Source organism: Plectropomus leopardus, chromosome 2 (assembly GCF_026936395.1).
Source record: "Plectropomus leopardus strain MGB_pleo_1.0 chromosome 2, ASM2693639v1, whole genome shotgun sequence".
Lineage (NCBI taxonomy): Eukaryota > Metazoa > Chordata > Actinopteri > Perciformes > Serranidae > Plectropomus > Plectropomus leopardus.
In genome coordinates this window covers 23,265,987-23,473,827 of record NC_142177.1, presented here as the reverse complement: position 1 = coordinate 23,473,827, position 207,841 = coordinate 23,265,987, and the positions used below count along the sequence as shown (strand labels likewise).

The 207,841-nt window shown below is 39.0% G+C and overlaps 2 protein-coding genes across 5 annotated transcripts; one reads left to right on the top strand and one right to left on the bottom strand.

Annotated features, from left to right (window-relative positions):
- Positions 1-2,156: 2,156 nt before the first annotated feature.
- LOC121957005 (suppressor of tumorigenicity 7 protein-like) lies at positions 2,157-95,565 on the bottom strand. Its single transcript, XM_042505479.2, has 16 exons — positions 95,431-95,565; positions 23,278-23,460; positions 22,774-22,856; positions 21,755-21,911; positions 21,613-21,667; positions 21,352-21,467; positions 21,002-21,080; positions 20,579-20,667; positions 20,046-20,146; positions 19,768-19,882; positions 19,587-19,659; positions 18,558-18,660; positions 9,304-9,454; positions 7,470-7,562; positions 6,340-6,479; positions 2,157-4,834 (listed from the first exon to the last, which is right to left on the bottom strand). Exons 2-16 carry the CDS (start codon positions 23,444-23,446, stop codon positions 4,739-4,741), a joined length of 1,620 nt encoding a protein of 539 aa, XP_042361413.1. The 5' UTR covers positions 23,447-23,460; positions 95,431-95,565; the 3' UTR covers positions 2,157-4,738.
- On the top strand, positions 45,577-191,554 carry tox2 (TOX high mobility group box family member 2). Of its 4 annotated transcripts, none has more exons than XM_088088705.1 (10): positions 45,577-45,673; positions 110,966-111,058; positions 129,984-130,043; positions 152,111-152,398; positions 173,269-173,523; positions 176,157-176,387; positions 182,697-182,777; positions 187,512-187,922; positions 188,012-188,160; positions 189,505-191,554. In XM_088088705.1, exons 2-10 carry the CDS (start codon positions 111,017-111,019, stop codon positions 189,545-189,547), a joined length of 1,560 nt encoding a protein of 519 aa, XP_087944831.1. In that variant the 5' UTR covers positions 45,577-45,673; positions 110,966-111,016; the 3' UTR covers positions 189,548-191,554. The 4 variants fall into 4 exon arrangements, with proteins under 4 accessions (XP_087944831.1, XP_087944825.1, XP_042361384.1 ...); XM_088088699.1 differs by lacking the exon at positions 45,577-45,673 and adding an exon at positions 62,664-62,774; XM_042505450.2 differs by lacking the exon at positions 45,577-45,673 and adding an exon at positions 64,910-65,476.
- Positions 191,555-207,841: the final 16,287 nt, after the last annotated feature.

Genomic DNA, 207,841 nt, shown 5'->3' with positions numbered 1-207,841 from the left:
GCTTTAAGAATATCAAAATTAATTAGGTATTCAAGAGCACTATTGTCTAGATTTTCATAACAGATATCTCTGAGGTTAAAGGAGTAGAGTGAGTTGGAGGTTTCCATGAACTGAGACTCCAGATCTATTCAAAATCTTTTGGATATTTCACATTCAAAAAAGAGATGTGAGATATTTAGTTTAAAACATGGAATCCTACAAACTTAACAAAAGGTAGCTCAAACAATTAATACTGAGCTTTGGCGATGTCTTAAATGCAACCTGATGTAAATAAACCAGAAGATCAGTATTGTAAATCTCATATTTTCTGCCCAAGAGAGTTCATGACATGCTAAGTAGAAAGAGAGGTCACACTTAATACTTGCAACTTAAGCCTGTTGAAGTTGTTTTATTCTGAAATATTTGGAATTTTAGTACTGTATACATATTTCCTGTATGTTCTTGTTGTATTTAAGTAAAGAGACTCCTGAGAAATAAGTATGTATGATCATTACAACCTTGCTAAAACAACAAAGTTTAAGGTGGCCTAAGACTAAGACGAACAAAAACTTATTTTGTGAAACAACTGCATCTTTCCACTGAAGATTTTAAGTGTTTATGTGTTTCTATGGGACATGATTTACCCCCTGCATGGCTTCCCCACACGAGTATATGCCCCACATCATCATTTTAGTACAAGTATTTTATTTTTAATACTTATCTTACTGGCTATAAACTCTTTGTACTGACTATGTATTTGTTGTTGTCGTGTTTACCCTCTATTTTCTGTTTCTTCCTTTCTTGTTAGCCTGACTTTGATGCATTCTGGAGGTCAGCGAACAATTCAAGTTTTAACTTGCAGCACGAAATCGCACTCTGGCAGAGAGCAAACACTTAAGCACCCGTCAACAGTCCTCCTCGACAGCGATTTTCATTACCACTGTTCACTACTTGAGCGTGAGTGTATGGAGTATGATTATGGCACCATTGGTTCACTGGGAACACGCCACATAAAAACATCTGCTGATGGTTTTGGAGTGGTGTAATCATAATGATGGGCATGATGGCTCTTGGCTTTATATAGCCCAGGAGCAGCAGCGGGGTGGCAGAGTGAGGAGTTTGTCCTTGAACTAGATATCAGCTCCTTATCAATGCAGAAGAGATTTCAAAATACGAAGGGAAATTGCATCCACCATACAAAAGCTAAGTAATTCAATGTGTCTCCCACTTTATGTCGAAAATAGTTTGCCTTGGAGATTATCTGTTTATTGATGCCTGTACAAGATGTGAAGTTTTTGATCAGGCAAAAAACCCTGAATGTGGGTACTTGCAACTGAAGTATGCAGTACCTAGTATTCATTCAGAGAATACCAATTTTTATGTCTCTGTGCCAATGATAGCTGTAGCCTGCAGCATTGTGTTTTTAAGGCATCCATCCATTTATCATTTGACAAATGGATGGATGCCTCAAGAATACATTGAGGGAATTTCTTCAAATTTGGCACTAATGTCCACTTGGACTTGGCTATGAACTGTTTGATTTTCGTGGTCAGAGGTCACCATTACCTTTCATATGTCTCATTCTTGTGAACATGATATCTCAAGAACACCATGAGGGAGTTTCTTCAAATTTGCACAAACATTAACTCTGAGCCAAGGATGAACTGAGAATTTGGGTGGTCAAAAATAATGGTCGCTGTGACCTTGCATCTGTGTTATTCTCGCAATATCTATATAAAAAAGATGGAATTTCTTGAAAAATTGGCACAAACATGCACCTGGACTCGAGAATTAAACAGACTAGAATTTGATGGTCAAAGGTCACTGTGATCTCGCAAAAGGTGTTTTTGACAAACTCAAAAATTAATTCACCAATTATGACAAAGTTTTACACAAATGTCTAATAGGATAAAATGACAAAGTCCTGACATTTTATATCTAAAAGGTCAAAGGTCGACTTCACTGTGACATCATAATGGGAGACATTTGTTCAGATACTGACTTGGAGATATTCTGTGCTGCCAGGGAAAGATGTGTGTGAAGCATCAGTGTTTTCGTGGATGGTTAGGGGGGCATACCATCATGGGGTGGTAACTGTAGTTTAAATATTTTTAAAAATATTTTTAAAACAATAAAGCTGAGGACCTCCATGACAAAACAGATATCACAGAAGGAAATTTCACTGAAAGAGAACTTTATTGTGAGTTTTGCTTTCAAACTCATCCAAGGGTAGTTACAGCTTTTCAAACATTCTCCTGTCTTCAGCATGTACTTTTACATTTCAGCTGCACGCTGTAAGAATTTCACATATCAAGTGTCACAAATTTAAATAGACATATTACAGACCAGAATGAGATGTGAAACACAATCTTCGCAGTTTTGAGTAGATAGGGCTTATTAAAAATATAATCCAATTTTGCAACATACTTAAGAAATTAAGTGCCATTACATCATAACTAGCCTACCCTCCTCTACTTTTGCACAAGTATGTTTGTAACTTGGCTGTTGTGCTAATGCTAATTATTGGACAATCAACATTTCAGCTATAAATTACAATTTTTAAAGGCATCTATTTATCAAATTGAATTCATCAAAACTGAACAGAATTACCACTAAACTTGACATCATTATTGTAGGTGCAGTAAATGCTACATTGGAGTGTTTAACTATTGTGATGTACTAAAAGCGAGATTTTTTGCCTATGATGGTGACGACAAGACCCACCCTGTGCTCTACCTTGCTCCATCTCTGATTGGCTTACCCAGACATTTTTATCCTAACCCTAAACTATCCCTCTCTTTTTGCTTAAGTGAGTTCTATCCAGTCGAATTAAGAGTCAGGCAGGTCATGGCTTCGCCATTCTAGAAAAAAATGTGCGACTAAAAGGCACTTTATCATCATATTTTCTAATACACTTGGAGTGAATAGTTGTCATTATAACGTCACTTACAGTCTGTCAACTTTATGTTGATGTAGCCGCCGAAAAAGTAATATCTATCAAGTAACATAACTTGACAAAGTAAACATTTCTGCCTTAAGTGGTTTAAAATGTAATAAACCTGTTAATGTACAAAAAAATTGGGATGAAGTTGGAATATATTCTCATTATCCATGACTAAGAGCTGTAATATGCAAGTGTATTCACTTCAGAAAAAATAATATATTTTTCTGAATTAATTATTTTCTAAGACTTGTAAAAAAAAGTTTTCATAAAGGAAATATGTTGCTCCTGTTTCTCTGAATTAACAAGATAATAATCTCACACAGTCTCATTTATCATTTTCTTGTTAATTCAGAAAAACAGAGCAGATTGTTTTTCTTTTTCTCAAGTGAACACATTACGCGTTTGGAGTGTAACATATTTTAAAGTTGTTGTTTTTTTTAATAAACTTCAATCATTAAATTTAACACAGATAATAGGATTACATATTACATTTACAGACATAATTTAAATTTTGAGCCAGGCACATATGTCAGGTTTTTACATTATCAGTCAGTTTTTGCAATATACTTCACAACAAGGAAATACAGGCCACTCAGTCAAAACAGTTACAGAAGAATCAACACGTCCCACATCTGGCAAAATTAATAGACACAGTCAAAGGTATAAAGAGTGATTTTGTACATACAAAGTAAAAAAAAAATCTTACTTTGTACAATATATCTGCGTGTCTGTTAATTTTGCCCTCTAACTCCAAATGCTTCTCTGAGGGCTCGTCAGTGTATTTAAGTCGGTGTTATCTCATGTATTACAGCTGCAGTTACGTTTCCTGTGCCAGATGATTCTCAGTATGACTACTGCAACATCTGCCTTTTCCATTTTTGTTCCAGTTGACTAACACACTGACTTATCACATTCTGTAGAGCAATCAGCGGATATGAGTGATGCCATGAGAGGCCTAACTGTGACCAGTGATGATCCCATTTACATTTCGATGTTGCGGGGGTGGTGGTTGCCCCAGTGATATAGTGCTGAGGTGTCATGCCATGGTAACAACTGTTGAACTGCAGAGGCGTTGTATACACTGCAGGCACTTCAAGGCTGTAAATCACAGCTCTGTTTTTAGGAGGTCTTATGGACGTTTAAATCTGCCCCAGTGGATGTCTGCAGGGCACTGAGGGTTGACACAGGACACGTTGGTTCTCATCCCAAATACCCGATGGGATCTTTTGATGCACATATATAACTGAGCATGGAAGAGAGAGGAAAAGGATCATGTTTTTAAATATACTGTAAAATATTATTTCTTGTTGTTTCTGTTTCCTGTTGGCAATAAATAGTTAAAACATCTCTCTAGACAGTAGTAAATGGAGCATTAAAAACAGTTTACGTTTTTTGTGTTTTAATTTGCCTCTGAGAAATTCATAGTTTGATTTTTTGCATTAAAAATCTGTAGGATTTGCAGGAAGACTTAAAAACGTCGGTTTGCCCAGCGCTAACACAATGAAAAATGAACGACTCTGTGAAATCGTTGCACTAAATGTGCTCTTGGAAAAACTGTGGCTGCTGGAACAGTGTGGGAGAGCATCTTAAGAGTGGTATTGCCGTGTTGATACAACCTCAGCCAACATAATCAGTAACAATGCAGCAAGTGGACAGTAATGCTGAAGACAGGAGAGCAAACACTTTTTGTCTGAGGGTTTGGAGTGGTATTGGTGTGTGTGTGTGTGTGTGTGTGTGTGTGTGTGTATGTGTATGTGTATGTGTGTGTATGTGTGTCTGTGTGTGTGTGTGTGTGTATGTGTGTGTGTGTTGGGGTCAGATCCGAGTCAGCTGGTGCCAAAAACTGGACGGCATGAAGCTTTCCATCTTGTCTGCAAAGAAACCCAGGGGTGCAAAGAGTGTGCTGAAGAACTGAGAGAGAAAGAGGAAAAAGCAGAATGAGTTTTCAGTTGAATGCCAGTAAAACCTCTTCTGATCCATTCTTGGATAGCGTTTCTGTTAAAGCACAAAATCCACAAAAGTTTACCAAGTCCAGTTTTACTAAAAAAATGCTATGGAAAACAGATATTCAGTCTCAAAGCCTGAGGTAAAAAATTTACAAAAATTCAGATTCAAATGAAGAAACATTTCTATTCTTTTCTATTCGGAAATGAAGAGAAGGGACAAAATCACATCTGAACATTGTTGTCCAGCTCAACCCTGTCATATTGTCAGTAAGTAAAAAGTAAGTAAAATCTCTACAGCTGATATTTCCAACACTCAACAACTTACACCAAAACAATCTAGATTGATAAACATCACTGCAAGCAAGAGGAAATATACTGTATTTTGACTTTGGGGTGAACAGTACATCAGGTATGTGTATAACACAGCCTTTTAAATGCACATCATGTTGGTGAATTAAGTTAGTGAGTAACAGTGAAATGTGCTCTATAATATTTCAGTATGGTTTCTCTCTGAAACTACTTGAGGTGTGCTTGATACACTTGACACTCTAATGTTCCCATAAGTGGACGTATCAGCCTGGCCAGACAAGTGCAAATCAAGTACCTCTCTAATCCAATTTAATATATGAAACATATCCAACTACTATGCTATACATATCTTGTGTCCATAAATAAAGGTAAGGCAGACAGCCACCAACACCACCTCTGATCTGCTTTGCCTGGATCTTCTGTTCAACAGCAACAAATTCAGAGAACTCTGTTTTTCCTCAGAAGGCAGTGAGGACCTCTGTGTTCCTCCCTCACTGGTTTTCACGCACTCCATCTGAACATTACACAAACCAGGCTCGCCGGAGCTGCTGTAAAACTCCTATCTGCACCCTGATCTTTTCCATAACAAAAGGAAGAGCACTAGATGTTCTCTGAGACCTTGTTTTTGCTACATCTATGTAAAGGCAGGCCCTAATAAACAGGGCGACCATAAACAAAGGATTAGCCGAAGGAAGGAGTTTGGCTAAAAGCAGATAGCAACACTTGTAAAATAAATAAACAGTGAAAGGAAGTCATGCACACATTCAAAGTTTCTAAACCTTTAAGGCTGTAAGCTATACTGTTATGTTTGCTGTGGCGTTAAGCTTGAACGATTCAGCTGTGGTCACTGATAGCTTAAATTGGACTACAGCTTGTTTTGGCGGGAATCACAGACTTTACAGGCCTACGACTCCCATGAGCCTCCAGTGTTACTGACAGTGATGGAAGGCAGCAATTACCACAAAGGTTAAAAGGTTTAGGTTACAAACAACATGAATTTAAAAAAAATACCCAATCGGAGATTAAGCGAAGATGTGACCGGTCAGCCAGCTCACACACAAGTTCAACCCGTGTCATGATAAACAGTGGACTATCTGAATAAGCATCTATAAATGTAACAACTTTTGAGATGAAATTGAGATGTGCAGTTGGAGTACTTACTGCTTTGGCAAAGACACCCATGAGCTCAGGGAACTGATGTGTGAGCATGGCCAGCATGGCAGTGAAGGAGCAAAGGCCTGCTGTGAAGAGGATGAAGAAAGGAAGCTCTTTCTTTGGGTACACAGACACCTCGTGGAACGCTGGAGCAAAAACGAGGAAAGTCAGAAAGAAGAGAGAGAGACAAAGGCATTACCGGCGCAGAAACACAACACAGGAAGGCACAGGGTTCCCACATATTTTCATGGACAAAAAATGAAAATTTTTTTTATTTTTTATTTAAAAAATAAAATGAATGTCTTGCCCCTCTTGCCGTTTTTTTAAAAAAACTTATCAGATTAAAAATCCACACAAACATAATATCATCCAGCTGGCAGACATGGAGGGAGAGAAGAAACACAGAGGAGAAAATGAAGAAACGTACATGACGGTAAACATAACATCACACACTGACGCATATTAGAGCTACGACGGCCACAGAAAAAAAGTTGCCGCTGTGTTACATTATGTGGAAGGTTATATTAGTGGTGGGGGGAAAAAGTCCATACAGCACAGAATCATGATGTTTTTGTGTGGCAATATCATATCGACACAAACGCCAAGTATTTAAACTTAAGTTACTCATATTACATATACAAATTAAACTTTTGCTAGCCTTCTATAATAATGATATCAACTTATTTTCAGTCCCCTAGATAGGATTTTCGGCAATAAAAATAGTTGAAGTGAAAAACTTTATCAGAACCTCTTCAGCAGAACCTCTTTCAACTGTGTTTTGTCTAATACAAAACACAGTTGAAAGAGGTTCTGCTTTGGGGACGTAATTTACAGTTAAAAAGGTCATAAATCACAATAAATTGCAAAATATGTGTTATCACAATACTCAACATATTGCAACAAGTTTAAAATTTCAATAGTATTGTATCATGACCTATTTATTGTGATAATGTATCAAGGGGCCTCCCACCTTTAGAATACTGTAACAGTTTCATGACACAGCAAAACTCAGGCATCCAAAAGGCATTTGGAGAAATAAGGGATTAAAATAGCAAGAGGATGATTCATTTCACAATCAAATTAGGAGCAACTAGTACAATAATGGAGTACTTGTCAGCTCTGGGTGCTGTACTTACAGGGCAGCAGTTCCCTGTCTGCTGTTTCTGTGCATCCTGGGTAGGGGTAAAACAGGTGACCCTTCTCCAAAGGGTAGGGAATTATCCGGAAGGCTGTAAAGACAGTCACAGTATGACTTTATAGGAAATAATTTTAAAAAATACAACTACTGGTTTTAAAGAAATACTTCACCCTCCAAATGATTGTTTTAATATTACGTACTCACCTCGTGTTACGTTGAATTTGTGTAGAAGGCGTTTTGTCACACATGCCTCCACTGTGAACGAAGACTCCAAAAACTGAAAAAAATTCTTGCTAAATTGAAGTAATAGGGTCCATTTTTAACAACAGCAAATATTAAAACATCCGGTTACAAACTCATACACAACTTATGCAGTATAATTCTGGTCTAATTTATCCAGTCATATGCTTAGTGTTTCCCAAACAGACAAGCCAGACAAGGCAGATTCCTTTGACAAAAACAGTAATTTTACCTCGCTGAACATGGGAGCTTTTGATCTACCACTGCCTCAATCGATAGTTAGTTTGTGTTATTGTGTAAATTTGGGGTTTTAAAGGTCAGCTTTGATTCAGCAGAGTCGCACAATAACACAAACTTAAGCTATTGAGACCAGCAGCTCCTATTCAGCGAGGTAAAATTACCATTTTTGTCAACATTGTCTGGCTTTGAAAAGAGAAACGAGTTGTGGATTATACTGCACAAGTTGTGTAAAAGTTGATAAACAGATAATTTGATATAGTTTTGCTGTAGGTTCACTTGCGACTTCAATTCGTCAAGAATTTTCTCCATTTTAGATTTTCATTCACTGTGGAGATATGCAAGAAAAATGTATTTTCCTTTACAAATTCAACGTAACGGGGTTAGTAGTGATATAGAAATGAACATTTGGAGAGTGAGGTATTCCTTCAACGATGGTTAGAAGAGACAACTGAAACATTTTTTAGTGAAGCATTAAAAGTGCAAAGTATTATACAGACACTCATGAAATAAAACATTCTTCCTGTGCTTTGTGTGAGCAATGACCTTGTCCGTGCATAATCACAAGTAGCGTAGTTGTGGGTGTGCTGTGCATACATGACCTTTGACAAAACAATTTAAAAATGAAGAGCGGCATACAAGGAAGACACTATGATGGCCCAGTTCTAGTAAAGTTTTGCATAATGGAGAGTCCCAGGGATGACGTTTTTCTGTAGGCTAACCTGGAAGCTAACATCGCCCTGGTTTCCTTGTTAAAAAGCCTATCGGATTTTTCCATTGGATTTCGGGTTATTGCAGAAAATAAGATCTGTGGTAAACAAATGTTAATGTTACTTACAAGTTTTATTCAGTAAATAATCTTCATAACTACCACCACTTTAAGGATTTTTTAAAAGCCTAATCGCAATTTCCAGAAGTAAAAAGCTAATTTTAGGCTAAAATGAACTACATGATGGTAAAGCCGTTTTCGGTGCGGTTGGGTGTGATGACATTCTGCAGTCTCATTTAGCCACTTGTTAGCAGCGGTCTTTTTTAAGACACATAAAAGCTTTAAAGTTTGCGAGTGGGGTATTTACTGACAAATTTTATGTCAGAACAAAACGTGAAAGTCTCTTAAGCTTGTGTTAACCACAGACCTTATTTCAGGTATCTTATCAAAAACCCACTGACTTAGAGACGAGGGAGCTGAAATGCTAATGGATTTACGTGTTTTAGGACTCATTCATGGGCTTCTCTATTGTAACTTCTGAAGTTGTGACTTTCAAAACTGAAATAATAAATAATTTCCATTAAATAAAACAAACTTCATATGCAAAGCAGTGGTATTCAACAAAAGAAGTAATATGGATACATACTGCCCTCCCAGGTGCAGTGTAGTAGGTTTAAGGCTCCCTCTGCCCTCTTCCAGTGCTGCAGGTGGAAGAAAGCATATGCCACTGCCTCGCTGTCACCCCTCTTCAAGATGTGCTCTGGAGGGAGGATCAGGCTCTTCATCTCTAATAAGTACTACAGAGGGGGAGAGATAGAAAATACAAGACTTCTGGTAAGTATACACATAGTACCTTGATGCTTTCTGGCTCCTGAACTGAAAAGAAGACGTGTCAGGTAAAGATGCTCTTTACAAGTGCTGCAAAAAACTGCTTCTTCTTCATTGTCTTTTAAATGCTTGTTTGCAGAGGCCAAACTTTAATTTCAAAGGCGGGAGGCACACAGTACGGACACCATTCTTTAAAAGAGTTATTGTTTTTCAGATACTCATACCCAAGGTAGAAGAAAACACAACCTTTTTCTTCCGTAATTTCCCCTTCATGAAATGGACGGTCGTAACAAAAATATTTTACATGGAAAAATACTGCAAAAATTGAAAAGTGAAGTGAAAATAGTGCTCTGTTATCTGCCTTAAACCTTAACACAATAAGAATATCAAAATATGTATTAATTTTAAAACTAGAGTGATCCAGAGAGGCTTTTAAATACAAAGTCGTCTTAAGGCAGAAATTTCACACGGATAACTTTTTAAAAGAAAATTACTTTTACTTGAGTTAATAAAAGATAGTGTGTTGGCACAGTTCAGGCCATCACACTGATCAAGAAACTTACAAAAACAAAAAACATTGCGCAATAAAGCCAAATATGTAAAATAAGGAGTAAAGTGTATGTTTTCATACATGCATTTTTTAAATGCATTTTTAATAATATTAATCACACCCCTGCTTGTTATTCTTCTTTTATAAAGTCAGCACTCAGCTACAATACGGTCAAATATTTTTTTTAAGGAAATACTTCAATTGCTTCAGACATACCAGTCAGATGCTTAAACAAGTCAAATGCATACGTCATTTCCAGTAAAACTGCAGTAAGCAGATGATAAACTGTTAGTGAGAACTCATAGACAAACACTTGTGGGCTGAGATGAATACCAAGTACTTGCAACTTCCATTTTTTGCACTCTTTGGAGACTTTGGTATAATCCTTCCCCTTCCTAAAGTCTTCCATCACATGAATGCAAAATCCATTCAAAAAGATAGCAAGCAAAAGAGACCCAAATCTTTTTCTCATGCATATGCCAAACCACAACTAAAATACCAGAGAATATCAACAGTCTTATGTGCGACAAGTGGGGAGAAATATACAACTCAAAGGGGATGTTGTGTCATACTTGTTGGATACAAAGTAGGCAACTATTAGCCTAAATTCTGCTGATATATGTTAAATCTTAGAAGAAAGCTTTGCCCCCTTGTGGTCAAAAACCATTTCATGCAGCTTTAATGGTTCCATTCACATCATCTCCGTGTTTCTCAGTCAGCACTTAACTTATTCTATTCTATTGTGCAATTCCCTCTGGCTACCTCCCTGCAGACTGAAAACATATTTTGTTCATGTGAGGTATTTGTTGACAGCCTTATTTTGCAATTGTTCAAGGTGGGAGGGAAAAGCTTTCCAAAGCTCTCTGAGTGTGTGTTATTGTTACAGTACAGTACATTCATTCCATGAATGTGTAACATCCCCCCGCTCACCCCTCCTCTCTCCCCCGGCCGTGTAAGTTTGTCCCAGTGAGTCAGTCGGTTCACTGTGCTGACAAAGACCCACATCCCAGAGTTACAACCTATAGAACAGGTATGCTTTCTGAAATGACAGGGAACAACCATCTGGAAAACAGCACAGGGTATCTAACAGTATCCGACACCTTAATGTAATGCTTTAAAAACCTTTTTCATGATCAATTTACTTAAGACTTTTTTCTTTTTCTTACTCAAGCATTGCACTTAAGTATAATGGTATTCAGTATATATACATATATATGTGCCTGTGCAGAGCTTATAGAAATATAGGGGCATACAAAAATGCCTAAGTACAATCTGTAGTTCCAGCAACAGCTCTGGAGCTCATGAGCTGGGAGAACTGGGAAGATGGAGAGAGGTTAACACAGTTAATTTTCAAAAAAGAGTGTTAATAAAACTGACTTTAAGAAATTTTAAGGTGTTTTAATGACCTGCAGACACCCTATAACAACATGAGCATACTGTGTGCTGTTTTTCTGCAATAATTGTATTTTTAATAAGGGCTCAACTCTATCAATAGACAGCTGATTAGTAGGTGTATTTGACTTTGATGAACTTGCCACTCTACATGCTGTATGTCTGCGGTGCCCAGTGTGGCAGGGGACTGTGTTAAACAAAGCCCATGTGTGGGGCTGGGGCCCCCTGGGCTGGATTCCCAGGCGGCCAGCTTCACAGCGCTCTGGATCTCAGACTGACACTTTGGGAAGGTTACCCCACAGCTAATCCTGTCTAATCCCTTCCATGGTCACAGGCTCAGCCAGCCAGTCAGCCGTCCATCCAACCAGTCAGACCACGCTGCTTCACCCATCTCCCCCTGCCTTACCCTCCCTCTCCACCCTCACCCTCATGATCACAGCCTGCCCTGGCTCTTTGACCTGGCTCATCCCCGTCTCTCTCCAGCCCTTCTTCACGATCCTTCAGCTTGCAAGATATGCGTGTGGGTCCCATGTCCCGGGACTGATTATCTGCCTCACGTAATTGGCATTGTCAGTCATGTCAATGCCATCACTCTGCTTTCTTTACCTAACTGCTGCCATATTCAGTAGGGATGTCCCAATCGGATCGAAAGGATTGGTATTGGGCACGATCACGATTCTTTGGGATAGGTTATTTTGAGCATGCGCCCCGCTTGATCTTTTGTTTACCTCCGCCGTCACATGGAGGTGTCATAAACAGACCGTAAATATTCAGTGTTTAATGTAATGCAGCTACTCCAATAAGTAGAAACTGTTTTTTTTTTGTATGTCAATTTTAAGCTGTTAAACCACTGTAAGTGGAATTGAAATAGTTTTTGTCCATGTTAGTGAACCAGTTTTACTATAATACTGTAAAGAGGCAGAATTGTGACCAACTGTTATATGTTGTGACTGGGAATGTTTAAGTTATGCTATAACAGTACTCTGTAGTGAAGTGTGACTATATAACTAATTTATAGTGTTCAATGCTTTTATTACAATGCTACACTAGGTGTGTTTGAGAGCTATTTTTGAAGACGTGTTTGTTATTTTTTTGTAAAACCAAATGCTGCACTAAATGGATTTGTGATAAGAGCCACATAAAAATGTTTTAAATTATTTTTCTTTGTTATTTATTCAAAATAAAATAAAACATTTAAAAACTTCATTTTTTGAACACTTCGGAACTGTTTGGATGCAGACATTTTTCTTGTATTGCACTGCAGAATTATTAAACTGTCAAGCATATACAATGGTTTGATTTTAATAACTTTAAAGTACACGTATCTCTCCCTGTCTGCAGTATTCAGGTAAATACAAATATCAGAATGGGACTCAATAACGGCATATACTCAATATTTAATGACTCAGATTGGGATGGAGGGCAAAAAAACTTGAAGGTGCAATGTAAGTGAGTGGTTTGTCTGCTGATGTGATTATTTTGTAATGTCGATATATGGAAGTGTGAAGTGATTGTTGATGCAAACCAATTTCCGAACGTGGACATATAAAGTATCTATCTATCTATCTATCTATCTATCTACCTACCTACCTAATATTCATAAAATATTTCTGCCCACCTCACTAATCTGTTGTCTCCTGCTCACTCGCCACCTCCTGATTCTCGTCACCCTCATAGGTGAAGACTCAGTCAAGCACACAACCACCCAACAGGTGTGCACACTTCTCTTTTCACTTAATCACTCCCGAAAGCTGTCGTGTCTTCTTGCCTCTTCTCTTTCCACCGAACATCCTCTGCAGTTGTTACAAGAATCGGCAGCTTAGAGACAACCAGGAGCTGCTTGTTTGACCTTCTCACTTATCCTGTCTGACTTGCTTAAATCAGCTCTCTCTGCTCCAGCCAGAGACATTTGACTGTCCGCCTGCATCCTCCTCACCATTTCAGTCTCCTTTCTTCTGAGCACAAACTTCTCACCATGTTCTACTCCCCCAGCACCAGTGTCCAGGCAGCCAGCCAGTGAGCTCAGAAAGAAACCAACCACTTCTCTGTTGCAGAACACAACTACAGGAACTCATAAAATAACATACATTCATGTTACACTTGACTAGAACCACATGACGAGTAGGGGCTTCATTTGGGGCCTTATCTTAAACTTCAGATATAATCATTCTGACAATCTGAAAGCAAGCCAAATTCCTATTTTGGTTACACTTGGATATTTTATAGTTTTACACATATTTCTACCTTCCCCCTCCTCTCATTCTTCCTCGCTTCTCTGCCCCGAGTTGCCTCTTTGATGAAGGGATTGAGTTTCATGTGTTCTCCTTTTATCCGCGGGCAGTCATAAGCCCAGAGCATAACTCATAAGCTGCCTTCTGATTCTAATCTGCAGCACTTTGCGTCTCACAATGGGACACACAGGCAACAATGACATCAGCCTTGTAGTTGCTCTACAAGGGTCAGACAAACATGCACATGTATAGTGAAGAACATGAAGACAAACAGGTGCTGCAGATTAAGGATTCACACAGTCAGAACACCGCTGCCGGCTACTTCAACCTCTGCTGAGGACAGACGAAGACTAAAGCTGTGTTCAACACTTTTCCCTATCACAGAAATCGTGCACTGTAAAGTGTGTTCGCCCTTTTGTTGTAGTGTTCAAATTCTTAGCGGTTAATTTCATCCACTGGGCTATATAGTGCATTATAAAATACCCACAATGCACAGAAAATTTGAATGTTCATACAATGTACACATTTTACTCCTGTATACCACAATGCAATGCCGTCATGTATTTCCGAAGGAAGAAAATTCCAGCGTAGTGTCCGAAATTTCGTTGAGTTATTCTCTATATAGTTCACTATTTAATACACACTACATAGAGAATAGTGAGTGAGTGAGTGAACGGTTTCGAACACAGCTTACAAAAGCCACCTTGTGGTTGTATGCCTGCGTGAACCAGTTAAGTTTCAGTTACAGTTTCCATCCATGTCCTTGAAAACATGGATGCTTCACACATATCTTCTCTGCCGCCGCACAAAAGATTTACACAATCAACACAGTTGACCAAATTCTAATCAGTTCATTCTTAGGTCAAAGTGGATGTTTGTGCCCAATTTGAAGGATTTCCTTCGAGGTGTTCTTTAATATGTTCCTTTCACAAGCATGAGATGAGACTGCAGAATTTAAAGACATTTCCTGATGGTTTTCTTGAGACGTTGCATTTACAAGAAGGAGAAAAAACGACCACCAAAGCCTAATCAATTCTTAAGAATCAGACAGATAACCGGAAAACATATTGGATTCCGTCACGGCTATCGCTGGCATGAAAGCATAAAATCTCACAGTGTTTTTTCCAAATTGAACCTCCTCTGCCTTGTCTGAATCAAACCTCATCCATCTTAATTCAGAACAAACCCGTGGCTGCTGCTCTGTCTCAATTTACAAACCAAAAAGCCAATTTCAAAGGTAAAGTAAGCAAAGGTCTGCATTTCTGCGCCTTGACAGGCAATCTGGATGAGAATATGTCAACCAGAATGGGGTGAGATGAAAAACTGCCTTCCAAAGTGGAGTAAACTAGCAAAGGTAGATGGGATCGGGTCACCGAGACTGCTTCAGAAAGAACGTGTATGGACCAAAGTGGTGGTAAATGTAAATGTACAACAGATTCAGATAGTGGGAACACTTGATCAGCTGTACAAGCATCCGACAAGCTGTCAGTTTCTTAACCACCGGCTGGTAGAGAGGCTGATTGGAACAGACAGACAGATGGAGAAAAGGGTGGAGGAGGAGGAGGATAAATAAAGAACGACAAGAAGATGAGGAGGAGAGGAAAATACAAGGGAGCAAAGGGGAGGAGGAGGTAAATAGGGGCAAAATGGAGAGCTGGTGAAGGAAAGGCAAAAGGGTCATGTGGGAGGAGGACGGTGTGCAATGAAACAGACTGAAGCATGTGTGTGTGGATGTGGGTTTAGTGTGTGTGTGTAGCTTTATGAGTGGTTTGAATAAGCTCATGTGATGTAGCCTCGTATGATATTCACATATAATCTCCTTGGCATGCTTATAAAACACCCACACACTGAACGGTTGACCTGACAATGCTCCTTCCTTACTCTAATTGTCTGTTGGGTTTTTCTTTTCTTCAACCTTTCTTTTTAGCAACCATTTCTCTTAGGTTTTGGGCCACCATGGCTAAATGCTGTATTGACGATGATGGTTGAGAAATCAGGAAAAACTCACACGGACTCAGTTTTAGGAAAGCTGCTCTACTCTTCTTGCTCCAGGTCAGTGCAACACTGGGATCTGACATGGCTTTAACTTTGATGCATCTCCTGCTGCCTTACATATACATACTGTGTGTATGTATGTGTGTATATTTGTACAAAGGGAACCTATTATGCTTTCCTCTATTTTCTGTCATACACATGATGTTACAGTGTCTGATGTTCATATTAGACATGGCCATGATTCAGAACTTTCTAAGACTGTGTGTCCCACTTTTCTTCTACTTTGGCTACCAGATAACATCAGCTCATAACTAACTTTATATGGTTATCTGGTTCAGGCACACTACTGCAATACTCTACATTACATAGCCTAAACTGCTACATGTAGCTATATGATAACATCAGGAAAAAAAAACATCTAATTTTGTTTGTGGAGGTTTTTAATTTCCCCACAGTTTTGGATGAGATTCCTGCTGGAACATGTCCAGTTATTAACATTAAAAGGTGCCACAGGACTCAGTTAAAGTCAATCCTGTGTATACGATGACAGTGCGGAGACATCAAGATTATTTATTTATTTATTTTAAAGGGACTATGCACAGTTTAAAATGGAAATTTTATTGTTTGATGCACTGTACCAGATTATATTTTAGAGCTAATTCACACCTGCAGTCCCTTGGTAAGTCAGAACAATGACACAGCACAACAAAAGAAGCCCACAGAAGACCAATCACAGCAGACTGGGCTTTTCTGTGAGGGGATTTCAAAAATGTGCTATGCTGGATTTTCCAATAAAAACAATGTACAGACTCATACAGATGTAATCCGTCTCTATCATAACTGAGGACCCACTAGTTGCATGTGGTGCTGTATTTTTCTGCAGAGACTCTATTCTATGTATTTTCTCCTCCTTGTCTGTGTTTGTAAAGTTTAATAGCAGGTATCCAACAGATACAACTCAAAAAAAGCACAAATCTAGTGAGGCAAAACACCAAACAAGAGCAAATCTAGGGTTGGCTTACTCTCACTTTGCTGGTGAGCGTGTTTATAAAATGAACATTATGGGCTTCATTTAATTATGATTTCTTATCCAAAAGGACAAAACATTTCTTAGAAAACCAACTTTAGATATTAAGTAGTATAAAAACACATCACTATTTTTATTATTTTGGACTGAATAGACTAAAAGATTTATCACTAATGAAAGAATATATTGGCTTAAGCGCCTTGTGAAGAGACAAGGTGCTATTTTCCTACAGTATGTAGGAAACTACACGAAATCTACAAAGTCTACACAAGAGTACAGAAGCAGCCTCAAGGGATCTTTTTTGGGGGGTGGGGGGGGCTTTGCAAATCCTACTTAAGGGGGCAACAGGCCAGCCCGTGTCTAAAAAGGTCAGTCACAGGTGCACTCATCATGCCTGTTGATTTTTTTTTACATCCAGCGAGTCAAAAACGTCAGACATATATGCCTGAGTAAGTACTAGATGTCAGTCAAATGTTGAGAGATGAGCCTAATCCTCTGTTAAAGGTGAGTTACAAATTCCACAAAGTTGGCAGTGGTGGCCAACATCAGACTTTGTTTCACTCAAACATGGGATGAGAGGGGATGAGGGAACTCGAGAAGATAAGAAACAGGATGAGGGTATGTGATGAGAGGAGAGAGAACGGCTGCCTCTGGGCACAGCGCAGTTGGAAAGTCATTGAAAATGAGGGCCCTCACTTTAAAATCAAAGGCTGGATTAAAGTGTTGGCTGACACCTCCATCCCTCCCACACACACGCACACACACAGATTCTCTCTCTCTCTCTCAGAGAGAAGGAGTCCATGAGACGAAACAGCACCACACTACAAAGACTAAACTGAGACAAAACTTTACTGCAGCTAGTTGTGTATGACTGTGTGCATGTGTGGAAACTGATGTGTAAGACCAGAGAGATATCCAGGTGTAGTTCCATGTTATCCTTGCTTCAGTTAGAGCTGCTCCCTTGTTTTGCAAAACTATGACAATTCTGTTACGTCTTCACAGTTTTTCTTGGGACTCAAATGCAAAATTCAATCTAAACTACCTGTACAAACACATAACACATGTATGATTCCAAAAAACAGCATTTTCTTGTGTCTCATAATACTAAAAATACTATAATCCTCAAATTCACAGATATAGATACAGAATCGATGATTATATATACAAACCAAGGGTCTACAGCTGACACTTTAGGTGTAATAAAATGAGCTTCTTTATTTAGACCTACAGTGACACCTGCTGGTGAGCCACTATATAGCATGTCTAAAATAAAGACTTGTAAGTTGCACCACCTGTCACTGCTGACAAAACTCACTTATAATTGTCTAACTGATTGTCTGACTGATTGTCTGCTTTCCTGTTTGTTCTGTGGGGGACATTTAAGCATGTTGAACATGTGAGATCTGCACAATCAGACGAAATATAGAAAAAATGTGATAAAAAAAAAACCATCAACCCCAAATGCACTTGCTGAAATGCAATCTCATTCCATCTGTTCCCATCTGATGACAATTTAACTTTTTATTTGGTTCTTTGTTTTTTTTTAAGTTATCTGCATTGATATTCAGATATCTGTTTCACGAGCATCACGACTCTGTGTATATAGTATATCTGCTGGCTAAAGTGGAACCCCGAAAATATTTTCTGTTGCCCCCAGAGGCTAAATCTCCAGAGGAATCACAATAGCAACTGCATGGATGTAAACATACTGTAATGCATAAATTCATTAAGAGCAGCCTGAACAGAAATCTAAATCAAAATACTTGTGGAAAGGGGTCAAGCACAACAGCACATGATCGCATCATAAAGAAACCAATGAATTTTCGTGATCCACAACCATCAGAGTCTTTGTGACATTCATTAGTCAAATGACTGACCTTTGGCACGTGTGGATTGAACTCAACAGCTCTGTGTATGGCCTCCACAGCATTCATCTCTGCTGTGCTTAGCCCTCGCCGTGACGCGGCCTCTGGAGAGAACCTGAGAAAAAAAAGCTCATCTGTCACACTGCTGCTGCTCACAAAGTTAATAAATATATAAAACAGGTTTTAAAGGGACAGTTCTTCCCAAAATTCTAATACACATTTTTCCTCTTACCTGTAGTGTTATTTCTCAATCTTGATTGTTTTGGTGTGAGTTGCTGAATGTTGAGGGTATCAGCTGTAGAGACGTCTGCCTTCTCTCCAGTTTAATGGAACTAGATGGCACTCGGCTTGTGGTGCCAGAATATACATTTGAAAACTCAATGGCAATGTCTCTTTCCAGAAATCATGACCCGGTTAATCAGGACAATCCACAGACCTTGTTGTGAGCGGTTTCATGTAGGAACTATTTTCTTTCTGCCAAATTACACCCACCAACCATATCACTGCGCTTTAGAAAGTGTGCATCTACTGCTAGCTCACCTAGCATCACTGAGCTAACTAATGTTACAGCTTGGCCAAGGAGGACACCTGTAGTGTTTAAATCTTGTGCTGTAATGAACCTCTCGTTCATGAGTAGATGCATACTTCCTTTTGCACAGTAATACAGTTGGCAGGTGTGGTTTGGTAGATATAAAATAGTTCCCACATTAAACTGTTCACAACGAGGTCTGTGGATTATCTTGGTTAGCCCGGCTATGATTTCTGGAAAGAGACATTGCTGTTGAGTTGTTCAAATGTATCATTTTAGCACCACAAGCCGAGTGGCATCTAGCTCCAGTATATTTACAACTCTACGACTGATATCTTCAACACTGGGCCACTCATGCAAAAACAATCTCGACTGATTAACAGTACTGCAGAGTGGAGGTAAAATATGTATTTTTGTTCTGGAGAGAACTGTCCCTTTAAGTGACACTGATGTTGAATGATAGGCAAAGTTCAAAACAGATTAAAAAATAAATGAATGAAAAAGACACATACTTATCTGAAACTGCCCGTGCTTTCAACAGTGCAGATGTGTAGCATATAGTGGCTGATTTTGGCAAGCTGATGTCTACAATGGCAGAAGAAATTAGGGTCATGTGATGTGTAGTATGTCATATAGAACACTTGCTGTCCAAACATATAATGATGGAAGTTATTTATTTGTGTTGAATCTTACCATCATATTTGGCAAGGACTGCTTGGACATCAGCGTATGCCTGAAGCTCTAGAAGTGCCTCCAAGAGGTTTTCGTGTATATTTAACATTCCCAGAAGTGGGAACTCCTTCATTAACTGGAAGGATAGAAAATAGCATACATTAAAAGACCATAGTTTTAAATACAATACACATGTTGCCTCAGTTGAATGAGTCATTTGAAATTCACACTTTACAGTAGCAGCAGTAAGCACTATGAGATGCTATTCTGAACTAGTTTAGTTTTTGATAGAAACTGACATCTCTCATCATTTTCACTGCTTCTTTAATCCGTCCAAGCTTGCGTGCACACATTGCCAGTCTGCGTTTGATGTACACCAGCAAGTTGATATCTTTTCCAGCTGTGGATGGCAAATAGAAAATATGAGACATTTAATAAAAAAACACTTCTATGTCCATATGGATCAAATTGTATTATTATATATGATGCAACTTCATACTACATATTCTGGTCTTGTTTGTAAGAAAAGCAATAATGAACTGATAGAATATTGCACTTGTAATTAGATCCATTATCACAGGTGGGTGTGGACAGGTGATCTTTTCTATTTATGAGAACAATTATCTGTAATTTGAAGTTATTCAGCAATGTAGTTTGACTTGTCTTACTGTTCAGGGTGTGGCAGAGCATTTCACACAACTAAAAGTGGGTGTAGTTACCTCTTAACTAGTTAACTATCTTCCTGCAACCGGGCAGTTTACAGTTGATAAGTACTTAAAGGTAAACTTTTTGGGTTTTTTTTAATGCCAATGTATATAAAATCCACTCTTACCAATACTTAGTGCTTTTTTGAAAAGGCGTTCAGCTTCTGTAATGGTTGTGGCTTCTTCCTCTGCTAGGAGCACATAGGCTGCAGCACATCTGCACACAAATGTGAGACACAAAGGCACAGATTTTCAACAGCCCTTCCTGTATGTACATCTAAATTTCAACGCAATCAAGGCAATAATTTGAATATGAAAGCACCCATAAAGAGTCAATAATAAGATTATTTTAGAAGAAGAAGGTAGATTTATTAGTCATTTTTTAAAATGTATTTATGCTCATTAACTGAAGAAAGTCAATCACAGAAACTTACTTTGGGAACTCCAATTTAAACTGCATTACAACAGTAGATGCAATTTAGAAGATACAGTCTAATGTTTCTTGATACAGTCTTTATGGAGATGTAAAAATGTGTGAAAGTTGGACTCACTCATGGTTCATTTCTATGGCCTGGTAAGCTGCCCTGATCCTGGCTTGAGGATTTCTCTCTCTCCAGGCTTTCTGCATCACTGGAATGAAATGAGGAACACAAGCTTATTATAGATGTGACCTGACAGACATATTTAATTGTGTCTGTGCATGTCAAAGCACCACCACCAAAACAACAACAACAACAACAACAGGAAGATGCTTTGTCTGAACATTTACAAAGAACTAGAAAAATCTCCTATAAGGAAATATGCTGGCAGTCTTTTGCTTGTATGATCATAAAGAAAAAGAAATATCACATCTCTGTTTTGACTAAACTGTGGTTTTAGTTTGCATATGATCATAACTCACCTGCATCTTCTGGTCTTAACTGTGGAGTGTCTCCCGTGAAGAAGGTCTGATGGTCTTGGGCAGAAAGGTTCATATCATAGTATGTTAATGGTTCCTTCCCTGTTACCCAGGTGTACCTGTCATGTAAAATACAAAATACAGCTATAGTTTTATGATCAACAATAAAGCAAATGAAATTAAACTTTTTTTTTTTAAACCAAAGATCAAGTTTTTATCTTTATAAACAGTTTCACATGATGCGCCATGATCCATTTTTCCTACCTGTTGTATTCTGCTCCTCTGAACAGATTCAAAGGATTCCTCCACACCTTACACTCTACAAAAATGAAGATATTGGTGTTAGTGCTAATAATATTGCAAGAAGTACTGCTGTTACAGTGTGTATTATTATATTCATATTTACCTGAAACACTGGGCCTGGGCTCCGCCTCTCCATTCACTGATGCAAACAGACCAGTGGAGCTGCTCTCTACTCCACCCAGAAGAGGACGCAGGTGGCTCACTGACACTTGTTCAATGAATGAGGTCCCATATTTACGAAAATACCACCACTCAAATATCTGTGGCAAGAAAACATATGGTGACAATATGTTACACACCAGTATTAGGTAAGACAGCTATTACTATTTCATATGATGAAATGTCATGTATTTTGGATCAATCACTGCAACAATACTGTAATGGCATCTTGGACACATGTTTGTGTACATGACACAAAGTAAAGAAATCAATCAATCATTACTCAGTTATTCCTTGGTGGCAACTGCTATCATATCAACTGATCAGGGGTTCCTAAACCTTTTCTTGCATCCCTCCCCTCTTTGAAAGCTGCAAAAAATAATTTATCTTGTTCATTTCAAACTTTGCTCAAATTGTCATTAAGCAAGGTGTCTTTTGTGCAAAATCTACAACTTAATAATAATCAGTGAATCGGTTTGAATTTGTTTATCCTTCTTAAAAAAAAAAGGAAGGCACAATTCTTTGATTTCAGCTTCTTAATGTGAATATTTTACTGTTGTGTGTCAATTGTTCAAATGCCTTTGTTGTCGTTGCACAGCTGTAAAAAGATATTAGGTGTCTTCATCTGTACAGTATACAGCATACATAAGTAATACACACACACACACACACACACACACACACACACACACATTCACTCTCTCCTCTCTGATAGTAAACTGAATATGTTTGAGTTGTGGACAAAACACCTGAGGACGTCACCTTGCGCTTTGGTTTTTTGTTTTTTTTTTTACTAGTTAATAGTGTTACTCTTCTAAAATTAGGCTTCCTACTCTTATGTGTCTGATCTTAGATTACTGAATACAAATTCAGAATTGAGGCAGAGGTAACTGCAAGCTGTGTCTCAAATGTAATCTTGCATTTTGCAGTATTCTGCAAGAAATAACTGAGGTGATAACTCACAAGGATGAGTCCAGAGATGAGAGAAGAGGTTCCAGTGAGAGCCACATAGAATTTGGGGGTCAGTGTATTTAAAAACACTGAGGCTGAAGAAGAAGAAGGAGAAGAGAGACAGTCAGTATGGTGCAAACAGATCAGTGAGTAGTTGTTGTCCTGTGTTGTGCCCATGCAATAAAAATCCGAAGCACTAAACCACATGCCTGCAGAAAAACATCGGCAGTGGGTTTAGTAAAGACCAAATGTGGGTTAATGAAGACCAAAGTAGCACAACAATAAACTACATAAGTATGACTGCATGCAATACACGCTGCTGTTCAGTAAATAATATATCTAGGAGCTGGCGATACATACGTAAAAACACGACTTATATCGAACCAGAAAGTAGTCTCCATTTATGCCTGAATGAGTGACACAATGAACTGTCAAACCAACAGCTCCGCTTGCTGTCAGCTAAAGCCAGATACCCGAAAGGCTAACAATAGCTAGCTAGCAGCTGCAGTAATTCACCTGAGGTAAGAGTTTCCTGCAGTTTCAGCGGGCTCCACAGGACGTAAACCATGATCAGCACCATGCCGAACCAAATGAAGCACACATAGGTCCATGACCAAGACAGCCAGGACTTTAATTTCTCTGTAAATCCGAGAGATTGGGGATTACTGCCAGCGGTGTCCTCCATGTTTCTCCGGATGCCTGTAAACAGAGGAGTCACGTGATCACCAAGTAAAATGACTTCTATTTTGAAATCCCTACGAAAATCCATTTCCGGTGACCACAGAAAAAAGATTTGAATGTTTTGTTACATGAGTACTGTTGTTTACTAATTAGTTTAACAAAAATAAATATTATGGACAACAAAAGAATTTTTTTTTTGGAATAAACGTCTGTCTGCTGAGTTTTACACAAATAAAACTTTATATCTAGCTTTTAAAAAATGAATTACTAAGTGACAAAATATGCCAAAGAAATAATAATAGTAATAATAATAATAATAATAATAATAATAATACTATTATTATTATTATTATTATTATTATTATTATTATAAAAACAATAATGTCATTAATTTGATTTTTATTTTAGCAAAATATTAAACACATATAATTATAATGATTTGGCTAAAAAAAATGACGCATCTATTTTTAGAGATTCTGATTTTAAAATATTCATGGCCACAATGGAAAATTTAAAACTTTTAGATTATTTAGATATTTCAGTTGAATGTATCAATAAAGTTTGACGAAAAAACTAAAGAAAAAAACCTTTAAGTATATCTATTTTGTGCTACTTTATACTGGTAATGCACTATAATAAACACTATATATATTATAATAATATTTTACTTTTTCCTCCACTTTATTTACCTTTCACAGGTCACCTGTATAGTTATTAGTTACCGTGAAAATTTGTATTTTAGAAATAAAATTTTAAAACCCCTGAAATTATAGTGGATTTATAAAAAGTAAACGACAATGGGCGTGTTACTTTTAAAATGTAATAGGTTACAGATTACTAATTACCCTGTTAAAAATGTGATAAAAAATTAACTAGTTTAATGGTTTCATCAAAGGAATATAACTAATTACGTTAAATGAAGTTTTGATAATTTTTCTAACAAATGTTTTGAACTGGTCATTAAAGCTAAAGAAATCTGAAAGTTCTGTTTTTCAGAAGTCTGAAAAACATTTTGATTTGTAACTTTAATTGTATACTAAAATCTTTTCCCTCATTTACTGTGATTAATAACAATTATATTCATTTTGTATTTTAATGACATATAAATAGTTACACCCCAACACTGCTCCTAATGCACTCCATAAAAAAAATGTACTTTTTATACTACTTTAATTACAGAATACATACTTATTACTATGAATATTTGTATTTTACACAAAACAAACAAACACACAAATATTTTTATGAATAAAAATACACAATGATGTATGAGCTAAATATGTAATGTGAGCTCCACCTCAATCAGATATACAAATGAAATGCTCCTTACAATCAGAGAAAGGGATATTGTGTATGATGAGCACTTTTACTTTGATACTGTGAATAGGCTATATTTTGCTGGTACTTTTAATTATGCACAACTTTGCTACCAGGGGTTAAATTCTGCTTTACTCAAGTAATGAATAGATTGTTCCTCCCTCCACTTAATATTAGGGCTCCAGCTAAAAATTAACTAGATTTTGAATTATTACTTTGTTTAAGCCAGTGAGCATTTAGCTTGTAAAAATCTTCTTTTTATTTATTTAAAAAAAAAAAAAAAAAAAAGCTATAAATGCCTATCATAGCTGCCCAGAGCCCAAGGTGATGTATTCAAATTGCTTGTTTTGTGCAACCAACACTTCCCTTCACAAGCTAATTTGAGCTTGTGCTACTGTTCATGACCAGCAAGTGGAGCCATTAAGTCATTAGTACGTTCATTTCTGTTGCAATCAACTGACTGCAGGTGGAGACAACATTCAGTTTTGTTTCCTTCCTTATAGTCTCTGGATTCATCAAAATAATTTAGAAATTCATGTATTTACACATACAAGCTCTCTTTAATCATAAGCTTCCGTTTTCATTACCAAACATTTTTTGCTGGCCTTATCTAAGGCTAAGATTTGGGTGTAAATGATGCAGCCTTTTTCTAACTGCCAGTCAATGTAAATTGAGAGAATTCACTATTTCCATGATTTACATATCATAGATACTTTGTCAAAAATAAACAGTTCAGTTTGTCTATTGCTATAAGTTACAAGTATATTTTTGGATGCATAAAACCCGCAGGGCTTTTCACCTTGTGCGATTGACTCACATCCTAACAGTGCAGGGATAAATGTGATTTGTTGGAGTGCATTCTAGTTGGAGGTTACAGCCACTGAATGACAGAGAGCCAGATTTGGTCCTGCTCACACATGCCCTTGGGTGTTTTCTGCCTGATGCTGATGGACAAGCACACGCAGGGTTAAAGGCCTGTCATATAAATCAGGTACAATCACTTTAGAGGTGAAAACATGCACGATGCCACTGACAGGAAGGAAGAGTGGCAGGGGGAAGAAAAGAAGAATAAAAGAGGAAGAACAGAGGTCTGCAGAAGTTATCAGGGGTGTGTGGCATCTCTGAATGTATTTTCTGCTGAAATGATATTTCCAAATGACCTCTGCTCAGTGACTCATTCTTTGATAAAACATACATGTAGCCTCTAAGAATATACCTGGTAAACAGTGTTATCTCCTCTTGCATTTACACTGCAACACATATCGGTTAGATCTCAACAGACGTCAAATAAGATATACTTTGATGAATGCAAGGACATTTGCAGGTCTGTATGCATGCATACAACTCAATTAAAAACACTGTATTAAAATGTTCAGTGCATAGGACAAAAGACTACTGTACACAATATAATGCAAATATAAAACACAAAACTGATATAAAATTGCAAGCATCAGACCTTAGTAAGTGTGACATGACCTGTACACAAATGGTCAGCCAGCGTCCAGTCATGCAGAAGCAATATCTCTCATCATTCTGCAGTCACCTGTATACTTAAGGTTCATTTACAATTTCGTGTCTCGTATCCATCCAGCCATTCTGGACTTCATGTTCTGTTTATGTAGTTTCTTTCTTTTCTCTCCCCAAAGCTTTTAAGAGTCCTCTAATCATACATAATTAATCAAGGTTTTCACTTAAATGCACTGCATTTCTCACTCTCATTATTACTTAAGAGGCTGCTCTTTAAGGCTTGAAAATACCCGGCGTTCTGTTGATCAGATTGTTCACAAAGCCAGCTGTTACAACAAATGAGGATGTATGAGACTAAAAAAAATATTCAAAACATGAATTAATATTTTAGAACATTTCAGGCTAATGAGATGCAGTAATTTTTTTATCACTTTACATAAAAATTCTCATTAAGTCTGCTTGATGTAGGAGAAACATTTTAGTACAACCTGAGCAGAGTTTTAGATGTAAAGCAATTGTAATGAGTGATAAAGCTCTGTATTTGGTGGTCCCTGCTGATGGAAAACTTCAAACTTTATGAAACTGGTTCTCATCTCCCACACTGCTTTCTCTCGGTGAGTTTATATTACTTGTCTCCACGAAGGGACTCTCCCCCTACAAGTCATTTCTCTCAAAACACTTCATTTTCAGAAAATGTGTGTTCTTTTTTTTGCATCAGCAGACCGTGCCGTTTGACCACATCTGAGAGCAATGGTGCCGCAGAAAAATGACTTCCTCCATGACAGGCTCACAGACCATGGAGCAACATTTCAACCCAACTCTCTGTAAATCTGTGAGGACGAGTGGACATGCTCGGCTGCTGTTTCATAACTATAATAATGACTAATTTGCACCACATTATGCTCATGCAGAAAGGATACCCACCATTCAAACAGCACAGAGGAAGATCCATATCATGTGACACTTTGCATGGCTGCATATATTATGCCTGCAAAGTCCGGATTTTGATAGAATGGGATGAAATGTATGTGTAGAATCTTATTAATCCCCTTGAATGTCAGATAAAACCTATAAAACATGAAGCGGAATCATCATCATATCAGAATGAGCACTGCTAACGTAGGATTGGAAACGCAAAACATGGAATAACAGCTTAAGAGTGCAGCAAGCAGCCTCTCATCTGGTGTGTACACTGGCTTTTTTCATCGTATACAACTCCAGCCAACTGTAAGAATAAATGGAAGAGGCAGAGATGAATAATACATATGAATTACCTTCATGCAGCCAGGGTCTTTTTTTCCCTTCCACTCCCCTCTCCTGCAAGAACATCATTTTTAGAAACAATAAAATAAAAGGCAAGGTGCACACATAAAAACTACAGGTATTGTGAGTGCATAACAGTGTGTCGACAGTTGCAGGAGCTTGAAAGGTGTTACAGTACTTTCTGAAAGGTGTTAAATAGTGTCTAACTGCAACCAGCAAGAGTGATAAAAATTTTGTGCTATAAAATGAAGGCTGCAAAGACAGAGCAAATCATGCCTTTTTAATGTTAATTAGGCTGATTGTGTTTATGAGAGGACGTTTGTGACGTCATCGGCAAGTTAAGGCACTGTGTCCCCATTCTTTCTGTTCTCTCCCACTTTTTTTCTTAAAGAAATACTGATCCTCTAAACTCAATGTGCAGTTCTTTTGCTTGTCAGTGTTGCAGAAGCAGATGTGCTGAATGTTAAAATCCATAATCCCAACATAAACAAAAGAATAGCCAAAACAGCAGTAGACAAATTCACAAACATGATACAGATATATGTTGCCATCTTCAAATGAGCTTCGGATTTACCCCGTTACTGCCACTGTGTTATATGTCAAACATTTGCAAACACTCAAATGAAAATACCTGTATTGTTAATTACTGTTGAGTAAGTTAAATGTGTCCTATGTTCTCCTTATTGTGAAAGGGTGTAACATATTTGATGTTATTCCTGCTGCAACCACTCAATTATTCTAAGCAAAAGTCTCTACTATATGCTTAAAAAAGTAACGAGGCAGACTGTAATAAGGCAACGGCTGAGTATTGGTACTCGATACCTTTTCGGTTCATTCACTCACTCATTAGCTGTAAGTGCTTAAACTGTTAAGGGTTATGGGAGTAGGGCTGGAGCCCATCCCAGCTTACACTGGACGAGGGGCGGGATAGACCCTGGACGGGTTGCCAGACTACAGGCTGACACATATGGGGCATTTCTACAAGCAGGCTGGTTCGGTTCAGTTCAGTTCAGTTCAGTATGCATTTCTTTGCCTTTCCATTGCAAAAAGTTGTGAAAAGTAGTATCTTTGAAACCGTCACCCCTCCACTTGGGGTACCTACAGTAGCACACAGATCTGGTACTAAAAAGTGGAGCTAAACACTGCAGCCCATTGATCAGTCAGTAGAGAATCAACATTCTGGGCTGTTTAATCACTGTTCATAATGTGACAAGTTTTTCATACATTAGTAAACTAGAACTATAAAATTAAAGGATGTTTTGTAGCCTCGAGCAGAAATAATTTGATTCACTGGGGTGGCTGCCGGCAACTTTAAAGGTGGACCGTTTTACTGATAATGTTACTCAATGCATGAGATGACATGGCGTGAATCCATAAACACATCTTATATTTCAATATAACTCTGACCACGCCATCTGTTTTTATTGTCTCTCTTGGGTAAGATACACTTTTAGAAATGAATGGATCTTCAAGCATTTGAAAAATCTATATTAATTGCAACAAGATTATGTGAACTGCATATATTCTAATCCTCAATGGGAGAAAAAAAACGTGTTGGAGCTTCGGTCCAGTGTGCTCCAGCAGCACTGAAACCCCTGCTCTTGCCTGACAAAGAGTCGATGCACAAACCCGCTATTTATGAATATCCCATTGAAAAAGACTCTCTCTCAAGCCTGCAGCTGCCTTCTGTGGAAGATAAACGGGGTGCAGACTTCACTTTGTATCACTGGTGAACGAGAAAAAATCAGCAAGCGCTACTTGATGGAGCAGTAAGTTACAACAGCCCCGCCCACATGTAAGAGTACTGTTTGCGGTGGAAATGCTTAACAGATCTGGGGTCTAGGTGTTTGTTTGTAGGTGTTACTTTTGGTTCCAAAGGTACTATATCGAAAGCCTTTGGTGGAAATGCAGCTAAAGAGACAGGCAACTGTTAATGCTCACATTTAATTAGAGCCAGTATAGAGTCACCAGTTAACCAACCTGCATGTCTTTGGACTATGCCGGAGAACCCTGAGAAAACCCACACTGACGCAAGGAGAACAAGGAAACTCTGCACAGAAGAACCATTACTAAGTAAACTAGTACCCAAACCTCGGCTCCAACAATACAATGCATCCGATTGTTTTTGCTGTTGCAATCAAGTCCAAAGCCGCTGTCCTCTGGAAAACAGTCAGTTCAATGCCTACCCAGTAAGCACAAGCTAACACAGCAGCAGTAGCTCACATTCGACACCAACCCATTAAAGAGTCACAGAAAACTTACAATGACACCAATATGGCACGATTCTGTCGTTAAATTTATTAATAACTGCTAGGTAGCGTTAGCCATGTGATGCTAACAGCTGAGCGTACTCTCTCAATTGTCAGTGGCACTGAGCTCACACTCCTGCAGCAGCAGAAAAGCTCATACAGTCTGTGGTGTGGTGAAGTTGAATGCAGTGTATTTGACAGAGTTGGCAGCTCAGTATGCCAAGCCACCAAAATGTTCAAAACGACTATACAACACGCCGCTCCATTCAAATTATGGATGTCGAATGAAGTCCTGTATTGGTATCTTTTAGGGTACTGGTATCGTTATTAGTCAAAAGGTACCCAGCCCTGACTCAACACTTAGAGCTATATACTAATGCTGGCAATGCCACCATGGCAGGTAGGCTAATTAGATGTTTACCATATGAGTTCAGTGTATTAGCATGCTACATTACCATTTTTTTAATAAAAAAAAAATGGAAACAGCATTGAAGGTGGGACCTTGAGGGCCTTGTACGAAATACAAAATATAACTGACGTTAATGGGAAGATCATGACATTTCAGGTATGTGGTCAAATCAAATCAAATCATTGGTCACATTTTTAACTCACGACCACCAGTGTCAGATGATATAAAGGTTGGTAAAAAAAAAAGTCCCTAAAGTTAGTAGCATTAATTCTCTGGAAACCACAAATATACAACACATTTTATAGAAATCCATCCCACAGCTGAGATATTAAAGCCTGAAACAACTGACTGACAGACAGATGTATTGCCATCCTTGGAGCCTCCAGCATGAAAACAGTCATTGCTACAAAATGACTGTTTTGTTGCGATCTTCTACATGACAACGATTGCATCAGATGATGGATACAACAATTCCCTGACTCACAAACCTTCACTTTAAACCATCATCATTTCCTTGAAGGCACCTGAGTCCATTCACATAACCTGATGAGGTTTGACTGAGAGCATGTGAAAGAACACGACACACAGCACTTGGGTCTCTGTGGTTAAAGTCTACCATTGCAGTCAACGGCCCTTAATTGCAGTTACTGCTGTTGAGAATCATGTAACCTTTATGGGATGGTTTCAAAGATGACTCATAGGCAAGCTAATTTTAGAGGGCTTTGTGCTTTACATTGGCCTTGAAGTATACAATTATAAAACGTGAAACAGAGTGACACAGACAAGGAAAGAGACACACTCAGCTGCTGTGCAGTGATAGTCGCATGTTCAGTCAAGATGGAAAAAGGGAGAGAAAACAGCCTTGAATTTAGAGGCAAGTTTTGAATATTTAGATGTGCTTGACATGATTTACACTACTGCATGGTCCCTGACTGCTCAGTGGTTTTACTACATTTTTATGTAGACCTAACACCCATATGTAGAATTTGAAATTTGATGATTTGAATGGTGGGTCTGTGTGGCCTTTACTGACAGTAATTTAAGACAGATGTAAAAAAGACCAACCCCCACCCCAAGTGCATGTGGCAAGTAGAAGAGATGTGAAATGAAACTGCCACAATGCAATCTGAATAACTGACATGAAATAAAGAGATTATTCCCACGGAACAAGATACGTTGATCACAAGCCATCACAAGCTACAGGTTTTTCTGAATTCAGCTCATTTAGCTCATTTATGTATAACTGTGGTGCCCGCCTAGCCATTAGTTTATGTGTTGAGCATTGCTGCTACCGCAGCTCTGTCATGACGGAGCATTTTATTAGCTTCAGGAAACTCTTGAGTTGGTTTACACAAAACAAAAGACTTAAAAAAATGATACAGCTACAGGTCAGATTTTATTTTAATTTCAAGAGACAGCTGATTTAAATTAAGTTTCGGCTGGTTTATTGTTTTATTTATTTTGTGATAAATTTTGTGTGAATGTATTATATTAGCATGTCAAAAAAAGAAATTTAATTATAGGTCTATTTACCTTTCTGTATATGTGAAACAGTTCCATTACTCATTTTCCACACTGGTAGTGGCTGCACTTTCTTGCTCTCTCCTATTGGTAATGTTTACTACAGTCATTCTGCAGAAGGTGCCATGCTTTATTTATCTTTAAAATAAAAAAATGAAATTGTACGCCCTCAATCTTAATTTTATGGTATTGTATCAAAATAGAAACCCCTGTAATGTGACAGCACTACATTATATGTAAGCTCTTTTTACGCATCTTTCGAGCAATTTGAAACAGGATCCAGGAATATAATTTAGAGATAGAACGCATCTCTAAAAAAGAAAAATGTTAAGGCCAAATTAATTTTTAGACTACAGCGAGATTGTTCAGGATATTTAAATTCTATTTCTAACTTATTGTAGAGGCAGGCATCCCAACAGCATTATTTACAAACTGTGAAGACACTAAGAGAACAAACAAACAAAAACCTAAAATAAATAAATAGATCATAATAACAATAAGTAGCACTCAAATTAACTGGCTGCCACTGACCACATTATTTTCAATCAATGTAATATTGTAACTGTATTTGCTGATTTAAAGACATCTGCACCATAAATTCATGCAGAAAAGGCACAAACTGTTAAAAAATTCAAGAATGAAGGACATTAAGGACATTATTCAATGCTCAAAATGTTCTGGCAAAGGACCCTCAAACCCCCAATGTTGAAATAAAACCTTAACCTTTGATTGATATATAAAAACACGACAATTTCTTTTAGTAAGATGGCAATTAATGTGACTTTGTTCGGTAAATGTGATATATATGGGCTGCCATAGACTCCAACTGCAGAACCGCCCCCAGAACCAAAGAAAGAGTGGCAGAAGGACTGAAACTCAGATTATTTTTATACGTTGAGATGGATTCTATACATATACGTGCTCTCAGTTAATCACTGTAGTTAGATTCAAACAACCATCTCTGTCACTCCTGTCAGCACAGCGAACAGTACAAGTGATGGCTGTTGGATACTGACGGAAAACAAAACAACAAATTGAACCACAGCTAGTTCCACCACTGTGTGTCTGACCTTTTACAGCGGAACAAGACACTTTAGTGTCACCTGGAGAAAACACTGCTGATTAACATGGCTAATCCCCTGTCCCTGACGTCACTACAAATCAACTTTACCTTGCTACTGGTATTTGTGGCCGAATACGGAGTCAGATGTCAGAAGCAACCAGATTCAAACTGACAGCATGTGGGAGACAGGTTACCTTTCATATTCGTGTGAGTCCCTTTTTTGCATGAAACTAAAATCTGGGTTAAGTAAAGCTCATGCTCCTCAAGCACAGCGACAACATCTGTCTGAAGCGTCTGCTATTTAATTGCATCTGTTTTTTTCCCCTTTGCTTGGTATGACAAAAATATTCAACAATAAAGATGTACTTTGAAAGCATAAACTATGATGACTTGCAAAGTACAAAGCTTTTTTTTTTTTTTAAATACAATAATCAGTGCTTTAAATGCTGCACTCCTTGTCAAATCAGATGATTGACAACATAGAAGCAAAACACATTTATGCCATTTCTTAAACAAAAAATGTAATTATGTAATTTGGAATACTGACTGAAGAACATTATAAGGACATTCATTTTCATGATTTAACAAAAAGAATCATAAAAAATAAAAAGGGCTCATAACAACTGACTTCCCTAAAGAAAACTATCTGTTCCTATACAATGCATATCAGTGCCCACTGCAACATCAGAATACAGTTAGATGGTTGTAGACTGTCAGGGTGATACCAGTCAACCGTGCAGTAATATGCTCCCTGGACTGACCTCTAGAATGATCTAACTATAATAGACATCACGATTGTCCAGGCAGGGTCTCTAGAACCTCCCATGAAACACATTGTGAGACTGTAACCATGCAGCTTAAAGACTACTAACAACATTGATCAGCCCCATCTGAGCTGCAGAAAGCTGCAGACCATTTAAAAAATACAGACTGCTGAAAAAAGACACATTTTCTTTTGGAGGGAGAAAACTGTATAGATTCTGTCTTTGAAGTGATTTTTTTCTCTTCCGTGCACATTTTGTGTTTCACAGAAGCTGTGCATTTCCAAGTTCCTTGCCATCTGTGTAAATGTGATACCTCTCCTTAGTACAATGAACTGGAAATGGAAGCTGTGTTTCATATAATCCCCAAATCCATCCAACTCTCACATCCTATCATGCAAATTTGGTGCAGTTTGAAGAGAATCCGGTCTCCCAACCATATGCCTGAGCCGTGTAAAAGATACAACAATTTATTATGCATGCATTGCACCAGGCTTATGGTAATAAGGTATTAAATTAGTGCTGGACATTATTGCTCTACTATATCACTTCTGCTCAAAAGATTTTCATATAAGTCATATAAAACAGAAAAAGAAATGAGATTTTAGAACTGATTTGCCAGCAAACGATACCAGTGACTTCTTAGCAAAGAATAACATTTCACCATTCAGATATATTCGGCTAAAAGCTCTGATCTGGACCTGTGTTCAATTATGCCACTGTTGGCTTGTTTATCTTCAGTGGTGGAGAGTAAGCAAGTACACATTTACTCAAGCAGGCTTGCTTAAGAACAATTTTGTGGAACTACTTGAGTATTTTTTATTTTATGTTATTATTATTTTTTTATGTCACCTTTTATTTCTCCAGCTGTGTATGAGCTGCAGTGATCATTGGAATGCATTGATTTGATTGGCTGAGTTGCATCACGTGAGCTAAACCACTGCTATAAATGCTGCTGGTTGAAACAGTAATGCTTTGTCAAAATGTAACATTTCTTAATAATTTTTCAGTTATAAGTCTCAGTCTAGATAGGACAGTGTCTGGGTCTGGACCCAGGAAATGGAGAGGGATGGCAGTTTACAGCGGCAACACATTTTGGACATTTTGCAAACAACAGTAACTGCATCCCCACTTAAACTGGCTAATAGCTCAGCTATAAAGCGCAAACATTACGCCACAGGCTCTGGCCCTGGGTGTTTTCTGAAAGCCTTGAATCTGCAGACTTCACAAGTAGACCAGCAGGTTTATACCCAACATATCATTTTTTTAAACATGTGGTGTAAAACAGATGCAGTTTGGTTACAGGCATTGAAACTACTTGGTAAGGTTTAGGAAAAGATCATGGTTTGGGTTAAAATAAGTACATAGAACTTAAGTCACATACACAAGTTAACCCCTTGAAACCTGCATTTACAAAAGTTTCGTTGCCAATAGCTTGTGAATGGCTTCAGATGCCATTCACAAGCTATTTAACCCTTTGAAACAGGAGCAAATGTTCCAGAAAAAAAATACACATTTATTTTTTAGTTGTTTGTTTTTGCTTTTTACTTTTCTTTTTTTGTGTGCTCATTTTCAGAGATTTTTCTTGTAACTGTTTTTTTTTCTCATTATTTTCTTGATAATTGTTGGGCAATCAATCAACCAATTTCCTAAGGTTTCAAACAGTTAACTTAGCCTACATTATGAATGTGACAAAAGTTAAGTATGTTACGAAAGTTAACTTACGTATGTAAGTTCAAAGAAGTCATCATTGACTTTTGGTTTCACAAAGAACACAAACAGCAGTCTCCAGGGTGAAAATCCTATGTCCCAAAAAATATAAGAGCTGTATGTAACATTCAGAACATATCTATGATTCTGAGCCTGGATTGCCTGCACACAGTTCTCAACATGGAGGTGGCTGAGCCGACAGCTAGTGCCACTATGGGTTGGGACAGTGTGACCAGTGGATTTGTGAGCCACTGGGATACACTCACAGAACATTTATGTGCAATGTAAAACAATGTTTTGATTGCATACTGTGTGTAGTACATGCATAGCAGTAACCTCATGTGGGAACATTTTGCCGTTGTGATACAAGAGAAAAGTGACAAAACCACACACACATTCTGCTGATAAACTTATGATTATAAACCAGCAAATGTTCTCATTACTGAAGCAGCTGCCTTGTTAGATTGTGTTTATGAAATGGAAAGACACAAGTGTGATTTCTTGAAGTTTCATAATTCACCTCTAACTCTCATTTTTTCATTACTTGTTTGGGTGCTTCCCCTGAAACGATGCAAACACGCATGCACGCACAGGCACACACGCATGCATGCATGTACACACGCACGCACGCATGCACACACAGCGATAGAGGGAGAGAGAAAGGATTACAATGGACTTTGCTAACCACCTTGAAAAGAAACAAATGTCTGCAGTCATTTTCTAATAAACTTAATCTGCAACCATGTACAGTGTGTGTGTGTGTGTGTGTGTGTGTGTGTGTGTGTGTGTGTGTGCAGATTACAACAAATTTTATAGGCCAAGGCTTAGCTCAGTGTGAAGCCGCTCCCTGTGTTGTTGTTTTTTATTGCGTGAATGTTCAAACTGTGAGAAAACACCCACACACTCCTCACTGCCCATACTGTACCTGCATGCTTTTTTCACCATCATAAACAGCTGCCCTGAGGCTGTCATTTCCCATGCTACACACACAATGTGTAAACTACTGTAATGCAACGTTGTTATTACCGATGCCATACTGTACCATTATAAATGCTGCCACAGCTAAATCACCATTAGCTGTTGGTGCTGCTGCCGCTGCTATTGTTGTTGATTTTGTTATTGCAAATTTGTAATGCATCGCCTTTGGGCCATAAATCTTGTACGGGATTACTGTGTATAAGTCATTTGTATGGTCTTGACTCATCAATCAGAGCTGGAATGTTTGTGTTACAACTGCCACTTTGTATGATGGATGAAGATGGGTGTTTTCTAACAGTACAGTAACTGTGGGTGAGGATGGAGGCTGCGTGTGTGTGTGTGTGTGTGTGTGTGCGTGCGTGTGTGTGTGTGTGATGGAGCACAATGCAAGCAGTGACACTCATTATTCCATCTGCAGCAGAGAGTGATTGAACACGCCACATATTAACTGTCTTTTCCTCTTAATCCCATTGTGTTCTGTGAGATTAAATTTGAACACTAATAAACGTTTTTTTTTTGTGACTAATTAATGTTTCGCACCTTGCCAAGAATCATTTTCTTCCTCTGCTAATTCTAATTGGTCCAATTAATCATGCAAAAGGTAATTGGCGTAGTTTGATGTGCAGTAAAGCCACTCCGGAGCCCACGGGGGGATTTGGAGAGCTTTTGTTTCTCGATACAAACAGAAAATTAGTCAAGGGTGGTAGGCGCTTGATGCTGAAGCACAGTGCAACACAATACTAATGAGCGTGTTCTATTGTGATGGTCTTTACGGGACTGACAGCCATATTCATACCAAAGGCAGATGTACATTGCAAATGAATGAAGATGACTGGCTTTGGCTGCCGGAGAGATCTGCGCAATGTCCTGGAGATTTACAGTAAGAAAGGCCATTCTCTAACACACAGACACATATTGAGGCAGGAGCTTTTTATCTGGTGTACATAGATTTTCAAAGGTCTCTTGCTGTAGTCTCTGACAGAGCTTGTAGGGATTTCAGGGAGATATTTTTGGATGGATGTTATTAGGAAAAATAATAATTTCTGTGTTGTTTTTTTTGTTATGAAGTCTTGTGATACAGTGTTTGAATCTATATTCAATTGGTTTTACAGGCATATAATTGTAACCTATATTTCTATGGCCAATGTATTAAAACATATTTCAGACTCAACTATAGAAGAGAAACACAAAGACTGTCAGATCAGGTTCCAGTACTTCTGAGCAGGCCAACACAATATTACAACACCTGATGTGAAGACTAAAATATGGCTAAGAGCTGGATGTCTCTTTGATCTACAATTTTTTTAAACACTCGTTGCTATATGACTGAACAAAGTCTGCTGAACAAATATTTGTCTTGTGTTCCTCATTCTCCACCTCCTTCTGTGAAACAGTTTAAGCTTCCTTTAAATCTGTTACACTCAAGACAACATGCAGGTGTAACTTTCATTGAGGAAAAAGCCCCTCTATGAGTAAAAGGTAAAATGTGATCTTCCGCTGAACAATCAAATCATTAAAATTCATGGGGACAGTGATGTAAAAAAAATTATGGTATAAAAAAAGAACTAGAAAAGTTCACTATTTCAAAGTACAGATCTCTGCCTGTAATCTGGCTGCAAAAGTCGCCCGAGCTGATCACAACCTCTCTACACAATTCAGGTTATACCAGCAGACACGCTACAGTGTTGGCCTCTGAATATGCAGTATAATTATAGGAATGAATGTATTTCTGATAAACTAAAACAGCCACAAATCTTTGATCTATGTCAATCCTAACTGGCATACATAGCCATGGCAGCAGAAATGCAGCACGTCAGGTTGAAGTATCCTTACCCCCTTACAGTCAAGATGGCAGCGAAGATGGGGATTTATTAATCTTGTATCATGCCTATCTTTGGTGGATCATAGCATATTCAGGTATGGAATTAATTTCTAGATGCTCCTTTCCCAAATAAAAACAAACTTTTCTATAGATGTCAGTTTATAGACCATGTTGAGGGCCAAAACGTGGCCCTCTACACACTAGGCTCTTTTAAAATGAGTCAATTTCCGGAAAGCTTGTGGCCTCTGCCAGCTGGTTAAGAGAAGTTATAAATCACTGCAACCACGACAGATCCTTGAGCATACAATCATAAATGTGTACACTGCCCAACTGGTTCACAAGTCCACTGTAGTAAAAGAAGGACTAAAATTACCAAGTTATTGATGTTGTTAATGATGTGTTCATATCAGTGTGTCTGCAGACAGAAAATCATCTTATAGTTTTAATTTTTGACAGCTGAAAAACACAAAAGCTGCAAACTGTTCAATTACCCATGTAAATTTCTACTTTACATTCAAGGCTTTAAGAAACTGACTATAGCTTTAGCTTACATATCCCAAACCACCAAGACATTTCAGTGACATTTTACAAACATTGAATCTGAGCAAGTACTATGGAATGAACAAATTAGTAACTTAAATGTAGTAAATTAATGGATAAATAACTCATAAATTACAGTTACTTTAGAACAAGCTGTTGGATATTATATTAATGAACCAATGTCTAAAGTTTACTTCCTAAATATCTGTGAATGTGCATATTAAGCAATTTCTCAGCAAATCTCTGCTGATTAATCTGCATAAGACGTTATTGGCGCAAAGACAATAACCCATTAGTTACAGCTTACTGTGTTTTCTCAGGTAAACTGGTGCAACATACCAATTTGAAATTAGAAACATAATTACATGTACTTCACAATTACCTTACAGTACCACTACTTATTTATGTTTGTCTGAGGTTTTGCTCAAAATGCACAATTAGTCCATAAATGTCCATGACAGAGACTGATGCCCTCTGAAGAAAACCCCGGCTTGCAATTGCCATTTTTTCAGAGCACATTCACAATAATATACACATCGATGTGTAAGATCAGCAAACATAGCCATTTGTAGTCTCTTATATCAGGACCAGAAACATCAGGGACTACTTAGTGATGTTTTAGGTTTTTTCCCCATGTCTCAGCTGTGTGGCTTGTTGCAGTTATGAGAACATCATGAAAGAGTACAGTCAGTCAAAAACAAAATAAAATGGGGGAAATCATAACTTGTACTTTACCCATCTGTGGTTTACAATAAACCTCAGACCTGTAAGAATACTAGAAAAACAAACCACTTTCAAGGTACTTTTTGTCATATGGAAATTCACTTCGAGATGTGTATTTCCAGCGGGGAACTATTTTTTACGATGTAACCATATCTCATAAAAAATAAACAAAAAAGTTATGAAGTATCTCAGTAAGCCGTTACAGATGCCAGGTGGCCTGATTTGTGCCATATGGTAATATGTTTTTTGTTAATTCGAAGGTATCTCTGTGCCAATAAACCTGAATATATATTTATTGATTTAAGATATTGAGAGGTATTTGTCTTTTGATTGAGAGTGAAGAGCCAAATTATCGGCAGAAGTCTCTTCCTCTCCAAAACAATAGACCCTGTGATTTTAACCTGTAAAAACACTGAAAAAACACTTTCACATTAAAAGCTCTGGGTGTCTTTGATGCTGTTCGGCTTGTTGCAGAGGGGCTGATAACGACGGTGGCCGACATGCAAACACAAATGATCCTATCTAGAGCTAGTGTTGGGTTTGTCCATTCTGGACTACCGTAGAAACATGTCAGCGCATCATGGCGATCTCCGTGGGTGAGGACCCACTCCCTATAGAAAAAGCTCATTCTAAGATAACATAAAAATTTTTAAAAATCTTATTTTCAGGTGATTGTACACTAAAGAAAACATACTCACGCCAATATATCCCCCTAAAACCTGCACACTGGACCTTTAAAAGTTTTTGAACAATGTCAGCATCTGAGTGTAATTAATACATGCAAACCAAGCTTCAATCTCAAAAAACTAATTTACAAATTTAAACAAGAACATTTAAGATCAGATTAACAAATATTCAGCACTTTTTTTTTTTTTTGCACAATCTACAGTTCAGCCCCCGCACACTTCCTATCTGCTCTCTTATCTCCTGCACCACAAAAATCTATGCACAGTTAGAGTGTCAGCGAAAATAGTTGGCCCTATAATATCGCTCTACAAGCTGAGGTTGATTATGATAGTGAAATTGGCAGTGGAGCGTGGAATATCCCCCCGGTGATTTTTCAACTCCAACTCATTTCACGGGCCATCTCTGGGTCCCGATCTCTGGGACTAGGTTCACTTGGCTCCGGCCCCTGTGCTACTGATGTCTTGATTGCTGTTTCATAGACTTTTACGTGTCAATGCAGCAGTGCCGAAGGGACCTGTGAGGAGGAAGTGATGCAACCACAAAGACATGTAAGGGCGGCTTGAAAACACTAACACTGTGGTTCACTGACCTCAAAGGAAGGAAAGAGACAAAGAGAGACACACATGCAAAGGAGGGTGAGTTTTATAGGCGGTCAGAGGGTCTGAATGTCAGGTGTTGACAGTTGACAGGAGCATGAATGTCAAACTAGTGTTGAGGATATTTTATGCACAAATGTGGTTTTGCTTCTCATGCATCTGTCCAACCCTTATGCATAACACTGTGCACAAACACACATAGAGTTAAATCAAATGTTAATTATAAAAAGGTAACAAAAAAGTTGTTGATGGCAGGTGAAACAAAATCAGAATCAGAATACTTTATTGATCCCTGGATGGAAATTGTGATACATTTCCGCTGTGCTGATGTAAAATATAGATAATTTTATCAGGAAGAAATCATAACAATGGCAGTAAGAAGTAAGTAAAATGATAACATTACAAAATATGTGCATTATACATGAACTTGAACTTGAAAATTCATGAACTTCATCAATTTTCACCTGTTACATGCATGGTCTCTTCAAAATACACTGCCTTTTTTTTTCTTTTTTCTTTTTTACAGGAAGTGTACTGTTTCAGTTACCCTGTTGAAAATGATGTAAGTTACAGAATCATTTTAAACCTTTGAAACCTGGATCGGCATCACTATTCTGTGCTGCATTTAGACGCCTTTCACAAGTTTTTTGAGAAGTTTTTTTCTTTTTTTTTTTTTTTTTTTACTTTTACTTTTTGTTTCTTTTCTTTGGTTTTTTTGTGTGTTAATTTTCAGGTAATTTTCTTGTACTTTTTACTAATTTGTTGGTAATTTCTGGATTTTTTTTTTTTTAATAATAATTGTTTATTCAACACGTAAACTTTTTATTGACAAGATTTCATATGTAACCCTTTTGTAATCACCAACATTTTGATTATTTATGTTTATTTCCTAGTGCAACAAACACACGTGGTGGACTGACAACTTCTGAATGAGAACGGGTTGGCCGATATGTAAAATCCTTAAAAATATAAAATATGCAAATTATAGTATCAGTATGTAAAGTGCGTGAAAAAATATTTGAAAAATGTACCTTATGGTACATTACAATGTACAAAACTAGAATATTATTTCAAGGTTTGTATATATAAAATATGTGCATGATGGCACAACACTAAATACATAAACATAAACGAGAAGAAGAAATATAAACAACATGTGCATCATTTGTTAAACATACATTCAACAGTGCTGGTAAGAGTGAATTAGATACTGAAGAATACTGCACAGCTGAACAATTGCATTGCTTTGATTATTGCACAAGAAAACCAGGCTGCTTTGTAATCTAGAGTCTAACCTAAACAGTAACAATCTAATTGCTGCTGCCAAAATGTTTGATTTTAAGAAAATTAGATCAGTAGCTAAAAAAAACAGTCTTGGTAAATGGGGCTTTATCTGTAAGTCAAGGCCATTAGCAGCCCTAGACTGAGTTGCCCTGGCCTCTGTAATTAACTCCGCTCAAGCACAGCTAAACATTTTTGACATTTTTCCTAGTCCAGAATTAACTGTCACAGCAGAGGGAGAAAGTAACCATCTTGTCACATTGAGTTTATCTGAGGATTGTGAAACGCTGTCCTCTTCTGCTTCTCTCTCTCTCTGACACACAAACACACACACACACACACACACACACACACACACACACACACACACACACACACACACACACACACACACACACACACACACACACACACTCTCTCTCTCTCTCTCTCTCAACCTGGATCTCATTTCAGTAATGTTTCATGATGAGCGAGATGATGGAAAGTGTGACTAGACCTAATGTTTTGAACGTTCTGGTGGCGCCGTCATCAGGTTACATTACACTGCTAATTGTTAGGCAAAATGCATTCCTCCTCCTTGTATATATGGAGCAGAGGTCTGGCGCTCATCTAGATGAGGTCACATGACACAAATAAAAATCTCTCAGACAAATCCATGTGGGGGAAAATAACTGTAAAACACTGCTCTGTCGTTTTGAGTTTTCTATCACCATTACATAAAATATGCTGTATACTTTATGGTTAAAGTGATGCTTGTGCTGGCATGCTGGCACGTGCACACACGCACGCACGCACACACACACACACACAAACAGTGCACAGATGCTGTGTGGGACAGCAGATTCACCTGATTGGTTTAGCTGAGAAACAGAAAAACGAGTTGGCTGATGTGGATGGAAAGGCCCAAGGTACCGTAAACATGTAGCATGCAGCATGACAACTCCCAAGACATCCAGGAACTGCCCTGTTTCCAGTAAAGAATTATTTCTCTGTCAGCGCAAATGCAGTTAGTGTTTGATGAACGATTTGTCAGGAACAAGGAGTTACCACTGCGTCGTGGTACTTTCAAGGTGGTAGACCACACACTGATAAAGATCAGAAAAATATTCCTGTTTACAGGTTGTATGATGAGCTCAGTAAACATGATAACTAGAATGTCGATCAGTGATGAGAAAAATGAATAAATAATGAAAATAATTTTATATTTGTGAACATATTTTATGTCTGTAAATGAATTAATATGGAATTTTAGAGAAATCAGAGATTTCCCTGTTTAACACACTTGTTCACTAATCATATTCAGCATGTGGGATTTAGGGTACATAATATTTTGTTTTCTTTAGAGTACAATGACCTGAAAATAAGAATTGCCATATTTCTACAGTAGCCCACAATGGAAAAAACACTAGGTTTTGATAGGGTCATTTGCATTTTTGCGTTGGCCACCATAGTTAGCAGCTCCTCCGAGATAAGAAAAAAAACAAACAAAAAAACACTGAAAAATACAGTTTTTTTAAAAAAACTTGAAACTGTTTTATTCTGTGTTTTTACTGCTTTTGGATGCAGTATTTAACATTACATTACATTAGTCTTCATTCAAAATCATTAGTTGAGAAATTATTTCAATTGGTGTCTAAGTTGATTTGAATAATTATTTTAAATTTAACATACAAGAAGACATGTAACAGATATAACACATTAACACTTATTTAACACTACTTAGTATAATTTTTTAATATAAGTCATGTCTCTCTAATTGTATTATTATTATACTGTTTTCAACTTATTTTTGTATTTAATACATCCTGTTTCAATAAAACTGTATGGGAAGTAAGAAAATACATACATAGCAATACATTGTACAGTTACAGATTACAGATTATAGATTGTATTTTACAGTTAACATAATACTGCAAAATAAAACTTCAAATGTTTTACTGCAGAAATAACAAACCTTGTCAACCAAAAGACAAGTAGAGATGGATATTTAAACTGCTTGGTAACAATTACAACTTGTTTGGAGAAGGAATATGAATGCACAGCATTCAAGAATATCAGCAACATATAGTTCACTTAAATCGTAATCACCATTTGTGAGATTTCTGTCATTGTCTCACCTCATAATATGGATCAACACAAAATACAATAAAGATATTTTGGTTGAGTTATGTAGTCCTCCTTTCTGTCAGCACTACAATATACAGTACAAAAAATAATTTGCTGACTAAAATTTCTTGTCATTGATTGTTTAATGAAAGTAGCTAACAAGCCATAAATTCAACAGCAATTTGTATTCAGACATCACAGTTGCATAAGAGGGTTTCCAGACTATTCAAGAGCGTTTTAATGATGGTACAGTTGACCTTAGACATCGCCCACACAAATTACTCATTTGGCACATAATGGACCATTTCAGTTAAGTTTCATTTATTGAGAAGACAAAGTTTTCAATCATTCTATCATCCTGAAATGGTTGCAATGAGTCGTTGGGAGGTTATGAAAGCCACATGATAATGTCTGACAAGCCTAAACGAAATACCACCAAAGAAAAAGTCTCGAGTCAATATGGTGCAAATTCCCCCTCATGAACACACATTAAACCAATCACTGCGCGTTAGCATTTCAGTGGGCCACAGACCATTACCGGGCGCTGTAATTATACCACATATTCCATATATTACTTTGAATGAAAGAAGTCCAATTACAATCCTTTTACTCTGTCTCTCAGTATGCTGGCTGATGCCTCCATAAAAGTCTGTGATTAAATTACTCAGGGGAAAGCACTCACATTTTATATGACAACCCCTGACGCATCGTTCAGCCACGAATTCCCCGACCGGCAGCAAATCTTCCAAGAGGCTCTGACTGCGGACAGGTGACTGAGAGAGACGGAGAGACAAGCCCGTCCAGCTTTACGCCTTTATGCTATTACTCTCTGTCCCTGCTTATTGATATAGAGCTAACTTACCTGCCATACATATTGTATCATCTGACAGGAACATTAGGAGGAACGTCACTGCATTTTTTGACCGCCCTCCTCCTGCTGCGTTCTGTTTTCTCTCTACAAAGCTGTCAAAATGTTAGGAAACACAATGCTTATCATCTTGTAACAGCACTGTGTATAAATGAAGCATGTGCGTGTGAACTCAGGGGCTCTCCAGACAAAATCATAACTAAACTGGGGTTATTCATAACTTTTTTGTCATTGTTTGAAGTAACACAAGCGGCGATACCCACCTCCAACCGGCCCTCTTTCAGTTGAAATACAGTCAAAGGCTTCAAATGAATATACAGTAACTAGCTACTCCCACATGTTCCACTGAGGCTGAAAATTCCCTCATCTGAGAGGAGTGTCTGCTGCACGCTGTAGGTGTTGCTGCACTGATGAACACTGGACACAGTGTGAGAAACGCTGTTCAAGGCACACAAACTGAAAACTTAACATAACACTCAAATGCTACTTTATTCAAGAATTTATCCCCCCCACCCGCCTCCTACCTTCCTGTCCATGTACAGGAGTCATTTTAGACAAACTGTGTGAAAAGTTCAAGAAATTTCCCTTCGTTTTTCACAGCAGAGAAATTCAGAAGTCGTTCAAGTCGCGCTGGAATGTGAAATGTGAGTTCTGGGAAGACCAGACAGACAGACACACACACAGAGGGCCCCCTCTGACAAGGAAGGAAACCTTAACTTGTCAATCACGTCACTCCTCTGTCAATAGCTGTTTAATCCTCTGCTGAAAGCTGGTGGGTGCTGGATCTAGAGGCAGACAGGAGGTTAAAGGTGAAGCGAATGACAACCCCCATCCAACATTTTCCATCGTCGGAGCATATTTGGCTGAGAGGTAAGGATCTCATTGTTTTTTGTGAAAGCAGACAACTGAGTTTCTAATATCAAGGCTGCAGCGCTGCTTGTGACAGTGATACTGATGGAAGTGATACTGAGGGGGAAATGCAAAAATGCTTGTTATCAACTTTTGCAGATGGCATAAAATGTCTCTGCCTGAGAGCAGATTCTTCATGCCTTACTAGCCATCCAAAAAAAAAAAAAAGCATGTTAAAGTGTATAGCTTTATAGTCTGCCTGTCTAATAAAAAGACAGACAGTTGAGTCAATTGCAGTTATATGTGTGGGTATAAACCAATCATAATGAAATGAGCACAGTGAAGACAATGCACTCGTTTTGAACAAAAATACATTTGAGCTTATATAAGCCTCATCATCTCCATGACAACGGCTTTACTGGTAACATGAAGCCGTATTTGTGTATAACCACAGCAACGTCATCCAATTGAATTAAGCTGCACCTGTGCACATTATGGATGGAAATAATAGACTGAAGGCTGTTCCAGTGAGCCTGTTGCTGACTGGATATGGGACTTTTTCGTTTTGTGTTGCATGACACCGAGAGTGTATTTTTTCTCACAGAAGAAAAAAATGATTCATTACTATATAACAGCACAAGATTAATTAGCTGATAAACAAAAGTGATAGCCAGATAACAAATCTTACATTTTTGTTGTATCGTTTCACATTGAGCCGTGAGAAAAATATGTAATTTTACCATTTTAAAAAAAAAAGCCTCTGATCTTCTATCAGTTATCTCGTAAAATCCATTTGTCACATTTGGAACTGCTTTATTATTCTGCTACATGCTAATGATGGCAAAATATTGTGCTTCCCAGTGCACCATTGCAAGACAAACAAAATAAATACACTCTTAAACATGCATGAAAAAATGTTTTAGCACAAACTCCTGGATGTACGATGCAAATGGAAGAAGCCGACAGTCAAATAAATTGCTTCATTGTGAACTTTTTTCCACTTTGTTTACCGCTGGGATATAAACTAAACACCTGATTTGTGGAAAGGGCACCAGTGCTGAGATGCATACAGAGAATATTAGATCAGAACCAATAGTAAGATGTATAAGATGAATAAGATGTGGTAAGGACAGGCTTCTCTCTGGTACACTGGCTGCTCCATCCAATAATTGGAGGATGTTATGCCGGCTCTGTCAATACATTTTCTCGGAGGTCCTGTGCCAATGAATATTTATGATTAATACAGCTATTTGTAATAAATATTTGATGTTACTCTATTTACCAAGCTGGTTGTATAGAACAAGGTTTCAGGAGGTGTTCATGCTATTCACTCAGTCGGGTTTAGTTTAAAATACAGAATATTTGTTCACTTAGCAAACATCAAGTTAGCATTATTTTTTTTCCAAATTAAGTTTTAGACATTAATTTAAAATTTAGTGCATCATTTATTATCAATATGATGGTATATTCATTGTGTCCTGTAATGAGTCATGTCCGTCAACAACTGAGTGTGTCGAGGTATTTGTTGTCTCCATGACTGAGGGCCACTAAGCTTTCTGAGGAAAAACACCTGAATCCTTTGCCCTCACTATGTGTGTATATACACAACAGGTATAGCAGGCTGAACACGCTTCCAGTTAAGGCACAAGACAGCAGTTGACGAGTTAGAGGTAACAAGATACAATTATGACACTGTGAATACAGAATTGGACAACACATTTAAAGTTAGCGATTGCAAATCAGAATAAGATAAACAAGAGTTATAGCCATCAAATCTCCCACAGAGTTCATTATGCTGTTCTACCGTACCCCAGAACAGATAAACCAAACATTGGCTCCAGACAGATTCATTCATTTTTTTAATGTTTTTGTGATGGCCACTGTAGTTCTCCTTAATGATTGGCACACTGAAGAAGTTTTAGTTCTGCAACCTTACTTATAGATGCCACAAAGTCACACACGCTTAACATTTAAAATAGCTGAAATATTTCCAGTTGAAATACTGAAACAGTCGTAGCTGAAGGAGCTGTTGTCTTACAAATACTGAAACAAGCTGATTAAGCAGCTGAAAATAAAAAAGGATTATAAGTTTCAGCAATGTGTAAGCTCCTAAATGAAGTTGAAGTGTGAGCGCCGAGTAGGAAGGAATTGAAATGTCAGTCGAAGTGATAGTGTATAAGTGGTGAAAGGAGCTGAATTGTTATTCGAAGAGTAAGAGATGCAGGTGAGTTTCAGTGATACTGAGGAATTCAACACAGGTGAGGGTTGCCTACTTGCCTACTGTCAGAAAAGGTGCTTAAAATCACTACACTAATAAAGCTATAAACACAATAATATAATTGTGCATCAACATGCTATTCAGTACGCTAAAACAGTGATTTCGTTTTAATGTCGAATGTCCAAAACCAAAATAATGTGAATTTCAGGTTATTTCTGGTAAAACATTACATGATGCTAACACTGGACACTGGGCTAGAATAAGTACCCCATAATGCTCCAGTTTAAGTGGAAATATGTAAGAAGTGTAATATTTAATTTATAGTTTTAAAATGATTTTTAAGTATTTTTTAAATAATAATAAAATACTGATCGAAAATATATTTCCAATAATTATTATTATGATTCTGATTATTATTGTTGTCATTATTATTATTATTTTATTTCTTGGTAAATCTTTCCATGAAGACCACATCTGTAATGCATTATGAGGACATTCATAGTGAATTATAATGCATTCATAATGCTTTATGACTACACTCATAAACACACATAACGCTAACTGATACACTATATCAAACATCATGTATGTGACTTATAACGAATTTTAAGTATCAAGTGTCTGATGGATGCTCTTGACTATTGACCAAAAATATTTAATTTGGTCGTATAATTTATTGCCAATTACAATACATTTTTGTTAATCGACTGATTAGTTCATCAACAAATGGTTTCAACTCTAAAACTACATGTTTAAAGTGTCTGTAAATGTTATTTAAAGAAAAAGTTCAACACACTTGATAACTGTGTTTGTTCAAATACAAGTCAGTGATCTATCAGTAACACACCACAGTACACGGAGCAGGTTTGTTTACATTTTCTAGCAACATGAGGAAAACGGCGTCCACTTATTCACTTGATCGCATCTGTTTTCAATATCACTCCCATGTCCATACGAGTACGTGCCGTAATATACAAAACGACAGACGTGAATTAATGATAATGGTGCAGATGTTTGAAATAATGGAGGTGTGCTGGTAAATGTTGTGATAATAGGTGGGTGACCGAGGCACATGGAATTTAAGATCAAAGAGGAGGACTAAATGCTTTGTAGAAATTTTAATTCATGATCTCAGAGGAGGAGAATGGGATGCATGGAGGTGTGCGGCTGATTCAGTAATAGAGCCAACACGAGATAAAAGCAAAAGCCTGTAATGCACTGTGACACGAGGATCACATCAAGAGAAGAGAAAAGAAATGGTGAAAATGTTCGTCTGATAAAAAAGCCATGTTTTCTGTCAAATATTAATGACTCCATGAAAGGCTTTACTCATAACAGCAGCTATTCTGAATTTATAAGACAGCACAGTTACACAGAATAGTGATAAATAACTTCTTCCAGCTCTCACAACCACACCCCTTTCTCTTTTAATAGATGGGTACACAACACAGGCATCTATGTCTGTCTGTGCCGCTTTCTCACACACACAGTTTCTTAACAGAAAAACTGTGTGTGTGCATGTGCAGTGTTTGTGCAGCACTGACTTATTTTTCACTTTTCCCTTTAACTTCCTGTGAGTCACCAGCAGTGGAGGAAATACTTTACAGCTGTACCTTCATTTTTATGTGAAAACACAGCTTAATGCACACCGAGAACAAAAGCAGGAATCTGGTACAATGTTTTGCCTCACTTGTAAATTCCTGTGCACCTACTTAATTTGCTTTGCCGCTCAATGGTAAAGTGCAGTTATAGAGCTGTTACATAACCTTTGCTTATTTAAGTATGTCATGAGCCCAGAGTGGCTTATGTAACTTTACAAGATGGTATAAATCTGTAGATCCTCTCTTCTTTTTACTTATCTGAAAATCCAAGATACATCTTTTGTTTCGATGGAAATAGCTCGCGGAGAGTCTGTGAGAAAGTAGCCTTGATTATGGTGCATGAGATTAGTTTCTCTAAAGTGGATGGTGTCTCCACAGATGTCTTTTTTTAATACCACAATTAATGTGATGCAGTGCAGTATTAGTTGCAAATGCTGCCTGTCACAAGAGAGACGCAGGGAGAAAAGGAAAGAAGATATTCTTTATTTCAGATCTTCATAAATAATGTTTCACCACACGAGGAATGAAAAGCGCTTTGATGACAGTTAGAGCTTGATGGCTGCTTGTTTGTCATTCACAGAACTACAGGGACAGATTAAATGACTGTAAATTAAATTTTGTTAAAAAAAAAAAATTGAATCCAAAAAACACCACCTTGTCGAGAAGTAAACTATGATGCAGTCAAGATAAACCTGTCACTGTGTATGCTTCTGGATGAGTTGTTGGAATGTTGCCCCGGCGTTACATAACCCCAAAGGCTTTCACTCAGATTCATAGAGCGAAGAGTATGGTGGAGGGGGCTGTTTACCTCTCTGCTCTCCATTGTGATTTATAAACTGAATTAATTCTTGAAAGAGGGACTTCCTCACAGATAGAAAACATTTTTTTTTTTGCCATGACTCCATCTGATGTCAGAGCTCGACTATGGACCTAAAGGCACATCAGTCAGCAACGTCACCCTCTGCCCATTCCTGCTCTGATTCTAGATAGTTTGGTGTTGGTGAGAAGCACCTACAATATGTAAAAATTTAATTAGATAATTACAGGAAGGAAACCACTTACAGGAAGTTGATCATCATAATTAGAAAAGAAAATGATTCAAAGATATAAGAACGAGGAGGTGTGGCTAAGGGCTCACTCATGATCAACGCTAGATATGTATATGGACATGAACAGAACTGTTCATTTGTCGGACGTTTCTGCAAACAACATAATAATGCAAATTAAATGATATGACTACAAGCTATGAGTAAGATAACCATTATAGGAAATGGTTCTTAGTCGGAAAAAGGTGAGGTTTTCCTGTTTTGCACATCCTGTTCGACATTGCACAAAGGTGGTTGAAAGTTAGTCAGATCGCTGGTAAAATACCAAAATTTTGTGTTTTTTGTAATGAAAAACAAATCATTGCTGTAGAATTCAGTAAAGGCAACTGAATGCTAACACATTAGCCACAACAACTTTATGAAGTGATAATATGTCAGAGATGAGTGTTTCTCATGTTCTGGTTGAGTTTTTCTGCCCCCAAGTGACCAAAAAGCAATTAATACAACTTTAAAGGTTTAGTATGTAAGATTTAGTGTCATCTATGAATTTGCATATTGCAACAACTGACACTTCACATGTGTGCTAAGCATGTCGGAGATTTAGTTTGTCCATACTGGGTTACTGCAAAAATATCATAGCTGACTTCTTGGAAGAGGAATCGCTCCTTATGTTGATATAAACAGCTCATTCTGAGGTAACAAGGAAACCACAACAATTATTATTTTTAGGTTATTATACACCGATGAAAATATATTTATGAATATTATATACCATATCTGGTGATAGATGTCCCTAACTTCTATTAATATGACCTTTAAAACCCACCAGATTTTCTTATTATAGTAGAATTAGATCAAATAAGTTTAAAATTCTAAATACTATGTATTTTTTTTACCTCTAAATTCTTAAAAAATAAAAAAAATAAAAAAAACCTTGGATTGTGCGGATAATAGATGATATTTTAATAACAACAACTGTTGTACTCACACTTCACTTTACAATATGAACATACAGTAAAACATCAGCATTATTAATGATAGTGTCCTTTCAAATAGAATATTTTTAATTTAATTTTCACTCATGTCTATTTAGGTTTAAATTTTTAATTTAAAAAAATATATAAATTGTGCAATATATGTGTTTACTTCTGAAGCAGAAAAACTATTTTTTTATGCATTATTATATTCTATATCATATATGTTTGTGGTCAAATTCGCCAGTATGCTGGGTATTCATATGAGGTGAATTCTACAATAACAAGTATGAGCATTAATGTGCCATACAGGAAGTGGGTGTTAGCAGAACTAACACTTGTTGGACTAATGGTAGTTCTTGTACTCAGCCATCATATAAATAAATCATTTTGTGGCATTTAATTGGATCTTTTTGCTTTTTCTTTTTTTTTATACACTTTATATCTCATATTTTTTCCTCCTCATATTTCAGCCTCACTCCTCTGCCCCTCTAGCTGTCAGACCAGGCTACAGTCGGGGACATTTCAAAATCTTTTTGTATCAGCCTTGTTTGGCTCGCTGCCTGCCCCACAGGTCGGCTAGCCACCGGGAAAACTCCAGGCTCTCCAGATGGCCGGTCCGCTTATGAAAGCAAGTTAGCAAGCCCTTTTGAACAGCAGTGCATGCTAAATTTCAAAAGATATTTCAGTTCATTGGTATTCAGTAATATTGGTAAATCAAATCTATATTGTGCAGCATAGAGAGTGATTCTGATGGAGTTTACTTTTAGATTTAGTTAACCATCATAATAAACACCATGAAGTTGGTCTTCTCTTACAACTATCCATCAACTCTCTTCTCCAAATCATTGTAAAATTCCACAGTCAACAAAGTTGTAAGTATGGGCAAGAGATACTGTAAGGCAGGAAGTCACTGAGCTCTTTGCTTCCTGTAGGCTGCCATTTGTTGTGGTGGAAACTATGAAACAATAATAAAGCTAAAGTATGTACCAACTCAGGAGCTGGATCCCCCGCAGCTGGCATTTCTATAACAAATATGTTATAACAGAAAGGCAACAAGGCCTGTCCTGTTTCACATGAATAAAAACACACAGCTTTATTTTTCTCAGATTTAGAAGACACAACTTCGCAGCCCTCCGTATCCCATATAATCCACTGTGGACCAGTCAGTTGTTTAATGGCTTGTTCAGATGATCCCTGTCATATGACTGTGGTGTATTTACAAGGTACTTGGTTTAGCTACATCACATAAAATGGACCAATGAAAATACCACAGCAGGATGTAGATAATGTAAATAAGACATGAACATCGTAGTTCTTAAAAAGCAGCTTGGACACGATGTTTATAACTATATTAAATAGTTTACCTATATTATACAAGTTTTATATTTAAATATTTCTGATGCAGTGTGAATTATGTGATTGCGCAACATCACAATGTGTAATATATAATTCATGAAAATATCACAGTATCAGAATCATGAAACTTTTGAGCAATAAATTATATTTTATATTGTACATTAGTTTTAAAAGGGACCTATTGTGCTTTTCCTCATTTTCTGTCATATATGTAATAGGCTTTTAATCATAATTTTTTGAACTTTGTTTAAAATGTCACTAATAAATCTACCTTCTACCTTCTATTACAGTGATGGACATTATTATTACATGTTACCAAAGTTTAAAACAACAAGGTAAAAGTTCAATACATAAAAATAATCCCCGTGAGCAAAAACCTCAGGTTTCAGACTGTTCTAAATACTCTGATTCTAATGTTTTTCTACTTTGGCTACAAGCTGTGACAGATTTCTTTATATATCCATCTGCTTCAGGCACATTATGGCAAGTGCTTGCATTACATTACATAGCTTACAAAGCCACATGTAGCTACATGCTATCAGCAATATACAGAATGTAAAATTGATTGCCGACGTTATTTTGCCCCGTTTTTTAACAGGATAAAGTGCCACTTTACACTCCCTGACTGCAAGTACACTTCTACATAGATGCTAATGTCATGGAAATATATTATCTTGGTTGCTGATATTGTTAACTCCACTGCAGTCATTTCCTGGGTGGCAATGATGGTGCAAAGATGCCAAGATGCATGAGACATATACACACACAAAAAGCTGATCAATCAAAGCAGACTGTGCTTTTTTGGAAGCAGGACTTAAAGAGACAAGCTATAAACCCAGCATATTGGACAGAGGGTGATTACAGGTGTTCTATTAAGGCAGTACAAGGACAATAAATGAAACAAAGTGTTTTTTAAACATTATGGCGTGTAAATGTTCTAGCGTACACCTATAATGTAAGTACAAACTTGAAAATCTCTTTGATGTTAACAATTTTGGTGCAGGTTTAACCTGACATTCAGGTCTTCTGAAAGATGCAGCCCATAAAGGTGGCTGGCCTCCTTTGAAGCCTTAGTTTTAGCTAAAGATGTGTAGTACCATGTTGTGGTACTTGTTATCATGGGTAGGCCATAATAACACTTCAAATACTTCTCTAAATATTGCACATAAGTAACACTAAAGACATTTCTTACTGATGTCATTAGTGTATTAAAAGGAGGATCAGTAGGATTTTGATGTTAAGTGGATGATGGAAGTCACTTATTATATTCACACCACAGTACAACATTGTCATTAACTGGCAACATCATAGGTTTGTCAATAAAATATTGACATAAAATTGCTGATGAAAGCCAAATGGCATATTATATTTCAAAATGTGATGCAGGTATATGAAGACTTTGTAATTCCTATGGCGAGACTTTGACACAGTGCCAGCGTCTGTACAAACACGCAATTTCTCAAAACCTTTTCTCTCTTTTCAAACATGTAAATGTTTTAATTAACTAATGTGGAACAGATTCTTGTTATGAAAGACTTGTTTTTAAAAGATAGACATTTTTTCATATCAAACTTAATTTAATAGTAATCTCATTTAAAAAAATGAATATTTAACTTAATCTTTTGTCTGCGAAGACACAAATACATATCTCCCTTCGGTATGTCACAGTAAAAAATGCTGAATATGGCACTATAACCAAAGCAATTTTCACTTAAAGACATGGTATTAACATTAAAGTCAAATATTAACAAAGCTGCGAATTACTTGTCCGACTTGTTGTACAGTAATTAATTCTGAGACAACAGCAACTAAATGCACGGGAGGTAATTATTTTTGTTTTTGTTTGGTGAATGCTTTAAGCAACAGGCAGAGTGATTGGCATCTAAATAGTTGTCTCCAGTTTTGGAGGACATTTGAATTATACAACAGAACCTTAATTATAGTGAATACAAATCATTTGCATGGCTGTTATTTAGGAATTCCCCATTTTTTCGTGAACAAATAACCAAAAATTATATTAAATTACAGTATTTTTCGACTCAGGAAGAGAAGCAGATGTTAACTGCTTTAAGAGCTGCAAGATTAATAAGGTTTATAAAAACGGCCAATATGCTGCAGAGCATCACGTCTGAAATTCAAGAGCATCAGAAGGATGCAGAGGAGAGATTGAACCATGTATCTTTTCTTCCCTCTTGCTCGACACTCTTCACATTCAAATGACCTCTGAAGGCGGCGTGGGGATCTGCCTGATAGATATTACAGTATTTTGTCTGTGTCTGCTATGTGCTAGACTTCAGTGGCACCCTCCCCCACCATGTGAGCTGACCTTTCATATTTAGTATAGCATGTTGGGTAAAGGTCACCTCTGTTTTGGCTTCTCTCCACTGGTTTTGTTGTGCCATTGGAAATTGCCCACAGAGTCTTCAATATATAAATATTTCCATGTTGCTCTCGAAAAACATGCAAAGGGCAAGTAATCACAGTGCGTTTTCAGCAAGTGGGTTTTGGGATTCCTAATCACGCCGGGCTGATTAGCTTGCACCTGAGCGCACAAAGCTATAATGTTGTGAGTTTCTCCTCTCATTAATTCCCATTACTTGTATTCAGCCATGATCAGCTTTGTGTTCTTGTGACCTGACGTCTGGGGCATGCAAAGCTTGAAATTAGCGTAAGACCTTATGTATCATGTGTCATGAATTGAAAAATAAAATACTTTGTAATCGGGAAAAGCTTCACCTGTTCAGAGCACTAAATTACCAAGATATAAATATATAAATTTCCCTTCCAGCGGCAGATTTAATGTCACTAGCATGTTTTTTCTTCCTCAGAGTTCACTTTCAATAGAAAGGCAATGGATTTTCTTACATTAGATTTCCCAATCACATAAAGTGCCTGCTGCGGGCTCCCCGTGACAGGTGCAGAAACCTAAACAGCCTCTTTGAAAACTGAATACCTCATTGCTAAAAAACCACGTACATTATTTCATTACAGGGATATCTTAAAGTAGTGGGCAAGACACGTCTCCATTCCTCCATGTTCAGTATATTATTGAAACGATTTCGACCTTCAACATATTTCACTCATCCACCGGAATTTCAGACTTCTGTTTCATCACGCTGTCTTTCATTCTGTCATCATCTCTCTCTGTGGTGGTTCTGTTTTAAGACTTGGGAATGTGAAAGGCTCCAGTTAAGCTTCAAATGGTCCCCCTCCTCTTCTCAATGAGATGGAAACATTAATCAATTAGGTTGGCCCTTAAAGGATCTGAAGGAGATGAAGCTCCCCTCTCTCTGAAAATGAAATGCCACAGACTTTTAAATCCAGTCAAAGGGCATTTTTCCCAATCTTGCTCTCTTCTCTCTCTCCCCCCTCCCTCCTCCCTTTCATTCCCCACTCCCTGTTTCATTCATCTTCCCTCCCATCCCCCTCTCATTTCTCATGTGCAACATAAGTAGAAGGTCGGGGAATGAGAGGATGATGAAGAGGAGGGTTTATTTGGGAGTGAAATGGGAGGATGAGGGGATGATGGGGATGTGAAAACATGAGTTAAAATAATATTTTCCTGAAACACATCTCATGGCTGCAAATGAACATTTTTCTAATTGTTTTGCCTCAATCAAAAATATATTTACCTTGTTTCTCCTAACATCGGTCAAACTTTGGATTATTTTTGTCTCGATGCACCGAAACCAGCTATTGTCCATATACTTGACATGCAAATGGTACCACAAATAATATATAATTTAATAAAATGTCATGCATCTGTATATGAATTGCAAATGTTTTAAGTGGTTGGTTTGTATCTGGTAGAAATGCAACAGCAGCTAATTACTAGTATGGAAAAGGGTCACGCAGAGGGTGGAGCAGACTCCATGAATGGCAGTTGTTTCAATGGCCGATTGTCCAAAGGAACAAGAGACAACATAGTCTCATTATTGAAGGTCAGTGGCTAGAAAAGGTTAGCAAAGGTTCACCATTGAACAGCCCTTTGTGGTGAGCCTGCCACGGCCTCGCTCAGAATTTATTCACACAAGCTTTGATACAAAACTCAACTGGGTAAAGAGAAGTGCAAATTCTGCAAAGCATTCTTTGGCATGTAATTGTTGTTATTCTGGAACTGTCACACATTTTAGTTTATTTGCACATTTTTAATTCAGTTGATGCTACGCCAGGAAATGTTTCTGAGTTGTGCATATTGTCATTTGAAACGTCTGCAGTTTCCTTGTCTGGATATTTTGATGATTTTTCAACCAGATTTGTGTTATAACAGCGTGGGCAGTGTGTTTGTGAATGAACTGTAGTAAACTTCCCTCCATCATACCTACTGCTGTATCTCCATACTCATCTCTTAGCTCAAATTTTTCACTTGCTTTAGGGCTGTTGTTTGAACTACAGATTGTACTTTTTTTCGTATTCTTGCCATCACGGCACAGAGAGTATAAAGGTGGATTGAGAGAGAGACCACACCTCTCGCTCTCTCTCAAACTCACACCTAACTCTGATCAAATGTTAAAACTAGTGCTGATCACAAGATTACTATATTAGGTTACTATATTACCCATTTCTATTCTACTGCTTCCCTGGGAACAATGGCCCGGCTTGTATACAGTGCTGCAGGGATGATGTTTATTTGTAGGCCAACACAGCAATTAGCATCACCCTGGTTCCCTCAACAAAATGCCTATGGGATTTTTCCATTGAATTTTGAATTGTTGCAGAAAATAAGAGGTCTCGCAACCAAAAGTTTATGATGTTTGGTTCAGCAAGATAACGTTCACAATTGAACACCAGTTTTATGATTTTTTAAAAATCTAGACGCCATTGCCTGAAGTAGAAAGCTAACGTTAGACTACAACTGAACTACACCATGGTTCCATGACTTCAGGCATTTTTTGAAGATATTTTTTGGGGCTCTTATTGCCTTTATCAGATAGGACAGACATAGCATAAAAGGGGGAGAGAGACAGGGGACGACATGCAGTAAGGGGCTGAGGCTGGACTTAAACCTGCAGCCACTGTGGTGAGGACACAGCCTCTGGACATGGGGTGCCTGCTCTACCAACTGAGCCATTGGGCATTTCTATGATTAGAGGACATTGGGTGACCTCAGTGGTGGGGTTGGGGGAGTTGTTGGCCGATATGGCTTTAAAATAATACCAGGATATTCTCAGGCTATATCACGATACACAATATATATCTCGATATTATGAAATCTACTCTACTGTAAGCTACTAAAACACAAATTATTAAATGAACAACAGTTACAATAAAGTTGAATAAAATACTGTTATAACATTAAATAAAGTTAAGTATAAAGTTAAATAAAGTACTGTTATATCTAAACAAATCAAAGCAGCGCTTTTATGGTGCTTTTATTTTAAGGGACCCAGCTCGTCTCGAGCCAGAAGCGTCAATGTTTTTGCTGTGGACTTAAAGCTTCCAATCAACAGTTGGATGTTAGCGATAGCAGTAAGTTAAACTTTAACCGCAGTATGAGGATTCATGCACTGTGAGCTAGAAACAACCTATAATACCTCCAGTTCATAGACTGCCAAGTACGAGGCTGTACAGTCATGTTTGGCATGATGACATCTTGTAGTCTCATTTAGCCACTTGTTAGCAGTCACATCTTTTAAGAAATGTTAAAGCTTCAAAATTCGCAAGTGGGGTATTAACTGACACATTTTATGTCGTATAACAAAATGTGAATCTGTCTTTAACTTGTGTTAACAAAAAACTGATTGACTTCGAGATGAGGAAACCGGAGCTACTAAAGTGCAAAGTGATTTCTAGGTTTTTGGACTCATTCCTGCGCACCTCTATTACGTAATCGACTTGCAGAAGCGTTTATTGGTCCACTGCAGTGCTGTGCATTCTGGTAGTTGTAGGTTTTCTACCTCTTGAGTTAAAGCGAATGACACAGTCCTTTTGATCGGTTTTCTCTGGTCATGTAACACCAATATCAAAAGTATTTGCTTCCTTCTACTGTATAGACAGCCCAGTTTTATGAAAAGACCATCTTTGCAGCAGTGAAAGCCCTTGTTAAATTAGTTTTTCATGTACAGTACATTTTTGCTCACCATAGGCAGTTGAGCTCTTTGAGAGAACATACAGAAACATGATCCCATAGGGGAGCAAATAGAGCAAATAAAATTTACTGGGGGTCATTGAGATGGAGCACAAAAAAAAAAAAAAAAAATTCCCAGACAAGAACGGGGTCTTTTGTAAGAATTTGGTCAGTGTGTCTGTGTTAGGCAATATGAAGTCACTTGTGTCTAAAAATCCTGGTTGTTGAATCTGGAGTCATTATACACCTTGTTAACCCAGAATTGTTTTCCCCCAAACCCTGTCATGTCATCATTTCCATTGTTTGTTGTTGTTTCCATGAATTAATTTCCTTGTTTTCTATTTGCGATCATGGTAGTTTTGAACAAAATAATAGCAATCATTTGACGTGCATGGTTTACGAGAAACAGCCAAACTTACTGAGCCGAATGGTTTTTCATTCAACACATTTAGGCTGCTAGAGACGAGCGGAAATGTGAAAGTGAAAAGTTAAGCACCTGAGTACCAGCCTGATTAAGCTTAAATTGACATAAAGTGAAATTCGTTGTACGAGACCAAAGTCAAAGGCAAAGTCATTTATAGAGACATTTACAAAGCATTTTTCTGCCACAAAGTGATCGACAGAACACAAATGACACAAATCAAAGCAAAGGTGAGTCTTTTCAGCATAATCAGTTTCCACTGGTTGTCTTTTTTCCACAAATTTGCTGCTTCTTTGCAATACTGCGAAACCAGTGTGTTTTCTGTGTAAATTCAGGTCATTAATGAGTCATCTCTCCGCTTAATGGACCTATTGAACTATTTCCTGTTTACCATTTACTTTGCTGTTTGCTTTTCTCAGGACGACCTTATATGGAGTTGCTACCAGTGAACAGAGGCAATGCTGTTACAACATTTACATTAGTGCTAAATTAAATCAGAAGGGAAGTTATCAACATTTAGGACTTCCTATATGGATTAAAAGGAGAAGAAAATCTATAAAACATCCATGTGAAAAAAACCTGCTCTGATATTAGTAAAGAAGTCACCTGACCTCTAAAAACTTCTGACAGTAATTTCTGAACCTGAAAGCTTTGACCTGTTTTACAAAGAATACCCATTAATATTTCACGCAAAATGACCAACAACGAAAGTCCTGCTGTGTCTGATGAAACTGCACCTAGACAGCTTCACTTCCCATAACTAGTGGAGAACTGAAGGTCTTATTATAGTGACATAAAATAACACTTGCATAACTCTGCTTATTTGTTACAGATGAGAGAGTAGGCTAATGTGTATTCTCTCGTGTAGAGGAGGACACTTAAGAAATACTGAATTAATGTACAGTAGGACCTCTGAAATACACAGTGTGGTGCATTTTTCCCCCTAGACAGCTCTCTTTGTTCACTTCCTGTGCTTTTAATTAATAATTATTTTAAGTATCTTACCATGCATGCAACAAAGTCAAAGATGTTTTTAAACTGGGTTCTAATGATTCTCATGCTGCCATTCACTTAATCAGAGACATCTAATTCATGACCATAAATGATTTGATCATGATGAATGGATAACCTGTTATCCCGGATTATCCATTCATAATCATATATTTGTTAATAGAGATAAGCATTTACCTCAAAGCGGCACAGAGCCTCAGTAAACCTCACAGAGCAGCTAGCACAGCCGTAGACTCTTGTTTTGTCTTGTTTATCATTATCAGAAGTTTCTATCCTCAATTCATCCATTCTAAAATTAACTTGTGATAGGATTTTGATATTATCAATATTTAGAGTATTTACAGGATGTCTGTTATTTTGACCAATAGTACAGAGCTTCACTTCAAACCTCTGAGAATACAGATGGAGCCTCTGAGGTCACGAATTCAGTCACTGGAGGTGATTAATCATTGTAAATAGCTGACAGTCACATTTTCATGCAAACTGCCTTTAGAATGCTATTCAGAAGCTTTAAACATTACATGTATATCTATAATTAATACATACACTGCAACATATTCGGATTGTTTGACAAAGTTAGAATGTAACATTTTTAAGGGGGTTACAGTCACGATTCAAACTTACATTTTCTGTGATGAAGACTGTTAAATTAGTCACAATCAGTTTTAAGCCCACATAAAAACTACAGCATAGAAGTGGTGCTCTCTTCTTTGTAAAACATGTTGTTTAACTTTTGCTTAAAAAACAACTGAGTCAAATGAAAAGTAGCAAATATCTCAAAGTGTGGTAAAAGCACTTCTAAATTATATACAATGACGTAAAACAAACAAGCAAAAAAAAAAAAAACAAAAAAAACCCAAACTGCTAAAAGCCCATCACACTTTGTCTTGAGCTGACAGGAAGAACTATTTCTTTAGTGTTTTTTTAATCTCTTATCAGTGGTAATCAGTGCACATTGCCATGTGGAAAAAGAATTAACAATTCACTTAAATGCAAGAGGAGAAATCTAAAGGGCAGAGTAGGAAATGTTTCTCTCTTTGTCTTGTGCCACTCTTCGTAAATGTTGTGTTTTAAAGTGAAATTGTACACCAATTTAACCAAAACTGACATTTTTCTCTCTGGAGCCACTTGTTCTTGTTAAGCACAGAACATTACTGAACATTATCGAGTCCCTTTACTTGAGAAACTAAAATTTCCAGGGTCTGAGAGTCACCACATCTAAACGTAATTTTTTTCTACTAAAGAAAAATTAGTTAGCAATTTTCAAAAAGTAACATCACTTAAGCTCAGAAGAAGTTATAAAACCAGTACTGCTGACATCATCTAAGTACCCACGGGGTCGTAACCCTTAATGGAAAATATTGTTTTATATTTTCCTCTCATTTCCTGGTGCTCTTACTAAGGCAGTAAAACGTGTTTGTTCTTGCGCATTGCTCTGAGTGGATGAAGGTATAGGCTAGACGATATAATTTGCATCCCACGATGGAAAGAAGTTGAGCGTTATTGAAGGTTTTCTCCCCGTGTCATATCCCCTTTATTTACATGTTACACCAGTCAGAGTCCCTGTTTTGTTTACCCTTTCACCCTGTGTCATCCTTCTCATGCTCTCTTTTTTTCCCATTTACCAAATTTCTACCATTTCTTTTTCAAAAAAATCAAACATCTTCTCTTCTGTGCGGCATTATTCCCATTCTATCCGGCCAATGCTCTGCAAAAAAAAAAAAAAAAAAAAAACTACATGCATTCCTTTCCCATGAGGCCATGAGTCGGCCTGTGCCAGATCCCCCTGCGCACTGCATCTTCTGCTGTAGCAGTGACGGAAAGTCCGAGCGAACAAGTGACAGTATGAGAGAAAGTGAGAAACGGGCGGAGAAGAATCAGACAGACAGTGACACAGAGCCACAGAATGAGAAGAAATCGGCATCTTTGTGACAGTTAACCTTATGAGCTTGGAGTCAGGACAGCCTGAGCTGGCAGCTGATGGCAGACTGCCACAGCGGGCCCACGGTGCGACCCATCTGTGCTGGGTATTAAAGCAGGCTCACACCCCAGGGCCAGAGACACCATGCCGTGTAATAGCTATGCGGACATAGGCACACTCCTGAGGAGGCCAACAAGTCACCCACTGGGATGACAATGGCAGCTTGGTTAACACACACAGACAAAAAAACTCCCACACATGCACCAAAAAGACGAGAAACACACACGCTGACCGTAACTTACATGTTGCTCTGCGTTGCAAAAACACATTATTAATGACACTTCCCTACACGTATGACTGAGCACATAACACCACTCCACCCTATTCTAAAAAACAGTGTGATACACATTTGGCTGTGAGCGGTGTTATTTTCCCTCTCTGCACCTATTTGAAGCTCCGGCTGGACATTGTTCTGTGTTTACATCCTGTTGTGTCCACCGCTGTGTGAGTATGTTTTGCGTTTGCCCAGCTGTGTGTAAATGTGACTGTGCCTCCGTGTGTGTGTGTGTGTGTGTGTGTGTGTGTGTGTGTGTGTGTGTGTGTGTGTGTGTGTGTGTGTGTGTGTGTGTCTGTAAGGGTCAAAACTGGAGTATGGTAGTAATATATATGATCTCAGCTTCCATGAGAAGTTTATCTATTCAACTGACTGCTGGATAGAAGTGAGGCATAAAAATGAAATAAAGTGGAGAAAAAGTGAATTTCCAAAATAGCTGTAGGCAGCAATTTAGTGGTCTGGAGAAGGTGAAACAGATTTTATAAAAAATAACAGTTTAGCATGAACTTCACGGGTAAAATTATGGTAGTATTATACATCATAAGTTATGTCAAAGTGATGCAAGTCATTTTAATATCTACAAGAAACAGGACATACAAATGTATATGTTTATTAAAATATACTGTTTTTAACCTCTTTTGTATTGCCCTATGATGATCACCAACAGGAAGTCATATTTTACTGACCTTCCTGTTATTCATAAACAAATTTACAATTAATGTATTTGGCCCTTTATTCTCTAAAGTCTACTTATTATTTTAGATATTCTTTAGTTATTCTTTACTCAATTTCAACTGTGCTCCTCCTAATACTCAACATGTCGTTGTGTTAATGGACATCCAACTCCAACGTGAACACAATTTTATTTATATATCACCTTTTCTACAGTTTTACCTGCTAAAACTTAAATTAAGACAGACCCAAAAGAAAAAAAAATCTTGGCCAAATTCAAGAATTCATGGCCAAAATGAAAATACTATATTTTGTTGTCTGGATTATAGAAAGACTCCTGTCATACAATGTTATGTATGGACCCTAGGAAGAGTAGTTGCTACCCTAGAAGTGGCTAACGGGGATCCAAATATAAATAGACAAATAAATAAATAAATAAAAGCTAACAAGGCTGTTGGCAGCTTGAACCCTGATTTTCTACTTTTTTAAGTCAAGTCAAGTCAAGTCAGTTTTATTTATATAGCCCATTATAACAAAACATGGTTTGCCTCAGAGGGCTTTACAGTGTACGACATCCCTCTGCCCTTAGACCCTTTACTCGAGTAGTTTTAGAGTTACAAAAATGTATGCAGTATAAAGACACAAACACTTTTGAAACTAGTGCTAAATGACCAGAGAAAACTAAGAAAAAAGACTGTGGCATTTGCTTTTGCTATGGAGATTGAAAACCTACAACTACCAGAAGGCACTGCACTGCACTGCACCAGACCAATAAACTCTCCTGCTGGGGGGTGATGTAATTTAAACTTGTTTTTCCACAGGAAACAATATGGTGGCTGGCTGATAACAAACATTTTTGAATTACAGTTAAATTGTTAACTAGAATATGTCTCTGAAAACATTTGAGATGGGAAAATGGTTTATAATATTTGATCAGCAATGCTTAGTATTACCATTTGATACACTTTAAGCCTCCATTTCACAATACAGGAAACAGTATGGCGCCAACATCCTATTCAAATATTGCTGTATTACATCCAAACACTGCACTAAAATATGTTTCTGAAGACATTTTAGGTGGGAAATAGGCAATACAGTAAAAAAAAATCTTGGTTTATCAGCGCTGATTAGTCAAACCGTTTGATCTGAGTTTAAGAGACAGAGAGATAGAAGGGGTGAATTTCTCGATCTGCTTCTATGTCAGTGGTCGGAAGTACAATTTGTAGTTTGAGCAACAGCCCTAGAGCCAATGATTTAAGTTGGGAGATAAGCAGGGATATCTGGTGACAGAGGTAAGTGTACCACAGTTTATTAACACAGACTTCTGACATGATTTTGAGACAAAGCTGTCTGAAGTGCTTTCAATGCATTTTGACATATACCGCTACTTGTACTGCAGAAGACAAGTTTGTCAGTACCTATTTGTTGACAGATCTTTAAATCTGACTGATTAGAGTTCAAATCGACTGGAGACAGAGATTTGTAATGCTTTCACTAGCCCAGTTTGAGGGGGGACTCCTTCTCCTCTACACCTCCTCTGTCAATCTTCCCAGCCTGTTCCTCCTCTGACCGGTAGAGGTCGCAGCCTAGCAGCCGCTCTGTGGACAGGGGACGCATGGATGTATCCGAGCGCTCCCACATGACAAAGCTACAGCGCGTCTGGAAACCAGGAACGGAGCACGGGCGTTTTTCGGTGGGAGAAACCGTCGACAAGCTCCATTCTGCATTTTTCCCTGCAGCACGGCTCGGCTCGCTCACTAACAACTTCATTGAGCGTTTTTTATTTTCTTGTGATTCCTGAGCCGGGCAGCTCCGGTCTCTTTCTCCCTCTCTCCAAGTGAACTTTATAGGGATGTTATATGAGAGCATCACCGTGCTGAATGCCCAGATAGTACTTAAGTAAAGTGTAGGACGGGTATAAAGAGTGAACGACTGGACAGACTTCTTCTACTACAACTACTTTTTGCTCGGTTTAATACGCAAGAGAAAAGAGAGGGAGTGTGTGTGTGCAGGAGAGCGAGAGAGAGAGAGACAGAGAGAGAGAGAGAGAAGTCGCACAGGTTTTTTGGAGCTACGCTTTCATGCCGTCAGTCTTGCGGACTCTGAGATGGACGTCAGATTTTATCCAGCTCCCCCTTCAAGCGTGGGTTCATGTACGTTACCGACTGACTCCGGTTTGGACTATTACCACTCCAACAAGGTAACAATTATCTCTACTTTACGGGCTTTACAGTCGGTGCAGCACTCGGTGTGTTGATGCACGCGCGCACAAGTCCATTGCTTACACATGGATATATGATCAAGCGCAATGTGTAGGAAGAGTGCTGCACTATTAGTTCCCTCGGGATGAATTAGATTGCAGTGAGCTACAGTATCACTAAACTTTTTTGTTTTTCTGATGTGCAGATAAACTCTGCAGAAACGCACGCATGACACCTGTTCAGGGCTCGTGCACGCTTGCCTTCCTTTAATTAGAATTTGCTAATGTGCTCATGTGGATAAACTATGGTTACGCTGTACTGTAGCTGTCCTGTGAGCTGAGTTGGAGCGCACCACTCTCTCCAGCGCACTGCTGGCGAATGCTCGCAAATTCAATGTGTCTTTTTCCCTTGTAAACTGAATGCAAAATTTCCCCTGTATAATTTAAAACCATGCCGACCTAACTCCGGAAACACGCTATTTTATCTGCTTCACACAGGTTCCCACATAGGTCAGTGCACAATTAATCCAATAAACAACTATCAAGATTGCGGCTAAATGTGATAGTGACAGCATATTATGGATCGGGGCAATTTGTGATGCTGATAAGGTGCGTGCCTATATAGTTGTGTAGCTTGCATATTAATTTCTCTTGTTTTGTACGATACACGAAGAATGTACAGTCGCATACAGGCTTGGTTAACACATTTGCGCATGCATCTAGTCTCAGCAGTAGGCACACAATAACTTTTTAGGAATAAATTATTCATCAGCAACCTCCGAAGAAGCACCGGATGTTGTTTGAAATCCTAAAGGATAATTTTTTTGATTTAATTATCAGCTTTTGTGTATGCTCAGGCGTTTTTACGCACAGAATCGTATCCAATACGTCTTGAGCGTCATGCTTGTATTGGTAAATTGCAGTGAGAATGGATGCCATAAAATAGTATTGTCATTTGAAGAAAACTACCACAAAATCAGTTTGCATCTTTCCTTTTTTTACATTTATATAGAGTCATGTTATTGATATTTCTGTTGTATGCCATGAGGCCTGCTGTAAAAGAGATCACTTTTCCACTGCTCCACTCTCTCCATGTGGTGCTGACTATCTGCTTTACTGATAAAGGTTTTGCATTTAGACAAATATATAAAACCTGAAACATAGTCCAAGATTACAAGTCACAAGTAACAAGGCTAGTGTTTTTTTTTTCATGTGGTCAGGGAAAAACTTGTGTAAACATTTGGCAGAGCTCGAAGAAGGCATTATACCCGCAGCCATTCAAATAGGTTTGCTTGCCTTTGCAGCTGGAAGGAAGCCAGCAGGCAGTTAACATTTGCTGATGACAAAGTGAAACATTATAGCACAGTACAATATTTGAATTGTTAATCTCCCCTGTCCATACACACAGTCACCTGCATGTATACACGGACGACACACACTCTCACACCCACACTCACTTGCAGGGAGGTTTGAGTTACGATACATGAGACTACAGTCCCTAACCACGAACCTATAGTGCAAACATCAACCCTGTAACTCTAACATTAACTGATCCCAAGGCTGAATTTAAGCATAAACCATACATAAATTAGCCTGCAAATAAAGTGAGGTTTGGTAAAAAGGTTTATGTAATCTTTCTGTCCTTGTCATAATTGTAGCTCACACACCTCAGGCACAGGAGCTGCTGCAGATGTATATTCAAGATCACAATGAGACCCGGCTCTCTGACCAATGCCATGTCTCAGGTCTTGTAGCATTAACACAATGAACTTTACTAGCTATCATGATTCAGCGAGCGTAGAGGTTGCTGGCCCGCTATGAAGCAGGTTTGGGTTTCAAGGACAGAATCATATAACGTCATTACTAAAGTAACAGCTGTGACTAAGATGTAAAGTGACACATTATCTGCACTGCACTGCCACTACTATACATAACTGTTGAATAATGATACAGGAGCATCATGTGACATTTTGGCCGTACTTCATCCTTTATGGCGGTTTCGTTTTAGGAGCGGGATGGAGTTGACCCCCTGTAGTAGCACTATGTAAGCAGGTGTCAACTGGGAAGCTTCCAAAGATGATAAAAATATATATATATTTTTTTTCATATTTAACAGTCATTATGTGGTGAGTTGTAGCTATTGCATGCATGGTTTCAATGTTATTTGTTAGAATATTTTGCAGAAAATTGTAAAGATGATTGTAAGGGACAGATTTGTGCTTTAAGTGGCATTTTGTTTAAGGCTCAAAACTCCCAATCAAGGCCTCCTTGAAACTGTACTTTACCATCATGTAAACTTTAAGCAGCCGGAATATTTATATAGCTTGTGTGAAACTCACCTATCTGACTATGCATTACTATACAGTATTACAAACCAGGAAGTGAGCATAACACTAAGTGGACAGTCCATATTTAAAAGCCCAGCCCTTCCTGTTCTGACAGTGTAAACTCAAACACATCTATTTCTGACAGTGACAAAGCTTTGCGAGAATGACTTTGGGTATGTGTGTGCATATACTTTTCTCTAAGTGTAGCTGCAACCTTAGTGGCAGCTAATGGGTTTCCAAATAAAGAATGTATAGAATACCTGAAGGAGTTAATAAATGAGGAACGTAAAGAATGTGTAAGCTGAAACTGGTTGGAACTGATGGGCCACATTCAGACTGATGATTGATTGATGCCTGCCAGGAATATAGATCACACTGACAGGACACGTCAATACCACAACTCCATGAATGCTCTTGACCTTTGAATTAAGGCAACGGTTTTCCGAAATTACACATGAAACGTCAACAAAATACAGCGTGTAACAATCCTGAATGTGTGAATCAAAAGATTTCTAATGTACTTTATGCTTTGATTTCCCTATTCAAACCAAAATCTGACTCATTGTCAAGACACAAAACGATGAGATTGTGTAAGATTAAATGCCATTGTGTCTCTCCGCATTTCATTGTAAATTCCTTGATAAAACAACCTGTGCATCCACATTTCAGAACAATGCAAAGAAAAACACATGAGAGAAGCATCGATTTGTATTTTTGTGAGTGTGTGTGTGCTATGAACCCCACGGCTCTGTTGCTCTTCTCAACTCCATCCAACTTGCATTGTCCTGCACTTGCACAATCACCGTGAGTCATCTTTACTTTTTTCGCCCAAGATTTCTCCTAATCTTTTTGAAGCCTCTCTGTATCTTTCTCGCTGAGTGGGAGGCTTGTTTGTTCAGCGTACACTCAGCTGTGTATACCAGCGCTGAAGGCCACTTCTTCGCAAATGCCTGTTTTAGCGAGAGACTATTTGTCAAATGCATTATGACTTGTGCATACCCCCAGGCAGAATCACTCCGGTGAAATGAAGTTGGATAGATTACTGTAGCTGTTCCACTTTCTCCTCATCCCTCTTCCCTCTAACAACACGGTGCCCAAGAGAGAGGCTCTCAAGTAATTATACTGTAGTTATTCTCTAGCTTTATAATCCAATGGTTTGCAGATGTTATTCTTTACATAGTTGCAGCCTGTTCCAAGTTACTGTATGTTATTTATACATGCTGAGGCCATTTTCACCGCAGTGCGGAGCAAACACTCTATTGATGCGCAGTTTGTGCAGCACTAGAAGTGATATCTCAATCAAAGCATTACTGTGTTTGACTATATGCGTACATGTACAGTGCATACCTAATTGCTTTTATACCTAGAGGCGAGATGTACGAAACATGTTTAACAAGATAACCCTTCTCATTTATACACTGATCCACGTTTTCCCAGGTGTTAAACTCTGTAATGCCTCATTGTACATAGTTATTTGAGTGCAAGTAACAAGCAGCTGACATTTGTCCACTCAAAGAGCAATGAGGCCAGCTTTTTGCAGAGCACATACTACCCCCTTTTCAAGTGGTCCACTCTATTTCCACCACTATCCAAATCACTGTATTAGTCATGGGATACTTCAAAGTATGGACAGGCGAAAATATTTTCCGTGTTGAATTCTCAGAATGTGTTTTTTTTCTTCCTCTCTTCAAAACATGACCGTAATAGAAACAGGAAAAAAAAGAGTTATTCCAGCAGTACCTCATTCTGTACACAGAAAAAAGTTAATTACATGGAGGCAAGCATTCTTGGGTCGACAGCGTGGACTTGGGGTTTTTCATTGTGCCCATTCATAACATTCTGCTGACTGGCCAGTCCGAGTTGCAATATCCCAACCGTTCTCACTGGGAAAATGTTAACCCATGCGTGGCTCTAATGCACACCAGAGGGGAAAAACGCAGGCTAAAGCAGCTGGAACTAGGAATACTCAAAGTGGCAAGTTTATTATTCTAATGCAGTTCCAGCCAGTCAACTGAGAGCAAATAAAAGATAACAAAAAAAATGAGTCATGGAATGAACATTATTTTTTTTGTATTTTTTGTATTACTTTGTGATGGTTTTTCTTTTTTTTTCTTTTGTTGAACCACTTCCTGGCACTATTCATAATCAAGTCTTTCTGTTTCCCCAGCTCTCCCCCTCTCTGTGTCTAACTTCTTCTCTCATTTACCTTCCCAGCAGCAATGTCAAAAGGTTATGGAGGGAAGCCGGATCGCCTGGGGCTGATTGTGTCTTTGAGTTAATGATAAGTAGCTACAGTGTTATTCTCTGGAGCAGTCGGGCTCAGATTGTGTTCTGTGCGCAGACTATTACAGTAGGAGAAAACGGCGCTATTTAGGACTTTCTTTTTCTGATCACTTGTTTAAAAAACAACAGGAAAATAAAGTACAGTGCGTTGAGTGCATTTTGAATAGAGTCATATCGATAGTTGCATACAGAACTTCACCTTCCTTGTAATCGGTTTATATTTATCTAACTACATTACAACATAGGAGAAAACCTCACCACAGCAATGATACTGTAGTTTTTTTTTTGATTCCTTGTTTTAAAACACAAAATAGGAAAATACAGTGCATTATGTTGAGCGCATTTTTGAATGGAATAAAAAGGATAAATTGTGGATAGTTGCCTTTGGAGCATCACCATGCTTGTATCCTTTTCATATTTATTCACTTACGTTACAGCATGGGAGAAAACCCCACATTGGTTCTACTACATCAGTGATACTGCATTATATTTTTTGATCACTTGTTTTAAAACATAAGCAAGGGAAATACAACACATTATGTGAAGTACATTTTTTATAGAAACATAGATAAATTGCAGATAGTTGCATACAGAACTTCATATTTTTTGTAATATGTTTTTTTCACCTATGTCACAATATAGGAGAACTGTGCACATTGGTGCCCTTCAATCAATGAGCACATTTTAAATGGAATCAGATAGATAAATTGTGGATAGTTGCAGACAGAGCTTCACCTTTCTTATATTGATTTACCTACATGACAACATGGGAGAAAAAACCCTACATTGTTGATACCACATCAATGATACTGTAGTTTCTATTCTGCAGCTACACCTGCATAGGATTTCCTGGGGTATTTGAGGACGGCAATTGACTGTTTAGTGAACAGGCGAGAGGATGCAGCACTGTCCACAACAGGGATTTACCACCGTGGACTTCAGTTTAACCTACAGGATAGTGAAGGTGACAAAGCCTCAACCAGACTCTGCAGCACTCCCGTTGCTCGGCTCTGTACTTTATAATCTAGACCAGACATGACTCAGAGCTACTAGAGGTGTTAAGAGGGTCATAAGTCATGTATGGCTGAAAATAGATAGTATAGTTTATCCTGCCTGGTTAGCTACTTAATCACCTAGGTCCATAGAAACAGGCTATTTATGTCGGTGATTGATTGTATTAACTGCCAAGTATTCAGTCATGACAGTGCATTTTTTAAAAACTCTTCCTGATGTACTTTTGTGATAAACTACAGCTATCCAAATAATTTCTGTGCAGCTATCACATTGCAGTCTATCAGCCAGAGAGTTGGTTTATTACGAGACTCCTTTTGAGGTGAGACTGATAGGAGTAGTTTTCAGGTTCAGTGACATGCGTAGCAAACTGTAACACATTGCGAAACACAGCGACATCACAAGATGTCAGAGTAATTTCAATTTTGACATTGGACGCGAGTCGAAAGTGGCCGCGGCCCGGCTCCTGCACCTCATTAAATCACATTAACCCTAATTATCGTCACTGCCCCTTGAAACCCAAATACTACAGTCAGGCTTGACTCCTGGCTCTTTAGCTGGATGTTGTGTGAGTGTTTCATCCCCTCGGACTTGCGTTAAGGAGTCCAATGTGCCACTTTAAACTGTCTTCACCTCAGAAGGCCACAGTAGCTCCAGCCTAGCCTGTCTGTCTGCCCCCACCACCACCACCCAGTTTCCTGGTGCTGTTTTATATTCAGTTCTTGATTGGTTGGGGGATGGGGTTGTGGAATAGCATTTGAGAGGTTAGCTGGTTTGTGCAGGGAGGGGGGGAAGTAGATTTGGGGTGTGTGTGTGTAAAGAGAGAGAGAGAGAGAGAGAGAGAGAAAGGGCTGTAGATGGAGTTAAAATGGAGAGAGATTTTTAGGGGTGCTTTATTTTTCAGCTCGCCCTTGAGTCTGTAATGTCATTCAACGATGTGGAAACCAAAATGAGCCTTGCCACCAGATGTGTTCCAGTCCAGATAGCGACTTGAAAGACAGACGTTTATTGTTTTAGTGCATTTGGTGTGGTTCAAACCCAAACTGCATGAAATGCTGATTGATGGATTTCACTAATGAATGTGTGTGTGTAAGTGAGAGAGAAGGAGAGAAAGAGAGAGAGACATCTGCTTCATGTGATTTATTTAACCACTTCTGTGCTTTGCTCTACGCTCTGCTCGGGAAACTGAGTGTATTTCACTGTGCTACAGCAGCATTTCAAAGCGGATTCATTTTCTTTCTATCAGGGCACAAATAGGCAATAATACAACCCTTTCAGTAATGTTTCCCTTTGATATCTACAGAACATGGCCTTGATATTTCTACGAAGTATACGCACTTAAAAAATACTATAAAACAGGCTTTAGTAGAGATAAGTATGGTAAACACATCACTACGTTGTTGCATAGGAGGCTCTGTTGTTTTTAAATAACAATAAGTACAGGATACACCTTCTCACTGTAATTGTTCAAAGAAAATGTTAATAAAAAATAAGTTATAAAAAAAAATAACAATAAGTCAATATTAACACTCAAACTGCTGTGACCTTCTATTATGTACACTAACTGTATCTTTTGGTTCACCAGGGGCAACAACCAAACTTGTTGTTGATGCTGACATTTAGCATCATCCACATGCATGTGGTTTAGACTGTGGGTCAGGAAGTGCGCAGGTCGGTCTGTCTTGCAACAGTTTCAGCATCCCTGCTGTGAACCGCGTGTCCTGAATTATTATACACTAACCGTTTTGGTGTTCCTATTGTTTTATGGTTGAGGTGTCTGCACTGCCAGCGCAGATGCAACAAGGACAAAAGATTTTCGGTATGTGTCGAAACGCAGCAATTCCCCGAGCAGGAAGGCTGATCTTCATTAGGATAATTGCTTCATTTCATTCATAAACAAATAGGCCACAAAGTGATTATTTTAGATGCCGGAGATTATGAGTGCAGTTATTGGCCTTGGCAGATTTGTGTAAAGCAGGCTTTGGTACATAAATTAGCGTAATCATTGTATGAGAAAACAATATCAGTGTTTAACATAAGCACAGACGGAGCTCATCATCTCTGACTTTCACACTCACTGCTCTGCAAAGATCTCACAGTTCACCCAACAGTTTGTTTTTTATTTCATCTTGCTAAGAACGATGTGTTACAGCCTATGTTTTTTTTTAATGATTTTTTTTTTCAGTAAAGGTATTACGTTACATGGTATGAGACAGACTGCCATTTAGTCAATTAGCAGGAAATGAAACACTAAGGAGAGGAAGGGGTTAAGGAGAGGGGGGTGAGGGGAGTTTTGGGCATGTTGACAGATCAGAGTGGGGGCGTTTTGACAAATTTACTTTACAGATAAGATCTACCTTGATTTTTATGTTGTTAGGAGAGACAGTGTTTCTATTAACCTTAAAAGGGACCTGTTGTACTTTTCCATATTTTCTCTCATATAAATAATGTTAAAATGTTGGAAATTCATAGGAAACATGGCCAGAGTTTCAAATAATGAGGTTAGCGTGTGTCAAATGAATCCCTGTGAGCAAAAACCTGGCTTCAGACCTATATATTCTGTTTTAGGGCCATGCTAAACTCAGAATTACATGTGTCAAATTGAATTTAGTTGCTCAAAACTCATATTTGACTACTGTTTTTTTTTTTTTTTAATACAGAGTTTGAACATGGTTCTGTAGAACATTAAGGGTGACAGTCAAGTTCACGTAATACAGTAGGCTAAACAAGTAGGCCTAAAGTTAGTCCTCAGAGCTGCGGCGGGCTAACTATAGTAGCAACAGTTTACAAATTTTTATGTGACACTTAAAACCAAACAAAAGCCTAACTGACATACATTCTCATGTATCAGATAAAGTTGATGTGAGCTGTACTGACTAAAAGCAAAGAGCCATCACTCTGTAGCTCTAAAGTTAACTGATTGACATGTAGCCTTCACTGCTACCTGTAGCTACATGCTAACATCAGGGAAACTTGTAATCTTGGTTACCTATATTTATCTTTTCTGGCCAATTTCAGATCATATGTCAGGTTGTTAAAATTTTGGTTTAGCTTTGATTAGGATTTTTTTTTAAGGTGAAAAGCTACCCAGCTGGCCACATTTTTTTTAGAGGTTGACATTTGGCTGCATATAGGTTGTGATGTTGGGTGACCAAAAATTCAATGTTATTTGTTGTAGATGTCGTTTCTATTTTGTTGGTTTCAAGTTGTGAAACCCAATGTTTGCAAACCGTAAACGCCCACACAACATGAAAATTTCATGTTGTCAGCATTTAAAATATTATCAACCAGATTGTTATTGCAAACAAAATTTAACATCCATTCAATATAGGATAACCTATATATAGGACTCAATGTCTGTATGACGTTGTACTGCTCTTGTTATTCCCTGGCTGAAATGACAGTGCAGAGACACTGAGATGCGGAAGACTGGGAAACGCTGACCAATCAGAGCAGACTGGGCTTTTTCCGGAGAGGGGCTTAAAGAGACAGCAGCTAAACCAGAGTGATTTAGACAGAGAGCGAATACAGATGTTCCAGCACAGAGAGTGTGAGGAAAAAAAAGTGTTTTGTCTATCAAAGCATGTAAACATGTTCAAAACTAAAACAAAATATGATCTTGAAAATGAGCATGATAGGTTCCCTTTAAGTAAGACACACATTGAAGTGTAACTTTTTTAGCTTTCATCCCTCCCACTGTTGACTCAGTCCTTGTCGTATAAAGGGTTTGTTGTATTAAATGGTAGACTGACAGCTGATCCAGTCACAGGTTATAAAGTTTTAGATTATATGAGAGGCACCGGGAATTTGCCTGTCAGAGCTGCAACATGGTGTGCGGTTTATTTTGTTGGCATTTCAATCCCCTGGCTCTGCTTCTGATGGGCGTTTCCTCAGAGAAGGTCAGCTAGGATGATCCAACAGATTCTGTAGGATAAATGTATAAAAACACTGATAAACATAGCGTCCGTGCCATCTAAGAATGCAGCTGTCGGGTGTATTAAGAGGGGTTCGCAACATGGGCAAACATGAACAGTTGTCTTAGCTTCCTGAGGCATGTCCTGTGCAAATAGAACTGGAGATGGCTGGTTCAGGCCTACACTCAGAGACCACGGACCGACTGAGTACACTCAGAGACATACACTCTCTCACAGGTAGACACACACACACATGCAGATGTAGGCATGTCCACACTCGCACAGCATAAATAAACACAAGTGCACGTGTGTGAGCACACAGACCACTGCAATCATGATGTTGTGGAGCGACAGCCTGACCTGCTGCTGTGTTGATTACTGTACTTCATAGTATGAATGTTTTAGTATTAACAGTTCAACACATTACATAAACTGTGAGTGTGATCACAGCTGAAGTTCTGGAAAGGTTGATGGTTGATACATGTGTATGAGATTAATAAGACCTAAAAAGGCCTATGTTTTATTTCTTGGATTTTTCTGGTTTTACACATCTAGTTGCTTCCTTTTCTAACTGTCAGGGTACAAGCCCTGCTCTTTCAACACGCTTACAAAAAAAATACATGTGTGAATAACCTCACTGCAGGGTAACTTTATTAATAAGGCCTGAGACATTGTAGACATTGAAAATATACCCTTACTCAAGTAAAAACTTGAAAGTAGTGCCACTTGTGAAATAGAAAGGCCCAATCCTAAAACACTCGTTACACCCACAATTTGGCCCTTACCCCTTTGTTTTGCGTGTTCACGTGTTAGGGTAGGATGTCCCAATTCTTGTTGGAATAAAGGGGTAGTGTGTTGTGTGAGGCCTACATGACCCTCCAAACATAACTTTTTCAGAGGCACGCTCCAAAATGAGCGTTATGAGAAATCATTAGCAAGATGGCTGTGGAAGCAACTAAAGAAAGCTATAAATATTTTTCTTTGTTAATAATATTATCAGCATATTATCTTAGTTTAATGCTGTTCCTATCTATTATTGTCTTTTTCTTTAAGCATAACAAAAGGCATTGCTAGTATGCCAATATCTGGCTAACTAGCTATCTAGTTAGCAAATATCCCAACAACTGCAAAACGATGCCTTTAGCAAGAGACACCACAGCAGACAACTGCATATTTGCAATATCCGGCAACTCATGTTGGGTCTGTTTACGCAAATGTCACCATGTTGTTTCAGGGTCTTGGAGGGTTGTCCCACTTCATAGGGGAAGTTTTCTACCACTACCCCTTGTTACTCTGCTCAAAGATGCAGGGTGGCACTTGAAAACAAAGGGTAGGAGTAAAAACATGACAGTGGATTGGGCCCAAATGTCAATAGATCATGGCTGAGTTACTTCAGGACTGCACAGGAAGTTAGTTAGCTGGTTAGGCCACCGAGGATTGGTCCTCTGCCGAGTGCAGTTTGTCTCTGAGCTGCTCTGAGCCAAGTGTGCGTGTGTGTGAGTGACTCCCCTCCCTATCACTTCAAACCCACAGTCCCCCCAGGCCCCTTTTTTGCCTCAGTCTAGTAAACCACCTCTGGCACTTTTGGGCTTTTGTTCATAATATTTTCACTGTAGCTTTGCTTTAGTTTCCAGGAATTCCATTCGCTGTGTGTTGATAGTCAGTTTTTGCTACGCCAAGATAACAACGTCAAATAAGAGCACTTAATCTTATAGAAGAGCTGCACCCTGTACTTAAATGTAGGTGTAATTGCATATCTCGTCTTCTCTGCCTATCAGTGCTGAACCTGTTTTGGTGTTGCTGTCATTCAGTTTCTATTAACATCAACACAAACACAGAGTAATGCTTCAATAATGTGTAAGCGGGAGCTTGAATAACATTAACATTTTCAAGAATTATGACTTTTATCCTTTTTTTTATTGATTATGGATGTACAGTAGCTGCTTCAGGTCTGTTTTAGGTCTCTGTATGCTGATTGGTATGTGAATTGAAGCTAGCTGAAAGCAAGTGTGTTCACTGTGCAAACACAGCATTGCTGGCACTCCTGGTTTCACTTAATCTTTGACACAAAGGCACTGGCATGTGGCTGGGCTCTCACACAGATTCAGTGACACAGAGAGGGAGAGAGAGAAAGAGAGAGAGGGAGGGAGTAAGTAAATAGTGGGATAATTGCTCAAAAGATTTCACATTTTAAAGCATTTATATTTGTTTATTTTTTCTCTTTTTATTCCCATCTAGACAGGAAGATTACGTTTTTTCTGTAGGCCTTGAACATCACACTCAGTTATTAAGATTTCCTGAAGCAAACATCGTCTGACTGATACCATGCCTGCTACTTTGGCCACCTCAGGATCTCATTCTGGGTTGTAGTATATGCAGAGGTCCACACTACTGCCATTTTTGATGGATGATTTATTTGCCTGCCATCCTATAATTAACCACTGGGTAGATGGGAGGACCTCTCTGAGATTATAGTTTGTCTTCGCAGTAAAAAAAAAAAAAAAAGGCCCGAGACACTTTAAACGATTTGGCAGTAAGCTCTTTTAAAGGATCTTTTGATGTTTTATCAAGCACTGAAACATTAATTGAAAATGTATTCATCATATCTCTGCAGTGATGGAAATGGTGAAGCAGAAACATTTTAAAATGTAAAACATTTATTCCCAAACAGTCATGTTATCTGGAGTTCTTAATTACCGCCTTTCTGTTTGTTTGTACTAAAATGTTACCTCTTGGCACCGAAGACTGTTGTTTGCAAAAGTTTGATATCTTTCAGATGCAGAGGCTTTGCATTCAGATATATATGAATATTTTCACATCAAAAGAATTGTTTCTGTGTGGGTTTTTTTGGACATGGCTCGAGGCTACAAGAATGAATCCAAAATGAAAAGCGGTGACCTCTCATCAGACTTTGACAGGATTCTGCTGACACCAGTCATGGGTAATCACCAGCTTCTTGGCAGGAGGAAGGCGTTAGCTCTTTCTAGATACACACCACCTAATATTCTTTTAATTGACTTCAGAGAAACTGTATCAAGACGTGCTGATGAAGTTACAAATTGGCTAAAGCTGCTCATTCTGAGAGCCAGATCTCCTTGTTCCTTTAGGTTTGGTTTGTTGTACTTTCTACAGCTCCACACAATGACGAGGGTGGAAGAGTGGAAGATTTCAATTACTCCAAGAAAGTCAAGGAGGTTGTTGAAGTTTGAGAAATACAACACGGGCTGGTTGCTATGTGGAGATTGCGCCCATTTGGAATGTAATTAAATTGGTTTGGCTGCTTGCCAGTGAAAAAAATGCATTCCCTTTTTTCTCATCTCAAATGAAAATGTATAGAGTGTTTTGCTGAAAAATACCTGGAGGGAACAGTAGGCTGTTGAATATTTGTAATACAGCTTGCACAGTGCAGTTGAAATGAGTTTTGAGATGAGTTATCCATTGTGGTTTCCCCTTTGACATTTCAAAGGTATGCAGCTTTTGAACCATGGATTTACTGTAATCTATTTTTTTCTATTATTGATGTGTGGTTGAGTTATAAACTGTAAATTGGCTTCTCCACCATTTCACTGACTGTGCCATATCAGAAACCACGAGGCCACTGTGCAGAAACAGGCTTTGTAATAATGTTTATATATAGTCACATGCAACCCCCAGTTGTTGGTTGCAAGCTACATATGAAACTGTACAAGACCGCTGTTTACCATATAGAGTGTGTGAATCTTTCACCAGCTACTCAACAGCACAAAGCAACCAATGCATACAGAGACATGCGACAGACCAGCCGCTCTAATTTGAAAGTAATGATCAACTGAATTATTCGCGGATGCAGATACAGATACACGTGAAAATAAACATTAGAAGGTGAAAGTATCGTTGTGGCTGCCGCAGAAAGGAGAGACAAAGGTATAAATCTGCTGCTGTAAGTCTGCAAATGTTCTTTCATATGCTTGGGAGAATTTAAAGGGACAGTTCACCCCCAAATCAAAATTACGTACTTCTCTTACCTGTAGTGCTATTTATCTATCCACATCATTCTGTGAGTGGCCTCGTGTTGGAGAATTCGGCTGTCTGCCCTCTCTCCAATATAACAGAACTAGGTGACACTCGGCTCGTGGTGCTCAAAGCATTACAAAATGCATTTGAAAAACTAAACAGTAATGTCTCTTTATAGAAATCATGAACCCATTACTCAAGATAATCCACAGACCTTGTTGTGAACAGTTTCATGTAGATAAGTCATACTCAATTTTTTTTTTTCTGTACTTTTAACCTTAATAAACTGCTGGATTGCGTATAAAAAGTATTAAAATAGAGTGTTTACTAAAAAAAAAGTGCTAGGGTGCATCCCCCCATCTCTGGAAAGAGGTCTGGGCTAAGCCATGGTGTCCTCAAATCTTGGAAACACTTTTGCACACACCTGACCTGCGTCGGGCTGTTGCAATTGGATTTGCCTCTTAGCAAAGATGAGTGAGGACAAAAATGTCAAAAGGCTGAAAACATAGAATTTATGTTTTAGAAATACTGATAAATATTAAAAATGTTGTTTAGCTGAGTATCCCTGTTGTAGGGATTATTTTCTTTCAGCTGACTGAAAATTGTATCACTGTGCAGAGGGAAGCATCTCCTCATGCACAAGAGGCTCGTGCTTGTGACAGTGTGAGATGTAAACCTAAATGGCGTCCTCGATTGAGCTATAACATTAGTTAGCTCAGTGTTGCTAGGTGAGTTAGCAGCAGATGCACACTTTGGGCGGTGATACGATTGGCAGCTGTAGTTGGGTAGAAAGAAAATAGTTCCTACATGAACTGTTCAAAACAAGGTCTGTGGATTATTTTGAGAAACCGGGTCATGATTTATGGAATGAGACTATTGGTGTTGAGTTTTTTCATATGTATTTTTTGATGCGTTGAGCATCCATTCATTATATTAAAGAGAAAGCAGACATCTCTACGACTGATACTCAAACTCTCTGCATCTCACACCATAATAATCTAGATAGATAAATAGGACTACGGGTTAGAGGGAAACAAATGAATTTTTGATTTTGGGGTGAGCTGTCCCTTAAAGAAGAGACTAGTCTACAGTTTAGTTTACATTTGACGTTTGTTCTTGGAACGATGAAACTGTTTAAAGCCTGAAACAAAAGTCAGCGTTTTCACAAAGTAATGATCAAAAAATGACTAATAGATGAAAAGATAGTGTTAGGAAAGCGTGTTATCACGCTCTTCCTTTTTGCCTCGTAAGGAGCAACAGTAATTGACATTTGAGGTTGTTTTGGCGCTCACAAAGTACAAAGTGATCTTCCTCTTATTCGAATGACCTCAGAGCGGTATGAACCACAAAAAAGAAAACAAATGCTTTCAGATTTGCGTTAGATTCTTTGGACACTGTACTGTTTGCATTCAAGAAAACCTCAATGGTTTCATTTTGAACATTTTTAAGGCCAAATAATAACAGCAATTTCTGACCAGTCATAACAGTGTGAAAACGCCCCAACAATTGTAATGTTAGAGAAAATGGAGAGAGAGTGAGAGAGAAAGAGGAACCAGCAGATAAATTCTGAACCATAAATGTGAGCTGTGAGAGTGTTGTGTGTTTGTTGTGGTGTATTAAAAAAAATCCAGCTGCCTCTGATCCACTGTTGCCTGATCTGCAAATGGATCGAGCTGCCCAGCCGAGCCGTTCTTACAAAATCAGCCTGGCATGGCGTTATAATAGCTTTTCCTTGTACGTGTCCTGTCAAATCAACTTAGCCTCTTCGGGTGCTATTTTAGTGTTAGTCACACAGTCGATAGAGGAAACTACAAGTCTTGTGTGTCGCCTCTCGTCCCCGGAAAGCACAAGGAAATATACTTGTATGTCCAACGCCTTAATGTTTTCATTACACCCATGACATTTTTCGAAAGTGTACTTTGAAACCAGATCCATGGGGCGAGGGAGAGAGGTGTTGAGATGATGAGCTAATTAGCGAGGTCTAACACTATCCTGCTAATGGCTGTTTGCTGGTTTGCGGCTGCTGCTGCAGCATGTGTGTGTGCATGCTCACGCTTCATGGTTGATTTTTAGTTGGAGGCTTAATCCAAACATGCACATGACAAAGCCTGCTAAGTGAATCAAAAAGCTGTGTATCAGTGGAAACAAGGCTCCTCAGTCTCCTCAATGGAACTGCAAAGATAGAGCGGACGGGCACAGACGCATGCCAATACACCTTCAGGTCATTGATTGTGTGCCATAATGCTTTCATGTGCCTCTCCTGCCTATGTCGAAAGTAAAATCATATCTCAATAAGGCGTAGGATTTTTTCTTATGTTGTCTTCTGTGTGTGTGCCTTGCCAGATACTTTGATGTGAGAAGATGTGAGTGTGTATGTGTGTGAACCCAGACTAAGGGATACGCTGTTAAGCTGTAAAATGATGTAGGTTTCTAACTATTACAGCCCTGTACTTGTGCAAGGAACTAGAAAACAAACATCCGACAGAGAGGAAGAGGAGATGGAGAGATAGAGCTTTATCTGGCAGACAGAGAAAGAGGCCTGATGAGCAAATTCTGCAAACTTACAGGCAAAAAAAATAATTAAAGAATAGATGTATACCACACATTCGCATCGACACATGCACACAAAGCAAAGCAAGAGTCCTCCTTCCATGGCGTGCATGTGCTGACAGAACACCAGCTCTCACTTTCACTTGTGTTCATGCACCTGCTCACACTCACTGTTACTTTCATGACAGCAGAGTGAACGTCGTCCAAAATCAAACATCCGTGTGATCACACAGTAATGATCAACACGTTCCCACAACTTAACGGCAAAGTACGCTCTTTGATCAATACTTGCCAAAAATTTGAGCAGTTAAAGCCATTTATCAAGCAAAAACATTCATTGCCTCTCAAATGCAGGACTTCCTCAGTTTTATATTATTGACAACTCAGTATCTTAATATCTTGATTTTGGACAGTTAGTTGGACAAAACAAGCAATATAAAGTGGTTCGTCAACTTGTGATGAGCATTTCCACTGTTTATCAATCATCAGTAATATTAATCTACAGATTAATCAATTGCAAAAGTCCTAAAAGAGACTAAGGGACTATGTGTTGGGGGACAAGATGCAAACAATCCATCTAGGGATTGATCCACTGGTAGCGATCTGAGATTTTTTTTCTGTTTTGAGTACCTTGTTTTTTAACGTAAGAGGTAAAGAACCCAAAGGTGATAAAGTAGCCTACAGTACAATTATTTTAAAAAATTTCGAAATTAAATTTACAGATCAATGACTGTATTATGATGAACACAGTTACTGTGATATATAATGACATATACTATGATAGGAGATTTTGGACATAACGGCCATCCCCACATCTATTCATCCTGTTCTTAATTCTTTCTCTTCTTTGATGAAATGACATGAAATAAAAGAGTCCTTTCCTTCTAGTCTGGCACTCCATTGACACAATGAGCTTTAGTGCTAAATTTCTAAATTTCGCTTTCTTTTAAAGGTGGGGAACTTTAAATTTTCTAAAAAATGTCGGTCTCCCTCTGGTCTCCTCAGGTAGCTCTGCTCCCCTTTAACGTGGTTAACTTGTGTTAGCACCACTAGCCATGCTGAGACTGCTAATTTTGCTAAAAGAGTTAACAGCAATACCATTTTAGCTAACAATGCTAAAAAAAAATTTAAAAAAAGATTTGCAGCTCAAAACTGGTGACATGGGGGGAGACTGGATTGAGGGAACAATGTTTCCACAGCAATTCTGTTGAGTTGCATGTTGTTACTAGCATCAGCGTTGCCACAAGCTAGCTCCTACCAGACAAAGGTGATGTACAAAGCAGTAACTGAAGAGTAGAAAAATTAACTGATAGACCAACATGTGTCACCTATCAGTTATCTGATCAACTGTTACCTGCTAACTTCTCTAGATAAAATGATCATTGAAGTTTATAGAGGACATCCTTCTGATTTTATGTGTCAGAGGTAGAGTGCCCAGATGGTGCTTTTCTGAAGGCCAACCCGGAAACTAACGTTGCCCTGCTCTATCGTCAAAAAGCCTATGAGATTTTTCCATTGGATTTTGGGTCATTTCAGAAAAAAGCTCTGTGGCAAACAAATGTTTATGATAGTTTTGTTCAGCAGGACAATATCTAAGATAAAATGAAAATCACTTTCAGGATTTTTGAAGCTTAAACACAATCACTAGAAGCAAAAAGCTATTGCTAGGCTAAAATGAACTACATGACAGACGCATCATTACCACTACGAGGCTGCAAAGCCGTGTCCGGTGCGAGGTGGCGTCATGATGTTCTGGTCTCATTTAGCCACTTGTTTAGCCACTTAAAAGCTTCAAAGTTTGTGCATGGGGTACTTACTAACGTATTTTATGTCGTAAAACAAAATGTGAAAGTCTCCTCAGCTTTTGTTAACCACAGACCTTATCTGAGGCTTCTAACCAAAAACCCATTTTAAAAAAGACATTGACTTTGAGATGAGGGAACCGGAGATGCTGAAATGCTAACAAGTTTTCGTGTTTTTGGACTCATTACTGGGATACTCTATTGTGGTCTGGACCACAAAGGTTTCTCATGGAGTGTGAAGCAGCGATGGAAAAAAAATATGCAAAGATGTAGATACGGAGAGGTAATCCATGAATCAGTGCTTGACCTTTCAGCAACACTTCCAGCTTTTCTCACATTACAATAACACTTCAGCTTTTCCCTTTACTTTAAAGACACCGTGCTCTTTCTGCTGCGGGGGTCAGGGCTCGGTATGTCAGTTTCAATCTGTAGTAACTGGTGCAGCTTGGTTGTTCACTATGCATTCTTGACATCCCTTTATGATTAAATTAGATTTTCTGTAGTCATTCAGGCTTTGTTTAGTGTCTTTGGCAACTATTATTGCTAAGCCGCACAAACAAACCCAAGCAACAAAGGAGCACGAGGGGTAAGCAGGTTTCGCGTACGACACTGAGGTGACGGATGAGCTAATTGGGGATTAACAGTTAATAACTGGAAGAGGTGAGATGAGTGCTGAGCCCCTCTCTGTGCTGACGTCTGCTGTAATATTTCTTTTTTTCCTGGTTCTGCTCACCCCTGTTTCTCACCTGCCATGCTGTTATTTCAATCTCCCTGGATTCTCATCCTCTTGGTCTCACTCTGTTGGGTTTCTCTTCTCTCCTTTCTCTAACCCTCTTTTTTATTCGCGCTCTCTCGGGCTGATTCTCATCAGCCTGTATTAGTTGCAAATGCAGAACTAAGTGGCTGTGACAACATTCTCAGATGCTCCAGCTGCCACAGATTTATTGAGTTATTAAAGTAATGTACTGTGATTAAAAATGCTAATTTTCCCTAAATCGTACGCCAGCTTACATCGTGTTTTTTTTTTTTTTTCAGAAGCTGATTTAATTACATGGAAAATGAAACAAGGGCCGATGATTCAATCTTTGCAGCCAATTGCCTCTCCACACAAAAATGAATTACCTCATGATACAGAATTATTGTTTGGGCTACAGAAAGTGAAATGACAGTGGCGCTCTTTTAGATTGCTGCACAAATGCTTACATTTGAACCGTACATATATTAGGTTTGCCTCTATTTAGTTTGCATGTCATCTCAGCAATCTTACCTCAGGCCATAATCTGGAATTGAGGCTTTAAACTGAGCGTTAAAAAATCCTTTAAAATCATTATCTTGCTGCTAAAGTAAGCCACTCAATACATGTTGTGTAGTTCCGGTTTTACATTTAAAGCATGGATTTTAAATAAAGAGAGAGAAAGTTTCCCTTCTCAATATTATTATGAATTGTGTCCTCGTCTATTCTGAATAATTTCCTTTCCCCTGGGGGATTTTTTCACCGTGTATTCCTTGGCTCATTTTGGCCCCTCATTATGCATTCATGTATTCGTTTATATAATGCGAAACACTGCAGCTTCATTGGACAAATCTGAGTCATTTTGGACAGCATTGTGTATGATACATGAATGTTAACTTTGATTTAAAAAAAAACTTCTACTTTAAGCAGGAAGTTTCTCCTGCTGCATTTTGCAGAATATGCAAGCCCCCCTTTTGAACATCACTGGATTGAATCATTGAGCAAAAAAAAATTAATTCTCATTTGAGTAATGAGATAGAACTTTTTTCCCTTGATCACTTGATCTTTGCGGGGCACTGCTGCTGAGCAGCAGATAGCAGCATGCCGCACCGTTATTCCAGCCCCCTTCGAAAATCTCTGCAAGATTACCAGAACAGCTTCAGATATAGTTTGGATCCCTTCCAGATTTCTCAATGTACTGTAACAGATCCTCACCAGTATCAGCACCACTTTACAGCCATACCTCCTCTCAAATAAGGTCCTATAGGTGAACATGTGAAATATCCGTGACCATGTCAGATGTCTTTTTCACCCTCCTCTGGTAAGGATTGACTCATGTGGAGTACAGCGGAGAGTGAGCGTCTCCGGCCTTCCAGATGTCCTAGACATAACAGAGGCTTGTCAGCTCTGTGGCTGGGCTCTAAATGGGTCACTCTCCTTGATATCACACAGCTCCTTCACAATGACCCCACTGTTCTCCTGATATTACAGCACACCAGGTGGCTCACTATGAAAGTCAGACAAATGTGGGCTGCATGTGTTTGTGAGCAGTCGGAAAAACACATGGACATGCACACATGCGGCTGCAGAGTTGTATAAAAACAGTTTTAATACACCGCCAAAATACAGGCCCTGTAAGAGAGCTTATAGAAATAGCTCACAGCTCTGAAAAAAAAAGAAATGGATTTTTCTATCACTACACGATTTCAGATATCTCATGACAAAAACCTTTGATATGGGGAAAATGCATTTTTCATTGATCCGCTTTTCACCTCTTCCAGAGCAGTTTATGCAAGGCTGTATGTAACATAACATGCTATAGGGAGCTCTGCAGAGACGAGTAGGAGGGTAGTAACAAAAAAAAAAAAGAGAGAGAGGGGGCGGGTGGATGGCAGTTCAGTGATTTCTGATTTATGGTTTGATTACAGTCTTTCCATCCTGCTGAAGACTGGCTATATTTGCCTGCATCACGTGAACTTTTTCTCACATGGCCTAGCGGTGCAGCAAGCTCTGTCTCGCTCTGCTCCTCGTCAAAACGAAACATTTTGCACGTACACACGCTGGTAGGATGGCATTCACACACATATGCACAAATACACACTGATTGAGAGATAAAATGGAGAATGGCTCTTTTTAGTCAGCTGAGCAGTCTCCCCTCCAGCAGCCTGGCAACCATTCAATACCATTTACCTCCTACTGGGAAATAATATTGATATTCATAAATGTACCCAGTAAAAGGGAGAAAAGAAAAAGCGATACAATAGACAGTGTGATTCAAGCACAGGTGTCAGCCTCCTTGGGTTCACAATATCGCACTCATCTGAATGAACATCAGCACATTTATTGCTTCAAATATGAATGAGAAGAAGAACTCTATTTATTTAGAATGTCAATGCCACTGTTTTGTAAGAAAAGTAACCATGAAAATTTAGACAATGGAGCTTTTTTTTATTTTCACCTGTAGCTGGCTGGATATTCTCCACTGAGAGCCGCATTCCATTAATAATCTTGGAGTGATCAGACCTTGGCGAGAAAGAAACACTGTAGCAAACCATGCTCCCTTTATGTGCCATTAGTGTTTTTAACCAGCATCGATCCACCTGCATTTAAACCATGTTGGTGTATGAATAGGATGAAAGCTGCAGTGGAAGAGCCAGTCACTGATATCATGTCTCCCAAGGCTTTCATTAAACTGCCATTCATTCATTCTCCTCCTCAGGCCTCCTTAGGCCTCTTACTTTGAATTCTCTAACTGCACTTTCTACATCAGCAACTCGCGGGGCCTTGTGAGTGAAGTGGTACATTCAAGTTCAGCTCGTCACTCAGGCTGGGTATAAAACACGTCAGTGAAGTGGAGAACTAGTTCAGAACTAGTTGAGAACGGGACAGTTCAAGCTGTCAAAATGAGACTTTCCACCCCCGCAAAAAGACATCAAAGACATTTACTGTTAGATTGCGACCTCTTACGGCCTAAGTATGATTAAAGCATCAGAGGAAGTCAGGTGAGTTAGTGTAAAGAGCCAGAAAGTCCCTGGAGGGAGTAGGTTGGGGGAGGGGGGGTTAAACAAATGTGGGACTTTGACCCAGGAGACCACTGTTTGTGTCCCATATGACACCAAAAGTCATCATTTAGTTATTTAGACACACATATGTACAGCACATCACATTACCTATTTAATGTCATGTTAAAATGTTATGTTATGCCTTAAGTTACATAACAAAGGTACTTTTTTTTTTTAACCCAAACCATTCGAAGCTCAACTACACTGGTTAAAATAAGAAACATTCTAGTGGGTTGTATTACCGTGTACGAACAAAGACCTATATGGTTGTGTGGGCTGGAGTACTTGTTGGTCAAAATACAACACTGTAGCACTGAACGGTTGTATTTACTCTAAGAGACCTTATAACAATAAAAAGACTAAGCCCAGCAGTGTTGAAACCAGTAGTCTGTTGGATAGCTATCATTTAATTTGTTTACTTCTTTGGTCAAAATTAGTATTACCAAAAATAGGAAATTTACATTTTTTTCAGCCTGTAATGAACGTGCCTCCTATTTGGTGCTACCAAGAAAGCATGAATTTTGGGTCTGGCTAATGCTGTTATTATATTTTTTTGGGTGCAATACGTTATGCCAACACTAATATCGTTTCTAATGTCAATTACCAAATAACTTAACCAGCTGACGAGCAATATTAGCTGCTTCTTGTTTCTTAATCTGTGATTTGAGTGCTCCCTACTTTACGTCCTTATTCTGTTACTTACTCCATGTCTTTATTTCTTAACATTGGAGTTAACGCACAGAGTGCTAAAGTTACAGGACTTTCCTTTGCTGTGACTGAAAAGTAATTTGAAAGGAACCTAATGCTAGCGAGATTCTGCTCATTTGTACAGGACAAACACAACACTCATGGGCAAATACACAAAGAATGTATTGCCACCGCTGTTAGCCCCATGAATTGTGCATCACCTATAACCACTTTTTGCCCTGCCTGGATGTGATTTACTAAAGATATTGTTCTAAGGGCATAGTGCAAACACACCTATATAATTTTGTAGCTGACTGAAATTTGCCCTTTTTCAGGTTGAATGCAGTTATCCGCAATGCGTATTGCATAAACATGCAAATAGCACAGGAGTATCGAGACCTGATTTCCTTAGCAGCTCAGTACGGGGTGCATTTCACTGTTTGCTGGTGCTTTGAGAACTACACAGATTGTTTTTGTCTTATTTGTGTAAGTTCAATCCTTTTGTGAAATCACTGGGATGCGCTGGAGCTGCTGATAAATGCTGTTGGAATAACAGCTGCTGTTGGTACTAGCTACAGTAACCTATGTCGGAAACGCCCATTTTTGTTTCTCCACTTTTTTTTTCTTTTGTCGAATGGCAAAATGTGTACAATAGCTGCAGTATCATAAGAGTTTGTATTTCAGGTAGAGTGAGGAGAATTCTAATCATTTTCATAGTCGTTTTCAATTATTCCAGATTTTTTTTAAACAGCAGATCAGTTTGAACAAATCATTATCTAGATTTTGTGTCTCTGAGTGCCTGAAAAGTAGGTATTTGGCTACGACAATAATCACCACAATTTACAATAAATAATGCCAACTTGCACTGCTGAGTTGTCAGAAATTGCTTCCTCTAATAGAAAGAGAAAAATAGGGAGAAAGTATAAATCAAATTTTGACATGTTTTAAATTGTTGCAAACAAAACAGATCTGTTCCAGAAATAATGAGCACTATTTGTACTATATATTATTATAATTTGGAGCCTGAAACACCAAACCGCTCATGATTTTGTGGATGAGCCTTCATATGCTGCAGTCAGTTCATTTGGCAGCAAAGCACAGAGCAGACCTGATTGTTTCTGGCAGCACTCAGATAGATCTCAAATTAACACCTAGTGAAAGCTGATGTTAAAAACCTGTGAACACGCACCAAAAAAAAAAAAAAAAAAAAGGTCGACCAGAATGTCGGTTTAGCTCTCACAGCAGCTCCGGCATCGGCGGCCGGTATATTTGAATATGAACAGCCCCGACTGAAAGGTTACGACCCATAAAGAGGGGGGAACGATTTGAGCGAAGAGTGCAGCGGGTAGAAATGTCAGAGTGAGAATGGCAGGAAATATGTTAGTGACAAGGAAAAAGCTGCCCCTGGTATTCTAGAGCCGATGAGTAAAAATAGGGCATTGGGCAAGAAGGCAGGAAACCAGCAGAGCGAGGCCTCTAGTAGGAATTTCTTCTGGGGAGGAGAGATAAGGGACTTAACTCCCTCCTGTCTGGGCCAGACGACTTTAACATGCGACATGTGATCACTGATCACTTATGTAGAGATGGACAGAGGAAGGGGAGATTGAAGAAATGAATAAATGATTTGAGCGCTGAGTGATGTGTGTGTGTGTGTGTGTGTGTGTATGTGTGCGCGCACTGCTGTGTGCTTTCTGATGATCTGTCACTTATTGAGCATTAACAGGACTTTTTAATTAGGTCGAGACTTGTGATGGAAACCAAAGATCGCACACACACACACACACACACACACACACACACACACACACACACACACACACACACACACAAGTGGACTCTCTCACGCAAACACACACATATATACACACACACGCACATGTTGAGGTAATGGCTAAGGAGTGGAAAGTACCTTGTGTGAGAGTCTGAGGTTCCTCAGGTTAAAGAGTGGAAGTTAGACAATAAACAGTGGCCTTATCACACTCCGGGCAGAGCTTCCAACCTGATAGCCCAACATATCACTCTGACTATTAGAAACAAATATGACCTCTACAACTTTCCTCTGCCCACTCACTCCCATGAATAAGCAATTTTGATAAAAAAGGACCCTCAGCGGCAACTTTGTCTCGGTTTTAGACGGCTGTGTGCATGAGCCTCAAGCCTCCTTCTCCCGTCATTTTGCCACATCACACTCATCACGCTGCATTATTCAATTTGCCCATAGTTACGTGACCTCACTGAGACAAGATTTATTGGGATTTTTTTCTGCAAATCAAATTTACAATCCTGCTGGAATGTGAGATCGATGCCCCGGAAGAGGAGAGACAACGAGATGATTATCATATCGTTGATTACAGTACTTTGTACGCGAGGTGTCGGTAGTGGAACTGATAGGGCGCTCACTGACACATCCAGTACACAGTTGACAGGCTGACCACTTCTTATAAACTGTGGGTGGTTCAGGAGTTCCTGGTGCTGATCTCACAAAGTTAGAACGTGCTACACATACTTGACTAAAAATAGTGAACAACTTAACATTTACGCTGACAAAAGAGGTCACTGACATTTATCGATTGTTTCTAAGTATTTTATAACTGTTCTGAGAGTAGAAAAAACATGACTTGGCTCCTGATGATCAACTTTTTATAACTTATTTCCTAAAAAGAAGTTGGCCTCATTCACCCACCATTCTTAGGAAGCACAGTTGTTTTTCTTGTGAGGCCATTATGTTTAACAGCTGTTTCATTGGGAACTTTTGTATATCATGTTGTATTTTAATATGTTGTGATTTTGCACAGCAACAGCAACTTAGTTCTTTTGATTTTTTTTTTTTTAATCTCAATGGGACTAATAAATAAATAAGAAATTCCTTCTTAAAATCAAACAATTCTCACAAGATTCTTTTTTTTTTCTTATTTAGGATTTGTTCTAAGAAAAGAAATCATCAGAAATCAGAAAATAATCTACATACACAAAAACACTTTCATGCAAAGTTCTATAGAATCAAATTCTATAGCTCTATAGGATTTAACAACAATACATTTTATTAACATCAGGAACCCAAACAGGTCTCTCTTTAATGGAGGTTGAAGAAAGAAAAAAGCAATGAGGATCAAACAACCACGACCAAGGATCCAAAAGAGCCTGAACTGAAAACCGGGGCCTAAATACAAACCACGCTGATGTGGGATGAAGTGAAGGTGCAGGAAAAAAGGGCAGAGAAGCTCAGGTGAGGGAAATGAAGGTAATTAGTTAGAGGAACCTGGACACATTAGTCTGTGACAACTAGTGATTGAAAATACTACAAAATATCAGGGGTTCGAGTGGGTAGGTGGGACAAAAAATGACAAAGCAGCGCTCGGAGTAAGTTATTAGCTTACAGAAACACTGTGTAAAATAGTCCACCTTCCACCTTCTCTTCACCTCTCTCTGTCTCTCTCTTATAAACCTATGACACTGTTTTATGTCCTGACAGTTGTGCTACATATAATGCATACAATTTGTGATTTGGGGGTCGGGTCGCTGATTAACAAGTAATTTTAGCATACTATGCATCTTTTTGTGCTATTTTATTTCCATTCCTGGCGCTACTAAATATGACAGCTCGTTTGGCATTCACCTTCTGAAGAAATACTCCGGTGCCCCACCATCTTTAGGCTTTTGGTTGGGCGTTCTTGACTTAATTCCATTCTTGACTTAATTCTGTCAAATTATCTTCTTCTTCTTCAGTTTCTGTATGTGCACTTGGCTCTGTTGTCTCATGCCCTTTTATGGGGATTTGCAGGATGTTTACCTATGCTAAAAATGATGAACTGGCGCCTGATTTAGCTTACGAGGACAGTGGTATTCATCATTATAAAGGTTGTCATTAATGTGACAGAGAACCTTTTTTAAGAACAAATTTAAGACAAATCTCAGAAAGATGTTGGTTAATGAAGCCAAATGTTTGCTATCAGTAGGAAAATTTAAAAGGCATATAAAACTTACGAGCGGTTGATTTCAAATGGTAAGTTTTCAACGAACAAGCCACAGTCAAGCTATGAGCTGCTGCCAGCTGTTAACTGAGCTTGACAGACTTTTTTGCATTGATTGCATTCTGAATAGAAGCTACTGTGAAATAAAAGAGTAACCTCTGAACACTGAAAAAAGTCTCATTTATGAACCAGTTGTGCTACTTTTATTGTAATGAATACTCTGCTTTAAAAAAATGTTGAACGACCCTCAAGAGAAGGCAGCTGGAGATTGGAAATAATACAAAAGTGGGAGGGTAAAGATCAGCGTATATTTTAGGATTTGGGGAATACAGGATTTCTGCAGCACTCTGACAGAATAGTATGAAACGTGCTCTTCGATAATTAGAGTTGAAAGACAGAAGTGCTTCCATTGACAAGGGGGAACGGTGTTACATAAGCGTCCTTATGTGTCCTTGTTGTGTCCAGTTGCTGTCATATTGAGGACACAGCCTTCCCTCCAGCTATACTGCTGTATGAGACAATAACCTAAATACCTGTCGGATTTCTCTAATTTCTCTCTCTCTCTTTCTGTGCTTCTTTATGTCTTTCTCTCTTTGTGATCCCGTTTCATCCTCACATTGTCTCTCTGTCTCTCCCCCATGCAGCCCCCGTTACCCACACTCCCTCATGGTCACTCTCTTAAGTGATTGCTACATTTCATCTCATGGTAAATCGGCCGTCAGCCCGGTGAGCTATCATTATGCAAATGATGGGCAATTCAATTTCAGTTGGTCGGAGGGGGAATTTCTAATTAGGGTGAGGCACAGCACTCAAGATGGAGAGAAAGATGTAAAGGCAGAGCGAGAGGAAGGCAGAGGGGTGCTGGAAAAGGATACCAGAGGTAAAGAGAGAGGAAGGCTGGAGAGAAAGAGAAAGCTGGAAGAGAAGTATCCATCCACGAAATCAACACCTGCATCACAATTATACTCTTCAGTTGGCTGTGAGTCTCCTGCTGCCTCCTGCTCTTCTCATTGTGTTCTTTCCTTGCTTATCCAGTTAATTTTAATGTACTTCTGAGCTTTCTTAGAAAACAATCCAGAGAAAAGGTTTCTCATGCACAAGATTTAGGGTGTTTTTCCACTGTGGAAACCTCTGACAAACACAAAAAAACCATGTAATCACAACATTTTTCATGATACTGCAGTGAGCAAAGTTCTCAATTAGTAAAATGACAGTTTCACATGGGGAGAGCATGGTTACTTAGTGTAAACTATAAATATCTATCTTTGACTCATCTGCTATTTGTGTCATTACACTTGTCTCATAACTTGTGGCAAGTTATACATGCAGAGTATGAAGGGGGGGTTTAGTACTTTGAATCTAACGCTGAATCACTTTGCATTGCCTGATAGGAATTTTCCTTTTGGTGGTCAGACCTTTTTTTCCTTTCGGTGCAGTTAGTCAAATTGAATTGAATTAAATTTCTCAAGTATCAAGTACTCAAGGGCTAATCTACATCCATTTACAAGTCAGGTGTCAGTTGACCATTGAAACTTACAGTTACAAACCATTAATGTATAGCAATATTGTAAAAATACAGTATAATGGAAAGTTAGCTACAATATAACACTTTAAACGTCCCATTGTGTTGTAGAATACTGTGATGAATAAATAAATGGTAATATACTTGTAAATTACAGCAGGATGCTGGCAATTACAATTATCGGAATCCTATACTGTAATTTTACAGAAACATTTGCTACAATGAACATTTGAATTAGGTCTGCAACTACCAATTATTATTATTATTATTATTATTATTATCATTATTATTATTATTATTATTATCATTATTATTATTATTTTATTTAACTGTTAAATAACCAGGAAAAGGGACTCACTGAGATTTAAAATCTATTATTTCAACAGTGCCCTGGCTAAGAGAGGCAGCAGCACAAATAACATGGTTGCACACAGTAAAATTTAACAATCAAACATGACAGTTTAGAAGAACTTATATAAATTGTAAAATATTTTTAAAAAATCTTCAATCATTCAAAACATCTGCAGGCAGATGTGACTTCTTCCAACTCATTTAGAAACACATTAAATGTGTCCAATGAGACAAATGTTCAGCTAAGTTTGCAGCTGATTCCAAACTCAGAAAGCAGCGCACTTTAATATCCTTTTTTTCAGTTCCATGCAGACTTTAGGAACAGCGAACAAGAATAAATCCAGGGAGCAAAGATAATAACTTCCAATACTTCTTTTTTTTTTTTTTTTTTTTAGTATGTAGATCCGTAGGTAAGACGGTAGTGGAGAAAGAACAGCCTTATAAGTAAGAATGTGCCAACGGTTAAGTCGAAGCTGACCGTCCAACCCGAGCATACAGAGAGCAATGGTGAGTAAGGGCTTTGAGATTTGTAATAAATCTCAGTGCTCCATTGTAGACAGTATCCAGCATGTGTGGGCATTGTGAAGATGTATGCATGCATTTGTTATTATTAATTAAAGCCTAGATTATTTTCTTAATAAATTGCTTTTGGGCTGCAACTAACTTTTTATTTTCATTGTTGATTAACCTGTCATTTATTTTCTTAGTGAACCGATTTGTTTTTTTTTGGTCTATAAAATGTCAAAGCAAATGGCGAAAAAGGTTGATCAGTGGTTCCCAAAGTCCAAGGGGACATCCTAATATTTTGTCCACAATCCTAAGATATTCAGTTTATTGTCAAAGAGGAGTAAAGAGAATTAAAATATATACATTTAAAAAGCTGATAATGAGTTTTGACCGTTTTTCTTAAAAAAAAAAAAAGAAAAAAAAACCAGCTAAATTGTCAAATAACAATACATTATTGTTATGATCATAATTTCTTCAAGATACAATATTACTGTGATTTTAAACATTGCAATATGCTGAGAATCGCAGTAACATCTATTGTGATTTATTACCCCTTTCAACTGCAAATTATATCCCAAAGGTAAACTTTATCAGCATCTTTTATCATCCATTAAAATACACCATTTTAATGTGGCAAAATGTATCTTCATTTTTTTCTAGAAAGCTACCAGCAGTTTAATTTGTATTTGCAGTACTAATTATTTGTTTAACAAAAAAAGGGAAAGAAGCAGGTAGCAGGTTTGATGCTTTTTTAAACAAAGTGTGGTGCCAGTCATACATCATCATCAGGTCACAATATAATAATATAATAATAAAAATGTTCTGTCAAACCATAGGCTACAAAACAATGAAGCACACAGCAGATAATGACATAAATATCACCAAAAAACAGCACTGCAAAAACAATCGACCACAGCTCAGTTCAGTTCAGCTCAATATGTGTATTCAGCCAGCAAACAAAGCAATTTTGTGTGCGTGTGTTAGTGAGTGTGTGCGCGTGAACATGTGTCCCACAAGCTCAAAATTTCAGTCCACTCAATCCGTTTTGGGTTTTCCCGACAAGCCAACACAGATCAATCCCAATCCAGTTTCAATCACCAACAGAGAATCCAACTCCGGGTTTTACTCAAACAACAAATCAGGAAATCAACACACAAAGTAGCGTCAGTAAGCGCAGTTCAATGACAGCGGATCATTCACAACTTTAACAGCAGGTACTCACGGCGCCGCTGACCACTCACCCCGTCACTCGGGACTGCAGAGTCGGTTTTAACTCTTGCAACGCTGTAACTCCTAGGGAAACTCTGACAGGGAAATACACATCCACATACACGGGGCTGATCCGGACACCGGTGGATTTCCTCCCACGAGCGGACCAAAACACCGCGGACTTTCTAACGCGCGTTGATGCTGAATGTAAAACTGGCGTCTTTCCTGCACTGACCAGCAGCAGCAGTGACTAAACACCAAGTTTTCCTGCAGGTTGGTTTCACCTGCACGGTTGTGATTGGTTAATTGATAGATTGTGGGTGTTAACATGAATGAACTCGACAGGTGGGATGTAATTCTCGCCCCAAAAATAAAAACGACACATGCTGAACTGCTCTTTATCCTTACCCCAGAGCGAAGGTGGTATTCTCATTTCTTGTTACTGACAGTTAAAAAACTAAACTGAATTTGCAGTGATGTTAAACAGAAAAGAACAGCAAATTTGGCTATGAAAGGATGCTAAAAACGTGTACAATTTTCTATACCATATTTGCTTTCAAATGCATCATTACCAGGGGCGTGTCTAGGGAGTGGCCAGGGGGCACCACTGAAATCTGATAGGCCACCTGATTGGCCATCTGCCTAGTCAATTTTCTTTTAATTGTTTGACCAGTAAACTGAGGGCACGTTCAATCTTAAAACGTTTTGCACCATTTTGCTATGGTTTCCAGATTGAACAACGTGCTTCCTTAAAAACGGTGTGCATTGGGAATTGATGTATGATTTCTCTCATTTGATGGTGTGTCAAAAACGACGTGTTTATGAATAGATTTTCAGTAGATCTTTACTCATGCTTTGTTTATTTTCACGCTTGGTTTGGCAATGTAAACATGTTTTTCTTATGCCAAAAAGCCCTTTGAACTGACTTGTATTATATCCTGTGGTATTGAAAGGCAGTGTGTCTGATCAACACAGCAGGGTGTTCAACGCACCACCGGTTCTTTTTAAATAAACGTTTTGCTATGTTTTGTTGGGGCTGAATGCAGCCCAGTAAACTGAATTTTCATTATAGGTGCAATTCAGTCTTGAACCTGAGAGGCAGTAATGTGCCAGAGTTGTGTCTAACCTGACTAATTTTACAAATAAATTGATGCAACTGTTAAAAAGTTTGTTCACACAGACTTATTTATTGTAATTTGGCACTTCGTACTTGCTATTGTACTATTTACTTTTGGGGGAACACTTGCATTAATAAAGTATGGGAGCTTTATTTTGTATTTGTGTGGTGTCACTCTGTTGTGTTGTGAGTGGTAGATCTATTTATCTTTTAAACTAGACTATAAACAGGAAAGTAAGACACTGCAATTGTAGTAACTGGTGTAGGTATGGGTAGAGGAGACGCATGGCTTCATTGGCCTCATTTCTATCAAAAACATGGGAAGGAAATGAGCAACTTAAGAAGAAATGACAAAAAATAGCAAAGATCAAAAAGGTAAAATGTACAAGAAAATGAGTGCATACAAAACAGCAACAAAAACAGAATGCAAAAAAAGAAAAGAAATTGAAATACCTAATTATAATAATATATTTAAATGAAAATTCCCCCCTATCTTTTTTAAAATAATTTTCTAAATCTGCAAATTTCTTGCAATTTGCAGGACACTTCTGGCCAAGTTGCTCATTGCAATTTCCCCCCAGGTTTTCTAAAGAATTCAAACCCATATGCTTGGGGTTCAAAGATTTGAACACTTGAAAGGCGTCAAAGAACAGCACAAGAAAAGTGATGTCAATCCAGGTTTCAAAGGGTTAAACACTTCTTTTTTTTTACGTCTGTGCAGTCCACCTCCGTACAGCACATGTTTAGCGGAATTGAAAAAGAGCCTTAACATGATGAATACAATTAATATATTTACAGTATCTGCAGGTTTCTGTGATACATTTTCACCAATGATTTTTCATGATGCTGTCAAACTAGTCCAGTTCTGTGCAGCACGTTTATTTTTTTGATGGAGCATCTTTTTTTCCCTCCCATCACTGTGATGACGCATTAGGCTTGTCTGTGTCTTTTTTTTTTCTTTCAGCAGCCCAGAAGGGACAACATGTTTCCTGCAGGGAAAAAAAAACCTTGGTCAAACTGTTCCATCTTGATTAAGCGAACGTGCTCAATTTAGCTGCATATGAGGGTTGTTTGCATACTCAGGTTGTTTGTGTCTCTCCGTTTGCGCTTAGTTAACAGTCATTTAAGATTTGATTTATGTGTTGGTTCAGTGTAGTCTCTCGGTATCACATGCTGTCCACTCTGTATTTGTGCGTCCGTGTATGTGTGTGTGCGTGTGTGTGTGTGTGAGTCTGCACACATATCTGTGTGGGCGTTTTGACTGTTTTGCACATCCACACATATTTGAGCATGTGTAGGTGTATGAATGTGCTGGGTATCAACCATACATTCTCACACACACACACACACACACACACACACACACACACACACACGCACACACACACACACAGAGAGAGAGAGAGAGAGAGAGAGAACAGAGGATTCAGCTGAGATCAGCAGCTCACCCTAGGCTGTCAAATATTCTGTCAGCACAGCCCAAGAATCACAATTGGACTCTTTGGGAGGCATTAATTCAAAGCACCGTAACAATGCTCTCTGAAACCAAATCAACTGCCTGTAGTCAGCATATCAACTCTCAACTAACTCTCTCCCTCTATCTCTATATCTCCATCTCTCTCTCTCTCTTCTCTTGCCTCCTCTACAGCTCTCACTCTCTACTCTGTCTTTACTGCCTTGTCTTCTCGCTCCTCTCTCCCTCTCTCTCTCTTCTTCCAATGTGTGATTGAACTTCTAAACATGTTGCCAAAGCTGACTTACTGTACAGGGTTGCCTAACTCAGACAGTGACTTTCTCTTACATCTCATGAAGGCAACACTTTTATTTCGACTAAACTAAAACTGTATCGTTAATGTCCAAAACTGAATATGTTTTGAACCTTTTGGCACCTTTAATGGCTGCAAAGATCAGCTGTATTCATTGCTGATTGAGAAGTCATTGATTTACTTTAAAAATAATTAACAGATCATATTTTAAAATATTATAAAGTACTGAAAAATGCAGATCAGGATGTCATAAGGCCAAGGGTGAATGTCTCATTTTAACATGAGATTCTTGGTTTTAAACCAAAAGTTTAAAGTCAAGAAAAGAAATGCAGGGAACAATCACATTTGACGAGCTAGAATTGGAGCTTGTATACTTGATCATTAAAATTGTTGTCCATAAAATTCCTGTTGCTAATCAACTAATCGTTTCAGCTCTGCTTCTTTTCCTGTCTCACTATCAGTGTTTCTGCGTTGCTGAAAATCCTCATAATGCCGCACAGATGGTGTTAAATTTGCTAAGTTCTGTAAAAGGAAACATGAGAACATTTATATCACAGACGCAGAATTTCTCATGAAATCAGATGACAAATGCAAACTGACATTCAGGGAGTCTCTGCTCTCCACAGCAATCCCAATTTGTTAAGGAATTATTCTCCTCAGCTTCTGCTTGTATTAAACTAATCTAGCCTTCGCGTGTACATCTTCTTGGAAAAAAAAAAGAAAAGGAGAAAATCCCCTGTTTTTGTATTAGCTAAATCTTCTCTCAACCATCTGTTTTCGGCCTGTAACACACAAGTTGTGGCCAGAGCAGAGCACAGAGGTGCTGGCTCTGCTTGTCAGTTGTTGGTTTTAAGTTTTATTGTTGTAACGGCATGTTGTTTTGCCTTCAGGAAACAGCATCAAAAGATGAGGGGTTCTAAAAAAAACCCCAGATATATGAAAATGAAAAGTTTCTTTTCTCCCCTCTGTACCAGAGAGAGCAAGGGCACAGACTGCACTTTATTAATGTGCTCCATCTCCCTGCCTTTTGTGTCAAATATAATACAAAGGGCAGAAAGTAACAGAAAATAGAGAATTTCAGTCATTTTACATGTAATCCTTGGTTAGAGATGTTGTAGAGGTCTACGTGCCATGTTTAAAATTGCTTTTGATGACATTATTCATCAACTGATTGCTTGTCTCTGACATTCATCTTTACTGTAGATGAAGCCTGATTACTTTTCTTTCATTTGAACTAAACTAATTTTGTCTTTAATTTTGCACTTTGAAGAATCCCTACAACAAACTGCACTTGACCATTGACTGGAGCAAAAAATCTTTAATTACATCTATAACTTTTTTATTTCATTTTTCTGTTCGGAGAGTTAAAAAAAAAATAAAATGCTGCGTTTAATCCACTCAATAATCCACTCAGCCAGAATCTAAAGCTTTGGTGCAATTTTAGATGGTGCTGTTGAATTTCCTATCTACCTGCCTGAAAACATGCAGCCGAGCTCTACATTGTTGTTCCAGTAGATACAGAATCTACTTTCTGTGACAGCGCCTCTGTAGCTGCAGGTACAGACACACAAAGTCAAGATAGAAAGAACAAGAAAGAGTCAGGGGAAGAGGAAGGTGAGCTGCACAGTGTCATAAAAGTTTGAGAAATGAGCACAAAGCCGAAAACCCAAACTGTGTTGCAGATGTGTAACCTCAACTTTCACTGTTAATTGTGTTTCTTAAAAATAGCAAAAACATTTTCAGCTGTTTATCAAATGAAAAGAATCAGCTACAGTCAAGTTTTGACAAACAAGCACCTCTGTTTATGGCTGAGATTAAAGGGATACCTCTCCCGAAAATCAAAAATACATATTTTTCCTGTTCCTTGTGGTGCTGTTTAGCAATCTAGATTGTTTTAGTGTGAGTTGCTGAGTGTTGGAGATATCAACTGTAGAGATGTCTGCCTTTTCGCCAATACAATGGAAATAGATGGCACTTGGCTTGTGGTGCTCAAAGTGACAAAAAAAATATTTCAACCACTCAACAGCAATGTCTCTTTCCAGAAATCATGACCTGGTTACTCGCCGTCTGTAACACCACACAGAAGGAGGCTACTGCTAACTAATCTAGTACCACTGAAGCCCCTTTCCCACTGAACAAAAACCCACAAAAAACTCACTAACATCTGGCTTTTCGCATTTAATGGGAAAGGTTACGATCTGCATCCACTCCCTGGACAAACGTCTCTGCAGTAGTCACGGATTTTCATCAGCTCCAACTCCGATTGGCAGTGATGGAAATATGACATTTGGGTTGGTGCATTCATTTTTTTGCCCCTTTCTGTGCATGATCTATTGATGGCCAACCACAAAATACTGCCCTTCTCCAGCTAAGCAGTGCTTGAACATTGCCCCAAATTTAATCTGCACAGAATTTAAGGGAGACGCTGACGTGGCACACCGGAGCTGTTTAAACAACTCTGATCTACAGGGAAAAGAAAAGGCACTATTGCTTCTTCTTTAGAAGGCCTTCATATACACACTAAGTTTGGTGTATAAAGGGTAAAAGCTAGCCAATGTTACAGCTATGCCGAGAAGCCACCATTAATGTTAACATCTCAAGCTGCCACAAGCAAGAGTCTCTGGTCCATGTGTAAATGTACAGTTCCTTTTGCATGGTTATACGGTTAATGGGTTAGTTTGGTAGAAAGAAATAGTTCCTACATAAAACTGCTCACATAAGGTCTGTGAATTATCCTGAGTAACTGCGTCATGATTTCTGGAGACATTGCTGTTGAGTTTTTCGTATGTATGATTTTGGCACTTTGAGCACCACAAGCCAAGCGCCATTTAGTTCCATTATATTCAAGAGAAGGCAGACATCTCTACCACCAATATCTCTACCACCAATATCTCAAACACTCGACAACTCACACCGAAACAATCTAAACGGATAAATAGCACTATATACTATATTTTTGATTTTGGGGTGTACTGTCTCTTTAAGGTAAAGACTTATCACAATATTTATGTTAGAAAAAGGTTTTCCATCATCTACAGTAGGAAACACTGGCAGGAGTTGGGTCAGAAATTACCAGAATCAAAGGACAATGTGACCTCCTTGCTCTCACTTTCCACTGTAGGTTTTCTGAGTTAAACAACACAGCATGTATTTGCATTTCAACACATCCTGCTCCTCTCTTGAAATGCCAGGAGACTGAGAATAAAGAGAAAAGAAATAAAAGACACAGAGAGATAGATGAATATATTGATAGACAACGAGAGAGAGAGGGAAAGAGAGAAGCTGATGTCAGAGGTTCAGCTGATGTATTGTGCTTATGTGTAAATTGTGATCCATGTTGACTGATGGAGCAACAAAAACCACTGCAGAAATATAAACAGAAGATAAGGCAGCAGGAGGAAGGGCGGAGGCACAGCAAGGGGTGGAGAGAAGTGACGAGCCAAAACAAGAGGACAAGAAAAGAGAGGACACATGATATTAAGTTTTATAACGGTTGTTACATAATCAACTGTTCCCACCTTAAAAGCACAGGCGTAAGCATGTACGTACATACAAGCTCACACGAGTTTACACCAGTAATGGATGGAGAGTCTCTGTAAAAGCTGCGGTCAGCTATAAATAGCCCCGGCTCAAGCGCTGGGGTTGGCTGGATAACCCCGATAGTGTGATCAGTAGTTTGAGTGTCAGTAGTGGCCCGAGGCAAGTAGCCCCTGGGTTCATGTCCTGGTTATGGTCGAGCTGCTTAGGCCTCAGCTGACATCTCTTTCATGCACACAACTCATCTGTCTGTCTCTTACTGCAGGTGTTTGGGGATAAATAATGCAAACCAACAAATACATCCGGATGGGATGTGACATGCCTCCTGATTTATAATCTATGTGAAAATAAACAGAAATACCTAAACAATCACTGTAAACATGTGCATCAATATGTTTTTGCAACTCAGGTCTGTAGCTTCCAGCCTTGAGAAATCAATGCTTTGAATTGATTCACTATATTACACAAGTACTGGCTTAACAGTAGAGTCTAATGCAATTTTCTACATGACCTCTGAGCCATATATTTAAGTTACTTCTCTGTTCATATATCATAGTTTAACTTTGTCCTTCCCATTGAAACAAACAACACACAAAGTGTTTTCAGGGTCTCAAGGCTAGAACTCACAGGGATACTGTGCAAAGTTAAGTTTGTTTCATAAAGTTAAGAAACCTAAAAAGTTAAGTTATTATGACAAAGTTATTTGTCATAATAAAATTATATTACATACTTTTCGTCAGAGCCCTGGACTCAAGGCATATGACTTAAACTGTTGTCTTTAGACTCCACTTGACAGTATCAAAAAAGACACTTAGACTTGAGCCCTTTGACTATGATGATATTTGATAACCTGTGCCAAGCCTAAGATGAAGAAGTATGTGATTTAAAAAAAAAAAAGTGCCACAAATCTATTGATTTTCCCTTTATTTCCTGACTCAACTAATATTAATACACACCATTCATTTCCAGCAAGTTGACACTTGAGTCAACAAAAAAAAACCCCTGCAAGTTGAAAATTACAGATGGACACGCAACAACTAGCAACAAACTACACATTTTTTAAAAGTATACATTATTTTAGTAAATTTAATTTTATTAATACTGTGTGTGCTAAAATGGCATTACATTTGGTAAAGAGCACATAATAGATTGTTTAAGATTAGAAGCTTTAAGTTTAGGACTTGGGACTTGCCTGTCTTGACTTGGGACTTGAATGCAAAGACTTGAAACTTACTTGTGACTTGTGGCAAAACATTAACTTGCTCCCCTCTACTGTACATCCTACAAAACTGAGCTCGATCGTCACATTAAATGGCATGATATTCAGTTAGGGCTTGGCAATATGGAGGAAACAGAGTATTAGAATGTTTTTGACCAAGTACCTCGATGTCGGTATTGCGACAATACTTTAGGGTTGGCTTTTGGTCACAAATTATTTACATAGTGAGATTTTTGATTAAAAAAACTATAGTAATATGGATATAATGACTAAGTGTGTGAAAGAAAATATTTTAACAGCTAGACAGTCTTGTAAGTTCAGAAAATTGCACAACTTTACTGTAATGCTGCTTTTAAAACCAGGAAAAGATGCTGCTTATATTACGATATTAAAAATCTAACACGATATATAATCTGGTATCACAATATTGTTATGATATCAATACATTTCAAAGCTCTACATTCAGTGCAAAATACATGAAAGAAAATGATTCATCATGATTTGCAAACCAATGTTGCACGCTGCAGTTTTGTCTCAGACTTAAGTCTGTAAAAACCACTGAAAAAGTGATTCATACTCTGCTATTGACTGTTAGACCACCGCAGCTAGAAATCCGACTGAAATTGTGTAATATGTTTATGCAACAGAGCCGACAGGATAATGTATGTTAGCAGTTAAAATGTGAGGAAGAACAGCACCACAGGAAGCAGAATTAAACAATGCATAGGCACTGAAATTGGAATGAGTGCAATGTTTTGTATCATTGATCTTATGTCAGTGTGCATGCATTGTTGAGTGCATACTGTACATACAGTATGGAGTACTGTCTCCATGATGTATAAATACAGTACGTGTGTACATGCATGATTGTGTGACTGTGTGCATACATTACTGCATGCTATAGATGAGTGATAGGGTTTCCTCATAAGCCGGTCTGGGCCCTGCATTCCTCTCATCGGTGAAGTCTGATGTGTGCAGGCCTTTCAGCTAATCTGGGAAGAATGTCGGCTGCAGACACACATGTGTTCCATTAAGTCCAGATCTGCGTAAATAATATAACATGCAACAGCTAACGTTACAGGTAACTATACCCCCACAGCTGTGCCTTTGGATTTGCAGTGCCCCACCACCCCCACCTATAAAAAGGCAATGCTGATATCTAATGAGGAGGCTTACCATGGCATCTACTGTGCTTCAGGCAGGGATAAAAATGATGCTGAATATTTATTAGATAGGGGTGTAAAAAAATATTGATAGACTTAATTATCATGACATTATGTCTTGTGATACTGCATCAATTCTCAGAAACACTGTATTGAGTTATAATGAACAGTTTACATGCAAACTCCCTGACTGCTTGATAGCACTGTTGTTATCCATCTTCAGACATTTGACTCTTCCACTCCAATGCATCTTACCACTACTGTTACAGAGACTGTGATAAATACAAATGTAGATACCACTGTTCTGATTGCAATAAGAGGTGAACTTTTTTTACTCAGATTTTATGTACATTCTGGTGTTCTTCATACAATGACAGTTTTCATGAAATTAGATTAAAAAACATTGCAATATATCCCCTTGCTAACAGTATCACAGTATATTGCATCGTAGCCCCTGTGTCGTGATATGTGTCCTATTGCCAGATTCCTGCCGAAACACAGAGCCTGACAGATTTAACTGGATATTGAGAATAATAAAAATCTGATACCAATACATCAGCCACAACCCAACTGTGAGAAAGATGTTTGTATTGTACGTTTTTACAAACTATGTGTGAATATGAATATGTCACATTTTATAACAGATACTTTACGTTCTTCTGCAGGGTTGTAGTAAAAGTGTGGTTATTTTAGGCACGAAAGTTACTTGGTTATTGTTAGGAAATTATCATGTTTTGGCTTATAACAGTGGCTCAAACACCACTGGGAAACACTGCAATACGATGGTTAAAAAAAAACAACAACACAGGTTTGGTGCCACAGTTATGAGTTGAAAAGCGAAAACTGGTCGCCAAAAAACAACCGGTGTTTTTTGTTTTGAACAGTCGTCTGCAGCTTTGCAGGCCTCCTGCCTAGATGAAATACAATTACAATTACATCATTTTAGAAGCTTTGAGATGTTATGTATAAAACATGCAAATGCCATGTATTCATGGTGTGTAGAAGTGTATAAAGCTAAAATTTTCCTCTGGTGACTGGGCTTCTGGACGATTTTTTTTTTTTTTTTTGCTTCTCCTTGAAATATTCTGTCTTTACACACAAAAAAATGGACATAAGAATGTTTCTCTGATAAGAAATTTTACAGTCAAAACCAAATCTTTACTGTTTTATCAGAGAGGATATGTAACATTTTTAATACATGGTTCAATATGTACAAAATGCTGCTATCTAAACAAAAATGTGAGAGATACAACAACATGTGAATATAAATGTTTACATCAATATGTTCATCTTGGCCAATAATCAGTATCAGTTGGCCTTGATTATATAATGTGGTGGTAGATGTTAGTAGATGTTGACTTGTTAGGAAAACCACACTTAAGCTTATTGTAGCAAATAAGATGATTTGTCAAACACAATCTGAAACTATCACTTGCATCAGTATAATCAGCATCATGTAAATCTGTACATGAGCATAAAAGTCTGTCACACGGCAGCAGTCTAGCGAGAGGGCACATCACAGCCCCCCTTCCTCGCTCCCCTCTATTGTTAATGGTTCTACATCCAGACGACCGTCATTGGCTCTCTGTGTTTACTGTCTGCCTGCTCAGCTTGTACTGATTGGCTCTGCTCTGCCAAGTGACAGGACAATGTTTGCTTTTGCTGTCTGCCTGGGGAAGTCCCTCTTGTCCCCAGCCAGGTCCGGCTACAGTAACTGATACAAAGTTCAGAGGATGCCAGCCTCTTCCTGGTGCGGTGCAGCATCTTTCTGTGGCTGTACACCCAAGTTAGAAACTAAGTGAGTTACAGCGTTGTTTATTTATGAATTTATTTATTTTACCTTTACTTTTCTGAGGGAGGATTTCAGTAGCGCGAGCAAACAAGTGAACTCTGCCTTCTGCTCTATTTTGGTCAGAACTAGAGTGTGGGTGTGCAGGATTTAAAAGAAAAAGAATAAGTGGTTAGACTCAACATGGTGTCGAACAGAGACGATAAACTCCTGGCAGCATCTGGTTTTGGTAGAAATATCACAGAAACCCAAAGCCAGCCAGAAATCTAAAGAGAGGTGAGAAGGGTGAGAGCATCTGAAGTGAGGACTTGAAAACAAAAGAAAGGTGTCAGAGAACAAGTGTAGAGAACAATGCTTCTTGCACTTGCAAACTGTTGTGAGCCAGCAAGGAAATGTGAGGAGTTTGGCTGTTGCTGTTCTGGGTGCCAGCACTCCTAATGAGTCTGTCAGGGCCAGTTAGCGCAGCCAGGCCTGCTTGTGTCCCCTCCAGGCCGCAGACAGCTGTTATTAGCCCCGTAATGGCATGCCACAGGGCCAGATTAGCCTGGCACACTGGAGAAATATCAAACATTCACTTACTGTGGCTCCTTCGCAGGCTAAAGCAGCTATTCTGCGAGGCATTCATTTAGCAGCGATGCTGGCAAGCTACCTAACAAGCCACAAAAGAAAAAGTCTCCACTGAAGGAAGCAGTTAGTGTACAGTAGCTCCTCTGGAAGGCAGAAAGAAAAACGAATGTCTGACTGGAGGATGTGAAAAACACAACATGCCAGGCCATGCTGCGGATTATGACCTGGAGTGGCACTACTACTAATATAAATGCCAAATAAATACTTATATTGCAATAAAGAAGCCAATGTAAAAAAAAAATGGTCTTGGTCACATGGTCACTCTTACAATTAAAGGTGCTAACTACAACCACATAGGGTTCTTTGGTTTTCTCCAATTGGAAAAGTCTTTATGGTTCCTGGTAGAACCCTTTATGAAAGTTCTACCTGGAACTCTTTCATACTCCTTTACCAACAGCTCAGCTTTTTGTCATTGAACCAGCTCTGTTCAGAATTCATGCCTGCATTTCATATTCTGAAACAGAATAGGAGATTTTTAATTGATCTCTGGGATGAAACTGTGAAATTGTGATTTTCACAAGTTTTGATCAGAACCATTGTAAGTAAGTAGGGAAAAGTTTATTTATATAGCACCTTCCAAAACCTAGGTCACACAGTGCTGTACAAAAAGAAAGAAGTGTGATCGAGGATGTTTAATCAATGGAAGGTGTTGCACAGTGCAAAATGGAAATAAACAGTTTTAGCAATATTACGGTTTAAAAAAGCATGGGCCAACTGTTAATGAGACCACTGAACACTTGTTTTCCCTGACAATTTCTCATGGACTTCTCCAGTGTTGCTTCTCCATCATCTCTTTCCAACCTGTAGAATATGAATTGCCTACTGATGTTGTCACTGTTTGCAATTCAGGTAAATTTAGGTATTTTTTTTAGCTTTTAGGGGTCTGAACCTATTTATTTTTGGTCAAAATGATTTGAACAGCTCAACAGTAGGTGCGGGAATAGGGTATCGGAGGGTTTTTACATAGAATCCAAAATAAAGGGTTAAAGAGCCATCTATGAAAAGTTCCACCCTCTGTGGTTCTATAAAGAACCCTTCTATGGCATAATATTTACACTTACAGCCTTCTCTTGGCAGTCCTATCCTGAATCTGATCATCTTCCATGTTAAGAAGAACCCACCGAGGAGGTTCTACTCAGAACTTCTTTTTATTCTAAGGGTTTCATCTAAAGCCTCGTAAAGTAACTGACTACATTACCCATAAATCTAAATCCCATTAATCATGGTTTTAGTGTAACAGTTTAGGCCAGGGCCAAAAGAGCCACGTCCATGAGGCCCCTTAAGGGCCGGGGCTGTTTTGGTCATAACATCACTACGACTACAGCTATAGTACTATAGAAGTTCAATGGTACAGTAGGGTGGTGACCAAAATTGGGTTCTAAAAATTAGAAGCAAGTACAAAATGTCAAGTACCAGGTAACCATTAAAAAAATGGCACTGAATGGCATAAAGTGATGGGAAAGATAACTAACTAACTAACTATAAATAACTAACTATAGCACACCAGTAAAATTCATTTATTAAGGGGATTCAGATACATTGATATTTTAAAATTTGTAACATGGGAACCATTTTAGTATTTCTTCCAAAATATGTTTCTTGCATAAAAATGGTTCTGAATAGAACGCCCCTTTCAAAAAGGGTTCTTCAGAAGCAAAAGGTTCTGGTGTGAACCTTAAAACTGAAGGAATAACCCTTTTGAAATTATTATTTCTAAAAGTGTATAGGAAAAACTGTATATTTACCTTTGAAAACACATGGTGCAAATCCCTAAGGGGGGTTGTTGTTTTGTGTGTTTTATGTTGTTTGTGTGGACGGTGTGCAGCATGGAGGAAAGTTGTAAATGAGAGTTCTCTTTAATAACGCTGTGTCATCATTATGCGAACCATATCGACGAGATGGCCACTGCTGTCTACTCATCTGTTTTCACCTTTCATAATGAGCACAGGAAATCAAAACCTTACACAGCAAGTACTCTCACTCTGCCTCAGGGGATAGCCTGCCACTGTACACTGTCTGTGATAGGCCATTAGATCAGCATACTGTTACGCTGTTCTGCATAGAACCAGCTTATAGGGCATAAATCATGCTCTTTGAGCTTGTGATTTCTCAAATATGTTTCATGCACAGTATGTTACATAAGCTTATGCATGCACTGGGTTTCACTGCGCGGTAATAACTATGTATTTAGGCACATAAACGCAATCTGCAAAGGTGTGTTTATGGTGATTCCACTATAAAAGCTGAGGCCTGCTATGCTCCTGTGGATGCGTGTTTGCCCGTACCATGTGACTGACCAGAGGTGAAGGGCAGGGTCAGTTTTGGTTAGTTCAGGGATGTTTTCTCACTCAATTGTTAAATATAGTCAAATACTGCACGACATCTCACTGCACGGCAATCTAAAGCCCTGCCCTTGGATGTGTTTGTGTACCTTATTACACGTGTCTGGGTGTTTTGGTGTGTGATTTTTGTTTTTTGTGTATGGATGAAGTGACAGAATGAATGCTAAAAAAGAGGAAGGGGAGACAGTAAAGCAAGTAAAAAATTAAGTACGACAGAGAGATAATGTGATATTTGTTCTAGATTGCTGCACTGTTTTTTCTCCCTCAGTAATCTACATCACATCCTCATTAGCAGACTTTATGTATCAAAGCAAAGCCATTAAGCACTATACATAGCAGGCAGTAGCCATAGTCATTATGTATAAAGTCATGTTTTATCATCTTATTTATGAGAGTTTCCACATCATTTGTTGCAGCTTTTATTTTAAAGGCTCAAACACACAAAACTGACATCAAAGAACTAATGGCAACAAAGGCCCACTGTTGCCTCGCCTTACGTCGCCTGTGTCTCAACCAAAAAGTTGCAGTCAAACACAACACAAATGACAGCTAACGACTAAATAGCATGAACATTCTGCACTTTTGTGAAAAGAATAACTCTCCATTCCAGCAGGTGGCGGCAGTCTGTATTCGTCATTCATAAAGCAAAAGTGGAAGAATTAAAGACCAATTATTATAAAACAATTATAGACCATTTCTGCTAAAGAGCTCAGTGGCTAAAAAGATTATCTTACTTAATAATACAAGCTTATTTTGATCTCACACCCTTTTGACTTTAGTCATTTGTTGGCTTTCACCCTCTGTTTCTGTTCTCGTGCACTGAGCTGAACTGCCAATCAGAGTGATTATACGCACATTCCTCAGGCTGAATCGGCTACAAGAAAAAAGCAGACATGCATCAACTAGTGCCAAAAACTAGAGTGACGGGGCGCCCACTAGCTTACCTGGTAGAGCTGACCCTTTCACCCTGAAGCTGTCCTATATAATAAAGGCATAAATGCCAAAAAGATAAAAACTAGTGAGACAGATGCTCAACAATGGCACGACATTGACTAACAGTGTCTAGGTGTGTCAGGGCCCTGACAGCCGGAGTCAGTGTACAGAAGCTAAAATAGACTCTCCAGCAGCAGAGAGAAAAAAGATGTAGCTTGTTTTATCAATTAACACCCACACAGCACAATAGGTGATCACTGTCAGATGACAGAAACGACATGCAAACTGTTGGCCAGATGTTTCCACAGAGAGATGTTAATTCAAGGTTCACAGAATATCACAGCAGTGCAGTGAGACGTGTATAGCTGAGTGATGAAAGAGACGAAGACAAGGAGTGAGATAGAGAAAGTGAGATTTGAACTGAATCCCGGGATGTAACCCCCACTGAGGCTGTGGGCCATGGTGTGAACCACACTGAGCTGCACTGTCTCTCCCTGGCAGGGACCACTTGTTGCGAATCATTAGCTTCCCAACTACTGAGAGCTTTGCCACCACTCCCTCAGGTTGTGTTGTACAGCTGAAACCCACATGGGCAATTACAGGGAGGAGCTGGCCCACCACACTCTAATTATCAGCTGTGTAACGTATAGAAAGATGGAGTTGGTGGAGTAGTACAGTGGAGCAGAGCGCAGGAACCCTGGCTACCAAACACAACAGCTTAGTTCCATTAGTGCCGCTACTGAGCCAACCTTATCCAGTTATTATGTGTGGTACATCACCATGAGGTGATGTGATTTAACATGGCAGCCAATGTGCAGGCTCTCCGACTTGGCGGAAATTTATGAAACCAGCACGTGTAAACAAAATGCTAACCATGAAATGTATGATCTCTGCTCTTTGGATGAGAAAATAAAACTTCAATTTTAAACTGAATTAGTTAAATCCAAATTTTGATTTTTTATAGTGATTTTATGTTTGTGTATGTGTTTGATGTGTTTAATTTATGCTTTATGCTGAATTCTCTGTAAAAAGAAGAAAATATGCTTAAAATCTCTCTCTCTCCTCCTCCTCCAGGGCAGATACGCTGCTGCAGATCGAGGTGTGAGGCTCTACAGTTCCCTGCCCATGCGCCCAAACCCTGACGGCAAGAGACTGCCCTCTACTGGGGTAAGACTCCTCTCTCGTAGCCCTCTCTCCCCCCTCACCCGTGCTCCCTCACCCCTTCATCTCGTTCATACCTACGTGTACAAACATGTCACATTTAACGCTTATGGATACAGTGGGAGACCTTCCCTCGTCTGCACACCCAGACTGTCCAAACACAGGAGAGGAGTGACAGTTTAGAAGCAGTGCAGAGTTTGGCTTTGATAAAGCCAATAGATGGCATTAGAAGGCAAAGTCAAAAGTTTCACACAACTACAAATGAGACTAATGTACCTTTTAACAGAGACAGCGCTGTAGACGGTGGTGGTCGTTAAATACACTGCGACATGTCAATGGAGAATTCCTCTCACTCTATTGCAGATTTCTTCCATTACACTATTTTTTCAATGTCTTTGTCATGTCCTGCGGCTGTGTCTTGTCTGAACTACATTTCCATTCCATTGCATCTGTATCTGTAAGCTTTCAGAAAACGTATCCAACGTAAATAAGCCTAAAGCTGCGTTTCTGTGATGGACTTCTGGCCTTCGCGGTACTCCCACCTGTTGTCTAATTCCTGAAATTTCTCCCAGATGTATTGTCAAGTACTGACTTTTGTCACAGATAGATTTAAGGTGAATCGATATGTGGTACTAACAATGTAATTTGGAGGGTACCTTTAAAAGTATAGCTCTTGGTACACAACCCTACTGCTCACCCCATGGGCTCTTCCCACGCTCACCCTGATCAACCTGCTCAGTCCCCCATCCTCAGACCATCTTTGGCCACTGCAAGGCTCCAAATAAAGCGCTCATCTGACTTGGTGGTTTGTGTTGTATCTGCTTGGTAGCAGAAGCATTTCGTTTCAGCTGATAGGCCAACCAGCCACCTCCTACTGTGTATGTGTTCATACAGAACGAAGTCATGCAGCAGCTCTCTTCAATCGACACTCTACTTTGGACCTGTTTCAGGTGGAAATTAAAGGAAGGGCAAATGTTGATTGAGGACAGAAATTAAAATATTTAACTTATTTTCCTTTTATTTCTAATTCTTTTGTTGTAAAGCACTTGTATCCGGGCATCAAAGTCTTATTTCTTAACTATTTTATTATATAATTGTTCGCGAGGACGCTTGGGGAAAAAAGGAAAAAGTTTATTGAAGTTTAGTGATGCAGCACTTGCAGTACTTTGACTTTGACAAAGTGCTGGAACAGTAAGTCTGCTTTGTTGGTGACACCTTTCTTTCATTTTTTCTTAATAAAAAAAAAAGAAGAAGAAATCTTTTAGTATTGTGAAAATCATAATTAGAATCTAGCTTGCCTTGCTTTTATGCATTTATGCATTTATGTAACAAAAGAGAGAAAATGAAAGAACAATAGAGCGAAAAGAGAGAATTTAATTTCATATGTCTCCTCTTTTTCATGTTTCACTCCATGCAAGTGCTTTTTGAATTATCTCTTCGCTGCTCCGGGGCTCAATGAGAGGAAGAGTGGGTGAGTGAGGGGGGAGAGAGAGAGGGGCGGGGAGTCAGACAAAGTGAAAGCTGTGTAATATTGTTGGTGCGCACCTTTTTTTTTAATTACAACAGAGATTGTATTGATGTCTCAGGCCACATGTCCTCAATCATTTATCAAGGGGGGGGAGTGCTAACAAAGCATTTCTAAGAAACCCATCCTCTCCTCAGGCCTGGAATCATACGTTATCTAAAGTGAATATTGTTAATGCTGCTCTGTGGAGAGACCCACTTACAAATCATGGGAATGAGTTCCTTGTCAGTACATGCATGAGGTAGTAAAGATATATATACGCTCTCATCTGATCCTCTTGAGCAAATAAAACTCTTCATCTGGGTCTCTGTGCAGAAATTGTTTTTGAAATGACGAGTTAAAAATGATGGATAAACATTAATGTAAGGGGAGGAAGATTTCTAAAAGGGAGAGATTTAAAGATTACATTTCTCACGCAGATTAGAATTGATCAAAAACAATACAAAAGGAGACAACATGAGCTATTTTTTCCCCTCACTCTTTGGTTTTCTGTCATTTCCTTTTGTCTGTTATTACCTGGGTGCAGCGTCTGTACAGTAGCAGACTGTAGCTACAGGCTGCGTGGAGAGAAGGAGAATATAAACCACTTAACATGCAGGAGGAAACCAGACGTTTTTCCATTGCACTTATCAGGTGCTGTGGTGAGAGCAAGTGTCAAGGTGCAGAAGGTCCCTGCAACCCCCCTCATTCTCTCCCCCCACCCCCACCCCCCAGCTCCTCTCACCCATCCTCTCTTTCCTCCCCTCTTCCTTCCCCTGCACACCCCTTTTATTTTCCCCGATCTCTATCTCTGTCTTCCCCCTTCCCCATCACCACTCACCACCCTCGGTTCAGTTAAAAGTGGGCTTGGCACTTCCGCAGCAACCCCCACCCCCCCACCCCCACCACCACCTCTTTTCTCTCTGTCAAACTAACCTCCAACTCCTGCTCTTCACCTCTATGTTTCCTGTCAAGGTGCACTGCCCACCCCCTCCCCATAACCACTGCCTGTGCCCCCGCAACCTTTTCCTTTTCTTTCTTTCAACATCCATTATGGTTTTAAATGCCTACAGTTCATTTTTTTTAAATGCTCAGTGCAGGGGGCCTGACCCCGAGTGCTCCTCTATGATCTCACCGTACCATACAAGAATTGGTGGGGGGGGCGGGTTGTTGTATTAGTGGCTTTTAGGGGAATCTCTTCCTTAAAATAGAGTGTGCTCTTTATTGCGGTGCTCTTTGATTTTTATGAATTTTTCTTTAAAATGTGCATTAGTGTGTTGGTCACAAGTGTGCAATGTCCATTAGGCAGGACAGTGTGCTTAGTGAGGGTGTTGAATGTGAGCATAGAATATAGGGCTGGGCAATAAAACTTTTTGAACAGCTAAAATTTTTAAGTAAATAAAGTAAAAAAGCTTTAACCAAGAGATGATAAGCCTAGCTTAGTATAAAGACTAGAAGCGGGGGGAAACAACGAGCCCGAGTGTATACAAAGTTCAAAAATCCACCAATCATAGATTGATTCTCAATACATTCCTTCTTGTTTGTTTAATTTTTACACAGACAGCAACCGTAAGCCTAGATTTTTGGGGGACGGAGGGGACACCACTCAAAACTTACAACATGTGATTTGTCCCCACCAAAAAAACCCCCAAAACATTAAAGTAGCAGAGGGCTTTTACTTTATTTTGACAAACTGCTATAACACAACTCATTGGCACAACAGTGTCTCCAGTAAAGCAGGTGATGGTATTATGCAACTTCAAAAGCAATTGTTGGAATCTGCCATAAAACAAAAAGAAGAAGAAGCTATGTCGCCTATGCTCGAAGCAGGAAGTTTCATGACATTTACACCAAAAATGGTGCAGAAGAGGCACAAATTGGTGCATAAAACCTCACCAGAGTGCCAGAAATTAAGCTGTTATGCTAGAAAAGAGAAACCCAAATCCCCCGCTTAAAGTCAAAGTCAACTTTATTGTCAATTCTGCTACATGTACAGGACAAAGACAACATTGAAATGCTGTTTCTCCCAGACCACTGTTTGTAAACATGCAAGTACACAAACAAAACAAAGGGAAAAAGTAGAAAAAGTAGGTAACTACTAGATAAAAGTAATAAAACTACAGTTAAGGGAGGCACATGTGAAAAGGAACAAGCACCAACTTTGAGTATAGATCAGCAGCTTCAAGTAGAGAAGTGATTTTTTTCTTATTATGCAGTGAATGATTATTGTGAGAATGGGAAGGATACTGCAAATATAATAAATACTTCAGGTATAGTGCAATACAGCTTACATATGTGTAGGTAGTGTAAATATCAACATGTCCTAAATGTTAAAAGAGAAGCTACACCGTTGACAGCAAGGAATAGTAACAGCACATACAGTAACTCCAGAAAAACTAATAATTGTCATTTTACATTGTTGTCATGGACAGAAATTTGGGGAGAGCCATGCAAGCTGTTTCTCCTGTGTCTTTATGCTAAGCTAGGCTACAATATGACCTAGGACATTGTGGGCCCCCAGGAAGTGGCCGGCTGTGAAGCCAAATTACTCAAATTTTTGAAGCATTCATGTACACTCATAAACAGATGGAACAGCTGTCAGGAGCAATATGGGGTTCAGTATCTTACCCAAAGATACTTTGGCATGTTGACAGGAGGAACTGGGGATCAAACCACCAACCTTTTGAATCGGGGATGACCTCCTAAACCACAGTCACCCTGAATTGGTGAATACACTTTTTTGAGGGTCAATGCCTCCCCAAAAAGCAGAGTTTTAGCCGTTGGGCAGATAACATTTGGAAAGTCTATAAAAGCCACATAATTAAATAATTCAACCCCCAATCAAGTTAGCAGAGCGCTGAACCGGAAGTAGCCGTCTCGTTTTATGCTTCATGCGTCACTGAGCGACTTTCATAGGAATGAGTGAGGTCCCGCCTCCAATGCTGAGTTCACTTCTCTTTATACATCAATGAGAAACACAGGCACAGGTGTGTAGAAATAGATTTTATGTCCATAATGAATTTAGGTCCTGATGTGGTAGAGGTCCACAAGCTTTACCCCTTTACACCTAGTTTTCACCTTTATTTTCCCTTAAAGGCCCACAAACAAAGTCTCTGTTTACATTAAGTGTTCCTCACTTAATTCAACTTTGTGTCTCCTTGAGGTTTTATTAACAATTTGAATGCATTTTCTTCATCATAAAACGATTGTAACTCATGGTTTACTTACTAGGAGACTTCTTTCTTTTTACCTTTTGCTGGCACATTGCTGTGTTTCTTGGCACATTACCACAAAAAAAAAAAAAAAATCAGTGAAAAAGTGCAGAATCACAAGTTTAAAGGACCTTAAAGTTTCTAATATGTATCTATTATATTCCACACTGTGTTTAGTCAAACCTATTCAACAAATGGAGACACATCTTGTGCATCATTTTGTACACATTTCCTCCAGTATCACCCCGACAGTTTAGTATCTTTGGAAACTTTAGGATATATATACTCGACTCTAACACAACACTGTGGGTTTGAACAGTGTTTGGCTGCACAGCATGATGCTGCAATAACTGACCCACTGGTGGATCACTGAGCTTTAATAGGAGAGCTCAGTTTACCTTCCAACTGCATGCGTGCATGGTGCAGTGTGTGTTTTATTGTCAGTGGCAATGAAAGTACAGTAATCTATACAATGAAATGAAATATTGAAATCCAATGAGTGTTTAAGGTGATTCACAATCACTGTCAAAGCTGCTGGGGTAGAGGTTTGCTTTAGCTCAGGTTGGATAAGGATCAGCGTTTTCTTTGCAGGGAGTCAAACTGTTTGAGCTACAGTTGTAGTTGTTGTTATTGTTGTTGTTGTTTTAGCTCCACTGCCTTGACAGTGATACACAGGGTGAAGGTTCAGAATCTGCTATAGCGCAGAGAAGACAGGATCGTTTCAGGACTCTTTCTCTTCCTCTTGCCGTCAGTTTCTCCTGGTTTCTACATCTCTCTCTCTCTCTCTCTTTTGCTTTGTCTCTCTGTGTCTTTCTCTCTCTTTTTCCGAGCTGATTTGGAGCCTTGCATAGTCAATTATGTAGGGAGTGAGAGATGGAGTGGGGGCTCCGGCTTCCATATTTTGGTGCGATATTAATATTGCATGAGCACTATTCTGTAGCGAATATCTAAGAGACTGCCTATTAAGGCAGCAGCTGGAGAAGAATGTGACAGACACACACACACACACACACACACACACACACACACACACACACACACACACACACACACACACACACACAGTACATACATACATACACAAACACACAGCCAGAGAGCAGGGGTGAATCAGTCAGGATCACGTACAGGTTGTTATAATTAGTGTTTTCCAGATTTATTTTGGTGGGATAATAAGAGTGACTCATTTTCCTGTTTAATATGTCATGTTTGTTTATCTTGACATGGCTCACATCACACCGTACAGTGAGCGTGTTTGATGTTGGTGAGAACTGAGTGATGTTCCACTGTAATTGTGCTAAGAATGGAATATTTTAACTAACCAACTGAATAAACAACAAAACAGAGACACAAAACAAATGCCGGCTGTAAAGGGGAAAAAAAAGCGTTTCCAAGATAATTGTGATATTGCAAAGCAGGAGTGATCTGATGGCAGGCTATTTATTTTCTGCTGCTGGGTGGGTATCAATGATGCATACAGCGAGTGTCAACAGTGACAGGCTCAGAAGGTCCCTTGTGATGACTGAGAGGCTCAGCGTGGACACTTGATGCTTTTTTTTGGGTACTAAGTGGCAGTGACACTGGATGGACTGTGATAGACATCTCATTTCATGCCACCACAGATTGTCAAAGAGCATCTGATTTTAGGGTGTCATGAACAAAGGCCTCATTAATACAAAATATGATAACACGTATCATTTGTTACAGTGGCTGTTATGTATTAACCTGAAACAATCAATGTAGTAGTGTGACATGGCTGAAATCATAATTATAGAATTATTAATAACATTTATTTAATATAGCTTTACTGTATGTATCACCATATGGAACATGTAGCACTGGGTGACATGGAGAAAATCAAATATCACTATATTTTTAAACAAATACCTTGATATTGATATTGCAATGATAGTTTTGGGGTGATTATTGGTGCTTTTGCAAGATATCTACACAATCAGTTTTTTTTTAATAAATAATCATCAGTATTGTGGTTATCGTGTTTAAGAAGGCAAAGTTAAATAATAGAACCCCTAGAACAGTCAGGTATCCAAAATCTCATATCATGATAGATGATACTACTACACTATTACTATACAATTACTATAAAAAAGTAAAGGCGTAGCTTAAATGTAGGTCGCAGGAAATTAAGTTTATGATGCTCAGAATTTCTTAAGGGAAGAACCCCTCTCCCTCCCCATTTCATATGTGACCCCCAAAATGTCAAAACAAAACCTACACCCTTGTAAAAAAAAGAAATCGAGAAATCATTCATTTGGACGAAACAGTTGTGTAAAATGCACAACATGATGCTGTCATCATTATGAGATGTTTCAACTGAAAGTTGATGCAAAATTATATTGAGTTGAGCCTTACAATGCAGCTACAATATGTAATTAGCAGTTGTGCTATGTCTAACCAAATGTGGATATAATCCACCCATCGGTAGTAAAATGTAAAAATGCATGACAGTCTATGGGGAAAAATGTCATAACCACCATTGTTTAGTTAATAAAAACTATTATTTTAATTTTGTGAGTCAAAAATACCCACCCTAAATGTGCTGTTTCTGCATATTGTTCAATTCTAAGTATGCCAACTATACACATAGTCACCCCCCTCCCCCTCTCATTGTCAGATCAGGTAGGCTACTGGAAATGTCCTGCACATCAAACATATACTCAACTGATGCTATTTTCCTCACAGGACTTGGACTTGCAAACATGCTGAAAAGGTTTTCCTTTGCAGGCTTTTCCCTTATGCATTGGCATTGCCAGACAGTGTCAAAAGCCCAGAAAGCCCGGCCTGGAGTCGACACAGCCAGTTAGTCCCGAGCCCAGAAGCATCACGCTGGGCCCGACGTCGAACAAGTGCTCGGTGACCTTACAGCACCAGCTGGAGTTAAAAGAAGTCTTTAAAAGGCCGATTCTCCACAGTAATATCATCGCCCATGCCTCAAAGAGTCTGGATTAAGGCCCACTTTCCCTCGCTAAAATGTAACAAATGTGTGAAAAAACATCACAGCCAAAGCCAATGCGGAGGGAACAATGGAAAGAGGAAGAGGAGAGAGAGAGAGAGAAAGCGAGAGAGGGCTAAGAACAGATAGGAGAGGCAGAAAGGAGAAAGAAAGTGAGCGAAACTCAACATCTTAACACCCCCCAAATCCCCCCTCCCTGCCAGATATATCAATGTAGTTGGCTTTCTCTGAAATTGAAATGGCAAGAGGAAAAAAAAAACTGATAAAAAAAGAAAAAAGAAACCTCTGGCTTTTTTTTTGGGGGGGGGGGGTGCTGAGAAAAAGACCTGCCATCTATGTATTAGTGCTCTGTAAATATTACATGAGCTCCACATTCGCTCAGTTGTTTGGCATTACTTCCACTGGATGGGTATATTATTTTAGAAACCATGCCTTGTTTATGGAGAGGCATGACCTACTTCCAGACACTCCTCTCTCTCTCTCTCTCTCTCTGTTTCTCTCTCTCTCTGTTTCTCTCTCTCTCTCTCTCTCTCTCTGGTATTTTTTTTCTTTCTCTACCCCCTCACCCCCTTCTCCATTTCCCTTTACCTCTCTTTCTCTCCCTCTCTTATTCACTCCCAATCTGCGAAATCTCAACTGGTTGTCCCTGCTGAACAATTACAAGGCAGAGAGACCCAAATGGAGATGTTTGTAGAAAACAACATGTGTATAATTAAGGTTTAATGAGCTCTTGTCAGGGTGGAATGTGCAATTAGATTGGTAATAAAAAATTCTGCCTGAATGCTAGTGGCAGATGCTGGATGTGGAGTCAGCATGGCAGTGAATGAAAGAACAGCGAATTATTTTGAGCCCCATTGACAGAAGTAGACGGTGCTGGATGCTGCATTTAGATTTAAATACATGGTGAGGTACCAAATACAGAAAGGAGGTTTTTTTTCCTGATGGTGCTATATTGTGTGTTTTCAAATTACTGTACTTGTGCACACCAGGTTGGTTTCTCGGGAAAACAGTTCCTAAAAAGCTAAAGTTTTGTTTTACTGAATGAAGCAAGAGAAAATCAATGAGATTTGAGTGGAAAAGGTCATAAATGTTAGAGTGCAAAAATGTAAAAGGGTGACGAGGATTCATAAAAATTCTCCAAAAGTCATTCTTAATTGAGAGCATTCAGAGGGGATATACCTCTGCCAAGGCTGCACACTCCTCTAAAACTGTTAATTTAATACGAAAGATTTATATGTTTTTTCAAATCTGAACTATGCAAGAATCACAGTTAAGTTTTTTTGGACAGGGAGGTTTGTTTGAAATTTCTAATGAATCACGACTACTAAATTATGACCATGTAGGTTCATCATGTTGCTGCACCATCTATAGTTAAAATTAAGGGTGTAGCAAAGGATTGCTCATAAAATGACTGAATCGATTAAGCGGTTATCTAAATAATTGCAGAATAACTGTTTTTGGCTCTGAAATGTCATCAGAATTTGCATGTTTGCTTGATTATGCATAATCTAAGTTTTAGCAATGGTAAAGTCTTTCAAAATGGGCACATAGTGATTCTACCTTTCAAAGCTAAGCAGCTCTTCCTTAGCTGACGGCTGAGCTTTTCAAGAAATTTGATAGAAATATGGTAATTTTTCAGATATCCAGGAAACTTAACAGACAGGCCAGCCTGGTATCCGTAAATGAAGTCCATATTGGACAATTCTTCACTTCATGATTCATGTCCAATGCCAATTTTCACTGCTTATTGGGTTGGGTACCATTCACACTTGAACAGGTACTGGTAGCTGGAATTCGATACAGGCACCCAGTGGTACGCAGTGTACATAATGGTGTTAATCTCTCTGTAATAACAAATTAATTATTTTTTCCCATTACAAATAATGCAGCAAACTACAGTATCTGAGTCCAGTTTTGAAAAGTGTAGCCACACTTGCGACTGACTGGCACCAAGCTGCCGAGGTGTGCATGACTACAGGATGTCGTCTCAGTCTCTCTCACCCAGTTGTGCTCTTTCACCTTATTGATGAAGCGTTTATTGCTACTCTGTGGTACCGACGTAATACGGTTAAGACCCTCAGAAGTACCAATTTTGGTACCCAACCCCCAGTTGCATTACCAGTTGCGTACCCCAGTTGCCATGTGAAGATACTGTAAAACACCAGGGACCAAATGCCTAAAGCTCTTTAGAAAACCTTGCTTAACTGGAGTCTTGCAGAATAATCCAATAATGATGTTTTTGTGTTGTGATAATGTTAGACAGACAATCAGAACTGAAAACATAACCACTGTGGTGACAAATATGCAAATAAAAGAATTTGTTGAATAATATCAGACCTCATTTGCTCTCAAATCGCTGCTTGGCATTTCTTTCTAGGTCTGTGCTTTTTCTGTCTCAGACACTCACTATTTTAGGGAAGGACACTTCTCCACCAGCCCCTGTGTCTTTTTAAATAAGGCACTTGTGAGGAGAAAAAAACAGGTATCTTGCTGCTCTCTTTTTCCACTCTATTCCTTTTTTGTGACAGTCTTTCTCTCTTGGTGAAATTGCCGCTTGTGGGTCTGGTGGAGAAGATCCGCGCACACAAAAATCGTGTTTGGCTCTTTCTGAATTACTTGACTAGACCCTGAAAGAGAGGGCCCTTTGTTGGCTTCCTCCGGGACTGCCCTTGAAAGGCTCCTATTGTGTGGTAAGCACTATGATATAATGCGAGTGGATTTAATAGATTTAATGGAACATGCAGACATGGTTCTCAAGCCCTCATGTGATGAGAAGCAGCCTGTTTTTTAAGAGATCAGAACCACGTCTTATAGAAATGAAATGACATGTCAATGTCGCGTTGCTCCAGAAGCATGTTGATTTTATGTTAGATATTCTTGATTGTTTGCTGCAAAGGGAATCCATTGCATTCACTGTTTCAGCATCTCGTGTTTGAGTTCTTTTCAGATTTCTGTGTTGCTTCATTATCAGTTTCTATGTTCCACCTGAGTTGTGTTGGAAGTCAAGGTTAGGCAGAGTGAGGGGAGTTGAATGTCAGTGATGTGTTAGCTTTGTTTTCATTGTGTTAACAGGAGCACAATGGTACGATTGTGTGGCCATCTGAAACCCTACACCTACCCAGAGCTTTCGGGGGTCAGAGGTGGGGGAGATGTGTGTGCCTTTAGCTCGACGAACCATGCGTTTTGAAAGACCCAGAAACCAAACAGTAATCCAAGCGGCATACCATCAAAACCATTCTGCTTTGCCAACTCGCTCACATACCAAATCTGCTTGTAAAATGCTCTCATTTTCCAGATATAAATGATACTTTTTTTCCCCTCCCCATGTTGCTTTGTAATCGGCCTCATTATTTTAAGGTGCCATTTGAGGAGTGGCCCGCCTCTCCAAACCCCTCAGTGTGATGGACAAGACCATAAAGCAGAGCAATAAACCTGAGATGAATGTTATATCTTAACACTGATAGAGGCAATTAAGTCCATCATAAGCGAGAGAGGGAACACTCTTCTCTGGGGACTCATTCACTTGCATGGTTTAACATGATTCCCTGCTAAATCCCTTATTTTATTTCTCCTCTCAGCTCACAGCTTACAGTCGAGCACAAATTGAGCTGATGTGTTTTTTTCACACAATTTGGTCTTTCTGTCTGATCTGCCCTTTTCTGTCTGTCGTCATGTGTCTCTCTCGCGCGCGCGCGCTATCTCTCCCTCCTCTCTCGCTCGCCTCCCTATTTCGCTGTATTTGTCATGGTAATGTAAAAAATCTCAGCTGCTCCAATTCATTTCGTGCTCTTTCAGTCGAGAAAGAAGGGCAATTCTGTTTTTCCTCACTAGTTTCTGTGTGTTGAGGTTTGAAGGTAATGAAGACCATATTTCATCTGCATGGAGTTATATGACTGGGCGTGGCTGAGCAGGTCTGTTATGGGAAAATAAATATTATGGAAGGTCTAACTTTGTTATCTTTATCTCGCTGGGATCAATGTGTGTATTATTGGACAGGATACATTACACAAACACGCCGGCACGCATGCAATGTGCACACATTCAGAGCCAAGAACTTAAGTTGTCTATGAAGCATGCAAACATGCGCACACATGAGGAACACATAAAGGTGAAATACACATGCAGATAGATAACCACAAATACACGCGGGCAATCCATATCTACTCTACACCACACCATCCCCCCATAGTGTGTGCTGTGGTTATGTCTGTATGTACGTGTGCCTTCATCTTTGTGTGTGTGTGTGTGTGTGTGTGTGTGTGTGTGTGTGTGTGTGCATGCGTGCCTGCCAGCCAGTCACTGAACGCTCTAATGACCACAGTCCTGACACAGGTATTTTGACTGCTGCCTCTTTCCATCGGCACATTGACTGACGTGCGATTAGTTACGCTGGGGTGAAAAACTAGGGAGGCGCACACTGTAACCATGAAAAGAGACTAGAAGGAGGGTTAAGTTCTGCTCTCTCCATCTCTCCTGCCTCATCTTTCTTTAAATCTAAAACATCCCTGGCCGCAGTTGCCGGTTGTGTGATTTGGTATTCAGTACGTACAGTAAAAGCGCAGCTTGGCTCACAACGACCTTATGAGAAAAGCTTCTCGTGTAGATCAATGCAGGTTAGCAACGCTGTAGCACAGAATGCAAAGTGACTGTTGTAGTAGGAATATAGAGTTGATACAAAAATGATCTAAAAAGCTTTTTTTGTAAGTAGGGATGCATGTCACGGTTACTGACCTCGATAAGTGGATGCTGAATTGAGCAGACAGATCCACATAAATGCAGTTAATTTGTCTATGTCCTAAAATTCACTATTTTTGTTATATATTGCAAATAATTTAGTCACAGCGGCAGTGGCATCACCAAGAGGTGGCCAGGGGGGCTTCAGCCACCCTGAGACAATCACTGGCCCTCCTGGCAACAATAATGGCAAATGGAGACCTCTGTGTGGTGGTTCAGGCTGTCCTCACGCATTGCGATCTTGTAACGAATGCACTCACAGGTGTAAAGAGGGAAATAGTATAATGATCAAAAGTTCACTCACGAGGCAGGTTTCAGTGGTGAGTTGGTCAAACAAAGCAAGACTTTCTCCCAGGAGACCGGTGATTGCGTCTCCAAGTGAACTCATGTACCTCAAGTTATTTTGAAGTACATCATAACCAGGTGTCATTTCCTAAACCTAAACCTAACCTATGCAACTTTACGTTAAGTATGCAATGTCATTCATGGGCTACTGATTTGTTAGATATCATATGAATTGCAGTATGAAGATACATTGGATGGTTTTAAACTTCATTTTTTGTTCCCAGTAAATGTTTTCTTCCTTTCAATTAATGCACTCCCTTAAATTAAAGTTGTATTATTAGTTGCTGTATTTTGTATATTTGACAACTTGCCTTTTTGGAGACGAATGAATCGCCTTACATAAAGATACATAACACATTAAAAACAGGATTGTTGTGGAACTCAAAACCATATTAGTCTATGCATATCAGATAACAGGTAACATTAGCTGTAAAATAGGAAACCAAAGTATATCAATGTGTGATTCCTTAACTCTCATACTGACGTAGTTTTCAACCAGCCTATATAATGCAACAGCACACTCGAATTACTGAAATTCAGTTATAGCATTTGGTTTTGGTGCCACCCCAAGGTTTTCTGTGGCCCCATCTGGCTGCCCCTATGAAAACTTTGGGGTGCCACTGCACAGCAGGTGACTCAGTTTTTAGTTCCTCCACATGCATAGTGCATGATAATGTCTCACTTATTCCAATGAGTTCCACATTGTGAGGTTATACAGATTGTAAGTTTGAGAAAAGAGCTATCCAGTCTGTAGCCAGTATATACGCAGAGCATGCTGTGTAGCATAAAAACACCAAGTAGATGTTATATAATTGTATAATTACATATATATGCATATAATTGAAATAATGGTAATAGAAAAAAAGTAAAACAACAACAACCCAAAAACATTGCATCAGTGCATCAGATCAACAATACAAGTCAATATTGTCCTAATTACTTCTGCTGTCATAATTTAGAGTACAAACAAATGCTGAATCATATTTCTTCCCACTTTTATATCTGCTATAATTTTGTAAAGAAAACTTATTCTATAATGTATTATAAGTTTTGAGATGCCACTATAGATGTGAGTTCTTGTCTGAAGCCTTTGGAAAGCTACATTTCTGATATGCTGTGTTCCAGTCAACAGTTGTTTTATAACCTCTATGACTGTGGTGCACTTCCTGCATCAAACTGACATTGGTTTGGCTTTACGCAAACACAAAGCTATTTATAGCATCTCTCCCACTTTATTTTCTCCCTCCCATTCTCTCCCTCTCATGTATTTGCATTTCTGCTATGCAAACAGGAGTCTGGTGTCAAGTGCGTCAGTTGTGCAGGCCGTACGTGTCCCTTTTCTCTCTCAAGCCTCAATCTATCTCAAAATTTGTCTCCTTCGTTCCCTCGCTCGACACGACTCCCCTCTCCTCCATCTCACTGTAGCTTTCCACCTCTCTCTCACCTTCACCCTCTCCTCCCTCCCCGCTGCACCCTCTCTCTCTCTCTGTCTGTGTTTTCCTTTGCTCAATTGTTTTGCTGTAGATTTGACCGCTATGATTAATGACCTCAAAGCCTCAGGAAAGCAAACAGAGAGAGACACGACAAGCTCGCCCTTCCCTTACAAACCTCCCTTTTTCTCATATGTCAACTGCTCGTGTGTTGGCACTGAGCATGTTATGACTTCTGGAAAAAAAAAAAAAAGAAAAAGATCTACATAATATGAGTCAGATTACACGAGAGGAAGATTTTATATGCACACATTTTTTATCTGATTTCTGCAGACAACAACCGCCACCTGGCAGACAGAACAGCTTTTCCAGACCATTGCTGTTCAGCTACATGCATGATTAATTTGCTCTCAGTGCATTTTTAATGTAGTTTATTTGACTTCTCAGATATTTGTATGCATTTTGTTACCATGAATCTCAACACAAGTGCGTGTCCAGCTTTCAACATTTGTTATCAACATTTCAGAGCTTTCTTCATCCTCTATATGTTCAAAATGTCCATGGATGAAGTGAAACTCTTGCTCTGAGGTCAAATTAGTCACACATCGAGGTTTGCCTTCAGGTTCTTGCTCAAGGACATTTCAGAATTTGGCTACTCTTAGATAACAAAGATGACAGTGTGACTCTATAACAAGAACATTAACAGATTTTAAAACCATTATTCAACTTTTCTCCCATTTGTAATATGGAATTATTGGACTGTAAAGTACAATATGATTCAATATACCTGGCCAAATATCAAATCATAGTTATTAAAGGTGGGGTTGGCATGTTTCTTGAGCCTATTTTGGGCAAAAAGAAAATCATAATAACTTACAGAATATTGTAATTCATATTCTCTGCATCTCCTCTGAGCTCTCTTAGAAAGATGAGCCCAAGGTGGGAGGTTTTAGCCAATCAGAGATCGGCTGTTCTACAAATGCAGATGTGCGTGCGCTTCCCTTCAGATGGTAAAAGCCTGATAAAGTAGTGGCCACTCCTGCAGAAAAGAAAAGTTGCATTGGCAATGACAGCCCACATTGCACAGCAACCCCAAAAAAGGGAGACGGACTTAACCATAAAAAAGTCTAAAAAAAAAAAAAGAAAAAGTTGCACCTGCACCTGGCGTAAAAAAAGAGAAGAAGGAAAAAAGATGCATAACGCATAACTTGCTGTAAAACTACAGCTTTTCGTGTGTGCGTGTATTTATGGAAAAACTGAAGAGATACTACTTTTTTTTTTTTTTAAATCTTTGCCTTTGTAACTCTCAGCAAGAAAAGTGAACAAGTGTGTTTCCCAAAATGTTGCCCTGTTAATTTTAGTGTACTTCACATTGGATTTGGACTATTAAACTCAAATTGGCACAGGAGAAGTGCAAACTGAGGTTCATGCAGAGATTTACAGCCACGGTCCCCTCCTGTATCTGCACTGAGTGCACTTAACTGCTTAACTGGCCAGTTGCTTACCAAAAAGAGGCAGGAAATAATCATTTTTACTTTTCCCTTCGATTTATATATTGTTTGTTATTCTAACAACACTGAGTCTGCCCTCAGTGACTCCTTCACATTGTGCTACAAGAGCACCACCACACACTCCGGTTTGCTCTTCGACTCTCTGTATAATTGTTTTCTACTTGCCCTGTTTCGCTCATCGACATCTGGTCTGCAGGTGTGAAAATAACCTATTCCAAGATAGCGTCACTTCCAGCACGATGTGATTAGGATAGCATGTAAAATCATTTTCCAGGAGCAATAAAGAACGTGATTTCATTTTATATTGCAGAATACAATGATTATTCCTCCAGCACACTAATAGTGTTATCAGATAGAAATCATTGCACTAGAAGTAACAGCACCATCAGAAGCTGAATGATAATATGCGGATGGAAGTGGGGGTTGAGATTGAATAATGGTGCAAGGAAGTCTTTGTGCTGTAGTTTGTTTGGTGCTTTGACTGTGTCACATATAAAGATAAAAACAAAAGTGCAGAAAACTCATGCAGGGGAACCTGACTGTCATTTGAATGAAAAAATATTTGTTTTCAAATCCCCTCAAAGGCTTCCTATCAAGCAACTAAACGACTAAAGAACAGTAGATTTAGTTCATGGAACATTATGCTTATTACACAAGGTGAAACATGGCTATGAAAGATAGATTGTGGCTCATTTTTGGTCCCTTCTCACAGCTTGAGAACCCCCCCAGTAAGTTACTATAGGCACATATCCATCCTGTTACTTGACCTTACAGTAGCAGCGGTAATTCATCTCCGCCACTACAAGCTGTCTTGAGGTGTGTTTTGTTTCCTCATAAATGGCTGGTGCCAAATAGTGTCAGACAGAGAGGCAGGGAAGGCCTCTGGGAATGTGGTGTGTGTGTGTGTGTGTGTGTGTGTGTGTGTGTGTGTGTGTGTGTGTGTGTGTGCGTGTTTGTATGCCTGTGTGTTTCAAGCTGCGGCCTCTGGCTGTGACCCCAGTGTTAATCACACAACAGCCAGAACAACCACAGGCTCTATTGCCACTACTGCTGCTACAACCCTCCTCCTCTGCGGCTCTGTTTCTCTCTCATTCATGCTCTCTGTCCTCTGTTTTTATTTTTCCCTCTCTCTCTTTCTCCCCCCCCCCCCCCATTCCTACACTATCTTTACCACTGTACCTCCCACTTATACATGATCTCTACCCACTCCTTCACCATTAGCTCTGGGGTGCACCCTCATCTTTCTCATCCCCATAACCTCAAACCGTCACCTCTCCTCCAGCCTAAGCCTCCCCTGTAGGCTTCTTGAGCTCAGTGTGTCTGAGTTCTGGATTAGCGGGGTCCTTGTTTCTTTTGCAGAGTGCAAGAGCACTAAAGGCTGCTCTCACCTCTTGGTCTGTGTCTCAGTCTCTAGCTTGGGGTCTTGTCAGACAGGGTGGCTAAAAATGCTGATTTGAGATTGGCCAGCTACAGTGTGTGTCTGGTGAGCTTTCTTATTCTATTCCCACCAAAATCTGCGCATATATGCATGCCTTTTAAACAAGATACAGCCGACTACACATACCAGGATAGAACACTTTCCAATTGCAGTGGACAAGAACGCATTCTGTTTTTTGTTTTTTATGTTTTTTCTTTCTGGTATGTCACACTCAACATCACAAAAGCACTGGAAAACCGGGTTAGCAAACAGTTGAAAGTACCATGGAGGCCAGTGAAAATGTTATTGTTACAACAGGTCTCACTCCCAACTTGTAAAACACAGGGGAGGTGGATGGCTCAAACAAACTCTTGACTTTCAGCCAGGAGACTGCTGTTCATTTCTCGTGTGAAACCCAAAGTCAGTCGAGTTATTTTAATTACTATGTACTGTGCTAGTATGTGTAGCATATATTTCTAGTGACGTACGTCACCTGATGTTACATTATGGTGATAACAAACATGCTAATTTTAAGCCAAACCATGATGTTTATCGAAAACTAACCACACATTTTTGTCTAAAGCTAAAAAAGTACACCTAAAAAAATCTTATATTAAAATATATACATTTATTTTAAAAAGATTATATTACGAGCTGACACTGTCAATTGCTATGAAAACAAGTTTACCTTTGAAAAGACATAATGCATGTAACAAGTGTAAAGTGACATGTTGTCCCTGCGTGTTAAAACTGATGCTGGAGGGGTACCTATACTATGTATTTGGCTTCCATGAGTTAGGAGTAAGAATTCGTTCTTCTTTCTTATTCAGTTACTCCTTCAAACTTTGTTGACTTTGGAACGATGTCCGCCGGCTGCTTCAACAGAAACGGGCAGAATTTGTGACTTAGTTGAAAGGATCGCAGAAGTTACCAAAGGTTGCACTGGAGAGAAGTGGAAAAATCAGCCTGTCCATCCATGCGTCATGTTTTTATCACTGTTGATGGAAGCTGGAGCTGATGAATGCCTGTGACTGTGGCAGAGTCTTTTGTTTCAAAAGGTTTCAGTATTTGTCAGGTTATGGAAAACCCACTCTAGGGCACAAATGACCTTGATCAAAGTAAGCAGAATTAACCTCCTACAGCTTTCCAAAAAATGTCAGTTCAACAGAATTCAACTTAAAGACTTTTCTTTGAGTCTGACTGAAATCAAACACAGAAAGTAGGTCCCTGGAAATTCCTGTAGCTGTTGAAACAAACTGCACGGCACGGCAAATCAATTTCTGGGTCAACTCCTGACTGACTTACCTGTCATATGTCGTTTGATTATGTTAATGTTGCCTTTGATTTAATTTGACTGGCCAACTCGCTGGCTGACTAACTACATGGCCGTTGGTGCAAGTGTGGTGCTCTCAGTGTAGTGATTATTACTCTGTTGTGCCTTTGTCGCCTTGTGACATCCGCGGAATCACAGCAGTTAGGTGTGCACGGATTTACACACACACACACACACACACACACACACACACACACACACACACACATCTCAGGCTGTCGGCAAGCTGAGACGAAAGAGTGTGAGTTACACGAGCTTTGACAGGGCCTAATTATACGTGTCTCTAATGAACTGTAATTACTGACATCCACCAGAGCATCGAGGTCTATAAGCCGAGGACTCGCAGTCATTAGGCTGCTGTGTTACACTGTTTCTGTATCTCCACTGACTGACTGAAAATCTCTGTTTTCAGTCCCTGTTGTGATGTATCGTTCTCTGCCTAACCGTTTTCTCATCTCTCTCTCTCTACAGTTTGATGGTGACAACATGTACATGAATGAAAACAACCACGAGTTCCTCCCGCCCAACCAGGTGAGTTCAAATTGCCTCTAATGGAATACCTGCTCTTTTCCCCCTTTCCCTCTTATTTCATCTATTCCCATGATTGTTGGCTGAGTTGTTGCAAAGCCATTTTCATGAAACCATTGTTCAGGCTTGTTAGGATGGACGACAAATTGTTGTTACTGAAACAACCGCAGAGTTATACGGCATCAGCTGAAAGCAAAAGGGACTGAAAGCTCTCAAAAAATATTCCAATTAGTTCACCCATGTCTCATGCTGACAGATGTAACAGAAAAAAATATTCAATGCATTCTGCACTCTATGGGTGAAATATTCTCATGGGATTGTTAGTTTGAGTGTTAGTGGACGCAGTGTGGGATAAATGGAAACACATTTATTCTAGTCCCACAACATGGAGTCTAAATACAGTCAAATGACTGCCAGCGATTCCTTCTTTTATTGTTTATTGTTCATTTGGATCCTCATTAGCTGTTACCTTAGCAACCACTACTCTTCCCAGGGACCATGTTAAAATGTACGTTATAAACAACACATTTCTTCACTTACACTTCATACAGAAGGGGGATTCAATTACAAATTCAACTGGGCCTGATTCTAAAACTCGAAAATGTAGATGGGCCAGATATTTTCAGAAGCCCAGTCCAGTTTTTTTAAATTTTTTTTGCTTTTTGTATTGACACATTTAAAACAAATATAAATAAATGTAGTAAAACCTGTATTGATGTTTTGTGTTCCACTTTTGATATAAAAATAACATATATTGATCACATACTTGATCACAAAGTGCAGGATCAGAATGAAAAGTGGACTTTCATGAGAATGAGACAGACATGAGGTACAGTGACCTTTGACCTTTGACTTTTAAATCCTGATCAGTACATTGTTGAGTCTTAGTGGATGTTTGTGCCAAATCTGAAAAAACAAAAAAAAAAATTGACTTCCGTCCACAAAAATAGGATGGAGATGGAGGGACAGACAAATGGACAGACATACCTATGGAGAGGCCAAAAACACAATGGCTCCGGCCACAGCTATTTCCAGCACTAAGGCATCAAAATTTGAAATTAGGAGAGGCCGGCAGGGTATGGTGGCAATATTAAGGCTAGACAGCATTGCTGTTCAAAGTAACTATAGTTTTCTTTAGTCTTTTTACTGTCCTTCATGACTGAATTGACAACCAGATGTTACGTAGCTCCCTCCCACACAAGGCAAAAACACAGCATTCTGGACATTTACTGGACATTACCAGAAAAAAGACATAAAATAATGAAAATGAAAGGATTGTATTTAATATAGTGTATTTCATTCTCTGTTAACAATACGGCACCACCATCGCAACATATCGTCATGCATGTTAAATTTTACTGTCCTGCCACTCCGCCAGACTGTTTTTCCCTTGCTGTCATGAGGGTGTTTCCCATCTAATTTCTGCCTGATTCCATATAAACACAGCATGATGTATGCTGGGCCACTCGGAGGTCGTTTCTAGGCTGGATATGGCCAGAAGATTGCCAGTTGATAAGGCCTGATATACAGTAAACACTGTTGAACAGTTACAGTATCACTACAGCCAACCCAAAACCAAATATATGACATACAAACACACAGAATTATTAAAAATAAAACATTAAAATCATAATAAATCTCAATATATTTGAACATCTTGTCTTCAAAGACAATTAAAGACTACTTATTTTGCTTTTATACTGAACACTTTTAGAGTCTCGAAATCTGAAGTATACAGATTATATGTTTGTTTTAAAATGTGAAGTAAAATGTGAAAGTACTCATGGTTATTCTATAAAAATAAAGGTACACTGACACTGGAGTCTATTCCAGCATGCATTGGGCAGAAGTCACTGAAACACACTGGACATGTTGCCAGTCCATCACAGTCTATGTCAGACTGTCATATTCATATTTCTGCTTAGTACAGTAGGAGGAAACCACCAGAAAATGTAAACCAGTAAAAATATCCAAATTCCAAACAGAAAGTGTGTGTGCTTTCTTTCTGTGGGGTGACTGTGTCAACCATTAAGCTAACTCTGCCATCATAAAATTCAAATTCACTTTATTCCAATTATGCAATCATCCCCTGTGCACACAATTTTCACTTTGGTAAAAGCCAAGCAGAAAGCGCTGCTTCACTCGGAGTGAGTTTTGGCCTCGTTGCAAAGGATTTATTAAGTTAGAGTGGAGAGGGGGAGTCAGTGCTCTTCTACAGTACATGGCAACCATGCCAGATACACTGTAGCACAGCTGGTCGGGAACAACTGGGAGACCATATGGTTGTGTTTGGACAGGGGGATTTGTGGAGTTTGGGAATAAGCCCATCTGACATACACGGGGGAGCAGGGAATTTGTCCCTGTCAATTGCAATTATTAGAACCGACCCACGGGCTACAGTAGTTCTGTGGTTCTGTTGCATTTGCTGTTTTGCTTAATTTCTTAATGCTCTGGTTTGTTAAAGCGTGGCTCACGGCCCAGAATGAGAGAGCTGCTTATGCTGCTTCTTGTACACGATTCCCTAAGTTTATTTAGATAACTCCGACAACAAATATGTCTGTTACAAAGTGATTTTCAGCAGGATAGTGCTGTTATCTGACAAATTTCTCATGCTGGTACTTGACTGTCGAAAAAAAAAAGAAAAAAATCTCAAGAACCACTGCTTTTATCGCCCATTTTGATTCAGCACATGTACTTTTACTGCAGCGCTGATTGACTGATTACAAGTCGTGCTGATGTGCACAATGTTTTTTTTGCAGAATTACTGAGGGACAGATAAAACATCGCAAATGTGGCACGGAAGATAGACGGAGAGAGGCAGGGAGAGAGAAAGGTGGGGATCAAGGAAGCAAGAGAGAAAGAGACAGAGAGGGAAATAGCGTGAAACACAGTGATGGGATGAGAGACGATTTTGCTTTGCTCTGTGTTATACTTTGTTTACTCAAGATCCCCTCATATTTGACATGTGCCTTGCTCTATTCTCCGCTTCACCAAGTTTAGCCTCTCCTTCCCTCTGACAGCTTGAATCACAGAGGGCCTTAGGGGTGGACACACACTCCGACAACAAAACACGGAGATGGAAGAAAGAGAAAAATCACTGATCTGCACCTCCTTAGCTCTGTCCTAATTCTGCACCACGTACTAATTGTAAACTGATTTTAATGATGTGGTGTGTTCACACAAGCCACAAAGTGTACTCAAATTGCAGAATAGAAATGATTCATTTTTGATACACTATAGTCCCAAATTGTGAATGGTGGTGAATCAGCTTGAGGAAGATCTTGTGAAACAAACAATCAGTATTAAATGTGAATTATTTAAAGTAGGGCTGCATGATGTGAAAGAAAGGTCATATTGTGATTTTTTGACAGATATTGGGATATGCAAAACTGTTTCAGTGAGAGTTGTCATTTTTGCATTTCATTTTCACAGAAAAAATAAATAAATAAAATTAAGATGTGATTTTTGCTGGGGTCTTTACCAAACAAGCATGTTTACTTATGTCTGAAATACAGGCTAGAACACGTCTGTTCAATGCTACAATCAGAATATTTCAGCTCCTGGTATTTATATATTGCACTTGGCCAGATTGCAATTTCAATATTTCAATTAATTTTTCAGCACTAATTGACAGTGGAAATTAAGTGTCCCAAATCAACACTACCTATTGATTATATACAGTGCAGTGTACACTATATACCAATCGATATACTGTGCTTTTTTGCAGTTAGATCACTAAAAATTGAAATATCATTTCCTGTGTAAAAATACAATTTTAAAGGAAATTGCACAATATCTCTGCTGTCAAATGTCAATCAAATGGTGACTTTAGAACTTAGCTGCCATTTAAACTTAACACAGAGGCAGAAAAATGTTTCCCCAAAATATTTCATGTGACTTTTGTAACACTCAAAAAAGTTGAACACTTGATTTGGGACTTGAGTGCAAGCGCTTGAGACTTTCTTGTGAATTGCAGAACAATGACTTGGTTCCACCTCCACTATTTTTTAGTACATCAAAAGCACATAAAAATAGAGTCAAATTCCATAAATGTGTACACATTTACTCCGCCATTAAAGCTGATTCTGATTCATCAACAGAACAATCGTAAATAAATGGCATTGTTTGGTGACTGGTTCACTTTTCCAGTGTAAACTTACGAACGAGCTTAGAAACAGAGTGCAGTAAAGATTTGGGACACAGCTGCAGTTTGATTGATGTCTACTGCATTTGTTGCATAATTTCCATGAATACAAATTGTTATAGTGCATCGATTTCTTCTCTGCTAACTGCAGAAAATGACAATTAGCCTATAGTTCATATTCTCTGCAGTAAATGAGTTTCACTGGATCGGGTGTTTGGCTGTAGATGTGTTTATGCTTGTGTTGTTTGTGCTGAGATAAAAATGGACTTGGTGAAAGTTAAGACAGCTGCAGGGATAATTTTTTATTAACTAGTTTCATTCCTGAAGAAACGTGTTTTTACAGTAAATACAGTATAATTCTCGATATATTCCATCTTGGGAAAAAAAAAATCATACTGCCTAAAGCTCACTTTTCTCTGCTTGCTGCTTTATTATCTTACTTTACTTTTCTATCTTTCTCTCTCCCATTCTCTCTCTGACTCCCCCTTTTTCTGCTCATTTTCTCACTCGGTTTCTCTCCTCTCTCTTACCCCCCGTTACATTTAAATGCATTTGGGTCAGCGGTTCCGCCTCCAAACTGTGAAAGTGTGTCTCTCAGTGCTCTGCTGTCTCTCACTTCACTTTCTGCATTTAATCGCTCTATTTAATCTGTCTCACCTATATAAACACTTTTTTTTTACATAAGGTACATTCATATAAGACATAAGCATGGCCCTGTTGAGTAAGTCCGACCAACTGCATCATACAGTAAGATGCTCACATGAGTATGTTCTCGTGATGAGTCACAAGGAAATGGGGTCAGTGCCATTGTCATATCGATGTTCCCATGAGCATCGCGGTCTGACCCTGCTTACTTCTCTGTAGTGTTTCTTGCAGTCTCTCTCTGCCCCCCCAGCGGAGCGACAAAGTGTTACTGATTCAATGACAAGGTCACGGACCCTGGTCTTGGCATCAACAAGCTCTTTGTCTGCCCCTGTGGCCACTGACCATTGTCGTGGCAACAATGTAGGAAAGAGTAACCAACGACGAGAAGCTCCAGCTTGTTGCAGTGTCTTCACAGAGGTTTGATTTGACCCCTCAAGCAAAAGGAGAGACACAATAAGTCCTATACACATGGGACAAGTATCACCAGGGGACCATGTCTGTGTTTTGTATGGCGCATTTGCACAGCATAAGTGAAGTCTGTATTTGAATTAACTGACATTACCAAATATAGTGCGAAGAGAAACTCTCTACACAACGCAGAAACGCCACACAGCACAACTACCGATGATGTGCAATGTTAACCCTTAAACACCTGTAGAGACATCAATTTTCTTATGCTGCATTCAGATACCTTTCACAAGCTTTTAAAAGAAAAACTGATCTCTTTCGAACTGCAGGGACTGTGTCCCCCAAACCGGGTATTTCAAACCAAAATATTATCCTTTTTTTGTGCCTAAATCTAACCACTCATTGGTTTCCACATATCCACCACATGATAATGTGCAAATGTAACATGCCTGTAGTTTGTGGGAATGTTTAATGCCAACATTTTCTTGGCAATTTGGTTGTGAGATGAGCCTCCTGCACCTAACATGCTGTCAAAATTTTCATTTATAATTGTCAACACAGCCTCCATAATATTCAACTAGGAAAGAGGCAGAACAGAGAAAACAGAAAACTTAAATAAGACCTCAAATCAAGCCAGTTTCCACAGGACTTATATTATCACATGACCTTTGTGTGTGGCAAAATATGGTAGGTCATTTGCAGAGGGATTTTTACTTGAGAAATTACAAACATGGAATGGTATTAACATCACAGACGACCTCTGCAATTACTACAAATCACAGGAGTTCACCAAGTAACACTAGTCCAACGTGAACAGGGCTTAACATGAAATCTCTACACTGGAGAGTTGAAGAGCACCAAGTAGAGAGCCTGTTTTTTTTATTTTTTTTTTTTTATTATAAAGGTCTTCAATAGACCTTCACCTGAAGTGGGATTTCTCTTGCTAACACTGAATGGAACAGTATGGAGCGATGCGATCAAAGATAATGTGCTGTGGAGATGCCTTCTCATAGCTCTGCAGCAAAGTGAAAGAAACAGTATACTTCATCAGCACTTTACCTTGACAATGCTTTGCTTTGATGTCTTTCTCCCTGACTTATGAATTCATTTAGCAGAACTGCTGTTTGAGAGAAATATGTCACAGAAAAAAAAAAGAACACGAGGAGGAAATGGAAGAAGGGGGTGGGGGGTGGAGAAACTGCACAGGGGAATAATTCGGCTAATGGAGTGACTGTTTGGATATTCAGCAGAAGTAGGAACAGAGATTATGATCTTGCAATTAGCGTAACAAGGTTTTATTGATTGGCTGCCGCTGTAGCGTCTTTGCTGCCAAGACGCTGCATGTGGTTTTAACATGCACAGTGTGTGTGTAGCCCAGCCAGTCACACTAGTCCGACTACTAGCAGAGCAGAATCCAGCTCCGTGTTACCATCGAGCCGTGGCCATTTCCTGAGCATCAAAGCTGAAATATTATGGATTGCCGAGTTGAAAGGGTCTGTTTGAATGCCTGATGATAAAGTGGACCGCATTTGCATTTTCCACTTACTTTTAAGTTAATGCACTGCCCTCCTCCTTCCTCTTTGAGTAAAATAGCAGGTATGAAAAGGCTGCTTCTGGTAACGAGCGATTTGAAAGTTTGTCCGCCTGTTTTACATGTTGGGAGTTCAAAATGCTGTTTTAACGGTAAGTTTGATGCCATTTCTCATCTCGCTTATTTTATTGTGAGTCGTCGCTGCCAAGGATTGCACCGGCCCCTTGGGTGTTGTAATTGTAATTAGGGAGGTGTTTGAGTGCCAACAGCAGATCTGTGAGACACGGAGAAGCAGAGACAGATTGGATTCAGACGGAAAGTTGTTTTTTTTATATGGTAGCAAACAGATGTGATTATGATTAAGTTTAGAAAACACACCGACAGACTGAACTTATAATGAGGCCTTCATATTATTTTTGTTATTCTTAAAATGTTTTTAATGAGAGTTTTAGTGGCGGAGGAGCTTACGATGTCTGTCACACAGTTTTAAACTTGAAGAAACTCCAGTCTGGTGAATATGATTAAGTCCTCCTCCGCAACTCCCCCCTGTCTCTCATCTTTTCCCCATATGTTTCTGATGAACCATTGTAGAACATGATCCCATAGACTTTTATGTCCAACCTTTGACAAATCTATCACCTCGTCCCTCTGTGCTCTGAATTAAAGGCCCATTCCACCTTTCCAGTTTCGATGAGTAATTCTCTTGTTTGGCAGCGGCCCAAAGCCCAGCCAGCCCGTCTGGGACCTCAGCGGAGCCTGATTGGTCGGGTTCAGTCGTGTGTGACTGACAGGAAGCCTGCTGATTGGGGGAGACGGTATCTTCGGATCGTTGCACTGATTAAAGCCTCGCGGCGGCGTTTTGTAAACTCCCGCCGTTCGGGGTCCCCGCACCAGCGCCCTGGCCCTGCTGGTCTGAATTACAGCTCGGCCGCATTAGTCTGATTTACAGCTTCCTCCCGCTGTTTAGATTGGAGCTGGGGACCAGAGTGGCAGGCTCTTCCTCCCTTTCTCTCCCACCTGCCCCCTCTCCTCGCAACTGATTCTCCCACCTTGTGTCTCACCCTCACTCTTCGTTTTGTGCCACCTCACCTGATATACCTCAGTTACACGTCCCCCTGACTTCGTACTTCCCACTAGTTCTTCTGCTCACCTCGCCCTGTCGCCCATCTCACCCTTTTTGTCTCCTGCTGTCTTTTTCCTTCTTTCCACCCTCCTCCTTTCTTAAATGTCCCCCCAAACCTCTGACAACATTACCTTTTCCACCCAGTACCTCTCCAGTCTCCCCCCTCCTCCCCCTTTTCGCTCTCTTTCGCTCTCTCACTCCCTCACTACATCTTTTGTGAAAATGAAAACAAAGAGCAGCCTGCCAAAATATTTCTATAGCCGTTCGCTGACGAAGCAGGGAGCAGAGACAATGCAAAAAGATGTGCAGGCATATTTGTCGCGGCAGCAGAAAGATGGAAAGCTCTCTCCCCGTGGCCTTTTTACAGTCATTTGGACCGCCCAACCCCCCCTCACCCTCCCCACACACTCCAGCCCCGTTTGAAAGCCCTCTGTTTGAAATACTCATCTGACATGGCACCACGAAGAAACGCACAGCTGTATATTTGTGTAAGCCCATGGCTCTGCCAAGCTGTCGATCCCCCCTGTTGCCCCAGGTGATCACATGAAACTAATGGCAACCTTAATGTGTTTGTGGAGGCCTTTCACCTCATTGGATAGAACAATGACAGACCAAGCACTCACTCCTGTATTAAATCACATGCCAGAGTATTATAAAAATCTTAGTCTTTTAATAATTTTCTCTCTTTTAAAAAACGTACAAAGTTTGCCTTGAACTGGTTTTCCCTAATGGCTGCGGGGGGGAAAAACTATGGGTTTTTAGAGAGGAAAATGTTCCATTGAACTGAGATTCATTAGCAAAAATACTTTGTTAATTATTGATGCAGTATCTTCAAGGTATGAAAAAAAGCCCCAAACTGACATCGATCCATGTTGGCTTATTTCCTCTGCTGAGAGAAAGTTTAATTTAGGTAATATATTTTTCACAGAGCAAAGATATTGGTACAAAGCCTGAGGCAGACAGCTTTTATATTTTTACATTGTATATTTGTGCAGTTTGTCTAAAACAGGTGGAGTTAACATGAGAGACCAACCTGGTCTCACATCCTGTCATGTTTAAAGGAGGACTTAAATGCAGTATTTGCAGATATTCAGACAGACAGGCAGGTTTGAAATAACAAAAGGCAAGCTTTAATGCCATGAAGCTGATTTAAAATAAAGGGAAAGGGTATTTCTGGAGCAGGCGAGCACTGCAAAAAGAGGGAAACCCAAGGATTGGCTAACTATGGAGATAACAAAGGTGTGGCAGGTGACACTGGGGGGAAGCAAATGAGACTAATACAAGACAGGCATGCAGAGAAAACTCTAGAACAGGGAAGGACTAACAAGACTGATACAAAGCAGGTGTGCAAGAAAATAAAAAAAAACAAGTAAGTAAAACAAGAAACACTAAACAGGTCCAACAGGAAACACTAAACATGATAATAATAAAAATACATAGGAATTAGAAAGTGCTTTTCTAAGTATTCAAAGATGCTAGACCAACTGAATGAATAACAAGGGGAAACCCAAAAACCAGTAAACAAAGTCCTCATGCAGACTGACTGACTAATTGACTGATGAAAAGTCTTGATAGTCTTAAGACATGAAGCAGGACTGTGACACTGCAGGGGCATAAAAATACCAAGAGGAAAGTTTTGCTACTCATAATCATCTTTTCTTTGTCTCTGAAAAATAAATAAGGAGCAAAAGAATAAATCAGCAGGAGTTCTCTTGCTGTGCTCATAGGCTTCTCGGAGGTTTCTTAACTCTGAGAACATAAAATACACAGAGTTGAGACTCGTTCAATTTTCTTTTGGATCATACTGTGATCTCAAGAGCAGATTATTTCAGACTTAATGAAGATTATTTCAGCAACAGAGGAAAAAGAGTATTTCAAGATCTTAAGTAAGGGTCAGGCTGAGACAAGAGGGAGGCTGTTTCTTACGAGCTGAAGTATGTGGTCAAATTATCACATTAATGTTTTATTTATGAGCTCAGTTGTGTCTAGAAGAAATTGTTTTGAGTTTTCCACACACTTCACACACCCAAACACCCAGCTTTAAGCCAACTCCGATGTAAACTCATCTGCGTCATTATTACATTTAGCGCAATAGAAGTAGATTTAAGAGTGCAAAAAAACACTTTGGGCTAGTGGGAGGGAAGGTAGAGGGGTCAACCAAGCATAGGACTTTGACTGAGGCGTTTGCTGTCCGTGTCTCGTGTAAAACTAAAAGTGAGTTTTTTCTATTATGTCAAACATCAAGCACAACCTTATCCTAACTCTTATCCAGTAGTTTTGTTGCCTAAAGCTAACCGCAGCCCCTAGTGTCATTATAGTGACGCAGGGGGGCTCAAGCATCAAAAAATACGACGAGTAAGGATGAGATCACATTGGTGAGACTGTGTTTCCCAAATGGGGTTTTGTGTGCACCAAGGGGTACTTTGGAGTACTGCAGGGAGTACATACGATTTTTTTTAATTATTAAAAAAAATATCAGTCATGCATCATTCTTCAAATAATGTTTCTAAGCTGTGGGTGCAACTTATCAAAAAGATGCAATTCAATGCAAATACAATGATGTCATAGTGTTATTGCATGATGGCAAAAAACTGTTTTGTCACGAATTTAATGACAGTTTGAACATTTGAAATGTCGCTTTTCACTGTTTTTCAGTTCAGCGTTGTTGTCTAGTGAATCAGATGGCGCTGTATTATGGCTCTTAGACATGTTTTTTTACACTTGTCAGTGGGTTGAAATATTTGAAACAATACGTTACAAAGTTAGAGAGCTAGTGATGTCAAACAATACGGACTGAGAAAATGTTAACAATCATAGCGAACTGCTTAAAGATGAATTCAGTGCTATTGTTTAGCATGTTCACTGTCGTTACTTAGCATTTTAACATCTGCCAATTGCAACTTAACACAAAATACAGCAGAGACTATTGGAATGTAATAGGCTATTTAAAATCCCAGTTAAGGGAGCCCCAAAGTTATTAAAATTCATTGTTAGGGCTACATGAATGTCTGGACAAAATTTCACAGTGATCCATGCAATAGTTGTTGTATATCAGTCTGGGCCAAAGTGAATGGACCAACTGTCATTGCTATCCCTAGATGGGTAGCTACAAAAATCAGGTCCATTAAGCTGTTCCTTTTTTGGTTTAACTCTGAAATCTTTGTTGTGAATATGCTGCGATGCTGGAGCTTCTTTTGTGGCGCATCAAGTATGAGTTGTAGTGTCGAGCTGTAGTGAGAGACAGGGAGGTTCATTGACACTGGAGAGCTGTCTCCTCCACTCCCCTCCACTCCCCACCAGCCTCTTATTAACAATGGCACCAAGAGTACGAGCGTCCAGATGTTAGTCTCCTGCTCCCACCAGCTGTGCCAGCCTCCGATACACAGCCTCATTGACTCTGAACCAGGGAGGGGAGACACTTAAGAACACACTAACACCACACACCCACACACACACACACACACACCCACACCCACACGCACACACACACGCCGAGTAGGGTTTTTGTTTTAAAAGAAACCATAGATAACTACAAATTGTTCACAAAAGTATTCAAGAGCTATTACACTCACACACACACATTTGTCACATAGATTAAATGACACACAAACGTGCACGCACTCTCATCAGCCACATGCACTTTACCCCCCCCTCCCCCGTTCTCCTGGTGCTGGTGTATGGCAGAGTTATTTGTGGGTGACAGGATCCTAACAATTCTCAGAATAATGCACGTTTGTTTGGATGACTGCGCCATCAGCGCTCCCTTTGTTATTTTCAACATTGTTAGAGTCAGTCGGTACTGATCCACCAACCCTTTTATTGTGCTGTTTTTTGTCCATTTACTTGCTCTTATAACAATAATTAGTTTTGTCATTCAGACACAGTAGCGCCATTGTCCACATGCTAATAATGATTTTGACAGTGAGCGTAGAAAAAGTAGATAACTGAAGAGTCATTCAAAATTTAAAAAACAGTTGTATAGCTGCTGTTTTTTGGCCTCTGGGTGGCCTCTGTGTGGTCATAACTCGGCAGTAGCAGTTGTTGTTAAGCCTCACAGAACAGACAGCGGTGTGCCAATGAGCAAAGTTAAAAAGGCTTCCCTCTCCAGGAGACATGGCTGCTCCGAACACGAAGAGACAGGGAGTACTCTGGAAATAATACTGCATGTCTGCCAATGTAACATTGTATGCCTAGATTCACCCTGTCAGGCAATAAGTTTGATTATGGTCCTCATTTGAAATGTTGGATTCATATCTTTCCCCTCCCCCCTTCTTTCCTGCTCCTTCCTCTCTGTTTTCTACTCCATCCACTCTCCTGCTCCTCCTCTTCTCCCGTCACCCACAGCAGTATCAACATCGGTATCATAATCACCCTAGATGACTATTGGGAAATCTGAGCAAGCGTGTGCACCCATGGTTTGTTTTCTGACCGCATTAGTGGAGATCACAGTTGAGTTTTCACTGACACTGTGCAGCATCTGCATATCATTACCACCGCAAGGTCCTGAACTCTTTCTGTGCAAAAATCACCAGAGGAAAACATGAAAACTAGAAATATTGGATTGTTTAAGCCGATACTGATAACCAAAAATTTAATTTTTTTTTATATTTTGAAAAGAAATGTATAACCTGTAGTTTATGCACACCTGATGGTAAGAAAAGCTCAATGTGGTGAGTAGAGATGGATAACTTATTACTCCATAGCCCTGACCAACCAAATCTAATTAACAAAACAAAAACAACAACAAAAAAAACAGTTCTCACTCTTGTAAATGTTCATTCTTTTTTTCTTTCTTTTTTTTTTTCTTTTTACAAGTAAACTTCACAAACATACTTTTGCTTTTATGGAGTATTTTGCAGAACATTTTCAATTTAAATGCTTTGACACAATCAGTCAAATCAATTGTGTTAACAAATTATTCACAAGTAACTGATGTAAGTGCATCCCTCAATAAAAAAAAAATAAAAAAAAGCTGTGTGTTTCCAATACATTGATTTATTTGTGGTGGTCTGTCACAATATCAATTGGATTTTTTTACCAATTTAAATGGGTAAATTTTGATTTCACTGGAGAGCTGCACGCAGCATATTGATTTGCTTAGCCCATCCTGTCCCCACTGTCTCTCTCTCCCACACAGTGACAGGGCTAACTGTTAGCATTACATGGCTAACGTTACCTAACAGTTTTTAAAGGGTTTAATTACAGGGTGGAGCTGTTTCGATGTTAGTGTGAGTTTGTTAGGGCTGTTGGATGTTTGGCTTTGCTGCTGTGTTAGCTTGTGCTAACCTGGCAGATACTGAACTGACCGCTTGCTGGGAGGACACCGGCGCTGAAGATGGTTCCTCACCAATGCAGAGGACCCGAGGAGAGCAGCTCAGCCTTGCTTTCAATTTTTTTCCCATGGCCACTTAAGATATAAGCGAATAATATCCCATGTGGCTCAAAAAGCATTTTCCCCTTAGACCACTACTATAAAAACGACTTTTGGAAAACTGTTGATAGGACACACCCTAAACTGCAAACAAGGTCAATTATTACTCTTTCCATTTTGAATTTGTGATCCACTGAGGCTTTATATTTTTAAAATTTTACTCGAGGTGAGAAAAGAGATTTAAAAAATATGTGATGTCATCACATTAAAGAGTCTATGAGTCAAGTGGATGGACAGAAGAAGCTTTTTTTGGTGCATCTGCCAGACGAGCCACTCCACTGAAATGAATAGGCGCCATCTTGGCGTACAGTATCTAGTTAGCGTGATACATCTATGGTGCTACATCTAATCATTGTAACAGCAGCAACATAAAGGGATTAGACTCTACGCACAATTGCATCATCGTCTTCTGAAAATGTGAAAAATGTCTACATTGTTGACAAAGTGTTTGGCTCTCGAGACAGCATGCTTTGTTTGTTGTTGTTCTTCCTCTCTGTGTTTTTTAGCAGGATTCTAGATGGTGCGCCTGTTAAGTCAATGAAAGGAATACAGCTCTGTATTATCAGCTCTTTTTATCAGCTATAATTTCATTATTGGAATAATTTTAAAAACATCATAATTCTCCCTTTATTGGTCGATAACTTAACAGCCCTGATATATAACGTGCATCCCTAAATTCATGTTTATTAATCAAACAATAAAACCTGTTATTTCTCTCCAGATTAATGAATGAGCTGATTTTTTTGACACTGTTACATATCTATTCTGTTCACTTCTATAGCCATTTGGGAGCTATTTAAATGTTTTTTTGTGTTCCAGTTGAATGTTCTGCAATAATGATGCAGTTGTTGTTGCTGACAGCACTTCTCCATTAGTCTCCTCTCTTGCCAAAATCAAGTGTTATTAGACAGCGAGGAAGAAACAGAGACAGAGAAAAACAAGAGAAAAGGGGGTCAGTGACACATTTTCACTGAATCAAATTGATAAAGAAAGAAGAAAAGGAAAGGGAAAAGCAACATATTAGGCGCAGAAGGCAGCTAATGTCTGGGCACTCACATCAGTTTGCAGAGTAGAAAGGAAGCGTGAGAGAGACAGACAGAAACAGAGGTACAAGGGAGGTTGTGTTTATTATTTGATAAAGCCTCCCTCATAACCTCAGCATGTTGTGCAATAGCTCTGGCTCTCCTTCAACTCTGCGGTGTGCCACTTCAAATTAGTCGCTCTTGGAGAGGGCCTGCCCCATCTTTGCAAAATGCATTAGTACGCCACTCAGAGCCTCATACAGCCTAGGGTTAAACACAAATTATATCATTTCTGTCATCCAATCAAATCACACTGACCCCTTGACCTGCCAGATGAGTCAAATGCATAATGAAATATGACATGGCACAAAAGCTCTGATTCTAATCTGCTCTGACACGCGATCAGATGAGGATGACCTCCTGACCTTGACTGACAAGTGAGACGAGCACTGGGAACAGGATACACGAGGGAGAAGAAGGGAAGGAAACATAAAAGAAAAGGAGGGAAATATAAGCAATTAGAAAGGCTGGTTTTAGTCAGTGGGAGGTTAGTTGGTAATCAACTCAGTATCTGAGGTGAACGGGGCCATCTGTATCTTTGGACTTTGGACAGTTGCTATTCGCGTTAATTATTTTCTGCATTTCGGATTTTCCCACCTATAATGATAAATAAGCATTTTTGTCACAGAGCAGCATCGTTTTTTCTCACTTAGCAATGGCCATGGCCGAAGAGATAGTAGCTGGATTTTATTTCCTAGAAAGAGCATGACTTTGACTTTATTTTTCCCCTGTCTCAGCCCCTCGCTGCCTCCCAATCTCTCTCTCTTTCTCCCACCGTCTTCTCCTCCCACCCTCCGGCCCCATTCATTCACCGAACACAAACCACCAGCATCCCCACAGCTCCTTTCATGATTTCCAAACAGTAACATAGTGACAGATAAATAATGCAGCCTGGATGTTTTAGAGAGAGATGAGATGACAGGGTGGATGGGCGGGAGGAGAGGGGGGTGATCAGGGGTCGGGGGAGGCAGGGACCAGAACTGTTTGGGGTTCTGTGAGGGACAGGCCAGGCCGGGCCAGCCAAGAGGAGAGGAAGAGGAGAGTGGAGGTGTAGGGTAGCTGTAACTGGATCTTTGGCCCTCTCCCCCCTCCCTCTCTTTGGGCTCTGCTAGAGACGGCTTTGTGGTGTGTTGATACCCCCCTGACATGATATTGTAGCAGAAGAACAGCTATGGCTTTAATTAAGCCGGAGTTGACAGAGAGAGATGGAGGGATAAAGAGAGGGAGGAAAGGGAAAAAGAGGAGTATCAAAAACAAATAACAGAAATGGCAGATCAGTTCATGCCGTTCAGATTAAGCGTTTCAGAGTAAGTGATCTTTGTACTCTGACAACAGCTATTTGCCTTTGCTGTGTTACATTAAAACAAGAGCTCTGTGCACACTCATAAACAGGATCATTCATAAATATACAGTATAATCTTCCTCCGGGAGAGCGATGGCAGAGCGAATGAAAATAGATGATGCTCTCAAATTCTTCCGAAAGATAAATCCACCGTTTCTCTTGCAAACCGGACTGCGTGGAAAGGGGAGATAACAGGGCCTGACTTTGTCTGTGTGCGCAGAGCGCTGCACGGCGGATACGGGAAGGTGTTGGAACGAAGAGTGTCGGTGGTGATGGAAGTGGTAGTGTGTGGGGGGATTTTAAGCATAAATCACCACTGTGACAAAGCTCTCCAATAGGCAGATAAGTGCACATTAGTGGTAAGGCAGATCTGTCATCGTCTGTCTCTGAGCTGTCGGTCCCGCCCTCTCTCCACGAAACAAACGCTGACTTGGAAGGACTCTAAACTCTGCGTCTGTGTGCCGCACATGCAACTGGCCAGATTATATTTTGATCTTGTTGTTTGACTTGATGTCTAGTTTTGTTATTTTTAAGAGGAAATGTTCATAGTGTGTGGGCCACCTGTCAAAATAATGTTTGTATAATGATGTTCCTTTTAAGATAATATAGTAAGAAACTGAAAAATAATACAACCAAGACTCACACTATTTTTTTGGGTGGGAGATATAGTGGTTTTGCTCGATGTATCGTGGTTTGTTCCAAGTGGGATGCATAATATGACTATATCGCAAACATCAGGTATAAATTGTCATGTTATTTTTTTTAAAGGGGTCGCCATGAAACAGTGTTTCTCTGCTATGTCTCTCTCCATCTCACAGACACAAAAAGAAAAAGAACCTCACAAATGTAAAACATCACACACTCTCCTGCCCATACAGAGCACTGTCTGCTGGGTGTTAGTGTGAGCAGGCGAGTCATGTGTTGTTGTATCTGCAGGGCTCTAGATCATGACTATTAACATTTTGCGATGGTGCAGTAGTGCAACGTGCAAATGCTATTAATATATGAACCGGAGAGCTGTTGTTTCCAAGTAACAGTGAATTAATCTTCATGTTTAATGATGCCACTGTAAAGGTTTAAAATTCCACCAGCTGCTAACAACAAATGTTGACTGGAAGCTTGAAGTTCACAGCAAAAAACATGAAGAACTGGATAAAACCAGAGGCGCTGTTCATTCTTGTAAAAGCTGCTCAGTGGTGCATGAAGCCAAAAAAGTCCTATTGCCCTGTATATAATTACCCGAGCAGACTTCCCTTTGCTCAGCTGCCTACTTGTAGCTAAGCACTCTGCTAACTGCAACGGGGATAAATTGAAATTCTGGAGGCCTGATAAAAATATGAACACTTTGGGCCCAAAACGAGCCAGGTACTTCACAGTAAAAGCACCAGTGGTTCCTTTTTGAATTACTTCATTATAAAAGTACTTTATTTAACCTCACAATAGTAGTACTTAATGTAACTTAACTATGATGATACAGATTTAAATATATATATAGTGTATCATGACATAGCCTGAACATATCCTATTATTTATATGTAATATCTCATAGCCCTATCTATTTTCTCAATAGATTGATCCATTTGTGGAATGTCAGAAAATAGTGATAAATATGCTGATTTCCCAGAGCCAAAAGTGATGTAACAAAAAGTCTTGTTTTGTCCAAAAAATATTCAGATTGCAATCATATAAAAAACTGCAAAGCAGCAAATCCTTACACGTGAGAAGCTGGAAGCAGAGAGTGTTTAGTGTTTCTAGTGTAAAACAGACCGAAACAATAAATCAATTATCAGAATAGTTTCACATCCAACAGTATGCCAAGATCATGTTGTGTTTTACAAACACAAAAAGGCATGCATCTCTTTTATTGTCCATGTGAATTATATTTGACAGGGCATAATTTCACAGGATTAATATACAATTTAATATTAATTGGGTTATGTCCCAAATCCAAATTTCTACAGGCATTACAACAATAATCTAATAAGAAGAAGAATGTACAGATAATGAGCCATTAGCCACAGTCAATATCATCTCCAGAAGGCCTTGAATACTCCGGCAGTGTTACAGAGGGAGGGAGAGATCTGTGCCAAATAAAAAGACAAGCTGGAAAGCTCCCCAATCAATGTTATTTTCTCTCTCAGTCCCAGACCAACTGTCTATTCATCTGTTTCTTTCAAATGAAAGGTGTGCTGCCATGTAACACTTACAGTCGAGAGATCTGTCTCTTAATTAAAATGTTACAGATTGTGTTTCGCTCGCCGTGCAGACCAAGCATACTGTGTATTGGAAATAACGCTCCCTATAGTGTGCCGTATTGATCAGAGGAGGAAAATAAAGGATGTTTCAGTGAGAAAATAGAATCTGTGTAATGTTGGTAAGAATGTGGTGACGACTACTGGAAGTAAACCCATAACGAGTACCTCATAGGGAGTAGGGGGGGGGCTTTTGTTTGAAAAGCCAATTCCATACTAGGACACATGCTGGTCTGTACGATCCATCAAATACGTTGCCTTTGTTTGGATTTTACTTTTAAAGGAGGAGAGAGTATACATTAGCCAGAGTGTACATGCGGTTCTGTACATGCAAGCTCATTCTGAATAGAGGTGTATGAATAATTTATCTTGCCACAATCCAACTGGGAACGTCCTTGGTATTTACATTTTATCATCAAGGGCACTGGATGAGCCCTCACAGCAATCTAACACATGACACATCCTCAGTCTGCGTCGCTTTGCACAATCAAGAGCAACGGGAAATGTTTCCGTAGCGTGGATATATATTTATACTCAGAGAAAACAAAAGGTTGGTGAACATGCAACATGATGACTAAGGGTGGTGGATTATACAGTGGTCACCCGCTAGATGATGGCTCTGAGGGACACACGCATGGGGACTCACTTTACACAATGGCTCCGATGTTTACAGCAGACAATTTAGTTTCCTTCCAACAATTATGAGGGAAATTGAATCTCAGGAAATGTTCGTTTTCTTGTCCATTAGACCAAACAATAACACTATCCCCAAAGGTTTACAAAGACATCTGTCTTCAAAGGACAGTCCAGAAAATTAATATCAACTGGCTCTCAGGCTATGTCAGGACAAAGTAAATCAAATTGAGGCAATCACACGTCTCTTTCTCCTCTTCTTTTTTATTTGCTGTAACATGTAGGAAGATGAAAGTGCGCTTTAAACGCATTCTTGCCTTACAATAAAACACCGCCAACATCCTTTTTTGTGGTTAAATTAAAGATGGGTGTTTGTTAGGTATTGTGACTTAATGAAATTTCTCTCATCTGGCTTTGTGCTTACCGCCTTAGATTGGTATTCATTTAAAAGACATTAGATACATTTTAATCCTGCTGAAAGCTATTGTTGTAAAAGGGAGATTGCGCCTTTAAGTTCACAGTAATAAACTGTGATCCGAATAGAAACAAAAGGCTCGCCCCAACACCAAACAACAGCGAAAAAACACAAGGATTTAAAGCTGCTATCACTTCAAAATTAACAAACAGCAACATTAGACAACAATAAAACCCACACAGTTAATATTTTCTCTGCTGATTGACGTTTGTTTGCAGTAAAATGAGCATGTTTTTATTCCAAGCAGCTGAAAATGTTAATTTGTCTTTTGAAGGCTCCTATATCTTAACAAACATGTAATTTTTATGGCCACAGCATTACAGAATGGGCCTCTAAACTCACCTTTACAGTACAACAGGCTTGAGAGAAATAAGAAAAAATGTGCCCTCTATCCTCTCTCCTTCCTTCCATCTCCCCATGCCCCTTATTTTCTAAAAGTATCTGTTTGAGAGATAAATGACCACTCTGCTGCCGAGGATGACAGCCTACACAAAGATGATATTGAATTTATTTCAGAAATGTTGCAGAACTGACTGTTTGATGTATACTGCCAGACATGAATCATAAAAATTCTATTAAAAAACCCTTGAATGGCTGACACCAGAATATTATTTGTGATGATTAATTTGACTCAGTCATTACAATGGGAGTCAAGTTGGATCGTCTCAGACAAAATTGCTTTTCATTCCCCCGTTGAATTTCCCTGCTATTTTTCTTTTCTTTGTGCTCCGTGCACAACTCTGATCTGATTGGACTTACTGTGTTACCGAGACAGCACACAAATACACAGGCTGTTGGTCTTCTTTATTACTGATCGCTCAGCATCGGGGTTTTGTTACGAAATGAGACGTTCAACATTTGAAACAAAATTACACCTATTCTAACAGAATGACAGATCTGAATTTAAACAGTTTGCAAATGTATTTGTGGAATGGCTGGAAACTGAATTCGCTGATGGACAAGATATTAACATGTTAATGGTTCTTAAGTTTATATTGACATCAGCCTTTAATGTAAAGGCCACTTTACACAGATGCGTTTGAACAAATCAGCTCAAGGCTAAAGCAGTGGATGTTTGACCAATAAGAGGTCAGTGAATCCAAGAATAATTACATTTTGCATTTAAGTCCTCAGCAAGAAACTGAGAATTGTGGGGCGTCAGTAATCAATTTATCATATTTATCACTGTCTAACACTCTGTAAGTGATACAAGGTGTCCTGATGTATGACTACAATGAATAAGACACAAGTAAACACCACAACACAAAACTAGGGATGCTACAATTGTTTTTATCACCGATTAAGATGCAGATTCTTTTTCAAATTAATCAATTAGTTGTTAGTTTATAAAATGTCAAAAACTGTGAAAAATGCTCATCACAGAGCCCAAAGTGACCACTTTCTATTAGCTTCTTTTGTCCAACCAACAGTCCAAACCCTGAAGAGTTTTTACTTACTATCATAAATGAGAAAGGAAATCAGAAAACAAATTGAGCTTCACATCACATTGAGCTTGAAACAATAAATGTTTGACATTTTTGCATGAAAATTGATTAATCGATTATCAAAATTATCAAAACTTTCCACAGAACTGAGTCTCCTTTCCTTTATTGGAAAACCACAAAGTGTAACAGCAGCTGTAACAGGTATTCATGTTTTTGTTTGTTTTTGTCAGTTTAACTCTTGGCACAGGAAGGTCAGTCTCGACAGTAAAGGGTCACTGGCAATGTCGCAGAAAGCAGAAGTACTGTTACTATGGTTACGTGTACTTTAATCCAATATTTAACAGCAAGGAGTCTACATATACAAAATGCACATTGGTGAGGCAAGGAACATTTTCTTCCCTACATCCATTTTATAAATGACATTTAACTCAACTATTAGCAAGAAGCAACCGTAACATCTACTGCAGATATGGAAACTGTGACTTTAAAAATTAAAATAAAATTCTGTTTTGTTTTTTTTTTTACAATATTATCCGTGTTTAAAGAGCAGAGAATCTGCTTGCTGATAACCAACCATAACATTGGTCTGTATTGATGTTAGTTTTAATGAATTCAATTTTGTTTGAATGAAAATATATATTAATAAAATATACATCAATTTTCCACCAGTTTGTTATCATGAATGATTCGAAATACTGTAGTACAATTAGGGTTGCGACTTATGATTATTTTTTTTATTATCAGTGAATCTGCCCATTATTTTCACGAGTAATCCAGTAATCGTTTTATCAATAAAATGAAAAAACTGTAAAATATGCCTTGTGTAACTTCTAAGATGAGTCCAAAAACAGTCCAAAAATCCAAAGATATTCAGTTTATATTCATATATGAAAAATTCTCACATATAAGAAGCATGAAACAGGCTAATTTTTTTGCTCATTCAATGATCAACAAAGTTGCCAATACATTTTCTGATAACTGACAAATGTATTAATTGCCTAATCACTGCTGCTGGATTACCATCAGCTGCCATAGCTGTGCAGAAGAGGCCAATTAGAGGTGTGAATTAGAGCTGTAGCAAATTTAGAGTGCTCTGTTGTTGCATTTCGGAGCAAAACTCTTCAAAAATTGATCAAGAATCTAGAAGTAAACTGACTTAAATTGGTGAATTAATTAATTATTTTTTTTGATTAGGTGTTTCTAATGACATGCACCTTGAGAGTTGTGGTTGACCTGACGTTTTATGTGCACAGGCTTGTTAACTTTGGCTCATTGATAATGTATAACACAGCTGCTCAACTTTTGTGATACTAATGATTCAAAGGGGACAGTTTTTTTTACACATCCAAGCCTTGGAAATGCTCCAGTTACCTAACATGGCCTATGCAGGAAATAAACAGGACTATTGGAACTCTTCGACCCTAAAATAACTCTGTGTATAACTCCATCTCTGTAAACTCAATGACTACATCTGCAACCCATATGGAATATCTATGGTTATCTGTACTTCTTCAAACACGAGTTGTCTCACTTTTTTTCTTTTTGTGTCCCTCTTTCAGAGCTACACAGGTCAGAGTGGTGGCGGTGGGGGAGGAGGCGGAGGTGGCGGCTCAGGCAGTGGAAATGGAGCTGGGGACGAGGACTACGAGATCCCCCCCATCACTCCACCGAACCACCCCGAGCCTCCTCTTCTTCACCTGATGGAGCACGACTCTACAGGCTACCTCTGCCACTCGCTGCCACACAATGGGCTCATCAACCCATATTCCTACCCAGAGCTGCCCACACTCATGATGTCTAACATGCTGGCACAGGACAGCCACCTCGTCTCCAGCCAAATGCCCTCGGTGAGTAGCACTGCGTGGACTGAACTGCACCATGGGAGCTTTGTAACACCAGAGAGCTGACGTTTGACAAGTCAGAAAGTCTTATCAGTAATCCTCACAAATGCGTAAGAATGCCTTCAGTGTTGCAGCAAAATTATCGGCAGAGGTGTCTTCCTCTCCAAAACAGATTTAAACCGGTAAAAACACTAAAAAACAAAGCAGATTCATGTTAAAGAAATCAGTGTTTTTCTGACACTCTTGTCACTACTAACTACAACCAGTGTTTGGTGTGTCCATTCATACTGTAGAAACATCATGGTGAAACATGAAGATCTCAATAAACGAGGACCCACTCCCTATGTATATAAACAGCCAATTCTAACTCCACCAAAACACAATTCTTATTTTCAGGTAATTATAAACTAAAGAAAAGATACTTATTATTTTATATTCCATTTATGAGAATATATGCCCAAAAATCCAACACCCTGGACCTTTAGTCAAAGTAAAAGATGTTTAATGGCTCAGAGGAAAGAGGGTTTGACTCAGGTGCATTTTGTTAACTCTGCTGGCTTATACCAAAACTTTAGGGACTCAAAGACGTTACTTTCTATGTTAATCTGAGACACCCAGAAGGACATGAGGGCGAACTCTTTCCCCCTCACAAGTACACACACTCAAGATCAGACACTATACACCAACACAGACACAACATTGCACTTTGAGGGGGGAAAACAGATGATGGAGCACACAAGAGATTGGACTTTTAAAATCATCTTCAAAGCTTTTTGGTTATTGCAAAACATCCAAAACATCCATTTTAAAAAGAAGCTCTCTAATATGAAACAGATTACAACCCTATAAGGTAAATGTAATTTTCAAGACATGAGGAAGGGACCTAAGTGGGGGGAACTGAACAATTGTTCAGTGGTTGCCGTGTCAGCTCTGATGCATGGAGAAGAGGATTGTGGGTAAATCCATCAGCATCATATCTACCTCGACAGCATGCATCGGTCAATCTGTCAAGCCTTCAAACATGAATACGCACTGATTACTCCCTCAGCTCCACACAGAACTGCTCCTCCACAAATTAGCATCTCCAGACTGTAATTGCATTGATGAGAACTGCAGGAAATAGAGCAGGTTTTTATCACAACACATGACATATATACAGTTTGGAAAGCTTATGCATGAAGCAAAAAGCAAAGGTTCTCCATTAACCAGCCTCTTATACATAGCGCTCTAAAGGGCAAGAAATTAGTAAATGACTGGAGTTAAAAGTAATGTTGTGTCTCTTTTTTGGCTCTTATTCAGTAACCAAAATGTTAATAGTCTAATAGATGCGCAATGAATAACATTTATGTTGAGGTTTTATTAAAGATGCATGAATTTGTCAGTCTAACATCAGCATCTGCCGATATCTGCTTTGTTGACTTGCATTGGCCTATCAGCAAATCAGATGACATTCAGCTGTGGCCAGTGTTTTTGTGTTGTGTAGCATCAGTTCTGCTCAGGCTTAAAAACATAGCTCGAGCTTATGTGAGTGCACATGCGCCAGCCGTGCATGCAGCCCGTTGCAATCGCTTTGCAATAACTACTTTGATGTGCAATAATCCAGTGCAATAACTACATCCATGTGTCATATTCTATATTCAAATGTTGGTAATCTGTTGTTTTATTTATCACATCAGTAGAAACAAGAACAAAATGTACATTTATATTAATACTTTAGTGTTTAGATATATTTATGTTATATTAGTACTTAAGTTTAAATTTTATTGATATATTCTACACTTTCCTACCTCTTTTAAGACTTTGAATGGGAGCATCTGTAACTAAAGGCAATTTCCCCTCGGGGATCAATAAAGTATTTCTGATTCTGATTCTGAGACTAACGGTGTCTCATCGTCCCAAGGACAAAGTGTGGGACCAACAGAGATCTACCCAGGGCCATCTTTGGAGCAAAATGTTGTAGTAAATTCACTTTTACGTGTTATTGGACACGTAAAAATATTGTTTCCCTTATAATGCTACATTGAGAACAACAAATCCATGTTGAGATCTGCAGGAGGCTAGTTATGATTAGTTGTTTACAGCCAGTGTCCAGAACTAACAGCTAACTGAGGTTGCATTAAGTGACAATATGATCAAGCAGAAACCTCCAGGGTTAAAAAAAAATGAAGCCAATTCAGAAGGGCAAAAATCTGCAGTTCCTTAAATGTCCACTTGAGGCTGGCTCCAAAACAGACCAAATGCCCATAGATCCCTACTTTAAAATGCCCAAACTTGGATACCTTGGAAAAGAAAGTGCACATACAATACTAACAGATGCAACGTGTTCAGGGTTTGAAGTTCAGAATTTATACCTTTACAACTTACTTGATATTGACTGAGAAATCAGAAAAAGCCAAAAATAGCTACACTCAACAGCTGTGCTTTTTAATCGGTTGTATACTGTTCATCATGTTGTACAGATGTTTTACATTTTTTCCATTTGAGGCGTCTCCAGAAATGACAAATCAGCCATGTGTTTTTCTGTATGTTAATGAAAAGACAATCTTTTGTACACAGCATGCATTAAATACATATATGTGCATATCAAGGTCAGTATATCATAATGTTCATCATAAACAGATGAAATCAGAATAAACAACAGTGAGCATAAATACGGCTTGATAAAGATATGAAATATAAACATGCTATATATTATAGTATATAATGCTGGAATATTCCCTCGAGGTATTGGATTCATGTGTCATTTATCTTCATATTCGTTTCACATTTTGGTCGTGACCTTTACTGTGGAGACAGTGGTTGATTGGCCAGTCTTTTGCTCGGCAGTCAGGATATTTGTTACTGCTACAGAGGGCCACACTCGCTGGTTTTAATAGATTGGGTGTTTGGGTTGTGTGATAAAAATGCATGAGGTTTGAAAGGTTTGACATGACATACGATGGACATGAAATCAAAACACTTGAAGTGGAGACAAAGATTTATTTTTTTTTTTTTTACAAATTAGTTGTAGTTTCAGGGTCATTAAGAAGCAAAAAGCCTAAAGAAATCACAGCTTTCGATCAGATGATGAGTGATCTTTAAGAAATAGTTCTAACCTCCCAAACCTTGATATTTCTAACTGGCTCTGAGGGAAGCTCCGAGGAACACATGGGAGACCTTTTCAGGGCTCTGCTTCAACTTCACTGCAAAAAGCAGCATATAAAGCGAACTCAGAAAATTTCTGAGTCAAATAGGCTGCCTGGCGAAACTACCAAACCGTAGCAGAGGTTCATTTGTGCTGAGAACGGAGTGTCTATTAAATTGGTGCCTCACCTTGACACAGTCTGTTGAGCAGAGTAATTAAGCAAACTCTGCAGTTCAAACATGAGATTCTATCATAATGAATACCTCACTTGACATGGATAGATAAATAACGAGGGTTAATGCTAATTTTAGACAGTTTTGTGTGCTAAAATATATACGAGTGCCATATGTAGATAGAAAGGGATTTCACTGCTGCTGTTGATGGCGTCTTGTTTGTGTGTGTCTATGTGTTTCTGTGTCCTCACTATAAACAATATCTTTGCTGTTGAAATGGATCCACTACATCTGGAGGTCAGGCCTTATATTCAATCTTGAGCACATTGAAAAAAAAATCCATTAGGGTTCATCTTTCCTGCATCAGCCATTCTATTGTGGTGCTGCAGTGAGATCTGTTTTCATCAGGCAGATTCAATACGTGAGCTGGGCAATGAAAAGAGTGCAATAGAGTTGGATGAAGAGAGGAGGGGTGAGGATGGAGAGAGAGAGAGAGGGGGGCATTGTGGGGAGGAAAGCAAGAAGAAATTGCACAGAGGAAAGAGGTAACTCTTATTCAAAATGAGCATATACCTCCAGTTTTCTGTACCTCCTGGATTTCATTATTAGATATTTTAGAGATAATTCAGTTGAGTGAAATAAGGTTATTCTGTCGCAACAAAAGGCTGAGAGCTCCTGGTTTCTAAATGCGGCCCTACGTGATTCAAGTATGAGGACATTTGAAAAGTACTCCATTGCAGGTGCAACAATATAAACATAAAATAAATAGGGCGATTATATAACAAAAAGGATTTCGAGGAGAGCAGCATTACAGCAGCAGTTGATCAGAGTCAGGGAGCTGTTACACACAATAGACAGTGTGTGTTTTGTTTGTGGTGTTGCGGTGAACTGTGGGACTTAACAGTGTTTAGATTTAGATCTTGGGGTGGATACAACAGAGAATTGTGGGTGTGGATCCACCGGACCAATGACAACTATCAGGATTTTCACATGCAAAGTAAAGACTAGAGAATATTAAAGACTGGTGTAATTATATGTTTTCTTTCTGATGTCCCATAAAAACACCCAAACCAGCGTGTAAGTATGTATCTAACCCAAGCCCATTTCTTCCTTTTTAAGTCATAGATATACAAACCAGTCACAATTATACGTCTATATATTTATATAAATGTCAGTGTAGCGTCAAGTCTGCCCTCAGTCCAACATGTGAGTCCATTTTTAGCTGTTGTTTTGATGTTACCTGCAGATTTTCTAGATATAAAGTTTCCTTTTCCATAACTGACAATCTGTTAATCAGACTATCTGAGGTCCGAGTCCAAGACACTGGTGTGGTTGGTTTAGTCACTGGTTTAGCTAGGCTAGCCAGGCTAAGCTTGCAGGCTCACCGTTTGTCACTCGTTGAAGTCTGTGATTTTAAATCGCTAAAATCCAGGTGTTGGTCAAAGACAAAATATTTGCAGAGAGAGATAATCAGAGGACTGAAACGAAAACTCCAAAATCTGCTGTTTTTAGACAAAGACTGTCAAACAGCAAAGAGACACACAAAGCACAGACAGCTGACACAGCTGTCTGTTTTGCCGAAACTGGCACAGTGAGGATTATTAGATAGAGATAGCAGTGTTATTTTTGACTGCCTCTTTGAGTTTCAGCAGTTAGTAGTTGGCTTGGAGGTGGTCTGTACCCGCCATTAATTACGAGCATGTTACCAGGTATTACACATTGCATCTTGAAGTCATTTTTTTATGTTAAAGTGCCAAAAAGTCACTGGTTACAACTTTTTAATTAGAATTTTTGGTTGTTTTAAGTCCGCTATACTATTAAATTAATTAACATTGGGCTCTACATAATTGTTGAACAAAACAAGCAATTTTAAAATATCAACATGTGTTTTTCGGGGGAAATTGTAGTTTTGCCATTTTTCAGTTTTCTGACATTTTACAAAGCAAACCATTTATCAACTACATGTCAAAATGATCAGCAGGTTTAATGAAAATAATTGTTAGCTGCAGACCCACTAATTATTGGAATCAGTTCATTGCTGGATTTGGTTCATGGGATTTCTTTAAAAATCGACTGACTATTGCCTAATCCTTTACAGATAGCTGAAATTATCAACAGAACAGAGTCGATGGAAGCTAACTTCCCCATCTGACAAGGTGGTGACTTTTTAGTCTTTTTTCTCCTCTGCTGACCCTCAAAATCCTGAAAGACATAATTGACTGTACTCTCCTAATTTTGTAAAGAGACCATTTTCAATTCATGAGGTATTTTTCGCTGATGCTTATTGTGTTGCGGTCTGAAGCCCCTCCTGGCCAAACCTGATATCTTTCAGAGAGCTCTTTTCTCTGATGCTCTGATGCACTTGGCAGGGCCTCGCTCTCTCTTTTTCTCTCTCTCTTTCTCTCTATCTCTCTCTCTCTCTTCCAAAACACATTAGACATTTAATAGCCATGCTCAGGTTGCATTGATCTTATCAATACAACCCAGAAAGATACACATCTCTGCTGCTGGTGAATAATTTCTGGACACACAACAAGTGAAGTGGCCTTGTTGTTGTTTCTGTTGCGTTTTACACCAAAACTTCCCTAAAGGGTTTTATTATTGGCTGGACAGATATATGAGCTTCACACCTGCGCTGCTGTGACAATCTATTTGAACAGAAAAGGCTCCATATTCAATTATGGTACATTTAAAATGCTCCTCAAATTCACATGACCCGTGCCTGCGACTGGAATAAATTATCTTTGATTAAGTTTTTTTTTTCATCTTCCTCAATGATGCATGCAATATTAGCCATCATCAAACTGGCTCGAGTGTGATGTTTTGAATATGTAACAGATGATGAATGTATAATCAGCCAGAGGATGTTATGTGCTATGTTTTAGCTAAAAAAGCTATGTGCAGCTCCGTCAAACTCCCAGGTATTATCTCATTTGTTATTTTGCAGAATACAAGACGTGAATGGGGGTCAGTTCATTTGTAATGAGGGTGGTCCGCCGGCTGTATTCATATTCAAATTCATACTCTTAATTTCTTTTGTTAGCAACATTTAAATGTGGGAATTTTCCTCACCAGCTCTTTATCTCCAGTTGTCGGGGTTAATTATCAAGTGTTAATCCTACCCCTTATTGTCATGTTAAGTTGTTTTCTTTTCCTTTTCTTTATTTTTTACTCACAAGGCATTAAGTGCTCCTGGCAGGTGCTCGCTCTCCGAGCCGGCGTGAATGAAATATGAGCTGCAATGTCAACTGAACTTGTCACAGACAAGCTGGGATGAATTAATGATAAGAGAGCAGAGGTGTGTTTTAATGTGTTCTCCCTCTGATGGAGGGTCTCGGCGAGCGTATTATCGCATACTGTACACCTGCTGGTTTTTGTATAAACATGGAACAGAGAAAAAGGTGGATTAGAGATAAGGTGATGCATTCATAGAGAAAATCTCCTAATTCTCAGTCTGAAAAAATGAATAGGACTGTACGTCACCTCGACTGTTATCGAGTGACTTTTCAGAAATGTTGTAATTAAATGTGTTTAGACTTTTCCACTTTAAATTTGTCTTACCTTTAAAGACTTGCTGCTCTTTGAGGCTTTGCCTTATATTCTACACTTTTCATTCAGATGAAGAAAACCTATTCCTCCTTTGAAAGACCTTCATTTCCAGTCATTTTTTAAAGGGATTAGAGGCGTCTGCGGAAAATGATGGAATGTCTGTCGCTTTTCACCACAGTTCAACAAGCCCACTGATAGAACGGGACTTGTATTAGTTATTCCAATGTTGATTCAAGCATAGATGATTCTGAATGATCAATGCCTCCAGCGGAACAAAAATATCACTTGCTCGTTTGATGGCCTCTTGAAAATTTGCAGAAAAAAATATAGGGCTGTTCTTTAACCACACACACATACACACACACACACACACACACTTTTTTTGTGATTATTTATTCTCAAATTGTCCCTTAGGCTAATGTTCCATTTGGCATTTCACACCTCCCTTTCCCATAAATGAACCATCACAGCCATAAATCACTGGACAAACAGAGACTTGTGCAAACCCTGAAAGGTTCAGAGATTTATGTAACACATTCATGTTTTCCACTTCCTCATTTTAGTACTCCACTGGTAAAGCCTAGCTAATAAAAGGTCCTATTAATATTTCCTGTTGCTTAGCAACGGCAGGCAGCAAGTAATAGCATTCTGTGGAAAAATAGATGACCGATAAGGAAAAATTCAATTCTTTTCTCATCTCCTGGGAGAAAGTGCCTTATTTCTCTGGCAATGTGATATGAAACTGTAGTTGTATATTAAGAAATATCTTAAAAGAAATATAGGTTATTTTCCAATTTCATCATTTTGGGGGGATTTTTATTGCAGGCTAGAACGGCAGCTCATCTGTTTTCTCCACCCTGATAAAGTCAATTAACCTATCGGATTAAGCTAATCACAGGATAAGGTGCCGACTTAATTTCTTTCTTTTTAATCAGAAATTCTAAAGAGATGGTGTTAAATAACATACAAGCCGAACTTTGAAAGGATCAGCTCTGTGAAACAAATTGCATTTCATTTATATTGCAGGTATAATTTAAACTTGTTTTGCACAAACACAGGCCGGCTTCTACGGTATATGGATGCAAAATCTCTTCTAATAACGCCGCTTATCAGTGTGATCCCAGGTAATGGAAGAGGATCTCCACAGTGACAATTTTCAATTTAGATAATTCATCACATCGTATTTCAAAAACAACTGAGTAAAAGATGTGTTATCGCACACATGTTGTTGTCAGTGGTCTCCTTCATGCCATAGATGTGATCAACAGCGGCATTCAAGCAGAGAACAGAAGCTAAAGAAACAAAGGCAGATTCAGCCGCAGCAGATAGCCAGTGTTATGAAGCAGATACATAGATAAGGGATTTCATATTACACTTAGCCACGGGCCCCTGCGGAGATTTATCATGCCATGAAATCGTGTCCATATTGCACTGTGCCCTATCTCAACCATCCATCAGCTCATTCTGCTTTCACCACCAGGAATATTCTGCCCTGGTGGCGGAGAGCCGTCCCATGTCATCTCACTCAGGGACGTCTCCCCTGCTGTGCCACCAGCCACCAGTTCAACACAACACTGCCACTCTGTCTGCTAATGTGCACGAGAGCCGCGGTGATTAAAACACTTTGTGTATTCATGTAACACAGTCCGCACAGTGTGTTGAGTTACTGTAATCCAGCACCAAGAGGCACAAGCTACAGAATTCACGGGCATTCATCCTCAATCGTGGAAAGCAGGAGAAAATAATTTGAGAAATGTTGAGATGATTGTCACAGTTTATATTTGATATCAGAATATCACCAAAGACATAAAGTGTCAGAATATCTCTGCTGTATAAACATTTTTAGGTATCTATAGGATTTAATAAAAAAAAAAAAAAATCCAGTCGAATCGTGATCTTAAAATCAAAACACTAATCGAATAGTGGATTTAAAGATTCATAAACCCTCTTAGTATAATGAAATTAAAATGTATTTATATTTAGGAACTTCTGACAGTAGATTAATCCACTATAAATCGATATAAAGGGGGAAAAATACTATGATATTCAGTGGAACCACTAGAATCTTAAAAAATGCCATGATACAAATTTTAGGTCACACCACCTCGCACTAACTTAACATTAGCATTGTTTTCTATTTAAAATTCGTGCCTGTTTTCATTATCAAGACACAGGTGAACAATAAAAAAATAATACTGTGATTTACAAGCAGATTTTTTTGATTATTATTAAAGTCTGAGTATTTAGTTAGTTCATTGTTTTAGTTTTAGTGAATGACTTTTAAGGAGTCAGAAGTGAGTATATTTGGATGAGAGGCTGGAGCTGTAAAGGAGCTGACTCACAGACCGTAGCGATGCCTCGCTCACACAAATATGCCCTGTCCTTAATTACGCACAACCGTGGGCCTCAATCTTTGAAAACGGGTGAGTTAGATAAAAAAATAAAATAAAATTCTCCCCCCTACAGTTGTCATGAATATTGAAATTAGCTGTAGAGACCCAAATCATTTCTTGTACCAGGCTGTAAACATGTTTATTTTGACAAACTTGGGCATTTTAACATGGGGGTCTGTGGGGATTTACTCTGTTTTTCGAGCCAGCCTCAAGTGGCCAGTCAAAGAACTGCAGGTTTTGGCACTTTTGCCTTGGCTTCATTTTTCAGCCTCGGAGATTGCCACTTAAACAAAACACAAAAACAGTCACAACTTTACAAACACAATACAAACAAAAAAATAAAAACATACACCAACAGGGAAAAAATGGGCTGTTGTCAATTCCAGTCTTACTAATTAGGTAGAACCAAGTCCAGTCCAGAGGGGTCCACCGTATCCTAGACTAGTTGCCATATCTTAATAAATCCAATAATATTATGATGAAGGGTGCAGCGGGTTTCAGCGTATACTTAGTACCAGTCATCCAGTGTGGGGAAATATTTTTTGTATTAATTTTAGTTATCAAAAGGGACTCTTAAGGGAAGAAAATCGGTTGCTTATTTGTGTTTTCTTTCAATTTTCTTTTACAAAAATTATTTTTCTGAGCCGTCTATGTAGCAAAACATTCTTTTTTTACTTGAGTGATTTGAGTTGTCCTGCCACAGGAAACAAGATGTGGATGTACAGGGACATTACATCCATGAAAACCTGTATCAAGTGTCAAACAAATCTTTTTTTTGTTGGTGAAAATCATTAAAAACAAAAACATTAAGCCTCTTATAAATTGTACCTCAAGGTGTGATTGCATGTACCATAATAGAAACAAGTTCATTTGTTTGGCAGTCCGCTATCTGTTGCATTTGTTATAGTTCAAAGCTAGAGAATAAGGTGAAGATTGCTTCTGTCACAAATGTGTGAAATTTCTCTAAGCGGATTTTACACGTATGAAAATCCCCTCGCCATGACCTGCACTGTGCAGCACATACAGTACAGAACTGTATGCACCTTATACTTTTCATTTGTGATCTTTCTTGTTTTTGTGTTCATTATTTCTGCATCTACGTTCGTTTTTTTGTTGTTCTTGTTGTGTGAGTGCGGGCATGCCCACACACACACACACACACACGCACGCACACACACACACACGCACACACACACACGCACACACACACACACACACACAAAGTGTGTTTGACACGGCAGTGAGGAGTCTCATTAGTGGGAGCAGAGGAGCCTTGCCTTCTGCTGTCAAGAGTGTGTGTCCCTACCGCTCCTCACAGCCGTCTCCTACATGTCATGTCAGGCAAGGCTCTGATTCTCTGACGCCGTGCTTTGTGAGGTGAGCTCAGAGACACGCCCGGGCTGAGAGGGAGCGAGACAGGGGGAGAAAGAGACAGTGAGAGAGAATAAAAAAGACTGAAGAACAGAGAGGGAGAACTGGGGGGTTGGAAGAGAGAGGAAGAGAGGGAGAGAAATAAAAGCAAAGGAGGTTCTGACATTAGCAGTAATGAGGAACATGGAGGATGGTGCCGAGGGGGACATCATGACATTACTATCTGCAAATCAACCACTGCCTTGTTGCTGCCACAGATTCACTCTGAAAGGCGTTCAGGGTGGCACAGTACTTTTCAAACCGAAAGTCAATCACAACCAGGGACGTCAGCCTCTTTGTACAAACGCTTCCAGCTATACTCTTAGATTTAATCATTAATAATAATAACAACATAAGCAGTATTAAAGGCCCCATGTTTTAAAAAGTCAGATTTTAATGAAGTTGCGATGTCACAACTAAACTTTCCAAAGCTGGTATCTCCTGCCTCCGTGCCATTACAGTCATTCTGTAACGTCAGGACATTTATCGAAAACTACTGTAAACCCACTTGTTCACAAACGCTTACAGCCTCTAGTTCACTCATCTCCAACAATCATTAGTATTATTATTACTGTTCTTGTTTTTCTCTTTATTATTCATTTTATTTATTTATTCATTCATTCATTCATTCATTCATTCATATATTTATATTGTCTTACTTTTAAAATGGCCTTGGGTACCTTGAAAGTTGCTATATAAATACAAGTTACTAATATAATAATAATAATAATAATAATTATTATTATTATTATTCCCCGGATGCAATGACAGTACAGAGATGCCGATAGAACAGTTTTGGAAGACCAATCGGAGCAGACTGGGCTTTTTTTTTTAGGAGGGTACTGAAAGAGAGAGGCGCTAAAATTGTGTTTCAGAGAGCGGGTCAATACAGGTATATTCAGGCAGATTGTATAAAACAAATAATGTGTTTTCTGAACATTGAAGCATGTAAACAAGTTCTGGTACAAACCAAAAATACAAATATAAACCTGAAAATGAGCATAAACTAGGACCTTTAAGTTCTTCTCACTCACAGGAAATTAAAACACCAGCACAAAGGCTGGTAAAGCTGCATAAAACTTGACCTTTTTTTCATTTACTTTTGTTATAACTTCTGTCTTTTTATTTTTATTTTTCTCTGTATCTGTATGGCACAGCTTAAAAGTCATTCAGGTATTTTATGAAAATATCAAAAGTGCTGGCACCCACTCTACTTGGCTTTGAGAGATGTAGTGGCAAAGTCCATTTCAACAGCGTGGTTACTTAAGACAGTCATGGAAATTGCTTTTTCTCTCTTTTCAAGTTTGTGTTAAAAACTCGTAATTATTTCCTTACGCTTGCTGGTTTGTGAGCTATTGCAGTTTTTCTGCCAGATTAATTACTTGATCACAGTTCAGCGCAGGAGGTGCAAGAGCAACTATTTCACATTTTTCCTTTTGACTAGCGCGTAATTGGAATGATTGAAAGTGACCTTATAGTGTCTTGTTTTGGCAACATGGATCGACTGCCAAGCTGTTAAATAAAATGAGGTTTTAATGGTGTGTTGGTAGATGCAGTTGGCTGCTAGTACACCTGGATCATGGCATCGTATTACAGCTGAATCAAAGTCTCCTTGTCTCACTGAATGATATTTTATAAGTCGTCTTGGCTTAGTTTTTAAAATGCATCCAATTAAGCTTCGACAAATTCTTAAAACGCTTATGTTTCTGCTTCCTCTTGAACATCCCAGCATCTGCTGCCCATCATATCTCCTTACTAAGCATCTGTCTGATGTCACAAGAAGGCAGAAGCAACGTTTTGCCTTTGCTTTCATACTTAAGTAGCGTATGATTCATAAATCCACTCTCTTATTAATTCTCCTCAGCTTGTGTAAATGACCCTCCTGGGTATATATAAGCTTGATAAACCGAAGACATGGATGAAGGGAGAGAGAAGAAGAGAGAGAGAGAGAGTGAGGAGTGGGTTAAAGAGGGAGGGGTGGAGGCTCCAAGGCTCTTTGAGGAACAGAGTTGTTAGTGCTTTGCCCTCGGGGTGAATGAGAAGTAGCTTTGAGGGCTGTGAGGCCCAGGGTTGGCTCCCCACCTAAAGGCGTGTTTACCACCGTGTTGCGCGGCGGCTGTGCTTTTGAAGGATCAGTCTTGAACGCGCCTCTAATTAAAGCTGTCATGGCTGGGTGCCTGCAGGGATAATGTTCTATTATTATAGTCATTTGTTTCAATTAAACGCTGGGTGATTTTACAATAGCAGCCGTGAACCTGTGTGAGTGAGCCATCACTCTAAACAAGATGGCTCCAGTCAGGCAGGGAGTGAGGGGAGGGAAGTCTCAGGACTCTCAGACGCATTGATCACCACGTGTTAAAGCAGGGATTCAAAGTCTGACGGCGCTCATTAAAGAAGGTCAGCAGGTTAAGTTTCTTAGATATAATAAAAACTGACATTGTGCAACGTCATTAGCAATCACATTTCACCTTTTATTTTCACTATGGGGGATTTTCTGATAACTGTCACGATCGCCAGCTAAAGTGAAACTAAAAGCCAGCCCCAGATTCACTTTTGTGAATCCTCACTGTATTTGCTTTGTTTTAGGAGCTGTTACTTGGATGTATGCTACTTACAGTCTGGCAGCTAGATGCTACCTTTTAATGAAGCCCTGACCTCACCTGAACACTGTGAGGGTACACACCCATAAACACCCCGAATGCAGAAAAAATGACAAAAATAAGAAAATACAGGCAGAAGAGGGCAGTATCTCTGCAAAAAATGACACCGCAACACACTTCTAGTGGGTCATAAGTGATAATTGAAAGGGATTACTTCTTGTTTTTTAGGAACATCCAGCATAGTATATCACTGAAGTGAGTGGACTAAAAGTGAATTGAGTATGCAGTTCATTTTTAACGTTTTGTATTTTCAACAGTAATACAATAATGGAATATAAAGGCCTACAACTGAAACAAGATATAATCACAACCACAAAACAAAAACAACAAAAATGATTAAATAAGTCAGCAATAGCAGTAGTCACAGCCAGTTGAGCTTACAAAATGCAGTTTACTGCCAATATTATTACTCCTCAGTGGTAAAGAAGTATTCAGATCGTTCACTTAAGTAAAAGTAATAATACCAAAGTTACATTTAATAAATTTGTTACTGTTAAACTGAAAATGTTCCTTGAGTAAATTTATGCAAGTATAATATGGAAAATGTATTAAAGTATTAAAAGTAAAAAAGAAATCAGTGCAGAAAATTTTAAAGCAAACTTAATAAATCAAAAATAATTTAAATTATTTATAGGAAAAGCAGAAAGTCATAGTTATTTAGATAATATATTAATACTACATGTATTTATTTTCATATACATTAAGTACCTTGAATTGTTTTTGCATGAAACATGACAAACAACTATCAAAATACATTCATAGTCTATCCTCTAACGGTTGCACTTACGTATTTTCATACGATTTGTGTGCAGAAATCTTAACTTGTAAAGTAACTTATGTTATCAAATCATTTTTGTAGAATGAAAAAGAACAATATTTCACTTCAAAGTTTATTGAAGTATAAGTAGAAAGAAGTATGAGATTAATTTAAATAGAAAAAAAACTCAACTTTGAACTTGAGTAAATGCACTTAGTTAAATTCCATCACTGTCACTCTTAATCGATTGTCTTTATACTATTAGTCCCTTAAAAACGCATATCTCTCAATGCCAAAATGAATGCAAGTTTTCCAAATAATGCTAAAATAGGAGGTTCTTCATCTAACCTTTTTTGCAATATTGTGTAGCATGCAGCTGCAGCACACAAAGCGATTCTAGGAATGCATCTGCATCTACGTCCATAATTGGATTTTAATCCTAATACAACATGATGTGGATTTAGAGGTATATATATATCCCAACTACCTTCTTAATCTTACTTTGGGCTGACAGCCAAAAAGTTACCAATTTGGGTCATGACCACATAAGATGACTATATGTGTCGGCACTTAATTAAAAAGCGACACACGCTGCAGATTTATTTAGTTATTTTAAGATGATGATAAATTTCTGATTGATTCTATAGCATCAAGAGACTGGTTTATTATGATACCAGGGCAATAAAAGCTTGCATAGCAATCAAGTCGCTTATTTAAATGATTAAACAGACGCCACTCTGGTATAATCATCATGAGGACGGAGCAAGGTTAGCTGCTTTGCTCTCCGCTGGTGTGAATCTCTCCTCTTTCTCCTTGTAGCTGTATAGGGCTCTCTTCTCCCCTTTTCTCATCTCTGTGCTGGTGGTCAAATCCCCTTAGCTAAATCAAATGGTGCAGGCAATTGGAGCGGCCGTGAAACCATTTCAAAGGTAAGGTCAGCAGGAGCAGGGGAACAATGGCTTTGTGATATTCCATCTCACACACAATGTGCTACACATAATTGGAAAGCCTTTGTTATTTGACTCCCATTTGACTATGATGTACAAGATGTGAATACAAACACGACAGGCGTAACGATGGCAGAGGAACACGTTCACACCGAGTTTCCTGGCTTTACATCACAGTTTAGGTCTGCCTGGCTGCTCATCACCAAAAAGCAATATCTAACTGTCCCCATGCTAACTTTGGAGATGGATTTTAGTACTTAGGTCATATGGGTTTTTTGTATCCTTTTTCCCCCCTACTTTTTCCCTCTGTTATGTCTTTTTGCCTCTCTCTCTCTCTCCCTGTTCCAGCGTCCTCTTTCCCTTCCTCTTACTTTCCCTCCTCTCCATTTATGAGAAACTCTGATCTCCTGGGGCTTTACAACAAACAACTAAACTGCTGGAGGTTAAGCACAGCTATGACAACACCCAAGAGAACTCAGAATCCAACGTTATGAATAATCTAAATATATAAATTTAGGGCACTGCATTGCTCAAGTTGGCACTTATTGGTTTATGGGTGTACCACAAAATACAGCAGAAAAAAAATATAACGGCTTTGAGCAAAGTGTTCAGTAAGTTAGCTGCTCTGATATTAACTACTTGCAATGCTAGCTTTTTCAACCGAAAACTATCTATCACGTCGACCCCACAAAAGAAATAACATAATTTTCATGTTGCATCACAGATCAATTGAGGAGTGAAATTAGTTTTAGGCCTGTTATGTCAAGACCATGAGAAGTCAGTATGAGTCAAATGAGCTCTACACAACATCCAGAGCATCAATATAGCAGCAAACAGCTATTTGCTATGTAAAGATGTAGTGGAGAAATGGCATCTTAAGTAGAGAGTGACAACACGTTCTGTTTGTGTTATATGATCGGAGCTTTTCTTTTCATTGTTGTAGTGTATGGTTCAACCACGCGTGCATGTAAGTCCGCAGTTTACGCTCGCACGTCAAGTACTGCTGATATCAGGAAGGTGTCATTGCAGAGTCCCCACCCTCCAGTTCCACCCCTGGTTAAAACAAGCCCCCAGGAATACCACCTTACTTTGATGCCAGTTTTGCATAGTGGCGAAACCATGCTATCACAGCTTCTGGGTCTGTTGCCTGATGCCATTGGGCTCAGAATACTTTTTATCTGATAGTCTTGCATAGTTAAAGAGAGATTTTTTTTTTGAGTGCCACTGTCCCCGTGAAATTATTCGTTACACTATCAGGATTCTATCCTTTAAGTCCGGTAACATTTTAAAAGCCTGGAAGAGCTGCACTATTAAATCATTGTATCTTCCATTGTATGAAGTTAGCAGAGGGCTAAACCAGAAGTTAGCCGCTTGACCAGTGGCAGTTGGCTGCTTGACCAGCAAAGTCTCCAGAACACTTGCTCTGTGGGCCCCAAGATGCAGAAGATCCAAGTAATTTTATAAATTTGGGGGCTTTTTTTGACATGCACAACTGAGTAACTCTCATAGAAATGAGCAGGGGTCCGTCCTCCAACACTGTATCCAGTTCTTGATAAATCTATGGGTTAAAACCCTTAGCTCTCTCAGCGTTATTGCTGTCTAGTCCTTTGTTCTTGCAGTTGGCACCATTAGTTGCTACCCTATGGCTCAGCCACCTCCATAATGACAACAAGCACCAAACTCCAGGCTAAAAATAAAGCCGAAACCCTCGCTGACCAAATATGATCACTTCTGGCTAAATATGTTCACTTCTGGCTCCAAAAAGCCAAGATCCAAGATGCCAAACTTGAGGCTTCAAAATGACAGTCCACAAAACAATGGGTGATGTCACAGTAGCTACGTCCATTATTTTATACAGATTATGGTTGAGAGTCGTGTGCATACAATCTGTGAATCACACTCTGAACATTATATAGAGCTCCTCTACTAAAGGCAGAAAGGTGTGACCAGTCCTGCTGCCCACTGTGCATCTGCCCCCCCTCACCCCTCCTTTGGCCAGCTATTTGGATGATACCATTAAGAATTAGCATACAGTACCTATGGCAACCGGCAACCTTTGTCAGAGTCTTTCATAATATTTGTACAGCCGTCTGCCGCTTGCTTTATTTAGCTCGGGCTTGATGGCCCTGTGTGATAACTTCTTGCTCTTTATGTCGCGCACAGGTGAAAGCAGCAACTAAAAGCACCCAGAAACATTTTAAAAGATGACATATAGGAAAGACTATTAGAGGCAGATTATCACAGCTGGAGTGTTTTGAGTAATGAGCACTAGTCCTGTGGGTGCTGTACTGTACAGTATATAGCTGCTTTTAGAAACGGTAATACGCACTTTCATACTCAGGAATCAGTGCCTTTGTGCTCGCATTGATGTGTCTTTGCTGTTACAGTAGCTATAGCTTCGACTATCACTTTCATCAGGCTCTCTGCAGTGCAACAGTTAATTTGTTTCTGCATTTTCTGGTGACTTACTGCTTCATTAGTTAGGACAGAGCACTCAGCTCTAATGAAAACGAGTCAATGCTATGAAATGTAAGAGTGAAGATGAAGACCAGCAGATGAAATGTGTGCTTGATGTGAAATAAAATCAAGAAATGCACTGAATTATTTTATATTTTTGCTGAAAATGAATTGTAAATCGACTCATATCAGCAGTAAGACACACTCCCCGCTATGTTCTCCACCATTTTATTATTTATTATTATTACTTTATCATTTTCAAGAATAAGGTGAATTGGTATGTTACATATTTTCAAAATATAAGAACATATTAAAATAGATTCATGTACATTTGTAAGAGCCTGAGTGAGCCTTTTCCGTGTCTGCTCTTACGAGGTGACACCCAATACCCACGATGCCAGGGTGCCTTCCCCTCATGAACTCCTCTGTTCTGCATGTCTCCTTGTTTATATTAAACATGGTGTGGTTCAGATTAAAGGGTGACAATTTTGCCTGGAGGCTGTTGCTATGGAAATGCGTCTGCTATAGCTATGATAGGCCATTCATGTTTGATTAATTGGTTTTTCAATGCTTCTTGGTTTGTGAGGACCCTTAAAGAGCAAGTCCATGGAAAATGGAAAATTAATGGATTTCTATTTCCTTCTCTTTCCTCTTTCTTACTCTTTTTTCCTCTGTGTCTTACTACTTATTTTGCCGAAGCTATTTCCTCATGTTTTAAGAAGTGTAGTGACGGTGTTTTGAATTATGATTGGAAGTTGGAGATTGCCGTGGATGGGGGAGGTTTGAGCTTGGTTATTTGAAATGCAAAAGGAATGTCTTTGTTCATGACTGCCTTTTGTGTGCAGCTGCTGGGGCAAACGCAGAATCTAATGTTGTGTGAATATTATGAGTTTTCAAAGCAGGCCAGGGCCTCGTACAACATTACTTTGTTGTGCATTTTTATTCTAGCAATCTACTGGGACCAATTATGATTAGAGAGCCAAGCCTTCATCTTTGAACCTCCTCTCGTGTTTATCAAGACCTCATATGCTTGGGCCTTTTCAATTTGATCTTTTTAGCACTTCACTAATGTGTAATGTATTATTTAACTCATGAATGTTTAAAAGAGCTAACAAATGCTAGTTCATCACTTTCTGATCTGTAAATTGCCAAACATTCCCATTTATGCCTACATTAAAAGCATCCTTTGGTCCGTGCTCATGTTCTGTCCTGATGCATGTCGGAGAAAAGCTTTTGATGTAGTTATTATTGAAGATCTTTAAAGACGACTAAGAGCAGAACTTTTGAGTCTGATTCTGTAATCACTCTGAAGGGTGTTCTCCATGCGGGGGTCATTTTCCAGCTGTGAGCACTGTTTTCTGTTTCTATTTGCGGGCTCAAGTGTTGAAAAAGGTGTTGTTGAACATGGCAGTAAGTGATATTTTCCTCTTTCATAGCACCAAGTGAGCATAATGTATCTGCAGGGGGTTGATAGGGTTGTTGATCAATGGCATTGACGCAACGATTGCTTTGAAAGATGCTGAGATTTCTGGCTTTTTAAAACTTCATTTTCAGAGGCAGAAAGGTCTCTCACCAAACACCAACCAGGCCACTGTGTCTGAAGGACCCTGGAGGGCCTGCACTTTTTGCATTCCCTTGTTATTGTCAATAGAAGCCAATAGAAAATATGGATTGTACATTTAACATTAATAAATTTTGAAGAAAATGATAATGGCCCTGTGTGCTACAAATGCTGAATGTTGAAGCAATGAAAAATTTAGTGTGAGGTATAGTTCCTTTAATGGCTAGATAACATGGTAAACTCTGACTTGAATAGGGTGAAAATGTCTGTATTAAATTTAAAAGTAGTTTATTCATTGACAAACCTGCGATAACCAGGCACCTGTACAGCAGGACATCTGATAAATTTAAGTCCCATATTCACGTCTAGCTCTGTTTTTGGTCTCTGCCAACTCCTGAGAAAAAATATCTGTCTCTTTAGCTGCTAAATGCTCCAGTGTGATTACCAGCTAGGGGCTAACGGTCTGCCATCTGAGCAGGTATCATACAGAAATATATCTTCCTACAACAGTTTGTGTGGTAGCTTACGCATTAGCATCCTTACTGATTAGATTAGCTTTGAAAAACTGAATTTGCAGTTGGGCATTGTCACATTATTTACTTAATGTAATGTAAGTGACCTTCCAAAGAAACTCAATGTTGACTTCTGGTTTCCAAAGAAACACAAACACAGGTCTCCTGGGTCACAGTCCTGTGTTTGTTTGACCCATCTAACCATCCCGACTGCCTCCCTGCGTGGACTTTGTTGTTCTTTACACTGCGTCAGCTGACCTCCTTCTTTGCTCTGATCATATGAGGGAGGACAGCCTGCAGTGCATAGGTCACACAATCACAGCCTCCTTGGGTTATTTTTTACCAATCCTAGTGCATTACAGTGCAAGTACAAACAGTGAATGAGAACAGCCTGCATACGCTGAGCTTTTACAGCATTTTAGCTGAAAACAGCTGCCTTCTGTGAACTGTGACTCTCACAATATGAAACCACTGAGAATGAGCCAAGACAGTAAAGTTGTGGGCCAGAAAACCGAAATAATGGGTTTAAAATAAGTGAATAATAAAATGTTTCATATAGCGGAGGAAGGAATACTGCTAACAGCTGCTTTAATCATCAACCAATAGCTGATTTCACCTCTTTTAGTTTGTATTTTGATAATGACTTTGAAAAAAAACTTTTTATTAGAAAAAAAAGATTTTTCAAAGTGTATGTTTGGGTCACATTTGTTTGATAGACAGCTGTTGTAGCCTATTACAGTAAGCCGTGCTGACCGCTGCTCTCATCTGACTTCATCTAGCTCCAAAATCTAGATTTTATGGCTTCACTGAGTGAAAAATGTGGCTTTGATATGAGCCTTCAGAAAACTATGAGGACTATGTCAAAAATGCTGTATTTGTGTTTTTCTAGTCTGGTTAGTTGAGAGTGAATGGTATTAGCCTTTAGGGAACAAAGACGTCTTAAGTGTCTGAGTGAGTTGTTTTGGTTGGTTGGGGTTAAGAGATTAGAAGATTAGAAATGTTTTTAGTTGATTAATCATTTTGCTCAGTATGCAAAATGTGTCCCTGTATGACAGTCAGATACCCAAAAAGTAATAACGATAACTTGGCCCCGAGCCTGCATGTTACTGTCTTTAGAAAAGACAGTTGAAAAAAAAAGAGAAGTTTTCTAATCACCAGCCTAAGTTTAACTATGAGACCTGTAAGAGTTTTTTTGTGTCTTTTTTTAGATTTTGTCTGACACAAATGCATATTTCCTCAAATTTGAAAAATGTCTGCATATTTGGCTAATTGGCAAACTTTCATTACTTTGAGTAGAGAAGATAGTAAAGCTGGTGTTCTTCTCTCACCCCAGATGCAGGAGATGGCTTTGCACCACCACCAACAGCAACACCATCACCAGCACCCAGACGGCGCTCATTATAACCACCCCCTGATAAACAGCTCACCTCCGATACTGCCCAACCCCATGAGTGCACTGACCCAGCTAAACCCTCAGGTCAGCCGGAGTGCACTGCCTCATGGCTCCCCCTCACCTCCCGGAAGTAAATCGGCCACACCCTCCCCCTCAAGCTCCAATCAGGAAGAGGAGACTGATCCTCATTCGAAGGTACTGATATAGCAACGCTTGTCTGGCTTGTAGTGGAGGAGTAGGAGGCGAGGGCTTGGCAGCGCTTCTCAGAGATGGTTTCGCATGCTAACTGTAGCGTTGAGTCTAAACAGGGGGCAGCCATGCTTGTGCTTTTTATTGGGTTGGCTGGAAAACTCGCATGGTTGCAAAATTTTGCTGTTGAGGGGAACTGAAGCCATGTTTTTTTTTTTTGTAATGGTGTGTTGGAGTGTGTTGTCACATTTGAAAAGAAAATTGACTTGAAATATTTATTTCATGATTGAATTTAAGTGTAAAAACACAACTTGGTTTAGTTATTAAAATGCTCCCTTTTTTCTTTATTCTGTGCAGCACATTTCCAAAATGTGGTTCACACTTAAAAGCAACACAATCTTCTTTTGGTCCTTTTGTGCAAGATAATTTCCCCCTCTTATAAATTTCCTTTCTAATGACACAGTTGTGAATGGCTGACAATCCATTAACACCATGGCTGTTTGTAAATTTGTTGGCAAACTCTTTCACGCGCACGCCATGAGACATGACGTGAAATGTTTTTCCCTGAAGGAGGGGTGGGCGGTATATCACTGATACTCAATGTATCGTGGCTTGGTCCATGCGGGATGTATAAAATGACTATTCCACAAACATCTAGTATACTAGATTAGACATTTTTTAAGCCACCGGCATGAGGCGTTTCGATTGTCTCACTCTGTCCTATGGCTCACTTTGTTTCTCACACAAACAAAAACAGAGAAAGATTCCCAAAAAATATGAAATGTCCCATGAACTCCCCCACCAATCCAGGGCAATCTTTCCTAGGTGATATTGTGAGCAGGCGAACTGGAGAACCGGTTCGTATCCTGCTCACAGTTAATAAATCCTCATTTTTAATGGCGCCGCAGTGACAGTTTAACTTTCTGCTAACAACTAACTGTTGACTGGAAACTTCTCGTTCTCAACAAAAACATCAACACTTCTTGTCTGAAACAAGCCGGATTCAAAATAAGAGTGGTTGTGCTTTGATTTATTTAATTAAAGCAATACTTACTATAATTTACTTAAATTTATTAGTACTTCTTTTTTTTTTTTTACATTTATTGTAACAGTAGTTACTTTTTTATATCAGTATTTCATTAAACTATATTTTATGTAACTTTATTGTAACAATACTTTTTTACCTTTATTATAGCAATAGTCTTTTTTAAAACTTTTTTGCAAAAGTGCTCTTTTTATTTTTTATTCAACTTTATTGTAACAGTAGTTTATCTTAAATATAGTACTTTATTTAACTTTATTATAACAGTATTTTATTTAACTTTATTGTAACAGTATTTTTTTTAAACTTTATCGTAACAGTGGTTTACTTAAATTTATTAGTACTTTATTCAGCTTTATTATAACAGTATTTTATTTGATTTATTGTAATGACAGTTTAACGATGACAGTACTTTAAATTACTTTATTGTAACAGTACTTAATTAAAATTTATTGTAACTACTATTTTGAAGCACTTTATTTAACTTTGTTATGACAGTACTTTAATGAACTTTATTGTAACAGTAATTTATTTGGTAGTTTAGAATTTAAGTAATGTTCAGTGCTTCAGAGGAGATCTCAAAATATTGTGATACTGATTCTGTAGCATGATATAGCATAAAATTATCAAGATATTATTTGTACGTCATACGGCCCAGCCATGCACTGAAGTAATTTAAGAAATATTGTTGGATTATATTTATATTTGGATTAATCATCAACAACAAAGAAACAAGATGTTGGCAATCTTATCTTATTTTATCATTTGAGTTATGTTTGGTTTGAAAGCTACCCCTCCTTCATTTAAATCACTCATTCATTTACAAGAGAAGGACACTTGTTTACATTCGTTTGGTTTATGTAAATCTGTAAAACAGCTTTCATAAATTGCCCACCAACCAGCATCTCTGCGGATTTGCTTCGTTTCTATCAGGGGAACGTGAATGAGTGCATAATTGAATCTGCCACATCCACAGTGTCTCAGATTCATCGGTGTATTTAAATGCTAGCTTGCAGTGATACAATATAACAAGAAGGGGATCCTTTAGTTAAAGAAAATATATTTCCCTGCATATACATCTCTGCTGTGCTTCTCGCCGTGTGTGTGTGAATAAAAATGATTACCATCTCTCCTATCAGTAAGTAATTCCATTTGCTCTCCAATTCACTCTGAGACCACATCAAAGCCAGAGCAGATACAGCAGGCGATTTAAAATTCCTTTCACCCCTGGCATGAAAAGTCAGAATTTATGACTTGCTGAACAACTGAAAAATAAAGATTTGAAAAGGTTTGATAAATTCAGCTAACAGATGTTATTTTTGACAAAGTAAGGCAGAAATAAAATGCTGTCAACCAGTGGCAGTGTCAAAGTGTTACTGTCAGTGAAACATTACTGCAATATTCAAACGCTGACTTAATGGGTATTGAACAGAGAGCATGAATAATGGATTTAATGAAGTTTACATGCTTCACCTGGACCCAATGTTGTAAGCATTCATCAGAGATGCAATGATTCACTCTAGCTGAATCGGCAGGCCGTGTCCCTGCGGTGTCAATAAGTGGTTTTGCTTTTTGTGTGTTTTTGATGGTCTTTCAGATCACGGGCGAGAAGCGGCCATCTTCAGAGATGATGAAGCCCAAGCCCAAACCCCAAAAAAAGAAGAAGAAGAAGGATCCCAATGAGCCTACAAAGCCTGTGTCAGCCTACGCCTTGTTCTTCAGAGACACCCAGGCAGCCATTAAAGGACAGAATCCCAACGCCACCTTTGGAGACGTATCCAAGATAGTGGCCTCCATGTGGGACGGACTGGGAGAAGAGCAGAAACAGGTAGATTTATATTGTGTGTGCGTAATTTAAACCTGTAACTATGCATTTTTGGGCCATTCAGGGGCAGTGGAAACAAGCTGTGAAAACAACTCTTAAATTACCATCACAGTGTGGCAAACTCATTACGTTTTTATACAAGGCCCCCAGGAAATGGCTGGACTTTGAAGCCATTTCGATAAAGTGCCTAAACTGCGCAGCTACAATGTCTCAGAGTGTCACGTGGTGCCATTTGCCCAAAAGAAAAGACCCTCTGCCCCTAGACTTACAATGGGAAAGAGACATCTCTAAATTAGAAGATTTTTTCGAGTGCCGCAACCCTTGCAAAATGAATTGTGTCACTACCGGAATTCAATCCATTTGTTCCAATAACATCTCAAAATTTTGAAAAGCTGCAAGAGGAAATTATTTTATCAACAATGAAGTTAGGGGAGTGCTAAACCAGAAGTTAGCTGCTCAGCCGGCAAAGTCTCTATTGCTCTTGCTCTATGGGCTCAGAGATGCAGCGATGTGGGTGATTTTTTTCCCTGGAGTCAAAACTTTTGGATTGATGTGCCTCCGAACAACTTTGAACCAAAAGGACCCACCTGCAACAATGTATCCAGTTCTCTTTATACATCTATGATTTACACATCCCACAGACAGAGCATCACCAGTATTAAACCAGAGTTGTGTTTCTGGCCACCTGGCAAATGAAAAGCCGATATTCACTCCCCTTTTAGCTCTGTTCTTGGTCTCTACCAGCTGTGTTCACGACATTTGGTGCTGAAAAGTTATTGTACAGTTTTAGAGCTTTTTTCGCTGTAAACAACTGCCTGTTGCAAATGAGTTGAACCAAAACAGTAAACTTGCAGGCGGAAACACCAAAACATTGAGTTGTAAGGCAAAGCTGGTGATGATTCTGTCGCTGCATTACTCAGAGCAACCCCTATTTCATGCACGTGATCCGTTGTAAAAATAAAAATCGTGATTAAAGTTGCTTTATGGCATTTCATTATGCAGTGTTAGTTGCCCTTCTAGCATTAAGGAGGTGTAAAACTGTCCTACTAGCCCAGATTACATTTTTAAGGTCGTGGTCATGCAATTTCACAGGTCAGGTTTACCACACATACTGTAAACTCTGCAGAGCATTCACAGCTTGGTCTTTCTGTTGTAGCACACTGCGGGCAAACTAAGACTGATGGTATCTGCAATATGTATCTGTGTCGTGCAGCAAGATTTAACAAGATAGCTTGCAGTGCTGGTATTGCCTGTCATATCATAACCTTCTGACTAGTTAGCTACCTGCCACTTGAGTGTTAACTGAAAGTGGAGTCAGGTTGAGTGCATGAGCATCCTTGGTATATTACATGATCCACTGCACATACTTCTAAAGTTGAAACAATGGATCAATTCCAACCATTGTTGTATGGTTTTGCATTTGTTTGCTTAAAACTGCGCAAAAGTGTGTATCTAAGAGGTGAAGGGATGGTGCAGCACCAGAAAATACAGGTTTTTGTTCTAAAATAAGACAGTCGTCCCTCATTCTGCATAACGAAAAACTTGCGTAACAATGGCTACATTTACATAATATCCAACTTTTATTAGAATTCAACAATATTTAAAATTTTACAAAAGTCATGTAAATAGCATGTTCCGTTTAGATATCTTGAATTCGGCCTTTTTTGGAACGAAGCATTTTCTGATTGAGACATGTGAGACATGTTGACATGATTCAGAATTTAGGAGCATTCTTTATATGTGTAGACACTACTTTTGCATGTGCAGTTTGTACCGCAGTTGGCGACACGCTGCCTCTTGCCTGTTTACAATTAGCACTGTGCATTCTAATGAATACATGGTACACAAACCAACTTGCCAGCAGTTTGCACGGCTGTGGGGTAGATATGCACGCCAAAAAGAAAAGCTCACATTTCTGATTGGAAGAAGCAACACACCCAATTTTAAACCTTATGAAAGGCTAGCCTGGAAATCAACAGGTTATTGGAAAACTGTAAATATTGCGATGCTGACCTTTTCAAGGACGTGGTTGAAGGGATGAAAAAGGAAAGCTGTCTTCACACGCTTGAACAAGTCCGCCATTGGTGAAAGCTTAAAAAAAAAAAAAAATTGGCACACGCAACAGCTGTTCTACTTTTCCATATCTTTAATAAACGACATTTTAGGGCATGTTATTGGGAGAATGCACGGCTGCATATAAACTATTATGAAATATTAGTGGAATATTCATATTCATTAGTAAACAACTTAGTGGAAATATTGTCTTTTGAGGAATAAAGGCAACAAACAGAATATTTGGGCATGTAAGTGTAGTCATTGATGCACATAAAATAGGTCTTTCATGAACTGAGACTCTATGTGAATCTAATGCTATTGTTTATGTATTTGACATGCTCCTACCATATATAATCAGTTGGTAAGAATATATTATTATGCACTGAAAACCATAAATAGGAATAAGTGAAAAGTTTGCCACAATCCGCAGTGTAGATACACTATTTCCCTACATATTTTCAGGAGTCAATTTAATTTTTATTACAGCCTGACCTGTGCATATGGAACTGCATTAACATTTACTGCAGTTTAGAGCATTTCCAGCCGGCACATTTTCTATTTCATTTCAGCATTCCACCCCAACAGACAAAGTCAAAAGGGGTTTCTGTGTGTTTGTGGTAACAAATGATGGTGTGAAATGAATGGAAAACGAGACAGCCTGATGATCATGCGCAGACTCATATTTTTAGAATATCCAGTCAGGGCGCAGCCTATTGGGTGTCAAATAAAAGCACCTGTCTCCATGACAAAGTGCAGCCCATTCTCCTCAGCCCCAGCCACCGTCGACGAGACCCTATCTAGCAAGTGTGTGTTTTTCTCCCACCAAACCTACTTTATACGCCGGACTTTGGAGGCCGTCTGTCCCTTTTATTTGCAGTTAATTTTTGCCGCCTTCACCGGGGCTCTTCACCATGAATCTTCATTTCGCCGCTGACACCCTTGAATGTGAATTCCTCATTTCCTGTCCTTTTATTTATATCTGTTGCCTGGTGATTTGATCATGCTGGGAATACAAGATTAGCAATTGCCTTGTCCTTGGTTTTGCCTCAAGGACATCTGCTCCTGAAATGTTATTGTTTGTGCTTCTTAACCCCTTGTGTCCTGGCTTCTTTTTCACCTTAGAGAAAAAGAGAGACATTTTGCCTTGTAGATGCAACTATCTCTCTTTCTCTCTCTCGCTTGCTCTAAATGCATTTGTCCTTCACAGTATTACCTGGGAACAGAGACGAAACTGACAAAAGGACAATTCCACCATTAAAAATCCACCCGTTCATCGTGCCATTCCACGGCTAATTTTTTGATTTGTTTGTGCATTCATGTGTTTAATCAAACGTGTCACCTTGCAAGACACATAATTAACTTGAGGTAATGATGTCATTATGGAATGAAATGTAGTACCCTGTCTGGGCAATAACACTGTGATTGCTCTAATTATTCTCTGAGACTAGCACTGTCACTTCTTCCCTCACAACCAATGGATAAACTTGATAACTGTGTATTTACAGAGTGTAACCCATTCAGCTGCTGCATGTTCATATTCATTAACTGTGTTCAAATGTCTGTCTTTGGTTTGCACAAGCATCCACAACTGCTGAGGTGAAATGCATTTATCCATGCCAGCGTCTCATAAACATTTTCAAAATACAGCTTCAGTTTCTATCTCCCCCCTCTGACTTCTGATGTATACGCTGTTATGCCGTCTCTTTTCTTCCAACATCGCCTGTCACGTCATCTCTATAGGACCGATGAGGTGTGTTCTATAATGCCACAGTCAGACCCTCTGGAGCCATGCAGGAGCACCAGAATGTAAACACAAGTCTTCCCCCTACACACAGCTTTGTTTTAACTACAACATGGCCCCTGTTTCCAATTACATATAGTACTCCTCAAACACACCATGCAGCAGAATCCACATAAATGCATCGAAGGCGGCGTGTTTTATAGTTGTATTTTATTGAAGGAACGATCACAAGTGTCATTGTTGTGATTTGTGTTCTTTCTGTGATTCTTTTTCTCAAGCTTCAGTGTGCGTTTCCCCACTTTACTCGCAATTGTTGTGTATTCTCCAGCGTTGCCCTTGAGTTTGGTAGAACAAAGTGTTTTTTTATACGTGTTTATGTTCATATTTTCTTTTTTTTTAGTAAGATGTTTTTGAATGCCTGCACGCTATACTTACTGGGTTTCTTTTTTTTATAATTCCCGAAGGCCTTTGTTTTATAGTGCAAGATCAATGCGTTATTTGGGCTGCGTTATTCCTCAAGGTGACTACATGTTAAAGCTGGCCCAGAAACACAAAAGATTTTTTTCCCTTGTTTTTGTTATTTAAGATTAAGATCAATTTTTTCGTTTATACAGCAGCGGGGAGGAACAGTGATAATGGAGTTGGGTAGGAGGGAGGAGAGACCTTAGCTTTATTTAATTGAGTCTGCTGTGTCGGAGTTGTGCTGCGGTGAAAGGTCAGAGATAGAAGGGAAGGAACACTGTCACTTTGTTTAAACTGCATGCTTTGATATTAAACTCCTTTGCAGGCTACATTTTAGCATCCATCCAAAGATTTCTGCTTATTTTTCAGTCTGTCTTTGTCTAACTCTCACACACGCTTGCATGCTTTTATTCACTTTGTACCTTTGCATCCTTTCCTCTCCTCCACTTCTTTCCTTTTAATTCCTCTCATCTCTCCACCTTCCCTACTTCCCGTTTCCACCTCCTCCTCCCCTCATCGGTCGCTCGCTTTTTCGGTCGTCGGGGTAATCACTCCCTTCAGTGTCAGCAGGGTGCAGAGTTATTGTCTCCTGTAATTAACTGGTTATCAAACAAGAACATTTCATTAAGGTACAATTAGGGGCTAATTCAGGCGGGACACCTCTGTGTCAGGATTACGATGGAGGCATATGCTCTCCCCCTTGCAGCTTTGTTATTTTTAATTCATACTGACCTGCAGCCTCTGACGGCTTCAATTGCTAATGAATCCACTCACTTTGGAATAATTAGACATCCTTAGGCATGGTAATTTATTTAAAAGTATCCGTCGTTGCGCGAATCATTAGCTGTGTTAAATTGATTTGAAATTAAAGCTGCTGGGAGAAGTTTGGGGTTCATTAAAGAGGCAGCCATGGATCTATCAATATTTAAGGGGTGAGGGGTAAGGGTGTGACTTTAAAAAAAAAAAAAAAAAACTGCAATTCATTCCTTAAGGGGAATTGTCTGTTTTCATTAAGAAAATCTGTATTTTTTTTTTTAAGTTTCTGTCTTGCTCCATAATACCTGAATGTATATCATGGAGGGGGAATAATAATAATATTGTAAATAGGGATGAGTGAGAGGATAAACATCAGCTGTTTGAGCAAGAGATTGTATCCGTCTCCGTCCCGGTTTGTTTGCTGTTCTGTGTGTATGTGTGTTTGTTTATTGACTGTATGTGTTAGCAGCTGCCAGCCTTTGTGCATTTGGCAACACATGAATGCATAATGGTTATTCTACCCCACCTCTTTGAAAGAAATGACCCCGTCCACGGAGCCACAGACAGTCTCTCACTGAGGATCAGTAATTATCCACCGCACACACAAACACGCGTTCCCCTTCATATTAAAACGCTCCAGAGAGGAGCCGAGATCTGAGTCTTCCTCATCGATTTAAGGGTGGACTTTTTTTGCGACTTGTTTTCCCCGCATCAAAAAGCCAGTGGCAGCTATAAAGAGCCCGTGAGTGACATGTGATGACATTAACTTGAATTCCCTGTCTTAACGCATCATTTGAGGTTCATTCAAAAGGCTTGAGATTGCCTCTTTGCTAATGCTGTTTTGAATTCTTTTATTTTTTTTCTTTCCCTCCTCCTCCTCGTCTGAATGATTTGCTGGGACATCAGCTCTGATTAAGAGATGAGCAACAGCAGCCTTAATAGAGGAAGAGGCTGAAAAGCAACACACAAAATGACAAACAGTTTCTCACTCCTCATTTAGCTCCATTATATTTCTAACTCCATTTTCACGTTAGTGCACACAAGCTTTCTCCGCATTTCATTCTGGACATTTTCCAAGAAATAAATGATTCAAATGCAGCGACATGATGCAGATGGTCAAATCTCCTTGACTTGAATGCATTTAATATGTTTTTCATCACACTGCCGGGGTCACGCAATCACACCACGACTCCCCAAATCTCATCCGCATCAGTCAGCGTGGACCACAGGGTCACTTTAGCCTTTGGTCATCACCTTGTAATGAATCGTTGTTGTTGTTGTTGTGTTTGCTCCTGCAGAGCTACAAGAGGAAAACAGAGGCTGCTAAGAAGGAGTACCTGAAAGCCCTGGCCGCCTACAGAGCCAGTCTGGTTTCCAAGGTAACCACGGGGTCACATCTTTGATATACATGGGTCAGCGGCGATATAAGGGATGATAAATTAGACAGAGAATTCCTCTCACTCTTATTCCAAGGAAAGGGTCCACTCGCTGCACCGAGGGGTTAGTATGTTGCATATCTGTGTGTGCGTGTGAGTGTGTGTGTGCTCAGAGGAGAACAGTGAAAATTAGGCCTCAAACACACCCAATTTGCAACCTGGGGAGAAATGAAAAGTAACAGTCTGTGTGTGCACGCTCATCAGTGTGCACATGTCAGAGTAGAAGTAGGCATTACCTATCATTTGCTGTTCTCCTGGTGTTTCTGTCCTCCCTGATGGGCCACTAATGTGTTGGCTGAGGTTTACTCACAACTACTGCTCTCTCTTTACTTACTTCAGTTTAGCCTAGAACATTAAAGGGATAGTTTGACGTGCAGTTGTATGAGGTACTTCTCTATAGTAAGCGTATTACATGGACCTGACACAGAAGCTAAGCAACAAAATGTAATTTAGCCACTCAAAAAAATTATCAGATTAAAGAAGTATTTTACCAATATAAAAAGGCTCCTCACATAAAACTAATCCATCTCTGCAGTAGAACGATGCAAAAACTTCTGAAATTGGTGCTACATGACCAAAGAAAACAGATAAAAAGTATAATTTTGCTCAAGAGGTAGAAAACTTACAACTACCCATCCCAGACCAATAACAGCTCGTGCTGGTGGATGATGTAATGTGGACTTGTGACACAATGGTGGCCGGTGGGCTGACAAACGGTAACAAACAATCTCCTATTGCAATTAAACAGTAGGCTAAGACATATTTCTGAAAATATTTGAGGCGAGAAATATGTAAGGCAGTCAGTAATCCTGCTTTGATATTTTTACCATTTGATGTCAGTTTTTCCTGTCTCTGTTTTTACTGTGCAGGAAGCAGCACGGTGCCCACTTCCTGTTCACAAACTCCTGCTATTACAGCTGAACAGGGCGTTAAAATATGTTTCTGAAAACACAGTAGGAGAAAAATAGGCAGTGCAGTTACAATATCCTAATATATATTTAATCATTGCTGCCTAGTTTTACCGATCAGATTTCAGTTTGAGTTTGAGAGACAGAGAAGGGGGCGGGTCTGTCCCTTCATCCAGCTCTATACTCTTTGGCGGGAAATACAAAAATGCGGAAGCAAAGCCTGTAGTTTGCGTAACAGCCCAAGAGACAGCAAAACTCTGCCGGATGATATGTTTGTTTATGTGTGTTATTGTGTAAATTTGGTTAATGTGAGCTAACCCTTTAAAACACTAAATTCACACAATAACGCAAAATAAAATAAAGTTAAAAAAAAAAACCTGAGAAAGCGATAGACCAGCAGCCCCTGTGTTTAGCGATGTTAAATCGCTGTTTTTTAAATGGAGTCTGGCTCTGAAGAGAGCAATAAAACGGCTTCATTTCAACATTGGAAATCACTGTCTGACATTAAAGTAAAGTAGTTTAAATAATATCAATATATGGTACACTTAAACTGATATTGATTTTTTTAAGGTGGGATTTTTATAAGGGGCTAAAATACGTTTTGTTGCTTAATCCATTGCAGTAGATTGCTTCACCTCAGCATTGCACTTCAGCCTGTTTCTGCAAACTGAGGACGTGCTGACCGCCATCTACATATGTAATAATACTGTCTATGGATAAGTTACACAACGATCTAAACTATCCCTTTAACACTTTTCCACCCAAGTGTGTAAATTACAAAAATAAGATCCACAAAGTTCTTCAAAAAGCTGATATAATATATTCCCCAAACTCTTGGTACATCTTTGAGGCTTATACAATAGTTATCACAGCACAGGGGTGTTTTAAATCTGTGGGAGCGCTGCATTTCATTTCAGTGTTTCCGCATTGTTTTCGAAACACAACTCCAAATTGCATTAGCATATCCCAAGCTCCTCCTCTTCCCCCTCCCTCTTCCCCGTCCTCCTTCCTCCCCCTCCTGCACAGCGCCACACTTCCTCTCACGCTCATGGGCCGAAAACAAGCACCTTGATTAAGGCATGAATAGTTAATTCATCAGCCTCTTCACTGTGGCATACTTTCAACTAAAAAGACTATTCTCATCTCTTGTCTTTGGTGCAATTAGACATTCATGTCAGAGCTCCTATACAGAGGCTTGATTGATACTATATGTTGGGAGATTGCCAGTCAAAAAACTGACTAACAAAAATAAACCTGCAACAACCCCCCCTCCACCTCCCCTTCACTCATTCAAGACCAGCCAATCTGAATGTGGGGCTGAATCTCATGATTCAACGCGACTCTCTTTTTTAATTACCAATGAAGGAGTCTTTTCAAAGTGAATTGGGGCGGGTGGAATTGGAGGTAATTGGAGTATCATTTGAAGGATTCACATCTTTATCGTGCACCTGTTGCCTTTTTGTTTGGTGACGCGTGTTCAGTTTGTTTGGGAGAAGAAGAAAAAACAAAAGTTTGATTGCTTCCCACTGTGCGCCTCGGCACTTGTATGTGTTCATCTCAATCCTAAAACTCCAAAGTACAGAATGTTATTTTTTTTTTAAAAAAAAGTCTAAATTTTAGAAACTATGTGGTGAATTTCACAGATTTCATAAATGTTTCAAACTCTCATTTAACACTCACATAGCGTTCATATATTTCCTCTGATGAATATGAAATCATTGTACCACAGTACATCAGCCTAAAATGTCCCCCTAAAATAAAATAAGGTGAAACAAATCACACCCATCCTCTCACTCGTCCCGACTCCCTTCACACCATTTCTTCAGTATTTCATTTTCCACTTGACCCTGCAAATGTATCTGACACTCTCCTTTATCCATCCCTCCATCCCGTTCCATTGATTATTTCATGGGTTCAGAGGGATGGATGTGAGCCATTACTAAATAGCAGACCACCACACATCACTCCGGCCCGTCTGACAGTTAATGAGAAACACTGGATGTATTTCATACATACGCCACCTCGTAAAAAGAAGGGGAGACAGAGAGACCTGCAGGATGAATGTGTGTGTCGGGTCTCGCAGCATCAACACGGGTTTGTGTGGAATAAATAAAGAGAGGAGGAGCAGAGTGGCGACTGTGGGTCGTATTAACCACTGCAGCTAAACACAAGTACAAATGTATCGTATAGAGTTAGAGCTCGCTGCTACAATATCATTTACATCTTAATTTTCACACCAAATTAAAGTTTCTTGAAGAGGAGTTAGGCCAGTTTTCAATTTATCCCTTGAAAAAAAAATTGTCTTTGAATCTAAATTTGCTGATGGCAGCTGCTCATTTTCTTTTGCTTTTCTGGCATATTGTTTTGAACATTTTTCCCGAGAGTGTCGTCTCTCTCTGGAGAATTATGGGACAGTTTTATCAGGTAGTGACTATCAGCTCCATCAGCTGTTGTATGCTCATATATGTCTCAAACTATATTTTATGGAGCTAGAACAGTGACAGTAAGTTTTGACATTGAAAATAAAATTTGGGATTTAAAAAGTAAACATTGGCCCTGAAAAGGGCAAAAAAATATATATATTTTATGCCTCCATACCGGGGTAGCCCATTCACTTCATCTCATCCTGGTGAAAGCGATATCTCAAGAACACTTTGAGGGAATGTCTTCAAATTTGGCACAAACATCCACTAGGACTCAACAATGAATTGATTCGATTTTGGTGGTCATAGTTTGAAGGTCAAAGTTACTGTGACCTCTTCTGTCTCATTCTTGTGAACATGACATCTCAAGAATTTCTTGTAGGATTTTTTTTTTTTCATATTTGGCACAAATGTCCACTTGGACTCAGCAATGAACCGATTAGAATTTGGTGGCCAAAAGTGACACTGATTTCACCAAACATGTTTTTGGCCATATCCCAATCACGTTTACAATGTGTTTATCAAAAGAAAAAGAAAAATCTTCTTTTTTGTCCTTGTCACTCTTGAAGGACTGTGAGTCCATAAGACACATTCTCTCCTTAATGTGCAGATTATATTTAAAACATGCTGTACTGGTCCTCTCCATGCCAAAACGATGCCAAAAAGTTAAAACTGAAAAAAAGGGACATGAAAAAAAAATCTGACAATTGTAATCAAAAAAAAAAAATGTATATGAAATAAAATCATGTTTTGTGCCCGTTTTACTTTTCAGCTGAACTTTTTCTTCTGCCAGTGTTTCCTTTTTCTATGCCAAATTTATTTTTGATGCCAAAACATACTGTCCCTGTTCTGCTGCCATATTCGGGTACTAAAATTGCACATCTGATAGTATAATGTTCATATTATTATGAGCAATTCGGACACAGGGTCAATATATTGGCAATACTGTGTGATTCTGGGAAGAGCAGTGGAAAACTGCTACAGATATTTTACACCAAAAAAGAAATAATAAAAATTTTACAGATCTGCATTTCAATAAAAACTCCTTCAGATTTCAATATCTTAAATATTCAAGTCCTAACCATTACATAAACCCTTCAGCAAGGTGCCCTCTGTTAATATTTTACTGAATATGTGATTTATTCTTGGAAGATTATTCGAGTTTATTACAGCTTTGGTCTTACAGTATTTTTGTATCTTTGGACATAATTTCTATGTCAAAGAAAAAGCTGAGACCTGTCACTATGTAAAACTAAAGCTACAAAAGTACAATACATGCTGCAACAAATTGGAATCATCTTTAAGGTTGAATTATTGTTAGAATGACCACTTTCCTCCTCCTCCAGACATATAATGATCCTGTGGAGACAAAAAGTGCCCAAACAAGCCAGGCTTCTCCACATATGATGCCAGCCAACCCGCCCCTGTACAGCGTGCCACCTCCCCCCCAGCCGTCGTCGCCCTACCTGGGGCCCGGGGCCTTCCCTCTCACCGACCTGCAGAGCTACGCAGGACACGCTCCCCGCCACACCCTGTCGCAGACGCTCAGCCAATCGCAGATGCTGCCCAGCATTAGTGCCTCTCCCCCCTCCTCCTTCCAGATCAGCCCACCCCTTCACCCCCACCAGCAGCTCTCCCTGCACCAGAGCTCGCTCCTCAACCAGCCTATCCGCATGCAGCAGGTCCAGTCCCAGCCAATCATCTCTCACCAGATGGGGCTGCAGGCCTCTCTTCACTCCCCACCTCCTGGGCAGCAGGTATGGCATCAAACTCAGACACACATGCTGCTGTGGAGTATTTTAGCAGTTTTAGGATGTTAGATTAATTTTCTGATTTCTCTCTGCAGGGTTTTTCTCACCTCCAGTCAGAGTATCAGAAGAGCATTGGGGGTTCCCAGTCTCCAGGAGCCCCTGGCCCCGGTCCAGGCCCCGGAGTGGCTCAGAGCCATGACTGGGACAGTGAATACTGCAATCGGGAGTGTGGCAACCACTGCAGGTCAGTGGAGACCGTTTTATTGGCTTCCAACAGTCTGTTTTTCACAATGACCTTTGTTACTGCAACTCATCAAATCACGCTGCTGTGTCTTTAAGGACAGTTTGAATGGCGAGAAATTAATTGAGTTCAACCAAATGGACATTTTCTTCTACTGTTTGATGTGAAAAAGTAAATGCCAAGATTTTCATTGATGTTTTTCAGCTTGAATTTGTCAGATAGCTACAGTCCAATCCGAGTCTTAGACCAGAGGTCCCTGAGAAATAAGCATATATAGTCTCGTCAAACGTCTCCCACTGCTTTCACAGTGTGAGTGTTGAAAATTGTCAGCTCCGTTCCAGTGAGACAGCTGGAGAGGTAATGGTGAGATAATAGAGCTTGTCATGTGTTTGTCAGACAGCAGGAAAAAAAAAAAAAGACCAGATGTTCCTAACACAAGTTTTCACTGTTATTGTTCTAAATGGTTTGGCAGACTGTGTAGTTCTGCAGCAGTGGGAGATTTTCTAAGTTTATAGTGCTCGTCTTCAGTGACAGATCTTTCTATAGGCAACATGGGTGACAGCCTAGGGCACAACCCCGAGTGGGGACGCCAAAATCTGCACCCAACGCCAACCCCCACCCCCAAGTCTTTATTTTTTTCCAATTTAACAACTCAAACATAAGGGAACAATACTGCTAATGCTAATGGTCAGCTATAGTATAATATGCTCATCACACAGTGATCATGCTGTAGGGCCGCTACTAAGTCCCTCCTTCATGCTGCCTTTGCATTTTTTCACAGAGCCAAACAACGCTGGCATCATGCCATGATTTTAGACAGCATGTCAGCACTGCAGAACAAAATGAACAACAGCTTCTGCTTTTAGTGTGACATAGAACATGCTCAGCAGCTGCACTTTATTAACAATAACATTGGCATAACATCGCAATAACAATCTTTCACTTTCTCTGCTAAATGGCAGCTGATTTTGTCCTGTGCTCAGGGAGCTCCCATAATTCATAGTTTTCCCAATTTGCGGACACTTACAGTCGCTGTTCTTCTTCTTTGAGTTAGTCGCTAGTGCCAGGGTAAGCTTGAATGTGCGAGCTGCAGCACTGCTCAACATGCCGCACCACTGTGAAATGTTTTATTTAATCTGAAGGGCTTCGTTGCAGCACGGCACAAAGCTAAGAGAATGGACCTTTCCGCTTAAATTGTGGCCATCAGGGAATGAAAAGTATTCACTATACGAGGAAAACATTGCTTATCTTCTTCTGTTCTTCTGTTTTTGAATACTTCTTTTCTTTTGTGCTGTTTCTTTGTTCGTAATGTAACCTCTGCTTCTGTTTTTGGTTTTTTCTCTCCAGTGGCAGCATGATTGGCAGGGACAAGCCACTCTACCTCACCTGAAACTGAAGATCATGCTCTGTCGACAAATACGACACCGAGGAGTCTACTCTCACGCCCCAAAATCCACCACCCACCCCCACATCCCGCTCACCCCATCCCCTCAACCCTCCTCTGATGCACACACTTACACACAGTTCACACTTAACATACAATAACAAACATACAGACACTCACACACACACACACAAATATTCTGCCTCCCAAATCACCACCGCCACCTTTTTTTGTCAATGTAATTATTATTTCTCTCAGTTTCTAGAAGAATTTGTGACCAGAGTTTTTTGACTAGATGACTGCTGTCTGTACCAATTAATGTATTAGCAGTCCTCTTGCTGTTTAAAATTTGCCAAGCACTTATTGAGGCCCCCCTCGCCCTCCCTCCTGCTCCCACCCTCCTCTGAGTTGTGTGTCTATGCCCTCTCCGATACAGGCTGGGCTGTAGAGCACTCCTCTTCTGTGTCACTATAAAAGTCCCCTCAGGGACCCCATCCAGCTTTAATTAGAATGAGAAGAAAAAAATACTCTTCCTCTTCTTTAATCATTTTAATTTCCTTTTGTGTTTTTTTTCCCTTTTTGTTGTTGTTGTTGTTGCTGTTTTATTTATTTCTGGCTTGCAAAATTGTTCTTCTTTTTTTTTTTTTTTTGCCAATAAGCGTTGGGCCCTATACTGTAGAAAAATATTAACTTCTAGTAGGTTCAGCGCAGGCTTTGATGTTATGGTAGCTTTGCTTAAGGGCCTGCAAATTGATACAAAAGCTTGGGTGGGGAAAAGAAACAAAACAAAAAGGAATCTTTTTTTAATATTAAAGACCTGTTGAGGTCTACTGAGCTGTCACAGTGTGATTGTAAATATCACTTTTATGGGATCAAATTGGGAATTGGAAGTCCAGATAGATTTGTTTCTTCTTTAATATTACATGTAAGTCATTTTGTGTGTGCGTGTGTGTGTGTGTGTGTGTGTGTGTGTGTGTGTGTCTGGACGGTAGAATGTACCCCATTCATGGCGTGTGAAGTCGAGTGTGTATGTGTGTATGTGCGCGGACACACACTTGCGTGCAAGAGTGTCTCAGTGTTCGAGTGTCGAGTCTTTCTCGTGAATTTTAACAGCCTTGTGCAGCTGGATTTCAGAGGAGTATTTCACACTCTCGTTCTTGCATTAAATCTGTGCTCACTGGTGTGTTTTTTTCCAATAAAGTTCAATCTAAAACTGAATACACAATATGTGTCCTGCAGATCATTAAATGGAAAGAGCCAGGTGAGAGATAGAGAGGAAAGAGATAGAAAGAGAGAAAGAAACGCTGTGAGATAAAATGAGATATAATGTTGCAGGTGGAGGGGAAAAAAAGATATTGCCTCAAAATGACCCCCCCCCCACCTCCCTTTTCTTATTTTGTCTGACCATAATGTCAATTTTGTCTCCTCGACATGCAGAAGTGAAGTAATGAAATATGTGAATGGAGCCATCACATCCACATTACAGTGATTTTTATAAGTTTCTACTTGGTGTTTGGTTGTGTTGATCTCATCTTTTTAACTTTTCGTGTGATTAACAGAAATGCATTTTGCTGACAAAGACATCTGTATTTATCTCATAACTGTAGCATAATTTCAGTTTTAGTTGTTACAGAACTATAACATTTTAAGTTGTGTAAAAAAAACCCTGCCAATTGTAGTTATTTTATTTGTAAAGCCAGTAATGATAAATATTTTAAATGGTTATCGATATATTGTTTTCGCTCTAGTTGCCCATCAGCCATTTAACAGGTTTTCTTATTTATGAAAGAAATTAGATCACTTTTGCTTCTTACAATGGAGGTGTATTTTTATTTTATTGTTAGATTTCCTTTGGTTTGATAAAAATGATGATGACCACAACGATGATCTTTTTTTTTTCTTTATTTTTTACATTTTTGGATGCTGCTCTTTTTTTCCCTTGCCAGCAGCATCTGTTTGTGTCACAACGCTTCTTTTATTTCAAACTGCATAATAAAAAAAGTTTAAAAGTGATTAAGCCTGATGCCTTTTAATTTCCCTGCAGACTTTTTTTGTCTCTAATGAGACTATCACACCTTTTTTTAAAAAAAAAAAGAGACAATAATCGTTGTTTTAAAGATCCACCAACACCCCCAACGTACTGTACCTTACAGTGTGTTTGCGCTTAAGAGGGTCACATTTGTATCCTATATTTATATTTAGCTCAGGGCTCCAATGGCATTAGCTAATTAGCCATGGATACAGAGTACACCAGCCAGCGTGGATATTGCCAGTAAACTATCTTAACAAACAAGAGAGCAGATGCGAGAAGACGTTTGCTTTGCTTGTGAAAGTGGTGCATCGTAGGCGTCTAGTGTGAGATAAAGAGAACAGAGAAATGCAATGTGCACACAAACTCAGGCAACCGTCCAAGTACTGATTTTACCCCAATTGCACACAAGTCTTTTTGGAGACTTTCTAAGAGAGAGAGAGAGAGAGGGAGAGAAGGAGAGATTGAAATGGAACTGTCACGATCCCTCTATTCAATGTTTTATTCATTTTACGTCTGCCTGCCGTCTCTTCCTCAATAGTATTGAATTGGCAAATAGATCATTATTGGACAATTGGAGAACCTGCCACTTTGTGATATGACACACATTATATGAAAATCACAGTCATACATTCTTAATGCAACGCAAGATAAAAGAGGTTTTGGGTGCAGCCACACAGCTCCGTCTGCGCCTTTTGTGTACGTCACGTGTTTGTATGAATATTTGTGTTTTTATTTCTTTTCTGTGTTTGGGTGCTGCCTCTCCTCTCTAGCTATAGTGCATACATGGTAACAATATCCTTTATTCTCACTGCCAACCACACATGTGCTGGCAGTCATTGTCTGTAGTAATACTGTAGTAAATACTGTGAGAAGACAGTATCACTTTGACACTCCCTGTCAGCGCCCTTAATCCCATCCCTCGTCTCAGAGTCAAAGTCATGAGGCCAACAGAGACTGAAAAGCTACAATTTATGGTGGAGGATGCCATTGAGAGGAGGTGAATGCAGCCGTCTTGTTGGTTTCCATAGAATCTAAAAGACCACTGCAGCGACAAAATGGATGGTATCGGTTATAGCAGGCTGGTTGACAAAGATGGGTTTGGTGTGGTATCCATCGAGAGAGCAAAATAAAAATGATGCAAAAAATCTTCACTGTTTAATTCTGATTCAAAAGTGTAAAAAATTTAATTAAAGAATTTTTCCTGTTATTCTAACACATTTAATGTTTTTTACAGAAGCCCTGAAAAGCAAATAATTTTTTGGGGTTTTTTTTTTTGTCTGCAATTTTTGCCAAAACCTAAGTTTGAAGGACCATGTGTGTGTGTGTATTTGTGTTTGTGTGTGTGTGTGTGTGTGTGTGTGTGTGTGTGTGTGTGTGTGTGTGTGTGTGTGTGTGTGTGTGTTCATGTGTGTGTGGCTGGTCTACCAGTTTGTCATGCTCCTGGCTGTGTGTGGTGTATTTGGCCTTCTGCATTACGTTTCTGCAAATACGAGCTACTGTATGAGAGTTGCAATGATGATTTTGTAAACCCGGCCTGTTGGCTGGTATTTGAAATGTGTGCAGTGGGATAATCAGATATTTATGGTGGTGTTGTAAAGTTAACATGTAAAAAACATAAATCGGTCTCTCTCTCTTGCGTGCTCGCTCGCTTGCTGAGCTGACTGCATATGATTGCGGGCGAGCCTCTCTTGTGCATATGAAATACAATCCTGCTGGCAAGCCACTGCATAGTTTCATTGTTTTACAGTGGGAATCTGTTTGTTAATTAAGAAGTTCAAACCTTTTGTTTTGCTGCATTTGGCTGAAATTTCAATGCCCTTTGCATCGTGCACATTATGCATTGTGATAATGCTATGACGACTGCAGCGCACATAGATGCAACAGCCAGTAGCTCCTCAAATCCTTGCTACTTTATATTTTTCTATTTTTTCAACACCATGGCCCCTTCTGTTGAAGCAAGAGTTTTCTACAATAGAGAAGCACTTATCAACATACACACACACAAAAAAAATCCCCTGGCCTCTGATTGCTTTGGTATGTTTTGAAATGACTACAGATTTATTTATTAGTCCAGCTAGAATAGTTCATTAAAACTTACATTAAATTATATTAAAGATTCATCCTCGCCCTATTTTGTGTTTAATCAGGTCTTTGTGCTATATAATAAGTGAAAACACGCATGGTTTTAGTTTGTCTATGAGGATTTTTCATTTAACCAAACTTTTTTTTATTGAGGTTTAATTGATAATGAAAATGTGCATTGTCCTAAAAATTTTACATTTTAGGACAATGCTCAGTGATTTAGTAAAACAAGTCCTACAAAATGTTTTCCAGAATTGGGAATTGTATGCATAGTCGCCAGACCATTATTTATTTAGTTATTTATTTATGTATGCAACTGATTATTAAAAAAACCACCATGCGTATACAACAGGTTCAGCATGTTTGCAGATGATGAATATGAGGTCAACCTCAGCGTGTGTGAGTGTCTGTCTGTGGAGTCGCTCAGCCAACAGTGGAAAATTTCCACCAACAACAGTAAGATACACCCTGTCTAAAGCCTTTTATTTTCTTAAAATGTTCTATATTTGCTCATTGTTGTGGTGAAGCAATGTACCATCACCTTTCGATTGAGCATGCATATAAATATGGTTTAATCTGACCACATGAGACAACTAGCTAGCTGGAGCTTATCTCTCTAAAGTGATGCAGGCCAGAAGGTCAGTGCTATAGGTGAACTAAAGGCTCAAACACGCAGAAAGCACCAAGAACACAAAGCCTTTCACAGGCCAGTTACTGTAGCATACAGGCAAAACGTTTCAGTTGCAACTTTGGTACTGCGGTGGAGCAACATACAGCAGGAAATGTGGGTGGTTTTAACAAGAAATGGGTTTCGCTTTGTGTTCACAATCAGTTAAGGTTTCTTTTTTATGCTGACTGAACTGCACAAAATGAATTAGTATGTCGACAAAACACAATATTGCCAGCGGATTAAATATTTTAAATGTTCAGAATCTATCCTGTAATACTTTTCATTTGGCATATTTAGCAACTTAGGAAAAGTGTCAAATAATAGTTATTTCATCACAGACCTCTTTTTGGAACAAACAGGTCTCATGATTTGACATGATGGTTGCAACTTACTCATAACATATGCTCAAAAAAACTGCAGCAAACTGAGGGTGACAACGCACGTAGCACATAACACCTGAGGCAAAAAGCACACTTGTGGTTTCACACCTGTAGATATTTACATAATTCAGAATATATGTTATGTCAGTTTTGAAGACCATTACGGTGCTGCCTGTGTTGGCCAAATTTAGTCCATTTCCTGTTTTTCTGATATCACAAATAATCTATTGTTTAAAGTGGTTGCCATGTCTGTCAAAGAACCAGGGGAGCAATTTTTCTTTCACATATAAAATCCCCCTCAGATTCATTGTGAAACATCAAGTGATGAAGATTTTCTCTCTATGACTGGATTAAACCAAATTTAAATGCCTCAATATCAATTTGGCTACTTTCCCTCACATACTGCAGGATCATTAGAATATGGTATTATTTATGACAACTCATGTCCAAAACCGCTACTTTTTTAAAAGTGACTAACACACAAAATCACAATTGAACAAGCTGGCAAATGGTACGTATACATTTTAGTTTTAGTGGAGTGGCCCGTGATCCCACAGAATCTCTTCACTAGCAATTATTTGTCTATTTTTTATCTTTCTTGCCTGAGTATTTTGTTCGTGCTTCCTGCTGGATTGTCCTTTTATTTCTACGTCCCTTTGTGTCTGCACAAAACCTAGCCAACATGCAGTTTCAAATTTTCTAAAGTTGCTTCTGTTAGTGGTCGATAATTAATAAAATGACTATACATCATTATATTTAACAAATCCCTTCCTGACCAAATTGTATCAGTTCCCTAACCTTAAAGCAGCTATAATCAGTATTACTATATATAAAAAATGATCTCATACTTGTGTGTGAAAGGAGTTGCTTAAAGTAACAACACCAGTGAGAGTTATCACCGTCTCAGTTCTACAGAGAATCTTTAGTGTCTTTCAGCTTTTATTTTGAATCAGTCTCATCACTTTCGATGTGTTGTTTTCAGCAGGTAGCTGTTTTAGGTTTAACATCAAGAAATCACACAAAAATCGGTCTGTTTTGTCGGGCTTGAAGTGATGTATTTGTTGGACCAATTAGGCAGTTATAGCCGAGGTTTAAGTGCGTGTGACGACACGGAGAGCCGACTGTTCAACACAACAATGGCGACTCATAAAGAGGTTAGCGTCGTCAGTTATATCAGAACATGAGAGTACTTCTTGAATAAAAGAAGGCCAAAGACAAGCACTGAGAGCTTTTTTCATCGGAAAAGATGTTTTGCTTATTTCCTGAGCGGCCTCAGTTAATGTGATTGGTTTAAGTTTGCCTGTGACAGACGGCGTTGGAAAAATGGTTAATCCAATCATCTGCCATGTATTTTTTTTCAAAGTGCGTGCCCCTTTTTCAAAGCTGTTTGTGATGACTGCTTCTCATATGAAACCAACTGTGCGCTACTTGGGTGAGACCAAAAACAGAGCTCAAAGGAGAGCAAATACAGGACTTTTTCATGTGGCCAGAAAAAAACTTAAAATTATGGTAATTCTTTTCTCTGTGTCTTCTGGGTATGTGAATTGGCCACTGGTTGGTTTGCCATATCAACTTTAAAGGTAATATGTCAATGTTTTGTTCAATTTGTCTACAACAATAGTAAAAATAGTTACTGGCGATTTAAACAGAACAATGAATACCAATAAAGAAATAAAAAAGACTTTTCTTATTACAAAATGTGTTTCACAACATAAAAACTGAATTCAAAGCAGACGTAGCCATAAAATAAGGTCATACAATGTTAAAGTTTGCAAAAACATTCAAACTATCAATCACGATTCCATGTAATAATCCAACTAAAACATGTGGTGGTGGTGGTTTTTGTTGGATTGGAACGGCAGAAAGGCTTTCGTTTTGTATGTTTTAAATAACATAAAACAAAGCAATGCTAAATAAAAAGCAAATTACATACTTTCTTTTCTTTTTGAGGTCTCTTTGAGAGAAGTATCTGATTATGTTAAATGAATGAGATATTCTATAAACTGCATATGTCCAGCTGATTTTTTTTTTCATTACTTGGAAGAGAAAGTGATGTGAACAGGCTGATATTGCACTTTTGATCTTTATGGACCCATGGAAGAAATCGTGGTTGAGAGAAAGCATTAAGCAAATGGTGGCCGGAAGAGAGACTAGTGTTTGATAAGAAGTCTCTCTCTCTCTCATTTGGCTTTGGGCTGTTCGGGGCAGGAGCCCACATCCCTGAAGAGAAACCACTGTGCTCACTGACTACGAGGTAAAATAATAGTGCCTCACATTTCTCCATCTCAGCAGTTCTTAAGTCTTGACTTGAAGTGGAGATGAGTCAGATTGAGAACCACACACATAACTATTTTCTCATCACCCCTGCAGTCGTCTGTGAAAGTCAGGTCTCTTTATGCCCTGGATCACCTCACACTGGAGCTACAAAAACGGGACCAACCATATGCAGTCATTTCAGATGTTTGTTAAACGCCACAGCTGCTCTATTTGAGCAATATCGCCCACACATGCTGCACCTTAGATCCTCCAATAATTGCATGTTGGAGAGAGTGTTAGAGAGAAATGGTTGTGTTAGTGTAACAAGGTTCTGGTCCAGATGTTTGGGATTAAAGGCTTGTTATGAAAATACAAAATAGTTACTCGGGAAGTAAGGTATTCAGCTCTGTCATGCGCATGGTATGTAACACTATTTAAATAGGCTTGAAGATGAGATTGGGAAAGGATTCAATTGAATATAGTGCAACATGTTGGCATGTTGTATAATAGACAGTCCTAGCATTTGGTTGGTGAAAAAGGTTCATGTTCTTAAAATCAGCACCATAGCAACCAAGCTGTGGAACATGCTTTGCCAATATACAGTAAATGTAACTTCACAATGCACACTTGTTCCCTTTTAAACAGCACTGCTCAACTTACTCATTTAATTAACAAACATGGGATATCAACAAAGCATTTATGAAAATAAAGGCAATAAATGGCTTTTTGAAAATGCTCTTTCCTGTTTACCTAATGATTGCATTATGAGATGTTCCTCTTCCATAATCCTCTAATAGCAGCAAACTGCAATTAATGACTTCTAGTGCAGAAAAAACAAGCTTTTGCAGCTATCTCCTCTGTGCAGAGAAGACCATCAATTTCTCCCATGCTCTTGCAGTTTCACCTATGCAGTGTGCCATTTAAAAACTAATACATAGTGGTCCTTTGGCAGACCACATCCGTCTTTCAACAACATACAAAAAGGGAATGATGAAACATGGTTCAAACATGCTTACACCAAAAACGAAACACAAGTTTTTCAATTTTTGTTTGAGTAAGACAACATTAAGGCTGTTATCAACGCTCGTGATTCCAAACATCTCCCAAAAACTCGAGTTAGTCTTCAGCTATAAAGCTGAAATTACTGCACTCTAAACAACTAAGGAGCCACGCAGGACAGTTTTGTTATTTTTAGATATTGGTTTTACGTAAATTATTTCTTGATTACCACAGGCTTGTTATGTTGGCTAATGGTACTCAGCTGATAAAAATAATGCATCACAACATTCATATTCAATCTCCATTTCAAAATTTCTTCAGGAAGAAAAATCTTTTGCCAGTGAAGTTTAAAAACCTAAAACATGAGAATGCTTGCAGTGGCAAGTAGCTACCCAACATTTGACCCAACACACGAGATAGCAATTGTGTCTTTTGCTTTGACTAAAAACATTTTACCCAAGAAACTAGGCTTCATTTCAAATGTTTTTCACGTGTTTTGCAATGACATTTCTTACACTAAATAAACTGTTAAATTTTGTTGGTACCAGTGTTGGGATAAGGGCAAATCACTCTCTCTCTCTCGCTTTCTGAAATGATAGTCTACTAAATGCTACAAATTTTAAGTGAGTATTTGGCTTTGTTCTCCAAAGTAAAGCTCTTTGAACTTGTAGGCTACTCTGTATCCCAAAATAAACTTTCATCAAAATGAATCAAGAATTAATTTTCTCTTTTGTAGCCTACTGTACGTAACTTTATATGGAGTCAGAGTATGCACAATGATGATCCCACCCGACTCAATCACAAGTTGATTATAGCGAAAATCTGGACATACATCAGTGTGATGAGACCTACCTAAAATGACAGAAACGATCTTCAGAAAAAAGGCATTTGGTTTATGAACTATACTGCAGCCAGCCACCAGAGGGTGGTCACGATGTTGTAGTTTTATGTTTGGGGAGCTGTCATGTCATCCATCTTTATATAAAGTCTGTATTTGTTAGTAACTAGTATGATATAATCAACTTCCTAACCACCATCATCTGGTTTGTGGAATAAACTACAGATGACATCACCAAACGCCCAAGATTTTAATTAACTCAGATGGGAGATTTTTTTTTATCTCCCTTTATCTCTGTAAAACTGCCACATTTTTGGTATTTTTAAAGTAAAATTTGACAGAAGTGAAATCTGTCTGAGTTGTTGTTAATTTGCATGCTAAGTCAATGGAAATTAAAGTGAGGACAAACTGGATTGTCTTGTTCAGTCACCGTGATCTCCATTGTGTCTGACACATGGTATGTCAGCTATTTTTCCTCTTTTACCAATTACAGTATTTATTTACCTGCAGAATTTGTAATATTTTGTGCTTGTTTGCAATTTTCATTTTCAAATCCAATACATCATTCCATCTTTAATAAGCCCAATCACTCTTCATTTATGTCTGTGACAGAAACTTTCTTTATTCCCAAGGGACATTTATTTTTGTCAGGTGCATCTGCATTCACTGGAATCAAGTACACCTGAATCTTTTCCTTCTGTTTCTTGAGTTTTCTCCCTTTCTGTCTCTCCTCTAAGTGATGATACTCTCTGTCACTCCAAAGTGTTTTCAATCAGTCTCCCTGGTTTTAAAGAAATTGACTTAAAAGGTTTGGAGGAGGTGAAAAATTGTGGATTGAATTCTAACTTGGGATTCAATTCAAAGGATCATCCTGGGCTAAATCATTCGCAGAGGGTTCAGGTGCTGCCACACAAACCCTGATGAAGGCCACGCGGTGACAACGTGTGGGTTTTACAAATAAATATTAGTGCTCAGCTAAAAGCATTTAGCTTTTTTCTCAGTGTTACCCATCCTTTCTTTGAATTTTGTCAGTAGAATAGGTGAATTGCAGAAGAATCTCTTTTTCAATGATGAGGTGCCTTGCCATGGAGAAGGGCAGCTGCTGTGTGAGACAGGTCAGGAGTTCATGTGCAGCATGGCTCAGATTGGGGAAGTTTTCAGAGACCTCAGAGTCTTGTATGTAGGAGAATTCTTGAAACTAAAATTCTACTGAATTTTTGGGTTCAGCCATGGCAAATCTAACCTTATGTAAGGATTTTGGATGCTGCTGGATGGATGCTGGACATACAGCCCTAGGCTACAGGCTGCAAATTATATGCAACAGTATTTTTTTTAGATAAATATAATGCCACACGAGTTTTTATCAACCTAATGATAAAAAGATTTGAATGTACAAATCTGCCAGGTCTCTGCAACATGCTCTCACCCCAACTTGTCTATGCTGCTCTGTCTGTGGCCTTGCACATCTGCTTATGACGGTTTAGGTATCCTTCTGTGTCAGCTGTTAATGCGTCATCACTAAAGTCCTGCCACACCCACCAGGTTGAAAGAATCATTATTAGGCCACAGGACTTTTTCCCACGTGTAAGTAAGTCCACCTATGGAGGTTGTTTTGGGGGGACTTTTCTCCTGGTGAGGGTCAAACAGAGGGGTGTCATATGTTGTAAAGCCCTCTAAGGCAAATTCTGATTTGTGATATTGGGCTTTATGAATAAAACTGAATTGCAGTGGAGGGGGGGGATTGGGCAGTTGGGGGGTAGCATGACTGTTCAAGCATGTTAAACTAATATTTATGATCTTTTTCTTAACCTTACTATGTAGTTTTGGCACCTATACTTAAGGAAAATTAAAGTGAAACCTAAAAACACTGCCATTAAATGGGTTGATAACACCCTTCTGAACCTACCGGTAGGTGTAGCAGACCCTTACTGACCCAAAGGTTTAAAACCACAAATAACAGCCATTTAATGGGCTGATAACATCCCAAATGAGTGGTAGGATTCATCCCTCTGTGGACCATAAATGTACAGATTCCACTGCTATCCATCCAATAGCTGTTGAGATAGCAATGTTGGCCTGCTGGCTGACTGAAATATCCCAAGAGCCATAACACTTGCATGGCTACAGAGTCAATGTTTTCAATACCTTCTACAGTTTCCTGTCTGCTGAATCCCAAGACAAAGCCGAAATGTGGATAGCCTTGAAACAATCCGTAAGACGAAGACACAGCATGCTATTTTTAAGAAATGGATAAACCACAACATCACATGTAACCTCCAAAAACCTATTGATTTTTCTATCCTCACTCTTATAGGTGGTAATATTGTAATTTGTGAACAGCCCAGACCTTTACTCACTGATCTATTGGACACTTTAACCTGAACTATAAATTTGTAGTATACGCACTGCAATTTTTATCATTCATTAGTAACTTTAATTGCATTTATTAACTGTGAGCCAGTAATGACTTAAATCCTGTTTTCTTCTCACACCCACATACAAGCAGCTCACGGCCTCTTCTTTCTCTGCTTGTCATCCTTAGATAATAACAGCGGAGAACATTCTGAAAAAGGCACTTTTTAATACATTTCTTAAAAAAAAAAAAAAAAGGATTATCAAATTAATGGAAACTGCTCAATAACTGCAGTGAGGAATGCTTCCCACCTAATTGAATTAGGGTTTTCATTTCTGTGATTTCTGTGTTTGTTTTTGGCAGCTGCCATCTGTTTGCCTGGGACCAGCTCTATTAATAAGCTATTCAGATTGAGATGGGGCTTTATTCCAGCAACTGTTTCTCACCTCTCTCTCTTTATCCTGCTCTCTCTGTCTCTGTCTCTCTCTCTGTCTCTCTCTCTCTCCCCTTTTCTCGCTTCCTCGCTCACTCAAATGATTGTCATGGAAATCATCAGAGGTGCCAAACCACAAACAAAAGAAAGAGCTTTAACATACACCTGAGCCAAAAAGAACAGAACTGTAGTCTAATTACGATGGGAACAATTAAGACTGTGCATATTTATTGACAGGGGACTTCACACAGGAGCATATGCTCATGAATACCAAAAAATGAAGGCAAGATTGGTTGGTGTTGCTAGATTTGAAAGTCTATATGATGGTGTTGCTATGGAAAAAAAAGCAATTTAACCCTAGAAAGCATGGGAGACTACAGGAAATGTGCATTTTTATTGGACTTTCCTCACAGCCATTGTATTATGCACTCATTTTGTGCAATGTTTTGAAGTAACACCTTTCTGAAAGCAATCTGGATGATTTCCACTGTCTCAAACAAAGAAAAAAAAAACCAAACTTAAGTATGCTCATCATCACCAGCTGCCAATATTAACCCCCGTTCTCTCTCTTTTTTTTACCCCTCCTGTTGACGGCTACAGTCTCCCTTTCAATGCTCCAAGAACAAGGAATTCCAATCTGGGCTTTGCTCAGTATTCTGATCACACACCTCTCTCCTCCAGTAATACAAGTCTACTTTAAAATTCATAACTACATTTGGAAAGAATAAAAGGGTGCCCTGATGGAATATTTCCAAGGAGCTTACTTGAGCGAAAATACAATTCGCTTTGGCATATTTAATAACCCTAACCTGGTCTTTAAGACATACTGTAGTAATAACAATATTAAAAAAAATACTGGTGACTGAAAAAAAAAAGAAATCCAAGCTATGCCTTAGCATGAAATGAGTACCTATAATTCCTGCCTCTAGGAGGAGGATGAGATAGAGAGAATGAAAAAAAAGAGGGGAAAATGAAGGAGACAAGAGACGGAGAGAAGCCTTGTCAAAGTTAGAAAGAGTCAGCTCAGCTCAACTCTCATTTTCTGCCTTTCTCTTCCTCTCTTCTTCTGCCCGGGAGGCAGTTTGAATTGAATCAAACAACCTAGATTGATTAAGCTTGGATGAATGACTTTCCAATGACACAGGACTCAGCTTTAGCCTCACCCCCCCATCCCATCCCTCTGTACATATTTGACACGGTTATTGAGGAGTTGATGTGAAAGTGATTGCGCAGTTGTTTCCTTTTGGGTTTCTGTGCAAGGTTGAAACGTTCAACCTAGACTAAATGTTGTCGCCATTGTTCGGTTCCTTGAAAGTCCTGTTTGATTCCTGTTGAATTCCTGCTTTGATTCGAATGCCTCTCAGGAAGAGAGGAGCACAATGAATGAGTGTGAGAAAATAGATAACATGCTCCTCCAATTGGAATATGAATTGCTCAGCTCGAGCCTTAGTATTAATCTCTTGCCCTCTTCCCTCTCTCTAGTCCTTTTGTGTTAAGAGGGAGAAAAAAAAAGATAGGGCAGAGAGAGAGAAAGAAAACAAGAAATAGAGTATTGAATATTGTGGGATGTCCTGTTCTGAATTAGGTCAGGACCAATCAAAGCTTAAATGCTCTCTCTCTCTCTCTTTTTCCCCCCCACTGAACACCAGTGCTCTCTTTGTGATGCTCCTGTATGGAGAGACAGAGACCCCTACTGTTTCTGATGCTGCATTAAAACCAGGCCGACCTCTCCTGGCTCAATACTCTACTGCCATCTGTCTGCTGTGATTCACACTGCACAATGTGATGTAACCGGGGTTCACTATAGCCTGCTGCTGCATGTACATGTAACATACAGCCAACATGTCTTTACAGTGTAACAGTAATTACACCATTGCAACATTATCCTTGAGCATTGCTGGAGGAGGTGTTTAGATCCTTACTTTTTATGTTATCTGCCAAGACAGCAGCTGAAACATTTGTTAGTGTCTGATTAAGAACCCATGCACAGTTTATATATTAAACAGGGACATTTCTCTTTTTACAATACTTAGGGTTTAGAATGTCGATTGCTTTTTATAAACGCTCTTGTAGAACGAGAAAAGGGCTGCTATTAACATGTATCGGAAAGACAGACTGCGACAGTGGATGTGTAGGTAACTGTCAAGTTTCTATGAACTGCAAAGCATCAAGAGGGTTGGACTGCGTGGGTTAATGAATTGTACGTTATGGATTTTTTTTCTTCTTTTGTTTTCCTGTATGTTTTTACCTGGAATTATCCGTTTGTGGACTGCTTTAATGCATGTTTGTGTTTTTGGTGTCAAAAAATAATACATTTGGTTACAAAAGGTTACTTGAGTAAAAATAAACTCCGGGGCTGTTAAACTTACTTTTTTTATCAGTGATTAATGGCATCATTTTAATAAATAATCTCGATTAATGGTATGTTTACAGTTCTATTATTTTGTAACAGTTTTGAAGTCCATATCGACACAGTAAAGCAGTTCTCACCAGATCGTCTTGATTAGGAATCAAATGACAGCAGAAAACTGCATGGGACTAGCATAAAGTGAGCATGTCTGTGAAGTTGAGACTCATGGGTACCCACAGAACCCATATTCATTCAGGTCAGAGGTCAAGGGACCACTATGAAATGGCCATGCTGTTTTTCTATCGCCAAAATTTAACCTAACTTTGGTATGTTATCCAACCCCCTTCCTGACAAGCCAGTATGACATGTTATCACTGGATTCCTTAGATCTTCTAGTGTCAGATGATATCAATCACTTCAGCTTTGAAACTCAGCCCGGTACAGCCTCTTAAAGACAGAAATGTTGGCCGGTGATTAACGTGATTTTTTAAAAAAACAACAACAAAAAACACTGATGGCCCTTTTAAAAACACATCATTCCAAAGTCCTTCTTTTGAAATCTTTGAAAAAATAAAAGTATAAATCAGAAAAAAATACAAAATAGTAATAATAACAAAAAATTTGATATATAGACACATATTGATGTGAAATGTTTGATACACAGCTGCACTTTCTCGCTCTCTCTTGTTGATAATGTTTAATGCAATCATTCTGCTGTTCTCTGCCACTAACCAAGAAAAGTTATCATTGTCATGTTATTGCCTTGCTGTATTAGGTTTTCGGGTTGTCTGTCCTTGCATCTGTCCAGTGGCGCAAGTTGGTACCAATGGGCCCGAGCGCAGGCTACTATGACGGGCCCTTGGCCCTCAGATACAAAGCACACGTGCACACACACATGTGCATACTCTTAGATATGCACACATAAGTACCAACAATGTGTTGGATTTTACAGTGGGAATGGGTTACCTTGGCTACTGTATATGCAGAGTACAAAGACGAAGGAGAAAGTGATCAGAACCATGCATAGCACTGTGACAGTCAAAGCTCTCAAACACAACAACAAGCACCTGAGAGGAGAGTAGATGTCCATTTCCAGTCCGTTCTCATTCCAAACTCATCAAGTGAGTACGCTCTGTCAGTGCTTTCGCTGCCCGAGCATGACGCCAAAAGCCACCTACTAAGTCCACCTGGAACACGGCTAGAAGGCACCAGATGAGAACAGGCCCAGACAAAACTGGTGATGTTATTATACGCCAGCGGCAGCAACACCAGGCGCATCCAAATGTAACGTGTATAGGCTACATCGTGTTCGCTTCCCCTCTAAATGGCAGAGATTTTTTTCTACACCTTATTATGTGTATCTTTTACCAAAACCTAACCATCCCTGACTTTGTCGCCTAATCCTAACCATCTTGATAGTACACATAGGTTACTATGTGGGCACATTGTGTTAACAACACGGTGTCATCCCACCATGTGCATTTGTTGACATTACTGTAGGCATCCCAGAGCATAAACAGCTGAAGCAGAGGGATACCTAAAACCTCATAATGTCACTGACAGAGCGGCTTGAACTTGTTGCCATTTTACTGAGGTCATAAAATGACCGTGGACTTTTTGGGGTATTTTTAGAACAATAACCTCAACAATAACCAACAATAACCAACAGCACTCCTCTTAAACACAGAGGCAAGAAATTATAGTTAATAAGACAGAAGAAAGCTGCAATAATTATCGACAAACAACACCATGTCCATACCAAAACTGGAAAGCAACAGCTGCACGCACAAATTTTACCCACAAAATTACACGCGTGTGCGCACACACACACGCGCGCACACACGCAATGGCACAGGTGCTGGACCTGAAATAATAACAACCTTTCAAACAGGGGCACGGCGGCCCAGCAGATACCCCAAACCCCCCTTAAAAAGCCTCTTGTACTCACCAATGTGAATGTTTCTGACTCTGTGTCTGACTGGTTAGGCCTGCAACATAAAAAAAACGGTATATGTAACGATTATCTAATGCTAGAAATAGCCAGCATCGACTAGTCTACCTATTATTAGGTTACGACAATAATTAATCGGCTGGCTATCTACCTGGTAGAGACACTGATTTAAGATTAGCCCACAATTTAGCCAACAAAACACGCGTTTGCCTTGTCTTAAAATCGACATCTAACACAACAGTCAAATGTTACAATTATGACAGACAACCAGCCAGCGCCACAGGCAGGATCTCGGTGCTGCTGACGATAATTTAGGCCGACGTTATCTAACCTGCTCCTGGGGTTAGCCTTACCTGCATGTTTGTTGACACACCTGCAATGGCAGCGCGAGGGGCTTTATCCGTGAGCATGGCGACTGTTTGCAAAAAATCCAAAAGAATCAAAGTTAGGGAGCTTTCCGATCTCCTCCTCCTGTACTTTCCTCTCCTGTCCATCCTTGCAACCGCTTTTGCGTTTGAATAACTGGTGGCTTGGCTTGTATTGTCATTCTCGACCATTGGGTCTCGACAGATTCTGCGTTTCACCTGGCGGAGACTTGACGTCATGTCACGTGATCAAATAGAGATTTAGGATTGGATAACATGCACTCAATACCCAGCAATATGTACATGGCACAAAACCGAAGAAAATAGGAAAATATTCATTTGATTGAATTTTGTTTCATAGTTGTTATAATAAATGAAGAATAAGTCTAACATTTTGTCATACTTTTCTTGATTCTGACTTTTTTAGCTCCACTCCATGATAAAGATGGGCTGGAAATTATAAGATTTTATATATTAACAGAGTCAACATATCTTGAGTTGTTAATGTTTTTTGTTAATGCACCATTATAATCACATTTTCGCAAGAGTCCCACTCTTTGTCAAGTGGGGCCTCACTGGTGTCAAGGAATCCTATATAGCACGGGCCCCACTGCAGCCGCAGTGCCTGTACTGTCGGTACCCACGCTTCAGCATCTGTCCCATTCTTATGATATCTCAAGAATAGCTTAAAGGAATTTCTTCAAATGTTTACAAAAACATCCACCTGGACTCATTAAAAAGCTGGTTAGAATTTTGGGGTCAAAGGTCTTGGTCACTGTGACTTCACAAAAATGTTTTTGGTTATAACTCAAGAGTTCATACAGTATTTAACACAAAGTATCACATAAATATCTAATAGGATAAAATGCTTTGATGAAAATATATTTTATATGTCCAAAAGGCCAAAGGTCAATTTCACTTTACCCCAGTTTTCTGCAAAAAAAACATGCTCTGGCCCTTACTCAATGTCATAACTCAGGAGCAGAAGGGGAGACATTTGGACAGATACTAAACTGGTCACATTAATCTTGAAACTGTACTGATTTTATGGATTTTCACTGCTGCCGGGGGGAAGTTGTAGCATCCATGTTTTATCAATAAAAATGTGTAGTGCAGCCTCTAAAATGTAGTGCAGTACCAGTCTATAGTATAAAAATGCTTATATTCAAGTAAAGTACCTGAAATGTGTACTTGTAATGTACTGAATTACATTCCAGCACTGATCTCAGGTGCACCCAGGAGTCCGAGCCATTTAAGTTTAATGAGATTCGCATTCACAGTCATGTTTGATATAATTATGCACAGTATAGTAGAGAAAGCCTGCTGATCTGTGTAGAGTGTAATGATTAAGTCAGACCCCAGGACAAGACGCACAGCTTTCAAATTGATAATGATGACAGCACTGATGATAATAGTGATTACTGTATACTGGTAAGTGTGGTGATGACTTTACAAAGGTAATTATGGAGACAGTAAACACAATAAGTACATAGCTGTACTGGTGAATTTGATCAACAACACCTTTACTAATAGTTATTCATTTTACAAAAGTGATGCTTTGCTTGATGAAGCTCTAATGAAGTAATAAAGT

Bases quoted from the DNA above. Each gene is read 5' to 3' on its own strand.
- LOC121957005 (XM_042505479.2), bottom strand. From the start codon at position 23,446: ATGGAGGACACCGCTGGCAGTAATCCCCAATCTCTCGGATTTACAGAG. The intron at 20,668-21,001 runs GTGAGTCCAACT...ATTTGTGTGCAG, and splicing joins GCCATAGAAATGAACCATGA to ATGTGCTGCAGCCTATGTGC. The intron at 4,835-6,339 runs GTAAGTACTCCA...TTTCTCTCTCAG, and splicing joins TGGGTGTCTTTGCCAAAGCA to TTCTTCAGCACACTCTTTGC.
- tox2 (XM_042505450.2), top strand. From the start codon at position 65,384: ATGGACGTCAGATTTTATCCAGCTCCCCCTTCAAGCGTGGGTTCATGT. The intron at 182,778-187,511 runs GTAACCACGGGG...CTCCTCCTCCAG, and splicing joins GAGCCAGTCTGGTTTCCAAG to ACATATAATGATCCTGTGGA. The intron at 187,923-188,011 runs GTATGGCATCAA...TTCTCTCTGCAG, and splicing joins CCCCACCTCCTGGGCAGCAG to GGTTTTTCTCACCTCCAGTC.